We start from the raw sequence: 273,767 nt of genomic DNA, 5'->3' as shown, positions 1-273,767 counted from the left end.
GAACAAGGGGGTATTAGTTGGCAGCACCCAGCCGTCCATGAAGACTTGAGGTGGGGACTGGGAAGGAGATGGCGCCCCTATGCTCTGCGCATGCAGCTTTGTCCCTGGACGAGGCACGCGGCCGCCACACCGAGGAAATGGGCCTTTCGGTGCTAGGAAGTGTTGCGTTCAGCAGGAGACTGGGATGGAGCGGGGCCTGTGGGTGCAGAGGGTGCTCATGAGCTGGGTGTGTGGGGTGAGGGCCTCTGAGGAGCGCCTGCTGCTGTGAACATGTGTTCCTGTCTCCACCCTGCAGTGTGGCATCGTCCTGGGGGCGCTGCTCTTGGTCTTCTGCTCCTGGATGACGCACCAGTCGTGCATGTTCTTGGTGAAGTCGGCCAGCCTGAGCAAGAGGAGGACCTACGCCGGCCTGGGTGAGGCACCCTCTCCACAAGGTGGCTCTGGACCTGGGGCGGGGGCCTTATTCCATTTATTTGTTTATTTTCTTATTCCATTTATTTTCTCTACGTTATTCTTCCGCAGTTCCTTGGACAGCAGGGGTTTTTCCTTTATTTTAAAATGTAATGCTACAAAAAAATGAGCCGGGTGTAGTTGCATGTGCCTGTCGTCCCAGCTACTATTTGGGAGGCTGAGGTGCGAGGATCACCTGAGCCTGGGAGTCTGAGGTGTCAGTGAGCTGTGACCACGCCACTGTACTCCAGCCTGGGTGAAAGAATTAAAAATTAAAAAAAAAATGCAGTTAAAACAAAAAATCTGCCAGGCGCAGTGGCTCACGCCTGCACTTTGGCAGGCCGAGGCAGGCGGATTATTTGAGGTCAGGAGTTTGAGACCAGCCTGGACAACATGGTGAGACCCCATGTCTACCAAAAATACAAAAAATTAGCCAGACATGGTGGCAGGCACCTGTAATTCCAGCTACTCGGGAGGCTGAGGCTGGAGAATCTCTTGAACCCGGGAGGTGGAGGCTGCAGTGAGCTGAGATTATGCCACTGCACTTGAGCCTTGGTGACAGAGTGAGACTGTCTGAAAAAACTAGAAAAACCTGTTACAAGCACATGCTTCAAAATTGGAATGACGCAGAAGGGTATGAGGCACCAGGCCTCCCTGTCATCCTGTGCTCCCGCCCACTCCCACGCAGCTTCTGCTTCTAAACTCAGGCCGAGACAGCCGTCCTTACAGTGCTGGTACAGGCCTGCTCACTGTCTCTCCCGGACACCAGACGCCTTCCCGCGGAGCTGCCTGCAGAGAACCTTGCTGTGCTCCCCAACTCGGAATTCCGTGGAGGAAGCTCCTCGGGCCCAGGCTGTTGCTGGGGTTCGGCGGCTCCTCTCCCAGCGGCTTTGTCCTTCACCTGATGCTGTTGGTTGCAGTTTTGTTTTCTTCAGTTCTTTCTTGCTTTCATGCTGTTTCAGCCAGGAGAAAAGGCTGCGCTTCCTGCCTCATTTCCGTGTGGAATACGTTCTACATTGTCGTCGAGGGTGCCATCCCTCACCTTCCCGTCTGCCCGCGGGCCGTGTGACCCACACTGTCTCCCTGCCCGCCCCAGGCTCGGCACCTCTCGGCTCCACATTCCATTCTGGGGGCATCCAGCACGGGTGTTGAAATTCCAGCGTCCGTATTCTCGAGTTGGCCCTGTGGGTTCCAGTAAAAATGCCCGGCCTTGTGATGAAGGCTCTGGGCCTCCAGCCAGCGTGTGGCTGGGGTGTCGGGTCCTCCCTGCAGAAGGCCATCCTGCCTCTGGGCTCACAGCTCCCACGGCAGAGCGAGGAGGCAGAGGGAGAGGAAATGGTATTTAGGGGTCCAGGGGGCCAAACAAAACACCTGCAGGGTCCACACGGGGGTCCTGGCCTCCCAGCCTCCACTTCTCCCCATTCCCCTTCGTGTTGCCACAGAGAGAGAGTCCTGCGTTCATTTCCGCCCTCAGAACCAGAGGGGATGCGTTCCTTCTCTTCCCTTCCTGATGAGAATGGCGCTGTCAGAGCCTTTTCTTGTTGTTATTTGAGGAAGTGAAGTTCACCGTTAAATCTGATCCACAGTGAGATGGCCTAATTCAACTTGGGCTGAAACATGCCTACTGGAAGCCAGGAGGCACAGTACCTGGCAGGCCCCTTCCTGGGTCTGCAGAGCTATGGCCTACAGGGTGACCCTTTTCTCCGCACTGAGATCTCTGTACAGAGTTTCTGTAGCAGAGGCCCCAACTCAAGTACTTGGCTGTGTCCTGGAAGAAGACCGGTGACCCACGGCTGGGGAGGCCCCCATTTCTGATAGCTGGCTGTCTTATTCATTGAAAGTCCCCCTGCCGGGCGCGGTGGCTCACGCCTGTAATCCCAGCACTTTGGGAGGCCGAGGAGGGTGGATCACGAGGTCAGGAGATCGAGACCATCCTGGCTAACACAGTGAAACCCCGTCTCTACTAAAAATACAAAAAAATTAGCTGGGCGTAGTGGCGGGCGCCTGTAGTCCCAGCTACTCGGGAGGCTGAGGCAGGAGAATGGTGTGAACCCGGGAGGCGGAGCTTGCAGTGAGCTGAGATCGTGCCACTGCACTCCAGCCTGGGCGGCAGAGCGAGACTCCGTCTCAAAAAAAAAAAAAAAAAAAAAAAGAAAGTCCCCGAACAGTCAAACCAGTTTGGCTACATGTGAAAGACTGGAAGAAAATTGCCAGGCGGGTGCTCTTCTATGCTGCCTGGAGCTCTTCTATGCTGCCTGGAGCTCCTACCTGAGCTTCCAGCCTTTAACTGGCTGGGGTGACCGCAGTCCACGTCTGCCTGCCAGAAACAAACAAGATTCAAAACACCAAGCGTGTCTCAGGTTATGCCTTTGACACCAAACGTGAAGGTCCCACTGCGTGAGCTCCGGACAGAGGCCCCGGGCCCAGCCGCCCTGCGTCAGCCACAGTCTGTCCTGGCTCGTCTTAGAAGTGGAGAGACACGCGCTGGGAGGGGCATCCCTGGGGAGGGTAGGATGAGAATCTGCCGGAGCTGAGGCGAGGCCGTCGTGCAGAGTGGACAGCAGCTCCACGCTGCGGTCTTCAGGAGGCGCCGGGCTGGGTCCCGTCCTTGCACACAGAGGTTTACTTTCCTTGGGATGGCCGGGTGGTTTCCTCCAAACGGCATCTGTCCCCACCGAGGCACGGGCTTGGGGCGTGATGGTTCCTTGGGTTGGTAGCCCAGGGAGGTGGCCGCTGGTCACTTAACCCTCCCTGCTCTCCTCCAGTGCCAGGTGCCAGCCTGGAGAGGTGTCGTTTCTTGTTGGTATTTGTGTATTTCTCTGTCCTATTTGCTGTTGCTGGTTGTGGGTGGTTTTTGTCGTTTTCATCAGCTCACTTGCTGCTTCCTTTACCCTGAGTGTCTTGCCTGGACATGGACTTTTCTAAATCCCTCTTCAGAAGACACACAGATGCACCAGTCATTCAACCTCCTTCAGCTGTCGCGGCTTCTCGTGATGCTGTTCTGAGCCCCAGACCCTGTCCTGTTGAGAATTGTGCCTGAACCCCGGCATGCGTAGTCTGGGCTAGAAACCGCCTCCCCCAGCAGCAGCAACCGTTTGGCCCCCACACGGCCTCTGAGTTCTCGGTTGTGAGCAGCGGTATCAGGGGTGCTGCCTGTGTTCCGTCATTGGGTGGTCCGGGCTTCTGTGGCTCCTGTGCCGGCGCTGGGGGACATCTGACTGGACCCAGGGCAGGGTGCACCCTGCATGGCGGCCGCGGCCTCAGAGCTCGCCGCTCACAAACACCTCCACCCTGGCGGGGGCTGGGCCAGCACTGGGAGTCCACACTCAGGGGAGGGCCGGGTCCCCGGGTCCTTGCTGGGTGCTTCAGCCTCTTCCTCTCTTTCCCTGTGCCAGTCCAGGCAGGATGCGAAGGAGTGGGTTCCGACTGGGGCTGGTGTTTGAAGCTGGGGAGAAGTTGCCGAGGGATTGACACTGGGAATGGTGAGCGAGGGTTTGGCCAGGTGGGGAAAAGAAGGCGCGGGGCCGTGTCTCAGCATGGTGGGCTCTCAGGACGTTGTCCTGGGAACCGGAAGAGAGTGCCGCCCTGATTTCCTAGGCGGCCTTCCATTTTCCCTTGCCAGCGGCAGGCATATTCTGGAACCATCTTGGGCAAGGTGCGCTGGTGTTTGGAATACGCTGTGGAGACTCAGCTTCCTTTTGGAGAATGAAAAGGCACGTTATGCCAGGGGCACCGCCACGTTTGGAGCGTGGGGTTTTGTTGTGTCCGGGCTGTACCGTCACCGAGGGGTGTGGAGGGCATTTTCTGGTGACGGCAGGGCCCTGGGCTGTGGGCTGCTGCTGAGGAGGCCTCTGGAGTTCTTAGTGTTTGAAATTCTCCGCAGCCCAAGGTCAGCTTCTGGGGCCTGGCTCCGGTTTCTGTGTTGTGGGATGAACTCAAGGGGTGCCAGGCTCCTTCAGCGAGCCGGCGGGCAGGTCCAGGAAAGGCCAGGGTGAGCCCTGGAGGCGGGGTCTTTGCTGCTCGCAGGCTCTGGCGTTCGGCAGTGCTGTGCTTCTTCCTAAGTAGTTTAAAGTAATGAGTGTTTTTTGGACTCATTCATATTTACTGGCCTGTGTGTTTCCTGCTTTCCAAAGCTCATCAGAGGCCTGTAGCCCGTGCGAGGGAGGAAACCGGGGGCAGGAAGCCGGGGCTGCCGATGGTGCTGGGCCATCCTGTCACGTGCACCCATCTCTGGGTGTGCCTTGGAGCCGGGACTTCCCTTTGCCCTCCTCCACCAGGCCGGGGAAGCGCAGGGGTCACCAGATGACCACCTGGGGCCTGGGAGGGACCCTGCTGAGTCAGCCCCATTTCTCATCTGCTGCAGAGAATCCCGCTGTCAGGGCGAGAGAATGGCGGCTCCTCCCGCGTTCGGCCGGACGGCTGAACGGGGACGTCGGGGACGGGGACGTCGGGGACGGGGACGCATGCTCATCGGCAAGGCTCCTCATTGGCTGTCCACGTAGACACCACAAGCCCGGGGCTCTCGTCCCCTCCCTTCCTGAAGCACCGTGCTTGAACGGGGTCTCCGTTTGTTTCTGTAAATCCCAACCAAAGGGTGAAAATGAAAGCCCTTCCCCGGAGTCCCTCCGATGCAGGCTGTGCTGCTCGGGCACCTGGGGCTGGCGCTGACCCCTCTGGGGACCTGCAGGCTCTGGCCAACAGCGTGGGGTTCGGCCATGCCGGGCTGTGGGATGCTGTTTCCAGCGGGCCCCCAGTGGTCACCGGGTGGGAGGACCGTGCATTGCAGGGACTTGTCTCTCTGTCTTTTAAAGAATCTGATTGAGTGAAAGAAGAACCTGCCTCCTGTCCTTCCCTTGCTCTGTCTTTGTTTCTTGTAGTTTCATTTGCAGATGGTAGATCCAAAAATAACCTGGTGGTCAGAATTGGAAACACCCCTCCTGCCCCGGAGAATCTGGACCCACGGGTTTCTGTGAAATTGCCCCGGACAGCTTTGCTCAGTACCTTTGTTCTGGATGTGCTCCTCACACTGTTGGATTGAGCGTTCCTTTCTTTTCTTTTGCGCTAGCATTCCACGCCTACGGGAAGGCGGGCAAGATGCTGGTGGAGACCAGGTAAGCCCCGCTCTGCCCCTGCGTTTGTCCCCCCAGCCCCCGCACCCAGACCCTGGGGACCCTCCCGGCGGGAGCAGCAGTTTCATTCCCGGATTCACCTGTAACTTAGGTTTCTGAAGAGTCACTAAATACACGAAAGTCCAATTACTTGTACCCTTCAGTGTTGTAATAAAAATTTAAATATGGAAAACTCCAAGAACTTGGAAAACAGCCCTCCCTCAGCTGTAATCTCTCAACAGCATTCCTTCATGCCGCACCCACCCCCCGCACACTGCTGCATGAAGGTGCCATTGCATTGCAAATGTCATATTGTTCTTCCTTTGGAATAAAATTTCATGAGATGAAAAAATTATGAGATGAAAAAATTGCCGGGAGATTGCACTTTTAGGCTTCTAAATTAGGGAATTGTAAACTCCAAAGAACAGCCTTTTTTGAAAGCAGTTGATTGTTCTGTTAACTTGACAAGCATCGTGGGGCTTTTTTAAAAAAATTTTTTGAAGTGGAGTTTTGCTCTGTCGCCCAGGCTTGAGTGCAATGGCGCGATCTCAGCTCATTGCAGCCTGGTGCAGCCTGGGTTCAAGCGATTCTCCTGCCTCAGCCTCCCAAGTAGCTGGGATTATAAGCACCTGCCACCACGCCCAGCTAATTTTTGTATTTTTAGTGGAGACAAGGTTTTGCCACGTCGGCCAGGCTGGTTTTGAAACTCCTGATCTCAGGTGATCCACCTGCCTCGGCCTCCCAAAGTGCTGAGATTACAGGCGTGAGCCACCGTGCTGGGCCCATCATGGAGCATTTTTGTAACTGTTAGAGCCTCTGCGGAGAGGCGAGTATAATACCACATTGAGAAAAGCTGAGTGTCGCTCAGTGTGCATTCCAAGTGACATAGTGAGCACCACAGAACCTGCCCATACCCCGTGAACTGAGGCGCGTTTGAAATCACATCTGTTGGCCGGGAGTGGTGGCTCACACCTGTAATCCCAGCACTTTGGGAGCCCAAGGTGGGCGGATCACGAGGTCAGGAGATGGAGACCATCCTGGCTAACACAGTGAAACCCCGTCTCTACTAAAAAGTACAAAAAATTAGCCGGGCGAGGTGGCGGGCGCCTATAGTCCCAGCTACTCGGGAGGCTGAGGCAGGAGAATGGCGGGAACCCAGAAGGCGGAGCTTGCAGTGAGCTGAGATCCGGCCACTGCACTCCAGCCTGGGCGACAGAGCGAGACTCCGTCTCAAAAAAAAAAAAACAAAAGATACCACATCTGTCATTCAGTCCAGCCTTGGGGTGGTCCCAGGAGGCTGCCAGGTGCTTTGCCAGCTCGCCCTGATGGTGTTTCCTGCACCCCCCATCCCCCCGCAGCATGATCGGGCTGATGCTGGGCACCTGCATCGCCTTCTACGTTGTGATTGGTGACTTGGGGTCCAACTTCTTTGCCCGGCTGTTCGGGTTTCAGGTAAGGACGTGTTCAGGGTTCTGGGTTGTTCAGATGCTGACGGCCGCTCTGAGGACCTCCGTGGGATCCTCCTGAGGACCGAGACCAGGATGCTGGTTGGGAGAAGCTTCTATTGAGGCTGCTGTCATTCCAGGGGCTTGGCGGAGTGCGGGGGCTTTGCTGGGTCACGTCTGTGAGAGGTACAGGGGAGGAAACAAGCCAGGCAGAGTCTGACACCATGTAGATGAGGGGCGGGTCGGGGAGCCTCAGACCCGGGCACAGTGAAGAGTAAGTCTCTGCCAGCCTGGGCTGCCCATTGGAGGGCAGAGGCGGCCAGGCCCTCGGGCATCCCCAGCCTCCGTGGTCACCCAGAGCTGCTGGGTGGATCCGGAGGCACCGCTGCCGGGGGCTGTGGACTCAGCACTTGTTGCAGGTACCTTGGGGTAGCCTCTTCCGTGCTTGGCCCCGCCAGGTAGAGGCCCACCTGACAGGCCCACACACCTTTCCCTCGCTGCCGGGGAGCAGAGCCCCTCACTGGGCAGGGCGGGCATCATGGCACATTAGGGTGCTAACAGCATAGAAAGGCTTTCAAAAGCCACAGCTGAGGCGGGGGTGTCCTCTCCAGGAGTGGAATGTACCAGATTTGCTCCTTGTCAGAGACAGATCCAAGGAGCGTCCAGGGAGCTAGGCCCTCTACTCTGTCTCCGCATTCGACCTTCTGTTTTCCGTGCTTCTCAGTGACCTTTGTAGATAGAGCTTTGGGCCTGTCCTGCCCACAGGGCAGTCTGTACCTTTCCCGCCCTGTGCCCAGGGCAGCTGAGTCTGACCCGCAGCTGCTGTGTTGCCTCCCGTGTTGTGGGGGCTGCTGTCCTTTTGCTCTGGCTGTTCTCGCTCTGGGGCTGGGCTGGGCTCCAGGGAAGGGAAATGCCCAGTGTCCGAGGCTGCACACAGCACAGCGGCTGTGAGAGTGGCTTCCAGGAGAGCGTGCCAGCCTCAGACCTGCTGGCGTTGTTCACCTGGATGCCGTCGGCTTTCGGGCTCAGGATGCTCGCGCTCCCTGGCAGTGCAGAGAGCCGGGTGGTGAGCAGGTCCGGGCTGTGGCCAAGACCCCTGCTGGCTCCCTGCAGGTGGGCGGCACCTTCCGCATGTTCCTGCTGTTCGCCGTGTCACTGTGCATCGTGCTCCCACTCAGCCTGCAGCGGAACATGATGGCCTCCATCCAGTCCTTCAGCGCCATGGCCCTCCTCTTCTACACCGTGTTTATGTTCGTGGTGAGTCTGCGGTGCGTGCCGGCACCCGCTGAAAGGCTGCTCCTGGCCCAGTCTTTCCTGTGGCCACAGCAGGCTCATGCCCAGGTCTGGTGTGGCCACCTGCTACCTCCTGGGAATGTGTTGGAATTAGCAGGATGTGCCAGGAAGTGCCATTCATCTCACGGTCCCTGGCACCACTGGGCAGACGGGGCTGGCTGATCCTAGGTGCGGTTGGCCAGCAGGAGAGGCTGGGGCTCAGGACAGGGGTGGCTCTGAGGCTGGTTTCATGTCATCTAGGCAAGGGGAAGGAAACGCCAAGTCCACTTGCTTATGCAAAGATGTCTTATGTAGGGTTTGTGACCGAGGCTCACGGCACCAGTGTTTTTTTTTTTTGAGGAGTCTCGCTCTGTTGCCCAGGCTAAAGTGCAGTGGCACGATCTCTGCTCACTTCAAGCTCTGCCTCCCAGGTTCACGCCATTCTCCTGCCTCAGCCTCCCAAATAGCTGGGACTACAGGCGCCCGCCACCACACCCAGCTAATTTTTTGTATTTTTTAGTAGCGATGTGGTTTCACCGTATTAGCCAGGCTGGTCTCGATCTCCTGACCTCGTGATCCACCTGCCTCGGCCTCCCAAAGTGCTGGGATTAGAGGTGTGAGCCACCGCACCAGGCCCAATGCCAGTGTTTTGACACAAGGTGGCAAGCTATTGTGGGTTTTTTTGTTTGTTTTTTTGAGATGGAGTCTCAGTCTGTCGCCCCGGCTGGAGTGCAGTGGTGCAATCTCGGCTCACTGCAACCTCCATCTTCCAGGTTCAAGTAATTCTCCTGCCTCAGCCTCCCAAGTAGGGGGGATTACAGGCACCTGCCACCACGCCCGGCTAATTTTTTTTATTTTTAGTAGAGAAGGGGTTTCACCATCTTGGCCAGGCTGGTCTTGAACTTCTGACCTCGTTATCCACCTGCCTCAGCCTCCCAAAGTGTTGGGATTACAGGCGTGAGCCACCGCGCCCGGCCACTATTATTTTTCTAAGTGACAATTTATAACAGGATGGACCAGGGGCCAGCTGTGGAGTTGGCACTGAGAACACGGATACCACCCACAGCCCCCAGCACACCCTCCATTCTCTGCCAGGCCCCTGCCCTTAGGAGCCCCAGGACCCAAGCCCCTGGGACCTGCCTGTTCCCTGGCAAAGTCAGAAATGACCCTTCCTGAGCAGCTGGAATCTTGGTGTCTCACAGCGGGTTTGCTCCAGAACGAGGGCAGGTGGTCATTGAAGCCAGGGTCTCCAGTGCTCCTCAGCTCTCCGAGTGAGGGCCAGCCCGGTGGCAGCTACCTCTTTACTCCTGAGATAGCCACGTCTTTGGTGGGCCAGTCTTTTGGAAGATGTCCGTGTCTAGCACAGTACAGGATGGGGTGGGACCTGCCCACGTGGGAAACTGACGTCTGTAACCGATGGGGCCGTGTACTCTCAGTGGTCTCCTCCTGTCTGCGCCAAGCAGCCCCTTTGCAAGAGCAGCTGCTCTGGTGCCCCCAGGATGAACCAGGGCGCTCTGAGGCAGGGACTGGGAATCCAGAAAGGCGTGGGGTCTCCGTGCCTCCAACTGGCAGCACAGGGTGGTGGGGGGCTGGGATGTGGGTGGGAAGAGTTGCACTCTCCTGCCACTCCTTCCCAGCGGCGTGTGGGCCAGGCTGCTGAGTCCCGCCTGCGTCCTGACCTGCCCCGTGCTCTCTGCCCGCTACCCCTGCAGATTGTGCTCTCCTCTCTCAAGCACGGCCTCTTCAGTGGGCAGTGGCTGCAGCGGGTCAGCTATGTCCGCTGGGAGGGCGTCTTCCGCTGCATCCCGATCTTCGGCATGTCCTTCGCCTGCCAGTCGTAAGTGTCCTGCTGTGGCCCGTGGTGGAGGTGGGCTCTGTGATGGGGGAGGGCGAGCTGCTGGGTGATGGGACCCTCTGTCTTTCTCGTTTACTGTGATCCCTCTTTGCTGGCTGCTGAAGAGTGATGTCTTGTTCGGTGATGATCTTTCCCCCACAGGTTGAGGGAGATAGTTGTATTTTAACTGGGAGGTAAATCGGCTTTATTCCTGGGACATGTTTGGGACTAGCTGGTGAGAGTCCCTGCTTTGCCAGATCCCCACAAGCAGAGCGTTGGCTGTGGGGGATGCAGCAACAGCCCAGCCATCTGACTGCACAGAGTCCTGAGCGTTTTGCCAGAATTTAGCTGTTCTGAGAATATTTAAAAGGAAATTGCACAAACATTGACTTCAGACGGCTGCTGGATGCATTTGGAGGCCTGCATGTACGCGCGAGCTTGCTTTCTCTCTGGCACGCAGAGCTCTGTAAATGCGGGTCGGGCTCTTCCATAATTCCAGCAGCATTACCTTCTCCACCAAAACGACAAGAGCGAGTGATTCATGCCCGGTTGGAACGTGGTAACCGGCTGAAAAGAGAGGCGTAAATCCGGTGCGGACGGGAAAAGACCATCGGTGTGCGGGGGGCTGGCAGAGCGGCCCCTGTAGCGTTAGTGGGCATGCATTGAGCCAATCGTAAACTAATGTGACAGATGAAATTTGTTCATACCGCTGTGTTTACACCCACATGCGAGATCCAAATCGTCATTTCCCACTTAGCGTCTCTCTTGGCAGCTCCGTCTCCACCAGAACGCGCCCCAGTCTTGCTGTTTAATATCCCATTATGATCGGTGACAGAAGCCGCATTCTTCCGCCGCGTACCTAGTTACCAGTTGCCCTTTGTGTCTGCGTGTTTGCGTATTTAGAAATCAATCCGCAGCTGGGGGTTTTTGGTGGTGGCCACGGAGCAGCCAGCGCACCTCGTTCGGGTCTGGTTCCGAGGTCAGGTGCCGCGTTCTGAGGTGCTGGAGCGTGTGGCTCACCAAGTGCAGCTTTCCTTCTGCCCCTCCCCGAGGACGTGTGGGCCCACAGATTCACCTGACATTCTCCCAAGCAGGGTCATCCCTCCCTGTGCTGACCGCCGCGCTGACCTCCCCGCCCCTGAGCCCAGGAATGTTTCTGAGAGCAGAGGCGCCTCTTCCCTCCCACAGCGTCGCGACGCCAGACGGCCTGTCCCTGCTGGTGGCCGGCCGCGCCCCTGCCTGTGTGATTGGCCTGGATGCCAGCTGGGACCAGGCCTTCCCTGTGGCTTCACTCTCTGGCTGTTTCTGGTGAATGCGTACCTGGTTATGCAGAACGGTTGTCCTAGGCCCAGAGAAGCAGCCGGGGCAGCACTGAGCCCAGGAGGCCCTGGAGGGCCGGGTCTGTCTGGAAGCTGGGGTCTCCATCCTCACAGCGGGGCAGAGGGCCATACACCCAAGAGCTCTACTTGACTCCGGGAGGCCCTGAGCCTCAGAGGCTGCCTTGCGAGGTGGGCGGGCCAGGGATGCTCTGTCTGGGGCCATGGGCCAGCGCTCAGGACGTCCCCAGTCTGTGGAACTCCTTTGCAGGTGGCCAGGAGGTTTTGTGGCTCCTACCTTGTTTCTTTCCAGGGATGATCCCGGGGGTCCCTGGGGTAGGTGGTCAGGATTGGAGAGGAGCCTGGGGCTTGGCCTTCCACCCTGGCCACCCCATGTGTGTGGGACACCCCTTCCCAAAGTGTCTGTGGCTTCCTTGGGGGTCACTCCCCACAGTGTGTGTTGGGGGATGGGGGTAAGCACATGTCATGGGGCACCAACGCTGGTCCCCTCAAGCCGAGACTCCCTGGTGTGGACTCAGCTCCAGCCAGAGGACAGTTGAGCACTGGGAGGTCCTGAGGCTGTGGGTCTGGGGCTGTGGAGACCTCTTGTGTTTTTCCTGTTTCTCTGCCGGCCTCCTGGGGCCGTGTGCACAGGCACTGGCCACTTAGCTCCCTTGTAGCCTGGGCTGAGGGGAAGGCGCATGTCCTGTGGGGCCCCCTGACTGCTGTTGATGGCACTCCATGATGAGGGCAGCCTGATGGGATGCTGTGCTAGGACCTGGGCAGCAGGACACCAGCAGCCGCTGACAGGGCCTTCTCACTTGTCCTTGTCAGTCTGCTGGGTTTTCTTTTCCTTTTTTTGGAGTTGGTGTCCTGCTGTGTCACCCAAGCTGGAGTACGGTGATGTGATCACCGCTCACTGCAGCCTCGACTTCCCGGACTCCAGTGATCCTCCTGCCTCGGCCTTCCAAAGTGCTGGTATTCAGGCGTTGGCCACTGTGCCTGGCCTGGTTTGATTTTTGATAAAGTCAGGACGTCCTATTTTTCTTTCACTTTCTTCAAGGCAGTTTGGGATTTGGCTCCGCTGGCCGCTATGCTGGTCCATTTACTGGCTGCTGGCTTTCTGCATCCTGCCCTGCCCCTGGCCCACCCAGCTTCCTTTGTGCCCTTGAGCCCCTGCCTTGGGACAGCCATGGCCATGGCCACCTGGACACCCTAGGAGCACCCGCCTGGACTCCCACTGCAGAGTCCTTGCTCAGCCCCATGGCAGAGTGGCTCTCAGCGTGCTCTGGCGTGTACCTGGCCTAGCTCCCTTCTCCCCGTCTGCACACAGATGCTCCATGGCCCCAGCCTCTCCCTTCCTGTCTTGCCCACCCCTCTCCAGGGGCTCAGGTCCCTGTGCACATCCCTCAGATGGGTCTGCTGCCTGTTCAGGGCTGTCATGTCCTTGCCTGGCCGGTGGCTTGGGTCCCTCCCACCCCCAGCAGCTCCACACTCCTGGCACTGGGCCGTGGGACCGAAGCCAGTTTTCTCATCACACGAGTGAGAAGCTGCAGCGGGGAATCGCGCCCCAGGCCGTCTCCTTGTCTGTGCCGACTCTGATCATTCCTGTGCGGAGGCGCGGAGATGGCGGCGCTGAGATGGGCCGGCCGCCCGGGCCAGGGTGTTTGTTTAACTTTCTCTCCTTTTGACAGCGATTCTCTGAGCAGCCTCCTCCGGCTGCTTCCCCTGTAAACTGGCTGCTTTGACTCTCAGCGCCCGCTCCCTGGCGTGGAGCAGCAGCCTGTCGTCCTAGCCTTGGGGAACGTTCGTGTGGCGCACACTCTGGGGGGTGTCCTGAGTGGGGACTGCTGCAGCGCTCCTGTCTCAGCATCACGAAATCCTGGCCTCAGCGCTGGGTCTTCAGTGTGTGGAGATGTTGCATGAAGGAAGGTCAGAGGCTCTCGGCTGGGCTGCAGAGAGGTCCTGGAAGTGGTGCTGCTGGGGAGGGCGTGCCTCTCTCGGGTCTGCTGTGAAATGGCCTGTTTCTATACAGCCAGGTGCTACCCACGTACGACAGCCTGGATGAGCCGTCGGTGAAAACCATGAGCTCCATATTTGCCTCCTCCCTCAATGTGGTCACCACCTTCTACGTCATGGTAAGAGCCTTGCCATGCCCCCTCCACGCCTGTGTCATGCCAGCATGACATGCTGTGGTGCCCCCGGGACTGCCACAGGCACGGCCCTGGCCCTGTGTGCTGCCGGATTCTTCTCTGTGTTCCCATCCCAGTGTCTGGAGGCTGCGCGGGGACCTGGGGCAGCTCCATCAGCTTCCATGATTCTAGGACCAGCCCCGTGAGCGTGGGTCCACCCTGGGCCAGGAAGCTCTCCTGACCTGAGGAGCCGGGCACCAGAGCTGCTCCCAGGGCACTTTATCTGAGCCACTCTTACCGTCTCTGCAAGACCTCTGTTAATTCTCTCTAGAAATGGGCATATTTCGGCCGGGCGCAGTTGCTCACGCCTGTAATCCCAGCACTTTGGGAGGCCAAGGCGGGCGGATCACGAGGTCAGGAGATCAAGACCAGCCTGGCCAACATGGTGAAACCCCGTCTCTACTAAAAATACAAAAATTAGCTGGGCATGGTGGTGCATGTGTGTAAACACGCTCACGGAAGGCTGAGGCAAGAGAATTGCTTGAACCAGGACCTGGGAGGCGGAGGTACACTGAGTCTGAGATTGCACTACTGCACTCCAGCCTGGGCTTCAGAGGGAGACCCCGTCTCAAAAAAAAAAAAAAAAAGCCGGGCATGGTGACTCACACCTGTAATCCCAGCACTTTGGGAGGCTGAGGTGGGCAGATCACGAGGTCAGGAGATTGAGACCATCCTGGCTAATACGGTGAAACCCCATCTCTACTAAAAATACCAAAAAATTAGCCGGGCGTGATGGCGGGCGCCTGTAGTCCTGGCTACTTGGGAGGCTGAGGCAGGAGAATAGTGTGAACCCGGGAGGCGGAGCTTGCAGTGAGCCGAGATCGCGCCACTGCACTCCAGCCTGGGCGACAGTGCGAGACAAAACGTCTCAAAAAAAGAAAAAGAAGTGGGCATGTTCCTTAGAGAAACTGGAGATTTTAAGAAGGAGGAGGCCAAATGGTGCTTTGGCCCTGAAGGCCGTCTCTTGCAGAAGCTTCATTGTGAAGTGGATTGAAGGCCATTCTGAGGGGCAGGGCACAGGTCCCCCCGTGCCCTGCCCACTGCGACAGGTGCCACTCAGACTAGGATGTCCGTCTGCCACATTGCCATTTCTCATTCTCCAACAGGTGGGATTTTTCGGCTACGTGAGCTTCACCGAGGCCACGGCCGGCAACGTGCTCATGCACTTTCCCTCCAACCTGGTGACGGAGATGCTGCGTGTGGGCTTCATGATGTCGGTGGCCGTGGGCTTCCCCATGATGATCCTGCCCTGCCGGCAGGCCCTGAGCACGCTGCTGTGTGAGCAGCAGGTAAGACCCTCAGGGCGCTCTCAGGATCGTAATAGCACAGGTCAGCCTTGCTTCCCACAAGCGCCCAGCTGTCCCGAACCAGAGATGTAGCAGGAAAGTGGGGATTGGCGTCAGAGGAGTCCTGGGAGGGTGGAAGTTGGGGGAGCCTAGAGGAACCAGATTGATGGGCAGGAGCTGATAATGGCCAGACTCTGGAGATGGGCACATGGCGTTCAGTGCACAGTTCTCTTTACTTTTGTGTAACTTTGAAAAATTTTAACAATATAGCAGAAGATTTTTGAACCATAAGAGAGGCTGAGTTTGACGCAGGCCATAGTGGTGGTGCCTGTGGTCCCAGCTCCTTGGGAGGCTGAGGCGAGAGGATTGCGTGAGTCCGGGAGGCCGAGGCGAGAGGATTGCGTGAGTCCGGGAGGCCGAGGCGAGAGGATTGCGTGAGTCCGGGAGGCCGAGGCGAGAGGATTGCGTGAGTCCGGGAGGCCGAGGCGAGAGGATTGCGTGAGACCGGGAGGCCGAGGCGAGAGGATTGCGTGAGACCGGGAGGCCGAGGCGAGAGGATTGCGTGAGTCCGGGAGGCCGAGGCGAGAGGATTGCGTGAGTCCGGGAGGCCGAGGTGAGAGGATTGCGTGAGTCCAGAAGGTTGAGGTCAAGTGTGATTGCATCACTACACTCTAGCTGGGGCAACAGAGCAAGACCCTGTCTTTAAACACATTTTAAAAATAGGCTGGGTATGGTGGCTCACACCTGTAATCCCAGCCCTTTGGGAGGGCGAGGTGGGAGGATGGCTTAGGCCCAGCAGTTGGAAACCAGCCTGGGCAACATCGCTTGACTCCATCTTTACAAAAAGTTAACAAAAATCAGCCGGGCATGGCAGCGCATGCATGCCTGTAGTCCCAGCGACTCGGGAGGCTGAGGCAGGAGGATCACTTGAACCAAGAATTCAAGGCTGTAGTGGGCCATGACCGCTCCACCATGCCCCAGCCTGGGCTACAAAGTGAGACCCTGTTTCTACAAGAGAAAAAAGGGAAAATAAAGTGTGAGGCTGGGTTTTTTCACAGTAATGTGTGTAGGCAAGGCAGCCGATTAGTTCTTTATAAGAAATTTTCGCCTGTAGGAGTTGAAACTAGAAGGCTGCCCTGGTTCTCTCCTTGTGGCAGAGATAGCCATGAAAGGCTGTGCTGTGCTGTCTTGTGCCCCAAGCACGGGGGTGCAGACGCCGCTCTGCCGTGTTGGAGGAGCCCTGCCTCATCCAGGTTCCCCTCCTGCCTCCCCTTGGGAGCTCCGCCCGGTGGCCCATCCGTCTTCTGTCCCGCAGCCTGAGATCTGTGAGCCTGGTATGTCCCGTCAGCTGGGACTCCCGGTGGCTAGAAGCACACGTTTCTCTTGAAGTGTTTCAGCCAAGGGGGGTTGAGTGGTCTCGGAGAATCCAGGGGAGAGTCCAGCAGTCACAGTGGGGGCGGTGGGTCTCCCTGGGCCTTGGGAACAGCAGCACGGGCTCACTGTCCATGTGGCCGGGTGCGTGGTCACCATAGCCTGGTGGCAGTCATGTGCCTCCTGCAGACTTCCACCAGCCACATGCCTCTGGCTTCACAGCAGAGGCCAAGCACCAAGGACTGAGCGCCTCCCGCACGTGCTGGTGCTCCTCTCCTGCAGAGTTCAGGCACCTGGGCACGGGCAAGGCAGGATCGAGGAGGCGAGGCCAGAGCCCGTCATCTGGCCGTGGGGTTTCCCCCGCGTGTGTGGCCAGGCCGCTTTCACTGTTTGATGTTTTGTACCTGAGCAGCATCTGTATTTCCGTACATGACCCATTTTTATCTTGTTAAAAAATTGATAGTGGCATTAAAGGTATTGTGACTCGAGTAGGAAAGCTCACACACACCCCTTCATCCCAAGGAGGACCTGGCTGTGTTTCCTGTCAGTGCCCGTGGCTTCTTTCCCACAGGTGTGGCCGCGGCCATACCACCTGCTTTCTTGTCTTCGGCCGATGTGCCGTGAGCGTTTCTCCACGGTCCCTACAAGCCTGCAGGGGCTCTGCTTCCTTGCTTCTCCGCTTGTTGCAGGGGCCTGGGTGCGTTGCTCCTTCACCCTTGACCTCTCGTGGATAACCATCTCACGACAGTCTTCATGCTAAAGTCCCCTCTCCCCTTCTCTGGGTCTATGTCATAGGTAAATTTCTAGGACCGGGACTCTTGTGTGATGGACCTAATCCCCAACCTCCCTGGCCTGTATACAAATTATCGCCCTAAGGCCGATAGGAAATTCTGGCTCGAGCTTCCACAGTCCATTCTCTGTAAAAGTCCATTCTGAAAATGGGATGCTTCGAAATTGTAGTTCTAGAAAGTTCTGCGGTTGTTTCCTAGTCCAGGGATAGTCATCATGGCCAGCCCATCCTGTGTGTTAACTCATTTGGTCCTTACCACGGCTGGATGAGGAGCTGCTTCTGTTGAGAGATGAGGAAACTGAGGCATGGAGGTTAAGTCACTTGCCTAGGGACACTCAACTGGGGCTGGTGAGTGGCAGAGCAAGGATTTGAGCCAGGTGGTCTGGCTCCTGTGTCCTGTACTAGAGACCACAGCCGGGGGCCCTGGGGCAGGTGGGGTCTGAGGCCATCTGTCCTTGGCTCTGCCTCCTCCTCTGGAATGAATGGCCCTGGCATCCTGGTGCAGAGCAGTAGAGGCCTGGCTGCACCCTGCAGCCAAAACAGGCACTTGCAATTTGGTGATGCCTCATCATGCCCTTCTCACCTCTTCTTCCTGCACTTTGAAATTGCTCACTGCTTGTTGCACATCTGCTGGAGATGATAACACAACCACGTGTGCGTGTGTGTGTGTATGTGGGATAACACGGCCACATGTGAGAGTGTGTGTGCACGTGTATGTGTGGGATAACACGGCCACATGTGTGAGTGTGTGTGCGCGTGTGTGTGTGGGATAACATGGCCACATGTGTGTGTATGCGTGTGTGTGTGGGGGTTCTGCCTGCACCCAGGAGATAACACGGCCATGTGTGTGTGTGGGGGGGCTGTGCCCGCACCCTGAACATGATAACACGGCCACGTGTGTGCGTGGGGGTTGTGCCCTCACCCTGAAGATGATAACACGGCCACGTGTGTGCGTGGGGGTTGTGCCCTCACCCTGAAGATGATAACACGGCCACGTGTGTGCGTGGGGGTTGTGCCCTCACCCTGAAGATGATAACACGGCCACGTGTGTGCGTGGGGGTTGTGCCCTCACCCTGAAGATGATAACACGGCCACGTGTGTGCGTGGGGGTTGTGCCCTCACCCTGAAGATGATAACACGGCCACGTGTGTGCGTGGGGGTTGTGCCCTCACCCTGAAGATGATAACACGGCCACGTGTGTGCGTGGGGGTTGTGCCCTCACCCTGAAGATGATAACACGGCCACGTGTGTGCGTGTGTGTGTGGGGGCTGTGCCCACATCCTGAAGATAACACGGCCACATGTGTGCGTGTGTGTGTGGGGGCTGTGCCCTCATCCTGAAACCTGCGGGCCAGGAGAGGCCTAGAGACGTTTGGCAGGAGCGGCGCTGTGCAGCCTGTATTCTGCTCTCCATACTTCCTGGCACTTAAAAAACTCTCTCATGGTATTGCTCTAAAAGCAAAAAGGAAAACAGAAGGACTCGGTACTCACATTTCAAAAGGACGTTGTAAAGTTTATGGTCTGTGCCTGGGGTGAGAAGCCCTCGTGCCTTCCTGGCGTGTTGCAGGTTTGGGTTGCAGGTTCCCGTTCAAGTTGCTCAGCCAGATCTGATTGTGCTGGTCAGGCTCACCTGCCAGGTGAGCGCGCGGCTGGCCTCATGTGGAGATGTGCCCGGTGTGCCTGGCAGAACCCTTTCAGGCTTTGCTTTTTAGGAGAGTGGTGGAGGAAATCAGTCCTTTCAAAACCTTTTCGTTTTTCTTTTATACAGCAAAAAGATGGCACCTTTGCAGCAGGGGGCTACATGCCCCCTCTCCGGTTTAAAGCGCTTACCCTCTCTGTGGTGTTTGGAACCATGGTCGGTGGCATCCTTATCCCCAATGGTAAGGCGGGAGGGCTGCTCTAGTGCCAGGCAGTGGGACCCGGGGGCTTCGGCATCAACCAAGACCTGCCCAGTTACGAGCCGTCTTCTCTGGTCTCCTAAAGAAGTCTAGAGACTTTTTTGTCATTTTTTCTCTGGCTCATGGAGAAAGGCAGGGGATAAAATCTGGCAGCTTGAGCCGGGCGCAGTGGCTCACGCTTGTAATCCCAGCACTTTGGGAGGTTGAGGTGGGCGGATCACCTGAGGTTGGGAGTTCAAGACCAGCCTGACCAACATGGAGAAACCCTGTCTCTACTAAAAATACAAAATTAGCCGGGCGTGGTGATGCATGCCTGTAATCCCAGGTAGTCGAGGGGCCGAGGCAAAAGAATCACTTGAACCCAGGAGGAGGAGGTTGCTGTGAGCCGAGCCGAGATCGCGCCATTGTACTCCAAGCTGGGCAACAGGAGAGAAACTCCGTCTCAAAAAAAAAAAAAAAAAAAAAATCTGGCAGCTCGCCAGGCACGGTGGCTCACACCTGTAATCCCAGTACTTTGGGAGGCCAAAGCGGGTGGATCGCGAGGTCAGGAGATCAAGACCATCCTAGCTAACACGGTGAAACCCTGTGTCTACTAAAAATACCAAAAAATTAGCCAGGTGTGGTGGCGGACGCCTGTAGTCCCAGCTACTCGGGAGGCTGAGGCAGGAGAATGGCGTGAACCCGGGAGGTGGAGTTTGCAGTGAGCCGAGATCGCGCCACTGCACTCCAGCCTGGGCGACAGAGCGAGACTCCGTCTCAAAAAAAAAAAAAAAATTCTGGCAGCTTGATGGAACAGCAGACACCCGTTGACAGCTGGGTGGAGAGAGACTGCAGTGCTGGGACACAGGCTCGATTTGTAGAACCAACTATTCTAGAACAGCGCATGCTGTCCTGTTGTTTCTTTTGACTTCTGATTTTGTTGACGCATTACCAAGGGAATCGTTGAAGGCCCTGAACGTATTTGTGTTACCCAAATGCACCCGCTCCCTAGCAGACAAGACAGAGCTCATTATCATCAGATCCACAGGGGAACTCGCACTCACTCTCCCCAGGGAACAGCCCTAGAGGTGATCTGTCTGGGCTCCTGGCAGGGGCTGCAGCCTGGCATACACGCTGGGCCCTGGCTTCTCCACCTGCCCTTGGGTAGGTCCTGCCCGCCTAGGGCCACTCATGGAGCAGCAGGCAGGAGAGGCTGCGCGGGAGCCGTGCTGTGCGGAGCCAGCATTTGGTTTCGGCAGGAAGTCCCTAGTGTCTGACTCTGTTTTTTATTTTTTTTGAGGCGGAGTCTCGCTCTGTCGCCCAGGCTGGAGTGCAGTGGTGCGATCTCGGCTCACTGCAAGCTCCACGACCTGGGTTCACGCCATTCTCCTGCCTCAGCCTCCCGAGTAGCTGGGACTACAGGCTCCCGCCACCACACCCGGCTAAGTTTTTGGTATTTTTAGTAGAGACGGGGTTTCACCGTGTTAGCCAGGATGGTCTCGATCTCCTGACCTCGTGATCTGCCCGCCTCTGCCTCCCAAAGTGCTGGGATTGCAGGCGTGAGCCACCGCGCCGGGCCGTGTCTTGACTCTTTAAAGATGAGCCATCAGAAAATTCACCCCGGAGCCCAAATGCACTGTTGGAGGAATCAGCCGCAGTTGTCAGGCTTTCTGGGCACAGAGGGCGTGTCTGCTCCCGGCTCTCGCCTGGACGGCCTTTCCTTCAATGCTGGCTTGCTCGCCTGTGTGCTGGGCAAAAAAGCTCAGGTCCCCTCCTGGCCGGAGCCCTTTCCCACTCATCCATTCCTGTCACTTCTCTTTCCTAGTGGAGACCATCCTGGGCCTCACGGGTGCGACCATGGGAAGCCTCATCTGCTTCATCTGCCCGGCACTGATCTACAAGAAAATCCACAAGAACGCGCTTTCCTCCCAGGTGCGCACCGCTCGAGGGCTGGCCTGGACCACGGCTGATTGGTCTGGTCTGGGGCGAGGTGAAGTCGGAAGGGAAGCCCCTGGTTCAGCGTTTTCAGACGGGTTCTGTCAAGAAACTGAAAACCCACAAAAGGGACTTGGTCCAGTCAGCCTGGGGAACCCTGGGTTCACCAGGACGCACGGTCTTTGCCCAGCAGGGCCACACCGACCTGCTCCAGCTGTGCATCATCAGGTTTTCCTGAGGCCGACTGTGCTGAGTCGTAAGCTCTTTCCCCGTGGTGTTTCTGCAGTGACTGCTTGTCCATGGATCTGCTGCCAGCTCTGAGTCCCCTCCCCAGCCGCCCACCCCCGAGGCCACCACCCGCTGTTGTTCCTGGCGCGACCCTCGTGTGGCAGTCTGTGCACGTCCACTCACGCGGCGGTCTGTGCGCGCGCATGTGCGTTTTTCTTTAATTGCAACACAGTTTCCTACTGCTTTTCTCAAAATCCTGTGCAGGTCAGGTTGCCCCACAGCCGTGGGCACAGAACTGCCTGGCTATTTTTAGCCATTTCATGGTGTTCCGTGGTAGAAAAATTCCATAATCCCAGTCTCCGAAGTACTTACCTCTCCGGTCTTCTGGTATTGCAGACAGAATCGCGCTGAATATGTGTTTGTGAGCATGTCGACATGTTTGAGCGTGCGTCTGTAGGAAGCCTTCTAGAAGTGGAATCCTGTGTCAGGGGTGTGAGCATTTGTAAACGTGCTGGCTCTACCTAAATTGCCTGCAGCATCACTCCCAGCCAGGCCCAAGGCTTCTGTCCCCGCACCCAGGACCTTCCAGGCTTCATCATTCTTAGCCTCTCTGGCGGGAGCTTGAGCGTCTTTTCGTGGGTTTAGAAGCCACTTGTGTTTCTGTTTCTGTGAACTGCCTGGGTTCTTTGCTCACTTTTTAGGGAGTTGTTGAGCTTTTTCTTACTGGTATATATTGATAATTTTTTTTTTTTTTCTTTTGAGACAGAGTTTCACTCTTGTTGCCCAGGCTGGAGTGCAGTGGTGCAATCTCAGCTCACTGCAGCCTCCGCCTCCCGGGTTCAAGTGATTCTCCTGCCTCAGTCTCCCGAGTAGCTGAGATTACAGGCACACGTCACCACGCCCAGCTAATTTTGTATTTTTAGTGAGACGGGGTTTCTCCATGTTGGTCACACTGGTCTTGAACTCTTGACCCCAGGTGATCCACCCGCCTCGACCTCCCAAAGTGCTGGGATTACAGGTGTGAGCCACCGCACCCGGCCTCAACCTGGTAAGTTTTTACAAAGTGAACCATGTGGAACCACCATCCAGAGCAGACACAGGACATCCCAGCACCCCAGAGCTCCCCGTGGGTGCCTCACTGTCATCCACCCCCACCCCAAAGATCACTGCCCATCTGTCCGCCAGCATTCTAGAGTGATCTTGCCTGTCTTCAAGTTGTGGTAAATAGATTCTTAGGCCGGGCGCGGTGGCTCAAGCCTGTAATCCCAGCACTTTGGGAGGCCGAGACGGGCGGATCACGAGGTCAGGAGATCGAGACCATCCTGGCTAACACGGTGAAACCCCGTCTCTACTTAAAAAAAAATACAAAAAACTAGCCGGGCGAGGTGGCGGGCGCCTGTAGTCCCAGCTACTCGGGAGGCTGAGGCAGGAGAATGGCGTAAACCTGGGAGGCGGAGCTTGCAGTGAGCTGAGATCCGGCCACTACGCTCCAGCCTGGGGGACAGAGCGAGACTCCGTCTCAAAAAAAAAAAAAAATAGATTCTTACAGTGTATGTTAGAATACATGTCCACGTGTGTCAGCCACTTCTTCAGCATCTCGGCTCACTGCGACCTCTGCCTCCTGGGTTCAAGCAATTCTCCTGCTTCAGCTTCCTGAGTAGCTGGGATTCCAGGTGCGCGCCACTACACCCATCTAATTTTTGTATTTTTAGTAGAGACGGGGTTTCACCGTGTTAGCCAGGATGGTCTCGATCTCCTGACCTCGTGATCCGCCCACCTCGGCCTCCCAAAGTGCTGGGATTACAGGCTTGAGCCACCGCGCCCGGCCTAATTTTTGTATTTTTAGTAGAGATAGGGTTTTACCATGTTGGCCAGGCTGGTCTCAAACTCCTGACCTCAAATGATCCACCTGCCTCAGCCTCCCAAAGTGCTGGGATTACAGACGTGAGCCACTGCGCCTGGCCCCTTATTGATTTTTTGATCTACACAGATCGCATAGCCTCGGGAGATTTCAGGTTTCTTCCTCTTTTTATTATCTTAAGCCTGCTTTGGGCGCGGTGGCTCAAGCCTGTAATCCCAGCACTTTGGGAGGCCGAGACGGGCGGATCACGAGGTCAGGAGATCGAGACCATCCTGGCTGACACGGTGAAACCCCGTCTCTACTAAAAAATACAAAAATCTAGCCGGGCGAGGTGGCGGGCGCCTGTAGTCCCAGCTACTTGGGAGGCTGAGGCAGGAGAATGGCGTAAACCCGGGAGGCGGAGCTTGCAGTGAGCTGAGATCCGGCCACTGCACTCCAGCCTGGGCGACAGAGCGACACTCCGTCTCAAAAAAAAAAAAAAAAAAAAGACTGCTTTGGTCGCCTTCCGGACACCACCACTGCCCTGGGACTCTTCCCTTCGCTGCAAGGAAGATGTAACGTGGCTGAAGGGGCCTGTACAAATGCAGAACGTTTGGGGCCAGGGTGAGGCAGACTCTGTGGGCCACCGAGCCTGCAGGCCTTGCCCAGACCTCCAGAACATACATCAGACAGTGGCCCCACGTGCACCTGGGGCAGGCCTGCCATCACCACATGCTCCGGCCAGCTGTGGCTACTGTCAGAGGGGCCTTGGGCTCCCTGGGCATCCTACAAGCCCTGAGGCACACGGCGGCCGGGCTCTCTTCGGCGGAGCCCACTGACCTCAGAGCCTCAGCAGCACCTGGTGTCCGGAGACACCAACACTAGCCCCGTGCTTCCAGGTGGCAGAGAGGGAAGTGGAGGAAGCAGGCTCTCCGCCGGCTTTTCTTTTTCAGTCGCCACCAGCTTCAGAGAGTGCGGGTCCTTCCCGCCGCGGAGCCCTCTTCTCTAATTGTGTTGGACCAGGGAGGTGTCACCAGTTCTTCTGAACGGATTCTGTCCCTCCCGCTCCAGCCTGAATGGCTGGCATAGCTCTGACAGGGTTGGCCCATGACCCCAGCTGGCGGGGAGGGCTTGTCAGCCACAGGCTGGATGCCAGGAGTCCCGCCATGCTCTGAGAGCAGCGCATCAGGGCTCAGCCCTCTCCCAGCCGTCAGGAGCTTCGCCGGCAGGCGGGCCCAAGTCTCCCCGGGAGTGGCCACCTGTCCTCAGGCAGGGCCGACTGCACGCCTGTCACCCTCGGGGGACTTTGTCATGTCCACTCTCCTCGTGCCTCACCCCGTCCCGGAGCCTCTCTGCCAGGCCAGTTTTATGCTCGGCAGGAGCGGGGGCCACAGCTGTGACTCCCGCCCCTGGGGTCTTTGTCTCCGCAGGTGGTGCTGTGGGTCGGCCTGGGCATCCTGGTGGTGAGCACTGTCACCACACTGTCTGTGGGCGAGGAGGTCCCCGAGGACTTGGCAGAGGAAGCCCCCGGTGGCCGACTTGGAGAGGCCGAGGGTTTGGTGAAGGCAGAGGCAGCGCGACTCTCAGGTATGCCCACCCTGGGCCTTTGAGCCTTCTCAGGGCAGGTGCCCACTGGGCATCTCCTGGGTCTGGTCCAAGGATTGTGCTTATCTGCTCAGTGGCCTCTGTCCTATGTGGGTGCAGCCAGCGGGGTAGGGCCACCGCCTTGCCCATGAAGATGCTCTGTGCACCATGGCTGGCTGTGGGGTGACCGCCTGTATGCAGGGAACGTGGGACAGGAGTGGCCGCCTGTATGCGGGGAACGTGGGACAGGAGTGGCCGCCTGTATGCGGGGAACGTGGGACGGGAGTGGCCGCCTGTATGCGGGGAACGTGGGACGGGAGTGGCCGCCTGTATGCGGGGAACGTGGGACGGGAGTGGCCGCCTGTATGCGGGGAACGTGGGACGGGAGTGGCCGCCTGTATGCGGGGAACGTGGGACGGGAGTGGCCGCCTGTATGCGGGGAACGTGGGACGGGAGTGGCCGCCTGTATGCGGGGAACGTGGGACGGGAGTGGCCGCCTGTATGCGGGGAACGTGGGACGGGAGTGGCCGCCTGTATGCGGGGAACGTGGGACGGAGTGGCCGCCTGTATGCGGGGAACGTGGGACGGGAGTGGCCGCCTGTATGCGGGGAACGTGGGACGGGAGTGGCCGCCTGTATGTGGGGAATGTGGGACGGAGTGGCCACCGGCCTGGATGCCTGCCACTCGGTGGGCTAGGTGGGGTGTACGTTTCTGAGTGTTGCTCACGTGCTGTTCATTTGAGGATGTCAGTTTCTCCGGTTTTCTCCTGGACAGGGTCGGCGATCAGGCCTCAGTTTGGTTTGCTGCTTCAGGTTATTTATTATTTGTTCACCAGGACCGTGGGTGGAGTTAGGACTGTGAGCCCTCATGCAGCTAGCTGCAGGCCACTTTGGGATGGGCCCCGCGGTGCCCCGTAATCTTGACTCTCCGTCTGCGGCACAGTCCCGGCCGTGGTGCCCCGTAACCCTGATGCCTCCGTCTGTGGCAGAGCCCAGGGGTGCAGAGATAGGTGTTTCCTGAGTGTGGCTTTCCAGGTGCAGCTGCAGCTCCGTGGCCTGGATGGCTACTGCCTCCCTGACCCTCCCAGGCCTAGAGGGAGAGTGCCACACTGGGCGGCCCTGCAGGCAGCAGACCTCCCCGGGCCCAGGCCTGCCCACGAGCTCTGAGTGGCGCCAGGCAGGCATGGGCAGGCAGGTGCCGTCCACGATGACCTTCATGCTGGGGTCTTCTGCCCCTGAAAACAGCCGGGTTTATTCATCCACAGTGCCTGTGTGTCCGCCACGTCCAACGCACCCCTGAGCAGAGGCCCCAGCTCAGTCAGATTGTCTGGGCGTCATCTGCACACCACCCTGGGAGCCCTGGTGAGCAGTACCGGCTGTGGCTGGGGGTCTCAGGTCGCTGTGGAGGTGCTGGCCAGTGACTTCCTCCTCGGGGAGGAGCCTCCACTTCTATAATGGCCAGGAGGAGAGGTCCGTCGAAGGGAGCCCCTGGCTTCTGCTGAGCGTGTGGGGGCGCCGTCTCAGCTGTGACCCTGGGGCTTCTTGTCATCTCTGCTCTGAGCTCCGCACTCTGCCTGGAAAGCTCCTTCCCAGTGTTGTCACCTCATACACACCCTCCGAGGGTCTCCCTGGATCCGCTGTGCTCAGATTTGCCAAGGATGACTGTTCCTGGATGGCGAAGGTGGGCAGGGGAGCCCTGCCTTCTGGGTTCCCTGCAGCTGGCCGGGCTGTGGCTGGGGACAGTTGGGGTCACCAGAGGAAGAAAACGTGAGTGTTGGAAGCCGCCGGTGGCTGCCAGCTGCCCTGCGTTGGCTTTGGTGATTCGGCCTGGAACAAAGTCCACCTGGAGAGGCAGGTGGGGGTTTTACACCCACCTCAGCTGGGGCCCCAGGCTCGGTGCTGCTGAGCAGGGCCACCTGTTGCTGTCCAGGCCTCTGGGCTAGAGTGGGCGCTGACACGGAAACTGTCGGTGGGTCCAGTGTGCTGGGACCCCCCGGCCTGGGCAGTGAGGGGTGTCGCCCTCGTCTAGCGGGCTGCTGGGAGTGGACTTCTCAGTGGCAGCCAGCAGGAAGCTCCCCGTCCCCCCAGCCCTGCACGGCCTCCGCTTGCGGCTGGTGCAAGCAGCTGTATCCTGTCATGAGGCTTGTGCGGGCCGCGAGCCTCCGGCTCACCTGGTGCCCTCCGAGGCCACATCTGGTTTCTATTTCTTCCACGAGGCTGTAACAAAACACATGGCCCCTCTCAGAACCACATGCCGCTTGTTTTTAGCGTGTCTCCGATTTTCCAGCCCCGGCTCCCCCATGATAGATGGGCTGCCTGGCTGAGGCTGAGCTGGGGTCGAGGGTCCCGCACCGATGCGCGCTCCCTGTCGGACGGCTGAGCGGAGTTTTATTGGTCTCCTTGATGCTGCAGAGGCCAAAAATGGTATCTGCTGACCGGGTGAGAGTCCTGCGTGGCCCTGGGCTATGGCTGGGAATCCCATCCTCATGCAGATGTCGTGGTTAGACGCGCACAGCCTGGGCCCCATGCACGGCCTCGCAGGTCTTTGTGAGCATGGCTGAGTCCCTGCAAAGGCTCATGAAGACGGTTACCTTGAAAGCTGGGAGTCGGGCCGTTCCTACCTGCTCTCTCTAGCACCCTGGAGGCGAGGGGCAAGTTCGGGTTTTGTGACATCTGTTCCTTTCTTGGAGCTGCAGGTCCCCCGTCCCTCCCGGTTCCTGCACGCCCCTCATTTGCTGCACGGGGCAGCACAGCAGGGCCCACACCCCTCAGGCACCCTCGTGCCCGCTCCCCCAGTGGGGCAGGCACAGCTGCACTTCCACTCGGTGAGCAAATGAGGCAGCGGCCTGGCTGAGAAGGGAGCCAGAATGCGGTGATAGGGGACGGAATGAGGGTCTGGCTGGGTGTCGACGGGTCGTGCGTGTTGGTGCAGGGGCAGAGATGGCCACAGTTCTGTGTGCTCAGGCCCAAGCGGGGACACACGGCCCCCACGCGTGGAGCCAGGTCACATGGCTCAACCCAGGCCAGAGGTTGCAGGAGGCAGGGTCCTTCGGAACCTGGCCAGGTCCTGTGCGGCTGGCACAGTTATCTCAGACAATGGAATCAGCTCCCTGCCATTTCAGGACAGCAGCAGAAACACGGCACAAAATTATAACAGGAGGAGAGGTGTGGGGGACACAGCAAAGGAGCTATCAGAAGCCTTCTCCGGGCCAGTGTGGTGGCTCACACCTGGAATCCCAGCACTTTGGGAGGCCAAGGCAGGAGGATCACCTGAGGTCAGGAGTTTGAGATCAGCCCGGCCAACATGGTGAAACCCCGTCTCTACTAAAAATACAAAAATGACCCGGGTATAGTGGCAGGATGCTGAGGTGGGAGGATCGCTTGAGCCTGGAAGGTCGAGACTGCAGGGAGCCGAGATGGCACCACTGCACTCCAGCCTGGGTGACAGAGTGGGACCCTGTCTCTTAAAAAAAAAAAAAAAAAAAGGCCGGGCACAGTGGCTCAAGCCTGTAATCCCAGCACTTTGGAAGGCCCAGGCGGGCGGATCACGAGGTCAGGAGATCGAGACCATCCTGGCTAACACGGTGAAACCCCGTCTCTACTAAAAAATACAAAAAAACTAGCCGGGCGAGGTGGCGGGCGCCTGTAGTCCCAGCTACTCGGGAGGCTGAGGCAGGAGGATGGCGTGAACCTGGGAGGCGGAGCTTGCAGTGAGCTGAGATCCGTCCACTGCACTCCAGCCTGGGCGACAGAGCAAGACTCTGTCTCAAAAAAACAAACAAACAAACAAACAAAAAGCTTTCTCAGTAGGGCATTGCTCCAGCAGGGTGGCAATGTCCCCACAGTCAGAGGAGAGAAGGGGGAAGCATGTGGCCCTAAGTCTCTCACAGATCATTCCGTGCTGTATGGAAGGAACTGGGAGCTTCTCCCGCCTCCCAAGAGACAGCAGCAGTGCCAGCCGCAGTGGAGGCAAAAGCAGTGGTGAGGAGGTTCCGCCTGCTGGAGGCTGTACCAGGGCCTGGCTGTGTTGCCAGCCCAGACACCCGGGTACCAGGAGCCAGATGGCCTGGGATTCCCCTTCACGTTGGGAAAGATGAGACCATGAGGTCATCGGTCAGCTATGTGTGGAAGATTGGGCTGTAAAGCCAAGCCCTTAATGAGTAATCCTTTCTCATGGCAGCATCAAGGGAAAGTCAGAAAGCAGCTATTGGAAAAGTTGCCTAAAAGCAGGGACTAGCTTTTAAAAGTCACGTCAGCGGCCATTGTTCCCGCCTCTTGCGAGTGTGGCGCCCTGGGATCCCGAGCCTCCTCGTGAACTTGGGGTGGCGCTCGAGTGGATGAGGAACTCCGTCAGTGGGATGCTGGGACTATGTTTCTTTTTTTTTTTTTTTGAGATGGAGTCTCGCTCTGTCACCCAGGCTGGAGTGCAGCGGCCGGATCTCAGCTCACTGCAAGCTCCGCCTCCCGGGTTTACGCCATTCTCCTGCCTCAGCCTCCCGAGTAGCTGGGACTACAGGCACCTGCCACCACGCCCGGCTAGGTTTTTGTATTTTTTAGTAGAGACGGGGTTTCACCGTGTTAGCCCGGGTGGTCTCGATCTCCTGACCTTGTGATCCGCCTGTCTCGGCCTCCCAAAGTGCTGGGATTACAGGCGTGAGCCGCCGCGCCCAGCCACCGGGACCATGTTTAAAAGTCGCTTCTTCTGGGGACCATCTGACATGACTGTCTCCGCCTTTGCTGATCACAAGGCACACAGAGGGAGCCACGGCGGGTCCAGGCTGGCAGCCTGCAGAGCCACCTTGCCAACTCTTGGGGTCTGGACGGCAGCGTCGCTGGCCTCCCTGCCCGTCTGTGCTGGCCTTTGGTCTGGGGTGGACGCCAGCCTTGAATGTGGAGTTGGGGACGCATTAGATGTTGCCCCTTCCCCTCCAGGTCACCACCTCCAAGTCCCCGAGTGTGCCTCACTCCAAAGACTGAGTCCTGAGCTGTGGCCTTGGCAGCCTCGGGGCCTCCGTGCCCGACTGGACAGCAGGGAGGAAAGTGAGGGATCCGCCTCCGCCGTGGCCCAGTTGTGGCCTCTGTCACTTGTTAGGAAGGTGTGTGTTTCTGTGCGTGCCAGGAGCTGGGAACCTGCGTCAGCACCCGGCAGTGAGGAGCCGCTGGGACAGGGCCTAACACAGCATCCCTGGCGCCGGCGCCGATGACGCCCACGGGTCGTGGTTTTTTGTGACTGGAGATGATTTTTGTTTTTCTTTTTGAGACAGAATCTCGCTCTGTCGCCCAGGCTGGAGTGCACTGGCACGATACTGGCCAACTACAGCCTCCACCTCCCAAGTTCAAGCGATTCTCCCACCTCAGCCTCCCGAGTAGCTGAGAGTATAGGCACGGCACCACAGCCGGCTAATTTTGTATTTTTTGTTGAGACAGGGTTTCGCCGGGATGGTGTTAAACTCCTGACCTCGAGTGGTCTTCCTGCCTCGGCCGCACCGCACACCTGGCCTGGAGGCGATTTTTGAAGCCGAATGAGGAGGATGGTTGCTCTGCGGCAGCACCCTCCGCTGGGTGTTCCTGGGGGGGTGTGTGGAGCTGTCCCTCTTGGCCGTGGCCGCCTCTACTGTGGCTTAGCTGGTGTATTGCTGGCCTCTTAGGAGAAGAAATTCAGATGCCAGAGATCTCCTCCCTCCTGAGGAGCTCAGTCGTGAGCTGGCGGGGGCACTGCCCACACAGGGCCCCTTTCTGTCTTTGCGCAGCCTGTGTTCATGTCGAGATCCGAAGCGGCTGGCAGCACTCAGATGTTTTTCAGTTGCTAATTTTGAAGTTTTGTGTTAGTTTTACTGCAGCCAAGAGGCACTGCGGGCAAACTGTCCCTGACGCAAAGGTCGGCTCCGCTGTGGAAGAGGCTGTGTGCATTGCCCGCGGACAGCTGCAGAGCGCCAGGCATGAAGGCTGTGAGTGCGGCCCTCGGCTGGTCAGCTGCTGCCGGCGGCGGGGAGCCAGGACGCTCGCGCAGCCTTCCCGCAGGTGCCCGTGCAATCCAGCAACACTTGCAGAACGCTGAGAGGCATGGCGTTCCCGGGAGGTTCTCCAAAGAAAGGGACCTCTGGGGCAGCTCCTGGCTCACCGTGCTCACCTCCCATCCTGCGGCTCCTGCACCCACACGGAGCTCCCGCTGGAGCCCCAGACGGTCATTCACGGCCTGAGGAACTGAATTTTGCTTCGTGCTGAGAAAATGACTTCTCAGAGGCAACTTGTCCTGTGACAACGGAGATTTCCTTTGTTTTGCTATATTTTCCCTTCCCCTCCCCAGCCTCCCTTTCTTCACGTAGTCATCCATTGGACAGGCCCTCTTGAGTGACAGTCGTGGCTCGTTTCTGCATATGGAGCCTCTGCCGAGGCTTAATCATGTGATGGCGACTGGTGTGTTTTCACTTGCTCTGGCGGGTGGCCAAACGCTTATAGAACTGGTCACTTGGGCCGGGTGCAGTGGACCACTTGAGGTCAGGAGTTTGAGACCAGCCTAGCCAATGTGGTGAAACCCTGTGTCTACTAAAGATATACAAAAATCAGCCAGGCATTGTGGCAGGTGCCTGTAATCCCAGCTACAGGAGGCTGAGGCATGGAAATTGCTTGAACCTGGGAGGCAGAGGTTGCGGTGAGCTGAGATTGCGCCACTGCACTCCAGCCTGGGCGACACAGCAGGAGTCCGTCTGAAAAAAAAAAAAAACCAACAACAACGGTTGAATTTGTTACTTGGCTAAACTGTAGAGCCTAGTGTCTGCTTTCTGTTAACTGGTTTATTACCCAGTAGGGTGGTACCTATCCTCTACAGTTTGTCTAGGACTCTCAACTCCAAATTGACAACAGTGTAACTGTCTGTTTCCCTAGACTAACACATCAGGCTGCTCTTAGAAGGCTGGTATAAAGCTAAGATAATTGTCCCCATTTTCTTCTCCTTTGGGAGCTGGTGAGCCCCCATCTGCTGCTCTGAACCGGACTCTGTGAATTCTTCCCCAGACAGCTTCACCTGAGTCCCCCTAGGCTGCAGCGCCTGTCTCAGTGGACATATGGCCTTGCTGGGACAGGAAGGTGGTGATGGAGGTGATGATGGCGGTGATGGAGGTGATGATTATGGAGGTGGCAGTGATGCAGCGATGGTGGTGGGGATGGCAGTGGTGGTGGTACGGCTGGAGATGATGGTGGTGATGACGGAGGTGATGGCAATGATGGTAGGGGTGGCAGTGATGGTGATGGTAGTGGTGACGGTGGTGATGGCACTGATGGTGGTAGGAATGGAGATGATGGTGATTGGTAGCGGTGATGGTGGTGGAGGTGATGGTGACGGTGATGGCGGTGGTGATGGAGGTGATGGCGGTAATGGAGGGGACTGTGGGAGAGTCGGTCGGTGGGCTCATGCTGCCATCTGGTGGTAATGACTGAGTATTACATGGACTCTAGCTCTCCCTGCCCCCAGTTAGGTGTAAATTGCATTTTGACATATTTTTGTTATGAATACACATGAAAAATGACAGTTTTCTGTGCTACTTAGCTGCTAATGATTGAACAGGAAAAAAAATAACTGCTTTGGCTCTGCCATTGGGCTGGAAAATATGGTAAGAGTCCAGGGAGAGCCGCCCCGCTCCTGCAGTGCGGTTCCCTAACTGTGCCCTGCTCCCAGCCCAGGATCCGGTCGTGGCCATGGCCGAGGATGGCCGGGAGAAGCCGAAGCTGCCAAAGGAGAGAGAGGAGCTGGAGCAGGCCCAGATCAAGGGGCCCGTGGATGTGCCTGGACGGGAAGATGGCAAGGAGGCACAGGAGGAGGCACAGCTTGATCGCCCTGGGCAAGGTACTGGGCACTGGCCGGGGGTGGAGACGGGGAAGGGGGGCCCCATGTCCTCCTCTGCAGGCCGGATACCCTGCGGCGTGGCTCTCGGGGCTGTGTGTGTGTGTTTCCCTTCAGCCCATCCTAAGTTCTGGTCATTTTTGTTTTCTGTGTCTTTCAATTCAGATGAATGTGCTGCCCCTCCCAGAGCAACTTGTTTGCAGCTGCCCCTGGTGTAACTTTAGTGTCAACTGCGCTTGACCAGGCAGCAGGGAGGCCAGCGGGGAGGTGGTATCTGTTGGCCTGTGTCACACTGTTGGGAGCCAGAACCCAGGGAAGAGCCCAGTTCAGATTCCCTGGGAAGGGAAGGAGGGGCCTCAGCCTGACCCCATCTGTCCCCCATGCCCTTGCAGGGATTGCCATGCCTGTGGGCGAGGCCCACCGCCACGAGCCTCCTGTTCCTCACGACAAGGTGGTGGTAGATGAAGGCCAAGACCGAGAGGTGCCAGAAGAGAACAAACCTCCATCCAGACACGTGGGCGGAAAGGCTCCAGGGGTCCAAGGCCAGATGGCACCGCCTCTGCCCGACTCAGAAAGAGAGAAACGGGAGCCGGAGCAGGGAGAGGTTGGGAAGAGGCCTGGACAGGCCCAGGCCTTGGAGGAAGCAGGCGATCTTCCTGAAGATCCCCAGAAAGTTCCAGAAGCAGATGGCCAGCCAGCTGTCCAGCCTGCAAAGGAAGACCTGGGGCCAGGAGACAGGGACCTGCATCCTCGGCCCCAGGCAGTGCTGTCTGAGCAGCAGAATGCCCTGGCAGTGGGTGAAGGGGAAAAGGCCGATGGGGTGCCGCCACCAGGCAACGCCGCCGGGGATACAGGGCAGCCCGCAGAGGACAGTGACCATGGTGGGTGTCACCCTGGGCTTGTGTGGGACAACGCTTCCCTCTCGGGCTGGGGAGGCTGGGCAGGGGCAGCAGAATCGATGGCTCCTCCCTCAGGCCCCAGTCTCTCGCCCTGCTCCAGATTAGCATGCAAATGGGGCGGCCCGGCAGCTGGTGGGGACAGGAAGAGGCTGGTGGCTGACAGCTACTGTAATATCTGTCACACAGTTGTTTGCCAGACCACTAAATGTCAGGTGCCGCGCTGTGCTCGTGTGTCTGCGCGTACACGGGGGGTGGCGCGGGGGGCGCCTGACAGGTAACACGTTGTTAAGTGCCCGTCTAAGAGCTGCTTAGGACGGTTCTTGCATTTTAATTGCGAAGGCAGTTAACATTGGCTCATTGCCACAAGCCTATGAGGTTGTTAAATATTTTTTTATTGCTTCACTAGTAATCATCAGGTTGAATATAAACTGTGCTGACGGGGGTGTCTCTTTAGAAACATCTGCCACCTCCTTTTGTCCTTCCCTTGCCTTCTGTCCCCCCCCAATCCTCCCTTGACTTTCCTGCAAAACCTCCTGAGTCTTCACCGTGTGTGCAGGTGGGAAGCCTCCCTTCCCAGCAGAGAAGCCGGCTCCGGGGGCTGGGCTGCCGCCTGAGCCTCGCGAGCAGAGGGACGTGGAGCGAGCGGGCGGAGACCAGGCGGCCAGCCAGCTGGAAGGTAAGGCCTCGGCCCCACAGCTGCCCGCCTCAGGCCCAGGGAGCAGCAGCCCCTCCCCTAGCCCTGGGGGGATGCCCAGGTCATCCTAGGGAGCCCTGTCAGGCACCCTTCTCTTTCTTATAAGCAGACCCCTCGGATAGCTTTCTGCTCCCTTCCCATCAGCAGCTTGCTTTCTGGGAACGTTTTATCCCTCCCTGGGAGCGTTTTATCTCCCTTACTCCCCTTTAAAACACCTGCAGCGTTGTCACCTGGCTTGTGATTACCATTTTGTCTCATTTTAAAGCAGGTTTGTTAGCAGTTCTAACACTCGCAGTATTTAAAGCCAGGCAGGTGTGGGCGTGCCTGCACCCAGATGTGGAGGTTTATTTTAAGGCTGTGCCCCGAGGGGACCCGGCTTGCGGGTGGCTGCACCCACCCTGGTCCTAGCAGAGCCCCAGCCCAGAGCGCTGCTCGCACTCCCTCGGCCCTCGGAGCTCGGCTGTGTTCATCGGCAGGGATCTGTCACCTGTTCCTCCAGGAAGGCTCCTCATGCCTTTGCTCTCCTGAGAATAAAACTTACTGTGACTCCTCCTCCAAACTTCCTGCCCCTTGGGTCCCAGCTGTTGGCTTTTGCGGCCCCTCCTTGTGACCTCACGCAGTTGGGTGGCAGCAGCCCCCCCGTGGGCCTGCTGGGGACAGGCTTCTGTGCCATGTCCTCTCCCAGGCTGGGGGTCCACTCGCCCTCTGAGGGTGTGTGGCTGAGCCCCCGCTTGCCAAAAGTCAGGTACATTTGGTGGCAGCGTCCAAGCCTTCTCTCAGGGTGGTCAGCCGTGCCCCATGCGGCGTCCACGTGTGCCCCGGCATTGAGAGGGTCTGTTCCAGGGATCTGTATGGGGGTCACAGGGCACAGCCGCTCCAGCCTCCTGGGCCAAGCCCCTGGGAGCAGGTGTGGGAGCTCTGGGCCAGCCTTGGCGCGGGCACCTCCCAGGGCGTTCGTAAGACACGCACTTCCTGCCGGCGCCTCTTGCCCTGTGGCCTCAGGACAGCCGGTCCGAGGGAGGGCGGGTGCAGCAGCCGTGTCCCAGTGGCCTCAGGACAGCCATGTCCCAGTGGCTGCAGCCTGGCTTCTCACGGGTACACCTCACCCTCCTTGCATCTGCAGCGCGGAAGACAGAGCCGAAAGGTGCCCCTGGGCTTCCGGAGCTCTGAGCTGCTTCAGAAGTTCACACGTGTGGGATTTTGTCTTAGGTTTTAGTCAGGCCATATTTTTTGGTTCCAATTCCTATGCTCTGTTACCTGAACCTGTTTGATTCTTTTGATTTTCTTCTTTCTGAAAAAGACTTTTCACGGTTTCCTATTCTGCCTTTCTTCCGTATGCCTCTCAACGGGACGAACAGCTGAGATTAAAAAGATAGTAGCAGGTACGAACCCAAAGGAGTGTGCTGAAGTAAAGAGCGCGCCTGGAGGGCCTCAGACCTGAGCGCAGCCCCTCGGCGGCACACCTGCCCCAGGACAGCCCTGCATGGGGACACGTGTCAGGCCCCAGACCCAGGCTCAGCCGCAGCCCTCAGGCGGGGTCCCGATGCCCACTCTGCTCCCTTGTGTTATAAATGCCGTGGTCCTCCTCAGCCCTGCTGTGGCCTTGCCTGTCATCAGGGGGCAGGCTGCTTAGGGCACCAGCCGAGGCGGGGCGCTGCCTGCGCTGCTGCCTCATGGGCCGCCTTGAGAGATCTGTGTGGGTCTCAATAGGTGGGTGGCTCCGTGCCTTCTGCAGTCTGGTCCCTGTGGTGTAGGTGGGCTCTGGCTGTAGGAACAGCCTGTCTCCTCCACAGTGCTTCACATGTGTCCCATGTGGCTTCTGGCTGGACGTGGCAAGGCTCCTTCCTCCCTCCCCCTCCCCCTCTTTTTTCCCCTTCTTCCTCTTCTCCTCCCTCCTCTTCCCTCCCTCCTTCTCCCTCCCTCCTTCTCCCTACTCCCTCCTCTTCCCTCCTTCTCCCTTCTCCCTCTTCTCCCTCCTCTTCCCTCCCTCCTTCTCCCTCCTCTTCCCTCCCTCCTTCTCCCTCCTCTTCCCTCCCTCCTTCTCCCTCCTCTTCCCTCCCTCCTTCTCCCTCCTCTTCCCTCCCTCCTTCTCCCTCCTCTTCCCTCCCTCCTCCTCCCTCCTCTTCCTTCCCTCCTTCTCCCTCCTCTTCCCTCCTTACCCCTCCTCTTCCCTCTTTCCTCCTCCTCCCTCCTCTTTCCTCCTCTCTTGTCCTCCTCTTCCCTCGCCTTCCTTCTTCTCCCTCCTCCTCTCTTTCTCTCTCCTCCCCCTCCCCCTCCTCCCTTCTGTCTCCTCGTCTTTGCTCCTCTTCCCAGCACCAGGCCCAGGGCTAGTCCTTCGGGGAGCAAGTGAGGCCGTGGTGCCTGCCCTTTCGGAACCCTGTCCTGGAGTACGGGGAGGTGTCACTGGCACGTGGGATCTTGTCCTTGTACTGTTGACGATTCTGTGGTTGAGCCCTGCAGCACCCAGGGCGAGAGTGTGGCCCATGGCCAAGGTGGCTGGTCTGCTGCCTGCACTTCCTCATGTGAAAGGAGGTTTGCAGGAGACCTGCTCTGCCCGTCATGGCTTTTCCCTGCAGGCAGGCGTCTGGCCTGGGGTGCTGGCAGGGAGCAGGGGCTGCCGCTCGAGGGCCAGCCCCATGGCCCTGATCTCCTTGGAGCTGGCCCTGTCCCCCACATGCAGGGGTCTGGGCGAGGCCCAGGGCTGCGTTCCTGGGAGAATGCTGACCCTGCGCTTCTCTGGCTGGTCATGGTGTCACTGGGGAGGCTGGGCCGGCGCATCAGTCTATGTCTGGCATGCAGGGGCCCTCCCTGAGATATCTGCTCTCACTACTCGCAAAACATCCTTCTTGCTCCTGGATTGAACTTTTGTGCCTCACAGCCCTAACCCATCATTTTTCAAAGCTTCCTATAATAATCTGAAAATGTGTTGTAAAAATTACATAATTCACGGCCGCTTGCAACAAATAACTGGCCAGTGCTGAAGCGAGTCGGACCAGGTGCTCCTGCAGCAAGTGTGCGCCAGCTGTAACCCGGGCAGGCCTGGCCCTGCAGCAAGTGTGCGCCAGCTGTAACCCGGGCAGGCCTGGCCCTGCAGCAAGTGTGCGCCAGCTGTAACCCGGGCAGGCCTGGCCCTGCAGCAAGTGTGCGCCAGCTGTAACCCGGGCAGGCCTGGCCCTGCAGCAAGTGTGCGCCAGCTGTAACCCGGGCAGGCCTGTCCTCTGGCCCTTGCTGCCGGCACCAGCTCTTAATGCTGGGCGCACCAGGGCTCCCCATCACGCAGGACCTGCCCAGAATTTCCACAGCAGATGGTGTTCAGGAGCAGTGGTCAGGACGGCTGGCCGGGACCTCACTGACGCTCCAGCTCCCATGCTCCCCTTAAAAGAAGACAGCTTTTGTTTGTTTTTAAAATTCTCATCTCGGAGGAAACTTTCTAAAAGTACCAATGTTCTTTTCAAAACATAGCTTACAGTTTTTCTTTTCTTTTTTTCTTTTTTGAGACAGGGTCTCGCTTTGTTGCCCAGGCTGGAGTGCAGTGGTGTGATCACAGCTCACTGCAGCCTCAACCTCCTGGGCTCAAGTGATCCTCGGGCCTCTGCCTCCCGAGTAGCTGGGAGTACAGACGCCTGTCACCACACCCTGATAATTTTTATTTTTATGTTTTGTGTGTGTGTGTGTGGAGGTGGGGATCTTGCTGTTTCCCAGGCTGGTCTCTACCTCCTGGGCTCAGGCGATCTGCCTGCCTCGGCCTCCCAAATTGCTGGGATTACAGGCATGAGCCTCCGTGCCCAGGCTTATTTTCTTACATACTTGTCCTAGAACAACTGAATGTGTAAAGTGGAAAAAAAAAGAAAAACCCACCCAGCCCAGATAACCATCTCTGACATTCTGGCACATTCCTTTTGACTCCGTGTTGCTCTGGACACTCATTTTCATGGACAACAAGCAGGCTTGCTGGGGTCCTGCCGGGTGCAGCTGCGGCACAGCCAGTGGGAGAACGATGCAGCAGAGTGGCTGGCTGGCGGGAGAGGCCGTCCCGGGTGGGCTTCCAGGGGCAGTCAGGGCACAGCCTCTCCCGGGCCCTCGGACCTGCATGTCTCACTGCGCTGTCCGGGCTTCATGGTCACGGTCATGACGAGTGTCACCAGTGGCCAGTGTTCGGGCGCACTCCCTGCAGGTGACCTGTGTGTTGTCTTGCTGTGGGCGCAGTCTTGGCCCAGCAGGATGCATGAGCAGCCCCGGCACCCTCTGACTGTGTTCTTTCCAAACCCAGAGGCTGGCAGGGCAGAGATGCTGGACCACGCCGTCCTGCTTCAGGTGATCAAAGAACAGCAGGTGCAGCAAAAGCGCTTGCTGGACCAGCAGGAGAAGCTGCTGGCGGTGATCGAGGAGCAGCACAAGGAGATCCACCAGCAGAGGCAGGAGGATGAGGAGGACAAGCCCAGGCAGGGTAGGCTGGGCCGGCGGATGCAGTGGGGTGGGGCCAGGCAGGGGGTCTCCTGCCGTCATCATGCGGCTGGGTCTGAGCCTCGGTGGCCTCAAGTCCTGAGGGTGAGTGTGGGTTTGGTTCCCAGTGCCCAGTGTTGCTTGTTCTTTTGGGCCCCACTGGCACCCTGTGTTCAGTGCTGTGGCTCAGTTGATGGCCGACTTCATTTGCAGTGGAGGTGCATCCAGAGCCCGGGGCGGCGGTGCCCAGAGGCCAGGAGGCCCCCGAAGGCAAGGCCAGGGAGACGGTGGAGAATCTGCCTCCCCTGCCTTTGGACCATGTCCTCAAAGCTCCCGGGGGCCGCCCCGCTCCATCCCAGGACCTTAACCAGCGTTCCCTGGAGCACCCTGAGGGGCCTGCAGGCAGAGACCCTGCTGGCCCTCCTGATGGCGGCCCTGACACAGAGCCTCGGGCAGCCCAGGCCAAGCCGAGAGATGGCCAGAAGGATGCCGCCCCTGGGGCAGCTGGCACGGTGAAGGGGCTCCCCAAGGGCCCAGAGCAGGTGCCCGTGCCAGACCCCGCCAGGGAAGCCAGGGGTCCAGAGGAGCACCTTGCAGAGGAATTCCCCAGGCAAAGTCAGGACATTACTGGCGGTGGTTCCCAAGACAGGAAAAAACCTGGGAAGGAGGTGGCAGCCACTGGCACCGGCATTCTGAAGGAAGCCAACTGGCTTGTGGCAGAGCCAGGAGCAGAGACGGGAGACGCTCGCATGGAGCCCAAGCAGATGAGCCGAGACTTGGGCCTTGCAGCGGACCTGGACCTGCCCGGCAGGGCGGGAGGAGCGGCTGCACAGCCCCAGGCTGTGGTCCACCAGCCGGAACCGCGGGTCATCTCTGACGGCGAGCAGGACGGACAGCAGGGCCACCGGCGGGACCATGGCGGTCACCTGGAGATGAGAAAGGAGGCCCACGGCGGGGACCATGTGCCTGTGTCTCACGGGCAGCCGAGAGGCAGGGAGGACGCTGCTGTCCAGGAGCCCAGGCAGAGGCCAGAGCCAGAGCTGGGGCCCAAACGAGCTGTCCCGGGGGGCCAGAGGCCGGACAATGCCAAGCCTAACCGGGACCTGAAACTGCAGGCTGGCTCTGACCTCCGGAGGCGACGGCGGGACCTTAGCCCTCATGCAGAGGGCGAGCTGGCCCCAAGGGACGGGGTCATCATTGGCCTTAACTCCCTGCCTGATGTCCAGGTGAACAACCTCCGTGGCGCCTTGGACGCCCAGCTCCGCCAGGCTGCAGGGGGAGCTCTGCAGGTGGTCCACAGCCGGCAGCTTAGACAGGCGCCCGGGGCTCTGGAGGAGTCCTAGCACCTGCTGGCCATGAGGGCCACGCCAGCCACTGTCTTCCCCGGCCAGCAGCAGGTCTTTCTCAGCCGCATCCCAGCCGAACTCTGGAGGTCACACTCATCTATCTCCAGGGTTTCACGTCTGAGGCCCTCACCAAGTGTGAGAGTATAAAAGATTCACCGTGGCATTGTTTCCAGAATGTTCTTGCTGTCGTTCTGTTGCAGCTCTTAGTCTGAGGTCCTCTAACCTCTAGACTCTGAGCTCACTCCAGTCTGTGAGGAGACGTGGCCTCCGCTGCGAGCCGGCCGGTGCACGCCCAGGCTCAGGCTGGGAGCCGCTGTGTCTGCGGTCAGGCCTCCTGCTTCTGCCAGGCAGCACGCGTGGTCTTCAGGTTGAGCTCGGCCGTGCGTGGAGGTGCACATGGCTGCTGATGGTCCCAGCACAGGCTACCGTGAGAGCCAGCGTCCAACCCCAAACTTGCAGCGACTCGGAGTTATAACTGTTTACTGATGTTTCCCACAGTGTGGCAGGAAGTTTTGAATAAACACTTTTGCCTTCGCCCAGCCTCAGTGGGTGCTGTTTGGTGTCCGGGAAACGCAGGGAGCAGGGGCCGGACTCGCGAGTGGGGCATCCAGGGACACTCCTCTTGGTTGGCCCAGCCCTCCATGGTCTGTGTTTTGCAAAATCCAGTTGTGGCTTTTTTTTTTAAAAGTAAAAAACACCACTGATACCTGATTAGTGAAGTTGGGGGAGTGACTGAAAGTCTGAGGCCAGCTCAGGATTCCACATGTATAAAGTAGAGGCCAGAGGTCACGAGGGAACAGTGCCATGACCTGAACATCGAGCATCGCAGTGACTGGACACGAGACGCAGCACAGCCCCAGAGAGACCCTGTGAGCAGGCAGAGACCCGCCTGGTGCCAGGAGGTTGTCCAGCCCCCAGGGCCAGGCCGACATGCATGCTGCCCCGTGTCCAGGACAAGCTCCACAGCCCTCTTGCCTGGCGGGAGAGAGGAGGTGCTGCTGTGTCCAAGCACGTGTAGATGGGGACTGCTTCCCTGAGTCTGTGTCGGCTCGTCCTCTGGGGAGTTTGTGCCCTGACCCTGCCACGAAGGGGTCTGGGGGGCCCATGTTGGTGAAGGGTCTCTGCACGGAGGGCCCGGCCTCGGCCTCTGGCGGTGTCTTCCACCTGCACCTTTTGATATCCTTTGGCTTTTTATTGTAGTTTCTTACCTTGAAGGATGTCACTGGGCAGCCTGAAGACTGGAATTTTTTTTCTTTTGAGACAGAGTCTCACTCCGTCGCCCAGGCTGGAGTGCAGTGGCACAATCTCAGCTCACTGCAAACTCTGCTTCCTGGGTTCAAGCAATTCTCTTGCCTCAGCCTCCCTAGTATCTGGGACTACAGGCAAGTGCCACCACGTCCAGCTAATTTTTTTTTTTTTTTGTATTTTTAGTAGAGACCGGGATTCACCATGTAGGCCAGGCTGGTCTCGAACTCCTGACCTTGTGATCCACCCACCTCAGCCTCCCAAAGCGCTAGGATTACAGGCTTAAGCCACAGCGCCCGGCCTGAAGACTGGAAATTAACTAGAGGGAAGCTTCTGGAGGCTGAGTGGTGACGCCTGCGGAGTCCCGTGGGCTGGGAGGAGGCTGCAGGACCAGGGGCACTGCTCAGCAGTTGGGAGGTACCCCGCCAAGGGGGTTCAGTCCTGGCCATTTCTGTCTTTCAGTCTCAATTAAAAACAGTTCCAGATGAACCACTGCTCAGTGGTAAAACGCCTTCTGGACGTTCCCCTCAGATTGGAACTCCATTTGTTAAATTGCTCAAAGTGAGATTTTCATTCTGGCTGGATTTCCCCAAATATCTTGCCGTGACCCAGTTTTCTTTTTCTTTGGAGGTTATTCCACCCTCCCGCTTTCTGCTGAGATGGCTGCTGTTGGAGCGGGCCGCCCTCGGCCGACACACAGGCATCCGTGACCGCCGTGCCTCTGCTGCCGCCCATCCTGCTGCACCCTGGAATCCCTACACCCCCAGCCACAGGCAGGGTCACCCGCCCCCACGCACACTTCCTTATTCCTGCCCACCCGCAGCCCAAGTGGCAGCCCCTCAGGGAAGGAAAGAGAAACTTCCTTCCCCAAAAGCCTGGCAGACCCTGGGGTGGGGCTTCTCAGAACGACACAGAGGGGCCCCGGGGCCAGGCTGCGCTTTCTGATGGACCACAGGCTGCTCCTGTCTGGTCAGTCCTGGTGCAGGTCACTGGGCCGTGGAGCCTGCCTCTGGGGGCTCAGTTCCAGAGCAGGGCCGCAGGGATAGTGCCGTCCCGTTGCCAGTGGTACTTCTGTGCGGGAACAGACTTGCACAGCACACTGGCCGAGGGACAGATTGAGTGGAGCTCAGCCCTCAAAGAACTTCTGGCATCGCCTGAGAGCCAAGGCATTTGCTGTGGCTTGAACGTGTCCCCTCCAAAATCCAGGAGTTGCCTAAGTGATAGTATCAACAGGTGACTAGGCTGAGGGCTCCTTCCTCGCTCCTACGATTAAGAGCCTTATAAAAGGACTGGGCGCGGTGGCTCACGCCTGTAATCCTAGCACTTTGGGAGGCTGAGGCAGGTGGATCACAAGGTCAGGAGATTGAGCCCATCCTGGCTAACACAGTGAAACCCTGTCTCTACTAAAAATACAAAAAATGAGCTGGGCGTGGTGGCAGGCGCCTGTAGTCCCAGCTACTTGGGGTGCTGAGGCAGGAGAAGGGCGTGAACCTGGGAGGCAGAGCTTGCAGTGAGCCAAGATTGTGCCACTGCACTCCAGCCTGGGCAACAGAGTGAGACTCTTGTCTCAAAAAAAAAAAAAAAAAAAAAAAGCCTCATAAAAGAGGCTGCACGCAGCATGCAGGTCATTTGCTCTCTTGCTCCTCCGCCTTCTCCAGCATGAGGACGCGGCACAAAGGCCCTCCCCAGACACCAGTGCCAGTGGCTGGATCTCGGGCTTTGCAGCCTGCAGAGCTGGGAGAAATCAGGCTGTTCTTTGTAAATCACCCAGTCTCAGAGCTTTGTTAGGGCAGCAGGACGGCCCAAGTGCACCTGAAGTAGTTAAGAGCTCTGCACTGTCCCTGCGGTGCGGAAACAGCAGAACCCCTCCCCCTTCCCTTTGCCTGCTCCCTGCCCCTCCCCCACTCCCCCCCAGCTTCCTGAGCTGTCACTCAGGGAGGAAGGGCAGAGCAAAAGTGCAGGAAGGTTTGGAAGGAAAAAGGAAATTTGGAGTGGCAGAAAAGACGGTGTCCCCAGGAGGTCTGAGAGCTGAGTTTGGAGGTGTGGGCCATGCTGGGCCACAGAAAGTCTGGCAGGTCTGTCACCACCTCACACACGGGGTGAAGGACAGCAAGGGGGAGTGCTGGGAAGACAGGTCTGTGGGCGGGACAGGAGGCTGGATCTGGAGGGAGAAGATGCAGGAAGCTCTGCCAATGAATTGCCAGAGAACGGAGGAGAGGGCGTGACAGGGCTAAGAAAAGGACGTTTGTGCAGTGAGGCTCGCTCATGGATGAGTGCTGGGCACACGTGAGGAGGAAGGCAGGGTGGGGGCAGCTGGCCGTGCACGCTGGGGAGGCGGGTCAGGTGGGTCATGCCAGCACAGGACGTGAGTCTCTGGCCTGTGCACGGATGGGCTGTGGTGGCTTCACCCTAGCAGTCTGGTCTGGATTTCTGTGGTTCCCAAGATGTGACACTATCCTGGCCCTTGGGACAAAATCCAGCGCTTTGGCCTGGCTCCTGCAGACTCACCACCCAGATCAGACCGCAGGGCATTTGACCCTTAGGGGAAGCCAGGCTAATTCTGGGGTAGCATCTGTAGGAGGAAACATGGAGGAACAGACCTCAGAGGCCCACAGGGTCAGCTGCTAGCACGGGCCTGGGGGCAGGTGCAGGCTGCAGCCCCATGACAGTGCGACCTCCACAGCCCACGCAGTCCCCGCCATGCCCTGCAGGTGGCGCTCAGGCCCCACGGACTCCCAGGTCTCAAGGTCAACAAGTGCCCGGGCAGCATCAGGATGTGACCCTTCTCACCTTAGTTTTAGGTCAAGTGATGTGACAAGGAGGGGGAACGAGAGGGCAGGTGCCATCAGTGAAGCACCTGGGCTGCTGAGGGGGGTGACCAACCCCACACAGGAGGGGCAGTGGCTGCTGGTGCTCTACACAGGCCCCTCTCGGAGACTCAGGCCCTTTTGTGAAGAGCCCCCGCCCTGCCCCATGTCCAGGAAAGCCACCTGCGAGGACCCTGCCCCATGGAATGTCCCCTTGTGGTGCTGACGTCCTTGTCTTTGGTGTGTGCTGTATACCCACAGCGAGATCTGCAGGCTTCACCAGATTCACATTAAATACCTTAGTGAGAATGTTTTTTTTTTTTTTTGAGACGGAGTCTCACTCTGTCGCCCAGGCTGGAGTGCAGTGGCGCGATCTCGGCTCACTGCAAGCTCCACCTCCCGGCTTCACGCCATTCTCCTGCCTCAGCCTCCCGAGTAGCTGGGACTACAGGCGCCCACCATCTCGCCCGGCTAATTTTTTGTATTTTTTTTAGTAGAGACGGGGTTTCACCATGTTAGCCAGGATGGTCTCGATCTCCTGACCTTGTGATCTGCCCGTCTCGGCCTCCCAAAGTGCTGGGATTACAGGCTTGAGTCACCGCGCCCGGCCGAGAATGTTTTAAAATGGGGACCTTGAGGCAGGGTGTCCCCAAGTCCCAGCCCTTCCAGTTTTGGGGGAAAGGCTTTGGGCCCCATTCCACCTCGGAGAGGCCAAGACCCACATGTCACAGTCTGCACACAGTAAGCCCCAGGCTGCAGGACTTAACGGGGTCTTTACCGTGGCTTCCATTGTATCTTATTCGAACTCAGATTTACAGACACAACACTGGAAAACCAATTCCTGCTCTACCCACGCCTCAACTTGTTAAGAAGAAGAAATACAGGATCTAACACCCAGGAACGTCACATCTTCGCCATTCCCACTTCCTTTCTGCCCTAGGCATTCAATGTGTGCCACCAGGGGCCATGAGGACGAGGGCACCGCACCCACGGCAGCAGTCAGGTGTGAAGCTCAGAGTCCCTCCTAACAGCCTCGCTCCAGCGTCTTCTTGGCCTGCAAGACAAAGTGTTTTGTCTGAATGGCTTGCTTCCAAGTTAGATATGGCTCAAAAGAAAGCTACCACACTAAATGTCGTGTTCTACGCAAATACCTTACAGAGAACGTGGTGCTGGCATGTGGTGGGGGCTCGACTGGTTGGAGCCTGGGCCCCATGGGCCAGTTCTCTGTGTCACTTGTCCATGGGACAAGGGCCTCATGACACTGTCATGGAACTCACTGCTGCACCCTCCTCTGAGCCCCCACCAGATGCCACACTGGGACCCAAGCTCTCATAAAGGGAAAGCAGGAGCCCCCCAAGTTTTTTTTTTTTTTTTTTTTTTTTTTTTTTTTTTTTTTTTTTTTTTTTTTTTTTTTTTTTTTTTTTTTTTTGAGACGGAGTCTCGCTCTGTCGCCCAGGCTGGAGTGCAGTGGCCGGATCTCAGCTCACTGCAAGCTCCGCCTCCCGGGTTTACGCCATTCTCCTTTCTCAGCCTCCCGAGTAGCTGGGACTACAGGCGCCCGCCACCTCGCCCGGCTAGCTTTTTGTATTTTTTAGTAGAGACGGGGTTTCACCGTGTTAGCCAGGATGGTCTCGATCTCCTGACCTTGTGATCCGCCCGTCTCAGCCTCCCAAAGTGCTGGGATTACAGGCTTGAGCCACCGCGCCCGGCTGTTTTTTTTTTTTTTTTTGAGATGCAGTCTCGCTTTGTCGCCCAGGCTGGAGTACGGTGGCGCAATCTCGGCTCACTACAACCTTCACCTCCCAGGTTCAAGTGATCTTCCACCTCAGCCTCCCAAGTAGCTGGGACTACATCACCAGGCCCGGCTAATTTTTTTTTTTTTTTTTTTTTTGTAGAGACAGGGTCTCCGTATGTTGCCCAGGCTGGTCTCAAACTTCTAGGCTGAAGCAATTCACCCGCCTCAGCCTCCCAAAGTGGTAGGATTACAGGCATGCGCCACCATACCCGGCAAAAAGTGCAACTTCTGATGAGTTACCCACCCCTGGATCCAAGGCTGCTAGGGCCGGGTAGCTATGAAGGCCATGGAGCTCTTGTTCAACTACCCTTTCTCTGGTCCAAATCTGCGGATTAATAGCTCCCAGTAAACAAGAGTCAGCACTGGCATCACGGCCTACCCCAGATACACTGAGGTGGTACCCAGAGAGGCTGACACTTAGGGAACCAGCCTCAGAATGACTTGAAGCCCTATGGTGCCAGTTGTGAGGGTGGCTGGGGGTGCCCGGCAGGACAGGCGCTGAAGGAATCCACTGCAGCTGCACGGGGCGGGCTGCAAGTGAAGGGAGATGAAGACCCGGAAGGCGCTGGGCACTTTCTGGGAGTCCTGTGTTGGGTCGATCCTGGCCTGACACCCCTCGGCGGCAGTGCTAACACGAAAGCTTACGCGTTTTACCAGGCGCTTTAGTGCACACATTTCCCATCCTTTCTGAGGTTGGTGCCAGTCCCGGTTTACAAACACGCAGGGACAAACCCGGGACGGCCGAGGTTTCGCGGGCTCGTCCGTGGCTCGGTGGTTTGGTCAGCCGGCGTCTAAAGCACGCGGCAGGCGCTCAAACCTTGAACCAACGGGAAAGCAAAGGAAAGCTGGGGCCCCCTGGATCTTGGAGGGGAAGGGCTAGGAGGGGCCCGCGCCCACCTACCGCGGCGGCGAAGCAGCTCCGCAGGGCCTCGAACTCCCGCGCGCAGAGGTCCTTGCTTAGGCTGCCGCCTGGGGCCGTGGAGGCCTGCACGCACCTGCCGTACGCCGCGGCCTGCGGAGGGGATGGGCGCGGGTCATGGGGTCCCTTGATCCCGTCACCGCCCTCCCTCCCAGTCACCTCCCCGCGCTGCTCCTCCTGTCCAGCAGCACTGGCCTGCCCGCGGCTCCTCACCTCGGCCCCGCAGGCGGCCAGCCGCTCGGGGAAGGCGCGGAGGCGGCTTCGCACGCGGCCCCACACAGCTCCGTTCACAGACATGAGTGGCTGTTCCCAGAGCCCCTGGGCGCCGTCATCTTAGGTCCAGCCTCTTCCGGTGTCAAACAGCTTGATAGGTCGGCGCTTCCGCCCATAACCTTTCCTGCGCTTCTTAATTGGCCAGAGCCCCTGCAATTGGCTCTTGTCCTAGTCTGTCTGTGCCCTGGGACTTCGGATTGGCCTAGGCTCAAATTGTTTACGAAGCCAACCTCAGGGCCCGCCCCGCCGCGAGGGATTGGCCGGCGGAGCCAGACCCGCGCAGTGATTGGAGAGCCCGGGCCTGGCGGAAGCGGGGCAGACCGGGAGGGGACTTGGATCATGGCTGCCGCGCCGCCGCTACGGGACCGCCTGAGCTTTCTACACCGGGTGAGTGAGGGCGGTCCGCCCGGGCCCCGGCCCCACGGCTTCTCTCGAGCGCCGCGTTCCCCGGACTCGCCCCGGGCTTGAGCCGTTGACCTTGCGTCTCCGCGCCGGGTAGCTGCTGCCGGCCCCTTCGCCCGCGCCGACGCCCCTGAGCTGCCCGCCCGCCGCGCCGTCCCGGGGCCTCCCAAGCCGGACCCACCGAGCGCAAGGGCGATGGGTACAGCCAGACCCTGGGGGAACGAACAGGCCTCCGCCAGCATTCAGTGGGCTCCGACAGGAGGGAAGGAGCGGCGGACCCAGTGGACGTGGAGCCGCTGTGTCCGTGCTGCCGGCGCCCAGGTGGGCTGGCCGCCCGCCGTCCTCCCTAACGGTGGCGTTTCAGAGGACTCCGGTCCTGGAGAGGCACCCCTGGGTTGCAGAGAACACAGACATTTCGAAGGGACAGGGAAGGACACACCGTTGTAAGCCCCTCTTAGTAAACGCTCTGAGAAGGAGAGGCCGGGCCAGTTCCCAGGTGTCGTCCTGAGCAAACCGCCCTCTTTTGTCAGCCCTCAGCTTTCCTAGGCTGAACCTCAGAGGGGGCTGAGTGGGCCCAGGGCGCGGCCTTGGGCTGCCAGAAGCCACGCTAGGGTTGGTCAAAGCTCTCAGTGCAAGGTTTGGACAGAGTCGTTGTGTGCTGCGTTCTGCCGTTGTCAGCTGTCACCTGCAAACCTGTCTAGCTCCCCTTAGGGCTTGGTGGGCAAATAGTGTCAGTGATGTGTGTCCACAGCCTCGGGAAACACTTCAGGTCCACGTTTGCGTGTGTTGTCACTAGATCTCCGCGCTGCCAACTGAAAGGCTTCAGCACCTCACGTGGTCGGTCCCATGCTTGTCCTCTTAAATACTCTTGAACTCTGTTGTGTCCTGAAACTGAATAATGCAAAAATGGGTGGTTCCAGTTTTCATCCCTATAAACTCTACATCTTTGTGCCAGTAAGTCAGCATGAAACCAATAAGTCCATCTGCTGTTAGCGAACATAAAACACACGACATCGGTCGGTTCTTGGGGAGCGATGGAGCCAGTCAGGCTGAGCGGCTGTCACTCTGCCAATCCGGGCTCTTGGGAGGTGGAACTATTCATAGTCCTCTGCGTGGAAAAGCGCTTGCCTGGGCCTTGTTTGGCTTTGCTAGTCAGTAGGTAGGTACAGGAGAGGTACTTTTAAATAGCCTTACGTGCTGGTAAGTGCAGGGAGGCTGGGGGCTGTGTCCCATCGTAACCCAAGTGGCACAGCTCCTCCGTGGAGAACCACCACTGACTTGCCTCTTCTCCAAGGCTGTTCATCCCTGACTGTTGAGAGAGGACCCTGCTGCAGCCTCCCTGTGGCCAGTAGCACGGTTCTCACCCCTTCCCAGGCCTCTCTCCGGCCATGTCAACAGCGATCGGTGGGCCGTTTCCATCCCCTTTGGAGGGGTGTGGATCCACCCCTGTGGGAGATGGCACCTCATCACAGCGGGGCTCTTGTTCCCTTTCAGCTCCCGATTCTTCTGAAGGGGACATCGGATGATGATGTCCCATGTCCGGGCTACCTGTTTGAAGAGATTGCTAGTATCCTTCCTCGACGTACCGTGTGGGGGAAAGAACAGATGGCAGGGTCCCAGAGTGGTGCGAAGGGTTCCCGGGGATTCTGCTGTCCCTAGGGGGATCCGCAGCTCCTTTATCATTGTAAGCAGCCGTGGGTGGGTCTGAAGGCTGCAGTACTGATGGCACAGGAGACCTGAGAAGCCCTGCGCTCCTGACGGCAGAGCCTGCAGGAGGCGCCTCCAGGGAGCGTGGACTGGAGGTCCCAGGGCCCGGTCTCCCTGCGGCCCGGCGCAGCCTTCACCATCTCGCCCTTCCCTAACCCGAGCGTGCCACAGAAATCTCCCACGAGTCTCCGGGCAGCAGCCAGTGCCTGCTGGAGTACCTCCTGAGCCGCCTACACAGCAGCTCCGGCCACGGGAAGCTCAAGGTGAGCCCCTGGGTGGTCAAGGGTCAGGCCCGAGGCCTGGCCCATGGTGGTGAGGCTAGAGGAGGAGATGAGCGGCCCAGGGTGGCAAGCAGCTCTGTGCCCTTTGGGTGCCCTGGGCCCTGCCCTGGGCGTCCCGTGTCCGGCCCTCCCAGCGCTGCTGACCGCCCCACTCCCCAGGTGCTGAAGATCCTGCTGTATCTGTGTGGCCACGGCTCCTCCTCCTTCCTGCTCATCCTCAAACGCAACTCTGCCTTCATCCAGGAAGCCGCAGGTACAGGGGCTCTGGACAGTGCGGGAGGGCGGCAAATCCTCCGGGCTTGAGAAGCAAGACTTCAGCCAGAGCCCTCACCTGGGCCTGGTCCCCGTCAAAGCCCCGCGTTGCTGATCCTGGCCCATCCCTGGCCTCTCCACCTGCTGCCCACCCGCACCCCAGCTGGCCGACTCGGCCTCCCCTGACGTGCCCTGCCCCTCCCTCCGCTGGGTCCTCCGTGCCTCCCGTGTGCCCCTGGGCCTTCAGCTGCGTCTGTCCCTGTGCTTGCTGCCCCGGTTGCCATTGTTTGTTTCTCTGTGTGCCCCTCGGGTCTTCCCCTCCATCCCAGTGCCCACACGTAGCAGACTCAGTGCCTGTTCACACGTCCTCCTCAGGCTGTGGGTTCTTGTTCTAGGGCTGCTCTTCAGAGCCCAAGACAGAGGGAAGCCATGGGAGGGCGGGACTGGGAGGCAGGAGAGGCGGGGCCCCGGCCAGTCGATCTGTCCAGGCAGCAGGTGGGTCTGGGGGAGCCGTCCCACAGGCTGGGGGGCAGTCCCGTGTGCCTCTGCCTAATGAGGACTTGTGGGGGCTTGGCCTGAGATCTTCCATGGGGCTCCAGGTGGTCACTGGGCACACCATGTCTGGACCCCAGCCCAGCCCCTGAGAGGGGAATTCTGGGGAGGGAGTGTCTGTCGTGCCGCTGCTTGCTTATGGAGACCCTAAGCGTGTCCATCCACTGGGCTCACCCCAAAACCGGCGTCGAAACCAGTGTTGCCCCACTTTGTGACAAGTGGGCATGCAGCTCTAGGTGTCCCTCAGGGGCCAGTGCCCTGGGCCACCATCGACAGTTGTGACACATGACTTAGGCGGTAGATGCCCCTGAAGGAACGGCTGTGTGAGGGCGCTCTCGCCATTCTAATAGAGCTCCTCACAGCTTTGGGGCCAAGGCAGTACCAGCCATTTATCCTCACCATTCAGCGGGTCAGAGGGCCCCGGGCTCCCAGGCCACTCCCGTGGCTGTGGTTGGTGCATGTACGTTGTGGCTTCAGTGGTCTCGGGGACATGCCCTGGGGTGGGGGCTGCAGCAGGTGTGGGGATGGGGCATGGCAGGCCCCGAGGTTGGGAAAGGCTGTTCTTCAGACCTTGGGTTCTTGTTGGCACTAGAGTCTGTCCTGTGCAGAGGCAGTTGTGGATGATGGCTGTCGCCTGCCGTGCCTGGGCACTGGCCCTGGGCGGGGCACAGGATGTGGGAGGTGTCACGACAGCCCTGTGAGGAAGGCAGGCGCACATGAGAGACGGGGCGGCCCCCGCCAGGCGGCGGGTGTGCAGTGAGGATGGCCCACCCCACGCACGCAGAGCGTCAGAAAGAGGAAAGAAACACAAAACGCAGCTGACAGTTAAAGACGGGTTTTCTGTTTTGTTTTGTTTTTTTTTTTGAGACAGAGTCTTGTTCTGTCTCCCAGGCTGGAGTGCAGTGGCGCGATCTCAGCTCACTGCAAGCTCCGCCTCCCGGGTTCACGCCATTCTCCTGCCTCAGCCTCCCGAGTAGCTGGGACTACAGGCGCCCGCCACCGCGCCCGGCTAGTTTTTTGTATTTTTAGTAGAGACGGGATTTCACCGTGTTCGCCAGGATGGTCTCGATCTCCTGACCTCGTGATCCGCCCGCCTCGGCCTCCCAAAGTGCTGGGATTACAGGCGTGAGCCACCGCGTCCGGCCCAAGACAGGTTTTCTTTAGTTAAAACCTGAGAGGCGCCCCCAGCCGATTGTGGTCAGAAGCCCCTTCTCTTACAGACTAAGCGTGTGTTGGTTTTGGGGTGAGGGCTCGTCAGGAGCTCGGAACGTGTGTGTGGAGAAGTTCGTGGCCGGGCTGGAAGGACGGCAGGTTATCCTGGGACATCTTTCCAGCCCGGAGGTGGGTTCTCTCGAAGCTGGCGTCTTCCCGGCCGGAGGAGGGTTGTCTCGGGCTGGCATGTCTCTGGTCGGGGAGGAGTTTGGAGTGTTTCTGGTTGGAGATGTTATTTGTAGTTTATGGTTGTGCTGACTTTAGCCATTAGGCTGATGCCTTTTGGATTTAGGCGGTTTTTGGTTAAGGTGAACTTTAGAATGAGGGGCTTGTCCAAGACGGTGATGCTCCTGCTCTGTCACAGAGGAGGGCCAGCGCGAGGTGGCAGGCGGGTGCCCTGGGCTCCTGCGGGAAGATGGCAGCTGCAGGGGTCAGTTTATCCAGCCACTGACTCAGCTTGCGGCTGCCACCCTGGGCCCAGGGACAGCCAGGGGCGTCGTCTGCGAATCACAGGGCCAGCCTGCCAGGGTGGCGAGTGGATTCATCTGTGACTGAGGCTCTCCAAGGGTTCTCAGAGGCGCGGCTGTCAGCATGAGCCCTGAAAGGATGCCTCGGCTCCAGGTGCAGGCTCAGGAGGCTCTGGGGCCGGAAGATTTAAGGACAGAAGTCCCAGTTCACCGTGAGAGGAACTCTCAGGGCAGGGGAGCCCGAGGTGGCTGAGACTGAGGATGGGTGGGTCCAGGCGGAGCTTTCAGGCTGTGATAAGAAGGCTGGTGTCTCCCTCCAGGCCCCGGCAGCCTCCGAGGGGTCCCTGGTGCACCTGGGGCAGGGAGAGTGGGCTGCAGGGAGGCCGCACCAGCTCAGGCACCAGGGGTTGCCAGCCCTGGGGGAGGCGAGGTGGTTGCGTGGAGAGAGACTCGCCTCTGTGGGGCATGGGTGGGGGGAGCTGAGGGTCTGCTCTGGTGTGGCCTCTGCGGGGTCCTGGAGGAAGGCGTGCCAGTGGCCGTGACAGAAGGGCCCGGGTGGCAGGAACTTGCCACCCTGGAGTGGGCCCAGTTCACCATGTTCTGCAGGGAGCAGCGGTGCCAGGCTCAGCCCTGCCCCCCACTTGCCTTTTATGTTCTGCAGCTTTTGCGGGGCCCCCAGATCCTCTGCACGGGAACAGCTTGTACCAGAAGGTTCGGGCGGCCGCGCAGGTGAGCCCAGGAGCAGTGTCGCTCTGCGGGGTGCCCTTCCTCCTGTAGAGGGCAGGACTGGGGCCAGGATGTCAGCTGGGGGGTTTGCAGTTCCCCTGCCCGGGACCCCTGCCTCTGGGGGACAGAACACAGCTGATACGAGTGGCAGGGTGAGTACAGGAGGCCCCGGCATGAGGACGCTGAGGGCCTCCGCCTCCCCATGTAGGACTTGGGGAGCACCCTGTTCTCGGACACCGTGTTGCCACTGGCTCCCTCCCAGCCTCTGGGGAACCCGCCTGCCACAGGTAGGTGACCGAGGGGACTGTGTCCAGTCCCGGCACCGGGTTTCTGCCTCCCTGAGTGTCCTCGGCGTCTGTGCCACCCATGGGCAGGGCCGACGGTGGGGGCCGACTTACCGCTGACAGAGGACCCTCTGCAGGCATGGGCTCCCAGGCCAGGCCGCACGGCACCCTCCAGGGTTTCGGCTACAGCAAGGAACATGGCCGCACGGGTGAGTGGGAAGGGCCTGCATGGGCCCCGGCATCTCAGGGTACAGGAATGAGGAGGGCGGTGGGGGCCGGACCATGCTGCCCCACCTGGTAGCTGCTGCCCCCCGTCCCCTCCCCTACACGGCCTCAGCCCTTCCTGGGGCTGTCCCTACTGCTGCCGTGGGGGTGGGGCAGGTGTGGCCAGGGCTGCTTTACGGACAGGCGAGAGAAACCAGGCCCAGCAAGAAGTCAGGGCTGGGTCCCATGGCAGGGGGAGTCCCACTCCAAGAGGGGCTGAGGGCTGTCCCCTGGCTGTAGTGTGAGTGACTCGGGCAGTCCTGTGTGGAGCTGTTACAAGCTGGGGCAGTGCCAGTGGACAACTACTCATTAGCGCCAGAAGAACCACAGGTGGCACCACGGCCTGCAGCTGGGACCCAGCCCCCGGCCCAGCTGTGCCCTGCTGCCAGGCCCCGGGCGGTGTCTCGCCGCTCACCGTTAGGCTGTGTCACACTGTCCTGCACGCAGCCCGGGGCTCCTGCTGACACTTTGGTGTGGGGGCACCTTCTACAGGGAGCTCACACGGGAAAGGCCGGCCCCTCCCCAAGCCCTGGACACACCTCCCTGAGCCAAGGCCGAGCCCAAGCCCCTTAGGACACCCTCACCCCCAGAGGACAGAGCAGAGGGACGGAGGCATAACTGCTGTGAGCTGGGTGTCTAGGCCACTGGGCGTGGGAATGCCAAAGTGGAGTCCACCGGGAGCTTCCAGAGGGCCTGGGGTCCACCTGGAGGCCTCCCTCCCTGCAGCGTGTACCCCGACCTCCCCAAGCCTGAGCAGGGAGCCCATGCGGGCACCCCGCTCCCAGAGAACGTGGGTGGGGGCCGCACTGGGCGGCCGTCCCATCTCCCTCTCCTCAGGTGCAGGCTCGGCAGGCGAAGCCTTCCTCTCCACCATCCAGAAGGCCGCGGAGGTGGTGGCCAGCGCCATGCGCCCCGGGCCCGAGAGTCCCAGTACCCAGAGGCTCCTGCCGCGGGGTGACACCTACCAGCCTGCCACGATGCCTTCAGCCAACCACGGTCCCCCAACCCTGGGGAACCCACTCCCCGGGGCTATTCCAGGTCCCCGAGGTATCGAGGCGAGGGCTCCTCCCCTTGGGGTCTGGGTCACTCCTTCCTGTCACCGCTGGGGCTTTGCAGCCATGGAGGCAAATCCCGGGGCCTCCCACACAGCAGGAGGGGACGGGACCCGAGGTGGAAGCAGATGCCCACTGGGGCTGGTGTTTGCTGAAGCTGGAGCCAAGGTGGCCGGCCACCCATCCTCAGCTCAGGACTCAGTCCCCAAGGCCTTGGTCCAGGGCCCCGGGAGGTGGGCATGGGGCTGGCCTGAAGCCCTGGGGATCTCACCGGCCATCCTGTTTCCTCCAGCCATGAGGCATCAGCCTGGGCAGGCCGGAGGGGGCTGGGACGAGCTGGACAGCAGCCCCAGCTCTCAGAATTCCTCCCAGAACAGTGACTTGAGCAGGGTCTCAGACTCGGGCAGTCATTCTGGCAGCGACAGCCATTCAGGGGCCAGCCGGGAGCCGGGCGACCTGGCAGAAAGGTGAGTGGAAGCTGCTGGGTATGCGGGAGTGGTCTCGGAGCCACCACACCACCCCCCTCCCAGCGCGGCTCCTGCTCTCCAGGTTCTCCCCGGGGTGAGGCAGGGGTGGGGGCACGGCCCCAACTCACCCCTGACCCGGCCATTCCCCCTGGCAGGGTCGAGGTGGTAGCCCTGAGTGACTGTCAGCAGGAGCTGAGCTTGGTGAGGACTGTGACTCGGGGACCATGCGCCTTCCTGAGCCGCGAGGAGGCACAGCACTTCCTCAAAGCGTGAGTGCGCCTGGACCCGCCCGGCTCTGCCCCAGCCCCAACCCTGGGCGAGGGAGGAGGGGACGGGCCGCGCTCGCCACCCAGGTGTCCCCTCTGTGCAGGTGTGGACTGCTCAACTGTGAGGCTGTGCTGCAGCTGCTGACCTGCCACCTGCGTGGGACCAGTGAGTGCACGCAGCTGGTGAGCTGCGCATGCGGGCGGGAGGGCATGCCTGTGTGCACATGCCTGTGTGTGGACGTTCCCGTGTGTGTGTGTGCGCGCGTGTGTGTGAACATTCCTGTGTGTGTGCCTGTGTGTGTGCCTGTGTGTGTGTGTGCCTGTGTGTGTGAACATTCCTGTGTGTGCCTGTGTGTGTGTGTGCCTGTGTGTGTGTGTGTGCCTGTGTGTGTGAACATTCCTGTGTGTGCCTGTGTGTGTGAACATTCCTGTGTGTGTGCCTGTGTGTGTGTGTGCCTGTGTGTGTGTGTGCCTGTGTGTGTGTGTGCCTGTGTGTGAACATTCCTGTGTGTGTGCCTGTGTGTGTGAACATTCCTGTGTGTGTGCCTGTGCGTGTGTGTGCCTGTGTGTGTGTGAACATTCCTGTGTGTGTGCCTGTGCATGTGTGTGTGCCTGTGTGTGTGCCTGTGCATGTGTGTATGCCTGTGCATGTGTGTGTGCCTGTGTGTGTGTGTGCATGTGTGTGTGCCTGTGTGTGTGTGTGTGCCTGTGTGTGCGCGTGTGTGAACATTCCTGTGTGTGTGCCTGTGCATGTGTGTATGCCTGTGTGTATGCCTGTGTGTGTGTGTGCCTGTGTGTGTGTGTGTGCCTGTGTGTATGCCTGTGCGTGTGTGTGCCTGTGTGTGTGTGTGTGCCTGTGTGTGGACGTTCCCGTGTGTGTGTGTGTGCGCCTGTGTGTGTGTGTGTGTGCCTGTGTGTGTGTGTGTGCCTGTGTGTGGACGTTCCCGTGTGTGTGTGTGTGCGCCTGTGTGTGTGTGCGCCTGTGTGTGTGCCTGTGTGTATGCCTGTGTGTGTGCCTGTGTGTGTGTGTGCCTGTGTGTGTGTGTGCGCCTGTGTGTGTGTGTGTGTGTGCGCCTGTGTGTGTGTGTGTGCGCCTGTGTGTGTGTGTGTGCCTGTGTGTGTGTGTGCGCCTGTGTGTGTGTGCCTGTGTGTGTGTGCCTGTGTGTGTGTGTGTGCCTGTGTGTGTGTGTGCGCCTGTGTGTGTGCGTGTGCGCCTGTGTGTGTGCCTGTGCATGTGTGTGTGCCTGTGTGTGTGCCTGTGTGTGTGTGCGCCTGTGTGTGTGCCTGTGCATGTGTGTATGCCTGTGTGTGTGCCTGTGCATGTGTGTGTGCCTGTGCATGTGTGTGTGCCTGTGTGTGTGCCTGTGTGTGTGTGTGCGCCTGTGTGTGCGCCTGTGTGTGTGTGTGTGCCTGTGTGTGTGTGTGCGCGCCTGTGTGTGTGTGCGCCTGTGTGTATGCCTGTGTGTGTGCCTGTGTGTGTGTGTATGCCTGTGCATGTGTGTATGCCTGTGTGTATGCCTGTGTGTGTGTGCCTGTGTGTGTGTATGCCTGTGCATGTGTGTATGCCTGTGTGTATGCGTGTGTGTGTGTGCCTGTGTGTGTGTGTATGCCTGTGCATGTGTGTATGCCTGTGTGTGTGTGCCTGTGTGTGTGTGTATGCCTGTGCATGTGTGTATGCCTGTGTGTATGCGTGTGTGTGCCTGTGTGTGTGTGTATGCCTGTGCATGTGTGTATGCCTGTGTGTATGCCTGTGTGTGTGTGTGCCTGTGTGTGTGTGTATGCCTGTGCATGTGTGTATGCCTGTGTGTATGCCTGTGTGTGTGTGCCTGTGTATGTGTGTATGCCTGTGCATGTGTGTGTGTGCCTGTGTGTATGCCTGTGTGTGTGCCTGTGTGTGTGCCTGTGCACGTGTGTATGCCTGTGTGTGTGCCTGTGTGTATGCCTGTGTGTGTGCCTGTGCATGTGTGTGTGCCTGTGCATGTGTGTATGCCTGTGCATGTGTGTGTGCCTGTGTGTATGCCTGTGCATGTGTGTGTGCCTGTGTGTATGCATGTGTGTGTGCCTATGTGTGTGCCTGTGCATATGTGTATGCCTGTGTGTGTGCCTGTGCATGTGTGTGTGCCTGTGCATGTGTGTGTGCCTGTGTGTGTGCCTGTGCATGTGTGCGTGTGTACATGACTTCATGTGTGTGGTTGTGTATGTATGTGCCTATGTGTGTGTGCGTGCACATGAAAGTGTGGACACGCGTGGGCATGTTGCGGGGGCATGCAGAGGAATGAAGGTAAGGCGAACGGGGCAGCAGGTCACGTGCTTCTCGCTGGGGTGTGTCCAGGAGCCGGGGAGGACATGGCTCTGGTGTCTGGGAACTGGGGTATAAGGCGGTGAGGACAGGGCTCTGGTGTCTGGGAACTGGGGTGTAAGGCAGTGAGGACAGGGCTCTGGTGTCTGGGAACTGGGGTGTAAGGCAGTGAGGACAGGGCTCTGGTGTCTGGGAACTGGGGTGTAAGGCAGTGAGGACAGGGCTCTGGTGTCTGGGAACTGGGGTGTAAGGCAGTGAGGACAGGGCTCTGGTGTCTGGGAACTGGGGTGTAAGGCAGTGAGGACAGGGCTCTGGTGTCTGGGAACTGGGGTGTAGGGGCTCTGGTGTTCGGGAGCCGGGGTGTAAGGCAGTGAGGACAGGGCTCTGGTGTCCGGGAGCTGGGGTGTAAGGCAGTGAGGACAGGGCTCTGGTGTCCGGGAACTGGGGTGTAAGGCGGTGAGGACAGGGCTCTGGTGGAGCTGTCCCTGGTGCCTCCTGGCACTCCAGTCGTTGAGGAGGAGGGAGAATAGGGAGAGAGATGGCCAGACAGGCCTCCCTGGCATGGAGCTGCTGCCCCATGCGTGCTAATGTCCCCTCCCTTCGTCCGCAGAGGGCCCTGTGTGCCATTGCCTCCCTGGGGAGCGCCGACCTCCTTCCCCAGGAGCACATCCTCCTCCGCACCCGGCCGCGGCTGCAGGAGCTCAGCATGGGCAGCCCGGGACCTGTGACCAACAAGGCCACCAAGGTGGGCAGCTGCAGAGTGCCACACACACACGGGTCCAAGGGTACAGCAGGACATACACTGCAGTCCACGGCCACCCTGTCCCTGCCCGGCGCTTGGTCAGCCCTTCCCGGACCCGCCTCCCGAGTCCCCGTCCCGCTGGCAGAGGGAGCAGCAGTGAGTCAGGGTCCTCACCTCCCCAACTCCCTTCCTGCCTTCCACCCCAGCTCCGCAGCACTCACGGGACACTGGCCTCTACCTGTTCCTGGAAGCCCCCAAACTCCTCTGCCTTAATGTTCCTGCCCTTGTGTCTCGGCTCACACCCACCTCTTCCAGGAAGCCCTCCCTGACTGCACATGCAGTTTGCCACCCATGGCCCAGCTCATGCTCAGCTCCGGAGGGCAGAAGTGGTTCCATTGATCTCTGTGCACTTGAACACTCCGAACTGCCTGGAGGCTGCTGGAGTCACACTGGGAGGCCTCTCTCTGCTGCCAGGCCCTGGCACCCTCCCTCTGCCTGTGGACACCCCCAGTTTCTTTCTTCCTGTTTTCTCCCTGGCTGCTGGAAACACAGGACCTCAGTCACCCATCCCCAAGTCGTCCTTATCTAGCTCACCTTTCAGTCAGAGCGACAAGTGAGCCTGGGGTTTGCACCACCGCAGGCGAACCTCGTAGTGGGGTTTCTAAAACAGGCATGCTGGAAGAACCCTGCGTCCAACAGTTGGAAACACCCAGATGTGCCGGGCCACGTGTGTTCACTCCCTCCAGCAGTGCCTGGTGGGTTATGACGGGGAGGGTGTCCGTTGGTATAGTAGTGAGTGAAGGAACAAGATTTGAGGTGTGGGTGTGACACCTGCCCCCTGTCGCCAGCACCAGCCCAGCAGCTGCTCTCAGTGGGATGACAACTGGGTGCACTGCTCCAGCCCCCTCCTGGCAGCCGGCGTCCTGCCCAGAACTGGCCCTGCCCTCTGAGTGGAGGGACTGAGGAGGCCCTAGGGAGAGGCAGGCCCTGGTCCCCACAATTTCCAGGGTTGCATAGGAATCTCCCTGGTTCCTCCTTCCTTCCTCTTTCAGATCCTGAGGCACTTTGAGGCCTCCTGTGGGCAGCTGTCCCCTGCCCGGGGCACCTCAGCCGAGCCTGGCCCCACAGCCGCCCTCCCAGGCCCATCTGACCTGCTGACCGATGCTGTGCCTCTTGCTGGGAGCCAACTCTTCCTCCAGCCTCTGAGTTCAACCGCAGTCTCATGCCGGAGCCCTGCTCCCTCATCTGGGATGCCGCCCAGCCCTGTGCCCACCCCACCCCCGGATGCCTCCCCCATTCCAGCCCGCGGAGACCCCAGCAAGGCCAAGGCCAGACTGGCAGAAAGCAGGGGGTGGGGACCTGAACAGGTCCTAGGGGGCACAGACAGCCCAAAGAGCGGCCCCAGCGACTGTGCGTGGAGCCGCGACTCCTTGTTTGCTGGTATGGAGCTGGTGGCCTGCCCCCGCCTGGTGGGCGCCGGGGCTGCTGCAGGAGAGTCCTGCCTTGATGCTCCCCAAGCCCCGCAAACATCGTCCCAGAGGACAGCAGTCAAAGAGCCTCCTGGCTCAGAGCCGTCAGCTTTCGCGTTCCTGAACGCCTGACCCGACGGCCTGGCCCTGGAGCCTTCAGCTTCAGCTGCTGCCCGGGGGGCTCTGTGCTGCCTGAGCAGCCTCAACCGTAGCTGCTACAGTCTCCAGGCAACTTGACCTGAGAGGAGGACCCTAGGGCTACCTCAGTTTCCCCCATCTCCTCTGCCAGAGGCTCTGGCTATTTGGACTTGAATCCCTACAAGGGATAGGCAGGTGGCAGGGCCTCAGAAATGTTGATCTCAGGAGTCCCAGGGGGCAGCCCCTGCTTGTCTTGCCCTCAGACATGAGGTTTCTTGTGTGAATATGGAAGCGACTACCAGGTTCTTTATTTCATTTTGATCTCAGCTCCCTCCTTCCCCAGGAGGTCATGAGCAGTAAGCCACCGCCTCCCCATCCCTTCGGGGTGGGCTGGGGGCTGAGGCTGGGTTTGGTGCACGTGGGCTGAGGGTGTCTTGTCCGGGCTGCCTTGTGCCGTCTGGTCTTTGACCATTTCAAGTTTCAGATCCCCACGTGACCCTTCCCTGGCTCTCACCTGCTCCTTCATGCTGTAATTGCTTCCCGCACACGAAGCCTCTGATTGGAGCCTCTGGTCCATCTCAGAAGAACCTTCCGAGAGCGCTGGGGTTTATGCTTTCTGAATAAACACTACTGTTTACATGAAGCTGGGCCATTTATTTTTCTTCTTTTGTGTATGTGCATTTTAATAAAAATACCGTCAATAAGGGGCACACGCAGAGGACTGCTTGCCTCAAAGTAGGGACGGGCGTTATTCCTAAAACGTGTGGTAGAACTCCCCAGTGGCACTATTCTTGCAGTTAACCTTAATGGCAAGGTTTTAAACTATGAAACTCAGTTTCTTAAATAAATAAGAGACTATGTGGGTTCTCTATTTCTAATTTCAGCAGTTTGTGTCTTCAGGGGATTGGTCCATTTTATATCAGTTGCTGAATCTGTGATTCCGTTTTTTGTAGTATTCCTTTATTCTTCATTTCATGCCTGTGGGGCCTGTAGTCACACTATCACGCTCTTCCGTTCATGCCTGTGGGGCTGTAGTCACACTACCACATTCTTCCTGTCATTCCTAATATGGGTCACTTGTTTTCCCTTTTTCTTGGTCAGGCAGTTTATTAATGTTAGTTTCTTCAAAGAACGAACTTTTGGTTTTATTTTTTTCTACTTCACTAATTTGTTTTTCAGTTTCCTAGTTCACTAATTTCTGTTCTTTATTGTTTTCTTTCTTCTGCTTTGGGCTTATTTTTATTTTCTCAGTTTCTTTTCTTTTTTTTTCTTTTTTTGAGACAGAGTCTCGTTCTGTCGCCAGGCTGGAGTGCAGTGGCACAATCTTGGCTCACTGCAACCTCCGCCTCCCGGGTTCAAGTGATTCCCCTGCCTCAGCCTCCTAAGTAGCAGGGATTACAGGCGCCCACCACCATGCCAGGTTAATTTTTTGTATTTTAGTAGAGATGGGGTTTCACCATGTTAGCCAGGATGGTCTCGATCTCCTGACCTCATGACCCACCCACCTTGGCCTCCCAAAGTGCTGGGATTACAGGCGTGAGCCACCGCGCCTGGCCTATTTTTTCAGTTTTGTAAGGTGGAAGCTTAGATTATTTATTTGTCACCTTTATTTTCTAATGTGAGCATTGTAATGCTATAAATAGTTCCTGTGAACACTACTTTGGCTGCATCCTGTGAATTTTGGTGCGTTTAAATTTTTATTTAGCTCTAAACATTTTAAAATTTATCTTGAGACTTCCTTTTTGTCCAATGGTTTATTTTAAAGCATATTATGTTGTGATTTAATTCTGATACAGTCAGAGAGCATATTTTGTATGATTTCTGTTATATTGTTTAAAGATTTCAAGCCTAGGCAACATAGCAAGACCCCATTTCTACAAAAAAAAAAAAAAAAAAAAAGCCAGGCATGGTCCCGCTACCCAGGTGGCTGAGGCAGGAGGATTCCTTGAGCTCCACAGGTCAAGGCTGCAGTGAGCCATGATTGTGCCATTGCACTCTAGCTCTATCACCTAGTGCAGTGGTGCAATCACGGCTCACTGCAGTCTCCACCTCCTGAGTTCAAGCAATCCTAAGCAATCCTCATGCCTCAGTCACCACACATGGTTTTTTGTTTTTGTTTTTTGTGTTTTTTTGGTAGAGACAGGGCTCTCGTTGTGTTGCCCACACTGGTCTCCAACTCCTGGCCTCCTGCAATTCTCCCACCTCAGCCTCCCAAAGTATCAGGATGACAGGCATGAGCTGCTGTGCCTGGCCTCACACTTTTGTTAAGGATTTCAAACTTTTGTTAAAGTTTGTTTTGTGGCCAAGAATATAGTTTATCTTGGTGGATGTTCCGTGTACACTTGGTCTAGAAAACTAGAGATCAATATCCTTTGGGAATACAGATGCAAAATTCCTCAAGAAAACAACAAAATGAATCCAATAATATATGAAAAGTGTAATACATCGCTCTTAAGTGGAATATATCCCAGGAATGCAAGGCTGTTTCAACCTATGAAAATAAGTGTAATTCAATCCATCGTATTAACTAATAGTAAAGAAAAACCTCATGTTCATTTTATGCAGAAAAAGCAAGAAACAAAATAAATTCAGCATTCACTCATGACCCCAAAACGCTCCCAAATTTGACAAGCTAGAAATGTAAGAGATCTTTTGCATGGCAAGGGGCTTTTGCAAAACCCCTCAGCTGACATCATGCTCAATGCTGAAGGACTAATGTTTTTCCCCTGCGATTGGAAAGAAGGCCATGGTGTGCACACTAACCATTTCTGTTCAGCACTACACTGAAGCCCTGGTCGGTTCGATAAAGCAAGAAAAAACAAGAAAGACAGGCACATTAGAAAGGAAGAAATAAAACATACTGTTCACAGAAAACAGGACTGTAGAAAATCCCATGAAATCTACCAAAAACTTCCTAAGAAGTGAGTTTAGCAAAGACGCAGGCTCCAGGGTAAATACACTAAGATCAATTACACTTTTGTAATAGCAATAAACAATGGGACATTAAAGCATAAAAAACTACCATTTGTAATGGCACTCCAAAAATGAAATAATTAGGTGTTAATTAGAAAGATATGGCCGGGCGCGGTGGCTCAAGCCTGTAATCCCAGCACTTTGGGAGGCCGAGACGGGCGGATCACGAGGTCAGGAGTTCGAGACCATCCTGGCTAACACGGTGAAACCCCGTCTCTACTAAAAAATACAAAAAACTAGCCGGGCGAGGTGGTGGGCGCCTGTAGTCCCGGCTACTCGGGAGGCTGAGGCAGGAGAATGGCGTAAAAACCCGGGAGGCGGAGCTTGCAGTGAGCTGAGATCCAGCCACTGCACTCCACCCTGGGCGACATAGCGAGACTCCGTCTCAAAAAAAAAAAAAAAAAAAAAAAAAAAAAGAAAGATATATGTAGGATGTGTATGCTGAAAACTACAAAATACCGATGAAAGAAATCAATGAAGATCCAAATCAGTGGAGAGATATACCATGTTAATCAATTATGGTGTCAATTATTCCCAAATTACAGGTCTACAGATTTAGATAGTGACAAGCTAAAACTAAAATTTATAAGAAGACTCAAAAGAATTGGAATAGCCAAGGTAATTTGGAAAAAGAACAAAGGACTGAAAACCTGATTTCAAGATTTACTATAGGCCAGGTGCAGTGGCTTACATCTGTAATCCCAGCACTTTGGGAGGCGAAGGTGGGAGAAATGCTTGAGCCTAGGAATTTGAGACTAGCCTGGGCAATAGGTGAGACCCCCATCTCTGCAAAAAAGAAAAAAAAAAAGGCGCACTAATCAAGTGGTATTGGTGAAAAGGTAGAAACACAGATCAATGGACTAGTACATTGTTCAGAATAGACCATATGGTCAATTGCCCTGCTACAAACATGTAAAGGTTCTTTTTGAAAATTTTTTGCATATGGAGACTTAATGAAGAAAGAGCAGCCTTTCAACAGATGGTACTGGAACAACTGGGCCTCCATATGCAAAATAGAAAAAAAAAGAACCTTGGCTCATACCTCACACCTTACATAAAATTTAAACTGAATCATAGACCTAAATATGAAAGCTAAAACCATAAACCTTCTAGAGGAAAACAGAGGAGAAAATGTCTCTGGATTAGGCAATGTCATCATATATAAGATATAAAAAGCACAAATAATAAAAAGTTGGACTTTATTAAATTTAAAAACATCTCTTTGGGCCAGGTGTGGTGGCTCACGCCTGTAAGCCCAGCACTTTGGGAGGCCGAGGTCGGAGGATCACTTGAGGTCAAGAGTTCAAAACTAGCCTGGCCAACATGGCAAAACCCTGTCTCTACTAAAAATACAAAAGTTAGCATGGTGGTGAAAGCCTGTAGTCCCCGCTACTTGGGAGGCTGAGGCAGGAGAGTAGATTGAACCCAGGAGGCAGAGGTTGCAGTGAGCCAAGATCATGCCACTGTACTCCAGCCTGGGCGACAGAGGAAGACTCCATCTCAAAAACAAAACAAAATAAAACAAACTTCTCTTTGAATGACGCAGTTAAGAAAATGGAAAGAAGCCACAGACTGGGGGAATTTATTTGCAAATCACACATCTCATGAAAGACATATAAAGACCGTTTGAAGAACACTGAGAAGTAAAAAATAAACCACCCCAAATTTCAAAGATGGCAAATGATTTGAACAGATACTTCACTAAAGAAGATACATGAATACCTGACACAGAAGCACATGAGTAGATAGATTCTCAACATCGTTAGTCTTCAGGCAAATGCGATTTATAAAATATTGGATCCCATGACATACCTATTAATATGACTTAAACACATAAAACCAGGCTGGGCGCTGTGGCTCACGCCTGTAATCCCAGCAATTTGGGACACTGAGGCAGGCAGATCACAAGGTCAGGAGATTGAGACCATCCTGGCTAACACAGCGAAACCCCTTCTCTACTAAAAAAAAAAAAAAATTAGCTGGGCGTGGTGGCAGGTGCCTGTGGTCCCAGCTACTCGGGAGGCTGAGGCAGGAGAATGGTGTGAACCCTGGAGGCAGAGCTTTCAGTGAGCCAAGATCACATCACTGCACTCCAGCCTGGGCAACAAGCAAGACTCTGTCTCAAAAATAAATAAATAAATAAAATAAAAACAAATAAATAAGTAAACGAATAAAACCAAACCCTGACAATACCAAGAGCCAAGGAGCAACCGCAGCGCCTGTGGCTCTGGTGGGAGTGTAGAGCTGTATAACTTCTTTGGAAAACAGCTTAGTAGGTCGGTGCGGTGGCTCATGCCTGTAATCCCAGCACTTTGGGAGGCCAAGGCGGGTGGATCACCTGAGGTCAGCAGTTCAGAAGACCAGCCTGGCCAATATGATGAAACCCTGTCTCTACTAAAAATACAAAAATTAGCCCGGCATGGTGGTGTGTGCCTGTAATCCCAGCTACTCAGGAGGCTGAGGCAGGAGAATCGCTTGAGCCCAGGAAGCGGAGGTTGGAGTGAGCCAAGATCATGCCATTGCACTCCAGCCTGGGCAACAGAGTGAGATTCCATCTCGAAAAAGAAAAGAAGTAAAAATAGCTTGGCAGTTTCCTTTTTTTTTCTTTCCTTTTTTCCTTTTTTTTTGAGACAGAGTCTTGCTCTGTCGCTCAGGCTGGAGTGCAGTGGTGATCTCCGCTCACTGCAATCTCCACCTCCCAGGTTCAAGCGATTCTCCTGCCTCATCCTCCCGAGTAGCTGGGACTCCAGGTGGACGCCACCAGGCACGGGCAATTTTTTTTGGATTTTTACTAGAGATGAGTTTTTGCCATGTTGGCTAGGCTGGTCTCGAATTCCTGACCTCAGGTGATCCGCCCACCTCAGCGTCGCAAGGTTCTAGAATTACAGGCGTGACCCACCGCGCCCGGCCGGCAGTTTCTTATAAACTATCATATGATCCAGCAACCCCACTGCTGGGTATTTACACAAGAGAAATGAAAAGTCGTGTCCACACAGAAGCCGATGAGTGAGTGTTTATGGCAGCGTCATTCATACTTGCCAAGCACCAGGAACAATCTCTGCGTCCTTTATTTGATGAATAAAATAAGCAAATGTGGTTGACACTGGTTACAGGATACCACTCAGCAATAAACAGGAACCAGCATGAATCTCAAAATGGAAGTGGTAGAAGCCAGACCCACAGGCTACGCGCTGCGTGACATCCCTTTTGTGTAACATTCTGGAAAAGGCCGCCTCTAGGGATGGAGAACAGAGAGAACTGAGCAGCCGCCACCAGCGGTCAGCAGGTGCGGGATCCGGAGGGAGAATGTTCTGTAACTAAGTTACACAACTCGACTGCGCACCAAAAAATGTGGATTTTACTGTATATAAATCAAACTTTGTATTTTATAGAGCACTGGACTTTTTAAAAAGCGGGGGCAGGGGAGACCAGTGTGCTGTGACTTTTAGGGGAAGGATGGTTTCCCTGGAGAGGACACGGGCGGGATCCCCAGGGCTTCCGGAGGGAGGGGAGTCACAGAGCTGCTACGCACGCGGCGCAGCGTTAAAACTTTGGAGAAGGGGCCGGGCGCGGTGGCTCAAGCCTGTAATCCCAGCACTTTGGGAGGCCGAGGCGGGCGGATCACAAGGTCAGGAGATCGAGACCACCGTGAAACCCCGTCTCTACTAAAAATACAAAAAATTAGCCGGGCGCGGTGGCGGCGCCTGTAGTCCCAGCTACTCAGGAGGCTGAGGCAGGAGAATGGCGGGAACCCGGGAGGCGGAGCTTGCAGTGAGCCGAGATCGCGCCACTGCACTCCAGCCTGGGCAACAGCGTGAGACTCCGTCTCAAAAAAAAAAAAAAAAAAAAAAAACTTTGGAGAAGGAAGAAAAACAACAAAGCAGAGCGAAGGGAAGGAGGTAGGGAGGTTAGCAAGGCGCCCACACGCCCTCGCGGTCGTACTGGGTAAGGAGGGGAGGCGCGCATGCGGGTGGGGACAGGACGGCCTAGGACAGCAGGGGAGCCCGGGGCCGCGAGAGTGCAGCGGCCTGGGGGAGTCGGGAGCGAAGCCGGGGCCCGGGGCTCCTCGTGCCCTCCCTGGTGTCTCCTTTCCAGGCCCTGCGTGCCCCGCCCACACCTGCCTTTCCCCGCCCACATCTGCCACGCCCCACTCGCCCGTCACACCCCCACTTCACGCCCCGCCCACAACCACTGGGCCCCCGGCCAGCTCCGCCCGCCGCCCTCGGCCCCCCGCCCCCTACATGACCCTCCCCTTTCCAGCCGCGTCCAATCGGCCGCCCGCCGCCGTCGCGTCCCTCAGCTCTCCGCCGCTCCTCCCACGCTTGAACTTCGCGAAGGACAGCCGAGCGGCCAAATGAGTTCCCGGCACGGCCTGAGCGGGAGCGTGAAGGGCCAATCCGGAGTCGGCGCGCGCAGGAAAGGCGGGCCAGCGTGACGGGCTGGGGAGGCGGTGCCAGGCTGGTTGCTAGCTGCCGCCGCCGCTCACCCCGGCCCCCCGGCCGCTTCATTGTCACCGGGCCTCTGGGCAGTGTTGGGGTGGCCGGGCGCCAGGTCGCCGACCCGAGCTTTGGGCGCGACTGGTTCCGCATCACTTCCCGCCGGCCGAATCTGCAGGCCCCGCGCGCCAGGCCGGCTTCGCGGCTGCGCCCCCAGCCCGCGCAGGTGAGGGGGCCCGGGCAAGGGATGGGGTTGCAGGGCGCGCGGAGGTTGGGGGGGTCCGGAGCCCGCGCAGGTGGGAGGTCTTGGTCAAGTGGTGAAGTGATGGGGATCCGGGGCACGCACAGGTGAGGGGGGATCTGGTGCCCGCGCAATTGAGGGAGGGGTCCGGGGGAAGTGAGGGGAGGGGGATCCAGGGTGCCCACAGGTGACGGGGGTCCGGGGCCCGCGCAGGTGAGGAGAGGCTCGTGCCTGAGGGTGTGGGTCCCCACCTCCACCCCCTCCACCTCCCTCCACTGCCCTCCGGTCCCCAGGACAACATGGAGTCCAGTCCTGGCATCTCTGGCCCGGCTGCCTTAAGCCCTAGGGGGACTGGGGAGATGGGAGCTGCCCCGTGGACAAGTGGAGGGCTCTGCTCTGCGCATGGGCTCTGGTCTCGCTGTCTAGGGTCAGGGTCAGGGTCAGGGTCAGGGTCAACCCATCCTGGGGACCAGGTCTGGGCTCTGGTCATCACTCCCCGCCCCTTCAGGTCCTGGGAGGGACACAGTTTTATCCAAGATGTAGTGGCCTCCCAGGCCTCCCTTCTTCTGGCCTGGAGGTTTCCGTGGAGAGGCCGTGTTCGCCATCCCAGAGCCGCTTGCGTGTGGGGCTGGGAGAGCAGAGCCCTGGGCTCCAGGGTCTTGCATGGGTCCAGCCAAGGGTGGACAGTGCCCTGCAGGAGGAGGGTGTTAAGTTCCATCCGCACAATCAGAAGTGCATAACTGAGGACTTGGGCCTGGTCAGTGGCAGGGTCAGCCTCTAGGGGGTAGGGGTATCCACCTCTCCGTGGAAGGGACCTTGGGGGACCTGCTGGGGGGTGCTGGGCTGAAGGAAGCCCAGGGTGACCTCGGGCGATAGGTTGGGTGCCTGCTGGCCCACTGGAGGCCACCGTGGCAGGGAGGTAATTCTCAACGTTGGTCCCTGGCGCCAGCCTCTCCCGTTCATCTGCTAGTTCAGCTGAGCGCCTTCCCCTGCTGGTGCTGGGGTTGCACTGGAGCCAACTGTGTACAACCACAGGAAGGGAGTCAGAGCCGGATGGGGAGTGAAGAGTGATGGGTGCTCAGGGAAGGCCTCTGAGTGCAGGGAGGGAGTGTCCTGAGACCTAGAGGCAGGGGACTGGCCGGGGCCAAGCTGGCTGAGTTTGAGGAGCACCAGGGAGGCAGTGTTGGCTAAAGCCACAGCAAAGGGGCACAGCAGGGGAGCTGATGAGGTCACTGAGAATACAGGGTCAGATCTTGCAGGAGCTGGATGTGAGGTTTTTATTCTCTGTGCCTAGGAAGCTGTTGCAGGGTTTTTGGTAGGGGCACATGCACGAGCTGAGACCCGTTCAGAAAGATCAGCTGAGGTGCCGTGTGGGGATGGGCTGGGGGCTGGCAGTGTTTGCTCTGAGAAGTTCCAAAGTAAGGAAGCCAGCATCCCCAGGCTTATCCCCTCTATCGTCAGAACACCCGTCCCCTGCTGGAATAACACGTTACCCAGTGAGTGCTCGCCCAGTGCAGCCTTGAGGCCTTGAGACCAGCATCTCGTCTGGACCTCACAAAACCACCGCCACTTTTTTTTTTTTTTTTTTTTTTTTGGAGTCTCGCTCTGTTGCCCAGGCTGGAGTGCAGTGGCATGATCTTGGCTCACTGCAAACTCCACCTGCCAGTTACAAGCAATTCCCCTGCCTCAGCCTCCAGAGTAGCTGGGATTATAGGTACCCGCCACCACGCCCAGCTAATTTTTTGAATTTTTTAGTAGAGGTGAGGTTTCATCATGTTGCTTAGGCTGGTCTTGAACTCCTGAGCTCAGGCAATCCACCTGCCTTGGCCTCCCAAAGTGTTGGGATTACAGGAGTGAGCCGCTGTGCCCTGCCAACACGCAACCCCTTTTTAAAATGTGTATTTTACAGAGACAGGCGCGGTGGCTCATGCCGGTAATCCCAGCACTTTGGGAGGCCGAGGCAGGTGAATGACTTGAGGTCAGGAGTTCGAGACCAGCCTGTCCAACATGGCAAAACCCTGTCTCTACTGAAAACACAAAAATTAGCAGGTGTGGTGGTGGGCACCTGTAATCCCAGCTGCTTGGGAGGCTGAGGCAGGAGAATCACTTGAACCTGGGAGGCAGAGGTGGCAGTGAGCCGAGATTGTGCCACTGCACTCCAGCCTGGGTAACAAGAACGATATTCCGTTTCAAAAAAAAAAAAAATCAAATGTCCGTTTTATAGAGGAGACTGGGGCTCGGGCAGTGACTTTCTCAGAATCACGGTGTGGGGTAGATGGCAGAACCCGGCTCACATCGACAATGGCCTGTGGCCCGGGCTCCCTCTGGGGTGCTGCTGGTGCTGCAAGGCACCCACGGGCCTTGCCTTCACCACCTACCTGTCCATTGTCTGGGGCCCTCCTGGACGTTGGGCTCAGAACAGCTCCCTTGTGTTCCTCCACCGGCCAGAGGGCTACATAGGTTGTGACAGGCCTTCCCGGGAAGCTTGGTGGCCAGTGGACCTGGGTGTCCTGGGCCAGCTGAGGCTGGGCTGGAGGCGGTGGGTGCAGGGGACTGTAGTTTCCGCACCCACAGCATCTCATTGCAGCTCTTGCTTCCCCGCTCAGGACCTGCCTTGTCCACCATGAAAGGCACCCGGGCCATCAGCAGCGCCCCGGAGTGCAGCCCGGCAGGTGTGGACCTGAGTCTGACAGGTCTCCCTCCGCCTGTGTCCCGGCGCCCTGGCAGTGCCGCCACCACCAAGCCCATCGTCCGCTCTGTCTCCGTGGTCACAGGCAGTGAGCAGAAGAGGAAGGCGCTGGTGAGTACTGTGGCCTAGGGGTCCGGGCCCCTGCCTCCTGGAGGGCTGTTGTTCGATTGGCATCTGACCCCTGGGTCCAGCTCTACATGTGAACAAGTGCCTCACATCTGGACATGTTGGAGCCTTGTGGCTGTTCCGGGGGCAGGTGGGACTTGAGTCTTACAGGCGTGGATGCTGAATCACTAGAAGGTCAAGCCAGAGCCTGGATTCTTTCAGCACCAGCCCCAGGCCTCCTGTGCCACCGCCCTTTGGATTCGTTTGAATCCTCAAGAAATGGGGTTGGCTGGGCTCGGTGGCTCACACCTGTAATCCCAGCACTTTGAGAGGCCAAAGCAGGCGAATCACCTGAGGTTGGCAGTTCAAGACCAGCCTGACCAAGATGGTGAAACTCCGTCTCTACTAAAGATATAAAAAAAAATTTGCGGGGCATGGTGGCGCATGCCTGTAATCCCAGCTACTCCGGAGGCTGAGGCAGGAGATTTGCTTGAACCCGGGAGGCAGAGGTTGTGGTGAGCCGAGATCGAGCCATTGCACTCCAGCCTGGCGCCAGAGTGAGACGCCATATCAAAAAAAAAAAAAAAAAAAGAAAGAAAGAAATGGGGTTGACCTGGGGCGAGGGTGATGAGCTCCTGGTGGTCTTGGAGAAACCTAGACGGGCGTGTGGGTGTGTGGGCAGCAAGACAGCTGTGGGAGTTTCGGGGTGAGAACTGCCTTTCCTGCCCACCTCTGGGAGTGGGGAGGAGGGTGACCGGTTCCCAGATGGGGGCTGTGAGAGGCAGGCTGGGCCTGCTGCACCCTAGTAGGTGTCTGCCAGGCCCAGTCTTCAGAGCAAGGGAGGAATCGAGCGGCTCTGTAGGGGTTGGGGCAGAGCCTGACCAGAGTCTCGCCTGAGCTTCCGGAACAGCAAGGGCCTGGGAGCCTTGGCTTCGATGAGGCAGCAGGTCTGGGGCTCCCTGCCTGAGGTCCCTGCAGGGCAACACAGCAGGGCAGAGAGAAGGCTCGTGGGGTCCGGAGGGCAGTCGAGGCTTCCCACAGGAACCCCTGGTGTGTCCAGGCCAGGGTTCCACTGTGAATAAAAGGCTTGGACCTTCCCCTCCTTGAAAAAGTTATTCCTGTGTCTGCCCTAAGCTAGAGGTGGGCAGCGTGGGGCCCGCCAGATGCCTAGCCGAGTTCCAGGGTAAGGGCAACTGGGCCAGTAGCCGGCCCTTGGACCAAGTAGGTTCCCAAAGGCTGGGGCCGGCAGGGCGGGGACCCAGGATGTCCTGATGTGTCAGTGTGGCCAGCAGGTTGTCTCAAGATTTGGTGCGTCTCTAGACATTTACAGACATAAGCTGTAAAAATAAAAGTATGCTGCACTGTTTTAGCAGAGGGGTAACCAGCTTGGGCTAGAGCCATCTCTGAGCCCTCTGCCTCTCCTGTCCACATCCCTGCTTCTGCGTCACTGACCCCCTCACCCACCTGCCTTGGCCCCTCCGTTTCTCAAGCCCTAGGTTCATGGCACCTGGGGCAAGGAAGACGCACTTGAAATGGCAGATCTGGGCTGGGCGCGGTGACTCACGCCTGTGATCCCAGCACTTTGGGAGGCTGAGGCGGGCGGATCACAAGGTCAGGAGATCGAGACCATCCCGGCTAACACGGTGAAACCCCGTCTCTACTAAAAATACAAAAAACTAGCCGGGCGAGGTGGCGGGCGCCTGTAGTCCCAGCTACTCGGGAGGCTGAGGCAGGAGAATGGCGTAAACCCAGGAGGCAGAGCTTGCAGTGAGCCGAGATCGCGCAACTGCACTCCAGCCTGGGGGACAGAGCAAGACTCCGTCTCAAAAAAAAAAAAAAATGGTGAAACCCTGTCTCTACTGAAAATACACAAATTAGCCGGGCGTGGTGGCGTGCACCCTTAATCCCAGCTACTCGGGAGACTGAGACAGGAGAGTTGCTTGAACCTGGGAGGCGGAGGCTGCAGTGAGCCGAGATCACGCCACTGCACTCCAGCCTGGGCCAAAGAGCCAGACTCTGTCTCAAAAAAAAGAAAGAAAGAAAGAAAGAAATCGCAGCTCTGTTGTTGTGTGGAGACAGTGTTGTAAAAGTTTCCGGGTTTTCTAGTAGATGGTCATTCGGTGGCATGGACAGGCTCTATCCACGGCCGACCCGGTCACCTAACCACACTCCCAGCCTTTCTGCTGAGAATTGTACTGTTGCTGAATAGAGGTTCAAAGCCACAGCGAGCACTAATCATATTGATCCCTCCTTTCCTGGGCTGGCACCATTGCCCGCTCCTGCAGTGTTGAGTGGCGACTGCTGACAGTCCCCTCGTTCATGGAATGTTCCAGCTGTTCACTTCAATTCTTTGAGCCCCTCGCTCGATCCAAGATGCCCCACCCCTGCATGCCTGTCTGCCTTCTGTCGGGCACATGGTGGGAGCTCAGGAACTGCTGGTGGAAGAGGGACCCCCCGCCAGTGTGTGACGTGGCCTCGGGGGTTTCTGTTGTGCCCGGTCCCCGTCCTCTCGGCCACCTGCCCTGCTACGACTCAGTCTCATTGGGATTCCTGGAGAGCGTTTGTTTTGGCCAGGCATGGCATCACACCTGTACCAGGCGGCACGCGATTCTCTTCCTCCTGGTGTTTGGGGGTGGGGTAGGGTGCTGTCCCCTGGCTCGGAGACCTTCTCAGTGGCCATTGGCCTGGGGTTTCCACTCTACCCCTTGTCTCTAAAGATCTTCCTGGGTCCAGGGCCTGCTGTCCTGGGATTCCCCATCCAGGATGTAACTGCAGTTCCTGCCAGTCTTCTGGCTCAAGAAATGTCGGTGCCAGACTGTAGAGGGTCCCTCATCCTTGCTCGAGCTGTATGCCCACCTGATCCTCTAGCCCCCTAGATCATTATTCTCTCTGGTTCCCTTCCCCGTAAAGAAAAGAGATCTTTAAATCCCAAGAGCACAAGCTCACTGGGGAACAGACATCACTGCACACGTGTCCCGGCCATGGGGGCCGCTTGCCCCTCCCTGGGCAATGATGCCCCCTCCTTCTTGCAGGTGGAGTTTAGGGTTTTTGGCCCGTGACTGGATTTACCATCTGAGCTTGAGTGGCCTTTGCACCGTGGTGTCCGTCAGTGAGCGGAAGCCCCTTTGCCCCTCCCCTGACATCCCTCTTGGAGGCTGTGAAACGGTCCCCAGGAAAATCGAGACAAGATGAAGGGCCCCCGTAATCCATGGCCCTGATGCAATGACTGGTGCCATCGGTGGGATGATTTCAAAACTCCGACCTGTGTTTTTTGAATAGGTCATTCACACGCACCGTTTGGGAAAAGGGAGCTCATTGAGCAGCGAGCCTGTCCTGCCCGATCTTGCGGGCCTCTCGTAGGTGGCCACCGTTCCGCTTCTCCTGCACCCACCCGTGCTCTGGGCACACAGGCATCAGTGATGCTGGAGATATATTGGAACAAGTGCCGTATCAGTCAGCTGCATGGGGCTCCTGCATTCTCTTTTTTTTTTCTTTTTAAGACGGGCTTGCTCTGTCGCCCAGGCTGGAGTGCAGTGGGGCAACCACAGCTTACTGCAGCCTCCACCTCCTGGACACAAGTGATCCTCTCACCTCAGCATCCTGAGCAGCATGGATTACAGGTGCTCACCACCCTGCCCAGCTCATTTTTCAATGTCTTTTTTTTTTTTTTTGAGACAGACTTGCTCTTTTTGTCCAGGCTGGAGTGCATTGGTGAGATCTCGTCTCGCTGCAGCCTCCGCCTCCCGAGTTCAAGGGATTCTCCACCCTCAGATTCCCAAGTAGCTGGGATTACAGGCGTGCGCCACCATGCCTGGCTAATTTTGTATTTTTAGTAGAGATGGAGTTTTGCCATGTTGGTCAGGCTGGTCTTGAACTCCTGACCTTAGGTGATCCTCCCACCTCAGCCTCCCAAAGTGCTGGGATTACAGGTATGAGCCACTGCACCTGGCCTACTAATTTTTAATCTTTTTGTAGGGACAGGAGTCTCATTAGGTTGCTGGTCCTCAACCCCTGGGCTGAAGTAATCCTCCCACCTCGGCCTCCCAAAGTGCTGGGATTACGGGCGTGGGCCACTGCACCCGGCCCTGCTCCCGCTTTCTTTACGTTGTTTTGTGGCAGCTGACAACAGTTCATCAGATGATGCACCAGAACGTCACCCAGCGGTCCTCTGGATTTTCCTTGTCATAGTACCAAGAGTGGCGCAGCAAATACCCTTGTGTCTGTGCCATTTTGCATACATGTCAATATGCCTGCAGAATAAATCCTAAAGGATAATTATTGGGTCAGAGCATAAATCCATTTCAAATTTTGAAAGGGGACCAGGTGCGGTGGCTCATGCCTGTAATCCCAGCACTTTGGGAGGCCAAGGCGGGCAGATCGCTTGAGGTCAGGAGTTTGAGACCAGCCTGGCTAACATGGTGAAACCTCGTCTGTACTAAAAATAAAAAATTAGCCAGACGTGGTGGTGGGCGCCTGTGATCCCAGCTACACGGGAGGCTGAGGCATGAGAACTGATCGAACCCGGAAGCTGGAGGTTGCAGTGAGCCAAGATCGCACCACCACACTCTAGCCTGGGTGACAGCGAGACTCCATTTCAAAAATAAATAAATAAATAAAATAAATTTGAAAGGGGGCTGGGAGTGGTGGCCAATATCTGTAATCCCAGCACTTTGCATGGCTGAGATGAGAGGATCACTTGAGGCCAGGAGTTTGAGACCAGCCTGGGCAACATAGTGAGACCCCTGTCTCTTCAAAAAGATCAAAAAATTAGCAGAGTGTGGTGGTGCATGCCTGTAGTCCCAGCGACATGGGAGGCTGGGGCAGGAGGATGGCTTGAGCCCAGAAAGTTTGAGGCTGTAGTGAGCTATGGTCGCGCCACTGCACTCCAGCCTGGGTGACAGAGCGAGACTCCGTCTCAAAACAAAATTTTTTTTGATAAGCATTGCCAAGTTCCTCTCCATAAAGATCGTTGCCCCAAGTCACACTTGCGTCACAGGGTGCCACGGTGCCTGCTCCCTCGTGCTCTGCCTGGCACACGTGCAGCACACTTTTTGGTCTTTACAGGTTCAATATGTAACAAAAGATATCTGACTGTACTACTTTTTAGTTTTTTACTTTTTACTTTTTATTTTGTTTTTTTCTTTTTCTTTTTTGAGATGAAGTTTCACTCTTGTACCCCAGGCTGGAGTGCAATGGTGCGATCTCGGCTCACAGCAATCTCCGTCTCCCGGATTCAAGCAATTCTCCTGCTTCAGTCCCCAGAGTAGCTGGGATTACAGGTGTGCACCACCATGCCCAGCTAATTTTTGTATTTTTAGTAGAGACAGGATTTCATTATGTTGGCCAGGCTGGTCTCAAACTCCTGACCTCAAGTGATCCGCCCGCCTCGGCCTCCCAAAGTGCTGGGATTACAGGCGTGAGCCACTGGCGTGACTGCAATTTTTAAAAATAAAGCTTTTATGTTAGTATAATTTTAAATGTATAGAAAACTTGGAAAGTGCAGGGTGTTCCCCTATACCCCACCCAGTCTCCGCTATTTGAATATCTTACATTATGATGGGACATGTGTACAATTGACAAGTCATTTTTTTTTTTTTTTTTTGAGACGGAGTCTCGCTCTGTCGCCCAGGCTGGAGTGCAGTGGTGCGATCTTGGCTCACTGCAAGCTCCGCCTCCCGGGTTCACACCATTTTCCTGCCTCAGCCTCCCGAGTAGCTGGGACTACAGGTGCCCACCACCTCGCCTGGCTAGTTTTTTGTATTTTTTTAGTAGAGACGGGGTTTCACCGTGTTAGCCAGGATGGTCTCGATCTCCCGACCTCGTGATCCACCCATCTCGGCCTCCCAAAGTGCTGGGATTACAGGCTTGAGCCACCGCGCCCGGCCGACAAGTCATTATTGATAAATCACTGACTAAAGTCCACACTTTACTTGTATTTTTGCAGTTTTTACCCGTTGTCCTTTTCTGTCCCAGGATCCCACATGATTTTTTTTTTTTCCTTTTAAAGTTTTATTAAAGTTTAATGGAACAATATTTTATCTCTTTTTTTGTTAATGCCAGTACAAAAATACAGTTGATGACTTGACAAAATGGCTACACGTAGGGCTTGAAGGTTTGAGTTTCTCCAACAGTAACAAGGGAAAACATGCTTCCACCTGGAGCAGAGTCCAAGCACACAGCCAGTCCTGCACACGCATATGTGCAAACAGAGAAACCCAAGCGTGAGAAAAGGAAAGGGGTTGTAGAAATTTGCGAAGCAGGCCGGGCGCGGTGGCTCACGCCTGTAATCCCAGCACTTTGGGAGGCCGAGGCAGGCGGATCACAAGGTCAGGAGATCGAGACCACAGTGAAACCCTGTCTCTACTAAAAATACAAAAAATTAGCCGGGCGCGGTGGCGGGCGCCTGTAGTCCCAGCTACTCAGGAGGCTGAGGCAAGAGAATGGCGTAAACCCAGGAGGCGGAGCTTGCAGTGAGCCGAGATCGCGCCACTGCACTCCAGCCTGGGCGACAGAGCGAGACTCCGTCTCAAAAAACAAAACAAAACAAAACAAAACAAAAAAAAGAAATTTGCGAAGCAGCCCACAATTATTCCCAGAAGGAAAAAGGGAAAAAGCAGGCTACCCCCTTGATAGGGGGTAGAATTAGTGATTTACACTTAGAATTTGTTGTTGTTGTTGTTGTTGTTGTTTAATGATAAGCTATTTCTGCAATTTTAACATTGTAGAAAAGATGCTACTAGTCTTCTTTTACCACTAAGGTGAGTAAAGTGGGAGGAAATGGGAAAAGACTCAAATACTTAAGTGCGAGGAGTAAACCTCCAAGTGGCTCAAGTTTTGTGTCAGAAGGTTTCATTTTTTACATTCAATGACAAATTGACATTTAGGTGAGAGGGAAAAAGAGAAGAAAGTCTGCCGCTCTCTGCTGGATCCACAAACATGCAGACCAGCTTGTGTTAGCAGAACTCTTCCACAGTGAGAGCACTCCTTCCAGTGTAGGCAGGAATGAGGTTTCCTGGTCGGCTTAATTGTTCTAGATGATTCCTCAATATTCCCTCCCCTGCTGCATTCCTTCCAGAACACTAACTCTGATGAAAGAAGGGGCACATTCATGTTACAATTTATCTTCAAGATGTTTCCTTCTGAAGGCATCACCCGTCAGCCTTTCCTGAGCTTCCTTCATCCCCTGAACAACTTGCTCGGCACTGATGTAGAAATACTTGTAGCTGGGGTTTCCATTCTCATTGATGATTTCAGGATGCACCTTGCCACTGGGATCCAGAAAAAGGATTCGTGGAATATAACCCCCGTCTGGGCTGAAATCTTCATCTTTGGGTTCCTCTTCATCCTCAAGATTTACCATAACAAAATTATGGGAGAGTTCTGAAATTTCTGTAGATTCTGCAAATTTGGGCTTTAGAGCTTTGCAAGCTCCACACCAGGATTTATGAATAATCACCATCAGGGGCAGTCCACTGGCAGCTGCTTCTTTCTTCCCATCTTCCAGTGTCCTCCAATGAATATGATCTCCAAAACCCTTTCCAAGCCCATTATGTCCATCAGAGGAGATGACGAGGAGCAGGAAACTGAAGCCCAGCAAACAGGTGGCCCCGAGACGAGGCCGCGAATCCATGGCAGTAGGTGCGCGGGGCCACGGGGCTGAGCGGACGGAGGGCCGGAGTCCCAGCAGACGGTCCACACCGTTCCCCGAGCGCGGCTCAGCACAACCCCGATCCCACATGATTTTTAGGCTGTGGGTCTCAGGCTCGTTTGGGCTGTGAGTTTCTCAGACTCTCCTTGTTTTTAATGACCTTCGAGTTTTGGGGAGAGCTGGTCAGGGATTTTACAGAATGGCCCCTGTTGGACTTGCCTGATACTTTTCTCGTGATCAGACCGTGGGGTGGTTTTAGGAGGAAGACCACAGAGGTAAAGTGCTCTTCTCACCCCATCCTGTCTGCGGTCCACATTGTCCCTGTGACCTCTCACTGGTGGTGCTGCTGGCCTTGGTCCCCTGGCCGAGGTGGAGGGTCAGGCTTCCCTGTGAAGTGGCCCGTCCCCTGTGTTCTCTGGCAGGAAGTCGCTTTGCTGAGCCCACACGGAAGGGGTGGGGAGTTTCGCTCGCCCTCCTTTAGAGACGAGCATCTATACAAGTTATTTGGAATTCTTCTACACAGGAGATTTGTCTGTTCACCCTCATTTGTAATTTTTTTTTTTTTTTATTTGAGACAACATCTCACTCTGTTGCCCAGGCTGGAGTGCAGTGGCATAATCTCGGCTCACTGCAAACTCTGCCTCCTGGGTTCAAGCGATTTTCCTGTCTCAGCCTCCTGAGTACCTGGGACTACAGGTGCACGCCACCACACCTGGCTAATTTTTGTATTTTAGTAGAGATGGGGGTTTCACCATGTTGTCCAGGCTGGTCTCAAACTCCTGACCTCAAGTGATCTGCCTGCCTCAGCCTCCCAAAGTGCTGGGATTACAGTTGTGAGCCACCGCACCTGGCCCCACTTATTAATTTTTTCAATCATTTATTATAGTGGACTCATGGATATTTATTTACACTTCGAGTTATTATTCAATACTAGTTGGCTTATTTTGTTGCTCTCATTGTCGCAGCTTTGGCCACTGGGAACTTCAGGTGGCTCTTGCATCCCTGTGTCATTGCCCATCACTTTGTCTTGTGAGCACGTCCTTATTTCTGGCCCTATAAACTGCTCCAGCCTCATCTTGTCTCTTTCCTTGTCCAGTCCTAGAATCAGCCATTTCTGCAAGAAGCCCCGGTTCTTTTTCTTGGAGAGTGGTCTTAGAAGGCCAAGGTCTGGGAGCCGGGTGTGCTCGTCACTACTGGGCTGTTTCTGGTCTTCTCAGCCAACAGAGCAAGGAAGCGTGTAGTGTATGTCAGCGGGTGTGTAATCTACACACTGTCTATACATAGTAACCATTGGTGTCCTGGGTCATACTGATGTCTCTACCTCTAGTGGAGCCTCTTGCCCCCCCGCACTTGCTGATTGTAACCTCCCCTCCAGCAGTGAGGATGCGGCCCCATCGTCTGCTGTCCCTGGTTTAGCTCCCGTGTGTGTGTAAGGTGTGTAAGGTGCTGTCACAGTGAATAACCCAAACCCCATGGGAAGAACACCACCAGTGCTGTGCCATGCTCTGGGACAGCCCCTCTGCACGGGCTCCACTCCTGCCCAGGGCTACTCGGGACAGCTCCTCTGCCTCTAGGCTGACGGGCCCCACTCCTGCCCAGGGCTACTCGGACAGCACCTCGCCCTCCACCTCTGATTGTATTTCTAACTTACCATCTCCTGTGAGTGAGGCTGAACATCTTTTATTTTCTTTTTCTTTTTTTTTTGAGATGGAGTCTTGCTCTGTTGTCCAGACTGGAGTGCAGTAGCGCAACCTTGGCTTACTGCAACCTCCGCCTCCCAGTTCAAGCGATTCTCCTGCCTCAGCCTCCTGAGTAGCTGGGATTACAGGTGTGTGCCACCATGCCCGGCTAACTTTTGTATTTTTTTTTTTTTTTTTTAGTAGAGACGAGGTTTCACCATGGTGGCCAGGCTGGTCTCGAACTCCCAACCTCAGATTATCTGCCCACCTTGGCCTCTCAAAGTGCTAGGATTACAGGCATGAGCCACTGCACCCAGACACATCTTTTCATTTTTTTTTTTTTTTTTGAGACGGAGTCTCACTCTGTCACCCAGGCTGGAGTGCAGTGGCCGGATCTCAGCTCACTGCAAGCTCAGACTCCCGGGTTTACGCCATTCTCCTGCCTCAGCCTCCCAAGTAGCTGGCACTACAGGCGCCCACCACCTCGCCTGGCTAGTTTTTTGTATTTTTAGTAGAGACGGGGTTTCACCGTGTTAGCCAGGATGGTCTCGATCTCCTGACCTCGTGATCCACCCGCCTCGGCCTCCCAAAGTGCTGGGATTGCAGGCTTGACTTAAGAGCCATGTATATTTCCATATTTCCTTTTCTATGACTTGTCCATGTTCTTTGCTAATCTATCTTTCTTTCTTTCTTTCTTTCTTTCTTTCTTTCTTTCTTTCTTTTCTTTCTTTTCTTTCTTTTCTTTCTTTTTTTTTTTTTTTTGAGACGGAGTCTCGCTCTGTCGCCCAGGCTGGAGTGCAGTGGTGCGATCTTGGCTCACTGCAAGCTCCGCCTCCCGGGTTCACACCATTTTCCTGCCTCAGCCTCCTGAGTAGCTGGGACTGCAGGCACCTGCCACCGCGCCCGGCTAATTTTTGTATTTTTAGTAGAGACGGGGTTTCACCATATTAGCCAGGATGGTCTCAATCTCCTAACCTCGTGATCCACCCACCTCGGCCTCCCAAAGTGCTGGGATTACAGGCATGAGCCACCGCACCCAGTTTTTTTTTTTTTTTTCTTTTTTTTCTTTCAGAGACAGGGTGTCACTGTGTTGCCCAGGTTGGAGTGCAGTGACACTATCATAGCTCACTCCAGCCTTTAACTCCTGGGTTCAAGTGATCCTCCCACCTCAGCTTCCTGAGTAGCTGGGACTACAGGTACACGCCACCATGTCTGGCTAATTTTTTAATTTTTTGTAGAGATGGGATTTCACCATATTGCCCAGGCTGGGCTTGAACTACTGGGATCAAGTCATTCACCCGCCTTGGCCTCCTAAAGTGTTGGGATTGTAGGCGTGAGCCACCACGCCTGGCCACAAATCACATATTTAGACCCTCAGGCTGGCCCAAGGCCCCTGGTAAACAAAGACACTTTCTTCAGATGGAGCATTCCCGGGGCTTGGAGTCCGTCTCCCAGGGGTGGAGGGCTTGCAGGCCCTGTCTCGTGGGTGGCTTCTGCCTGCTGCCCCTTCTGCCTCTCTCAGCCCCTCCAGCAGCCTCCAGCTCACCAAGCCTGTGCTCAGCACCTGGTCAGTCCTCTCTTCACTGTCCCCTTTTCAGGGTCCCTTTTTTGGGCACCTGCTGTCCGATGGGCGCTGCTCAGGCTTCCCAGAAGGCATCTTGTTTTTCCCAGAAGGATGGAAGCCTCCATGGGGCCCTTCCTCTCCTGCTATTGTGCTCCCCGCACCCTGCCTTCTGACCTCCCGAACACCTTTCCAGCGCCCAGCTTTGGACTCCGGGAGCACAGCCCAGGAGGGATTGAATGAGGAATTGCACGGGGCCTCTGCAGCCCCGGTGTGGAGAACAAGGCGGCGGGCTGCGTCTTTTGTTGGGCGTTAGCTTGCTCCCCGATAGTCAGTCTGTAGACTGGTCTGGAAGGTGTGACCAAGCCTTGAAAGAGTGGTGGCGCCCACGTGCTCGTGGGATTTCCACCCCGAGACCTCACAGCGGCCTCTGCCTGGCTTCCTTTAACGGGCTCTGCTGCCGCCGAGCTGGGCTCCCTGCCTGCCCTTGCTGTTCAGCTATTTTAGACCACGGTTTCCTGACCAGGAAATGCCCGTAACAAATGATTGGGTGTCCTGGTGGGATCTGTGTGTGGCTGCTTTCGTGGTGGGATCCGTGTGTGGCTGCTTCCCTGGTGGGATCCGTGTGTGGCTGCTTCCGTGGTGGGATCCGTGTGTGGCTGCTTCCGTGGTGGGATCCGTGTGTGGCTGCTTCCGTGGTGGGATCCGTGTGTGGCTGCTTCCCTGGTGGGATCCGTGTGTGGCTGCTTCCCTGGTGGGATCCGTGTGTGGCTGCTTCCGTGGTGGGATCCGTGTGTGGCTGCTTCCGTGGTGGGATCCGTGTGTGGCTGCTTCCGTGGTGGGATCCGTGTGTGGCTGCTTCCCTGGTGGGATCCGTGTGTGGCTGCTTGCGTGGTGGGATCCGTGTGTGGCTGCTTGCGTGGTGGGATCCGTGTGTGGCTGCTTGCGTGGTGGGATCCGTGTGTGGCTGCTTCTGTGGTGGGATCCGTGTGTGGCTGCTTCCCTGGAGCTTTTTTTTTTTTTGGTCTTTTTTTGGTTGGGTTGTTTTCAGCTTAAGGATTCAGATTTAAAAATAAATCTGAAAGTTCATAGGTCTCTTTTCCTGGGAAACTGGAGCCCCGAGGTCCCACCCTGTGGTGGCATGGGCACCTGGCCAGGATCGATGTCACTGGTGGCTGTGGCATCCAGTGGCATCTGGTGGTGTTCCCCAGGCCGTTTCCCACTGGACTGTGAGCCCTTTCCCCCGAAATGTGTGATTTGGAGGGTTTTTGTATTTTTCGTTTTGTTTTGTTTTCTGACAGAGTCTCGCTCTGTCTCCAGGCTGAAGTGTCGTGGTGCGATCTCAGCTCACTGCAACCTCTGCCTCTCAGGTTTAAGCAATTCCCCTGCCTCAGCCTGCTGAGTAGCTGGGACTACAGGCGCCCGCCACCACGCCCAGCTAATTTTTGTATTTTTAGTAGAGATGGAGTTTCACTGTGTTAGCCAGGATGGTCTCGAACCCCTGACCTCGTGATCCACCTGCCTCAGCCTCCCAAAGTGCTGGGATTACAGGCGTGAACCACTGCACCTGACAGTCTCCATCTCTTGACCTCGTAATCCACCCACCCCGGCCTCCCAAAGTGCTGGGATTACAGGCGTGAGCTACCACATCCAGCCGATTTGGAGGGTTTTTAAGCCTACGGGAAAGTCAGGGAGCGTAGCGTAAGGTACCCCCGAGTGCCACTTCCTCGAGCGCCGCTTCCCCAAGTGCTGCTTCTCCGAGTGCTCTGATCCTCGCTTAGCGTCTGCTGCGCAGCCTTCCCTTCGTCCCCTGTGCCCCTCCGCCCCTTTCCACGGACCTGGAACCATCGAGCCGTTGGCTGCACTCACTCCCGGGTCCTATAGCGCTTGGTTGCGGTTGCGTCTCCTTAGTCCTCATCGTGACCCCACAGAGTCGCTCCGGGTGCCCTCCCTGCTGACGGAGGAGACCGTGGGCTGAAGGGTCCCTAGGGGTTCTCTTCTCATCCACGGAAGGTGGGAGCTCGCGGTTCCTGGGAGCTGGTGGGTGACAGCGGTGACAGTGAGCAGCTCCCTTCCCGCCCTCCCTTTGCCAGGGGTGAAGGGCTCCTGCTTGATGCGGGGCCGGGGAGGCTCTTAGAGGTCAGGCCTCAGCCCCCCTCCCGCTGCCCTGCTGTCTAGCACTCCTGCCCCTCTGACCACCCACTGCCTTTGGGGCCACCTGGGCCACCTATACCCCTAGGGCCACCCCTCTGTTCTCTGACTGCGTTTCTCCAAAGCAGGCGGAGGCTGAGCGAACTGGTGAGTGAGCATTTGCTGCTTAATTAACTGTTTTCTCCCTTTTCGCAGGAGGCCACAGGGCCTGGGGGCTCCCGGGCCATCAACAACCTTAGAAGATCCAACAGCACCACACAGGTCAGCCAGCCTCGGAGCGGCTCCCCCAGGTAACCCCCAAAGCCCTTGGATAACCCTGGCCCCCTCTGGGGACCTTAGGTGCCCCCCAGCCTTCTCCTCCTTGCCTCTGCTCTGCCCTTCCTCCAGCCTCCTGGGTCCCGGGCCCTTGCTGGCTAGCGAGGCCTGGAGTGACCTCACGGGCCAGCTTTGTGTCCCAGGCCTCCTCTCGCATGGGGTGGGAGGCCCGAGGCAGACACTTTCCTGCACGCATCCCTCCCTTCCTCCTGGCTGTCCCTGCGGCTTCTGAGACCCTGCCTGAGGGCTCCGCTGAAACCCTTCCCACCTGCCCTCTGAATGTCAAAAGCTGTCATTTGCGAGAGAGGGCAGCACTGTGACCCTTCTGAACCCCCCACACTTTGAGCCCCTGTTCCCACCTTTGCCCACTTAAACTCTGCCGCTGTCTCTCGTGGCCTCCAAAGCAGCAGGTTGGGGAGGAGCTGCCTCAATGGCCCCAGTGGGGGTGTTGTGGGGAGTGGAGCCGGTGGTGGCCAGCAGCCTCCAGGGGGGACATCCTGTAGCCCAGAGTGGTAGGCGAGGCCCTGGCACCACCTCCCACCAGGCATTGTCCCCAAGCAAGCAGGGTGCTCCCGTGGGCCGTGGATCTAATGAAGGCTGAGTTCTGGGCCACCAGCGGCCCTGGGTGGCCCCTTCCTGGGAAGACCAAGAACAGCGGCCACCACGCTGCGTCCAGCACAGCCTCCAGGAGCCACTCTCAACTCAGGAACTGGCTTCATGGAGTCCCACCAAGCAAGGGACTGCCAAGGACAGCTGGTGTGTGTGTGGGTGTGTGTGTGTGGTGTGTGGGTGTGTGCTGTGAGTGTGGTGTGTGTTGGGGGTTGTGTGGTGTGTGGGTGTGTGGGTGTGTGGTGTGAGTGTGGTGTGTGGGTGTGGGGTATGTGGTTTGTGAGTGGTGCATGTGTGGTGTGTGTGTATGTATGGGGTGTGGTGTGTGTTTATGTATGGGGTGTGTGGTGTGTGTGGTGTATGGTGTGTGTGTGGGGGTGGGTGTGTGTGGTTTGTGTGTTATGTGGTGGTGTGTGTGGTATGTGTGGTGTCCATGGTGTGTGTGGCATGTGTGGTTTGTGGTGTGTGGTTTGTGTGTGGTGTGGTGTATGTGGTGGTATGGGGCATGTGTGTGGTCTGTGTGTGGTGTGTGTGTGGTGTGTGGTGTGTATGGGATGTGGTGTGTGTGGTGTGTGTGTTATGTGGTATGTGTGGTGTCTGTGTGTGTGGTATGTGTGTGGTGTATATGGTTTGCGGTGCATGTGTGGTGCATGTGTGTGGTGTATGTAGTATGTGGTATGTGTGTGGTCTGTGTGTGGTGTGTCTGTGTGGTGTGTATGTGTTGTGTATAGTATGTGGTGTGTGGTGTGTGTGTGGTGTGTATAGTTGGTGTGTGGTGTGTGTGTAGTGTGTATATGTGGTGTGTGGTGTGTGTGTGGTGTGTGTGTGGTATGGTGTATGTGGTATGTGGTATGTGTGTGGTCTGTGTGTAGTGTGTGGTGTGTGTGGTATGTGATGTGTGTGTGTATTTGGTGTGTATGGTATGTAGTGTGTGGTGTATGTGTAGTGTGTGTATGTGGTGTGTGGTGTGTGTGTGGTGTGTGTGGTGTGTGGTGTGTATGGTGTGTAGTGGACATGTGTGTGGTGTGTGGTGTGTCATGTGGTATAGTGTGTGGTGTGTGTGGTATGTGTGTGTGGTATGTGTGTTATGTGTGTGTGGTGTGTATGGTGTGTGGTATGTGGTGTGTGTGGTGTGTATGGTGTGTGTATGTGTGTGTGGTGTGTATGTTGTGTGTGTGGTGTGTGGTGTGTGTGGTGTGTATGGTGTGTGTATGGTGTGTGGTGTGTTATATGGTGTGTGTGCGGTGTGTATGGTGTGTGGTGTGTTATATGGTGTGTGTGTGGTGTGTATGGTGTGTGGTGTGTTATATGGTGTGTGTGTGGTGTGTATGGTGTGTGGTGTGTTATATGGTGTGTGTGTGGTGTGTATGGTGTGTGGTGTGTTATATGGTGTGTGTGTGGTGTGTATGGTATGTGGTGTGTGTGGTGTGTATGGGGTGTGTGTGTGTGGTGTGTTGTGTGTTGTGTGTGTGGTGTGTGTGGTGTGTATGGTGTGTGGTGTGTATGGTGTGTGGTGTGTGTTATGTCGTGTGTGGTGTGTATGGTGTGTGGTATGTGGTGTGTGTATGAGTGTGTGGTGTGTATGGTGTGTGTGGTGTGTATGGTGTATGTGTGTGTGGTGTGTATGGTGTGTGTGTGGTGTGTATGGTGTGTGGTGTGTGTTATGTAGTGTGTGGTGTGTGTGTATGTGTGTGGTGTGTGTATGTGTGTGTGATGTGCGTGTTACATGGTGTATGTAGTGTATGTGTGTGGTGTGTGTGGTGTATGTGGTGTGTTACATGTGTTATGTGGTGTGTGTGGTGTGTATGGTGTGTGTGTGGTGTGTATGGTGTGTGTGGTGTGTATGTGTGTGGTGTGTGTATGTGTGTATGGTGTGTGGTGTGTTGTGTGTGTGGTGTGTGGTATGCGGCGTGTTACGTGGTGTATGTAGTGTATGTGTGTGGTGTGTGTGGTGTGTGTGGTGTGTATGGTGTGTGTGGTGTGTTGTGTGTATGGTGTGTGGTGTTGTGTGTATGGTGTGTGGTGTGTGGCGTGTTATGTGGTGTATGTAATGTATGTGTGTGGTGTGTGGTGTGTGTGTATGGTGTGTGGTGTTGTGTGTATGGTGTGTGGTGTGTGGCGTGTTATGTGGTGTATGTAATGTATGTGTGTGGTGTGTGGTGTGTATGTGTGTATGGTGTGTGGTGTGTTGTGTGTGTGGTGTACGGCATGTTACGTGGTGTATGTAGTGTATGTGTGTGGTGTGTGTGGTGTGTGTGGTGTGTATGGTGTGTGTGTGGTGTGTATGGTGTGTGTGGTGTGTATGTGTGTGGTGTTTGTATGTGTGTATGGTGTGTGGTGTGTTGTGTGTGTGGTGTGTGGTGTACGGCATGTTACGTGGTGTATGTAGTGTATGTGTGGTGTGTGTGGTGTGTGTGGTGTGTGTGGTGTGTATGGTGTGTGTGGTGTGTATGTGTGTGGTGTGTATGTGTGTGGTGTGTGTATGGTGTATGTGTGTATGTGTGTGGTGTGTGTATGTGTGTGTGGTGTGTGGTGTGTGTGGTGTGTGGTGTACGGCATGTTACGTGGTGTATGTAGTGTATGTGTGGTGTGTGTGGTGTGTGTGTGGTGTGTATGTGTGTGTGGTGTGTTGTGTGTATGGTGTGTGGTGTGTGGCATGTTATGTGGTGTATGTAATGTATGTGTGTGGTGTGTGGTGTGTATGTGTGTGGTGTGTGTATGTGTGTATGGTGTGTGGTGTGTTGTGTGTGTGGTGTGTGGTGTACGGCATGTTACGTGGTGTATGTAGTGTATGTGTGGTGTGTGTGGTGTGTGTGTGGTGTGTATGTGTGTGTGGTGTGTTGTGTGTATGGTGTGTGGTGTTGTGTGTATGGTATGTGGTGTGTGGCGTGTTATGTGGTGTATGTAATGTATGTGTGTGGTGTGTGGTGTGGTGTGTGTTGTGTCACCACCCTCAGCCAGGCCACGGTTTTGATCCCAACTGATGAGTTGTGTTTGGTGCAGCTGTGGCCTCCCCGGGGCAGGGTGGCAGTGGGGATGGGCCACCAGCCCATGCCTTGCAGCTGTGCTTCCCCTTCTGCTCTGAGCAGCAGCGTGGGTGGCTCCTTGTTCACAGGGAAGAGGGTGGCAGCAGAGGCAGCCACGGTATTTAAGGCCCTCGGTGGGCAGCTGGGTGCACAGGCTCACACCTGCAATCCCAGCACTCTGGGTGGCCCATGTGAGAGGATCTCTTGAGCCCAGGAGTTCGAGACCAGCCTGCGCAACATAGACAAAACCCTGTCTCTACTAACATTTAAAAAAAAAAAAAAAGAAAAAAGAAAAAACAAGTAAGTCCTTTGTCTCCAGAAGCTGTGATCAGTGTGACTGATGAAGCTCCCAGGGGCTTCTGACAGAAACACCCAGCTCCACTGAGGAACCCTGGCCAGGCACGGTGTTCAGATCGGGGCTTTGGGCCTGGAAACAGAGTTGCTGCTAGTCCCTCAGCCCCTCTGTCCTCGCGGGACCTGCCTGGTCTGTGTGCCTAGCATTGGCTTCCTGGCTGGTGACTTTCCTTGTGTGCTGCCTTCTCTCTGACGCAGACCAGCAGAGCCCACGGACTTCCTGACACTCTTCGAGGGTAGTCCCAGTGGGAAAAAGAGGCCGGCCAGCCTGAGCACAGCGCCCAGCGAGAAGGGAGCCACCTGGAACGTCCTGGTAAGGTGGTGCGTGCGGCCGCGCGTCCTGGTCTCTGCGATGGGATTATGGCCTGGTTCCTAATTTGTTCTCACTGCCTTTGCAAAAGGGCACTGCAGGGAGGGTGTCGAGCTTACATCTCACATGGCAGACCCTGGGATATCCACCTGCCTGTGTGGGAAGTCAGGGGCTCCTCCCGTTTGTGGGAGAGGCAAGGAAGGGACGGGGTGGCTGGGTGTGTGCGGGTGGTGTCACGGGCTGAGCTGTCTGACAGGATGACCAGCCCCGGAGCTTCACCTTGCCACCCAATGCCCGGAGTTCCAGTGCCCTTGACTCACCGGCGGGCCCGCGGAGGAAAGAATGCACCGTGGCCCTGGCCCCCAACTTCACTGCTAACAACAGGTACGACCTGTGCAGGTGCCCACGACGTGCACCGATGGGAGGCTCCTCGAGTAGAGACTGTGTGTCTTTGTCTTGTTTATGGCTGGTTCAGGGTGCTTTGGAATGAATGAATGAATGAGTGAGTGAGTGAAAGAATGGCTTTCATTCCCAAGGGCACAGGCAGGAGGCTGCCAGGTGGCATCTTGCATATAAGGGGCTCTCGGCCCAGGCTTTGCTCTTACAGCGTTTCAGGCCATGGGGAGGCTCACATGGGGCTGAGAGGGTGGGGTCTGGGGAGGGACCTTGGCCGAGGAGGTTTGTAGGGGGCCTAGGGAAGCCCCAAAATAAATGGACTCCAGGCAGCTGCCTCTGAGCCTTGAAGGAGAGTGTGGGCTCCTTGGGCTAGGCCTCAGAGGACCCATGAGTGGAAGGGATTGGGGACACATTTTTCCTCTGGCATTTAGAGTCTTTGCCAAAGGAATAGTCTCAGGGGAGAGACAGTGCGGTTATTCACCAGGGTTGGCACAGGAAGAATTCTTGCCTTTTTTTTTTTTCTTTTTTTTTTTGAGACGAAGTCTTGCTCTGTCACCGGGCTGGAGTGCAGTGGCGCAATCTTGGCTCACTGCAACGTCTGACTCCCTGGTTCAAGCGATTCTCCAGCCTCAGCCTCCCAGTAGCTGAGATTATAGGCACGTGCCACCACGCCCAACTAATTTTTGTATTTTTTTTAGTAGAGACAGGGTTTCACCATGTTCCCTGGGATGGTCTTGATCTCCTGACCTCATGATCCACCCGCCTTGGCCTCCCAAAGTGCTGGGATTACAGGCGTCGCACCCAGCCCAATTCTTGCTTTTTAATTTAAGTTAGAGACAGGTTCTCATCTGTCACCCTGACTGGCGTCCACGATCATAGCTCACTGCAGCCTCTACCTCCTGGGCTCAAGCCTTTGGAGTAGCTGGGACCACAGGTGCACACCACCACTCCTAGCTAATTTTAAAATTTGTTGTAGAGATGAAGTCTCACTGTGTTGCCCAGGCTGGTCTCAAACTCCTGGGCTCAAGCAATCCTCCCTCCTCGGCCTCCCCCAAAGCCCTGGGATTACAGGTGTGAGCCCCCACACCTGGCCCGAAAATTTACCTTAGTATTATCAGAGTTACATGTGCATACACAGTGAAAATGTCAAACAGCACCATAGGCTTCAAATGTGGTGCCCCTCCTTCCCCAACACTGCTGCCTCTCCTACCCACCCCCCGCCACTCCTGCCCCTACCCCCACCGCCTGTCCTACCCCACCCACTGCCCCTCCCACCCCACCCCCGCTGCCCCCCCACCCCACCCACTGCCCCTCCCACCCCACCCACTGCCCCTCCCACCCATGCCCCTCCCACCCACCCCCACTGCCCCTCCCACCCACCCCTACTGCCCCTCCTACCCCACCCCTGCCCCTCCCACCCACCCCCACTGCCCCTCCCACCCATGCCCCTCCCACCCACCCCCGCTGCCCCTCCCACCCACCCCCGCTGCCCCTCCTACCCCACCCGCTGCCCCCCCACCCCCGCCGCCCCTCCCACCCACCCCCGCCGCCCCTCCTACCCACCCCCGCTGCCCCTCCTACCCACCCCCGCTGCCCCTCCTACCCCACGCACTGCCCCTCCCACGCCCCCCCACTGCCCCTCCACTCCCCCCGCTGCCCCTCCACTCCCCCTGCTGCCCCTCCCACTCGTGGCTCCTGCTCCCCAGGAGCAGTGTCTTTTCAAGCTATTTCTTCTGGTGTTTTTGTTTGTTTTTTGTTTTTGAGACGAAGTCTCGCTCTGTCGCCCAAGCTGGAGTGCAGTGGCATGTGATCTCGGCTCACTGCAACCTCCGCTTCCTGGGTTCCAGCAATTCTCCTACCTCAACCTCCTGGGTAGCTGGGACTACAGGCGTGCGCCACCACGCCCACTAATTTTTGTATTTTTAGTGGAGAAGGGGTTTTACAATGTTGGCCAGGATGGTCTTGAACTCCTGACCTCATGATCTGCCCCCCTCGGCCTCCCAAAGTGCTGGGATTACAGGCGTGAGCCACCACCCCGGCCATCTAGTCTTCTTGAAAACATTTATGAATACATGACATGCTGCTCATTCCGGAGCAGCTCAGACTCAGTCCTGGTAGGAATATTCACACCACCCAAGTTGGCAAATGAGCCCCGCTCTGAGAACCAGCTGTTGAACATTTGTGAGTGCAGGCTGGTGCCAGGTGCAGGCCAGGCTGGTGCCGGGCGTGGGCTGGTGCCCAGTGCGAGCCGGTGCAGGTGCGGGCTGGTGCCGGGTACAGGCTGGTGCCAAGCACAGGTTTCGTGCAGTGCTCTGCTCTCTGCTTGCCCTCATTCCCATCACGTTCTGTTGGTTTGGTTTTGGGCCTCTGACGTGTTGGTCTTTGTCCAGATGTCTTGGTGGTTCTTGTTAAAAGGGAGGTCCTGGGAGTTAGCTGGAAGCCGGTCGCCTGGTGGCTTCACCTCTCTGGGGCACTTGTGCAGAGAGCAGGGCATTGTCGGGTATCCCCACCTACTAGTGTCTGTGGGACTCTTCTCGCAGGCTGAGTCTCTCCAGAGACAAACCCCCAGCCCGCCCCAGGGTTCGAGTCCTGGCCGCCCCGTTGCACTGCTGGGGAGGGGTGGCGGCGTCTGTCCTGGGTGAATCACCCACTTCTGTCCTACCCACAGGGCCAGTTGGGGAGGGCAGGGTGGATGCTAGCAGCTCAAGTGAGGAAGGGGCTTTGCCAAGCAGCCAGATTGTCCCCTTTGCCTCAGAGCCTGTCCATGCCTGTGGGAGAACCGCGTGCCTCCCTGGGGGTATGGGACCTGCCAGCTGCTCGCCCTCCCTCCCCACAATGCCTAGACCCTCCCTTGCGTCCCAGTTGCTCTCTGCTGGCCCTTCTGTTTCTAATCCTCCGGGTCTGCAGATGCCCGTTTCCTGCAGTCTCCCCGTCCCTCCTGTCAGCTTCGGTATCGATCCTGTCCCCGCTTGTTCCTGTGGGTCTGTGGAGGGGCAGAGGCAGAGAGCGTGGCTTCCATCCATTGTGTGGGATGGGGCTTCGCTTCTGTGAGTCTGCTCTGGAAGCTGATTGTGCGCTGCTGGCCTGAGCGGCTCCCCCTGTCTTGGGCACATCCGGCGTTCACGCCTTGATTCTATCCCCTGCCCCGCGGGAGCCCCTAGGTTGAGCTTTCCTATCCTGGGAAGGACCCCATCATCAGGGCGCAGGCTGTGGAAGGGGCCTGGGGACACCGGACGACGCTGCTGCCAGAACGTGGCAAGCACTGAAGGCCTCTGTCCCCGCCCAGCCCGTGTTGCGAGTGTGGCTCTGAGATCTCAGGCGTCCCCTCTGGAGGCCTGACCATTCCTGTCTCTCTTCCGGCCTGGCAGGAGCAACAAGGGAGCCATGGGCAACTGCGTCACCACCATGGTGCACAACCGCTACACCCCCTCGGAGAGGGCACCCCCGCTCAAGAGCTCCAACCAGACTGCCCCCTCCCTCAAGTAAGGTCTTCCGGGGAGGCCACGGGGCTGTGGGGTCCGACCTTAGCCAGGGCACGCGGTCAGTGCACACGGGGTCCAACCTCAGCCAGGGCACGCGGTCAGTGCACATGGGGTCTGACCTCGGCCAGGGCATGCGGTCAGTGCACACGGGGTCCGACTTCGGCCAGGGCACGTGGTCAGTGCACATAAAACCGCGTGGAGCAGCCGCGAGCCGGGCCCCCGTCCGAGTCCGCCACCCTCTGCTGTCCTTGGGTCGGCAGCTTCCCATAGACAGAAAACAACCCAGATGTGGCGGCACAGGGAGGTCTGGGGCTCACCGTGGGGTGGGGCCTGCAGGAGGAAGCCAGGGATTGTCCAGAGCCCAGAAGGCATCACAGCGGTGGTGGGCTGAGCGGAGCAGAGGAGCCCCCAAGTCCACCACCGCACGGTCTTGCTGGGATTGGGGATGGTCTTGGGGTCTCTCAAGTGTCCCTCAGGCTCTGGACTCCTGTGACTTTTGGGAACTTCCTCAATGGAATTTTTTTTTTTTTGAGACGGAGTTTCATTCTTGTTGCCCAGGCTGGAATGCAATGGCGTGATCTTGGCTGACTGCAAATTCCGCCTCCCAGGTTCAAGCGATTCTCCTGCCTCAGCCTCCTGAGTAGCTGGGAGTACAGGTGCCCGCCACCATGCCCGGCTAATTTTTTTGTATTTTTAGTAGAGACAGGTTTTCACCATGTTGGCCAGGCTGGTCTCGAACTTCTGACCTCAGGTGATCTGCCTGCCTTGGCCTCCCAGAGTGCTGGGATTACAGGTGTGGGCCACCACACCCAGCCTCCCAATGTAACTTTAGTGAGAACTTTTTAAATGCAAAGAGCTCGTTATCCTGGGTACCAGTGAGTGGGACCTTGTCAGGGCACAGGTGGTCCAGAGGCCAGGATGTGGCACGGGAGAGCTGGCCTCGCACCTGCCGCTGTCCCCCTCTGCCCTGGCGGCCGGCCTGCCAGCACTCCTTCCAGGCTCAGTCCTGGGACTGCCGGGAGCAGGCACCTGCGGCCTGTGGGCAGAGCCGTTCCCCTGGGTGGTGAGACGAGGCCGTTTGCTTCTTTCCTGTCAGCAACATCATCAAGGCAGCCACCTGTGAGGGCAGCGAGAGCAGTGGCTTCGGGAAGCCACCAAAGAATGTCTCCAGTGCCAGCCACTCGGCCCGGAACAACGCTGGGGGCACCACGGGCCTGCCCAGGCGGAAGGAGGTGACAGAGGAGGAGGCTGAGAGGTGACCGTTCTTGGGGCGGTGGGGAGCCTGAGGCCAGAACACAGGGGTGGGCAGGCGTCGGGGTCTTGGGGGCTCACACCTCCGAGGATAGAAATTTGCATTCAATAGTTGTTTTAAAATGTTGAGACTGAGCAGACTCCATGTGGCATGATTTTGTTTACATAAAACACCAAGCAAAGGCAAGTTCATCAGAGTAAGTAGAAGGCAGATGTAGGGGTGGCAGAGAGGGCTCCTCCAGGGGCAGTGGAACATTCCAGAACTGCACTGTGCTGATGGTCACACAACTCTAGATTTGCTAAAAATCATTGACTTGTACACTGAAAATGAGTAGATTTTGTAGTATGGAAATTGTACCTCAGTAAAACTGTTACTTAAAACAATATTAAAGGCAAAGAAGATACAGAACTGAAAAAAGCCAACAACACCCAGAGCTCAAGGGGCTGTGGCAGAGCCTCCTGTGACGCTGACTGTTGGGGGCTGTGTCCCTGCCCCTTGCCCCTGGGGATCTGGAGGGGGTGTGGGCGGAGCCTCCTGTGACGCTGACTGTTGGGGGCTGTGTCCCTGCCACTTACCCCTGGAGAGCTGGAGGGGCTGTGGGCAGAGCCTCCTGTGACCATGATGGTTGTTCCTGGTCAGGAGAGTCGCGGGGGTACCTCCCTGCCTGGACTTTCGGAGCCTCCCCCTGGCAAAGCCATCACCTACCCTGCCACCCAGTTAGGTCTAGGGAGACCAGGCCTGTAGACGCAGTGGGTAGCATGAGGGAAGGGGGACCAGATGCCCGTGGCTCTTCAAAGCCCCCTACTTCTGCCTGGGGCAGACCGCCCCCGAGCTAGGGCTCACACGTTCTGGGTTCTCTGTTAATGCCTTTGCTGAGAGGATCCACACATGGTCCCGAGAGCCAAGGCGAAGCATTTTTTGTTTGTTTGTTTAATCAGTTTCATTCAGCATAATTTGTATACAATAAAAGGTGCCCATTGTAAGTGTGCAGTTCCATGAGCTTCCACCAGGGTGTATAGTGCTGTCTGTGGACACAGCGGACCAAGATAAGGAAATGGCCCAGCACCTCCAGGCTTCCCTCGAGCTCCTTCCTGGCCCTGATGCCAGCAGCCACCAGTCTGTTCCCTCATAGCCCTGCCTGTTCTGACCACCCTCTGTGGAGCCACGGCTTGTGGCCTGCACTGGCCTGAGTCCCGGGCCTGTTGCCTGTGGGCAGGGTCCTGCCATCCAGTGTTCACACCGTAGCCAGGTCATGGGCATCTGAACCGTTCCCACTTCCTGGCGATTGTAAATAAGGCCACACAGGCCTGCGTGGATAGACGTTTCCTCTCCCCTGGACACCTTCCCAGGGGGAAGGTTTTGGGTTTTCGTGGAGCTGGTCCAGGCGGGCTGGTCCTGCCATGTGAAAAGAGCTACTTGTGTGCAGCCGCAGGCCTCTCTCTTCCCCAGCTGGACCTTCCACCAGCAACCAGCTGGCTCCTGCCAGGGCGCTGGCCTGGTCTTGGCCCTGAGCCCTTCTCTCTGGGCAGGTTTATCCACCAGGTGAACCAGGCCGCTGTCACCATCCAGCGCTGGTACCGCCGCCAGGTGCAGCGGCGCCAAGTGGGAGCTGCCCGCCTGGAGCACCTGCTGCAGGCCAAGCGGGAGGTCAGTGTGGGTGCCTCAGTCACTCCATGCTCCCCCAGGGGGTCTGGCCCAGAATCCCAGGGCTCTGAGTTTCTGGGACAGGTGGAATCAAAGCCTAGGATTGCCCGTGGGTCCTGTCTCTGGGTGCAGCATCCTTCTTGACGCTGGGTCCCTGTGGACGGGCAGGGTGGTCCTCACTGGCAGTCGTCAGGGTCTGGGTGTCGGGAAATGCCTGCTGGGTCCGTCCCAGGCTGGAGGGTCTCCGGAGCACACTCCGTGGGCATGAGCTGTCTCCCCCGTGCTGGAACTGTTGGCCACCTGTGACGCAGGGCTCCTCCTCGGTAGAGCAGAGAAATGGCAGGTTCAAGGTCCTGGTGGGGTTTCACCTTCCCTGCTGGCCCTGAGATTCCGCGAACTCTAGGGGACTCTGGGGCGTTGTGGGGAAGCTTCCAGTCTGGGTCTAGATTCCGTCTTCCCGATGTATACACCACATGGCACCAGCTTCTTTGGCAGGAGCAGCGGCAGCGGCCAGGCGAGGGGACCCTCCTGGACCTGCACCAGCAGAAAGAGGCAGCCAGGAGGAAGGCCCGGGAAGAGAAGGCACGCCAAGCCAGGCGAGCGGCCATTCAGGTGCCCGGGCTGACTGCGCAGGGACCTCTGAGCAGTACCATGGCCCAGGCCTGACCATGGGGCCGATGCTAGGGCTCCCTGGGCCCCGGGACACTGAGCCTCAGGGCAGCGTGGCTGGGGAGCCTGGGGTCGTCCTCTCCCGGGGGCAGCGCTTAGTGAGGTCCCAGGACATCGAGCCTCAGAGCAGCTTGGCTGGGGAGCCTGGGGTCGTCCTCTCCCAGGGGCAGTGCTTAGTGAAGCCCCAGGACATCGAGCCTCAGGGCAGCTTGGCTGGGGAACCGGGGGTCGTCCTCTCCCAGGGGCAGTGCTCAGCGACGCTCCCACTGCAGGAGCTGCAACAGAAACGAGCCCTGAGAGCCCAGAAGGCGATCACAGCTGAGCGTCGGCTGCCTGAGAATCCCGGGGAGACCAGAGCGCCAGGGACACGGCGGCCTGCTCAGGAGCTGTCCCCCACGCCAGGCGACACTGCTCACCAGGCCCTCAAGGCCATCAACACTGGTGAGAGTGGCTCTGTGCCCGTGGAGGTGGGCTGGGCTGCAGCCAGGAAGGAGGTGCAGCCCCTGTGGACCTCCCCTCAGCCTCCTGTGCTGCTGCCCGTGTTGGCAGCCCCAGTCCTCGGAGTTAGGGGCCTTGGCCCCCAGCTGACCTGACGAGAGTGCCGAGACCTTGACAAACAAGTGGTCCTGGACGTAGGGGCCCTACAGAGCAGAAGGCCTGGAAGGGTGGAAGGGTGGGGTGGCACTCATCCTCCACAGCTCCACACCCAAAAGGCCATGGATCCCCGGCAGCTCCTCTGCTTCTGGGGTCGCCTCCGCCTCCCCTATGCCTGGCTCCTTCCCAGGGGTGCCTCCAGAGTCGCTGCCCACCCCGGGATGTTCTCTGTGGGATGATGCTGTGTTCTGCTGTGCAGGTGCCGGCCTCCCTGCTGCAGGCCCTGGAGACTGCTGCCTGCCCACCTCCAGCTCGTCCCCAGAACCACAGCAGCCTCCAGAGGACAGGACGCAGGTCTGGGTGCAGCTGTCCTTCCCTCCCTTGTGGTTTTGGCTTTAAGGGCTGCATCTGTGCCAGGGGTGTCCCGAGCTGAGATGTCCCAGCCGCTCCTCTGCTCTAGGGGCCACTCGTGCCCGGAGAGGCCACCCAGGAGATCTTCTTGTTCTGATGCACGGTGCTGGCTGCCCCGAGGGGAGCCTTCGCTGGGGTGGACCTGTTGGGTTTTTACAGATGTCCTGGGGTCGGGGGCCCTGCATCCTCATCCACGGAAGAGGAGCTTCCGGCTCCGAGGGGTGACGTGACAGCCAAGGCTCCCAGGCTGCTCCGTGGTGGGGCCAGGTGGCTGCACAGCCTGTTTTCCAGGAGTGGGGTGCTGGGAGGAGTCCCTGGTGGCTGGAGCTGCTCTGGGTTTGAGCAGCTGCAGAGACTGGGTGGGAAGGTCTGAGCCCTGGCCTCACCTTCCAGAGGCTGAATGTCAGGACTGGGGAGCTCCTGTGGCACCTTCAGGGCTCTGCGCCTTGCTGCATCTGTCTGCCTGCTCTTTTGCAGGACGTTCTCGCCCAGGATGCAGCTGGGGACAACCTGGAGACGGTGGCCCCGAGCAGGGGCAGCACCAAATCCAGGGGGCCCCTGGAGGAGCTGCTGCACACGCTGCAGCTGCTGGAGAAGGAGCCGGAGCCGCTGCCCCGCCCCAGGGCCCATCACAGGGGCAGATACGCCTGGGCCAGCGAGGTGACCACAGTGTGCGCCCCGCCCTGCCCAGTCTGTCCACCCGTGCCATCCACACAGAGCATGCGGTGGCTGTAGGGGTTGGGAAAATGGGGGTGCCACGGGCTCCTTCTTGCTTTGGTCGCGACCCTCCCTCCCAGAGCCCAGCCTCAGCTGCCACCTCTGTCCCTGGGGACTCCCAGTCCTCAGGCTGCCCTGACAGCCCCTGATGCTGGTCTCCTGTCCCACAGGAGGACGATGCCAGCTCTCTGACAGCTGACAACCTGGAGAAATTTGGAAAACTCAGTGCGTTCCCCGAACCCCCTGAGGATGGGACGCTGCTCTCGGAGGCCAAGCTACAAAGCATCATGAGCTTCTTGGACGAGATGGAGAAGTCTGGGCAGGACCAGCCGGACCCCCAGCAGGAGGTCACCCCTTGCCCGCTCCCACCTGGCCCCCAGGGGGAGGAGGTCCCTCGCCAGCCCCGACCTGGTCCCCAGCAGGAGGTGGTCCCGTACCATGTACCCACCCAGTTGCACAGCCCCCACCACGGGACTCTCCCAGGGTGGAGGTGGCAGGGCCCACATTCCCCAACTGCACCCACCTCCCCGCTGCCCTGAGCCGCCTCCACGAGCCTGTATGTGTGGATAGTTCAGGCCTCCGGAGCCTTGTGTCCTCTGGGCCACCCATTGGTTTGTCCTTGGTGAACACCAGCAGCCAGGCTAAATGGAGCAGTGACGTGAACTCATTGTCACAGGGCAGGAAGCTGGGAAGCATAGAACTTTTTAAATGGTTTGTTTTTTATTCTTGAGGCCACGGCCCCCATTTCCTGTACTGAGTAATGAAAACGGCCTCTGCCAGGCTGCCTGCCACCTGCCCTCCGGCTTTCCACGGGCTCCCATGTGCAGCAGCCCCTCTGTCCCCGGAGGGCAGGACTGCAGGGCCATCGAGTCAGGTCCTTGGCTGCCTCCCTGTCCTCTGCCACTGCTGCCTGACGCTCGGCTGTGTCTGCAGGGGTGGGTGCTGGAGGCGGGGCCCGGGCCCCTGGAGCTGGGGTCCGAGGCGAGCACGTCAGTGATGCGGCTGAAGCTGGAGGTGGAGGAGAAGAAGCAGGCCATGCTGCTGCTACAGAGAGCGCTGGTAACGCTGCGGGCACTGCTAATCCTAGGCCCTCCTAGCCTCCTACCTGCCGAGGCCGGGCCCACTGGTCCCAGCACCTCCCTCCTCTGCCCACACCCGGCAGGCGCAGCAGCGAGACCTCACAGTCCGGCGGGTCAAGGAGACAGAGAAGGCACTGAGCCGGCAGCTGCAGCGGCAGAGGGAGCACTACGAGGCCACCATCCAGCGGCACTTGGCCTTCATCGACCAGGTGAGCGGCCTGGGGACCGCAGAGGCCCAGACCCAGCTCGTGGCTCATGGAGACTTCCAGAGTCAGGGGCTTCCCTTTGCCGGTGAGCTTCTTCCTGTGTCGGGGGTCACACAGGCATCTGCTGGATGCATTCCAAGCCTTTCCCGTGCCGTTCCCAGCCGTCCGTGCCCTGGAGAGGACACTCCTGTCTTTACCCAGAGCTGCCCCGAGCGAGGGTAGTAGGGGTGTCCCGCCGGCCCCTCGGCTCAGTCGCAGCCCTGGCCGGATCCTATTCTGGAGAGAACTCTAGATCTGGGGTCCGTGAGAATAGGGGCCTCCAGGGGCTGCTTGGTGGTCATCACAGGTGTGTCCTGACCTGGGGTCTGGCCTGGGGCCTGCAGTGAGGCTGGTGTGGTGCTAACACCCTTTGGCAGACAGTGGGCCTCCTCCGGGGCTGGGTGATGGGCACGACAAAGCTACCCTCATCCTAGGAAGACGCTGACATCACTGCAGGGGGTGGGCTGGGGCTTCTCTGACATTTTCTGGGTCCCCCAGCTGAGGACAGGACGGCAGATGCAGGCCTGGGCCTGTGTTTGCAGACATGCCCTCCCGCTGGCCCCAGGGTCCATCCACAAACCTAGGAGGGGCAGCCCCAGGAGAGGGCTGCTCTTAGCCTCCCTTGGAGGCTGGGAGGGTCTCCTCCATCAGGGGTCCTGCTGGGCTGGGGCCTTGGTGCAGCCACCTCACCTCTGGTCCCCAACACAGCTGATCGAAGACAAGAAGGTCCTGAGTGAAAAGTGCGAGGCTGTGGTGGCCGAGCTGAAGCAGGAGGACCAGAGATGCACTGAGCGTGTGGCCCAGGTGCAGGCGCAGCATGAGCTGGTGAGGCTTCACTCCCCACTGCACAGCGTCCCAGGCCGGGCTCACAGGCCAGGCTCAGCCGGCACAGCCCCCAGAACAGGGTCGGACTCGGAGTCCTCATTCCTGCCTCAGAGTGTCAGGGCCACAGCAGTGGGTAGGGCTGTCTGGGGGAGCACCATGGCACCGAGCTAGTCCACTCCTGCCTCTCTAGCTGCCAGGCTCTGGGGCGGGGCCGTGGGCCTGCTGTCACAGATGTGGACGCACAGTCCCTGCCCGGCCACAGCACGGTCGCCGTGGACCCAGGAGTCTCTGCCTGGCCTGCCCCACTGCCAGGTCCTTGGGCCACGGGACCTGCTCTCTCTGCTGACCAGGTGTTGGTGGAGCACTGTGTGGGGCTCCCTGGGGGCCTCAGCCTCCCTGGCTATGCTTCCTACCAGCTTGGGCAGTGATGGTCCCGAGCCCAGGCTCTGGAGTGGGGCTTGGCACTGGCATTTTAAAATCCCTGCACGTGACCGTGGCTGACAGCCGGAGTTGAGGACTGCCAGTCACGTGGAAGAATGCAGGCTCTGGGGCCATCCCGACAGGCAGTAGCGCTCCTCTCTGGGGCAGGGCTTCTGCAGGCCTATGGCTGCCCTCCCATTTCTCAGGCCACTAAGGTGTGTGACTGGGTGGACCTGGGCCTCCAGCCTGGCCCCCAGCGCTGGGGAGGGCAGCCATGGCTCTCTGGAGCCGGCGTGTATGTCTCGGGGCAGCACACCCACCCACGAGCCCCAGCCTTGTGCTGGTGGACTTGGAAGCCCGGCCCTGTGGCAAAGGGATGGGGGTGTCTTCTCATCATTTCTTCCTGACCTGTTCTCCTGCTCACAGGAGATTAAAAAACTCAAAGAACTAATGAGTGCCACTGAGAAAGTCCGCCGGGAGAAGTGGATCAGTGAGAAAACCAAGAAGATCAAGGAGGTCACTGTCCGAGGTGGGCCATCCCCTCCCGTGAGCCGGCCAGGTGTGGGGTGGGCGCTGCGGCCGGGGCTTCTTTTGAGAGGGCCATAATTTCAGGCATTCGTGTAGTCTGAGACCTTCCTGGGCAGAGGTGAACACTCATGCCCCAACCGCCCCTGTCACGGCCTCCCCTGCGGCCTCTGCTGTGATCCTAGGGGCAGGTGGGCTCCACACAGGAGCCTGGCCCGGCCCCCACCACCCAGGCAGTGGACTGAAACGAGGGGGCTCAGTGCCTCACTTCCTCAGGGTTGGGCTAGGGGAGATCGGGAGTTTGTGGACGACTGTGGCACGTGGACCCTGCCACAGGAAGCAGAGTGAGCCACGGGAAGAGGCAGGTGCAGGCAGGGAGATGGGGCAGGAGGCTGGAGGGTGTTGGGGTCTCAAGGGGCCTCGGACCCTTGGGTGGTGTGCAGGGCTCCCTGAGGCCTGGTCTTCTTGCTCTGGACACCTGCTGTCAGGGTGCCTGGGAGCCGTCAGTGGGAGCACCAAGAGTCTCGGGGAGTCCTGAGCCTCACAGGCTGGGGGAGGCGCCGTGGCCCTGTGGGGGCCTCTTCCCCACTTCCTGGGCGTCAGATTCAGCTGTGCTTCAGGTTGGATCCAAGGAGGCCTTGGGTGGGCGGGGTCCCCTCTGGCCCTGAGACAGGCCAGCCTTGTGCCAGGGTTAGGCTTCCCGGGCCCACCCAGCTGGACATGGCCCTAGCCAGTGCTCTGCCCCCAGGCCTGGAGCCCGAGATCCAGAAGCTGATTGCCAGGCACAAGCAGGAGGTGCGGAGGCTCAAGAGCCTTCATGAGGCGGAGCTGCTGCAGTCAGACGAGCGGGCCTCGCAGCGCTGCCTGCGCCAGGCTGAGGAGCTGCGGGAGCAGCTGGAGCGGGAGAAGGAGGCGCTGGGCCAGCAGGAGCGCGAGCGTGCTCGGCAGCGGTGGGTGGTGGCCCCAGGCTGGTGGGCCCAGGACCTTCAGCGTGGGGAGTCAGGGAATCCTTGAAGGTCAGAGTGGGTTTTCCATGTAGAGGTGGGCGAGGGTCTTGGTGCAGCATCCAGGGAGGATGCAGGGCACTTGGCCCTGGAGGGGCCCAGCCTCCTCAGCCAGGCCAGTGTCCTCGGGCTTGTGTCTGCAGTCCATGCCCGCCGAGGTCTGCAGGTTCTGCACGGGTGTTTTCCCAGCGTTAGGGCTCGGAACCCCCACCAGACGTCCACTCTTTCAGAACTGGCCCCAGAGCAGCTGGGTAGAGAGGTGGCCTCAAGGCCGCTCCAGCTCTGACCTTGGGGCCCAGGGACGGTCTCTCTCATTCAGTCCTTTGGCCTGGGGTCTGAGGGGTGACTCCTGCTCTTGCATCCTGAGTCCTGGGGACCGGGGACGTGCCCAGTGGTGGTCAGGATCTGTGGGCCACAGGAACCAGTGGCAGCCCCTCCCGCACTGTCTGCGCCACCAGGACAGAGCCTGGAAGCCCACCTACTCCTGTCTGCCCTGCTGCATGTCACGGCTGTTCCCCCCCAGATGCAGCTTGGCTGGTCCCCCAGTCTCTCCCCGAAGGTGGGGTCAGGACGAGGCCCTGGCACGAGCTTACTCAGGTCACGGAGCCAGGCACCTGGCACCCTCAGGCCAGAGGCAGGGGAGGTGGATAAGGCCCCACCAGGCACCTGCCTCCCGCCCTCCATACTCATGGGGCAACGCTGAACAGGGTGAGGCTGGCACAAAGGCTGAGGGAAAAGGGAGCCCAGACGTGGCTCCACAGCCACTTCCCAAAGCACCACGAGGGCCTGGAGCTCAGGGAATTACGGAGCTTGGCTGGTGGGCAAGGTCCTCGTGGCCCTGCCTGCCCCCTGGGCGGGGCGGTGGCTTTGAGGGGCCTCAGCTGCCGAGGGGGAGGGACCGGTTCCAGACAGGGCCCCAGGGGGCTGCTCTCGAGCTCTGAATCAGGTCGGTGGTTGGCCTGTGCCCCTTCGGTGGGTGAGTCCTGGGACTGCCCATCCCTACACCCTGAAAGTGAGTCCTGACCATCCCGCAGGTTCCAGCAGCACCTGGAGCAGGAGCAGTGGGCGCTGCAGCAGCAACGGCAGCGGCTGTACAGCGAGGTGGCCGAGGAGAGGGAGCGACTGGGCCAGCAGGCAGCCAGGTGCTGCCCGGGGGCACCACGCCCTCTCCCAGGGACCCTTCCCACCTGACCCCTCACCTGCTGACCTCTCCCATCCCTGACTCTTTCCTCTATGACTGCTCACCTGTTGACTCCTCCCTGGCCACAGGCAGCGGGCGGAGCTGGAGGAGCTGAGGCAGCAGCTGGAGGAGAGCAGCTCTGCGCTGACCCGAGCCCTGAGGGCGGAGTTTGAGAAGGGCAGGGAGGAGCAGGAGCGCCGGCACCAGGTCTAGGGCCCGGGAGGCTGTGCTGGGCCTGGCCGGGGGTCTGGGCAGGGTGGGACTGACTAGCCTTTTAATGTCCACCCCCAGATGGAGCTGAAGGCCCTGAAGCAGCAGCTGGAGCTGGAGAGGCAGGCGTGGGAGGCCGGCTGTGCCAGGAAGGAGGTGGGGGCCTGGGCGCCCAGGTGGGCAGGGGTTGGGGGCTGCCCCGGGTGGGCCCTGCTGCCGTGGCATCCCGGGGTCTCGTTTCTGGGAGTCACATGTGGCTACTTGGGGTTGTCGTCTGAGCTGACGCTAGTATGTTGCTTTCAGCCCACATTTTGTGTGGGCTCTGGAAGGATCAAGGGTGCCTGGGGCGCATCCTCTGTGGTCCCAGAACAGGTCTTGCCCCCCTCGCTAGGGGCTGCTCCACCTGTGCGCCCCATGGCCAGCCCACTGACACTCAGATGTACAAAGGGGCACACGCACAACAGGGCCCCCCCTTAGTCTCTGGGGCCTTCTGCAGGGGTGGACTTGGCCTCGGTGACAGTCCCACACACACATTCTCACCACTCATGCCCGCCGTGAGGCCACAGCCCAGGCTGACCATGCCCGTCACCTGGTTTCACACCCTGGTGGGCTGGGATGTCACCCAGCAGCCAGGCAGGCTGTGGCAGTGGACGCCTCCGGGCCCAGGCGCATGCTCCCGATGCAGGCCTGTGGGACCCAGGGCTGGGCACATGAAACTCGATGGGAGTTTCCAGAGGCTGCCAGGGTAGGATCTCGCTGCCTGGGCTTGGGAGCCCAGGCCCCGCCCTCAGCAACATGGCAAGTCCGACTTTCCCAGCCCATCTGGTAGCAGATGGTGACCTCAGGCCATCATGGGCTGTGGGTCTCTGAGGGAGGGGACCCTGGGCTGTGCATTGTGACGATCTCTGGTACGCCTGTGCCCACACTGGGTCCTGACGACAGGACGTAGCACACCCCAGGACGGGGGCTTGGAGAGGGGCAAGGCCCCTTGCTCCACTGTGGCTCAGAACCTGGAGCCCCCCAGGACCCCCTGAGGCTGGCCCTGGCCCCGCGGGCCAGCTCTGGGTGGCAACCCCCTAGGCAGCGTGTGTCCCCCCAGGAGGCGTGGCTGCTGAACCGGGAACAGGAGCTGAGGGAAGAAATCCGGAAAGGCCGGGACAAGGAGATTGAGCTGGTCATTCACCGGCTGGAGGCCGACATGGCGCTGGCCAAGGAGGAGAGTGAGAAGGCTGCTGAGAGTCGGTGAGGCCCCGCCACAAGTGGGACACGGCTGGGTCACCCGCCACGAGTGGGGCACGGCTGGGTCACCCGCCACGGGTGGGGCACGGCTGGGTCACCCGCCACGAGTGGGACACGGCTGGGTCGCCAGCTGGGGAGGCCCGGGAGCCGAGGTGCAAGGACCCATGTGTGACTGGGCTGCAGTGACCCTGCCCTCCCCAAAACGCCAGCATCAAGCGCTTACGGGACAAGTACGAGGCAGAGCTCTCCGAGCTGGAGCAGTCGGAGCGGAAGCTTCACGAGCGATGCTCGGAGCTGAAGGGCCAGCTTGGGGAGGCCGAGGGTGAGAATCTGCGTCTGCAGGGCCTTGTGCGGCAGAAGGAGCGGGCGCTGGAGGACACGCAGGCCGTGAGTGGGCAGGTATCAGGTGGGCAGTGGGCACCCCCAGGCCCCTCCTACATGCATGCAGCCACTTGCTGGCAGCCGGCTCACTGCCTCTTGTGCCCACCCAGATGAACGAGCAGCTTTCTAGCGAGCGTAGCAACCTGGCCCAGGTGATCCGCCAGGAGTTCGAGGACCGGCTGGCAGCCTCTGAGGAGGAGACGCGGCAGGCCAAGGCCGAGCTGGCTGCGCTGCAGGCCCGCCAGCAGCTGGAGCTGGAGGAGGTGCACCGGAGGTGAGTGTCGGGGGCTGCAGGGCTGGAGATGGAGGCGGGGCAGGGGAGCAGGCAGGGCCTCTGCAGCTCCAAGCCCCAGGAGGCTGTGGCTGAGGAAGGCCAGGAGATGCAGAGCCAGGGCCCTGTAGGTAGAGGCTTTGGGGCCTTGGAGACCTGGACCTGTTTTCCTCCTTGGCGCTTAGTCCAGGGTGTTGGCCATCCCTGTTGGGGCACCTGAGTGGACCGTGTCTGGGCCTGGCGAGTTCTCCAGGGAGGCAGCTCCCGGGACCCTGGGCTGGGTGGACAGACGCTGAAAGAGCCAGGTGCTGTAAGATTCCTAGTGAACTCCCTCCACGGGGGTCCTACGTCCTTCCTGTGCCGCCTGCTGCCACGGGCTGAGAGGCGGGTGTGGGCGAGGCTTCCCACCCCATTTTGGGTACCAGACCTCTCCAGGTGTGGCCAGGGTCACACTCCAGGGGCCTGTGTTGGGTCCTGACTCAACAGCAGGTGGGTTCCCTGGACAGCTGCCTGGCCAGCCACAGGAGTCGTGGTCAGCAGGGCTGGGACCAGGCTGACCAGGCGGCTGCCCCGGGCACCCTGTGCGCTGCAGGCCAGTCTGGGGCCATGGGGCGGGGGCCACGCTGAAGCCCACCACCCACCACACACAGGGTGAAGACGGCCCTCGCGAGGAAGGAGGAGGCTGTGAGCAGCCTCCGGACACAGCACGAGGTGAGTACCCGTGGTCAGCCCTGCGGGACCTCAGGGCTGGGAGCAGGCCTGACCCTGCGGGTGTGTTGCAGGCTGCGGTGAAGCGGGCCGACCACCTGGAGGAGCTGCTGGAGCAGCACAGGCGGCCCACGCTGAGTACCAAGTAACCAGGATGCTGGGAACACTGCCGAAGAACGGAAGGCAGAGGACAGAGGCTGGACATGGCCCGGAGGCCCACAGGGATGCCCACCTGCCCCCTGCAGAGGCCGGTGGTTGAGATGCACATGGCTGAGCACCTGTGGCTGCATTTTAACAGTAAAGGAGGCCGTCGTTTTCAGTGCCTTGAGTGACTGCCTTGTCTTCTCTCCTGGGCTAGAGGCCGCCCTAGACCCGCAGGGCAGCCAGGCGTGGGTTTGGCTTTCTTCCTCCCACTCCCCTCTCCAGCCCGTGCAGGCTGACCAGGGAATCATGAAGCTTGGCCATCAGCCCCCCAGCTAGCAGCCCCCAGCACTCAGCCAGCAGCCCCCCTGCGCTCAGCCAGCAGCCCCCCTGCGCTCAGCCAGCAGCCCCCCTGCGCTCAGCCCGCAGCCCCCAGCGCTCAGCCCGCAGCCCCCCTGCGCTCAGCCAGCAGCCCCCCTGCGCTCAGCCAGCAGCCCCCCAGCGCTCAGCCAGCAGCGCCCCTGCGCTCAGCCAGCAGCCCCCCTGCGCTCAGCCCGCAGCCCCCCTGCGCTCAGCCCGCAGCTCCCCAGCGTTCAACCCAACCCCCAAGTTCCTGTTCCCTGCCTTGCCCTGGGCCCTGAGACTCGGGCTCCGGTCCCAAGCGCAGGGAGTTCCCCACCCCATTCCTGACCAGGCGCGGGAGGAGCTCAGCAGAACTCACCCCCTGGGAGGAGCTCCAAGGGCCCCGCCCCGGCCCTGCAGGTGCTCGAAGCCCACGGCCGCCAGTGTGCCCCTACGGCTGGGAGACTCCAGAGGGACAGGAAGCCCTGCCCTCCCTGCTATGTGTGACAGCCTGGAGCTCTCAAGAAATGGGGATGGACAGGGCCCACCCTTGAGGAAGGAGGCACTGGGGAAGATCCCAGGCAGGGGAGGGCAGGAGAGGGTACCAGGTCCCCCACTGGCCCAGGGTATCTGTTCACACCCAGCCTGGTGCTCAGCCCAGGTCAGCTTGGCCCGGTCAGCTCAGAACCTGCCCTGAATCCTCGGGGGGCAGCCCTCCCTCCACCTCTGTCTACACTGAGCAGGAAGTGAGTGCTGGACGCCCACTCACTGGGATGGGAGGTCTGAAGTCACGCCTGAACGCTTGGTGGGAGACAAGGGCCCCCGAGCAGGCCGCACTGTCCTGGGACCGGGCTTTGGGGTTGCTCGGGCTGCCATGCCACACTGTCCCAGCATCTGCGCCGGGTCGACCCATCGTCCCTGAGCCTGTCTTCCCACCTGCAGCATGGCTAGGACCTCCCTGGCCGCAGCGGCTGCTGGGCCCATGCCTGGGGTCCTGGGAGGCCCCCTGTGGAACAGAGGTGCTGCTAGCTGCCCAGGCCTGCTCCGAGACCCTGCCTGGGGCTTGCCTTCCCCCAGGAGGGGCTGGCCAGGCTCAGGTCCTTGTGCCCAGCACCATCCTGCTGGCCAAGCCACTGCCCTGGATACAAGGCGTGTCCTTGTCTTTATGTCTTTATCCTTCCAGGTGGCATCGTCCCTGGTCCCCGTGCTGGCTTTGGTGACCAGGGATGTGTGTGAGATGGGCCTTGTCCTGCATCTGGTGTGGGTCCCCCGCCTGGCAGGGGGTGCAGGCCACTGAGTCCCTCTCGCTCACCACCCCCGAGGTTCCCAGGTCCAGGCCTAGACTAGGGCCCCAAGCCAGGAGGAGCTGAGGACCTCGGGGGTGAGGCTAGGAGAACGCCCCTACCGGACAGGGCCCAGGCAAATGTGGCTTCAGGGGACTGTGCAAATCATGCTTGAGGACCTGGGGCATGGGGGGAGGCCCCAAAGGGCCCCAAGATGTTGGAATCAGAGCTGGAGGCTCGGGCTGGAGCTGTGTGTGGCACTGGGCTGGGTATCTAGGGCACAGGACAGGGCAGTGTGGTCCCCCGGGTCGTGGTTGGTCACGCAGAACCACTGCTGGGCCTTCCCCCTTTTGCAGACAGGGCCAGGCCTGTGTGAAGGTGAAATGCACAGCAGGGACAGTGCCTAGCGGGGTGGGAGGGGCGGCTTCCACTGTCCCCTAGGTCACTGTGAGCCTTGCTTGTCTTGGACACTCAGGCTCAGCTCAGCGGCCACCCCACTCCCAGGGCCTGCTCCTGGGCCAGGGTGAGACCCAGGTACTTCCTGGTGAGGCTGCGGGCAGGAGCCGAGGATGACAGCTGCATCCCTTACGATGAGTTGCTGTTGGCCAGGCCCCATGCTGAGGACAAAGCTCTGGGGGCCTCACCAAAGCCTGTGTGGGGGCAGTGGCCCCCAGGGACGATGGGGACACTGGCTGCAGGGTGCTGAGAGCTGAGCCACTCAGCTGGGCTTTAACTCCAGAACGTCACCCAAATGTGAGCTCAGCTGGCCAGGCAGGCTCTGAGAGTGGGCGGCTGTAGATCTCAGGTACTGGGGGCCCCACACCTCCGTCACCGCAGCTGAAGCCCCCAGGAGCCGGCTCCCAGGAGCAGCGCGGGGCCACGTGGGGAAACCGAGCTTTCTGCTGGGGCACATGTTCGGGCGCCCTGGCCGCAGAAAAGGTGTTTTTATCAGTGAAACGGCTGCGAATTACTAAACTAAGTTTGTTTACAAGGTCTCCAGCAGGATGCACAGGGTGACCTCCACAGAGATAGTGAGAAGAGGCCTGGGACACTCCTCATGGCCAGAAAAGGAGAGAGAAACGGGTGTGACCTTCGGCTGGGGGCATCCCTGGCTTCCCAGCCCCTGTCTTATGGGTTTTTCATTTGCTCGTTCGTTTCTCCTTCATTCCTGAGTCCATTTGTTCACAAGGACGTGCGGAGGGCCTTTTGCATTTGGGGCCACCTCTGGATCGTTGCATCTCTTGGATTTTGTTTTTTATTGTCTTAATTTTTAAATTTTAATTCAATTTAATTAATTTATTTATTTTGAGACAGAGTCTCTGTTGCCCAGGCTGGAGTGCAGTGGCGTGATCTTGGCTCACTGAAACCTCCGCCTCCCGGATTCAAGTGATTCTCCTGCCTCAGCCTCCCAAGTAGCTGGGATTACAGGTGTGTGCCACCAAGACGGCTAATTTTTGTATTTTTAGTAGAGATGGGATTTCACCATGTTGGCCAGGCTGGTCTTGATCTCTTGACTTCGTGATCCACCCACCTCGGCCTCCCAAAGTGCTGGGATTACAGGCATGAACCGCCGCGCCTGGCCTAATCTTTATTTTTTGAGACAAGGTCTTGCTCTGTTGCCCAAGCTGGAGTATAGTGGCGCATTTATAGCTCACTGCAGCCTCGAACTCCTAGCCTCAAGTGATTCCCCCCGCCTCAGCCTCCCAGGTAGTGGGGACTACCTGGTAGTGGGAGACCATGCCCAGCTACTTTTATTTTACTTTTGTAGACAGTCTCACTGTGTTGACCAGATTGGTTTCCAACTCCTGGTTTGAGTGATCACCAAGTGATCATTCAAGTGGTCACCCCACCCTGGCCTCCCAAAGTTGAATTACAGGTGTGAACCACCATACCCAGCCTGTTGGTTTCTAATTCAGATTTTAGATGAATGGACTGGTACCGAGTATCATTCCTGTCTCAGTGCTGCCCTCCCGCTGCGTGGCCTCAAGTGTGCTGCTGCTGAGAAGCATTTTCCTGAGAGGCTGGAACATTGAGGAGAGGGCCTGTCTGCCGGGCGGCTTCACCTGGACAGGGTGCCTGGGGAAGGGGGCTTAGATGGCATTTCTCTTCCCTGTGGGGAGTGGAGTGCGGGAGGCTGGGAGTGCGGTGGGCAGGGGGCGGCTCTGTGCTCCAGGGGCAGCTATTAGGCCCCAGCCTTCCGGGAAAGGCCCCAGGTCAAACCTGTTGCCCTGAGCCTTCCAGCTCCTTCTGCTCCAGGTAGCTCTAGTGCCCAACAGACAGCAACACAGAGGAGGGCTTCACCCAGCAAGACACTGTGGAGGTCCCCAGGGGTTTGGAGGGGTCTCTGAGTCACGGTGGGGGGCACCCCGAGTCTCACCATTGAGAAAGCTGGACTCCCTTCCCCCAGCTGGGTCACTTCCCTGTCTAGGTTGATGGGCTGTTGGGGGTGGGGGAAGGGCTTCGGGGTGGGGCCCAGACCCTAGAAACACAAATGGACTCTGCCTGGGTTTCATTCCACCCGATCTGGCTCGCCGCCCTCATGGGTTCCATTCTTTCCCTGGCGGAGCCTGCGTCTTTGAGACAGTTCACATCATCAACCAAATCATCTAAGGCATCTGTCAGTGCCAGGCCTAGAATTTGGGGTACAGCAATTCTCCTGCCTCAGCCTCCCAAGTAGCTGGGACTCCAGGTTACCACACCCAACCCCTCGAGGGGTTTATGTTCCAGCAGGGGAGATGGAAAGAAAGAGGGAAACTTAATATTTCACAATGCGCACCTTTATTTCTGCCCCTCCTGCGAGCTTCCTTTTTTGTTCTTTTTCTGACTTCTTGGGAAGGATACTTAGAACATGGATTCCCAGGCCCTTTTCCTTTGGAGTCTGTGCATCGAAGACTGTGAGTTTCCCCCAAGGCACCGTTTGAGCGGCAGCCACAAGTTGACGTGTTGTATTTTCATTCTTCTTTGGTGCAAACCATTTTCAAATTTGCAGGATGGTCCCTTTGAACCATAGGCTGTTTAGAACTGCGCTGCTTTGTTTCTCTTTTAAATTTCTAACTTAGCTTCTGTATGGTCAGAGAATGTTCCGTATTATTTCAGTCCTTTAACTTGATTGCATCTCACTTTAGGGCCCAGCGTTTGGACAATTTTGGTAAATGCTTTACATATTTAAAAATAATGTGCGTTCTGCAGAGACAGGGTTTCACCATATTGGCCAGGCTGGTCTTGAACTCCTGACCTCAGGTGATCCGCCTGCCTCAGCCTCCCAAAGTGCTGGGATTACAGGTGTGAGCCACCGTACCCGGCCCCTTCTTTATTTTCAAACTTTCTAAGGCCTCTGAGCACAGTGCGAAAGCTGTCCTGGACAGTTCAAAACCAGGTTTGGCCGGTGTTGGGCTGGATCTGGGCCTGGGACTGACTTTTGCCAGCCCCCTGTCTGGTGGGCTCACTGTGGCTCTGGCTGGCAGGGAGGAGAGGGGCTGATGCTGGGCTCTGCACTGACTGTGAGGGCAGCCTCCAGTTGGTGAGGCCGGGTCGGGTTCTCTGCTGTTCTTACTCCCACTGGGTAGCCCATTGCAGCTGCAGCCAAAGCCCCTCCTCCCGGACAGGCCCTGGACAGCAGGAGGCCGCCCGGTGCCCTCTCAGTCCCGCTGCTGACTGGCAGATGCCCAGTGGGGCAGCCTGTGCTGCCTGCACTCGCCTCTCGGAGCTCCCCTGCTCTGGATCTTAGCACCCATGCTCTGTTTGCGCATAATAGACGCATACACACGTGGATTTCATAGTGTATTAGGGGACGGGGAGTGCTTTGGGGAAAAGATCTGGTCCGGGGGACACAGGATGCTGGCGAGGGTGAGTGACATATCAAACAGGGCAGGTGAAGACAACCTCGGGATGCGACATTTGCAGAAAGCATCGAAGGAGGAGATAGTCTGCCTCGCAGCTGGATGTCTAGGGAATGGCGTGCCAGGCTGAGGGCTGGAGGCACAAAGGCCCCAGGGCATGGTGGCTGAGGAGGCAGGGGGGCCACGTGGCTGCATCAGGAGGGGCAGGACCTGGGGGTCTTAGGTCAGAGGGACAGTGGGAGCCAGAGTCCGTGAGGCCCCCAGCATCACCCTGTGTGAGAGGAAAGCCCTGGGAGGGTTCCGAGAGGGAGCCCTCCAGACACCAAGTTGAGGAAGGACCTTCAGAGGGTAGAGGTGGAGAGACCAACCATGGGGCTGTGGTGGTTACCCAGGCGAGAGTGACCGTGGCCAGGGTGGTGTGGGCAGTGGGCTCTGTGTGTATTTCTCAATGGAGCCTGTAGTTACCCGCGGGTGGGCCGTGAGGATGGCATGTGGATCAGCCTCAGTCTTGCTGCCGTGACAAGTAGACCCTGACATTGCCACACTCGCCTCTGGAGCAGCTCTGTTCTCGCTACCGTAAGGCCCAGCAAGGGCTCCCCTGATGGGCAGGTGTCTTCCCTTCTGGGGCGAGCCAGGACTCAGGCTCCCAAGACCCTCAGTGCCACCAGCCCAGAGGGCCTGGAGTCCCGTGTGGCCAGTGAGCAGCTGGAGGCCGACACCCACATCCACAAATAGCACCAAGGGGGCCCAGGCTCCTGCTGCTCACAGGACCTCAGGGCTGGGAACTGCCACGCCAGGGGCCCTTAAGCCACCAGATGAGGGGCTCCAGGTAGGCGAGTGTGGGTGGGACAGAGGACCAAGGACTGGGCTGGGGTCCCGCCGGAAGCACTAAGCGGGGAGAGGAGCACCATCAAGGGAGACACACAGCCGGGAGACAGAAGGGCCCCGCCCGGGAGCCTGAGCAGGCAGGAGATGGGGGCAGAGGGTCTGCCGGGTGCCTCGGCCTGGAACAAGGCCCCTGCCGGGGCGCCCAGGGGCTGCAGGTGTCCCCCTACTGCGTTCAGGTATGAACTGGGAGTGTGTGGCCCCGGCCAGGCCCATTGCAGATTGGAAAGGGGCTCTTCAGGGGTTTGGGCCCACAGAGCACCATGTACCCTGCAGACCGGAGGCCCAGCTGGACGGAATCTCGCTGCAGGGTCGCCCTTGGGGGCTTCCCACAGCCAGGTGGGGCTGGGGGATGGGAGAAGGCGTCTTCCTTCCCCCTCTCACACGGCGGCCCTGTCCCCCAGCCATTGTCACCCATGGCCCTGATCCTGCCCCCACCCCGGTTCACACCAGCACCCCCAGCAGACACACCAGGCTGCGTCATTCATTTAATGCTGCTTTTCTTCCATTTTCCGGCAAAAGTTGGGTCCGCCCTCACAGCTGCCTCCTCTTACCCAACAGCTTCTGTCCAGGTGTGTGGTCACCCTGAGTTACCCCATGAGAACCCCTCGGCTGGCCAGGGCTGGTCATGGTGCTACTTCTTCTTTGGAATTTTCTCCTTTTTGATCAATTCAGAAAATTCTAGAGCAGGAGACCAATTTCTAGTTAGTACCCCTGTTTTGTGTCCCCCAATCCCTGTAAGCCCTTTAACTCTCAAAAGAGGCAGAGGGAGTGTGCCTGGACGACACAGTCCCCAAGCCCTTGGGTAGGGACCAGGCCTCCAGCCTGTCTGGCCGGGGCCCCACGCTGGAGCCGTTTGCCCTGGGCCAGGCTGCTTGGTCGTGATGAGTTGACCCCGGCCGGGGACTGGGGACTTGCAGTGGCCTGGGTCTCTGCAGAGACTCTCAGGAATTCCACCAGACCCTCTGAGAACAGGTGCTCCTCCTATGATCATCTCTTAGTGGGGAAACTGAGGCACGGAGCAGCTGGGGGCCCTGGGTTCTGAGAGGGGCCAGGCTGCTCGCCAAGCCTTGTGGCTCCCCACAAGCCAGGTTTGCTGGGGTTTCCAGACCCAGGCAGATGAGGACAGGGCCCATGGCTGGGCAGGGGGTGTCTGGAGGCCCAGCCCACCTCGTGTGCCCTCTGCCCTCCAGGCCTGTGGCCAGCCACTGGGGAGTGAGATGGCCCAGAACTCAGGGCAGCCATGGAGAGCCTCAAAGACCGTGGGCCCCCCAGAAGATGGTATCCCTGAGCCCAGAGACCCCATACCCGCTGGCTCCGCCACAGCTGGCCTTCCCAAAGCCCTCCCGGCCGCCCCTCTGCAGTGGGGCCCTTGGCCCAGGGGAGAGCCCCTCGGCTCCCGGCCCAGCCCAGACCCCTGAGCCTGGATTTCCTCTTCTATGAGTTGGGTGCTGGTGCCCTCAGGGTGAGGCCATGGGCAAGGGTCGTGGCCTAGCAGGGGAAGGAGGGTCCTGAGGATACCCTGGCTGTGCTGCCCCCACCTTCGTAGTCGATCCTCCCATCCCCGTCTGTGTCCGCCGCCTGGATCATGGCCTCAGCCTCCTCGTCTGTCAGCGGGGCAGTGGGCCCGCTGCTGGGGATGATGGACAGAATGTACCTGGGGCCGAGGGGGCTCGAGTCAGTGCCAACGGGCTTCCAGCCAGTGCCCAGTGGCTCACGAGACGTTCACCCCCCACTTTGTAGGCGAGGACACTTCAGGCCAGGAGCCTGGGCCTGTGGGCCTCCTGGGCCTCTAGCCGGTTCTGGCCCAGCCCTGCCAGCTACAAGGCTAGCCGGGACCCGGTGGGGGAAAGCCAGGTCTGCCAGGTGGGCATTTGGTGTGGTCTGGGTGGCTTGGGCCCCACCCCTCCCCGGCCACCGGCTATTACTTGATCTCATTCCACTCAATGAAGCCGCTCCTGTCCTTGTCCAGGGCCTGGAAGGCCTCTCGGATGGCTTCGTCCAGCTGGCCTGAGGCGTGGAACTTGCGCATGTGCTCAAAGAACTTGAGGTAGCTGTAGGATCCTGGGGCAACCAGGCTGGGCTCACGGAGGGGCCAACCTCACTCCCGCCAGGCCTCCAGGGAAGACCCCACCCTGGGATGGGGGCTGCCAGGTCCTGCACCCCCATGTCCCCGCCCGCCGCAGGTCCTGGGGTCCTGGACCCATCAGCCCCAAAAAAGGGGTGAGGTCTCCTGACCACAGCTGGGCTGGATGGGTGGGGGCTGTGCTGGGCGGGGCAGGCTGTACCGTGGTGTCTCATGTCCGTGGGCAGCAGCTCAATGTCCTTGTCTGATAGGGACGTGCCCATGGCCAAGGCCATCTTCTTCATCTGGGAGAAGTCCTCGTCCATCCTGGTCCTGGGGTGGATAGGGAGTCAATTCATGGAGTGCACACATGGATTGGGGGTGCTGCTTGGGCCAGAGCAGACGTAGATGCCGCGTGGTGCTGGGTCCTGCCGTAAAGTGGGAACGATGACAGGTGTCATAGTGTTGGCGTCGTGGCAGGGCCCCTGAGACAGGCTGGGATCCCAGCCAGGCAGATGAGGGTCTGGGCACAGGCAGAGGGGCCAGCGGAAGGGGCCGGGCCATCCTGTGGCCCCCACAGCAGCACCTTGTGACCTGCTGGGCTCTCGGGTTGCTGTCCCCAGCGGGGGTTGGGTTCTGGGGCTCAGCACAGCAGCTATCTCAGAGCGCAAGGGGCAGCAGGTGTCCCAGGCTTCTTGGCCCTCTTGAAAGTTCACGGGGTGGTAGAGCCTTCTGGAACGCTCTTGCTGCCAGGAGGGGCGGCCTGTGTTCTCGAATGGGGCTGGGCAGTGGCCAGAGGCATCTCTGCTCTCCTCTGGATAGAGAGGCCATAGGTCAAGGGTTGCAACCCAACCCTGGTGCCCCGGGGGTGTGGGGGTGCCAGCTGCAGCCCTTGGACCAGGTTCTTCTCCCCAACCCATGGTGCCTCCAGCTGCCATGTGATATGGGGAGACACCTGCCCCTTCACGGGGTTGTGTGAGGAGCCAGGAGAGAAGGGAGATGGTGGGGAATGGGCTTGTCTGCTGCTATGGGGCTGGAGCTGGGCCCCCAAGGCCCCTGCAGTGGCTGATTCCCCCAGCCAGCAGGGTGTTGGTGAGCGGGCATGTGGGGCAGGCCTGGGCCTCCAAGGCCCTCAGGACAGGCCCTGCCCCACTTCATTCAGAGCTGGAACTCTGGTTCCCCTCCTCCAACCCTGGCATCTGGGGGACCCGTTCTGGAAGAGAGGACACCTGCCTCCCACTTGGGGCCCCAGGCCCAATGTCACCTCCTTTATAGAGGAGGGGCTGGGCCAAATTTCACGCTAAACGTGGCTGAGCCAGGAACCAATGTCCCATCTGCCGAGCGCTGGGGGCGCCCCTGGGCTGGGCTCGTTCACCACCCCCAATCCCACTGCTCTCAGGGGTGCCCCCAACAAAGGCAGGGGAGCCTGGGATCCGGGCTGGAGACAGGGTGGAGGCAGGCCTGGAGCTCCAGACTGCTGGTTTATTTATAGCTCCTGCATCGCCGGCCCGGGCTGCAGTTTAACGGGATCCAAGTGAGCCAGGATGTCCTGCGGGGGGAGGCTGTGGGACACCACACGAGCTATCCTTAGGCCCTGCCTGGACTCGGGGGGCTGCCCTCAGTGCCGGGAAAGGCCCTGCCAAAAGGCCTCTTTTTCCCCACTCCCTTTACCCACCCTCCACAGCTGGAGCTCCTGTAGCCTCCAGGCTGGGCTAAGACCCCTCAGAGCACACACCTCCCCAGCATTGCTACATCTGGGTTGCCCCGCCCCGGGCCATTCCGGACCTTCCATTCTTGGAGGCTGTGGTCTGCCCACAGCAACTAGCCTCTGCCACCTAGTCACCAAGGGCAGATGCTGAGATGAGAGAGGCCTCTCGGGGGAACAGGTGATGGAGGCAGTGGGATCCCTCTGGCAGGGCACGGGGACCAGAGCCGGCTCTGTGTGTCTGCTGGAGTCTGGGGGCCAGAGGCCTTGGACCCGCTGCCCTGCCAGCCACACCCCATCTCCATCCCCACTCAGAGCCTGGGGGCCTAGGGGCAGAGTGAGCAGGTCCAGCTCCCTATGCAGAGGCCCCAGCTCTCAGCCGCCTCTTGTAGCCGTGCCCACAGAGGCTCGCGCCAGCACCCGCGTGCACGCACATGTGCCCCACAGGACTAGGCACGTGCAGCTGTCTTCCATCCGGGGGTCCCCTTGGGGCTCATAGTGGTGATACTGGCAGGAAGGGTCATTCCTTCTCTTTCCACTTCCTTTCCCCACCTCCCCTGGGCTCCCTGGGGTCTCCCAGGGCCACCCTTGTCCTGTGGATGAAGAGGAGGCCCCCAAGTTCCCACCATCCAGCTCGGATAACCTCAGCTGCCAGGGACCCACACCCCTCCTTGGCAGGGCTTACCTCTGCCTGGGACCCACAGCCCTCCTTGGCAGGGCTCACCTCTGCCTGGGACCCACAGCCCTCCTTGGCAGGGCTTACCTCTGCCTGGGACCCACAGCCCTCCTTGGCAGGGCTCACCTCTGCCTGGCTTCTTTTGAGAGTTCTGGGAAGGTGGGTCAGGCGGGGGTGCGGAGAGGCCCAGGGGCTCCAGCTTTTATACCTGCACGCCTGTTTACATCTTGGGGCTGCAGCTGTCCTCGCCCCTCCCTGGCACTCCAGCCTGGCACAGGCAGCTCCCAGGGGCTCGCAGGCACTTGGTGTGTCCACACTGGGCTGGGCAGACTGACCCTTAACCGCGTCTGGCCTCCCCAAACCTGGGATGGAGTTAGGGAGGAGCAGAGGGCACCAGTGAGCCGGTGAGCGGGTGACCGAGGCCAGCTGGGCAGACAGCAGCTGGAAACCTGAGGTCAGAAGGGCTGAGGGACCTGCCCAAGGTCACGGGGCTGGAACCCAGGCCTCAGGCCTCCAGTGCGGTGGGCTGCACACGGTGGGAGGGGCTGCGGGCGGTGCGTGGGTGCAGGGAGATTGAGGCTGAGGACCCCGTCCATCCAGCTCTGGTGCAGGAAACAGGCTCCAGGGCCAGGCACGTGAGTAGGGTTTGAAGGGGCAGCCAAGTGGGTGCTGCAGCCCAGCCTGGGGGCTTGGGCCGGTGGGAAGGGGCACAGCGCAGCCTGCAGGCTGGTGGGAGTAGGGAGGCTCCAGGCTCCTACGGGACAAAGCTTATCCAGGCCAGGTCCTCCTCACAAACCACGGTGCCTCCCCTGCTGGGGGCCAGGGTGATCCCTGGCTGGCTCTGAATATACCAGGGGCACGGTCCCCTTCTGCCAGGGAGGGTGGTCATGCTGGGCACGGCAGGTCTGTGAGCAAGCCAGGGACGGTGCTGCCTGCCGGGGTGGGGGGCCGGCTTTCTACTGGAGGCCACGGGACCACCAAGGCCTCTTACGTAGGCCGTGGTAGCCTGCTCATTTTGGAGGTGTGAGGATATTGTCCCCACTACTGAAGGTGACAGTCATGATATGTGATAGGTGACAATGTAATAACAGTGTCATCTGCCATTGGCAGGGCCCCGGGGGTCTCGGACTGCCACAGCAGCCTTTTTTTTTTTTTTTTTTTTTTTGAGATGGAGTCTCGCTCTGTCACCCCGGGTTGGAGTGCAGTGGCGCGATCTCGGCTCACTGCAAGCTCCGCCTCCCGGGTTCACGCCATTCTCCTGCCTCAGCCTCCGAGTAGCTGGGACTACAGGTGCCCGCCACCTCGCCCGGCTAATTTTTTGTATTTTTAGTAGAGACGGGGTTTCACCGTGTTAGCCAGGATGGTCTCGATCTCCCGACCTCGTGATCCACCCACCTTGGCCTCCCAAAGTGCTGGGGTTACAGGCGTGAGCCACCGCGCCCGGCCCACAGCAGCCTCTTGAAGGAGGCTCCATTATCCTCCTTCTTCAAGAGACCCCAGGAGCTGAGGAGACGAACCCGGTTCCATGTGGTCCCCGACGGGGCTGCAGGGCCCATCCCAGCCGGGTATAGAGGTCGGGGCCACCTGGAGCCTCAGGTCGGATATCAGGGAGATGTCCAGGCCGGGACAGGGAAGGGGACACTGGTGGATCCTCCCAGGTCACTTTCCCAAAGGGCTGAGCCCTGCCTGGCCCCAGCAGCAATTAGTGGCCAGTAAAATTCTTGCCTGACTTTGGCCTTTAAATGAATGTGATTGTTTTAATTAGGATGATTGAAATATTATCTGTAATAACTTTTGGATGAGATGAAGCAGTTAGGATTATTACAGAATATTTGGAATATGCAAGCGAACACGATGCAGATAAAGTCACCTGCAGAACACACGTTTGATGCTGGAGAATGTCCAGGCTCGGCGGGTGCCTTTTCCTCCATTTCCTTAATGCTTCTCTTCTTTCTTGTTTGCCTTTTTATCATGATAAAATTCACATAGCATAAATTTACCATCGTTGCCCTTTTTAAATTGCTATTATTGATACAGTGTCTTACTCTATCACCCTATCACCCAGGCTGGGATACAGTAGCACAATCTCCGCCCTGCAACCTCCGCCTCCCAGGTTCAAGCAATTTTCCTGTCTCAGGCTCCCAAGTAGCTGGAATTACAGGTGCACGCTGCCACGCCTGACTAATTTCTGTATTTTTAGTAGAGACGGGGTTTCACCATATTGATCAGGCTGGTCTTGAACTCCTGACCTCAGGTGATCTGCCTACCTTGGCCTCCCAAAGTGCTGGGATTACAGGCGTGAGCCACCGTCCCCGGCCACCTTTTTTTTTTTTTTTTTTTTGAGATGGAGTTTTAAGCCAGGAGCGGTGGCTCACACCTGCACAATCCCAGCACTTTGGGAGGCCGAGGCGGGCAGATCACCTGAGGTCAGGAGTTCGAGACCAGCCTGGCCAACATGGTGAAACCCCGTCTCTACTGAAAATACAGAAATTAGCCAGGGGTGGTGGTGGGAGCCTGGAGTTCCAGCTACTTGGGAGGCTGAGGCAGCAGAATTGCTAGAACTCGGGAGGCAGAGGTTGCAGTGAGCTGAGATTGTGCCACCGCACTCCAGCCTGGGTGACAAAAGAAGACTCTGTCTCAAAAAAAAAAAAAAAATGGTGAATGATACTCATTTATTGTACATTTTGAGTATTCATTTGTCTGTTCATGGACCCTAGATTTTTCTTCTACCTTTTGGCAATTGTGAATAATGCTGCTATGAACATGGGTGTACAAATGTCTCTCTGAGAGCCTGCTTTCAGTTCTTTTGGGATGATAACTAGAAGTGGAATTGCTGGCTGATGCGGTTGTTCTAATTTAAGTGTTTGAGGAGCTGCCATAGTGTTTCCATGGCAGCCGCACTGTTTTCCATTCCCACTGGCAGCGCACAGGGGCCGACTGCCCCACATCCTCACCAATACTTGTGATTCTCTTCTCTGAGGGTTTTTATTTTAAATAGCAGCCATCCTAAGGGGTGTGAGGTGGCATCTCATTGTGATTTGTTTTGTTTTCATTTTTGTCTTTCGAGATGGAAATTTGCTCTGTCACCCAGGCTGGATTGCAGTGGCATGATCTCGGCTCACTGCAACCTCCGCTTTCTGGGTTCAAGTGATTCTTCTGCCTCAGCCTCCTGAGTAGCTGGGATTACAGGCATGTGCAACCATGCCTGGCTAATTTTTGTATTTTTAGTGGAGATGGGATTTCACCATGTTGACCAGGCTGGTCCTGAACTCCTGGCCTCGGGTGATCCACCCACCTTGGCCTCCCAAAGTGTTGGCATTACAGGCGTGAGCCACCGCGTCCCGCCCTTGTTGTAGCTTTGATTTCCATTTGCCTCATGATTAGTGATCGTAGGCATCTTCTCATGGGCTTGTTAGGCAGTTGATATCTTCTTTGGATAAATGTCTATTCAAGTCCTTTGCCCATTTTTGAACTGAATTTTGTTTATTTGTGATTAAGTTTTAGGAGTTCTTCATATATTCTCTCTAAATTTCTGGTTATTAATCTATTTTCGGATATATGATTTGCAAATATTTTCTGCCATTCTTTGGGTTGCCTTTTTAGTCTGTTGATAGTTTCTTTCGACCCACGAGATTTTTTAGTTATCATGAAATCAAAGTTGTCTATTTTTTTCTTTTGTTGACCATGCCTTTGCTGTCATATCCAAGAAATCTTGTCAAATCCCATGTCATGAGGCTTTTGCTCTGTTTTCTTTTAAGAGTTTCATCGGCCGGGCGCGGTGGCTCAAGCCTGTAATCCCAGCACTTTTGGAGGCCGAGACGGGCGGATCACAAGGTCAGGAGATCGAGACCATCCTGGCTAACACGGCGAAACCCCGTCTCTACTAAAAACACAAAAAATTAGCCGGGCGAGGTGGCGGCGCCTGTGGTCCCAGCTACTAGGGAGGCTGAGGCAGGAGAATGGCGGGAACCCGGGAGGCGGAGCTTGCAGTGAGCTGAGATCTGGCCACTGCACTCCAGCCTGGGCGACAGAGCGAGACTCCGTCTCAAAAAAAAAAAAAAAAAAAAAAGAGTTTCATGTTTTACATTTAGGTCTTTGATCCATTTTGAGTTATTTTCATATATGGTGTTAGGTAAGGGTCCAATTTCATTATTTTGCATGTGGACATCTAGTTTTCCCAGCACGATTTGTTGAAAGACTGTTTTTCCCCATTGAATGGTCTTGGCACTCTTGTCAACAATCGTTGGACCATATTATATGAAGGTTTATTTCTGGGCTCTCTGTTCTTTTTTTTTTTTTTTTTTTTTTTTGAGACGGAGTCTCACTCTGTCACCCAGGCTGGACCGTCTCCCGGGTTTATGCCATTCTCCTGCCTCAGCCTCCCGAGTAGCTGGGACTACAGGTGCCCACCACCATGCCTGGCTAGTTTTTTGTATTTTTTTTTTTTTTTTAGTAGAGACGGGATTTCACCATATTAGCCAGTATGGTCTCGATCTCCTGACCTCGTGATCCGCCCATCTCAGCCTCCCAAAGTGCTGGGATTACAGGCTTGAGCCACCGCACCCAGCCCTGGGCTCTCTGTTCTATTCCATTGGTCTATATGTCTGTCTGTCTGTGAGTACCATACCATTTTGATTTATGTAGCTTTGTAGTGAGTTTTGAAATCAGGAATTATGAGTCGTCCAGCTTTGTTCTTCTTTTTCAAGATTGTTTTGGATATCTTGGGCCTCTTGAGATTCCATATGAATTTTAGGATGGGCTTCCTATTTCTGCAAAAGTCACTGGGATTTAGATAGGGATTGTGTTGACTCTGTAGATTGCTTTGGGAAGTACTGACATCTTAACACTATTAAATCTTCCAATCCATGAACATAGAATTCTATTTATTTTTGTGTTTCTATTTATTTATGTGTTCTTTAATTTCTTTCAGCAATATTTTGTAGTTTTCATTGTGCAAGTCTTTCACCTCCTTGGTTAAGTTAATTCCTAATTATTTTATTCTTTTTGATGGTACTATACATGGAATTGTTTTTGTCTTTTTTGGGCAAAATGGATAATCCTTTTCAGATTATCCATTGGTAGTGTATAGAAATGCAACTGATACTTGGATGTTGACTTTGTATCTTGCTACTTTGCTGATATCATTAATTAGCTCTAACAGATTTTTTATGGAGTATTTAAAATTCCTTACATATAACATCATATCATCTGTAAACAGAGTAATTTTACATTTTTCTTTTTTCTTTTTTCTTTATTTTGAGATTAAGTCTTGCTCTGTCGCTCAGGCTGGAGTGCAGTGGTGTGATCTTGGTTCACTGCAACCTCTGCCTCCCAGGTTCAAGAGATACTCCTGTCTCAGCCTCCCGAGTAGCTGGGACTACAGGCATATGCCACCACACCCAGCTAATTTTTGTATTTTTAGTAGAGATGGGGTTTCACCATGTTGGCCAGGCTGGTCTCAAACTCCTGACCTCAGGTGATCCACCCGCCTTGGCCTCCCAAGGTGCTGGGATTACAGGCGTGAGCCACCGCACCCGGCCTTGCTTTTTCCTTTCCAATGTGAATGCCTTTTATTTCTTTTTCTTGCTTGGTCCGACTGGAACCTCCAGTACTGTGTTGAATAGGAGTGGCGAGAGTGGACATGCTTTTCTTGTTCTTGATCTTAGAGGAAAAGTTTTCAGCCTTTCACCACTGAGTATGATGTTTGCTGTGGGCTTTTCATGGACAGTTTTTATCATGTTGAGGTAGTTTCCTTCTACTCATAGCTTTTTGAGCATTTTTATCATGAAAGGGTGTTGAATTTTGTCAAATGCTTTTTCTACATCAGTTGAGATGATCACGTGTTTTCTGTTCTTTCTTCTGTGAGTGTGGTTTATCACACTGATCAAATTTTGTAGTTGGCTTATCCTTGCATTCGAGGAATAAATCCCACTTGATTATGGTGTATGATCCTTTCCATATGCTGCTGAATTCAGTTTGCCAGCATTTGGTTGAGGATTTTTGAATCTGTGTTCATGAGGGATGTTGGCCTGTATTTTTCTTTCCTTGTAGTCTCTTTGGCTTTGGTGTCAGGGTAATGCTGGCCTCATCGAGTGAGTTAGGAGTGGGTGAAATCAATTTTTTTGGAAAAGTTTGAGAAGAATTGGTGTTTTTTCTTTAAATGTTTGGTGGCATTCACCAGTGAAACTGTCAGGTCCTGGGCCTTTCTTTGATGGGAAACTTTTGATCACTGATTCAATCTCCTTACTAGTTACAGATCTATTCAGATTTTCTGTTTCTTTGGGATTTAGTCTTGGTAGGTTTTGTGTTTCTTGGAATGTGTCCAATTCTCAGTGCTTTCCTGTAGAGCAAGATATGATATAGGCCTGGCTTTCCAGCTGTGAGCTTGGACAAGCCACATGGTCTGTTCTCTCGGGGCATCCCTGTGTAACATGAGCTTCCACCCCACCCACGGCCTCATGGGGGCTGTAGGGAGGAATGCGAGGGCCCATGGAGATGGCCCACTGGGCCTGGCAGCATCTGCCATGACATACAGGCTGGCCAGGGTGTTTGAGAGGCCAGCAGAAGACACCAGACAACCTGGCTTCCTCCAGTGAGTGGCCAGGCCTGAGCAGCTGTCTGTCTCTGGGTCACTGCAGAGGCCAGGGAGCCACACCAGGGCCCGGCTCATGAAGCTCCTAAAATAAGGGCCCTGGAAGGAGAGGGCATCTCTATGAGGCAGGTGGCTTTTGCAGGCACCTCTCTCCTTGCTGGCGTCTCTCGTTGGGCAGGGCCTTTGTAGGGCTGTCACCACCAGGGTGAAACCAGAACAGGGATACATCAGCTAGGAGCTCCCCCAGCCATGGCCTGTCGGGAAGGAGACGCTTCACTGTGCATTTGTTTTTGATACCCCAATTGCAACAGTGAAGAAGGCCTCACACCGCCTCTTCTCCACCCGAAACCACAGGTTTCCCTTCGTGCGGGTGTCCGCCCCTCTGATTCTTACGCAGAGCTGATGTCACCGCGGTGTCTGCTTTCTCAGTGTCACACAACTCTGCAGTTACGATGGCAGATGGCTCCGTGCTGTGCCTGGGAGCTGACAGTCCAGTGACTTTTTTTTTTTTTTTTTTTTTTTTGAGATGGAGTCTCACTCTGTTGCCCAGGCTGGAGTGCTATGTTGCGGTCTCGGCTCACTGCAACCTCCGCCTCCCGGGTTCAAGCGATTCTCCTGCCTCAGCCTCCCGAGTAGCTAGGATTACAGGTGCCCACCACCACACCACGCCCAGCTAGTTTTTGTATTTTCACCACGTTGGCCAGGCTGATCTTGAACTCCTGACTCCAAGTGATCCTCCTGCCTCGACCTCCCAAAGTGCTGGGATTAGAGGCGTGAGCCACCGCACCCAGCCCCAGCAACTTTCTTGACTGGCCGTCTGCTGCTGGACCAGGAGAAGCTTCAGGGTTTTTTGTCATTAGATATAACGTTGCAGTGAGTGTTTTTGTCCAAGAAACCCTCCCTTTCCTTGGCTACGTTCACAGTAGTGGAATGAGCGGGTCAGAAGGTGGCAGAGTCCATGGTCCTGCCATATTCTTCCCCGTAGGGTTCACCCTATAGCTTTCCCACTGTGCGGGGCTGTCCCGGGTGCCCCCACCCCACACCTAACACTAATAACATTGCAGTCTGTCTCCAGCGAGCAGCCCTGACCTCAGGGTGTGGCTGGATAAACACAGTGTGGTCCGGCCACACAACGGAATGTAACTCAGCTGTAGAAAGGCATGTGGCACCGGCAGGCCAGAGCGAGGAGGAACCCCGGGAGGAACATCCCACTGAGGGACGCGTGGCAGACGCCCCCGCATACCGTGTGATTCCATTTTTATGAAATGTCCAGAATGAGCCCGTTCCTGGGGACTGAGCGCAGAGCGGTGGGGGCCCAGGAGAAGGGAACGGGCAGGCATTGTCTGATGGGCTTGGAGTTTCCTCTTGGGATGGTGAAAATGTTCTGGACGCAGATGGGGGTGCAACGTTGTGAATACAAATGATACTGAATTGCTCACTTTAAGACGATTCATTTTATATTATGTGAATTTTTTCAATAAAAGAGGAAATATGTAGAGTGGGAAATCATGCTTTTAATAAAACGAGACCCAAAGAAACCAGCGTCTGGAAGCATCCGTAGTGTGAGCAGCGCAGGCTGTGAACCTGCCCTGGCCTGCCTGGGGAGCCTGGCCTGGGATCTCTGGCCGGGCGGGTGGGCAGGCTGGCAGATGTGGGGTTCTCTGAAGCTCCTGGAACCAGCACCTGCCCTGAACTGACAGATAGCCTGTCCCCTGGGCAGCTCTTTCAGCTTCATTTCTGTTCAGAGCCGCCCCTCCTGGCCTCCAGCCCTGCCCCCAGGTCACTGGCCCCGGCTATGGGCTACACTGGCCTGGAAGGGCCACAGGACCACTTCACAGCTCTGGGGGACAGTGTTGTGCCCCTTGTCCCTGCACTAGACAGGCACTGCCCCCTTGGGGAGGCTCGGGTCTCACTGACCCCCACAGTGTTGGCACCTACCACCTTCCTGCCTGAAATGACTTCGGAGCAAGGGGGAGGCCAGGGCTGGAGGCCAAGAGGCCCCAGCTGCCCATCCTGCCTGAGGGCCCTGCTGCTTCAGCCTGGAGGAGCACCCAGCTCTGTTCCCTCCAGGGTGCCTGTGGGTACAGGGCTGGGGCTGGGGCTGGAGGGGCCCAAGCACCCTAGAGATGCCTCTAAGAGGGCCAAGATGGTGGAGGGGCATGTGGCAGAATGCGGGGATGCCCACTGCAGGGTGAGGCCCAGTCAGGCAGGGGCATCCTTGGGGCTCTGCAATGCCTACTGTGGTGCCCAGCAGGCAGATTTAGCAGCTGCGCTTGCAGAAACGCTGTTATAACTGGCTAATTGGGATTCAGACGTCTGCAGGAATAATTTGGGAAGGTGCTGACCTTGTCCTGACAGCTGGGTGTTCCCCACTTTACCTTACTCCTCCCTCCCATGCCCTACGTTCCCGTCAGGGGTTGAATTGTATCCCCCCAAAATATGTTCAGTCCTAACCCTGATACCTGTGAACTGCACCTCAGTTGGAAATAGGGTCCTTGCAGCTGTAATCAAGTCAAGAGGAGGCCAGACTGGAGCAGGGGGTCCTAATGCAATGACTGGGGCCTGATAAGGAGAAGAGAGGACGGACACACATGCACGCACAGACACACACCTACACATATGCACACACATCTACATACCAACACACACACATGCACACACACACCAACACACACCCCTACACATGCACAGACACATGTACACACACATACATACACAGACACAGATACCTACACATATGCACACACATGCACACATACCAACCCATACACCTACACATATGCACACACATGCACACACATACCAACAGAGACACACATGCCTACACATATGCAGACACATACACAAACCAACACACATGCACACATACCTACACAGACACACCTACACACATGCACACACATACCAACACACACATACACATGCACACATATGCACACACATGCAGACACATGCCTACATATATGCACACATGTGGCCGGGCGCGGTGGCTCAAGTCTGTAATCCCAGCACTTTGGGAGGCCGAGACGGGCGGATCACGAGGTCAGGAGATCGAGACCATCCTGGCTAACACGGTGAAACCCCGTCTCTACTAAAAAATACAAAAAACTAGCCGGGCGAAGTGGCGGGCGCCTGTAGTCCCAGCTACTTGGGAGGCTGAGGCAGGAGAATGGCGTGAACCCGGGAGGCGGAGCTTGCAGTGAGCTGAGATCCGGCCACTGCACTCCAGCCTGGGCGACAGAGCATGACTCTGTCTCAAAAAAAAAAAAAAAAAATATATATATATATATATATGCACACACGTGCACACACAACACAGACACACATGCCTACACATATGCAGAGACACAAACCAAAAACACATGCACACACACACACCAACAGACACACCTACACATATGCATACACATGCACATACCAACACACACACCTACACATATGCACAGATGCAGACATGCACACATACCAACACAGAGCCACACATGCCTACACATATGCAGACACATGCACACACAAACCAACACACACACCTACACATGCACACATGTGCAGACACTAACAGACATACCTACACATATGCACACACACATGCACACACACATACAACACAGAGACACATGTACCTACACATATGCAGAGACACACAAACCAACACACACATGCACACATGCATACATACCAACACACAGACACACATGCCTACACACATGCACACACAAACCAACACACACCTACATATATGCACATGTGCACACACTATACACATGCACACACAGGCACACATACATGCCAACACCCACCTACATGTATGCACACACATGCACACACCAACACAGACACACACATCTACACATATGCACAGACATACACGCACACATAGACACATATGTACACACACACACACACACACACACGACTATGTGATGACGCAGGCTGAGATTGGGGCCGTGCAGCCACAGGCCCAGGAACGCCTAAGGCCACCAGCAGCTGGAAGAGGCAGCAAGGACCTTCCCCTGGAGCCTCTGGAGGGAGCGACCCCACCCACACCTCCACCCCAGACTTCTGGCCTCCAGAGCTGAGAGGATCCCTTTCTGTGGTTTGAAGCCCCCCGTGTGGTCCTTTTTTTTTTTTTTTCTGACAGGCCTGGGACACTCCCGCAGACCCTCCCCAGAGCCCTGCCTTGCTCTCTGTTTCTTGCCCTCCTTCCCACCCGTCCTCCCCCTGCCCCAGGCCCACTCCTCACGCTGACCCCTTCCGGAGCCTCCAGGTCTCAGTCTGTAGAAGGGGACCCTACGGAGATCCACCCCCAGGCAGTGAGGACCCTGTGGAAAGCAGGGAAGGCGCCGAATGCCTAGGAAGTGATCTTCACTGTTCCCCCAGGCCGGGAAGACCTGGGAGGGGGACATAGACAGCTGTCCAAGGCCCCTGTGCCAGGACAACAGGACTGCCCTTTCTGGGCTGCCGGCTCCAAGACGGCTCTTACCTTAATTCAAAACTGGGATATTGTGCTTGTCGTGGATTTCTTTTCCTTTTTTTTTTTTTTTTTTTTTGAGACAGAGTTTCACTTTTTCATCCAGGCTGGAGTGCAATGGCTTGATCTTGGCTCACTGCAAGTTTGCAAGTTCCACTTTCTGGTTTCAAGCAGTTCTCCTGCCTCAGCCTCCCTAGTAGCCAGGATTACAGGTGCCCACCACCACACCCGGTTAATTTTTGGATTTTTGTTAGAGACGGGGTTTCACCATGTTGGCCAGGCTGGTCTCGAAGTCCTGACCTCGTGATCTGCCCGCCTTGGCCTCCCAAAGTGCTGGGATTACAGGTGTGAGCCACCGCGCCCAGCTGCTTGTCATAGATTTCTAAAATTAATTTTGTTGTATTAAGCTGGGTGCGGTGGCTCATGCCTACAATCCCAGCTACTGTGGAGGCCAAGGTGGGAGGATCATTAGGCCCAAGATTTGGAGCCCGGCCTGGGCAACAGAGTGAGACCCCATCTCAAAAAAAAAATTAAGGCCAGGCACGGTGGCTAATGCCTGTAATCCCAGCACTTCGGGAGGCCCAGGCGGGTGGATCAACTGAGCTCAGGAGTTTGAGACCAGCTTGGGCAACACGGTAAAACCCTATCTCCATAAAAAATACAAAAATTATCCAGGCATGGTGTCAGGGGCCTGTTCTCCCAGCTACTCGGGAGGCTGAAGCGGGAGGATCACTTAAACCCAGGAGGCGGAGTTTTTACCACTGCATTCCAGCCTGGGTGGCAGAGTGAGACCCTGTCTCAAAATAATAATAATAATAATTGATAAAATTAAAAAACATTGTGACCGGGCACGGTGGCTCGTGCTTGTAATCCCAGCACTTTGGGACGCTGAGGTGGGCGGATCATGAGGTCAGGAGATCGAGACCATCCTGGCCAACATGGTGAAACCCCGTCTCTACTAAAAACACAAAAAAATTAGCCGGGCCTAGTGGTGGGCGCCTGTAGTCCCAGCTACTCAGGAGGCTAAGGCAGGAGAATAGCGTGAACCCGGGAGGCGGAGCTTGCAGTGAGCCGACATCCTGCCACTGCACTCCAGCCTGGGCGACAGAGCGAGACTCCGTCTCAAAATAAAACAAAACAAAACAAAACAAAACATTGTATTCAAATCTTAGCTACCTTGATTACTGTTTTTAACAACTTTATTGAGATATAAATCACAGGCCATGAGGTTCACCACTTCAAAGGGTATGGCTTAGTGTTTCAGCATCTTCACCAGGGTGGGCAGCCATCACCTCTAGCTAATTCAGGACAGTTTCTTCCCCTCAGGAAGATGCCCTGTGCCCCTTCTGCATTGCCCCCACGTGCCCCTCCCCCGGCTGTGGCCCTCTACCTGCCCTCTGTCCCGTGGATTTGTCTGTTCCAGACATTTCATACAAGTGGAATCACACACTCTGGCCTTTTATGTCTTCCACTGAGCATGGTATTTGCATGTGTCATCCATGTTGTAGCATGTGTCATCCGTGTTACCGTGTGGTCAGGGCGTCGGTCCTGTGTATGGACCAATACCGTTGCATTGTATGGACAGATCACATCCTGCTGATGGTTTATCTGCGGATGGGCATAACTGCTGAGTTTTGGGTGCCCCCTAAACTTTGCTCCGGGCGTGCATGCCTCACTCTGGTCTCCAATCCCCAGACCCCCAGGCTCCTCCTGCCCCTGCCCCCTCTTTTCCACCACACCTGGGCTTCCCGCCGGGCCTCTTGGCCTTTTTCCTGTTGGACGTGAAATGCCTCTGCACGGACACTCTCCCAGCCAGTCTGGGCTCCTCGGTGAGCTCCTCCTGCGCTCCAGAGAGTCCCGGGGGCGGAGATCATGCCTCCCCCAGGCCAGGGGATAGGGGACAGCTATGTCTTCAGGGACCTCTTATCTACAGGTGCTCACTGGTCCTGTCCCAGTGTGGGCAAAAGCCAGCACCTGGGGAGCCCCACTAAGGTCACGGTTAGTGGAAGCATCTGAACTCCTGGTTCCAGCGAAATCTCAGAGGGCCCCGTGCACCCTGGAGAAGGGGTGTCGCTCTGGTCACATGGGGTGGGAGTGCTGGCCTGGGGCCCAGGGGCAGCTTCTCCCCTGTCCTTCCTGGACCCCCAAGAAGATCCACAGCATGAAGCCCCCGCGCTGTGGCCCAGCCACAAGTGTACTTGTGTGTTCACAGGCAAACCTGAGAGGATCCAGCTCTTGGTCACAGCAAGCTGTCCTGGCCACTCCAGCAGAGACGGGGTTTCACCGTGTTAGCCAGGATGGTCTCGATCTCCTGACCTCGTGATCCACCTGTCTTGGCCTCCCAAAGTGCTAGGATTATAGGCGTGAGCCACCGTGCCCGGCCACAATGTTTAATTGTATCAATTATTATTATTATTATTATTTTGAGACAAGGTCTCACTCTGCCGCCCAGGCTGTCAAGGCAGGGCCACTGTGGGCACGGAAGTTCTGGACAGAAACTCTCCCCAACATGCCAACCAGCAACCACCCAGGGCCACTGGCCACCTCCCCGTGCCTAGGTCCAGGTGTCCAGGGCACCTTCCAGGCTGGGCAGACGAGGGCATTCCTTCCTGGGCTGGGGAGGGTAGGCCCTGACAGGGGACTCAGAGTGGAGACTCATGAGGGTATGCCATACCCTCTGTCTGTCACACTGGAGCACTCCAGTATCACAGCCTGCTGGCACCAACCATCCCTGCCGCTGGGTGGCACTGATCCTCCCGGGCCTCTGGGCTCCCTGAAGGCACAGACTGAACGAGGTGGCCCAGGGCCTCTGAGTGCCTCCTGCGTGCAAGGCCCCCATCAGCCACTCTACCCACATGGCTCCTTCACCTGCAACGGCAGCCTGGGGCAATGCCCCTTACAGCCTCGGCTGGCCACGCGGTCAGGGCCGGGAAGAAGGCTCTGGGTGCCCTGTCTCCTTCTCCCCAGGTGTAGTTGGTGTCTGGTCTCCTACAGCCAGGGCCCCTTAAGGTCCGAGGGCACAGGGTGGAGGCCCCTTGCTTTGCCTGTTGGGAGGAAACTTCCTACATGAGGGACCCCCTTAGGAAAAGAAGGGTGGGTCCTGGCCTCCACCTGCCCCGTGACCAAAACATCCTGTCCTGATCTCTGCAGGCCCCTCTGCCGGGAACGGGCTCCTTTCTCTCCCTAAACTCCTAAAAGCCCTGTTGGAGTGGGCTCCTCTCACCTGCTCCACAGGCCCCAACCCCAGCTGGGCCCTGCCAAGGGGCTTAGCCATCTGGTCCCAGAATGAGTGAGTGAGTGAATGAGTGAGTGAATGAATGAGTGAGTGAGTGAATGAGTGAATGAGTGAATGAGTGAGTGAATGAGTGAGTGAATGAATGAGTGAGTGAATGAGTGAATGAGTGAATGAGTGAGTGAATGAGTGAGTGAGTGAATGAGTGAATGAATGAGTGAGTGAGTGAATGAGTGGATGAGGGTGCATCAAACTCAACTGCGAGTCTCCAGGACACTTTTTTTGAGACAAGTTTTCGTTGTCACCTGGGCTGGAGTGCAGTGGTGCCATCTTGGCTCACCGCAGCCTCTAACTCCCAGGCTCAAGTGATCCTTCCACCTCAGCCTCCCAAGTAGCTGGCACTACAGGTGAGCGCCACCATGCCTGGCTCATTTTTCTAGTTTTTGTAGAGAAAGGGTCTTGCTGTGTTGCCCAGGCTGGTCTGGAACTCCTGAGCACAAGCCATCCGCCTGCCCTGGCCTCCCCAGATGCTGGGATTACAGGCATGAGCCACCAGGACCAGCCTCCACTGCACCTTCATTCTCCCGGCTCCCACAGGGGCGGGCTGGGTGGAACCTGCCCCGCGCCAACCCTGCAAGGTGGGGCTTTGGGGCAGGGACGGGGGATGCTGGGAGAAACATAAGGGAAGGGATGGCCCCTGTGTGCCCAGGCGAATCTGCTGCACTAAGCACATGGCACAGTCCAGGGCAGGTGGAGACTCAGCCAGGTTCCTCCTTCATGGCTGTCGCAGCCTGGAATAGAACAGGCGTGTGTGCAAAGCCAGGACCCCACTCCACCAGCACAGGTGCCACCCGAAGCACATGGGGCAAGGGGACGGACACCAGCTGCCTCCAAACGTCCAAGTGAGGGGAGGGCCCCTGAGCACCAAGCCCCGCCCTGGGTGTGCTCCCGGGTTCCCCCACCTGTCTCCCTGAACCTTCCCACCTAGGAGCACCCCCTCCCCCACGCCGGCATTCCCTCCGTACCCACTCACGACTTACCACTCATGACTTCCGTTTCCCACCCACCAGCCTCCGTGCCCCTCTCAGTCCCAGGCCTCCGTGCTCCCTGCTCCGGCCCATCCCCCCGCTCCGTGACATCCCCCCTCCGTGCACGCCCCCCGTCCCCCCTCCTCCATGCCTCCCCTCCGTGTCCCCCCTCCAAGCCCCCTTCTGTGTCCTCCCTCCATGTCCCCCCTCCGTGTCCCCCCTCCATGCCCACTTCTGTGTCCCCCCTCCGTGTCCCCCACTCCATGCTCCCCTCCGTCTCCCGCTCCGTGTCCCCCTCTCCCTGCCCCCCCATGCCACCCCGGCCGCGGAGGAGCCCCCCCTCCCCCGCTCCGCTCCGCGCGCGCTCCCGCCCGCGTTTTCGGACTGCACCAGCGGAGCCCCGCGGCGCCAGGGCCGGGCGGAGCGCCTCGTCTGTCGCCGCCGCCCCCACCGGTGCGGGCGCTGCGGCTGCGGCGGGGGGCGCGGGGCGCGGGGGCCGGCGCGCTCCGCACCTGCGGCGGCCGCTGGGTGATGCGGCGGCGCGGGCCGGGGCCGCGGGCGTCCTGAGCGCAGCGCCCGCCCGGGATGCCCGCCGGCCGCTGGCCCGGCCATGTCGTCGTCCTTCTTCAACCCCAGCTTCGCCTTCAGCTCGCACTTCGACCCCGGTGAGTCCCTGGCGGCCCGGCCTGCGCGCCGCTGCCTCCCTCCGCTGCGGACGTGATGCCGTTGGGCCCCACCGGCTCCCGGTTTGCATGGAAATTAACCCTTTCCCCGCCCCGAGCCCAGTCGCAGAAGCAGCCGGACCCCCTGGCGGCCCCAGATCTCGGAGGGGCAGGCCTTGGGCCCCAGCACAAACCGGCCTCCTCCTGTGGGCTGGCGTCCCCCGCCTGGTCGTGACTCCGTGGCTGCCTCCCGGGCACAGGTAACTGGGGCACAGAGGGCCTGCGTGGGCCCCAGGTGTCCAGGAGAGTTGGTCTCAGACTAAGGGCCCTTGGGGATGTGGAGGGTGTCAGCCAGATGGGGTTCAGGCTTGCCATGGCCTCTCCTGGGTCCGGGGCCCTGGCGTGGGAGGCTTCTTCCCAGGCTGGGAGCGGTTCTCGGAGCCCTGCCCAGCCACCAGCAGCGGGCGGGGGATGTGGGGGGAGCAGGGGCCAGTCCACATGACAGAGCCCAGTGGGCAGAGGCTCAGAAGAGAGGGGCTTGGTGGATGCCCAGACCCCCTGACAGTGGGGGCCCGAGGTGACGCTGTCAAGCTGGCTGCAGGGGACCTGAGGCCAGGCCTCTTACCCTGTGTGGCCAGTGCACCAGGCAGGGCACGATTACCCATGGCTGCCTGGCTTCCTGGCTGCGGTGGACAGCTGGGATAGGCAGAGGGGGCTGGGGGCAGCTGGAAGCCCCATCCGTCACCAGGAAGCAGTGGGCTTTCTAACCTCTGCTTCTTCAGATCCGGCCCCTGCTTGGCCTGAGTGGGAGATAACCCCCCCCCCGCCCTGTGCCATCCATGGCCCCAGGGCCAAGTCCCACCCACACGTCACTGGGGCTCTGGCACCAGGCTGAGCCAGCCCAAACAAAGCGTGTTTGCATGTGACGCGATCTCCTGTGTCTCCTTCCCTGGAGCAGGGCCCAGGGCATGCAGTCTGGCAGGGATACACGGGGGTCCCCCGGGCAGATCTTGGTCTGAAGGCATTTGCTTCTCGGAGGAAGGGAGCTGGTGGGAGGTCTGTCTGCTGGGCTTAGGGCTGTGGGTGTCACTTGCTCAGAAACGACTTCCTTTAGTGACTCCTGGGGCTCAGAAGTCCCTGGGTGGTGGGCAGGTGAAGGCCCAGAGCCCAGCAGCCCCCACAACAGCTGTGATGTCTCCCGAGGGCAGGGGGTGGAGGAGGCTTGGGGCAGGTCCTCATAGCATCTGCATGCCAGGCGTGGCCCACGGTGCTTGGTCCTTTCTGTCCCCAGAAGAGAGGGGACCCTCAGCCCACACCCTCCCTTGGGGCCCGGCCTTGCCCTTCGCCATGAGAAGCCCTTTCCCCTGCCTTTGAGTAGCCCTGGCTCTGCCCTTCCCTGGGTAAACAGCTGTGATCTGAGTAATTCCAATGTGTCCATTTAATGACTTAGAGGAGAAGAAGTTGTTGGAGACAAGGGGTGTTTCTCCTCTGCAAGATGCTGGGCCAGAGCTGCAGGCACCTGCTGGGCTCCAGGGCCCACCTGCCAGGAGAGGCTGCCTGAGGTTCTGGTGCTGGTGGGGAAGAGTACCCTCCTTCGGATTAAGGGGCTGTGTCTAGGCTCTGCAGCAGCACCCTTGAGGGGGTTAGGGAGGAGAGGGGGGTCCCGTGCCCTCCCGCTAAACTTAGCCCAGTCTTCCAAGCCTGGCTGCCCGGCGCTGCAGTCCCTCTGCCTGGCCTTGCCTCTGTGAACCTTGGTTTTCCCATCTATAACATGCGCTGACAGTACCTGTGGCAGGCCCAGGTGGGCTTAGTGCTTGGTGAGCACTTGGCTCTGTGCTGGAGGTCGTGGTGCTGGGACAGAGACCCCCCAGGGCCCAAGCTTCCTGCAGCACACGGCTGGCTCCTTGCCATCCCTGAACTGGAGCGAGTTGGTTCCTTCTGAGGCTGCTTGTGTCTGTGGGGGGCACCCAGAGGGGAGGGGCCCACGCTTGTGGCTCTGGCAGTTGACTTGTGTGTCACTCAGCATCTGGGGCAGTGCCAGCACCTGGGCACGGGGGTCTCACCTCAGTCACCAGGCCCCGCCCCGCTGCCGGGCCAGCTCCTTGTTCATCACAGGAGCTGGTGCCAGTCTCCATAGAGGTGATGGCAGTTGTGGTGGTACAGGGGGCAAAGATGCCCGAGAGTGCAGGGCCTGAGCTAGAGTGGAGGCTGTGGGCACAGACTGTGGGCTGCTTGGGCCCCGACCTTCTTCCGCGCCAGGCAGATGTGGGCAGGGCAGGGGGGCACCCAGCCCAGAAGCCTGCTCGAGCACCAGGAAGAGCCGCCTCCTCTGGAGCCCAGCTCTTCCCCCATCTCCCTGGCACTCGGGAGCGTGGGTGAGTGACCCTGGGGGATTTCTTGGCAGCTGCAGCCCTCCAGCCTCTGTGCTGTGTGGCCTCGGGCTCCTCACCCAGCCTCTCTGAACTCCACTCTGCACAGATGAAACCTCGCTCTGGGGTGGGCATGGCGGCCAGGGAAGGCAGGGTGATGGAGGTAGCGCGTGGGCAGGATGGCCGGGTCCAGGCTGGCAGGAAGGGGGTGGCATGGCCTTGAGCGAGCGGAGGTCACCCCTTCTACCTGAGTGCCCCAAGGGAGGGGGCTGACCTTGTTGCTCACCCTCCCCAGCCTTCACCTCCCCTGGTGCGGCCTCAGAGCGCCGTGATTTCTACTCGTCCTGAGCCCTGGGGCCTGGAGCTGTCCTAGGCTGGGAGTGGGCCTGGGGACGCCGCCTTGCTCCATCTTCCAGAGAGGCGCACTGAGCCTGAAGGCGGGGGGTCGAATGCTCTGCACAGTTAGGAGCAGGAGTTTGCCCTGGGGCTGCCTCTGGTTTGCTGACGGGCCCTTCTGTGACTGGCTCTCCATGCCCATTTTGTCATCTGTAAGGTGGGAATGGCTGTGATGGGCAGGTCTGAAGGGACAGCAGTGGTGCACTGAGGCAAGGGTGGGTACCTGGGCAGGGCCTGTCATGGCTGACCCCAATGCAGAGGTGTCACTGTTGACCAGTGGGCAGGGCTTGGAGCTTGTGGAAGTTCTCGGAACACGTGGCAGCCTGGATTTGCCACCCCCACACCCCCACCTCTCCCCTGTCCCTCGGCTCACGCCCTGTCTCCTGCCCACGGTTCCTCCCTGTGTCTGACCTGAGCCAGGCGCCATGAGGGGTTCCTGGGAGAAATACCTGTGCCTGGCAGTGGTGCTTGCTCTCAGCATTCATGTGAACTGGATCCCTGGCACAGGGCTGGGCAGGCTGGGCCTCAGGGAGATGGTGCTGATGGGGAGAGGGCAGAGGAGGCAGTGAACCCCGGGCCAGGCGTGGCCTTAGTGGCAGGGGCAGGGCTGGACTCAGGGGCTCAGCAGGAGGCCACGGGCCTGGGTGGCCCCTGGGAGTCCTCCCCTTGGAAGGTGCCCCACGGCTGACACTGCCCGGGCGACATGTGTGGGGTCTGGTTGAAGGCAGCTGCTGCTGCAGCCTCCCAGACCGCTCAGGCTCAGGCAGCAAGCACCTGCCCTTGGAGGAGCTACCTGTCCTCCTCTCGCCCCCTGGGGTCTCAGAGGATGCCCCAGGGGAAGCTGTGCCCGTGGGTTGGGCCCATCCCCCCACTTCCTCTCAGGTCTCCCACCGAGACCCTTAGGCTTCGGGCGTGCAGGCCGAGATAGGTTCCTGGAGAGGGTCCCATGGGAAGGTTGTGTGGATAGTGGCCTTGGGAAGCAGTCACATGCAGGCCATGGGCCCTGGGCATGGGTCTGGCTCCCACCTGCCAGCGTGAGTGCAGGCACTCGGGGAGGGTGTGGGTGTGAGGCCCCCCGAGGGAGACCATTTCCCTCATTCCGGCACATTCTCCAGGAGGCCAGGCTGTGCGCTTCCCTCCATGGGGCGGTGCAGTGACCCAAAGGACCAGCCTGGGCGCTGGGTGTGCCAGAGGGAGCAGCCCCTGCTGGGGGTTCAGACCCAGCACCTGCCCCTGCGGTGGCCACCCTGTGGGCCCGAGTGCCTCAGAGCCGGCTGGGGTGGGCTGGCAGCTGTTGTGTTGTGTGGAACATGCTGGAAGGTCTGCCTTATGCCGCCCTGCATGTTCGGGACGCATTGACTCCCCGCCATGGCCGCTGCCTCCCTGGCTACCAACCCTGACCCTGCCTCACGGGAGAGTTCTGCTGTGGGCTGGTGTCCTGAGCTGGGCCCTGCTGTGTGACCATGGACAGGTGTCATAACTTCTCTGTGTCTGTTTCACCTCTTTCACGGGGTCCGGCAGCACCCATGTTCCACGAGGCTCCTGAGAGAACCCGGGTGCCATCACGGCAGCTCCAGGGCTAGTGACCGTTCACGTCCTCTCTGCACTCACCCACCACCCCGGCCACCTGGGAACTGTGCTCCCGCCTGTGCCCCCGGAGGCATCTGCTGAGTGGAATATGTCACCCCAAACCCATGCCCGCCCAGTACCTCGGAATGGGGCCTTATTTGGAACTAGGGTCTTTGCAGCTGTAATCAAGTTAAGATGAGGTCGGCCTGGAGTGGGGTGGGTCCTGAATCCAATGACTGGGGCCTGATAAAAAGGGGAGGAGTGGTGCGCACGGGGGAAGGAGGTCACGTGCAGAGGCTGGAGCAAAGCCAAGCCCAGGAGCACCTGGGGCGGCTATGCCGGAGAGGCAGGAAGGATCCCGCCAGCGCCTCGGAGGGAGCGGCCCTGCCCACACCGTGCTCTCCTCCTCCACCCTCCACAACTGTGAGCACATCCATTCCTTGCCGTCTGGGCCAGCAGCCCGTGGTCCCAGACATGCATCTGGGGGTCCCCTTGGGTCTGAGGGGTGAGCACAGCTGCCTCAAGACATGAGGAGACTCTGCGTCCTAGGAAGAGTTAATCCTTGGAAGAAAATGAGGGTACGTGCTGGCCCCCAGCCTCAGAACCCGCCAGGGCGCTTGGCTGGGTGTGAGGAGGAAGCATGCCAGGGCCACAGCTGCGTGGCGTCCTCTGCCTCCTCCTCAGGCCACGGGGTAGGCAGGGGGTCCACGGCGTGCCCCCGTGTCTACTCGGATGTGGTGTGGTGGCGAGCCTGGGACCATGCGGTTTCTCCTGTCACTGGCCTCCTGTCTCCGGCTACAGGGTCCTTCCAGGGTGGGTTTTTCTCGAAGGCCACCTGACCCTTCTGTGCACCTCAGGGCAAGGCTGACGGGAGGCCCACTTGACCACTCCTGGGTGGGAGCCTGATGCAAAGCACCTGCCGTGGGGCCTGTGGCCTGCGGTCCTGTCCGTGGTGGCACAGATCCAGGGGCCCAGGAGCCCGTGTCTGTGGTGGGGAGACCCCTGTCCCCTCAACAGGCCACAGTAACAGGAGGGCTTTGGCGTCTGGGCCCCTCTGGGCCTGGCCCTGCCTTTCACAGAGGAACAAGCGCCAGTGGGACCGGCGGCCTTGGCCTCCCCGCCCCCCGCAGAGGAAGCCGGCAGAGGAAATGAGGGCAGCGGACGGGGCCGGAGCCAGTTCCCAGGCACCTCTGAGGACTGTCACTGGAGGCGGCGTCCTCGCCAAGTCCCCAGCCTCCCTCTGCAGGGACCGGGGCCTAGGGTCAGGGGGCTGGGGCCTTGGGTGGGCTGGGGTACACCCGGGGGTCACTCTGGGGTTACAGTCACAGTCAAAGCCGCGTGGGAGCAACACCAGAGCCCGGTACGTGGGGGTTTCTGGGAGGACGCAGGCTGTGCTCCCATTGCCAGCCTGGGGGTGGGGGCTGTGGTCGGGAGACTCCTGCTCCTGCAGGGACCCTGCCAGTGGAGGTGGCCATGCCAGAGCAGGCAGGGCCTCTGCAGTGGGCGAGTCTGGGCAGCTGGGGCCACCTGCCCCCGGGGGAGTGAGGGCCAGGATGCTGTCCTGAGCCGGGGCTGCTCAAGGCCACCTCTCATGGTGGGGCGTGGCCAGCCTATCCCCATCTCACCTCGGGGAGGGTGTGGGGTCCCTGCTGCTGATGGACAGGAGTCCGGCTCCACCCACCTGCCAGGGTCCCCAGGAAGACCCCTGCCTGCCCCTGGTGTCAGGCAGCCCTGGCCAGCTGGCCTGGGGGAGCCAGGCTGGGGGGCAGGGGAGCCTGGCCCAGGACCAGGGCTCTGCCGAGTCGCCTCTGTGCCAAGGCCACGGTTTGAGGCTGTGTCTTGATGGAGCTGGGGACATCGTCCTCTGTGTGAGGATCCGTCCGACGAGGGCCTAGCGCTCACGGGGGCCGTCCGACGAGGGCCTGGCGCTCACTGGGGCCGCTCTGGCTTCGCTTCTCCGCTTCTGGGACTTCTTAGTGACTTTGAACAAGGGGCCTTGGGTTCCCTCTGTACGTGGTCCTGCGGATTCTGTAGCCGGTGGGGCCTGCTTAGGGTTTGGGCTCCACTGTATGGCCCACATGGAATTTCCTCGAACCCCCTGGGAAAAAGGCGTGTGGCTTCCTAGTGACCACGGCACACACAGGCGCGCTCTGGCCTCGGGGGTGCGGGTCCGGGGCTTCTCCCCAGTGGATTTAACCATGTGGCAGCACACCCAGCCCCCGAGAGTCCCTGAGAGCTCCCGCCACTGCCCCCAGGACAGCCACTCGGCCCATCACTCGCCACTGCCCCAAGGACAGCCACCTGGCCCGTCACTCGCCGGCACCCTCCCCCGCCGCATGTTGGGGATCTCGCTCGCTCACTGTGGATGATGCTCAGTTGTGGGCTGTCCCGTGGCTGTCCCATGGGCTGTCTCGTGGGCTGCTATCGTGGACGCTGGAGTGAGGGCCCCTTTACTGAGAGATAATTCACATACCAAGGACCCACCCGTGTCAAGTGAGCAGCTCGGGGCTTTCCTGCATTCCCAAGACTGCAGCCATGGCACGGCTAGCCCTGTGCCCGAGGGCATCACTCCGCATCCCCTGCCCCCAGCCCTGGCAGCCACCGATCTGTGTTGGTCTCTGGGTGCCTGGCCTGGGCGTCCGTCTCATAAGCAGATTCCTGTGGCCTTGGCCTCTTTGGGCCCTGCGGTTTTCACTGTGTGTATAGCGGCCCCAGGGATCGGGGTGCTGGTGTGTGACTGTGGGGCACTGTCCAGGGAGCTTTCAGGAGGTGATGCCATTTTGCCCCCATCCCCATGGACGAGCGTCTCCACAGCTTCCCCTCCCACCAGCGCCGGCTGCTGTTTTCATAACGCCAGGGCTCGTGAGCCTGTGGGGCTACCCATGGTGGTCTTGTCTGCCTTTCTGTGGCGAAAGATGCCAGGAGCCTTTCCAGGGCCTGCCCAGCCCTTCTGAGCCCCTCAGGCGAGTGCCTGTTGGAAATATTTCCTCCTTGGTGATTGGTACCTGGCATTGGGCAGCCCTGGCCAGCTGGCCTGTGGGAACCAGGCTCGGGGCAGCGGGCAGGTCCTGGACATGAGGCCTCAGGTCTGTGTGCCGTGAGCAGGCGGCTGCTGCTTCACTTGCCGTGACCCTGTGCAGGGCTGAGCACCAGCAGCTCCCACCCTGAAATGGGCTGAGGCGGGAGCACTTGAGCCAGGGGCTGGCACACGCCCCGCTTTCCTTCCCAGGGAGCTGGGTGCAGACACTGACCAGCATGCCGCCAGGCTCGGGCACCTTCTCTCCCTGGGAAGCTGCCTGGAATCTCTGTGGCCCAGAGGCTGGCGTCCCTGAAAGCAGCTCCTGGCCCCAGGGATGAATGACGGGGAGGACGGATCCTGCGCGGACCCTGGCTCCGGAGGCTGGGCCCCCACCCTGCTCTCTGCCTTGGGGTCTGGTGAGATGCTCAGCTGCTGCTGGAGCCCGAACTGGTGCGTCAGACTCTGTTTTATTTTTCCTTCTGTGACAGGCGGCCCTGCGAGTCCTGTCTAAAAATAACTGCAGCCGGCGTGCATCCGCGACGCTCGGCCGCCCTGGCCGTGGACCTGCCCGTTTCCTCCTTGGCAAGCCTGAGCCCGGCAGGCCCTGCTGCTGCCCAGCCAGCGCTGAGGGAGAGTCTCAGTCTGTGCAGGTCCCTAGGGGGCCAGCTGGATGCCGGGCTGCGTCAGGGCTGGGAGCCCGAGATGCACAGGAGGGCAGGCCCCCAGGAAGAGTGGGACTGAGGGCCAAGGTGTTGGGAAACAGTGTGTGTCAAGCAGGGACAGGCCAGGAGTGAAGAGATGGGGGCTGTGGGACCTTAGCTGGAGCTGCCTGCCCCTTGGGAGCTTCTCTGCTGTCAGGCATCAGCCTGCTGGGGAACCAGGGGCATTCCAGGTGCCCGTCCCAACAGCCTTGGTGTGGGCCCTGGGGCATCTCATGCTGATGGAGGCTGGGCCTGGGCTGTGTCATGCGTCAACAGAGGGGACATCCCTTGTGAGTGTCCAGCTGGCAGAACTCGCTTCCCTCCCTGGGCTGGGCTGGGCTGGGCACCCATGTTTGATTGCAGGGTTGGCTGTCAAGGGGCAGGAGAGTCAGGCTTAAAGATGCTGGCGTGGTAACCCCCGGGGACCATGCGGGGGTCCCTGCAGCAGAGAGTGGGGCTAGTCCCAGCCCTGAGGGAGGGCTGGATGCCCACCTTGGGGCTGCCAGCATGTGGGACAGGCATGTGCGTGGAGGGCACGTGTGCGTCTATGAGTACACGAAGCCCCGGGTGGGAGGCGAGCGTGTGCGTGGGCGGGTGCAGTGAATGCGGTGTTGGGTGGACCCGGCCCAGGCCCACGGACCTTGCCATGTCCTGGGCTTGTCCCGGAAGCTTACATTTTATGTGGCCTCTCCTGAAAGTAACCGTGGCCGGCCTGCTTATCCGTGGTCCTTACCTGTGGACACTCGGGCTCCCCTCTCTTGGTGGGGGCAGAGTCTTGTGACTTACAGCCCCTGCTCTGTCTTCACCTGCCACTCAGAATCCCACGTGGCAGACGGTGCCCACATCTATCTGGTCTCGGGAGTGACTGTGGGGACAGTTCAGGGCCGGGCACCATGCTGCGTCCAGGGCCTGTGGGGACGCCGTCACTGTCCTAGAGGCTCCTCCCGCCCCTCCCCTGTGTCAGGAGGCCTGTGGGGTCTTGCTGCACCCCTGCCCAGGGCCCTGCTTCTGACTCAGCGGGGGGGTCTTCAGTTTCCTGCCTGCCTGGCGCTCAGGGCCGAGGAGGGGTCCGCTGGACTGGGGCTCTCTGTAGCAGGAGCTGATTGAATCCCGAAAGACACAGTCCCAAGTGCCATCATTCTGAGTGTGGAAATCCCAAAAGATCAAAATTCCAAAAACCGAATTCAGGAAAAAATGATTTAAAAGATTCTTGGGCCGGGCGCGGTGGCTCAAGCCTGTAATCCCAGCACTTTGGGAGGCCGAGACGGGCGGATCACGAGGTCAGGAGATCAAGACCATCCTGGCTAACACGGTGAAACCCCGTCTCTACTAAAAAATACAAAAAACTAGCCGGGCGAGGTGGCGGGCGCCTGTAGTCCCAGCTACACGGGAGGCTGAGGCAGGAGAATGGCGTGAACCCGGGAGGCGGAGCTTGCAGTGAGCCGAGATCCCGCCACTGCACTCCAGCCCGGGCGACAGAGCGAGACTCCGTCTCACCAAAAAAAAAAAAAAAAAAAAAAAAAGATTATTTAAAAGACATTTAGGCCGGGCGTGGTGGCTCACACCTGTAATCCCAGCACTTTGGGAGGCCAAGGCGGGTGGATCACCAGGTCAGGAGTTTTAGACCAGTCTGGCCAACATAGTGAAACCCTGTCTCTACTAAAAACACAAAAAATTAGCTGGGCATGGTGGCGGGTGCCTGTAATCCCAGCTACTCGGGAGGCTGAGGCAGGAGAATGGTGTGAACCCGGGAGGCAGAGCTTGCAGTGAGCTGAGAACGCACCGCCGCACTCCAGCCTGGGTGACAGAGCGAGACTGTGTCTCAAAAAAAAAAGACATTTATTTGCATTTGAAAAGGGGATTTATTTGAAAAGCATAAAAACTTCAGAGGTCACTTCACACAATACAATAGGCCATAGTAACATACATTGTTGCAGAAACCCTCAGGCTACTAAGGTTGCATACAGTTACCGGCTGATGAACAGATGAACTGTGCTCGTAAAGAAATGGGGGGCTCACACCTGTAATCCCAGCACTTTGGGAGGCTGAGGCAAGAGGATCGCTTGAGCCCAGGAGTTCAAGGCCACCTTGGGTAACACAATGAAACCCCATCTCTACAAACAATAAAAAATTAGCCGGGCATGGTGGTGCGTACCTGTAGTCCCAGCTACTGGGAAGGCTGAAGTGAGAGGATTGCTTGAGCCCAGGAGTTCGAGGCTACAGTGAGCTCTGATGGCACCACTGTACTCCAGCCTGGGTGACAGAGAGAGACCTTATTTAAAAAAAAAAAAAAGAAAATAATTGGTTGGGTGGCTCACATATGCAATCTCAGCGCTTTGGGAGGCCGAGGCAGGTGGATCACAAGGTCAGGAGTCCAAGACCAGCCTGGCCAAGATGGTGAAACCCCGTCTCTACTAACAATACAAAAATTAGCTAGGTGTGGTGGCAGGCGCCTGTAATCCCAGCTGCTCAGGAGGCTGAGGCACAGAATTGCTTGAACGCGGGAGGCGGAGGTTGCAGTGAGCCAAGATTGCGCCACTGCACTCCAGCCTGGGCAACAGAGCAAGACTCCGACTCAAAAAAGTAAATAAAGTAGTAGGAAAGGCTGGGTGCGGTGGTTCATGCCTGTAATCTCAGCACTTTGGGAGGCCAACATGGGTGGATCACCTGAGCTCAGGAGTTCGAGACCACCCTGGCCAAGATGCTGAAACCCCGTCTCTGCTAAAATACAAAAATTAGCCAGGTGTGATGGTGGGCGCCTGTAGTCCCAGCTACTTGGGAGGCTGAGGCAGGAGAATCGCTTGAACCCGGGAGGCAGAGGTTGCAGTGAGCCAAGATTGCGCCATTGCTCTCCAGCCTGGATGACAGAGCAAGACTCCATCTCAAAAAGAAAAGAAAATAATAAAAAATAGTGGGAAAAAACTAAAAAGAGAAAGAAAAAGAAAATTGGATTTATGAAAAAGTGTGTGGCAGGGCCAGGTGATGGGCAGCTGCACAGAAACGTTTCCTAAGAGCTGGTTGCCTCTCATGACCATGTGGCGAGCCTGTGCATTTCGACGAGGAACTGCTTTTTTTCCCATAGGCTGTGGCTCTCCTTGGAGAACACGTTCACGTTGATCATCTGCGTGGCACTGCTCTGTCTTTTTTTTTTTTTTTTTTTTTTTGAGATGGGGTTTCACTGTTGTTGCCTAGGCTGGAGTGCAGTGATACGATCTCAGCTGGGCTCACTGTGGCCTCCGCCTCCTGGGTTCAAGGGATTCTCCTGTCTCAGCCTCCCTAGTAGCTGGGCTTACAGGTGCCTGTCACTATGCTGGGTTAATTTTTGTATTTTTAGTGGAGACGGGGTTTCACTATGTTGGCCGGGATGGTCTCGAACTCCTGATCTCAGGTGGTCCGCCTGCCTTGGCTTCCCAAAGTGCTGGGATTACAGGCGTGAGCCGTCACTGCTCCTTTTGAAATTCTGTGATTCGGCCCGTACCGCATGAGTATTCCTATTAGATTTTCCCATCTTCCGTGCCGCACTTCTGTGTTGTTGGGGGTGCGGGAGGTCCACTGCGCGTGGGCCTCATACACAGACCGCAGATTTGGCGGAAATAGTGCTGGTGATGGAGCAGCAACAGCATCACAAAGCGTCCTCTCATCCTGCCGTACGCACGAGTATCTTCGAGCCAGTTAGTAACTTCCCCGGCTTCTTAGGGCAAATGCAGCTGTTAATTCCCTGAATGCTCCAGGGTGTCATCAGCTGGGAGGAACGCCCACGCAGGCAAATGACGCATCTTTAAACGGAAGTTCCTGTCTCGTCTGAATTTTCCGCCCAGTGCGTTGGGCGGAACAGAAAAGACAAACTTTATTGGTGACATCTTCAAAGTCACTGTTAGAAGCCTTGATCACACCTAATTCCAAATCTGTCATTATGGTTTGGGGATTCTATTGAAATCCATTTTCTTCCACACAGTCCACCAAATCTTCAAATACATGCTGATAAGGTACTGTACTTTTCCCAGTTGTTAATACAGAAACAAGCCAGGAAAGCCCTGGAATTTCCTAATCAACAGGGGCATGAATTGTATATAGCTGATAAAAATCAGTGGGGACGGAGGCTGGGCATAGTGGCTCATGCCTGTAATCCCAGCACTTTGGGAGGCCGAGGTGGGCGGATCACCTCAGATAGGGAGTTCAAGACCAGCCTGACCAACATGGTGAAACCCTGTCTCCACAAAAATACAAAAATTAGCCAAGTGTGGTGGTGGATGTTTGTAATCCTCACTACTCGGGAAGACAGTGGGAGAATCGCTTGAACCTGGGAGGCGGAGGTTGCAGCGAGCTGAAATCGCACCACCGTACTCCATCCTGGGTGACAGAGTGAGACTCGGTCTCAAAAAACAAAAATCAGCAGAGCTGGTTTTAAAGGTGCCATCCATTAGGCAAAGTGAAGCATGCACTGGTTTTTGTTAGATTTAGTACTAAATATTAGAATCCATCTTCTCCAGTGGTCAGATTCCCAAGGATAGCTCAGCTCACCGCCAAACGTGCTTTGTAACAGGAGGGAGCGTTGGTGTCAGCAAGCATCTGCTTCTGAGGTTGCTGACCTGGTTGAAGTCTTCTCTGACAAAGGACTTTTGTTGTGGTTTGCTGTTTTCTTGAGACAGGGTTTTGCTCTGTGGCCCAGGCTAGAGTGCAGTGGTGCAATGGTGGCTCACTGCAGCCTTGACCTCCTGGGCTCAAGCGATCCTCCTGCCTTAGCCTCCCAACAAGCTGGGACCACAGGTTGGAGTCACACTGCTGGCTGATTCTTGAATTTTTGTAGGGACGGGGTCTCAGTATGTTGTCCAGGTGGGTCACAAACTCCTGGGCTCAAGTGATCCTTCTGTCTCCACCTCCCAAAGCTCTGGGATTACAGGTGTGAGCCCCCACTCCCAGCCAAAGGGTTTGTTTTTGTTTTTGTTTTTTGTTTTTTGTTTTTGAGACTGAGTCATGCTTTGTTGCTCAGGCTGGAGTGCGGTGGCGCAATCTTGGCTCACTGCAATCTCCACCTCCCAGGTTCAAACGATTCTCCTGCCTCAGTCTCCCAAGTAGCTGGGATTACAGGCAAGTGCCACCAGGCCTGGCTAATTTTTTTTTTTGTATTTTTAGTAGAAATAAGGTTTCACTATGTTGGCCAGTCTGGTCTTGAACTCCTGACCTCAGGTGATCCACCCACCTCAGCCTCCCAAAGTGCTGGGATTACAGGTGTGAGCCACCATGCCCGGCCCCAAGGCTGTTTTTTTGAAGGCAAACATAGCACTGCCTGTGAGGGGTTGGAAGTCTCATGCGACTGAATAATTTGGCGGGGAGATTTGTATTTTTTGCTTGTGTTTTCACTTCTTCTATGATCGAGTTGATACCCAAATTAAAGGCCATGCTTGTCAACCTGACCACCGTGTGCATCTCCTTTGAGCACACTTACTTTCCAAATAAAGACAATCTCAGGGTCCTCGCTCTGCCTAATGTGACACAACCCTCTGGTGATTGTGATTTTGGGGATTTTAGATTTCAGGGGTTTCAGCGTATTCTGGAGGATGGCGTTGAGACGGTGTCTTTCGGGATTATGATCAAAGTCCCTCCTTAATCACTCCCAGGCAGGTCCGGCTTTTGGGGTCAAGGTGTCCTTTGGACACAGCCTTTGTCCTGGGAGGCTCGGGGGAGATGGGCCCAAATAACCAGCCAGATGGGGGAGGCCGGGCCTCTGAAGAACTGGGTCGCGTGGGGGCCTGGCCTCAGGTGGCTGCTGCCCCGCAGATGCGTCTGAGCCACAAGTGTGTGCACACGCCCCTGGCCACGGCACCCCCCAGCCCCAGGGAGCCTTGCTTCATAGAAAAGTTAATGCTTGATCCCAGGCACCGGGTCTGTCCTTTCGTTTCTGGGGGATGTATCTTTCTACCTCACCTTGGGGATGTGGGGGCGGACGGGGGAGTGGGGAGGCAGGTGGCCTGGGCCTGGGTTCTGTGCAGGTGGGGCTTGGCCGACACCTGGTTTCCGTGTCTCCACCTGGAAAAGTGACTGTGTCTCTGCTTGGGAATTCTGTTCCTCTCAGACTCTTCTGTGTCTGGGCCCTTGTGCAAACCTTTGCAGAGAAACCCTGTTCCGCAGCCAAAAAGTTCTATCTGCCCTGCAGTAGGGGGCACAGAGGGCCCCCTCCTCTCTCCTCCTGCCCCAGGGACCCCAAGAATCTTGCTACTTCAGCCTGCCACTGAGAGAGGTGGGGTATTCGTGACCGACAATGGGGACCACTCTGGGCTTCCCAGGGACACTGGCCTGACCCCTGGGCGTGCTGACTCCCCCAGTACCGCCTGCCCTTGACTCAGCGGCACGCCTGCCAGGGTTGCGCCAGTTCCTTCCTGCACGGGATCCCGTTTGCATCACCAGATGTGGGAAGGGGACCCTGGTGCCAGGAGGTCCTCAGATGCCTCGCTGAGGCCCACCGGCCGGCCACCCAGGCAGAGAGGCCCCTGTCTGTCTGCCTTTGGGGCCAGAGCCCGCTTCCAGCCTGCTGACCACCCCTTGTGCCCCGCCTTTCCATGTGGCAGTGCCAGGGGGCGTCTCAGGTCCCCAGAGACATTGGATGAGGAATGAGCTCTTCACAGTGTGAGCAGTGGAGGGTGTCTGGCTGTGACAGGGGCGTCCCCCAGGACAGCCTGTTGTGGGAATAGTCCCTGTTCTGGGAGGATCTGGGCGGCTTCCCAGGGGGCATCCCTGGTGGCAGAGCACAAAGGAGGTCTGGGGGGATGGGCAGTGAGCTGCCGGGGGTGCTGAGGAGTAGGATGGGGGGAGCATTGGGATCAGGGGGAGCCCTAGGATGGGGTGGGGAGCACTAGGTTGAGGGAGCCCTAGGAATGGGGGGGAGCGCTAGGATGGGGAGGGGCGCCTGTCCCCACCCAGCACTGACACACGGATGTCAAACTGTTCACTTAAAAAAAATGTACTGGGGCCGGGCGCGGTGGCTCGCGCTTGTAATCCCAGCACTTTGGGAGGCTGAGGCGGGTGGATCACGAGGTCAGGAAATCGAGACCATCCTGGCTAACACAGTGAAAGCCCGTCTCTACTAAAAATACAAAAAACTAGCCAGGCGTGCTGGCGGTGCCTGTCGTCCCAGCTACTCGGGAGGCTGAGGCAGGAGAATGGTGTGAACCCGGGAGGCGGAGCTTGCAGTGAGCCGAGATTGCGCCACTGCACTCCAGTCTGGGCCACAGAGCGAGACTCCATCTCCAGAAAAAAAAAAAAAATGTATTGAGGGTATAATTCCCACAACACAAAATAACCATCTTACAGCAAACAGCTCAGGGGCTTGTAGAACATTCACCATGGTGTGGAAACCACCACCGCTTCTAGTTCCGGAACATTCTCATCAGCCCAGAAGGACGCCCTGCACCCATCAGTGGTTCCTCCCCATCCCCCTCCCCTCAGCTACCCGCACACTTTCTGTGTCTGGATTTGCCTGTCTGGGTACCAAGTATCCATGGAACCGTGTGCTGTCCCATCGGGATGCCCCAGGCTGGTCCACCGCGGTCCCATGGCAGCGCGAGGGCTCACTTGTTATTTCCCATTAAAAAAGTCACGGTCCTCACGGGTCAGCTGCTCACCTTCCTCGGGGCTTGAGCTGCCGGACCAGAGGGACATGCCCCTCCAGGAAGACTGGGGAAACTGAAGCACCAGGCATTTTGAGGCTGGGTGGTGGGGGCCCTTCCAGTGGGGGTTCCTGAATACCCTGTGCCTCAGGCCCTGCCTCCGAGGGGACCCTGGACAAGCAGAGAGCACGGACAGGCATCAATGGGGGGCAGAGCTCATGGGAGCACAGGCTCCAGGCACCCCAGGCACCCAGGGCTGTTGTGAGCCCACGGCCATGGGAGCCAAGCCCAGGGTGGGCGGGGGGCTCCATGGACAGGGCTTTTAGAAGTGGCTGTGATCTAGGTCAGGAATGGCCATGGTGGGTGACTCTGCAGACCCCCGGGGAGGCGTGAGCAGGGTCCCCCTGGGCTGGTGCCTTGGGTGGAGGTTGGAGGCCTGCAAGGGGCTGGAGGATGTGGAGAGAAGACAAGGAATCGGAGGGGCTGGGTTTCCTCAGGGAGCTGGGATGGGTGGGTGGTGGAAGGAGTTATGTTTCCCATAGGGCCAGGGAGGGCCGGGGCGGGACCGCATGGGGAGCTGGTTTCAGTGGTGTGTGGTTGCGAAACTCCCGGGCAGCCTGGTGAAGACGTAGGGTGTGGGCGGTGGCCACCCGGCCTGGTGGAGACTTAGGGTGTGGGGGGTGGCCACCCGGCCTGGTGAAGACGTAGGGTGTGGGCGGTGGCCACCCGGCCTGGTGAAGACGTAGGGTGTGGGGGGTGGCCACCTGGCCTGGTGAAGACATAGGGTGTGGGCGGTGGCCACCCGGCCTGGTGACGGGGCTGGAGGCTGCGGCGGTGGGCGATGTGTTGGGGTCAGGGAAGGGAACCTGCACCAGCTCAGGAGAGGAGGGTCCAGCCCAGGATGGGTGGGTTGCGGACAACGGAGGGGGTGCCCAGAAGCTGGAGGAGGCTGGCGGGGCTGCCCTGGCCCCGGAATGCAGCTCTCAGGATGGCCGTCCCTTTTGCTCACCAGTCATGGGACATATTCAACCCAGAGCTCTGCCAGGGTGCACCCAGGACAGAGCCTGGATCGCTGCCCCATCGCTGGCCTGGCCAAGGCACCTCCACCCCTGGTCTCCGTGTCTCCCTCACCTGGGGACACCTCGCCAACTGCCCACCTGGGGGCTATTCCCAAGCATCCTGGTGTCGTCCTCACTGGCAGGGTCATCTGCTCCTTGGATACTCAGGTGGGCTCTGCTGGCTCAGAGCAGGACTGTGGACACAGGCAAGGGTGTCCGTGTGTGTGTGCGAGTGTGTGCATGTGCGAACGTGTCCACGAGTGAGCATGAGTGAGAGCGTGTGTGTGTGCATCTGTGACAGCACATGCGTGTGTGTGCATGTGTGAGAGCACATGTATGAGAGTGTGCATATGTGGACATGTCCATGAGTGAGCATGTGTGAGAGCGTGAGTGTGTGCATTTGTGGGCATGAGTGTGTGCATGTGTGTGAGAGCACATGTCTGTGTGTGTGTGCAAGTGTGTGCCAGTGTGTCTCTGCTCCTTCCCTCCCTTGCCCCAGGTGCGCCACAGGCACCTCAGGACATTGGTGTCCCCTCCCACACTGTATTCAGTGCCTTCCATTGGGGGATCCCCAGGGCTCATCCCCAGGTACCTCATCCCAGAGCCATGTGTGGCTTCAAGTCCAGCCAGTCATCCTGGAGGCTGGTACTGGTCCAGAGGACAGTCCCTGTGTGCTGGCCTGGGCTGTGGTCTCGGGCAGGGAGGGTCCCTGTGGACTGGGGTGGGCTCCTCCCAGGACCACACCAGGTGCTTTGCAAGGGACCGGGGGCTTTGGGACTGCAGGTCAAGATGGAGGAGCTAGTGGGAGGCTGAGCGTGGTGGGGGCAGCGCAAAGTGGATGGAGACCCCAGGGCAGGTGGCCATTCTGCGTCCAGCGCGGCTCTGTAAAGGCAGTAGTGATGGAATCGGGTTTGAGTGATAATCAACTACAATTATACATCGTCTGATTCTAAATGCAGTGCATGCTTGCTGTAGAAAATGTGAACGTGCAGAAGGCAACCAACTGGATTTCTACCTCCCAAGACAAACACTTCATTCTTTGGTGTATTTTTTCTCAGCTTTCTTCTGTGTTTTTTTGACAAAGTTGTGATCAGGATTTGTAAACAGTTCTATGTCCTGCTTTTTGTTTCTACCCTTACTGAGGGTAGAGGGAAGAGAACCAAATGGCGCATGGTGACCGTGTGTAATTTCCTTAGTTCTAACATCTGTATATGAGACGTCAAAGCCCATCAAATATGTATATGCACATCTATCTATACCCCACGCCCTACAGCCACAATAACACGTTTCCCTCACGCCCTGGTCTTGGGCGCCCTGCACGTCCTGCTTCTTTTCCTTAGCATAACATCGTTGCTATCATCCCATATGTTTAAAACACCTTCTTTTCTTTGAGACAGGGTCTTGCTCCATCACCCAGGCTCGAGTACGGTGGCACAATCTCAGCTCACTGCAACCTCCACGCCCAGGCTTAAGCAATCCTGCCACCTCAGCCTCCCGAGTAGCTGGGACCACAGGCGTGTGATACTATGCCTGGCTAATGGTTTTTTTTTTTTTTTTTTTTGTATTTTTAAATGGGATTTTGCCATGTTGGCCAGGCTGGTCTCAAACTCCTGAGCTCAAGCAATCCACCAGTCTTGGCTTCCTGGGATTACAGGTGTGAGCCACCTCGCCACCTCACCTGGCCTAAAACATAGTCTTAAACTCACTTTTTATGGCTTATTTTGCAGATATACCATTGTTTTTATTTCATCATTTTTTCACTGTTGAACATTTAGGCTCTTTTTTACTTTTTGTTTTTGAGATGGAGTCTCGCTCTGTCCCCCAGGCTGGAGTGCAGTGGTGCGATTACTGCAACCTCTGCCTCCCGGGTTCATGGCATTCTCCTGCCTCAGCCTCCCGAGTAGCTGGGACTACAGGTGCCCACTACCACACCTGGCTAATTTTTTTTGTATTTTTAGTAGAGATGGGTTTTCACCATGTTAGCCAGGATGGCCTCAATCTCCTGACCTTGTGATCTGCCTGCCTCAGCCTCCCAGAATGCTGGGATTACAGGCGTGAGCCACCACGCCCGGCCTCTTTTTTACTCTTATAAATACCACTGCAATGAACATCTTTGTGCAAATAGCTTTTTCCATCTGTGGCGTTCACTTTCTCATTCTTTATTTGTATTCTGGATGCATGTGCCCTCGAGGTTATTTTCTTTTTTTCTTTTTTTTTTTGAGACAGAGTCTTGCTCTGTCACCCAGGCTGGAGTGCAGTGGCGTGATCTCGGCTCACTGCAAGCTCCGCCTTCCGGGTTTCACGCCATTCTCTTGTCTCAGCCTCCCGAGTAGCTGGGACTACAGGTGCTGCCACCGCGCCCGGCTAATTTTTTGTATTTTAAGTAGAGACGGGGTTTCACTGTGTTAGCCAGGATGGTCTTGATCTCCTGACCTCGTGATCCGCCCACTTCGGCCTCCCAAAGTGCTGGGATTACAGGCGTGAGCCACCATGCCCGGCCAAGGTTATTTTCTTAGTGTAAATTCCCAGATGTGGAATTACTTGGCTGGAAAGAAGGCAGGTCTCCAGGCTGTTCTGCTTTAACTGCCGGGGCCGCCGGTTCTGATTTACTGGCTTCTAAAAACTCCCACTGTCTGGAAGCTGGACATGTTATAATTCTGCATTTCTTTATGATCAAGGCTGGACATCTTCTCGTGGATTTTGGGCAGTTTGGTTTTTTGTTGTTGGTTGGTTGTTTTGAGACGGCGTCTTGCTCTCGCCCAGGCTGGAGTGCAGTGGTGCGATCTTGCTGGCTCACTATAACCTCCACCTCTTGGGATCAAGCAATTCCCCTGCCTCAGCCTCCCGAGTAGCTGGGATTACAGGCCCGTGCCACCACGCCCGGCTAATTTTTGTATTTTTAGTAGAGATGGGGTTTCATCATATTGATTAGGCTGGTCTCAAACTCCTGACCTTGGGTGATCCGCCCGCCTCAGCCTCCCAAAGTGCTGGGATTACAGGCGTGAGCTACTGTGCCCAGTCTTGTTTATGTTTGGGTTCTTAAAGTATTAGTTAATTTTCACTAATTGTGTGTTCTGTGTAGTCATGACATCAGCTCTTTGACACATTTTTTTGTAAATTGTTTTTTCTGGTTCGCTGTGTGCCTTTAATTTGAGGGCTTTTATCGAACACACTTTTTCTTTTTTTTTTTTTGAGATGGAGTTTTGCTCTTGTTGCCCAGGTTGGAGTGCAGTGGCACGATTTCAGCTCACTGCAGCCTCTGCCTCACGGGTTCAAGCAATTCTCCTGTCTCAGCCTCCCGAGTAGCTAGGATTACAGAAACATGCCACCACGCCCAGCTAATTTTTGTATTTTTAGTAGAGACGGGGTTTCATCATATTGATTAGGCTGGTCTCGAACTCCTGACCTCAGGTGATCCGCCCGCCTCGGCCTCCCAAAGTGCTGGGATTCCAGGCGTGAGCCACCGCTCCCGGCTGGAACAGACGTTTTTATGGAGTCAAAGCCTTCAATCTTTTCTTTTGTGATCCCTTCCATTGCTTTTAGCTTAAAAATCCTTCTCCATTCAGAAATCTAATAGTTACCTATTTTCTTTTAAGATGTTGTGATCTAACTTAGAATCATTTAATCTGAAGTTATGCAGTCAGGCTTTTATTTATTTATTTATTTTTTTGGTGGGGGGAGTCTCGATCTGTCGATAGCCCAGGCAGGAGTGCAGTGGCACAATCTTGGCTCACTGCATCTTCCACCTCGGGAGTTCAAGCGATTCTTCTGCCTCAGTCTCCCGAGTAGCTGGGATTTCAGGCATGCGCCACCCGGATATTGCATTTTTAGTAGAGGCAGAGTTTCACCATGTTGGCCAGGCTGGTGTCGAACTCCTGACCTCAAGTGATCCACCCACCTCGGCCTTCCAAAGTGCTGGGATTACATCCGTGAGCCACCACGCCCGGCCTGCAGTCAGGCTTGTCATGGAGCGTGGAATCCTCTGCACAGCTAGGCCCAGATTTTGGCGGGTCTGTGCCCCAGCACTGTGAGGTCCTCATTGTTGTAGCTTCTGACCTGTTAATCCCTAGAAGGGCAAATTTCCTGTCTGTGCTTTCTTTTTCCACCCTGTTAGCTTCTTTCACTGGGGAGCTTCGTCTATGGCAGTGTCTCTAATGGGCACCAGCACGTTGGACTTTGGGATTCGCAGGAGTGAGCTGGGCTCTGACTCTGCCACACTCTCGAGTGTGGATTTGATTAAGACAGAAGCTTTGGCCGGGCGCGGTGGCTCAAGCCTGTAATCCCAGCACTTTGGGAGGCCGAGACGGGGGGATCACGAGGTCAGGAGATCGAGACCATCCTGGCCTACACGGTGAAACCCCATCTCTACTAAAAAATACAAAAAATTAGCCGGGCGAGGTAGCGGGCGCCTGTAGTCCCAGCTACTTGGGAGGCTGAGGCAGGAGAATGGCGTAAACCCGGGTGGCGGAGCTTGCAGTGAGCTGAGATCCGGCCACTGCACTTCAGCCTGGGCGACAGAGCGAGACTCTGTCTCAAAAAAAAAAAAAAGACAGAAGCTTTAATAACAATGAAGGCGAACTCCTCCTACGCTGGAAATGTGAATGGCTGGGGGGGGGGGCGGGCACTGAGAGTGGGTGGGTGGCTCTTAAGGGAGCCCTGTGGGCTCCTGCAGGCCCCCTGCCCAGCCCTCTTGCCACTCTGTTGTTCCAGCTGCAGCAGCCCTCCCTGGGGGTACCTCCAGGGGCCACTGTGTCCTCTCGGCCACCCAGAGGCCTGCTCTTCCCTGACAATGTGGCCACCCTGTCCCAGAGTTGCGGCCACATTGCTCCAGGTGTGAACACCTGGCCAGCACAGAGCAATGGGGAGGGCAGTGTGGGGGCTGGGACAAGGGGCCTTGACCTTTACCCCCAGGCTCCCATCTGCAGCTTTGCTGATCCTGACCCATTTGTGGGTGTGATTTGGGGACATTTTGGGGGCATTTTTGGGGGGTGTGGGCCAGGCTGGGTCTGTGCAAGAGATCCTGGCTGTTGGTGCCACGGAAGCTGAAGGAGACTGCCTCGGGGAGGGAGGGGAGGGGAGCGAGCCTCGAGTTCCTGGAGGGGTGCATGGAGCCACTTAGCAGGAAGCTTCCTGAGGGGCCGAGCGGGGACAGGGGTGGGGACAGAGAGCCACACCTTGTGTGCTGGCCACCCTGGCCACCCATCCCTGCAGGAAGGCAGCTTGGGCGGAGGAAGCATGCAGGGGCAACCCTGGGCCTTGTGCTCACCTTGGGTGCACCTGCCGTTGTGGGGTGAATGGCCGGGAACCTTGGAACCTCAGACTGAGCTGGCATGTGGGGATCACGCCCACACCCATGGGGCATGCCAGGCACGCCCAGTGGGTGAGCAGAGCCTGGAGCCCCGGACAGGTAGGGCCCAAGGTTCTGGAAGAGGCGGTGTGGGTGGAGAGAGTGGAGGCCTCGCCTTACCCTGTGGGGATCACACCCCGTGGCCACTCACCATGGGGCCCCTGGACTCCACACAATCCTGGCCTTATCAGGGGTGGGGATTGCTAACTGTGGGGCGACATGCTGAGGAGACAGATTGTGAAGCCAGAGGGGCCAAGGAGGCTGGAGGACCGGGTGTGGCCATGGGAGGCGGGGCTGCATGGACACAGGAGGTGGGGGCTGCATGGAGTCGAGGGGAAGTGCATTTGGACCCAACACAGAAAACTTCCTAGCTCTCGGCTTTGACCAGGGCCACCCTGTGCTGCAGTGAACACCCGGTCCTGGGGACAGCCCTGTAGATGCTGGACCAGGTCAGGTGATGTGTCCTGGGACTCCAGGGTCTGCACAGGCTGCCTGGGACCTGGGGCTGCTGGAGGCAGCTCCGGCCTGGGACGTGTGCAGGTTGCGGGGGTGGGGGCTCGCCGAGCCAGGTGTGCCCAAGGGCTTGGGCTGTGGGGCCATCCTCAGGCTCAGCCAGGCCACTCTCGGAACTCTCTCATGGCCTTCGAGGGAGGACCGTGTGCCGGCAATGCTGCCGGCTGCGGCACCCCAAGCTGGGATCCCTCAGCTCTGCCCTGAGCAAGCGCCATCCTGGACCATGCCTGTGTTTTGAGCTGAGGCTACGCTGTGCCTGGAGCTGGTCTCCCTGTTCCTCCATGCGTGGTCCAGCGTCCCGGGAGCCTCCTGTCCTCTCCACCGCCCGTGTAAAATGGCTGAGAGTGCCACCTGGTGGGCGTGAGGGTCGCGCTGACTGTGCGTCCATGCCTCGGTGGAAAGGGTGGTTACAAGTGAAGTGGACTTTGGGGGATGGGGACAGGGGAGCTGGCTGGCCGGGGCGGGGTGGGGCCGGGTCCTCACTGCTCAGGGGGACTCACAGGTGAGGGGCCACTCCCAGGAGGGTGGGAACAACTCAAAACCGGCAGCCTGTTGTGGGGGTGTCTCTACTACAAACACCTTCTCTTCCCTGCTCTTGGCCCCCTGCCAGCTCCCTCTGGCTGGCTCTGCCTCTTCCCACCCCAACCTCTCAGCAGAGGCAGCACTCCGGAGCCAGAGAATGGCCAAATTAGACATTAACTTTGAAACTGGAGGCCAAGGCGGGAAGATGGATTGAACCTAGGAGTTTGAGACCAGCCTAGACAACATAGTGAGACCTGTCTCTACAAAAAAAATGTAAACATTAGCTGAGAATGGTGGTGCAAGCCTTTGGTCTGAGCTACCTTGGGAGGCTAAGGCGGGAGGATTATTTGAGCCCAGGAGTTTGAGGCTGCTGTGAGCCGTGATTGCACCACTGTGCTCCAGCCTGGGTGACAGAGCGAGATTCTATCTCAAAAAGAAAAGAAAAGATAGAGTGGGCCCAGTGGCTCATGCCTGTAATCCCAGCACTTTGGGAGGCCAAGGCAGGTGGATCACCTGAAGTCAGGAGTTCGAGACCAGCCTGGCTAACATAGTGAAACCCCAGCTCTACTAAAAATACAAAAGTTCTCCGGGGGTGGTGGTGGCGGCAGGTGCCTGTAATCCCAGCTACTTGGGGGGCTGAGGTGGGAGAATCACTTGAAATGGGGAGGCGGAGGTTGCAGTGAGCTGAGATCATGCCACTGCACTCTAGCCTGGGTAACAGAGTGAGACTCTGTCAAAAAAGAAAGAGAGAGAGAGAGGGAGGGAAAGGGAAGGAGGGGGAGAGAGAGAGACAGAAAGAAAGAGAAAGGAAGGAAGGAAAGAGGAGAGGAGAGGAGGAAAAACTGGCACCAGAGGCCTCTAGGGTTAGCCTGGGCAGAGTCCTTGAAGCCGACCTGGACCTGCCCCCTGCACGTCCAGCCACGTGTGCACAGCAGATGTGCCCTCGCCACCCCCACCTTGGGACCAGCTGGTGCCAGGCCTGAGCCACTGCATCTGAGTATGGCTTTGAGGATTGATGGTGGCCCTCTAGGGACCAGCCCAGCCACCAAGCTTTCTGTGGCACCCCCACCCTCGCTGGGCCCGTCCTGTGTCCCAGGAGGCACAGGGGTTGGGGGCAGATACCACAAAGCTTTGCTTCCGAGCCCCTCGGAAGGGCCGCTGTGTGAGTTTCCTGTGGCCGCTGTGGCCACTGACTACAGATTTCATGGAGTCAATTATTGTAGGTTCTGGAGATCAGAAATTGAAAGTCAGTCACTTTTCTTTTGGGGGGGACAGAGTCTCACTCTGTCGCCCGGGCTGGAGTGCAGTGGCGCAATCTCAGTTCACTGTAGCGTCTGCCTCCCAGGTAGCTGGGATTACAGGCACACGCCACCATGGCCGGCTAGTTTTTTGTATTTTTAGTAGAGACGGGGTTTCACCATGTTGGCCAGGCTGGTCTTGAACTCCCGACCTCAGGTGATCCACCCACCTTGGCCTTCCAAAATGCTGGGATTACAGGCGTGAGCCACCACACCCGGCCAAAAGTCACTTTCATTGGGTACAGTCAACACAGTGGAGGCTGGGCTCTGGGGAGAGTCCACCCCTGGCCTTTTCAGCCCCTTGCATCCACGGCTCACAGCCCCCACGGCCCCCATGGCCCCCATGGCCCCCATGGCCCCCATGGCCTCTGCTTCTGCAGTCACTTCTCTCGTCTCCAGTTCCTGCCTCCCTCGTCCAAAGACCCTCGGGATGACCCTGGCTCGCCTGGCAATCCGGGCCAATGGCCTCACCTCAGGTCCTTTCCTTAATCCCGCCTGCAAAGTTCCTTTTGCCGTGTAGGGCACTCAGTCTCACGTTTTGAGGACTGGGAGGTGGACAGCTCTAGGGGCGTTACTCTGCATACACCAGGTGCCCTCTTGCCGAATCTGGGGAAATTTGAGAATCAAACTAAACAATTATAGTAACACGTTACAGCTCATTGGAATGAAAGGAGCTCCTAAGTGTGATGTAAATAAATGGGAATGATAGTGTCTTGAGCACTGATATGAAAAAAGCAAGTGGGGGTGAAGGCCCTGTCCTCCCTCACGGCAGAGTGCTGACCAGGAGACGCAGCAGGAACAGTAGAAATAGTCACCAGCCAAGCCAGGTGGCACGTGCCTGTCACATCTGTAATCCCAGCTACCCGAGAGGCAGGGCAGGGAGGACTGCTTGAGGCCAGGAGTTCCCGGCTGCAGTAAGCTGTGATCGCACCACTGTATTCCCATCCGGACAACACAGACCCCATCTCTAAAACAAATAGAGTCACCCTCTGGGGGTCCCAAGAGTGGCTGATTCAGTGCCAGTGGACAAGGCTGGTGGACAGAGGACTCAAGGGCTGTGACGATCCTGGTGCATTTTACCCCGCATGGGTGAGGCCCTGGTTCCTTGTGTGGACAGTGGCCTTAGGAAGCCACAGCCTGGACACGTGTGTGCATGCTGGTGTCACAGTGTATCCACCGCAGGCTCACACAGGCACCCTCCAGCCCAGCTGCAGAGGAAGCAGAACTGCTCCCATTCTCACCATGGCCAGGGGCAGTGCAGCGGAGGGTTGGGGCATCAGCAGGGGTCACCAGGGTTGGGGGCGGTCTGCTTTGAAGGGACCTTTCAGTGCGGCTGCTTTCTTGGGCTCTCGTAAGGCCTGCGGGAGGACCAGGGACTGCAGTATGGCCAGGCTGGGCTTGGAAGAGCCTGAGGGCCGCGCGGTATGTGTGGCAGCAGAGGGCCGGGCTTGGAAGAGCCTGGGGGACACTGCAGCGTGGGTGGTAGCAGAGGGTTAAACAGTGGGATGCTGGTTTAAATGGGCTTTCAAGAAGTTTCAGAAACAAAGTCATGTGCAACTTGTGTTTTCCTGGGCACAAGCTTCTGGGCTGTGAGGTCCCAGATACCCCTTCTCGCATCTGGGAAGAGTGAGGCATTAATGAGCGGGACAGGCAAGCAGACCCCACAGAGGCCTCCCCACCTGCTCGTGGGGCTAACCCCAAGGAAATAAGTGGAGCCTTCGCGTGGCTTGTGGAGGGGCAGGCGTGGCGTCTGGAGCAGGGTATGGAGCTGGCAGAGCCGGGCCACCCTTTGGGTGTGCTTGTGACATCCCTGAGCCTCGGTTTTCATACTTGTAAACTGAGGATGATACTGAGCAGGCCGGTAGTGGGGACTGAGCCAGGGGATGTGTGTGCGCATGTGTGCATTCATGTGTGCGCCTGTGGAGTTGTGTGTGCGTGTGTGGGTGCAGGTGGCTATGTGCGCGTCTGGGTATGTGTGTGTGCATGTGTGTGGGTGTGTGTGCATGTGCACACGCACGTGTGGGTATCTGTGTCTACGAGTGTATGGGTATGTGTGTGTGGGTGTGTACGCACGTGTGTGTGCGCATGTGTGGGTGTGTGCATGTGCATGTGTGTGCACATGTGGGTGTGTGCATACGCCTGTTTGGGTATGTCTGGATGTGTGTGTGTGCACACGCATGCGCGTGCATGTGGGTGTGTCTGTGCGCATGTGTGGGTATGTTTGCACACGTGTGGGGGTTGTGTGCGCAGGTGTGTGCGTGCGTGTGGGAGTGCATGTATGACTGGGGGTGTACATGCGTGTGTGCGTGTGTGGGTGTGCGCAAGTGTGTTGGTGTGTGTGTGTGTGTGGGTGTGTGTGCGTGTGCCTGTGTTGGTGTGTGCGTGTGTGTGGGTGTGTGCGTGTGCCTGTGTTGGTGTGTGCGTGTGTGTGTGCTTGCATGTGTGGGTGTGTTCGCACGTGTGTGGGGGTGTGGGCTCGCATATGTGGGTGTGCATGTGGGTGTGTGCGTGTGGGTATCCTCGTGTGTGGTTATGTATGTGCACGTGTGGATGTGTGTGGTATGTACACATGCATATGCACGTGTGCACGTCTGTGCGTGACATTTATGTCTTGGCCCGTGTACAGTGTGTGCACACGGTCACAGGTATGGTTGCATGCATGCTACGTGTACATGTATGTTTGTGTTTGCATGAGGTGTGTGCACATGAATGTTTCATGTGTTTTCACGCATGCACATATGTGGGCACCTATGTGTGCTGGATTGTTACAACTGTCATGGTGCCCAGGGTACTAGGCCTGGCCCTTGGCATCTGGGGTCAGAGCGTGGTCTGTCCTGCAAGCTGACAGCCAGTGGGGCCCCGGCAGCAGGTGTCTCTGACGAGGGCACAGAGAAGGTTCTGGGAATGCAGAGGTGGCGGTGGGTGCATTAGGCTGTGGGTGCCAGGGTGGCCGAGAGCAGGTGGGCCTGAGGGAGCCATCAACCTGTGGCTGAGAGGCTGTGGGAACCCCCTCCTCAGCCCAGGGTCCTCTCGTGGCCATGAGGACAGGGCCTGTACTCGCTGGTGTCCTGGACAAACCACCTCACTTCCATGGGCCCCAGTGTCCTCATCTGCAAAGTGAGAGGGCAGTAATTCCTTTTTTTTTTTTTTTAAGGCAGAGTCCTACTCTGTTGCTCAGGCTGGAGTGCAATGGCACAATCTCAGCTCACTGCAACCTCCACCTCCTGGGTTTGAGCAATTCTCCTGCCTCAGCCTCCTGTATAGCTTGGATTACAAGCTTGTGCTACCACGCCCAGCTAATTTTTGTACTTTGAGTAGAGATGGGGTTTCACTACGTTGGCCAGTCTGGTCTCGAACTCTTGACCTCAAGTGATCCACCCAAAGTGCTGAGATTACAGGCGTGAGTCATTGCGCCCCGCAAGGGGGGTAGTGATTCTGATGAGGGAGGGTCTCTGGGTGGAGCTTCGGACAGCCGCTGTCAGATGGGATCCACTGTGGTTTCTGCGGCTCTGGGCGCTGGCGGGGGTTCCAGAAACCGCCGGCTTCTGTGGATTGGAAAGCCTGTGTGCCGCCTCTCCTTGCAACCCTCTGGCTGGCTTGTGTGGCCACCCCCCACACCTACACATCCACCTTCAGGGGACGTGGCCTTGTGCTCATGGGCAGGCCTGCCCAGTGCCCCTGCCCACCTCTGCCCTCCACTGAGTCAGCACGTGGTGCTGAATGACCCCCCATGGCCGCCCAGCACTGGGACCGGGGCCTTCTAGAGGGGAGAGGGGACTCGGCAGGGCCGTGCCCCAGGGCCAGCTGCCTCAGTGCGGGGGAGGACGGGGGCGGATAGGGTCTTGGGGCGGGGGAGCCCAGGGTGGCTGAGGTGGGGCCCGAAGGGGAGGTTGAGGGGGAGGCTGAGGTCGGGCCTCCTGGGGCTGCCGTTTGCCCAGCAGGTGGCCTATCCAGCCCCAGGGCTCTGCCGGCTCTGAGGACAGAAGTCCAGATCCTGGCCCCAAAAGGCCACAGAGAGGTTCCTTCACTCACCCAGTGTGTCCCATGAGGGAAAGGCCCGCCAGGAGACGGGCCAGGAGGGCGTGGGCGAGGGTGGCAGAGGGGTGTGGACTGATGCCAGGCGGGCACCAGATGGAGCCTGGGAGATGGGCACCATGGCAACACACAGTCCCGGAAGGCACTGGCTGCTTCGGAGGGCGGGGCCTGCTGAGTGCCTGTGAGCCTCTGCCTGTGTTCCTGCCATGGGTGTGAGAACACAGGGGGGCTTACCCAATGTGCGGGGTGTCCTCACACGCATGACACGCACGCACATCCTGGAAACCTCACCTGGGACGACATCTGTTCACGGCCCCACCCGTTGGCTCTTCTCCACGTGCGGCAGAGTTGGTTTCCTGTCCCAGTAACCTGGGTCTTGCTTTGCGGGCCGCCCCTGCCTCCTCGTCCCCACAGCCCTGTCTTGTCCTCACTCCAAGCCGTCCTGGGTCCTCTCTTCCCCGTGTGTGGGTGTGGGGAACAACCTGGAGACCCGAGCAGGAAGCCCAGGGTGCCTTCACTGTCTTCTAGCTCACGCCACCTCCAGGCAGCCTTCCCAGATGCCCCATTAGCCTGCAGCCCTGGCAGAGCAGGCCAGGCGAGATCAGCTGTGCCACCTTGGGCAGCCCTGCTCCCGCTGACCCTGTTTCATCGCTGGTCCAGTGGGGTAGAGATGACAACAGCTTTGGGGGTGTGCTGGGCCAGGAGGTGGGGTGTTGAGGGGTGTTGGGAGCTGGGGAGCTGAGAAGCTGGAGGTGCCCAGTGGCAAGAGGCACTGGGGGTGGCCGGGAAATCTCCAGGGCCAAGTGGAGGATGGCCAGACAGAAAGCTCTTAGGGAAGGGCACGGATTGGAGCTGGGTGTGGTGGGACGGGGCAGGCCCAGGGGATGGAGCCAGTGAGTCAGTGTGCCCTCCCCTGCCCAGGGGACACCCAGGCTGGCCCCCACCGTGTCATCCTGTGGGCAGTAGGTAGACCGAACTTCTCGAAGCCTGGCTCAGTTCAACTGTCCTGATTTGGAAGCTGGGCTCAGCTCAAAACTCGGGTGTTGGGAGGGACGCTGTACTGTCAGTTTCCTCTGAGATGAGGGGCTCCGTGGACCAGCAGCTGCAGAAGGGGGTTTCCCCGCGGTTCCCAGGACAGAAACAGCACCAGGGGCCTGGCAGTGGGTTTGGCAAGGGGACAGCTTGGAGGCACGCAGGAGCCCTGCTGCCCACCAGAGGCAGCACCACCTTCTCAGGGACAGTGAGGTCCCCGCACCTCAGAGGCTGGAAGAGCCTTGAGCCCTCGCTGTCCGGAGCCTGATGCATGGCCAGCAGATAACAGCCAGCAACATGGTCTCCTGTGTTTGAGGAGTCCATGTCCCCTTCCCAGCCCCAGAGGGGCAAGGTGGGGTGACCGGCATCCAGGAGGGAGATGGGGGTCCCCCTGTAGCCCCTGAGACCCTGACTTCTCAGAGGGGTATCTGTGAACTCTAGAATTGGGAACTGGGCAGGCTCTGGCCACTCTGCCAACCCCATGTCCCCCTGGCAAGGCCAGGGCAGCGTCCAGTGACTGACTGCAGGCTCTGGCCACCTGCTCGCCACACTGTGAGGTGTGGGGTCTGGGGCGAGAGGTCAGGGTGCTGAGGCCCAGCCTGGACTGGGGCTGCAGAGCCTGGAGCAGGGGCAGGGGCCTGGCCGGCCCTCAGCCATGGCCACTCTCACTGCGCTGCTCTCCCGCAGACGGCGCCCCGCTCAGCGAGCTGTCCTGGCCATCCTCCCTCGCCGTGGTGGCTGTGTCTTTCTCCGGGCTCTTCGCCGTCATCGTCCTCATGCTGGCCTGCCTGTGCTGTAAGAAGGGCGGCATCGGGTTCAAGGTGAGGCCTGGGGGCCGCGGGAGCTGCTATGGGATCCCGCAGGCAAGGCCTGTAGCGTCCACTTGACCCTGAGCTTCTCTCCTTCCCGGGGCCACCAAGGTGGCTGCTAGGTGGCCGTAGTCGCTGCGGGGCCACCTGGGGACCACGTGGACCCTGGCCCAGGGACTCCATAGCTCCTCCTCAGGAACCTGCCCCAGCTTCCCTGACTTTGAAGCCGTCTGTTGGGGCGTGATCTGATGCTCCCACTCCAGCCTGGGGCTGGGCTTGAGCCCTCATGGAGGCTGAGGACAGCCTTTCAGGGGGCGTCGGGGACTCTGGAGCTGGTGTGGGAGGGGGCTTGCCTCCCTAGAGGCCCCTGACTCCTGGTGAAGGAGCTGCCTCTGCAGGGGGCCCTCACATCCCTCCGAATTCAACCTGCAAAGGGAAGTCCGGGCCGCCCAGACAAGCTCCCCGCACAGATACCTTCTCACCAGTTGTCACCTTGCCCGGGGTATCTTCTGCCCTCTGGAGGGGAGGTGTGTGATGCTGGAGCCTGCCTGCTGGTTAGGGAGCATCGCCAAGGGCAAGGCCTGGCCTCACTAGGCTGCCCTTCTGGAGGCCAAGGCCCCCAGCCAAGGACAGGTGCCGAGCACTGTTCCTCCCGCTGTCAACCCCCAGCCCACTTCCAGCTGTAACTCCGAGCAGCAGGGAGGGCCAGGCAGAGAGAGCCCCGGGCAGCACTGCCCACCCCTCCCGGAGTCTCCATGGGCCCCATTCCTGCTGATGAGAAAACGACACCTTGGCCTGGACCTCTGGTGGTTCACACCGGCAAGGGGGTCGGCCCCATCCCTGGGCCAGAGGTCGGATTCTTACGCCAGGAGAAGTCGGAAGGGGAGGGGGGAGGCTTCGTTCTGCGGCGCACACAGCACCTCGTCCATATCTCAGGGGCGCTTTTCTACAAAGTGACCCGTGCCCCCGCCGGCGTCACCCCCATTTTGGAGACAGTCCCAGAGTCTTCCCTGCCCCGGTATGTCATGACGCAGAGTGGGCCAAGGATCTGGCCCTGCCCACTTGTCTCGCTGGCCTGGAAGGTGATGGTGCTGAATGTGGCCTTTTTGCCTTTTCCAAAGGCCACATTTTCCAGCCCATTCACCCTTCCAGAGCCCTCTGAGGTGGCCTAGGCCCCGTCAACCAATGAGCAGCTGCGGGCCTGGGCAGCAAAGCTGTGGCCCCAGGCTGTGGGGTCTGCGCTCCTGCCCAGAGCCCCTACCCTGCCCTGGGGACGTGCCCCTGGACCTGCTGGCACCAGGGGCCGGGCCAGGCCGCGCTGGCGCCTTCCTGGGCATCCTGAGGCCAGAGCCTCAAGGTCTTGGCGGGGGCAGGAGTGGAGGTGGGGCCTGGGTGGGACATGTGGGGCTATTGTATCAGTGGCCCCTCCTCGGGGCACTGTAAGAACAAGGCCCCAAACAAGGGCTGGCCACGGCTCCTCCTCCTGCGCCCTCCTCACCTCCTTGGGAACATGGTGCCCGGAACATTCCAGCGCCAGCGTGCCTCTGGGAAGTCCTGCCTCCACACTGGGCTCCCTCCTGGGATTTGGGGGCTGTGCCGGACTCCCCGGTGGGGAGCTGTGCTGGGGGAAGGGGCTGGGCAGGCCCCCAATGCTGACCCTGTGCTACCTGATTGCACGCTGCATCGGCAGGACCCGGCCGGCCCCCGGGCAGCAGGTAATGCCTGGAGCCCGGGCCCGACCCCAGGGAGAGATGGCATCTGTGACCTGGGCCCCTCTACAAAGCCCAGATGGGCGGGGCCAGGGCTGGGATTGGAGGGCCAAGAGGGGGCTTCTGGGGTGGTCTCCTGGGTCCTGGGGAGGGGGAGTTGCCCACACGGCACCTGCATCCCCTATCCCCCATCCCTGTGTGCTCCAAAAGTGCAGGCTGGGCCAGGCTTGCGGGAACACCAACAGAGCCACCCACCTCTCTTTTTGCAGCCCAGGGAAGGGAGGTGTCCCCAGGGTCACACGTAGTGTGTGAGGAGCCCAGGCCTCCCCTCCCACTGCACTTGCCTGTCCTCGGACTTACCAGCCCAGGTGCTGGCCAGGATCCAGCGGGAAGTCCCTTGACCCATACGAGCCTCAGTTTCCCCACCGGGGCACTGGGAGTTGTGAGGAGGCAGAGAGGCTGTACCGAGTGCTCGGGGATTGCAGCTGTCACTGTGTGCCCAGGGCCTTTGCTTTCAGCTGGCCCAGGACTTTGGAGACTTTGGCTCTCAGAGCAGGAATGTGCCCTGGACTTGGGGGTGGGGTCTCCCCTGTACAGGTGTGGCCTCTGCATTTCAAAATAGCAGCCTGGCAGGGAGTGGCCCAGCCCTAGGCTGCACGGGGCCAGGCTCTTAAGGAGTCCTGGGAGCTCCGGAGGTGGTGCGGCCACCAGGCAAAGGTCCAGGGCTGTCGGGGTGGATGGCGGTGGCAGGTGGGCTCTGGGCTCCCAGGCACCCAGGAATGCTCCTTGTCCCCGCAGTGGGGGGGTTGCTTAGTTGCTTCTCCCACAGGACTGTGGGACAGGGGGCGATGGAATTCCTGTCCCTGAAGCTGCCCCATGGGAGGGTGGAACCCCAGGCAGGGCCCCGGGTGAGGGGCTGCTGGGGATGCGGGTGGTTGAGAGGTGTTGGGAGCTGATTCTGGATGGGCAGGGCCAGCTGGCCTCAGTGCCCTCACCTCGGTCCCTTGGTTCCCTGCCTCCAGGCCCTCAGGCCCCAAGGTGGGGCTCAGCCTGGGCTGCCCACCAGGGAGCAATGGGGGAACTGAGGCCAGGCCAAGGCGCTGGTGCCTACAGCTCATCACACCCTTTCTGGAGTCTGAGATGGGTCCTCTTGGCTCTGGGATCCGCCTCTGGCCCCTTATGGGACAATGGAGCCCCTGGTGGGGGGCGTGGGGGGTCAGCAAGAGGAGACAGACAGAAGGGCAGTTAGCAGGGGTGCTGGGCCGTTAGCCTGCAGGGGTGGGGGCTCCAATTCTGGGCCAAGTACCCGCTCCTGTCCTGCCCTGGGAGCTCGGCCCTGGAACAAAGGGGCCTGGAAAGGCCCAGCCACACCCCTCCTGGACCTGCGAGAAGCCCTGCTCACGCCCGGCCCGGCCCGCAGGAGTTTGAGAATGCGGAGGGGGATGAGTATGCGGCTGACCTGGCACAGGGCTCCCCGGCCACGGCGGCACAGAACGGGCCCGACGTGTACGTCCTGCCACTCACGGAGGTCTCCCTGCCCATGGCCAAGCAGCCTGGGCGCTCAGGTGAGGGCTGGGTGGGGAGACGGGGTGGCCTCCCTCCGGGGCCCAGGTGCTGGGTGTTGGGTGTGACCTGGGGGTGCCAGGGAGACCGGAAGACTCAGCTCTGGAGTGGGAGCAGCACGGGGCTGGGAGTGGCCGGTGGGGTAGACGCAGTGTGCGGCCCTGGACTCCCTGTGGCTGCGTCCCAGGCTGCGCTGTGGGGCCAAAGGTCCATGTACCTCTTTCTCCTGGGCCTGGGGGCCAGCCAGGGGTTGGCAGGGTCTGGTACAGCCCTGGGCCTCCAGCCTCCCCTGCCCAAGGGCTGCTATGCACAGGGGCAGTGGTGGGCACTGGGGCAGTGGTGGGCACTGGGGCAGGGGTGGGCACTGGGGCAGGGGTGCGGGCTGTTTGGTCCTGGACATGGCCATGTGCTGGGGGCAGGGACTCTTCTGCAGTCCAGGGATGCTTGACCCCAGATTCCTGCCCCCTTGAGCACCAGCCCTTCAGGGACACGGACTCCATTGTGCATGGCGGGAGGAGGGGCCCTGGTGGGGCCCCTGTGGGCGGGTGGTGAATCGGCCTTTCACTCAGGCTGGGGGGAGGGGCCGAGGGGTGGGGCTGACCCAGGAGTGCAGGTGCAGGCAGGGCCCTCAGCCACAGCCTCATCTGCCCCCATCTTAGGGTCCTAGGCCGACCACTCACACGGGGTGGACGTGCTGGGGGAGGCTGGGGGTGAATGGCCAGGCTTCAGGAACTCCCAGTTCTGTCCTGGAGCCTGGGTGGTGAGTGGGGGTCCCTCCCAGGAAGCTTCCAGCCTGGGGCTTCCCCCATCACTGCCCACCCCCAGCTCCTCTGGGAACACAGGCAGGAGGGGTGTCAGGCCAGTGGGAGGGGCCCCTGCCAGCCCTGTTGGGGCTCTGTTGGCACCTGGGCCTGTTACCACAGTGCCATGAAGGCTGCTTCACCTGCTCTGAGCTGTGCCTGGCTGGATCCTGAGAGCTGGCTCTGAGCCGTGCCTGGCTGGGCCCTGCGAGCCTCGCCTTCATCGTGGCAGCCTGGCACCCAAGGCACTGGTCTGGGACCTAGAGAGGGCCCTCAGCCCCCAGCTTTGGAGCCAGGGCCTCAACGCCTGTCCTACTCTGCCCCGTCTCCTGGAGGACAGGTTCCCAGTTAGGCAGGAATCAGGGCTGGCACTTGAGCTGTGAGCACATCTGTGGCCGGGCGCGAAGGACTGCAGCCACCCACTCAGCGTGCGAGGCCCTCTGACATTCCCGGATGGCTGCGGGGGTCCCTGAGCCCTGTGCTGACCTTGCTGGGAGCTGCCAGGGACCATCCACGGGGCTACTGCCCTTGGGTCCAGGGGCAGGTATGTGCCCCTGCAGATTCTCCGAGCCACCTCTGGAGGACTGTCCTGGGGACTGGGGTCGGCGGACAGGGACCTGGAAGAAGGCAGTGGTTACCTGTTTCTCTACTTTTGGAGCTCTGGTTTCAGTTTTCCGGGGGGCATGTGCTTCCAGAGAGGAGAGAGACTGGGGTGAGGCCAGAAGAGCAGCCCCAGAGGTCAGCGGGGAGAAACCTGGGCAATGGCCCCACCCGCTGGGGACCGCAGAGAAGGACGGCCGCCTCCGGCGGTGCCCAGGGCCTCTGGACTGTCTCAGCACCCATGGTCAGGACCCCCACACTTGCTCAGGGACAGTGTGGGCCTGGACGCCCCAGGGTGAAAGAGGGCTGTCCAGACAGGCTGGGCTCGGGACACAGCGCCCGGTGGGCCCACATGCTCAGTTCTGCCCTGCCCCACCTCTACATTTTCTGGGTCTCTGGGCCCTGGAAGGAGCCCCCTCCCCCTGGGTTCTCCTGGCAGCTGGGCTCAGACCCAGCCCCGTCAGCCCTCTGGGCAGTTGGCGTGGGAGCAGAATTCGGGGAATCCCTCGGGGCGTGGGCAGGCATGAGTGGGCTCTGCCAGCGCTGGCCCCTTCCTCCCGGGCCTCACTGACCCTTCCTCCCGCTGACCTCACCCGGCCTGGCCCTCAGGGAGAATGGGCCAGTGTGCTCCGTGCGGGGTTGTGCCAAGCAGCCCCCAACAAAGGAGCCTTTGGTGTGCCTGGCGTGGGATGCCAGCCTGTGGCAGGGTGGGGGTGGGCCGCTGCAGTGCCCTCCCTGTGCCGTGGCCCCAGCCTCTCGCTCAGCCACACTGCCTGCCTGGTACAGCCCATGTGGCGGGTCCGGCTCCGGGCCCTGCTGTCCCTCGCCCAGCTATTCCGGTGGCTTCAGGCACCTTCTCCAGACCTATCCAGAAAGATGCCCGGATGGAGCCTGCAGCTCCGTGGCTTTTCTGGGAAGCAGCGGCCCCTGATCTCGAGAGACCCTGGCTCCTGATGCTAGCCCCAAGGCTGCCAGCTGGTGCTGGGGACTCAGGACAGTTTCCCAGAACAGGCCAAGCGGGCAGTCCCTCTAGGGGCCAGGTGAGGAAGCTGGGGGGTGCGAAGGCCGCACTGGGTCCCTGAGCCCCCTGCTTGGTTACAGTGCAGCTCCTCAAGTCCACGGACCTGGGCCGGCACAGCCTCCTATACCTGAAGGAAATCGGCCATGGCTGGTTCGGGAAGGTATGTGTCCCACCTGGGAGAGAGGGCTGTCGCCTGGTAGGCAGAAGGGACACAGGGATGCAGACCTGCTCTTCCTGGGAGCCACCCCAGCCCCGAGGGTCCCTTCTCTGGCCCCTGGGCCCTGTTGGATCCCTCCTCAGAGTCTGGCTGCATCCCCTTCTCCCTAGGGGGTCCTGGGAGGGAGAGGGGCAGGCTCTTGGTCCTGGCCTTCCCCCGATCCTAGCCTTCCCCCGATCCTGGCCTAAACGAGACAGCTGGGTCCCTCTTCCTCACTTCAAACCCCCAGAGAGAGAGAGAGAGAGAGAGAGACAGAGAGAGAGAGAGAGAGAGAGCAAGCAGCGGGAGACTTTGGGGAGAGAAGAACACAAAAGACTCAGAATATTACAGCCAGAGGGTCACCGGGAGGGGTCTGGAACCCACACCCCGCACTGCAGTGAATGGACTGGGCACAGGAGGAGAAGGGGCCTGTCCTGGGGGCCGGGGTGGGGCGGGTGGGAGAAGAGTAAGGCCTGGAAGCCGGGGCCTGTGGAGGCGGAGCAGCCGCGGGTGACGCTGTCCCACAGGTGTTCCTGGGGGAGGTGAACTCTGGCGTCAGCAGTGCCCAGGTGGTGGTGAAGGAGCTGCAGGCCAGCGCCAGCGTGCAGGAGCAGATGCAGTTCCTGGAGGAGGTGCAGCCCTACAGGTGGGAGGCCATCGGGCACGAAGGCCCACACTGTGCGACCCCTTCCTCCCCCTCCCCTGCTCGGCCCGCCTCCCCCTCCCCTGCTCGGCCCGCCTCCCCCTCCCCTGCTCCTCCCAAGTCAGGGGCCGCCTGTCCACTCCTGCAGGGCCCTGAAGCACAGCAACCTGCTCCAGTGCCTGGCCCAGTGTGCCGAGGTGACACCCTACCTGCTGGTGATGGAGTTCTGCCCGCTGGTGAGCTGCTGCCCAGGGGGACCTGGGGCCTTTGCTGAGCCGGGGCCCTCCCTTGCCCTGCCAGTGTCTAGTGCCACCCCCTCCCTGGGGGCCTCACATCCTCCCTAAAGCCAAGACCCAGGGACCCTACCCCACCGCCTTCCAGAGGAGGCCATGGGGAGACCCAGCCTCACTGGGGAGGGACTGTGGGGGCTGGGCACAGGACAGGCCTGGGCCGGGACTCCCTGCACCCCTGGGGAGCTGCCAGCTGCTTGCTCACCTGCCTGTGTGCCCTGTGGTTCAGGAGGAGGCATCCTGGGCCAATTAGGGGCCACTGCTCCATTGGGGCTCCACGGCCTCACTCAGGCTTGAGTTTGTCATGGGGGACTGGGGATGGCCACTTCCCCAGGCTGCCTGGAGTCCTGGGCCTGCCCATCACCACCACCCCCCAGGGACCCACCCCCACCAGGGACCTGCCCCCCACCCCCTTGCACATACACAGCTCCTGCACTGAGCCGGGCCTGCCCGCGGCTGGGCTGGGTCCCCGGCTGGCTTCCCTTGGGACAGGGGCCCTCACACATTGGCGTCTGGACTCCTAACGTTGGCCCTCCCAGGAGCTGAGCTTTCGGCAGGTCGGGGCTGCCGACCAATCCTCGACCACCAGCCCCAGGCTCCATCAAGCAGATCCACCCGGGCCCTGCGTTTCTCTCTGTACCACAGGCCAAGGGACTCCTGCTGCGCAGGGCTGGCTGAGGGGCGGTGGAGAGGGAGCCTTCAGTCCAGCCCAGCCCTGGTGGACACGGCCCCTCTCCAGGAACTGTTGGGTGTCAGCCACTGTGCAGGGCGCGGGGCTGCTCTGGGCAGCTGCTGTCCGTCAGCTGTGGGTAGGGGTGGAGGAGTTGGGGAGGTAGGCAGGGACCTTCCAGGGTGGCCAGTCCCCAGTCTGCTGGTGACTGCGCCATGCCCCCTTTCTGCAGGGGGACCTCAAGGGCTACCTGCGGAGCTGCCGGGTGGCGGAGTCCATGGCGCCCGACCCCCTGACCCTGCAGCGCATGGCCTGTGAGGTGGCCTGCGGCGTCCTGCACCTGCATCGGAACAACTACGTGCACAGGTGAGGGCGGGCGCGGGCCAGTGGCCAGGAAGCCCTAGGCCAGGGCCCCTCCCTGCTGTAACCCTTGGACTGGGGCCCTCTCTGGGCCTCGGCCCTTCCCCTGAAGGAAGGGCATAGGGGCGGGTCCTGCCGCGAGGACCGGCCAGGTTCATCTCATGCAGCATCGAACAACTGCTATACAAAGGGATTTTATGACGTTTTTGAAAATTTGGGAAGACAATGGTTTGACACCCACTTTGCAGGTTTAGACGAAGAAATGTGCACTGTCAAGCTGGCCTGTTCTCTGTCCCCAAGGCAGTCAGCCACCACCCTGCAGCCCCACGCCAACCCCACACTCTGTCTCCCTCAAGTCCCAAAGGGAGGGCTTAGCAGGCCCTGCTTCGCAGAACCCTGGAGGGAGGGTTCTGTCCTGCTCGGGCCAGGATGCCCAGCCTCTGGGGACCCCGGGGGGACATGCTGGAAGAAGTGGCGAAGGACATGTGGCCCCACCAGCCCCAGATGCCGCACGGCCGTCCTCTCCAACAATATCCTGGTGCTGAGTGATGACTCAGGTGACTCCAGCATCAGTGATTTTGTTGAAGAGGGTAGCTGCCAGCCTCCCGACCTGCCTGCCGAGCCCCAGCTGCCCTGCCCCCAACCCCACCCCACCCCATCCCACCCCATAGGCCCAGGACACGTGGGCCTATAGCAACCCCCAGCACACAGACACGGGCTTATGTGGGGAGGGACAGCCTGGGTTGGGCTCTGTCCCCACCCTGAGTCCTGAGCACAGAAGTAATACCGCAGGTGTGGTAATATCTACCCAGTACCCTACGCCTCCGCACACCCACGTGACCAGCCAGGCAGGGGGTCCAAGCCAGCAGCCGAGGCAGGCTGGGTTGGAGGTAATGCCAGGGGTGACTGGCGTTCTCTGCAGACCCTACCCAACCCTGGGGCCGGTGGTGGCTCAAGTGAGAGAGAGCTCCAGCTCCGAGTGGGCATGGCAGGGCTGGGCCCTGAAACTGGACTCTGGCAGCTGGCAGGACCCCTGGGATCCTCCAGGCCTCAGTTCCCCCATCAATTCCCACCTCCTGGGAAGCCGAGGGTGATGGTGTAGCAGGGCTGGGAGGAGAGGGTCCTGGAGAAGCGTGGACGGGTCCAGGTGGGTTCTGGCAGGTCCTCACCCTCTCTAGGCCCCATTCTCATCTGCATTGTAATATTGGAGGCCCACGCAAACGGTCCCTCCCCAGGTCTCGGGGCTGGGCACAGGATAGGGCCCTAGGCAGGGGTGGGTGGTGGCAGCATCTCCAGTGCCCCTTCTGGCCTGGACTGTGAGCCATCCAGGTGTTGGCAAAGGACCCCTGTGCTGGACTCCCCGACCTGGCACACCCCACTGACCCTGCCCTGCCCCCGCCTCTGACCCTGCCTGCAGTGACCTGGCTCTGCGGAACTGCCTACTCACGGCCGACCTGACGGTGAAGATCGGTGACTACGGCCTGGCTCACTGCAAGTACAGAGTGAGTGGGGTGGGCTGGGCTGGGCTGGGCATGAGGGGCGGGGCCTGCGCCGGCAGGGGTGACCCGTCCCTGTGCCAACAGGAAGACTACTTCGTGACCGCCGACCAGCTGTGGGTGCCTCTGCGCTGGATCGCACCGGAGCTGGTGGACGAGGTGCACAGCAACCTGCTTGTTGTGGACCAGACCAAGAGCGGGAATGTGTGGTGAGTGCAGCCCTGGTGGCGCCGTGAGGGGCTGAGGCCGAGTGCCACCCGCCTACCCATGTCAAACCATGGCCACGAGTAGTGAGGTTGGGGGGCTGCTGGAGCCACCTGTAGTGGCCGCACGCCAGCAGCCCAAGTGGCTGGTTAGGTGGCCACCCCACACTGGTGGAGACACTGCCTGACAGGTGCACCAGGGACCCCTGGGCTGACGCCCACCCATGGCGGGGTCAGAGCACACATACAGGGCCACAAGCCAAAAGCCCATCCTCAGCATGCTGGGGGGACTGTCCTGGGATGGGAGACTTGGTGTGCACCTGTGCCTGGGGAGAGGGTCTGGGCAGGGTGTTGGCTGCCTTCAGGGGAGTGTAGGTCAGGCTGTGCCAGGTAGAGGAGGTGACGGTGGGGGTGCTGGGATCTCCCACAACAGCAGCCTGGAAGCCCCGCCCCCATCCTGAGCACCCAGCACGGACTGTTCATTCCCACCTGGTGTAGCCTCTGAAGGGGTGGGGCCGAGCTGCCCAGGGTAGTGGTCTGCCCTGGGGTGGGCGCCCCTTCCTGCCCTCACCTCTGCGGCTTCCCCCGCGGCCCCCACCACTCCCAGGCTGTGGTCTGGCCGCCTTCAGCTTCTGGGGAACTCTCAGATCCCATGGGCCAGGCCGCCTCCCTGAGCTTTCGGGGTCTCCCCTAAGCCACTTGACTGTGCCCCATCATGGACGCTGTCCCCTCCTCACCTCTCCACCAAGGCCCCTTCCTCGCCTGCCCACCCTACCGTGCACTGGCTGGGGTCTCCAGTCACAGGGCTCTGGCCAAGGTCTGGTGACGTCTTGCTAAATCACCTGTCTCACTCTGCAGCCTCTTGGGACAGCCAGGGACCAAAGTGGCTAGGTGAAGCCACAGCCCACAGGAAGGAGACCCCAGTTGCCCTACTCGCCCACATGCTCTGTGCACCCCTGCCTGTTCCCCGGCCCTGCCCATGCTGGCCTGAGGCGTCCCCTCTCTCCCGCTCCCTCAGTCCCCTTCTGATATTGGCCCTACCCTGCCTCGGGCTCCACACCTGCCCTCCAGCTCCGCCAGGGCAGCTCCCACACTGGGCAGTGTCTGGTCTTCAGTGCATCAGTGAATGAATGAATGAGTGGACAAGCAGATGGATTTGGCCAGCCTGGCCTTTATGTACAGGCTCCACAGGTGCTGGGCTTGGGCCTGGCCAGGTGCACATTCTGTCTGCTGAAAGGAAGGGCTGTCCTCAGGGAGGGGCGGCTGATGTGGTACCAGGCCCTGGTCCTGAGGCACTGGCGTGATGGCGGGAGCTGCCCCTTCGGCACCCCAGGGATCCTGCGCGGCCCTTGCTGTGGCAGGCTGTGCCCAGCCCTGACTCACAGCTGTCACCCCACAGGTCCCTGGGCGTGACCATCTGGGAGCTCTTTGAGCTGGGCACGCAGCCCTACCCCCAGCACTCGGACCAGCAGGTGCTGGCGTACGCGGTCCGGGAGCAGCAGCTCAAGCTGCCCAAGCCCCAGCTGCAGCTGACCCTGTCGGACCGCTGGTGAGGGCCCCACCGCCCTGTCCCGGACAGCCAGGCCGAGATGGGGTATCCTGACCCCCAGGCAGAGGCGGCTCACCCTGACCCCCTGGGGTTCCAGCCCTCCCTGGTCTCCCCTCTCCTCTGATAGGGCCTCTACCCACCACCTCTGCACCCCTGTGTGCAGGGAGGGAAGGCTTAGGGGGAGTGCCCAACCACCTGTGCCCACGCTGCTGGGCCTGCCTTGGCAGATTTGGGGCGTCACTCAAGTGGGAGATGCCCTTAACGTCCCCAAGACACTGGGAGTTAGGGGAACCCCATCCCTGCCCCATGGACGCGTTCCTGGCCAGCGTTGCCTCTGACGTGGCCCCCGTGGGACCTCCTCGCAGGTACGAGGTGATGCAGTTCTGCTGGCTGCAGCCGGAGCAGCGGCCCACAGCTGAGGAGGTGCACCTGCTGCTGTCCTACCTGTGTGCCAAGGGTGCCACCGAAGCAGAGGAGGAGTTTGAGCGGCGCTGGCGCTCTCTGCGGCCCGGCGGGGGCGGCGTGGGTCCTGGGCCCGGTGCGGCGGGGCCCACGCTGGGCGGGGTGGTGGAGCTCGCCGCCGCCTCGTCCTTCCCGCTGCTGGAGCAGTTCGCGGGCGACGGCTTCCACGCGGATGGCGACGACGTGCTGACGGTGACCGAGACCAGCCGAGGCCTCAACTTTGAGTACAAGTGGGAGGCGGGCCGCGGCGCGGAGGCCTTCCCCGCCACGCTCAGTCCGGACCGCCCCGCGCGCCTGCAGGAGCTGTGTGCCCCCGACGGCGCGCCCCCCGGCGTGGTTCCGGTGCTCAGCGCGCACAGCCCCTCGCTGGGCAGCGAGTATTTCATTCGCCTAGAGGAGGCCACGCCCGCCGCCGGCCACGACCCCGACTGCGCCGGCTGCGCCCCCAGTTCACCTGCCATCGCAGACCAGGACGAGGACTCTGACGGCAGCACCGCTGCCTCGCTGGCCATGGAGCCGCTGCTGGGCCACGGGCCACCCGCCGACGTCCCCTGGGGCGGCGGCGACCTCTACCCTCGCGGAAGCTTGGTGCGGGACCAGCTCTGCCCCTCACGCTCGCCCTCGCCCTCTGCGGGGCCCCTGAGGCTGGCGGAGGGCAGAGCCAAGGATGCAGACTGGGGCGTGGCCGCCTTCTGTTCGCCCTTCTTTGAGGACCCACTGGGCACATCCCCCTTGGGAAGCTCAGGGGCGCCGCCGCTGCCGCTGACTGGCGAGGAGGAGCTGGAGGAGGTGGGAGCGCGGACGGCCGCCCAGCGTGGACACTGGCGCTCCAACGTATCTGCCAATAACAACAGCGGCAGCCGCTGTCCAGAGTCCTGGGACCCCAGCTCTGTGGGCTACCACGCTGAAGGCTGCTGCAGTCCGAAGCAGACCCCGCGGGCCTCCCCTGAGCCGGCATACCCCGGGGAGTCTCTGCTTGGGCTGCAGGCAGCCTCCTCTGCCCAGGAGCCAGGCTGCTGTCCCGGCCTCCCCCATCTATGCCCTGCCCAGGGCCTGGCACCTGCCCCCTGCCTGGTCACACCCTCCTGGACAGAGGCACCTGGTAGTGGGGGTGACCACCTGCAGGCAGAGCCCAAGCTTGCCACGGAGGCTGAGGGCACTGCCGGACCCTGCTTGTCCCTTCCTTCTGTCCCCTCCCCATCCCAGGAGGGAGCCCCACTTCCCTCAGAGGAGGCCAGTGCCCCCGATGCCCCTGGCGCCCTGCCTGACTCGCCCACGCCTGCTGCTGGTGGCGAGGTGTCTGCCACCAAGCCGGCTTCCACCCTGAATGGTGGTGGCAGCTCCCCTGAGGTGGAGGCACCCAGCAGTGAGGATGAGGACACAGCTGAGGCCACCTCAGGCATCTTCACTGACACGTCCAGTGACGGCCTGCAGGCCGAGAGGCTGGATGTGGTGCCAGCCTTCCGCTCTCTGCAGAAGCAGGTGGGGACTCCTGACTCCCTGGACTCCCTGGACATCCCGTCCTCAGCCAGTGATGGTGGCTATGAGGTCTTCAGCCCGTCGGCCGCTGGCCCCTCTGGAGGGCAGCCCCGAGCACTGGACAGTGGCTATGACACGGAGAACTATGAGTCCCCCGAGTTTGTGCTCAAGGAGTTACAGGAAGGGTGCGAGCCCCAGGCCTTTGGGGAGCTGACCTCAGAGGGAGAGGGCCCCGGGCCCGAGATACGGCTCTCTGCCTCCCTCAGTGGCCTCAACGAGAAGAACCCCTACCGAGACTCTGCGTACTTCTCAGACCTGGAGACTGAGGCCGAGCCCACCTCGGGCCCAGAGAAGTGTGGCGGGGACCAAGGTCCTGGGCCAGAGCTGGGCCTGCCGAGCACTGGGCAGCCATCTGCACAGGCCTCCCTCAGGCCTGGGGTTCCTGGGGAGGCACAAGGCTCTGGCCCCGGGGAGGTGCTGCCCCCACCGCTGCGGCTTGAAGGGTCCTCCCCAGACCCCAGCACCTGCCCCTCAGGCCTGGTCCCAGAGCCTCCAGAGCCCCAAGGCCCAGCCGAGGTGCCGCCTGGGCCCAGCCCCAGCTGCTCCCAGTTTTTCCTGCTGACCCCGGTTCCACTGAGCTCAGAAGGCAACAGCTCTGAGCTCCAGGGGCCCACAGGACTGTTGTCAGGGCTGACTCCACAAAAGCGGATGGCGGGCCCAGGCACCCCCCGAGCCCCACTCCGCCTGGCTCTGCCTGGCCTCCCTGCGGCCTTGGAGGGCCGGCCGGACGAGGAGGAGGAGGACAGTGAGGACAGCGACGAGTCTGACGAGGAGCTCCGCTGCTACAGCGTCCAGGAGCCTAGCGAGGACAGCGAGGAGGAGGCGCCGGCGGTGCCCGTGGTGGTGGCTGAGAGCCAGAGCGCGCGCAACCTGCGCAGCCTGCTCAAGATGCCCAGCCTGCTGTCCGAGGCCTTCTGCGAGGACCTGGAACGCAAGAAGAAGGCCGTGTCCTTCTTCGACGACGTCACCGTCTACCTCTTCGACCAGGTGGGCCACTGCCGACCGGTGTTTGCTCGGGGCTGCGGGTCGCGCTCCGGCAGGAAGGGGTGGGAGCGGCCGCGACTCCTGGCGGCCAAGCCACCTGGTGCTCTCTGATCCCTCCAGGAAAGCCCCACCCGGGAGCTCGGGGAGCCCTTCCCGGGTGCTAAGGAGTCGCCCCCCACGTTCCTTATGGGGAGCCCCAGCTCTCCCAGCGCCCCCAGCCCGCCGCGGCAGGCTGATGGCTCCCCAGATGGCTCCACTGCGAAAGAGGGTGAGCCGGGGCGGGGCCGGGCCCATGATGTCACGGGAGGTGGGGCCTGGTCCGTGCCTTGTGGGAGGCGGGGCCTAATGTGTGACATCATGGGAGGAGCACCTGGCCCTTGATGTGTGGGAGGCGGGCTTTGGCCCGTGGCGTCATGAGAGGCCGCTTTGGTATGTGACGTCATTGGAGGCGGGGCCTGGTCCGTGCTGCATGGGAGGTGGGGCCTGGGCCCGTGACATCATGGGAGGCGGGGCCAGGTCCATGACTGTGGGAGCGGGGCGGCCCGGGGTCCCAGGCTGTGAGTGCGAGTGACATCGTCACCTGGGTTGCAGGTGGCGGGTTTGCGTGGGATGACGACTTCCCGCTGATGCAGGCCAAGGCAGCCTTCGCCATGGCCCTGGACCCGGCCGCACCCGCCCCAGCTGCGCCCACGCCTGCTCCCTTCTCGCGCTTCACGGTGTCGCCCGCTTCCACATCCCGCTTCTCCATCACGCACGTGTCTGATTCAGACGCTGAGTCCGTGAGAGGTGAGGCCCGTGCGAGGCAGGGACGGAGCTCCGAGGGTGGGGCCCCTCCGTCTAGGTCCCTGCTGGGCCAGCCAGGTGTCCCTACCCCTGCAGCCTCTGCCAGGTGTCCCTACCCCTACAGCCCCTGCCCACGTGCCTGACAAGTGCCCACCTCCTCGAAGGCCCCCTGCCCTCTCTCCCCTCCCCTCGGTAGACCCATTATTTCCTAGCTGTCCTGGCCTGTGGCTGCAGCCTTGGGGGAAGGGCCGTCAGCCTCACCCCTGCCTGGCGCAGGGTGCCCCCTGCGTGGCAGAACAAGCACGCAGGTCACTAGGAGGCCACTACATGACCCTGGCCGCCATCTTCCTGTTCAGGCCTCAGTTTCCCTGTGTGTAAAAGAGGACTTGGAGGCATTTGCCGAGCCTTGTTGGCCTGGGTCTAGTGATGCAGGAGAGTGGGAGAAATGGGTCCATCTCCTACCTACACACAGCCAGATCTGCTGCAGGGAAGGGGCCCGGGCTGGCCCCATAGCCCCTACTGGCCCGGCCTGTATGTGGGCCAGGGATGGAGGCCAGGTGGGAGTTGTGGGGGGGAGGCAGGCCCTGGTGTCTTAGGACCCTGTGTTCACTTTGTCGTCCTGCTTGCCAGGCCCTGCAGCAGGTGCCGGGGGTGAGAGTAAAGAGGCTTGAAACCAGGGCAGCTCCTGCTCCTCGAGGCTGGCATCACCAGAGCCCCTGCCAGGCAGCAGCGAGGATGGTGACCGAGAAGGTGGGGACCGTGTCCTGGTGGCTGTTGGCAGCAGATTCGGGTGCCTCTGCCCCACATGGTGTCCTGGAAAAGCCCGCAGGATGAGAGGCCCTGGACAGTGGATTGGCCATGCTCCGCCCCGGAGGCAGAATTTGGGCTTCTGGGTTTGCTGCTAGCCCCTGGGGACGCCTGGAGTTCCAGTGGATGTCTGTACACACACACTTGAGGGGCCAGTGCCCCTGGGCACGGCGGCCCCTGCCCTCTGCTCTGCCTGCCGCTGCCGGCTGCCTGGCCTCGGAGGTCCCACATGCCCCATCTGGTGGCTCCTCCGGTGTCCTCACAGGACACTTGACACAGGACAAGGCATGGCCCCGAGACACTGGCAGGCTTGTGAGCCTCCTCCCACCCCCTGTGCCCCCATCCTTGCCTGGCTCCTGGTGGCTCAGGGCAAGGAGCAGCCCTGGGCGCCTGTGTCAGTCCTGTTTCCTCTGCCCTTATCTCAAAGTCTGTGGCTGTTTCCCCTTCACTGACAGCTAGACCGGTAAGCCCACCCTTCCCACAGGGAATGGGCTGTTCCCACCTGGGTCCTGCTGTGGCCACGGTGGGCAGCCAAAAAGATCAGGGGTGGAGGGGGCTTCCAGGCTGCACTCCTGCCGCCGTGGGCCCCGTTCTAGAGGTGCCCTTGGCAGGACCGTGCAGGCAGCTCCCCTCTGCAGGGCACTATCCGGTCCTGTGCCCCAGCTGCGAAAGGAGAGTGGGGGCCATACCCCGCAGTCAGTGTTGGGGGGCTCCTGCCTACAGGGAGAGGGATGGTGGGGAAGGGGTGGAGCTGGGGGCAGGGCAGCGCAGGGAATATTTTTGTAACTGCTGTGGTTGGAGCGAATGAAAGTGGGGTGACTTTAAGTTATTGTTGCCAAAGAGATGTAAAGTTTATTGTTGCTTTGCAGAGGGATTTGTTTTGTGTTTTGTTTGAGGCTTAGAACGCTGGTGCAATGTTTTCTTGTTCCTTGTTTTTTAAGAGAAATGAAGCTAAGAAAAAAAGAAACCTTTGTGTGTTGTCTCCTGAGGTCTGCCGATAAAGTCCTGGACAGGAGGGGCTGTGCCGTGGCTGGGGTAGGAACCCAATGCCACCCCTTCCTGGGGCCAGGAGGAAGCTGCCCCTCTCTTCCCCACTGCCCTTGGCACACCCTGGTGGAGGGGATGGTGTTCTGGCCCTACTGTGTCTGGGGGTGCAGGGGCAGATCCCTGCAGGTCTCCCTTCCTGCAGGCCGAGTTGGCCTGGTGGGGACGGGTGAAGAGAGTGGACCTACAGGCCTCTCCAGGACAGCCTCCTCCCTGCCCTTCTGAGGGCACTGTCTGTCCCCGGGCCCAGGGTGGAAGGCGGAGTCAGGAGAGTTGAGCACAGCTGGGCTCCCCTGCACCCTCTGCTGGCCAGCTCTCAACTGCCCTCCTGACCTGCCAACTCTGCAGCTTCCTGTCCCCGGGCTGTGAGTGGCTGCAGGCGGGAGTGGGCTCTGCTGGAGACTCCTCCCCAGGCAAGGGCTGCTGTCACCAATGCAGCTCTCACCACATTGTATTTCACCTGACAGTATCGAAGAACACAGATCTGCTAATGAAGTGTTAAAACCCCCAGCTCCAGCAGAGTTCCCCAGTGCCTGCAGGAGTGAGTGGCGGTGGGCGAGGTCCACCCAGGAGTCCTGGGACAGAGCCCAGGAGCGGGGAAGCCCCCACCTGCCAGCAGGTACCCTGGTGACCCCGCACAGCACCTGACAGCTGGCCTTTGGCCACAGGAGAGAGCTGGGCGGCCCTAGCAGCAAGGTTCTGGATGGGAGGCTGGGTAGGGGGGAGGCTGGGGAGGCCCTCGCGACACTGCCAGTGGGAGTGAGGGGTCCAGGAGAGCCCCACTGAGGGGCATGGAGAGGGACCAGGCCCCACACTCCAGGCGCACCTGCCGGGCCTGCAGGGAATGACGTGCTTATGGGAAGTTCATCTTCCAGCCAGGATGTGGGCGCTCCCATCCCCATGCTCCCGGCCTTCTGGCCCTTGGGTGGACAGATCACACCTGGTGCAGAAGGAGCCTGTTTATTAGGCAGGAGAAGCAGCAGGGCAGCCGGGCTCCCCCCAGCCACCAGCTGGCCAAATGTCCTCCCTTGACCCAGGGGCACCCCAGAGCTCCATGGCCATGTGACCAGAGGTGAATACCCTCAAGAGGTGGCCCCTCGGCCCTGGGCAGCGCAGCCAGTGGGTCTCGGCCCTTCAGGGGCCTGCGCCCCCCTGTGCCCAGCCCTGCCCAGAACAGCTGGGATCCAGCCCAGGCCAGACTCAAGTGGGGCGAGGCCAGGCAGCCGGGGCCTGGATGTTCTCTTTTTTTTTTTTTTGAGACAGAGTCTCGCTGTGTTGCCCAGGCTGGAGTGCAGTGGCCGGATCTCAGCTCACTGCAAGCTCTGCCTCCCGGGTTTTTACGCCATTCTCCTGCCTCAGCCTCCCGAGTAGCCGGGACTACAGGCGCCCGCCACCTCGCCCGGCTAGTTTTTTGTATTTTTTTTTTTTTTTTTTTTAGTAGAGACGGGGTTTCACCGTGTTAGCCAGGATGGTCTCGAACTCCTGACCTCGTGATCCGCCCGTCTCGGCCTCCCAAAGTGCTGGGATTACAGGCTTGAGCCACCGCGCCCGGCCTGGATGTTCTCTTAACAGGAGCGCGCAGAGGATGACAGAACAGGCTGCATGGGCAGAGCGGGGGAAGCCGCCGGATGGGCAGCGCCGCAGATGTGGCCATCAGCTGAGGAGAGGGGCAGACCTGTCGTTGGTCACTGTCGGCTTCAGCTGGACATGGGCGAAGGGATTCCTGAAAGAGAAAAACGTGGTTTTAATTTAGGGCAGAAGCCATGGGTAAACTCTGGCACCTGGGCTGCCCAATGCCCCAGGGATCCCCAGTGCTGGATGCCTACAGTCCGATCTCAGGGCACAGAGAGCTCGCAGACAACAGAGGCTGCTCTGGGGGGCAGGGAGGGTCAGGTGCCATCTGCAAGGCTGCCTGACCCCAAGGTGCACCGCCCTCTGCTCACCCTACGTGACCTAGACAAGGCAGGGTGCCCCCACTCTGATCCATCACCCTCCCAGCAGCGTGGGTGGGCAGGGCAGGGTGGGGCGGGGCAGGCCAGCCGCACCCTCCCAGTGAGGGGTGGACATCACCACTGAGGCTGGGGACTCAAGACAGCCCTGAACCGGGCACACATCAGTTTGGTGGCCCCCCACCAGGCCAGGCCCACACCCAGGGACACAGCTTGGCAGAGCGCCCAGCCCAGCCCTGGCATGGGGGCATCCACAGGAAGACAGGTTAGGCTCGCGGCTCCCTCAGGGCTGCAGATGGACACCCACGAGCCCTGCAGAGCAGCTGGCCATCCCCTGGCCAGACAGTTGTTCCCCTGCTAAGGGCTCAGCCACCTGTCCCCCCGGGGGTGCCGCGCCCTCCCCCATGTCCCCGGGGCCACAGCTGATGCACAAATACGACTCGAGACAAGAATTTGAAATGGAACAAGATGAGCACGGATGAGAAGGACCCTATGGATCAGAGGGGAGCCTGGGCCTTTCTCTTTGGAGTCCCCACCTTCGGAGGGGATAGCACAGGACAGGATGGGGGATGTCAGGCAGCTCCAAGGGTGACAGTACAGATGGCATGTGGACGTTAAGACGCAGCAGGGACGGGACTGTGCTCCGGCAGAGCTGTGCTTGGACTGGAGCCATTACCTGGAGCGGAGTCACCTCTGGCACAGTTGGGTCCACAGGAGCCTGGGCAGCCGGGAGCAACCCCCGGGGTGGGCAGGCAGGGCTCCATCCAGCTGCCCAGGAGGCGGCGCAGGGCAGGGGCAGCTCCCTAAGCTTTCCTGAGGACTTTTGTGTTTTCTAAGAACCTGAAACACTTCAGACTGAGTTTTTAAGAGAATGAAATATGTGGAAGAGACTGATGGGTCTGCGGAAGGCTCTCAGACTTCCAGATGGCGTCTGAGCGTTGGCACCCCGCTGAAAGGATCTTTTGATCTCTCAAATGCACTGGAGCCTCAGGGTCTGCTGGATTCCCGGCTGCTTTCAGCTTTGATCTGTGCAGCTTTGCCCTTCATGGGGCCTGGGTAGGGGCTGCCTGGGGGTCCGATGGTGAGGATTCCACCTCTATCCGTGATGTCGGCCCATGCCCTGTCTCCCTGCCAGGCTAGACCCACCCCTAGGGAAATGCTCTGAGTCCCTCCACAGGCCCAGGGTCCGGAGGGAGCTCCGGGGAGATTAGAAATGGGGCTGGCTGGGCGCGGTGGCTCCTGCCTGCAATCGCAGCACTCTGGGAGGCCAAAGCAGGAGGAACCACTTGAGCCCTGGAGTTCAAGACCAGCCTGGGCAGCAAAGTGGACCCGTCTCAAAAAAAAAAAAAAAAGGCCAGGCGTGGGAGTGGAGCATGCCTGTGGTCCCAGCAACATGGGGGGCTGAAGTGGGGGGATCGCTTGAACCCAGGAGGTCGAGGCAGTAGTGAGCTGTGTTCCCACCACTGCACTCCAGCCTGGGTAACACAGTAAGACCCTGCCTCAAAAAAAAAAAAAAAAAAAAAAAAGGAAAGGTGGGTTCCCAGAGAAGGGGCCTAGACCTGGCCCAGACCACAGCTGGGGGCAGCACAGCTGCGTGGTTCTCACTCCTGCTCCCAATCAAAGGCAAAGGCAAAGGCACAGTGCTAGCCCAGACCCCAGGGGTAGGAAGCTCTCCCACCGGTGCGGGCCTGTTCCCTAACCTGCAATTTTCTCTTCTCGTCTCCCAGAATGGTGGGACTAGGTGGAGCCCGCTGAACCATCCACACTGGGTGGCTCTGAGGCTGCAAATGCTGTATCCAATCTCAGCCTGACAGGGGCAGCGGGTTGGCGGGGACGGGGAGAGCACAGGCCAGAGCCCAAGGCTGGCTGGGAGAGCAGGTCCATGCGGAGAGGCTGGGCGGCCCCATTTCCCCTACTCTGGCCCCTACTCCTCAGCCGCCTGGGACAGATGCGCCCAGGAGGCCTGCAGGGAGCTCACTGTGCTGAGAGTGGGGGCCTAACAGCCAACAGAATGTGACGAAGTTTGGAGCCCAAGGTCACCGCATGGAAGCCACAGACATTGCTCCCTGCCAGAGGACACACGCCAGGCCCCACCTCCTGCAGGATGTGGCCCTGGGCAGCGATTGCCACGAACTACCCAGTGACACCACCAGCACCTCTCCAGCCAGCGAAGGAAAGTCACCAGACAGGTCCAAGAGCAGAGGGCCCCAAGGAGGGCCTGCGTCATGTTTGGGGAGCTGCTGGTTTGGGGAGTTCAGAGGCCTGGGCTCTTGTCTCCTCACTGAGAGCCGCCCCTCAGAGGCTGCTAAGCAAGGCTGCAGGGGTGACCTAGTGGCTTTTGTAATTTTTAAATTGCATTATTATTTTGAGACAGGGTCTTGCTCCGTCTTCTGGGCTGGAATGCAGTGGTGTGACTGTAGCTCACTGCAACCTCCACCTCCGGGCTCAAGCAATCCTCCCACCTCAGCCTCCTGAGAAGCTGGGACTACAGACGCGCGCCACCATGCCTGGCTAATTTTTACTTTTGTCAAGATCGGGGTCTCCCTATGTTGCCCAGGCTTATCTCGAACTCCTGGGCTCAAGAGATCCTCTCGCCTCAGCCTCCCAAAGTGCTGGGATTACAGGTGTGGGCCACGGTCCCAGCCAACTGGCCGCTTCAAGGCATGGATGCCAGTGGTGCAGAGCCAGCTGTGGCCAGGAGGGCTGGGCATGGGCACTTCTGCCAGGAAGGAGCTGGCCAGGGGGCCTCTTGGGGTTTGAGGGACTGGGCACCCCTCCCCTGCCCACGGGGGGCTCTCGGTGTGTCCTGGGGATCCCGTGCCCACCACCCCTGTAAACCCACACGGCCTGGAAGAGTCCACCTCCCCGCGGCAGAGCAGCTTCCCACTCCAGCCCCACGGAACTCGGGAGCGCCTCGGAATGCAGGCAGTCGTCTAGGATCATTTCCTGAACCAACGCCTTGAACGTGAGGCAGAAGGATTCCGAGAAGAAACAGCCATCACAAAGTGCGTTTTGACCAGTTAGGCGACTCCAGACTCCAGACCCTGAGCCGGGCGGACAACACCGGTTCTGTCTTCTGGCGTCAGCTGCTTCTCTGTGTCTTCGGAAGGTGGGCCCTTCTGGAACCGCGTCCAGCGTGGGCGCTTGGGCCTCCGCTGACAAGTATGGACAGCGGCCAGGGGTGCTCCCCCCTCCACTCTCATTCCAAGGCCCCCTTCTCAGGGCCCAAAGCTGGGGCATGGCAGGGTGGCGATGGGGTTGGGGAGTCCCTTGACCAACTGCAAGTGGCTTTCGACACCCCCAATCTCAGCTGAGTTGTCAGACCAGGCAGACTGTGTGGCCAGGAAACTGGCCCCTGGCGCTGTGGAGTGGTGCTGAGCGCCACCGCCCCACTGGCACTGCCACCCAGGGTCTCTGCCCTCCACCAAGGGACGTGGTCCCTGACACAGGCTGTGCCAGCCTCATCTCTGAGCCTTCACCCCTTCCAAGTCTCACCAGGTGAGGGCAGCCCCCTCACTCAGAGGGACCTGGGGGAGTGGTGGGTATGGAGGTCTCCCAGAAACAGCATCTCAGAAGGGAGAAAGATGGAGGTAGAAGGCAAGGTGGCGGCCAGGGCCAACCCAGAGCATCTATGCTATCCAGTCCCCAAAGTTCAGGAGCATTTTTCTACAGAACCTTCCAGAATTCATGCCGAATATCAACAACAGAAAGGCAGCAAAGAAGACAGATCCGTGATCTGCCTGTGGCTTGGCTGCCCATGGGCCAGGATGCCTGCTGTGACCACCAGGGAGACGCAGGGACCAACGTCCTTTGTGAAGGATGCAGGCACTGGCTTTGCAGAGCCACCCTCCTAGCAACTTAGGGATGGGAGGGTGGTGGGAAGCAGGACCCACCCAGACACAGGTGCAGCGGATTGGAAGGTGTGGGTAAGGGCCCCCTATGAGGGCACAGGGCCTGCTCCTGGGCAGCCTGGCACATCCCAAATATACACTGGGCACCAGGGAAGTGGCCCACTCAACCCGCGAGGAGATGGGCTCAGACCCGGACTCCAGAGTCCCACTGGAGTTGGAGCCATAGTGGCCCTGTGGCCCCTGGAGCGAGCGTCAGCTCAAACCTGGACCCAGCAGTCCTCCAGGTCTGCAGGTGCACACTTGGGATGGAGCCAGTTGGGTCCATGCTGTGGGGCTTGGGGGACAGAAGAGGCAAGGTCAGACTAACAGCACAGCCCCATCGCCAGTGGGCCCAACACCTGGCTCCAGTGCCTATGGAACTCCCCGGGGCTCTCGCCAGGACCCCAGCCGCCAGTCTCCACGAGGCTGTCATCCTTACCAGCCCCAAAGGCACACACACCCGAAGGAGCCCAAGCTGGCGCTGCAAGTCAGGCGGGAAAGGCCCAGGCTGCAGCTGCTTGCCGGGGTCACCCCTTGACTATAACTGAAGTGCCCAGCAGGGCAGGAGAGGACCACAAAGAAGGTCAGGGCCAGAGCCATACCCAGCAGTGAGGGGAGCCCCGGGCACAGCCAGCCAAAGTCCACAAGCTTCCAGGAGGGGAAAAGGAGACTGTGAACCCAAGGAGGGGACCCAGTAGAGAAGGCCCAGCACCCAGAGCAAGAGGCAGGCTCAGTGGACCCCTGGCCCTGCCATGCAGCCAGGCCCTCCCCACCCACGCTGCGTGGCTGAGGCCAGAGGACCTGTGTAGACCCACTGGCCAGTGACCGCACAAGAACGCCAGGCAACTTACTAACTCTAGTCAGGCGGCTCAGAATCTGGCCACTTCCACATCGGCGCTGCAAGGAAACACAAGGCTCAGTTGGAGGCGGCATGAGGTCTGAGGACTCGGGGTTGCAGAGGAGGGGGAACCACGGGCGAGCTGCCAGGAGACCGAGAACCCTGGAGCACTTGGGAGTCGGCACAGAGCTGGGGCTCTGGCTCTCCCTGGACGGCGCCTGCGGACCCGGCCTCACTTGCCGGCCTGAAGAGAGCCAGGAGCCTGCCTCAGCCGCAGGTGGCCCCGCACTTTCCCCTGGGGCGGCGGGGCCCCCGCAGAGCCCCGGCACAGTGAGTGACTGTCACTGGGCCAGCACTGTGTGCAAGCCCAGGTGATCTAGCAGGCGACTGAGTGCCAAGAAAATACCTGGCAGAGGCAGGCACGAGGCGGGGCCCCCACGGCCCAGACGCATGCCGGGAACCGGAAGGAGGTCCATACCCAACTCGTGCAATAAATAAAACTTTTATTCAAACAAGTAACTGCAGTACAGGGCACAATTCAGATTTTTTAAAAAAGGAAAGGAAACAGGAAAAAAATATGTTCAGCACTTTACATCTTCATACAAGTGTTGCTGTTTTGTGTCTACATTCATCCATTGAGCATGGAATCCCCTGGATTTGAAATCTTTAGCGGAGCGGGAACGCCGGCGCGGCGGGGTCTCTACATAGGGCCCGGTCCGCCCTCGAGTTCCCCTTAACCTCAGGCGGTCCGCGTCTGGAGCTGCTTCCCACACAAACCAGGCCACACCCCAGGCCACGGGGAGGTGTGCGGGAGGCTTTTGCTAAACCACATCAGATAAAGGAGCGTCGCAGCTTCCCAGGGGCTCCCACCAGCAGGCAGGCTGAGCCGGGCTGTGCCCTGCACTCAATTCCCCAGAGTTCAGTGTGTGAAGAGACAATACCAGTAGCCACTGAGTCCACTGTGTTTGTTTCTAAAGTCACCAAGACACACAAAAAGACGAGAGCGTTTAGGAAGAACCAGGCAGGAACCGCCTGTCTCCCCCAGGTGGGGGGTGTGGGTGCGACGTGCCCAGAGCTGCCCTCCCCCGGCCGGGCCTGGCCCACACACCCTGCCCCGAGCAGCCAGGTAGCCCGGGGCAGCCTTGATGCCCTCACAAGGCTGGTCAAAGGAATGTGGGGGTGGGGTGGTCGCTGGAGGTCTTTGGAGTGTCCGTGTGCGGCCAGCTGGGCAGCGCCTGCCCCCGACCTTGCTCCTGCCGGTGCCCGACGGGAGGCGAGGCCACTCTGCCACGCTGCTCTATGTACACTTGGCCCGCAGCGTCCGGAGGGAGCAGCCCTCAGGTGCCCGGGCCCGGCCTCCCTCACAGGAGCGGCCGGCTTCCTCAGGAGGCCCCTCGAGCTTGGCACGAGCCCCCTTTCTCTGTGCAGCCCTCCACAGGGTCCGGGGTGACCAGGGACCCCAGCACCTTCCCTGTCTGGACAGAGGCCTTTGCGCCGGGAAAGTCAGATGCGAGATAACAGCGCACACCGGAGTCCATGCAGATCGGTTTTTGTTTTTCAGGAAAAAAAAAAAGTCCTTTTTCCTGTTTTTTGTTTTTTGTTTTTTTTTTTCAAAGATTTTTCTTTTTCTCCAAACTTTAGACCTGGCTCACGGCGAGCCTTAGAAAAGCAGTGAGTGCCACAGACACTGCAGGGTGGGGCCGAGGGTGCCCCGCACGGCCCAGCAGGTCCTGCCTGGCAGTTTCTGCTCGAAAGGCTGGGACACACAGGGTGGGGCGCGTAAACACTGGGGGGGGGGGGGCGGATGGAGCAGCACCATGGACCCTGGGGGATCACAGAGTCTGGGGTCACCAACCAAAAGGCAGGGGCAGGTGGAAAAGAAAACCCAGGAACAAACCAGCAAGAGCTGAGGAGGAAAACAGACGGAGACCAGGGGGAAGGCGCGGAAGCTCTTCAGAGCAGCGGCTGCCCGGGGTCAGCGTCCTCACACTGTGGACACCAGCGTGCCGCTGCCACTGCGAAACAAAGCACGGGACGGCTGCCTGGCTGCACAACGCTGCCCAGCCACAGGCAGCGACTCTGCCCGCACCAAGCGACGCCCCTTTCAGTAGCCCCCGTTGGCCTCCTGGCCCTCCAGGAAGGCAAAGGACAGGGGTGGAGCGCAGGCTGGGGGCAGAGCAGGCTGCAGCCCCAGCCGCAGATGCCGGCCTCAGCCACCCTCCCCAACCTTGCCTTTGCCTGACAGGGATGGATGGGGCCAGCCAGATGCGATGAAAGAGGGGCAGGGCCCAGGGGGGTTTCCGTGTCACTCGGAGAGAGCAGGAGGCCCTGGGGGACGTCCCTGGCTCTGGCAGAGGTGAAGGGCCAGGCTGGGCCCTAAAGGAAGAAGAGATGGCCCCAGGTCCTAGGAGAGGGACCTGCCCCACCCAGCCTCTTCACACCCACCCACGGTCCCAAAGACAGGTCTGAAAGCCCCTTACCTGCTCATGGACCGCGCTCCATAGTCATCCAGGCCCTGGAGGGAGAGGCGGAAACACGTCAGGCCAGGTGACGGGGCCTGTGGTCACCCACAAACGGTCATCCTGCCTGGGCAGGGTTCAAACCGTGTTCCCTCGGAAGGCTCCCCATCTCCTGGCTGCAGCACTCAGAGGCCTGCCTGGAACCCCGGTTCCAGTGGTAAAGTGATGACTGCCCAAATCAATGGGGATGCCTCCTCCAGCCAGCGGCCACCTGAATTTGTAGCTTGTTGCACACTCCCAAACACACGCAAGACCGGCCTCCTGGGACCTCCGCCCGCCCCCAGGGAGCCGAGGCCCCTGCAGGGCACCTGCAGCACCTCACCCATGCCTAGGCAGGCCCCTGGGACCCCTCTGCCCACCCATGGGACCTGGGCCCAGACCCCAGCTACAATTTCCTGGAAACTTGTCACATGTACCATCCCGGCCCGTGGGAGGGTGACACTGCCTGGGAGGAGAGCCCAGGTGTGGTGCTGGGGCTGGCTGCGCCCTTTATCTGCCAGCATGGCCTGGCCTGGGGCCTAGGGCAGGTGCAGACCCCTCCCTTGGCTCTCCCAGCACTGAGTCTACCCCAGAGGCCGACCTGTGGAACACCCATGGCCCAGAGCCCGAACCTCTCCAGGTCGCATCCTGCGGCCTCAGCTCAGGCTGTCAACCTGGGGGCCCCTCACTTGTGGGTCGACAGCTGAGCAGTCACCCAGGCTGCCCGTTATCTCAGAAAAAGGTGGGTTCTCTTCTCTCTACCCACTGCCTGAGGCCCAACCCTGGAGACTGGCCCTGGGAACAGCTGCTAGCCCAGCCAGCATCCCACAAACGACCCCCAGCTGAGAAGCCCCAGGCCGACAGGGGTCTCCAACCCTCCAACTCCAGGAGCCTCCCCGGACGGCGCGGGTTGGGACCTGGCAAGCTACCACGCACACTCACATCCTGTCCCAGCCTAGACACCAGGACTGCCATGATCCTGGGCTTCCGAGGACACACACCAGGGCCTAGGACCCAGGCCCTGATCCTCCAGCTCTGGCCTCCTGGCACCAGAGGGCCCACATCCAGGGTCACGCTGACTGGAAGAGTCCAGCCACGTGCCAGGGCTGAGCAGAAAGCACTCCCATCATATGGGTATGACTGAGGGAGCCCCGTGGTTCTCATGGAAGGGATCCTAACCCCCTGGCTCTCCCAGAAGGTGGCCAGGTCCAGGCCCACCTCTAGGCCAGCCACTTCCCAGCCCAGACGCTGCCCCCTTGGGCAGAGCAGTGAGCTGCCCATGGCCGGCTGAGGGCACCATGAGGGACGGGCCCACCCCACCCCACCCCACCCCACCCCACCCCACCCCAGCGTGCCAACACAGGGAGCCTGCTGGGGCGAGGCGAGCAGCCTGTGGCTGAAGCAGGGGTGTGCACACATTCCTAAATCACGGAGCCTTCACCCCAGGCCTGTCCAAAGAGACCCAGACCCCCAGGCGCCTGGCCCCTCAGCGGAGGCTCCAACGTGGGACGGCAGGCTGAGCCCACTGTTCCACCTGCGGGCCTTCCTAGCCCAGCCCGCCCGCTGACCTGGGAGAAGGCGGGCACAGCCACACTGTAGGGCCTCTGCTTGAAGCCGCTGGTCGTCTGGGCGGGGAAGGCCCGGGAGGCGGCGCCGTAGTCGGGGGGCGGGATGGCCAGGTCGTCCTTGTCCAGGAGGTTGCCGGTGCTGCTGCTCTTCCCTTGCTGCAGGCTGCAGGGACAGGGACTCAGAGATGGCCCAGCAGGCCAGACACCCCCAACACCCCACAACCCTGTGGGCTCCCTGGATGGCCCACCCTCACCTACCCCACGCCACATGCGGGAAACTGCTCTCAGGCCAAGGCTGCAGCCCTGGTGACCATGGGCCAGGCCAGTCTGGCCTCCCTCCCTCCTCCTGGCCATGAAAGTGAGTCAGGAGGACTCCAGAGGGGCTGGGCTGCCACAGCAACCCCAACCCTCCCAGCAGCCATGCACCCCGCCAGCTTTCAGCTACTGCGATTCTCTGAAGGCTGGGAGAACCTGGAGCACCTGGGACAGCCAGGTCCTTGCACACCTGGCCCCCAGGTGCTGCCCCCACAGCACCTGCTGCCTGCACTGGTGTCCCCAGGGCTCTCGGGCCCCACCGCACAGGGTACCACCATGCTTCCACCCTGAGGGCCTCAAGCGCCCAGCTCTCAGGGCCACTGGGGATGGCCCTGCAGTAGCAGACAAGGAGCCAGAAGCCCATCCCAGCTTTCTAAGCCCAGGGACCTGCTGGTGCCATCGCAGCCCCTCTCCAGAGCTGGGGATCTAGCACTCCCTTTGGGCCCAGCGCTCACCTCATATGCAGCCTGTCACTGCCGTCGCTGTCCAGGACCCGGGTGTAGGAGAAGGGAAACCAGCCCCGCCTGGAAGAGAGGCCCCAGCTAAGAGCCACACTCAGCCCGGGGGCCCCGGGTAGGGGCAGTGGCTCCCCATCCCCCATCGACCACCATCCAAGCACAAGTCCCTCTAGCTCCCCAGCACGGCTGCGCCACTGTCTCTGGAGGAAGAGCCTGCTCCCACTGTGTGCTCAGCCTCAAGGGCAAGGTGGCCCAGGCTGTCCCCAACCTGGCGGGAGCTGCCGGCCCCACCAGACCCAACTGCAAGGCCCCAGAGCCCAGGCAGAGCAGTTGCTCCTGCCTCGCAGCCCCAGTGCCACACTAAGCCACGGATGGCACCAAGACGGGAGTGGCCACTGGAAAAAAGATGGAGCAGCCTCCTGGGAAACCCCCTGCCCTCGGCCCCCTCCCCAGGGTGGTGGCTGCAAGGCCAGGCTTAGGAAGGCACAAATGTCAGGGCCTTTTCCCATCTTGCCAAGAGACACACCCACACAAACACAGCCCTGGGAAGGCAGCCCCCAGGTCCAGTGAGGGTGGCACCCTGGCCCAGCCTCTCTGCAACAGCATTCAGTACACTGGGGAGGTATGGCCCATCTGACTCCATAGGTGACTTCTAGAACTCCAAACTTCCACATCTGGCATGTGGAAGAGCTGAAAGCTGCAGAAAGCCTTCGGTCTCAGGATGGCCAAGCCCTGCTCTGCACCTGCGAACTGTGGGAAACTGACACCCACCAAAGGGCTTCGGCCAGATGTGCTGAGGGCGTACACGTGTGGGACGCCACACACTACGCCAAACTGAGTGGCACATCGAGGCGATGGAGCAAGGAGGTCACTAGACTGCGGTGAGAGACCCCTGCCGTGGGGGGAGACCCCCGCCGTCGGGGGAGACCCCTGCCGTGGGGAGAGACCCCTGCAGGGAAGTGGTTGGGGGAAAGGCCCCTGCCAGGGGAGGAGACGCCTGTTGGTGGTGAAGACCCCGGGTCACGCTTGCTCTCACTGCCCAGGTTTTCTAGGGTGAGGACCTGTGACCTGCAGTGAGTCTAAACACAAGGTCCCAGCGCATCTGAGTGTCGCCGCCCCACACACTTGCTGAAGGCAGCGGCTGCCTGGAACCCGCCCCTGAGAGACACTCACATCTTGGTCTTCTCACTCTCTCCGTAGTGCCAGCCATCGCGGGCCTCAGGCACCAGCAGGGTAATGAGGTCACCCTCCTTGAAGCTCAGGAGGGTGCTGTTGTCCCCGGCAGCGTGGGAGAAGATGGCCTTCACCCGCATGCGGCCGTTGCGCTCCAGGCCGGCTGCCATGGAGCTCGAGCGAGGCAGAGTCTTGTTCTCAGCTGTTGGGACAAAGGACAGGTAAGGGGACGGCCGCCGGCTCGCGGGACACCAAAGCCCAGGGAGCCTGGCTGAGGTGCTGTGCCCCAGGTGGGCGAGTGAGCCTTTCCCGGGCTGGCTAAGCTCTCCCAAGCAGCAGCTGCCTGCTCCTAAGTGGCTGCTGCCTGCACGAGCCTGACCCAACCCAGTACCCCACTCACGCCCTGACTAAGCACCAGAGGCCTGACAGGAGGAAGCTGGGTGCTGGGCAGGCACATCTGTGTGTACCACCCGTATGTAGGCACACACGGCCACACACTGGTGAGCCTCAGGGTCTCCCAGTCCCCTACTTGGGGGTGTGACATGTCTGGGGAGGCACACCCAGGGACCCTTACTGGCGGCGTAGCTGTTTTTCGGGGTCACGCTCTTGCGCACGGGGAGCGTGTTGGAGTAGGAGTCGCTGAGCTTGCTCTGAGGCTGCGGAGGAGACAGGGATTTGGGCTGGGCAGCCTTGCGGTCAGCCCACGGGCTGTAGTCCTCGCCATCCGGGCCTGCGACGCCGTTCATGATGGGCGTGCTGTCCTGGGCAGACATCCGCTGTAGGGAAGGGGGTAGAGCAGGCTGTTGCTGGAGCCCACCGCGGGCAAGACCGGGGGAAAGAGAACCCTCCACCTCCAGCCCCTCAGCAGGGGGCCTTGGGCTCTGCACCCTGGCCGCCCCCAACCCCGACAACAGCTGCCCTACCCACCCACACCCGTGAAGCTTTCCAGAGGCCACACTCACCCCCACGAACGGTGCCAGCTCAGGGGGCACCGGCAGGGGCTTGGCCCCCGGAATGGGGTCCGAAATGACCAGATTGGACTTGGAGGCCGACAGGGCGCTGGGGAGGGTGGCGCCGTTGCTGGCTGCCTGCTGCATCAGCTGCACGGCGCGCTCTGGGATCTTGCTGGGGTCAGCGCAGGCCTGTTGCCACAGCGGCAGCTTCTGCGCCAGCAGCTCCTTGCCCTGAAGTGGAGGAAGCAAGAAGGGAGGGGTAAGAGCTGGCTCAGGCTCCTGCAGCCGGGCACAGCCCTGAGAGCCCTCCCTGAGCACCCTCTGGGGCTGGAGGCTGCTCTTCACCAGGTGGTGCCTCTCAGCGAGACAGGCCACCCGTTAGCCTCTGACCCCAACCCACAGAAGCGGCTGCTGGAAAAGGGCCTGGGATGCGACCACAAGTCATGCAGTCAGGGGACCTCCAGGAATGAGAGCAAACCCAGGCCCAACCCCCGTGGGGTCCATCAGCGCCTGGAGGAAGGAGATACGGACAGGGGTGCACAAGGTCAAACCCCGGTGGACAAACCCCAAAGTGCTAGGCAGGCATCCCAGGTGGCCAGGGGGAGGGGGCGGTGCTGCCCAGTGGGGGTCAGCCTGGCTGCCGAGGGCAGGAAGGCGGCCCTGTCAGACACACTGAGGTTCACTGCTCCACATCCACTGCCCGTGGGCCCAAGAGCCCGCTCTCCCTTGGATGTACTACTCTGCAGCCTGCTGGACACACACCAGCTGAGCACAGCGGGGACAAAGGAGCAGGAAGCCACAGGCGTGACGAAAGGTTGTGGGACTAGGGGCCAACCAGGCCTGGGTCCTGGGAGCTAATCAAGTAGCCCCTGCCCCTCCTGGCCTAAGCAGGCTGCAGGGCCTAGATTCCTGGGACCCCCAGACCCTAAAGCCCTGGGCCAGAACTGCTCTGTCTCTGGCACCTCTGGGGTCTCTCCAGCTTTCACTGATCCCCCCACTCATCCCTGTTCTGTTACACATGGCTGGGCACCCACGTGGGGGACCCACAGAGGGTGCTGGACGACAGCCCTTCTGAGCAAGTCCTACCCACGCCACCCTCACCCCTCCGCTGCTGGCTTAGACCAGGGGTCAGCAAACCATAGCCCGAGGGCTGGCCTCCTATTTTGTAAACAAAGTTTTACTGGAACACAGCTGCGCTGCTATTTGTGAATTCATTCACGGCTGCCCTCACGCTGCAGTAACAGAGCTGAGACTCCATGGTCCACAGAGCCAAAAGCATGAACTCTGTGGTCATTCAGAACGTCCGCCGAACCCTAGCTCAGATCAGTGGTAGAGGAGTGAGTCTTGTCGGGAGCGCGGAGAGGCCAACAGGGACCAGCATCAGGGCCGACGGCCAGGGGACACCGACCACCGACCTCACAGCAGCATGGCCCTGACGCAGCGGCCACAAGCCATCGTCACCCCCTCCACCCTGAGAGCCCCGAGGCAGGCCCAAACCCAACCACCAGGGAGCTCCTACGAACTGCCCTGGGAGGAGGCTGCCCTCACACCCTGGTCCCCAGCCCAGAGGCTTGTCCACGTGGGTCTGTGGGACACAAGCCTCTTCCACACATGCCCGGGGGCCCACGAGCCCAGGAGCTCAGCTGTTGCCACTGCACAGGCACATCCCGCAACCCCTCCTGGGAGACAACGGCACCTGCGGCCTGGCTTCCCAGCCCTCCATCCCTGCAAGCAGCACCCCGGCCACTGACAGCTCTGGCTCCCTGGCCCTGTTACAGGGCCCGGCCCCCGCCAGAGGGCGCAGACGTTCGCCACAGTCCTGGGTCTAGCAGGCAGGAGGCCTGCGCTCCACAGCGCTCCCTGCCTGGCAGTTGGGGCAGCACAGCCTGTCACCAGTGAGTCCCCCAGCAGCCAGGGGTCACAGGTGCTACTGCTGTCCTTACTGCACCTGCCCACAGCGCCCAGCAGGTGCAGGCCGGCAGGAGGGGTTTCTCCAGGGAGGGAGGAGCACTTGTCTCCTGTCTGTCCCCAGGCTGTGAGCACTGGAGCACTGGTTCCATATCACACGTGTGTGTGTGTGTGTGTGTGTGTGTGTGTGTGTGTACATGCACATACATGTGTGTGTGGGGGGTGGGGGGAACAAGTGTCAAGGTATAGCCCGTGGATCCCTGGGACCCCTTGTTTTAGAAAGACATGACCAGGCCCTCCCTTGGTGGGCTTGGCTCCTGAACTCCATCTGCTAAACTCTTGAAATGTTCCAGAATGTTCCAGGGGATAGATCTAATCCCACTCTAACTCCTACTCATGGATTGTGGGTAAACAGGGGCCTGCTGGCCCTGCCTGTTCCCGGTGGGGAGCCTGGCCCTCTGGGCCTTGCTTGCTCTGGGGGCTAAGTCAGCCTCCTAGGAGGGGTTCCCCTTGCTCGCATGGAGGCTCAGGACATCCCTGGAGGGGGCTGCTGCAGCCCCTCCCTGAGGAGCTTGCTCCCGGTTCAGCAGGGCCGGGTTTGGTCCTGGGACATGGCGGACCCCAGGGCAGGATTCCCCGACAAGGAACGACCAGGCTGGGGATGCCTAGCAGGAAACACATGGCCGCAGGACTGTGCAGGGGGTGGGGAACAGAGTCTACGGGCCCAAGGAGGGACCCTCAACAGATGATGGGCAGAGGGGTCTCTCAGAGGTCATGAGGGAGCAGCATGTGGCCACCACCCAAGGCCCGACCTAGGATCCCAGGGGCTCAGGAGTGCAGGCAGAGGTGGTGGAGGCGCAGGTCACAGAGAGCCTGGGAGCCAGGGGAGGACCCTGTGACCAGGTGTGAGTCCCAGGGAGGCCCCTCTGGAGCAGCACTGGAGGGGCTGGGGGGCCACCTGAGAGCCAGGCAGGGCCCCTGGCTGCCCAGGAGGCAAAGAAATAGGCCAGGTTCAGGTTGGGTGAGGGGTGGCAGGTCCACGTAGGACAGCCAAGCTGTGGCAGGTGCTGGATCTGGGGCCAGTGTCATGATTGTCTTGGGTGGCTTAGGGGTCCAGTGGCACAGTGGTCTTGGGTGGCTGGGGACCCAGGCTTGGGGCTGGGAGTCCTCAGCACCTCGGGTGAGCAAAGCCATGAGCCCAGAGGCTGTACCCCAGGACTGTGGATTGAGGAGCCACAGGAGGAACAAGTGAAGACACAGAGGCCACCCACCAGGTGCACCCAGCACCCAGGACGGAGCATGACCGTCCCCTGCCTGTTGTCAGCCTGTGCCTCCCCAGGACAAGGCTGTGGCAGAAGAGCCAAGAACGTTCTTTTAAATGAATGTTCTAAAAGATCTTGAAAGCCCATCAGACTCTCCCTGGTTGCAGGTGGCAATTCTAATGCGAGTCTTCAAAATGCCTGCACCCCGCGACCTGGTAATTCTCCTAGAACTTCATCCCCAAGAAAACCCGAAATAAACACGAGTTCAAGCCCGGACACTGCCCTGGGGTGCTCACGGGGCTGGGGCAGGGGCCTAGCTCATTTCCGCCCGCGAGGCCCAGCGCCAGCACAGCGCAGCCCCGAGCCGCCTCACCTTGGAGTGGTACGCCGCGGAGTTCTTGGCCACAGCGCACTGCTTCTCCACCAGGAAGCAGAAGCGTCTGCGCTCCTCCGTCAGTGCGGTCTTGTAGCCGTCGGACACGTAATTCTCTAGCTCGCCCTGCTTGTTGCTGATGGCATCGATGTACTGTGGAGGGAAGGTGAGAAAGGCTCAGCCAGCAGCAGGAGGGCACCTGTCAGGCCCGGTTTGGGGCAGCCCCACGGACTCAGTCAAAGGACGTGTCTAATTCGTGCAGAGCAGAGGCTTCTGGAAACAAAACAGCATCTGTGGCCACTCAGGAGACAACTGCGCCCCCAGGAGGCTTCACTGCCCGGGGACCACTCTTGGCAAATGGAGGGTCCTGCCTCCAGCAGGAGGCTCTGGCAGGGGGCTGGCCTCATCTCCTCGGGGCTCCCGCTGTGGGGTGGGGTCGCATGCACCTCCTGTGGTCAAGGCACAGAAGCCTGGGTGTGGACGTGCCCCAGCTCCATGGGCCCCAGGACAGCTTCTTAGTCCTCCCGTTGCCTGGAGCACCCTCACCTGCCCCTCTGCCTCCAGGGCCCCTCCATCTCAGCCCCAGCAGGAAAAGCAGGAGAGCTGGAGCCCAGGACACTGGCCAAGGACCCCAGGAAAGCCCTCTGCTGCAGAGGGGACTCCGGGCGCACCTCACCTCCTCTCCCACCCCCGACTGTTTTCCAGATGAGCGCACACCGAGGGAGAATGTGAGAAGTTAGTTCATGGGCTGGATCAGACAAAAGGTCACTGAGCGGAGACCGGGAGCCCAGAAAGCAAGACCAGTGTCCGTGGGGACAGCAAGGTCAGATACACAGGTCACACTTGTCAGAAGAGGGTGTGCCCAGGTAAGGGGCCAGCACAGAACTAGGAATGAGAAGTAGGCCTGACTGCTACCCTTCCACCTTGGAGCTGCTCGAGTGCCCACCCGGGTGTCCCTGTAGGACGGGGGCACGGGGAGAATGTGTCCTGCACAAACATGGAAGCTCTGGAAACGCCCTCATCCCTGGCAGGTGCTCTTGGGCACAGGAAAGACAGGTAGTCAAGCCAGACCCTAGAACCCGAGCAGCCAGCAGGCAGACCCCATCCCAACCCGGCGGTCAGCCCCTCTGGAGCCCTGGCGGCTGTGGCCCTGGCTCTGACCAGGCGGCTGTCACGTCTTGACCACTCTCTACTTCGTGGTGGACACACAGTCCTCCCAGAAAGGGTTCCAGCCAAAACAACAGAAACTGCTACGGCCAAAATGATTTCCTCAAAAGGAAAACTGAGTCTCAACCTGATAGAGCCTCCAGATTCAGCTACCAATTCTGAACACACCAGGACGGAGAGTACCAGAGCTTCACTTTGGGAAGATGGGAAGTTCTAGAGATGGAGGGTGGTGGTGATCGCACAACCACGTGAATGCACTAATGCCGCTGAACTGTGCACTTAATGGTTACCGTGGTCAACTGGATTAGTCACATGTATTTTATCACAATTTAAAAAACTCTTTAAAAGAAGTAGTGTAAGCAAAGCCCGACCAAGAAGCTGCAACTGAGCCCAGGCCTCTCCGCTGTGAGCCTCAGAAGGAAACTGGAAAGAGGGAGTCTAGGGGAGAAAGTGGGGAAGAAGCTGAGGGCGGCTGCTGCTCCCTCCCAGGCTCCGGACCGTGCTCCCATCCCGGGCAGAGGCGCCTCCCAGGCTGCCCGTGGGTACAGGGCTTGTGGTGTGACTCACCCGGCCAACAGGACTGTGGGTAGAACTGACAGTCCCAAACCCCAAGGCACTCTGCCTCTGTCCCTCTGGGAGGAACGTGCCTCCCAAACCCCCGCCGGCCCCTCCACGACCCCGGCTGGCGGATCGTGTGCCTGACATCCTGTGGCACAGCTGACACCTGGCACCCAGGTTCCCGATTCTAGAACCCCAGCCCGACAGTGGGAGGGCTCGACTGCGGCCCTGGATGTCAACGGCTCTCTCCAGTTTTGTAGGCTGGAAACTTTCTGTCCCAAAACGCTGATGAGGCTGTGGGTGGCCAGTGAGGGTGAGGGAGCAGCACGCCAGGCACAGACCCTGTCCCCAGGGAGACACCCAGATCCCTCCCGGGTGGCCGCAGGATCCCAGCTGCTTCAGCAGGGAACCAGCTTCTCCTCTGCCAGAAAGCTCTTTCCAGCTCTCCTCTGTCTCGCCTCTCCTCCTGTGCCTACCTGCCCTGGGCTGAGCCCCTGAGGCAGACCCTCCACAGCAAGACACAGACCCCCCCGTCCACCGGATCACCCGTCAAAGAGTGGCCAGTTCAGAATCGGCTCCTAAGAAGATTCGGCCTCCGCAAGGGGGCGGCCTCCCCCGCCTGACTCAGCCTCACGGCCGCCCCGCCCACAGCTCTGACTCAGCATGGGTGGGCAGCGCCGGCCCAGGTGGGTGGCGGGGAGGGGAGCGGAGCAGCCTGTTCCCTCGCTGCCTACCCCCGCAAGCCTCCACTACAGGGGTGAGACTCAGCCTGGAGGGGTGTGGGTCGGTCCCAGCGCTACCACCGGGCACTGGCTCTGCCTGCTGGCCAGTATGAGCAGACCGTGCTGTCCCCAAGGCTAGAGCCTGCCCAGCCACATCCCCCAACACGGAGCCCAGCGCTCCCCTGCCCTTGTAGCTCACCTTGCTTTCCCACACTAAACCCCACCTGCCCCTCCAAACAGTGGGCTTGCTACTGCTACCCTCAACAGGCCCTAACCCCCCAGAGGTGCTGCAGGGCCTGGCCACAGGGTCATCTAAATGGGACCTGGGATGGCGTTTGGGAAGCGAGAAGTTTGATCACAGGCGAGAGGCCCTGCAAGGCAGCCTTAAGCAGACTTTCCAGCCAGCTCTGCTCCACGCTGAGGCCTCTGCTGCCACCCCCACTGCCGCTGCCGCTGCCGCCGCCTCCCCCGCCACTTTCTCCTTTTTCTCCTCTTTCTCCTCCACCTCCTTCTCCTCCTCCTCCTTCTCCTTCTCCTCCTCCTCCTCCTCCTCTTCCACCTCCGCAGCTGGAGCACGAAGTTCTCTTCCTCTGGTTACGCAACACGCACCCACCAGGGCTTCCTGCTCTTGCTCCCAGGAACCTCCAGTGACCTCTGAAACTCCTTCTCCAGGAAGGGGTGGAGTGGGACAGCCTGATTCGGGGGTACCCTGTGGCCTGGGGAGGGCATGGTGGCCATGGCCAGGATGCCACATGCTGCAGCTATGGAGGAGGACACCTGAGCCCGCTGTGCTCCAGCCTGGCTGCTGGACTCCTTTCCCGACCTTCAGGATCAAAGGGACTGGGTGGGCAGGGCTCGCTCCAAGAAACAGGTGGGCTTGTGCACAATGAGGGGCCTGGAGATGAGTACCCGCCCATGCCCCTGCAACATCACTCAGAGCAACACCCAGGCCTGTTCCCAGGCCGCCTGCAGGGTCCTGCCCACTCCTCCCCCAGGGAGCTGCCAGGGATGCTGGGGTGCGCCTCCAGGCTCTGAGTGGCCTGTGATGGGGATGCCTGCCTTGGACCCCAACCTCATGCACAAGAGTGCCCAGAACCCCTTAAGTGGGGCAGCCTCAGGAATGTGAGGTTCCATGGAGAAACCCCCAACACACCCCATCATGAGGATTCTGTACCCTCCCTGGGGGCTTTTCTAGCAGTGGCTGGCCCAGAGGGCATGGTGGGCAGAGAGCTCAGGGCCAGAGAGCGCTCAGGAGATCCGACGCCTGGCAAAAGAAACTGAGGCACTGAGAAAAGGCAGGCCAGGGGGTCTGCCCAGAGCCACGGCCTCCACGCAGGTTGCCGTCCAAACGGGACTCGGGGGAAGTGAAGGTGCTGCTTGAAGCGGTCACCCCAGGACAGCAGCATAAACTAGGCCGCAGGGCCCCTTGGGTCTCCTCACCCTGAGAACGTCACCTTCCAAACCAAGGCCCCTGGAGCCGGTACGGCTGCCCACCCTACAGGCGGTTTCTGGGTTTTTAGGCTACAGTACTTTCTCACGCTCGTGCTCGGTCCCCCGGGGGAGAGTACAGCGAGGGGTACTGGCCTCATTAGCAGGGTCTGGCAGCCTCCCTGGCTGGGTAGGGAGTTGGTGTTTTATTTTTAAGGCTTCCACTTACTCAAAGGAGCCCCGTAAATGGCTGGGAGTGGCACACAGATTTCAACAGAAACCCAGGGGAAGTTGGGGGAGAGACAAAGTACGGCTGCATGGTGCTCCAGCGGGGCCCCTCCAAACCCTGGGGACAGAGAAGAGAGATGTTCCCAGAGCTGTAAGCAGGGATGGCCAGCCCCTGGGGGACGGAGGGAGCCGACACCTCCTGCCTCAGAGCCCCCATATGAGCATCCGGCCATGGCGGAGCCTGAGTTAGTGCGTGACACGCGGCTGCCACTCTGTCTAGGAATGACAGCCGCCTCTCTTCACCTCCTTTTCCAGAACACTAACTCCTCATAGAGACCACGACTGTGCAGGGCAGATCCTGGAAATCTAGGCCAGGCAGAAGCTTCACCACACAAGGGGCCGGTGTGGGGATGGGAAGGGGAGGAGGGGAGGAGGGGGGGGGAGGGGAGGAGGGGAGGAGGGGGGGAGGGGAGGGGAGGTGGGGAGGAGGGGAGGTGGGGAGGAGGGGAGGAGGGGAGGAGAGGAGGTGGCGGTCAGCGCTGCAGGGCCCGACCAATTCTGACCTGCTGCTGGACAGGGATGCCCTGCATGGGGCACGTCCGAGCTGGGTGGAAAGTGCAGAGGACAGAGCACGGCCTGGTCTGCACCTCCAACCTGGCGGCCGGCCATTTACAACGGCCCTGAGCCTGCCCCATGGACAGGCGGTCCCAGTGGCCGGCCCCCTTCAGCCCCCGCCCGCCGCTGAGCCACCAGCTGCGTGCTTAGCTGGGTGCCATGGCGACAGCACTATGGAAACACCCAGCTGAAAGCATTTAAGACCCACAGAACGCTCCCACTTAGTCACCCTGGGCTGAACGGCCCCGTGATCAGAGAAGACAAAAGTGATCAGAACACATCTCATCTCTCCACAGCATGCGGTGACTCAGAGTGGGGGAGGGGCGTTCCGGAAAAAACCAAGGCGGCTTTGGTTTACCTCACCCGCCACGGCTGCTGCAGCTTTCCCACGTTCCTTAAAAATCGCATGCGGCCCCCCAGGTCCCCTGTAGCGTATGAATGAGAACGTAATTCTTGGCCTTCAGCTGTCACCATGGGCAACACTTACTCGAAAGGATGCGGCTGCAGACCGGTCAGCTGTGGTGTGTGGGGTGAGAATCAGCTGCCTCAAGTAGCACGTGGTCACTGGCCACCTGCTGGCTGCAGCCAGTGGCTGCTTCAAAACCCGCTGACCAGGCCTCCCGGGCTGACAGGCACAGTACCCAGACAGAGGAGGGAGGGCAGCCATGGCAGGTGGTTCAGGAGACGGGAGGGCCCTCAAATCTCACGTTGAACACATGTGCTCTGAGCAAGGCCCGGGCTGGGCTGAGCAGAGGGTGAGCCGCACCCTCCGGCCCTGGTGGCAGGTGGAAAAGCTGGTTATTCCACTCCCCAGGGAAGGCATTACAGGAAGATCCTCAGGAAGGGAGCTCTTTGACAGGATCAGGGATCCATGAGCCCTGAGGGTCCCCATTTTCCTGGGAAAAAGGCCCAGAGCTTTCAGCAGATTGGCAAAGGGTGCCCAGGAACAACAGGTCCCAACAGACCCATAGCTTGCTTATTGGGATGGACAGTCTGGTGAGCACATGCCCATGGGCACAGGAGAGAGCAGGCTGCTGCTGTCCACACGGGTGGGCTGGACACACAAACGGGCTGGAGGACCACAGACCAAGCTGTCCCCAAGACCCAGCAAAGGGTGGCAAGATGCAGGAGAAGTGGGGGCTAAGATGCCCGAGTGGCCCAGCCCTGAGGCTTGGGGAAGCGGACTGCTCGACCCCTGGCTGCCCTGGCCCCGGGGACACTGAGGGTCTCCGCGTCAGCTGCGGGTGTAGAAGCCCTGAGAGGGCTCCATGGCTGCTGGCTCCTCACGCCCACTTTTCCTGGTAAGGCCCCTCAGTGATGTTACTCCAGAGAAACACGGCTACACGGCTGTCCTCACGGGGGGCCTGCCCACAAACAGCCTTTAGCTCTGAAGAGCTTTGCTAAAACGAGGACGGGCTTCACCCCCCTGCACATCGCCAGACTCCACGCTGGCGATCGCTGGCCCTGCTATTATCGTCTCTGAAGATCTGAACGAGGGTGCTTTGTCTCTGCTGTGTTAATTATACACCCCTTTAAATAGCACGCATCTCTCCCCTTTCTCAGACCTCAATCCGGGCTACGGCCTGGCACACCCAGAGACGGGGCACCGGAGGAGGATCCTGGGGGCACCAATGCCCCCCACTGGCCCCCTGCATTACAGCGAGCAGAGCGCCAGTGCCGCTTCCCAGGACCCTCAGGATGATCCTGCGGGTGCTCTGGAGCCCCCATGGTCTCTGGGAGGCAGCATCCCCAGGAACACGGGGCCATCTCTCCCTCCTCACTCACGACTGGCCAGCGAGGGCTGCACCTGTCTCACCTGCCTCCTCCCCCATCATCACAGAAAGGGAACAGGGGAAGGTGACCCAGCAGAAACCCTGGCTCTCCTTGTAGCCCCGGGCATCTCTGCCCAGAAAAGTCCCAGGAGGCGGTGAGTGGGCAGGGCAGCGCCGCCCTCCTCTGCAGCAGGAGCTTCAGGCTGCTGAGGAAGCCTCCAGAGCTGGCTGAGCAGGGTCATCCCAGGGCCAGCGGGTCGAGCCCATGCCCAGCGCGATTCTGAGCAGGGGCCTGGCCTGCCCCACACCACTCCCAGCACAAGCACCGACTTTTGAGGCCCCAACACTACTTGGGTCTGCCCCACCCTCAGTGCACACGGGTCAGGAAGGACAAGTTGCATCCAGTGGGCGGGGGCTCTCCTCCCCACACTCAGGTCCTTGTGCCCACAGCCCAGCCCAGGGAGTAGGTGGGCCACTCCCCTCCCACCCTGAGCTCCAGCTGCAGGATGGGGCATGTGGACGTGCCCCCCGTGCCCTGCTCCATGCCTCTGAGGGGTGGGCACAGGCTGGGCTCTGCTCTGGGCCCCATTCCGGGCCCTGTGGAGATGGCCACACCCCTCTGTTTTGAGGAGGAGGAGCTGGACCAAGCAGTGACCCTGCCCTGCAGACGTACTGATAAATCACAGAGAAGGTGTCCTCTGCCCCAGCGTGTCCACCGTGTCCCGTGTGCTATGGAGACCGTCCCCTCCACACGGATGGGCACATCTATCAGCACCTGGTCCAGCAAACGTGGCAATGACCACAGTACCCGGGAGTGAGGGCACCGCTGGCCCAGCAGGCTGTACATACCCCCTTACATAAGCTCTCCTGTCCTAGTTAACAAACGTCCCAAATGCTTCCTGACTCCGGTGCCCTGACCTATAACTGCAATTACTTCTTTTCATGGAAATCCCAAAACACCATCTCAATTACACGCAGTTCTTGAACACGGGAGGCTCCCCGGCCCAGCCCCACTCGAGGGCACCCTGGCAGGCAGACAGAGAAACCCACTCTACCTGCCTCTCTGGGGCAGGGCCTGGCTGACCTCCCGCCCACCCCTCCCTGCAGCCCCACCTCTGCCCCCAGGGCCTGGTGTGGTGTGTCCCTGGTTCAGCTCATGCGGCAGGCCCGGCCACTGCCTCATGATGAGCCTGGCAGTGGGAGAGGGCAGTGTGCATCGGGGGCCTCGGCCTCATGGGCACCCTGGAGCATGAAGCTGCCCCTCACACATGCCACGGGCCCAGCCTTGCTGCCCGGCAGCCTCACAGCTCCCAGGAGCCCAGCGCTCCGCACACGCAGCTCAGGTGGGGTGCAGCTGGCGACAGGTTTCTGAGCCCACCGGGGACCCCAGCAATCACTTCGAGACACCCAGCCCTTGGGTCGCTGAGGGAACCCACATCTGACAACGACACAGCATGCTGCACCCACAAAGACCAGAGTCAGGCACCAGCACCACCTCCCCCTTCATCAGCGGCAGCTGAGGTGGGGGACCTCCATGGACGGGGACACCCGTCCAGCCCTCGGAGCTCCCTAAACAGCCTCCACCTGCACGCACTGCCCACTCGGCTGCACCACCAGCCAGGCCCCAGCCAGCTCTAGACTGCCAGGTGACAGACATGCAGGGCCTCCCCAGGGGCACTAGAGTCTCCAAGGGAAAGGCCTCTATGGCAGGGACAGCTTGGGAACCGCGCGGAGGCCTCTGCTCTGCTACACACGCCCCTGGCTGGACGCTGGCTTCAGGCCACCCTTACACAGCGTCACTTCTACTTCCAGCAGCCCCGCTGCCCCCCCGTCTGCTCAAGAAGGCAGCCCCAGGAGCCCGAATGGGCCAGACTCCTGCCCCACACCCCAGTGGTGTGGGCACATCTGCCTCTCCCAGGGTCTTCAGGACTGGGGACAACTGCTACGGTTGCCAGTGACCCCACAGGGCACACACTGGAGGCAGCTAGAAGAGCTAGGTGCAGGTGGGCCCAGGGACCAAGGCAGGGATCTCCAGGGCAGCACCATGAGCCGTACTCTCTGGGTAGACACCCCTGGGCTGCCCCCAGCGTGGGGTGCAGCTACTGGGCTGGTCTGCAGAACAGCTGGAAAGCAACCAACCGCTTTAGGAATGGAGAGGCCAGTAGTGAAGGGACCTCTGCTTCTCCCCCAAGAGTGCCTCCAACAGGCCCTTTCCCTGTGACCACCAGGACCTTGCTGACGTTCTAGGCCCCAGGACAGTAGCTCTTGACAGGCAGGCCAGGAGTGAGGCCCAGCTAGGAGGCCTGTGTTTGGGGGTGGGGCCACATAAGGGGGGTAGGGCTCACTGGAGGGGCAGGGCCTCCTGCTCCAAGTGGTGGGTCCACACAAGTGAGGGCAGGGTGGAGGGCACTGGAGGGGCAGGGCTGCACAAGTGGGTGGGGCCAGCCAGCCCAGCTCCCCAGCTCTTCAGAAGTGGAGAGGACGTGCAACGGCTGGGCCCCCAGCAGCTACACCCTAAAGTAGACACCCCAGGGGGGCCGGCAGCACATCCCAGCCAGGCAGCCCGGCACTCACCCCAGGACTCACCCCAGGATGGTGGCAGCAGCCTCCCTGCAGCTCAGTGGGGGGTGTGCGCAGTCACATACCAAGTCCCCCACCCCCTCAAACTCAGATGTGGGGCCGGGCATGCTGACGGCTCCCAGCCTGGCCTCCTGGGCTTCCAGGCCACTAGGGAGCAGAAAGCACACTGGGCCGTGGCTCCCTCTGCTTCCCACCCCAAAACGTTGTTTTGAAACCACTTAGCACTTACTAGCTATCTGCTGCATGACCCGTTTGTGCATGGCACCAAGTGGGATGCAGAAGAAATACGAGACCTAGCCCTTCCCAAAGGAACTCGGTGACTGAGGAAAAATCACAAAAATAAAACACCTGTGTGGTTAAGAGTTGTAGCCCCGTCTCCCATTAACAGAGGAAGGTCAGGTAGATGGGTAGGAACAGAGGCAGAGGTCGGTCCAGGAGAGCTCCCTACGCAGGCACCGTGAGAAGGTCGACACCAGCTTGTCCTAGGTCCACAGCCCTTCCTGTCAGTGCTCAGAAGACGGAGAAAGGCAGGACATTCCCCCTCACAAACAGGGAAACTGAGGCTCAGAGAAGCTTTGGTGCTTGCTGTGGCCACGTGACCCGTTAAGGGACAGAGCCGGATCCAAGCCTAAGCCTGACACCAAGGCCTTGAGGCTGTGCCCGGGTGGGGACAGGCCAGCCTGGGGCCACCCACAGGTCCTCTGGTGAGTGGGGAGGAGCAGCTGCAAGTTCTGGAGAAAGGAGGTCACTCAGCCAGGGCTGGGGAGCCACAGCAGGGCGCCTGGGACCTGGGAAGAAAGGCCAGCTTCGTACATCTCCCAGGAGGCGCCCTGGGAGGCCAGGAAGATGAGGCTCACCAAGTGTCTCTGCACCGGGTAGCAGAAGCCTTTCCAGGGGAGCTGCTGGGCCACCTTACCTCACACCCACTGCAGCCTCCACCCACCACACGCTTCGGAGCCCTGCCTGCCCTCCCCGCCCACACGGCCCTCGCCCAGACCCACTCACAGGTGCTGCGGGGACCATCTGCCTTGGCAACTCACAGCCACAGACAGGAACGCTGCCCTCATTCAGAACCCTGCCGGGCTCCTGGTTCTGGCCCATCAGGACACAGACAGCCTGGAGGGCCACGACCCCCTCCCCCTTCCCCTGCCCTCCTGCGGATGAGGGGGGGGCTTCGTGACGACTGTGGCAGCCATCGGGTGTCCCCCACCTGAGAAACAGGCGCCATGGCTTACTCCCAAAACTGGGTCACCTGACTTACCATGGAAGGGCACTCAAGGGGCCCCAGGGTAAGCCCCGCCACCTGCCACCTTAGTTCTGTTATCAAATGTTTCACAGCACCTGGGGCACCCACTGGCAGCCCCTTGCCCAGACCGTGGACCACAGCACTGAAGCAGGGCCAAGGCCCCTTGAGTCACCGCAAGGTCCAGCCCCCTGTGGCTGCAAATCAGGGGACCCTCGGGCCAGTCAACGCAGGGTCCGCTGAGGCACTGGAGGTGGCTCGCAGCCCCCGTGGGACGAACAGATGGGACCTGCCTCCAGGGCCCCTGAGGCACCACCATGGTCCCTAACAGACCCCAAGTGCCAGGACACGCAGCAAACAAACGGACCAGCCATCAGCAAGAAGGTCGTCCAAACCCCCATGCGGGACGGGCTGAGGAGCTGGCTGTGCACACACAGCCTCGAGAGTAAATCCCACCACCCGGGGCCCACGGCAGAGCAGCGTAGAGGGCAGGCGGAGGCCGGGTGTGTGGTCAGGGCCCTCCTCAAGGGAGAGGCCTGGCAGAGGGAGGCAGGGCACCTGGAAACCAGGGAGCTGGTGAGGCAGGGCCAGGATGACTGCGTGGGGGCCTCAGGCCTCTGGCTCCAGACTGCAGGAGGGAGGGGGGTGGCTCCAAAAGCCCCTAGCCTCTGCCTCTGCCCAGCCCTATGCTACCCTGCCATGATCTCCGGCTCCCAGGGAGCCCAGCCACAGGACAATACCGGCTGTGCCAGGGAGAGGGCCCTCATCCCGAGCAGGGCGGAGCCTCCAGTACCCGTACGATGGAACACAATTGAGCCACGAAAAGGAAGAAACGCTGGCCCCCGACAGTAAGAGGTGGGGGGAGACTGGCGCAGGCTACTGCACGATCAGCCTTGAGAACCCTCCACGCCACGTGAGCCACCAGGCACCAAAGGTCGGACGCTGTGGGATTCCAGAACAGGCGAGCCCACGGAGGCTGATGGCAGGCTGCTGACTGGTGGAGCCAGGGGCACAGGGGTGACTGCTGACTGGAAAGTGCTCTAAAATGGACTGAGTGATGGACGCACAGCTGCAAACACTCAACCACTGGGCTGTGCCCGCGAAATGGTGAACTGCTGGTGACGTGAATTATATCTTAATAAGGCCATTAGCAAAAACCCACAGTGCCTCAAGGGGAGAGGAGAGCTCAGGTCCCTGGACCCTAGCAGGCAGCTGAGCCCTCAGTGGGCTGGCCTCAGTATCCCCATCTCCAGAACCCCAAGCCGGGGACGTTCCCAGGAAAGTTCCCTCTAAGACACGCTCTCACACCCGGCCTGGGTGCTCAGGGGTGGCTCACACCTGCACTGCCCTGGCCTGCCGGGAGGAAGCTACGGCCCTCCAGGCCGCGGGGGCGCCGTCTGCTGCTTAAGTCTTCAGAAAGCAAAGATGCAAAATGCTCCAAGGTGGGAGGAAAAAGAAAAATAGACATAGGCTCTACCAACAAATACCTATTTCTCCTCCTCAACTCCCTATTCCCACTGCTCGGGATCTGTGCGCAGAAACAGCTGGAGGAAGGCTCGCTGCGGCAGCCTCAGGCAGGAATACTAAGGCCTCCACGATGGGCCCATCATGGAGAGACCCAACACTGCAGCCTGCCCAGAGTGTAAAACAGAAAGGATCACAAGACCCACCACAGCTTACCTGGAGTGAAAAACAGGATCGAAACAAAGGCTGGGGACACAGGAGGAGGTGGCTGGAGAGGGGAGGGCGCCTAGAGAACGGCCTGAGTCGCGTCCCTTCAACTGTGCACCAAGCGTGCCTGAGTGGGAGGCTGCAGACAGCAGTGGGCACCCGAGGGACCCCCATATGGCTGTTTCCACAGACTCTCACTTATTCTTCTCATCTGCCCCTGGCCCAGTCCCGTCCTCTCCTTTGGGGCCGATCCTGCTCCACCAGGCGACCCCACGCTGGAAATCTTCCAGCTTGGCCTGCAGGGTATGGGCAGACCTGCCTGGCTTCCCTGCAGTCAAGGAGTGAGCGGGGCACAGGCTCTGAGCAGGCACCGGCCTCCACTCCCAGGGTGAGGCCACAGGCATTCATGAACACCCGCATCTGGCATCAAGGAGATGGCGGCACACACACACGCAGACACACGCACACGGGCAGGTGTGTGCGGGGCTTGCCAAGGCTTGAAAACCTGACTGCCAGCAGGAAGGGAGCGGCCTGGAGGCCCGGGCTTCACCCACAGCCACACCTTGCCCGCCCCAGGGTGCAGCCCAGAAGCTTCTACCTGGGTGACTGGCCAGGGGTTTTCCTGTTGTTTCTTTTACAAACGACTGGGCATCTTGTTTTGTGTGTCCTTCTCATCTGTATCACCATGACCCCAGCAAGTGGGCGAGGGGTTTCTGGGTCTGGCCTGTGCCAGGCACCATCCAGGTTCCGGTGTACACACATCAGGCCGTGCCTGTCATCGGCGAGGCCATCTTAAGTCCTAGCCCACTCAGCATGCACCGGTGACACTGGCGGGACGGTGAGAGAGAACACCGAAGCCGCTCCCTCGAGGAACCTGAAGCACCACCTGCCTTGAGCAGCCAGCCCTGTGGGCAGCGGCCACAGCCGCTTCGAGGAACAGACCGGGACCCGACTCCTTCGAGGAACAGACCGGGCCCCGACTCCTTAGAGGAACAGACCGGGACCCGACTCCTTCGAGGAACAGACCGGGACCCGACTCCTTAGAGGAACAGACCGGGACCCGACTCCTTAGAGGAACAGACCGGGACCTGACTCCTGGGCAGGGATCGGGGGAACAGACCGGGACCCGACTCCTTCGAGGAACAGACCGGGACCTGACTCCTTCGAGGAACAGACCGGGCCCCGACTCCTTAGAGGAACAGACCGGGACCCGACTCCTTAGAGGAACAGACCGGGACCTGACTCCTGGGCAGGGATCGGGGGAACAGACCGGGACCCGACTCCTTCGAGGAACAGACCGGGACCTGACTCCTTCGAGGAACAGACCGGGACCCGACTCCTTCGAGGAACAGACCGGGACCTGACTCCTTCGAGGAACAGACCGGGACCCGACTCCTTAGAGGAACAGACCGGGACCCGACTCCTTAGAGGAACAGACCGGGACCTGACTCCTGGGCAGGGATCGGGGGAACAGACCGGGACCCGACTCCTTCGAGGAACAGACCGGGACCTGACTCCTTCGAGGAACAGACCGGGACCCGACTCCTTAGAGGAACAGACCGGGACCTGACTCCTTAGAGGAACAGACTGGAACCTGACTCCTAGGCAGGGATCGGGGGAACAGAGGTGGGAGGACTCCATTTGGGTTTCTGCTCCTTTGGCCAAGAACCTTCCAGCGACCCTGGAAGGCTGCAGAGAGCAGGACAGAGCCCCACAGGTGGAGCTGACCATCCCGCTGGCCTGGGGGCATCGGGCCCACTGCTCCTGAGGTCTACCAGGGGCACACAGCCTGCCTCTGTCTGATCCCCCCCTGGGGGGCTGCTGTCCACTCCCCGTGGACGAGGAGGGCTGAGGGGTGAGCAGTCCCAAGGTGAAGCGAGAGGCACCACAGCGGGGGTCGCAGGCCTACCTGCAGCTCCTTGTCTGAGTACTTCTGAGGATTCTTGCTGCCCTGGCTCTTCTTCCGAAGCTTTTTCAGCTCAGCCTGACACTTATCCAGGGCGTCGCCTTTGCTCCTTTGCTCAGTCTGGTATTTCTTCAGCGCAGCCTGAGAGTCAAACAATAAAACACAAAACCAAGGCCCATGAGCCCAGTGCAGCAGGGTCCCCCCGGCAACAAAACCAAGGCCCATGAGCCCAATGCAGCAGGGTCCCCTTGGCAGCCCTGACGCTCCCCTCCTGGCCTGCTCTCCGGCTGCGCATGCTCAGCGGCAAATCAGAGCTGTGGAGAGCGCAACTGAGCCCTCAGCCCGACCCCACCCCACCCCATGGCAGCTCTCTGGTCCCCGAAGATGAAAATCAGACTTTGAAAAACTGGCCAAGGCCCACCCTTCCCGCCCACCACGGAGAGCCAGGGATGACTCTCAAACCCTCGAGCAGCGCCTCAGGCCCAAGCCTTCTTGCCAGCTGACAGGAGTGGCAGTGAGGCAGGACGGGCCGAGAGCCCAGGGAACTGCAGAGGCCAAAGAAGGAGCTCCTGCATTCCCGGGCAGCAGAGTCAGGCACCAGCTTCACCACAAGTGGTCAAAGCCGAGGCATGAACTGGGCACACGGGACATCAGAGGCAATGGGTTCACCCACAGGTTGCATTTGGGGCACACCAGGGGCACTCGGTCCCAAATGGACAATGAAGTCAGAGCTGGGGCCCACGCGGACAGGGAGCTCAGGGGAAGTGGGAAGCCTTCAGGCCGAGGGAAGGAGCGACAGGCATTCAGGAGAGCTGGAGCCCAGGCACAGGGCCCCAGCAGGCACGGCCAGGGTGCACTTACACTCAGGTACCTGGAGTCCAGCTCCACCTTCTGCTCCAGCTGCGTGAGCAGCTCGTTGTGAAAAGACTTCAGCTGGACATGGAGAGAAAACATCAGCCGTCAGCTCCAACACATGGACGCAGAACAGGAGGGGGGCAGGGCCAGGGCGGACGGTCACGAGACCCCGGGTGTCCCGGCTGTGTAGGAGCCCCTCCCCCTGACTGACGGGCCATGGCACTGCATGGCCAGGTGCGCCCTATGGAGCCAGGGGACTGCAGGAGCAAGTGCTGAACAGGAGTCTGGAACGTGGGACAATCTCGCCTCTGACAGCCATAAGGGCTCCGTTTCTCACAAGGGCAACAGAAACAGCTGTCCCCTGCTTCCTCTGCTGTCCCATGCCAGGGATCACTGCAACACAGGCCGAGAGGTCGCAGGGTCCATGAACCCGAATTGAAACCAGGGTCAGACCCCTGGCTTTAGACAGGATGCCGCAAACCAACCGCCAGCAACGTGCTCTGGTTGTCCGGGGTCTGCCTCTGCCTATAGTCGGAGAGGCCGGGGAAGTCTGCCTGGCTGCCTTGTGAGCTGCAGGAGTGGGGTCTGGCTGGGGCTGCGACCAGGACTCTCCCTGGAGCCCAGCGTGTCGTGGCCGGCTGTGGTGGCAGCGAAGCATGCGGCCCCGGTCTGGCCCATGCCCTTTTCTCCGACGTCCTCCTTGGAGTATGACTTGTGTCCTGAGCCAGGGTCCCTCCCTGCCTCTGAGTGTGGCTGGACAGCTCGGACTGTTCCGGCACCAGCTCTCCCACTGCACCTGCCCCTCCTCGCAGGGCCACGCTGGGGGTGGGACTCACCATTTCTTCCAGCTGATTCTGGATCTGCCTGTGGACTTCCGCCATCTGGAAAAGAACGTCTCCTGGGAAGAACGGCAGAAGGAAGGGGAGGGAGTCAGGTGCCCGCAGTCACCACCATCATCCCACTCTGGGCTGACAGCCACCCAGGGAAGCCCGGTGACCACAGGCAACAGGGCCCCAGGGGCGTCAGGGCCAGAAGGGAGGGTGGAGAGGGGACACCAAGAGGAAACAGAAAATTCTAGAATGACAAGGGACTCCAGACCTCAAATGCACAGCACGCCTGGCATCTTTGGGACGGACCTTGAGTCTCTGCAAAGGCAAGAGACAGGAAGAGCCCGTGTGTGCCTCACCCCAGGCGTGACAGTGAGTGGCAGTGAGCGCAAACATATGTCTTCACACATCCGACTCTCGTTCGCAGAGACCCAAGAGCTTCGACCCTCCCACCTCAGGCCAGGCAGACGGTCTGCAGACCCCACACCACAGCGTGCAAACCTCCTCTGGGGCACATCCATGGGCACGCGCTGGGCACAGGCTGCTCTGACTCCAAGACGCCTCACTACCCAGGCTGCAGACCCACAGCACCTCTGAGACTTCACCCAACATCTCCGCTTTGAGCCCCAGAGGAGCACGGTGGTCTGAGGAGGCCTGGCCCCATGGGATCGGCTCACCAGGCAGCCACCCTGGTGCACGGAGGCCTGGGCTCACCTTGCCATCGCTGAGGGCCCTGGGGACACACGGGCAGCGCTTGGGGACACTGATGTCTCCTCGGCCCATGAGCAAAAATGCAGATTAAGAAACCAAAATCGTGAGGCCAGGTGCGGTGGCTCACGCTGTAATCCAGGCACTTTGGGAGGCCAAGGCGGGTGGATCACGAGGTCAGGAGATCGAGACCATCCTGGCTACACAGGTGAAACCCCGTCTCTACTAAAAATATTTTTAAAAATCAGCCGGGCGTGGTGGCAGGCACCTGTAGTCCCAGCTACTCGGGAGACTGAGGCAGGAGAATGGCGTGAACCCGGGAGGCGGAGCTTGCAGTGAGCTGAGGTCACGCCACTGCACTCCAGCCTGGGCGACAGAGCAAGACTCCGTCTCAAAAAAAAAAAAAAAAAAAGAAATCAAAGTCGTGGCGGCAAAGGGGTGAGCGGCCATCAGAGGCCTTTTCCAGCCTGGACATCGACGACACCCGGCTCGAGTCCACCTGTGGGGGGCAGCCCCAGAGGCACAGGTGTCTGGGCTACCCTGATGTGGGCCTGAGCCACCACTCTGTAAGGGCCTCACCACACTGCTGCATCCCCACCTGCTTCCACCAAAGATGGGGGCAGAGAGGAGCTGAGGGGTCGAGGCCTCGAAGACACAGGAGCACGGCCTTCCCACCTCCCTCTGCCAGAGCTCCCACGGAGCTGTGATCCCATTTGAGACATGGTCACCAAGGCCAGCAGGTGTCCACACCACCAGCCCATGGGGCTGGCAAGCCAGAAGCCCCACAGAGGTGCAGCCAGCCTGGGTTCCAGGACCCAGCCCTGACACTCATCAGCAGAGCCCGAGACCCACCCCCGCCATCAGCACCACATGGGACAGGAGCCCTGGCCAGTGCCCACTCAGCCCCAGAGTGCCCACAAGCACCCAGCATTTGCGAGGTCGCCGGCCCCCTATCCTGGGGTGGGGGCCTGCAAGTTCACAAAGAGGTGAAGCAAAAGGCCCGAGACAACTCAGCTGAACTGTGCATGGCTCTTGCCATATTCCGTTTTTTTCATTTTTAGAGATGGGGGTCTCACTATGTCACCCGGGCTGGTCTCCAACTCCTAGGCTTATGGGATCCTCCCGCCTCAGCCTCCCAAGTAGCTGGGATCAAAGGCATGCAGCACCGTGCCTGGCTCTCGCCACATTCTGCAGCCCTAAATTATAAGTTAATGTCAAGACCAAATAACAAGCACGTATTCCCTTAAAAGGCTACACACAATGGATTCAAGAGGAACATCTGGAAGACAACATTGAACAGCAAATCTTTTTAAAAAGGGACTGTTGAATCCAAAAAGAAAAAAAATATGTGGAGCTTCTCAGGGGGTTCTGGTCAGGTGACGATCACCACCACCCACCTGTGTGGCTGCGATACTCAAATGTGCACCCCAGCATCCCCGCCAGCCCGAGCCCCCAGCCCCACACTGCAGCTGGTGCGCATGCAGGGGAGGCCCAGGCAAAGCTGCACAGACCAGGCGTGTGCCCGCCCTGAGCTTCGAGCGGCGGCTGCACAAAATCATCTCACGCGTTGAATTTTTAAACTGCATCTTACAAGCAGCTGCAGGAAACCACGTGGGCATGGAGTGTGAACGTGTCCGGAACCAGCGCTTAACCCCCGAGGTGCTGCAGGCGCCCCTGCTGGGAGTATGACTGTGTGTACAGCCACCAGCGCTTAACCCCCGGGGTGCTCTGATGCCAGCTGGAGGGACGGTCAGCCCAACACAGCTCCCACGTAAAGCACCAGACCCCTAAGGAATTCCAAGACCCTAAGATCAGCAGTGAGAGGCACCGGTAGGGGTAGTGAGTTCTGCTGAGCAACTAAGTCTTGTCTGCAGTTCCCTGTGTCCTTCAGGGGCCTGAAGAAGGAGTAGCAAGGTCAGAGCCATCGAGAGCCTCCCCGGGGTGAGACGTGAGGCCTTGTGTTCTTGGGCTCCCTCATCTCTTCATCTCTCCACGTTCCCTCCCAAGTGGCAGGCAGACTTATCCAGGCCCACCCTGCTGGGGGACAGTCTACCAGGCTTCCGAAGCAGCCTCACCTATCAGATGCCACCCACCCACTGGGAAGCCCACATCTCGTCCACAGCACAGGTGGGTCCTTAACTCAAAAGACGAGGTTCAAATGTAAGCTGAGTGCCAGTGGGCCAGGGCACACAGCACGTGAGCCAGAACAGACCGGCAGAGCCATCACCGTCGGAAGGATCCAGGGATCTGGGGTGCTGGGGGTGATGGACAGCAGGTGGCCACGCCTCAGGATGTAGGTGTGGGAGTGCAGCGGTGTCGCACCCAGGCTGATGGGTCAACCAGCTCTGGGCAGCTCACACCACTGGCCCAGGGCTGCCTAGGGGTGCTGGGGAGTGAGGAGGGGAAGGAGCACCGGAGGGCAGGAAAGGAGCACATGTGGGAGTCACGGGCGATGTGTTTCCTTTGGGATGAAAGTCTAAAAACCACACAGGCATCCTGAAAATGAGGCCTCTCTTTCTTCAACCGTCTACCAATGGATGCCATGAGTGAAGCAGCAGCTGGTCCGCACTGGGGTCACCGTGGGCCTCACCCCACCGGCTCCACCTCCACCTTGGACAGGGCGGTCGCCAGGCTAAGACTGAAACCCGCTCCACGGGACTGACTGACTGGGGAGCCCAGCCTCCTGTGGACGGGCTGAGCGCAATGATGAGGACAGGGCTGCCTCAGGACCTGGCTGGGGCACCTGCTCCCCAGCAGAGAAAACAGCACCTGAGTCAGGTGAGGCTGCAGAGCCCAGGCCCCAGGCGTGCCCGGCCAGCATCTTTCTGTCCTCGAGTCGGTTCTGCTTGGGGGGAGCACCTGGCGGAGAGGGGCCTTTCCATCTGCTGAGTCCCCAGCTCCTTTCTGGAATCCCAACAGAGCTTGGTGAGACCCCACGACAGCCCTCGATCTCTCCTGAAGGCTGAGCCCGGTCTCGCTCCCCGCAGGTCTTACCCCGACCTGCATGGGACTGTCACCCCACTTTGCAGGAGAGGGACCTGCCACTCCTACAGCTCGAGGCTGACTCGGGGCTGAGCAGGCTGGAGGTCAAACACCCCAAAACTCAGGAGCCCTGAGGGCTTCCAGAGGCTGCATCCTCAAGATCTGCTGCCAGCCTGGAGCAGCGGAGAGCACAGTCAGAGAGGAGTGGAGGCTGCAGTTCAGGAAGGCAGACGCCCGGCTCCCACCCGAGATGACACCAACAGCCGCATACATGCCCAGCTCCCACCCGAGACAGCACCCGCACCCACAGCACCCACAGCACCCAGCTCCAAGATGGCACTTGCACCCACAATGCCCACCTCCCACCCAAGACAGCACCTGCACCCAGAGCGCCCAGCTCCCATCCGAGATGGCACCTGCACCCACGGCACCCGGCTCCCACATAATACGGCACCCGCACCCAAAGCACCCAGATCAAAGATGGCACCTGCACCCAAGACGGCACCCGCACCCACAGCACCCATCTCCCATCCGAGACAGCACCCGCACCCACGGTGCCCGGCTCCCATCCGAGACAGCACCCGCACCCACGGTGCCCGGCTCCCACCCAAGACGGCACCCGCACCCACAGTGCCTGGCTTGCACCTGAGACGGCACCCGCACCCCAGCCACCTGCACACTCAGCACCACCAGCCTCAGGACGGGCAGGAAGCCCAAGCATCTGTCCTCCCAACATTGGGCTTTTTTTTTTTTAATTGGGAAAAATTCACATAACATAAAATTCACCATTTTTACCTTTTTTTTTTTTTTTTGAGACAGTCTCTCTGTCACCCAGGCTGAAGTACAGTGGCACGATCTCGGCTCACTGCAAGCTCCACCTCCCAGGTTCAAGAGATTCTCCTGCCTCAGCCTCCTGAGTAGCTGGGACTACAGGCGCCTGCCACCAAGCCCGGCTAATTTTAGTATTTTTAGTAGGGATGGGTTTCACCATGTTGGCCACACTGGTCTGAAACTCCTGACCTCAGGTGATCCACCCACCCCACCCCGCCAAAGTATTGGGATTACAGGCGTGAGCCGCCGCACCCGGCCAAGAAATTGGGACTGTGGCTGGTGTGGGGATTGAGTCCACGACCGTGGCATCAGCACCATGAGCTCAGCAATTGAGCTAACCGACCGCCCTGACATTTTCATCACCCCGAAGAGAAACCCATGGCCCCCAGCAGTTGCTCCCTAGCTCCAGGGAACCAGTCTGTAGAGTGGCCTATTCCCAACCCTTCACATCACTGCAATCATACAGGACCCTGTGTGTCTGGCTTTTCTCCCTGGGCACAATGTCTTCAAGCTCCATCCACGGTGTAGCCTGCCTCAGAGTCTCCTTCTTGTCTTTTTAGAGACAGCAGTCTCACTCTGTCACCAGGCTGGAGTGCAGTGCCACAGTCATGGCTCACTGCAGCCTCCAACTCCTGGGTTCGAGGGATCCTCTGGCCCCAGCCTCTCGAGGAGCTGGGACTATAGGGGTGTGCCACCATGCCCAGCTCATTTCTAAAACACTTTTGTAGACATGGGGTCTATGTTGCCCAGGCTAGTCTTGAACTCCTGGGATCAAGTGGACTCCCAAAGTGCTGGCATTATAGGTGCAAGTGACTGCGCTCAGCCACAGAATGTCCTTTTTTTTTTTCCAGACAGAGACACAGTCTTGCTGTGTTGCCCAGGTGAGTCCTAAACTCCCAGCCTCAAGTGATCCTCCCCATCTTGGCCTCCCAAAGTGCTGGGATTACAGGTATGAGCCACGCCCAGCCTGTCCTCCTTTATGGCTGAATATAATTTCACCCTACGGATACACCAGACGTTTCTCTCGGCATCTACTGAGAGGTGCGGGCTGTTTCCCGTGTGGCCTGTTCTAACAGAGCTGCTGCGACAACAGCTCTTCAGAAGCAGCTTCAGGGGATGGTAGCCCTGAGCCCCACCTGCACACCATCTGTCTTCCTGATGTGCGTTCTGGAGGTGCTCTCGCCTGCTTACCGCCAAAACGTCTCCTGGCAAGCAGAGCCCCGGGGAGCAGAGCAAACTGTGGGGTCTCACCCGCTGCCAGCACCCTTGACGTTTTGGGAGGTCAGAACGTCGGGGCTCTCTCAAGCATCCTCCACAACCTAGATGGGGCCTCCCCTGATGGCGAGGCAGAGCTCAGTGAGCCCTCCCAGGTGTCCACCTGCCATCTCCTCTCTGCCTCAGGCTGGACCTGGTTCACAGGGAAGATAAAGCAAGACTCGGATGAGTTAAGCTGCAGATGGTGACAGGGGCTGATTCTGGAAGGACTGTGCCTCCCGGCAGGACCTGAGACTCAGCGTTGCCCCCAGCCAAGCAGCCAGGCCTCTCGGGCTGTACTCTGGGGAGCGTCTGCCTCGCTGCCTCCTGACCCGAGCAGGAGCCGGTTTCCGCCAAACCTCAGGATGACCAACAAGAGGGAACACCCGGGTGCGGTCGCTTCTGCTTCTCCGCCTTATGTATTTTATTCACCGCCACTACAAAAAAAAAAAAAAATTCTCAGCAGACCCTCAAAAGCATGCACAGACCCTGGCAGAACCTCTGTGCCAGGACAGGGGTGGCAGTGCCTGGCTGGCCTCACACAGAACCCAGGGCTGGCCAGTGCAAAGGCTGGGCAGTACCGGGGGCCCGAATGTGCCCACGGAGGGGAGGAGCAAGAATTGAGACCCACCAAAGGCTGCCCTAGGGTTCCAAGTGGCCCCTGCCTGAGGGAGAAGGACACAGAGGGAGTGTGGTGATATGCATAGCACTGAAAGGGTTAAAAGCAAGACAGGCAGATGGAGGGAGGGTCCTTGGAGAGGGTCACTCAGGACACTCTCACAGGAGCTCCCCACAAGGCTAGGACCACAAGGAGGCAGGCACTGCTCTGACGCAGCTGTGTCTAGTGAGCAGATGAACAAGAAGGATTAACCGCTCATCCCTGAAGACGGCACGGCAGGACAAGCGGCCCACCGGAAGGCAGCCCACTCGACGTGGTGGCTGAGCTTCTGATGGCTTCACACGGTTCAAAGATTGAGGCGGAACCGGGGATGCCCTGGGTGGTCATCTGCTGAGCCCAGGAGACTCAGAGGGCCGGGGAGGCTGGAAGCAGAGGGAAAGGGGTGAGGGGGGAGGTGAGGGTGGTCCCGGAAGAGAGAGGGCAGCAAGGACGGGCCACAAGATGCCCCAGACCAAGCAGAGGCGCAGACCTGGCCGCCAGCTTCAAATAACAGGCACCAGGAAGTTTCCCCCAACGCCAAACACGGGCACAGCTGGAATGAATGTGGCTGGAGACGGCTCTGCGGGTGAGCTGAGCCGAGGCCGGCTTCACAACCACACCCAGGGGTTCCCACGAATGGCTCTGGCTCAACACAGTGGGAAGGTGAAGGAGACAGGAAGCACTGTCAGTCATGGCTCTGCCAAGCCCATTCTTCCCTGCGGTTTAGAAGACGACAGAACTACATTCTTCTTCTCCCAGCCCAACCTTTCCAACCTGGAGAGAAGTTGCAGGAAGAGTACAGCAAACACCCATTCACTTTGCTGAGGTTCCCTGGTGGCGCGCTTTGCCACAATGGCTTCAACACTCTTTCTGCGATGTATAGGTACATGCACAGGCACTCACACACATCCGTGCATGCACACACAGGCACCCACATGCACCCATGCACACAGACACACAGGCACTCACACACATCCGTGTTCGCACACACACAGGCACTCACATCCGTGTTCGCGCACACAGGCACCCACACGCACCCGTGCACACACAGGCACTCACACGCATCTGTGCACACACACAGACACAGGCACTTTTTTTCAGCCCCTTGAGACTCAACTGCAGACATCAATGTGATGCTGCCCCTGCCCCCAATACTCCAGCTGTGTCCTAAGAGCAAGGACCTTCTGCCTCCTCATCACGCCTCCGTTCTGACACACAGGAAGGTTACCACAGACGCACCCTCTTCTAATCAGCACACACCATGCTCCCGAATGGCCCGATGATGCCACTGACAAGCTCCTCCCTGATCCAGGGTCTCATCGAGGGCCCTGCTGTGTTGGGTTGGCACGTGGCTTTAGTCTCTCTCATTTTAGGAAAACAAATCAGCATTCCACCTCCTGGAAGACGGCTCCATCAGCACTTGAGACAAGTCACACACGGGCTTCACTGTGAGTGACGAGGAACTGGCGCCTGCCAGCGCCCGGAGGACTCTCACCCTTCCTCTGGGGTTCTGGGCGTCTTCAGTCCTTTAACCTAGAAGAGCCCCTCGCACTTCGGCTTTCACAACAGTGGCATTTTAAAGATTTGAGACTTTTCTTACTCCAGAAAATACAACATGTTCTTACAGTCTGCGAATGACAAGAGGCTGAGAGAGAGCGTGAATCTCAGACACAGTGAAAAAGACTGGGGGAGGTGGGAGCCTGGGCCTCGGATGCTTGCAGGCTGGTGTTGCAGGCAGATCTGTGCAGACCCTCATCCTCATCTGTGAGGGCAAACAGCAGCTCAGACCCTGCCCGAGGGTCCCCAAATGCTCGACTCCGAATCCCAAATGGAGCATAAACAGCCATGTCATGATGATTTCAGCTAACACTCCGCTTTGCCAGTTAAAAGATCATTTCTACCAAAACACGGCCCGAGGAGACGGGCCTGGTGATTGCTCCCATGAAGAAGGTCGGCAGCCCTGGCTGAGCCCAGGGTGAGGCGAACAGCACAGCCTCCACCTCCCCATCCTGGCCTGGTGCTCCTACAAACCAAGAGGTCGGAGGATCTGAAAGGCACCCCAGGTGGTAAAAGCTCTAAACTCCTGGGTAACCAAGAGACTGCACAGGAGGCTGGGACGCAGCGGTGGGGAAGGTCCAAGATGGCGGCTTCGATCTCTGAGAAGCAGGGGTGCTGAGCCCTGAAACGGGGAGGGGCCACTGGAGGGTTATGGGGATGGAAGGCCCCATGCCACCTATGAAGGGAGCTTCAACCCACTGGGGCCACCAGGGCCCCATTGCAGGAACCCTCCACCTGCCACCTATCTGTTGGCTGGGGGATGTCCTGGAGGTGACAGGCGCCCAATACTCAGGGCTGTGGGAAGGGACTCCAGGCCAGATGCCACTTTCTCATCAGGGAAGCGTGCATGTTCGTACCTGACACCTGGGATTAAATCAGTAAGGTGCAGGCTCATGACCACAGATAACTGGGTCCGTGAGGCCCACAGGACAGCCTGGCCCCAGGGCAAGGACTGGGGGTACATTCACCTGCCAACAGCAGACAGCCCCACCCCAACACCCATGGTCCCTTCTCATACACCCACCTCTAAGCAGAGCATGCTGGGTGAAGAGGTCAGGAAAAACGAAAGAAAGGCAGAGGCTGCCAGACAGCATCCGCCCGCCTGTGCTCAGAGCGGGAGGAGGGGCCTCTGGGCTCAGGTGTCTGCAAAGGTGGAAGAGCCCACGGACCTGGGTCGGCACCAGCCACAGCTCTCCCAGGAAGGCAGCCTCCTTCTCGGACAGGGGCCAGGAATTCAGGAAATGCCAGTCCAGGGTGGGGATGAGGAGACGGCTGGGAGGCTGTGGCCCAAGTGGGGCCCAGAGCAGAGCCTCTGCTCTTGGCACCAAGGTGAAACTGACGAGTGTGGGCGTCAAACTGGGCAGGAGAGTTTTCCACTGGACCCTGAGAAGTGCTCAGGTGGCCACGAGGCATGGACATAGGGACGCCGAGGACAGCTCCTCTTGTTCCCTGATTACATGAGTCAGGCCAGGCTGTGCAGGAGGAGCCGAAGGAGCAGGAAGCTGGAGGGAATCAAGGAACATTGTTGTGGACCGAGGTGGAGCCTGAGGAGGTCTCTGCCCTGGGGCATTCCAGCCATCTGGGAAAAGGGAGTGGCAGCCCTCGGGCAGGTGGAATGCAGGTGACCCAGCCCACCCTCCTCGAGCTTCAGAGGGCTGGAGCCAGCTGGGGAGGGCATGGCAGCCACAGCCCACAGGGAACGCCAGCCTGCCTGGGCGCGCTGACGGAGAAGCAACAGGAGCAGCACAGCCATAATGCTGGCCCAGGAGACTAGGAGACTGGGAGGGCTGGGGTGGCGGAAGCAGAGGGGGAGGGGTGGGCAAGATCACGGAAGAGACGGGGGGAGGGCAGCAAGGAAATGTAACAAGATGCCCCAGACTGCACAGGCATAGACCTGCATGCTACGGCGCCTGTGTGTGCCGCACTGGAGGAGGGAACAGGCCGCCCACTAGGCCCTACTTGGCGTGGGAACTGCTCCAATTCTTGGCTGCCTCCTGGACAGAGCTCGGATGGCAGTGTGGGAGCCAGAACAGCTCGCGGGGGCATGGGAGGGTGCAGAGAAGGCATCTGACCCTCGCTGTGAGTCTTCCGGGAGCGGGACTTGGGTCCCTGAAACAGAGGCTCAGGGACGTGATGGGCGCTGCTACCGAGTGGTCAGCGTGCTGTTTTTGGCCAGCGGATACCGAGGGCACAGAAACACTCGTTTCCTGGGTATATCTGTTGCTTCAGGGGCTCTGTGTGAGAGGTCAGCTGCTCCAACCTGGCCGCGAGCATGCATCACCTTCCGGAGCCTTCTCAAGTAGATATCCACAACGCTCAAATATCCTCGTGGCTGCTGGAGCCCAAAGGCACCTCGAGAGCTCATCACCACCCACCTGGGCAGGGCTCGAACAGAGCGCGCTCATCACGGGGAAGGACAGGCCGGGGGCTGACAGGACAGCTTGCTGTCAGAGCCCCCAGAGGGGCCACAGGACCAGATCCAGTGCTGACCCAGAGCCCAGGGATGCCACCTCGGGGGTGGCTCCTGCTCCCGCCCCTTCTCTCTGCTGCCCTCCAGCCACCAGCTTCTCCTTGGGAGAAGTAGAGTTCTTCTCCCATCTACAAAAAAGGCAAAAACGGAATGTGGCCGGGAGTAACCAACGGAAAAAAATCAATGCCTGTGTTGCCATGGTGATGACGGTAGCCGACGCTGCTTCCCCACACACAGTTCGGAAACCAAGCAAGTCCAAAGAGCCACCTTGGTGTCAAGGCTGGGTCAGCATTCAGATCTTGGATGGGGGGTGGAGGGAGAGCAGAGGCCAAGGCTGCCCTCCGTCACCCACCCCCATTGTCCTGAGCCACCACTCCAAATCACCGGCTCCGAGGATGGGCCCTGGACGAGCAATGCACCATCACACTGGGATCAAGGACTCTCAGGCCTGCCCGGGCCTCTGGCGCTGAATCTGCTCACACGCTCCCAGCGTCCCAGGCAGGCGGGGGGCTCCAGGGTCAGTAGCCATCCACCCAGGGCGGCTGGAATGGGGGCTGCAGAGGGCCCCTACGTGACACACAGGAATGGAGACAAGGTTCTGCGGGGGCTGAGCTGACCTGACACCTTCTCTCCATGAGTTGAGAGACCAGGCCGAGCCCAGCTCCCACAGCTGCAGGGGGAAAGGCGCGCCGGGGCCGCCTCCTGCCCCGCGTCCACCAGGAACTCTTCTGCAGCACCGCTCCCTACCTCTCCTCCCTTCAAAGCGCCTTCTCCTCCTTGTCCGCACGGAGATTTAAGGTCTGATGGGGCAGAGGAGTTTCCACGTTTCCACCTCTCTTTTGGCCACGAGCGATCCAGGTTTCCCGGCAGAGTACACTCAATGCCCAGCCCGGAGGCTGCCTGGACGTCCGCTCAGCGTGGAGGGCAGACCCAGGCCACAGCTTGGAGCAGAGCCTGCTCCTTTCTTCATGGGCAAATGTGCCTTTCAAAACCAACTTCTGGCCGGGCACGGTGGCTCACACCTGTAATCCCAGCACTTTGGGAGGCCGAGACAGGAGGATCGCTTGAGTGCAGGAGTTCAAGACCAGCCTGGGCAACAAAGCGAGATCTTGTCTCTATAAAAAGTTTAAAAATTATACAGGCGTGGCAGCACACACCCGTAGTCCTGGGTCCTCAGAAGCTGAAGTGGGAGGATCACTTGAGGCCAGGTGGCTGCAATGAGCTATGTGACTGTGCCCCCGCACTCCAGCCTGAGTGACGGAGACTTTGTCTCCAAAAAGGAGAATAAACAAAAACCACCACCGCCAAAAAAAAAAAAAAAAAGAACCAAAACAAGAAAACAAAAAACTCTCCAATCTTCCTGGGTACAACAAGTGCACCTCCAAAGACCCGGCCACCTCCGCTGCCTGTTCAGGTCCCACGGTACGGCATCCTCCCAACGTGCCCTAGGCACGGCTCCCACAGGTCCGGGGAAAACAGAAAGGCTGGGAGGGGAACTGAACCTTGCCCAGAAACGTGCTGGCCAGAGGAAGCTCGTGAGTGGACAGCCCCGGGGGGGGGTACCCCGAGTGGGCAGAGGGAGCTGCCATGGACGGGGAACCGTGCCCCCCACCTAGGCTTTTCCAGGGGCCTCGCAGACTGCACCTCCCGAAAAGGAAGGGGCCACTGCAGAGGCAGGGAACAGACTCGAGAACTCCCACCAGGCGTCCTTGAAGCCAGCCCTGGACCCCAGCTGCCCACAGAGTCCCATGGCCATGAGCAGGGGCTGCCGAGAAGCCAGGTGGGCAGTTCAGAGGGCCGCCCCGTGGACCGCTCCCCAGTCTCTCTGACCACCTTACCAGGGGCCAGTCTCCCTGTCACCCCTCCAGCACTCCATGGGGCGGCATGAGCGCCGCCCCTCGGTACTTGGACCTAGGACTATCTGTGCACGCGTGTGTCTCCGTGCCCGCGTGTGTGCTCTGGTTGGGTGCGTGCACGTGTTCAGTCTCTGCCCGGGACACAGTCCAGTCAGCCCTGCGGTGATGCAACCGCCTGCACGTGACTACTGCTAACAATTACAAAAATGCTTCCAATGTATAAACTGTACGAAGGCGACTCTCACAAACGCCCGCGGACCCACCATTCAGAGCTACCAGAAGGTGATGTTCTGCCGTTTGCCCTTCAGACATTTAAATAAACAAGCACAGCAGGGACAGCCGGAGGGCCCAGCGCATCCTTCTTAGCCCAGCCCCTGCCGCCAGGACCACCCCAGGGCTGCTGAGACCCTGTCCTGGCTGTTTCTACGGGGCCCAGTGCCGGACAAGTTGTCGAATGTGTGACTGGGGAGTGGCGGAGCCTGGAACAGCTGGAGTTCAGCAGTGGGCATGCAGGAGCACGTCTGGGACAATGGTCACAGACTGTGGACAAGGGAACCCACTGATGCCTCCCACAGCACAGAACTCAAGGCTGGACGGAGGCACTGGCAACCAGATATGGCCCCCCAACCTGAGAAAGACCCCTCCGCAGAACTGGAGTCCCCCAGGCCCTCCAGTAGCCACAACCAAGGGGCCATCGAGGTGGCCTTCTCTGCAGTACCAGACTTGGGGGCACCGTCCTCAGGGCAGGGAAGCGGGGACAGGGGACACAAGAGTGGAGCCCCCTGAGATGGGCTCCGGTCCTGGCTCTGTCTCTGAGGCTGCTGACTGTGGGGTCCTCCCTAGGTCCTGGGCTTTGTCTCACACTGATCCTGGGGGTCGAGGATTCAAGAGCGGCTTCTGGTGTGGACCCTGCACCGCTGCCCTCCTACACCTGGGGCCAAAAGAACACCTGTGATCCGGATGGCACTGACCAGGGTCCTGGCCTCTGGGGACAGACCCTCTCTGACAGCTGCTCTGCAGGGGACAGAAGCCATTCAGACCTCCAGTTCCTCACGCATGTCCGTGGGGAAGACCAATGCTGTGAGCGTGGCCTGCTCCTAACCAGCCTCGCCTATTTGTGCTCCCTGATTATTGTCCAAGGGGGAACATCGCTGCTGGGAGTTTCCCAACCACTGACTGGCTCCAAACCCTACCAGATGCAAACAGGAGCAGAGGCCGCCCTGAGAGCGCCAGCCGTCATCTCCCTGGGTGGCTGTGACCAGTGTCTGTCAGGCCTGACATGCCCACGCTTCCGCCAACTGGCACCACCCAAAGTGCACGGGACCCACGTCCCACAGGACCCCAGAGATGCAGACATCTGCCCACGGACGCTCCAGGGCCAGCACCTGTGCCCCCAGGGCCCTCGGCCTGTGGCCAACACTCTGTGGGGCCCCATCGGAGGCGGCCAGCACCTCAGCAGCTCCTGGCTTGAGGAGGAAGGCTGAGCGGCTCCTCTCTTTCCCTCCCTAGGGAGCACTGGTGACAGCACCAAGGGATGGCAGGTGCCATCAGCTGTGCCTCACCTGGGGGACGGGCGGCCCCAGCATCGCAGGGGAGAGGCCAGCTGTCCTCCCTATTCTGGCCGGCTGAGGCCTGACGCTGTGGCGTGAGTGCTCAGGGAGGAAAGGTGCCTCCCCGCTGTGATGCTGGGCCAAAGAGAGCAGCAGCAACGCCAGCAGAGGACACCCAGCCGGGCCTCAGAGCCTCTCGCTGAGTGAGACTCCAGCAGCCCCTCTGCCGGCCACGCTCGGAGCTACTGATCACCAGCAGGAAACGGCTCAGGATCAAACCACGAGCAGCCAGACCAGGGGCCCACACTTGGCTGCCGAGGCTGCAACACAGCCAATCCAATCAGGACGGCTGCTAATCTCCCCGAAGAGCTGAGCCTGCACCGCAAAGCTGTCAGTAGGCAGGCAGGGCTGGGCCACCCCTAGCTGCAGCCAGAAGAGAACAAGGCCCCCCCGGCCCCTTCCCCCGCTCAGGCGCTGGTGGGTCCCCACAGAGTTAAGCAGGAGCATGCGCCTGCCTCTGCGAACAGGCGGTTGGGGCAGGGTGGGCCCTGAACGATCCCCATGGGGCGGGAGGCAGGGCCCAGGGCAGAGTCCTCCCCAAGTACCCTGGTGGCTTCTTCGGGTGGCTGTCTCTGGAGCACCCTTGCCCGTGTCCTACTGTAAGGAGGGAGGAATAGTGTGGCGTGAGGGAGGTACAGGCAGGTTGGAGCAAGGTTGGGCTCCTGGGTGCACTGTGCACGGAGCCGCCTGAGCCCAGAGGGGCCGTGACAAAGCCGGACAAGCTGCTTGGTCTCACGGAGAGCAGGAGGCCCTACCAGGTGAGTGACACTTTGGCCAACGGGAGCCACTGGAGACAGCCCCAAAGGCCCCTTGGGGTTCACATGACCAAGGACGTTCTCTTCTGCACAGGCCCCCATGTTTCAGAGAGACAGAGATGCTGCACACACGGAGGGAGCCACTCCATGCCTCTGAGAGAGAGGCTGACACCTGCGGGCACAGGAGGGGCACCTGACCCGTGGGAGCCGCAGGCCCCAGCTCTCCCAGCGGGCACTGAGAACACCCGCCTCACTCTGGGCAGCGAGGTGTGCACTGCAGCCAACAGCTACAGGAAGTTTCCAGACCACACCTTAATTCAGTGACTCAGTGACTAAATCCAGCCCACAGTTTCAGGCAGGGACAATGCCGCCCGCCAGCTAACATCCTCATTCCGAGGCTGGCCCAACAGGGAGCTCCTGCCACTCTCCCGGGCACCCGGGGATGCCGGGCAGATGGCAGAGCATAGGCCCAGTGCACTCAGCAGGTACACACACGCCCTGTGATCACAAACAAGCATGCTGTGGGCACCAGCGGGTACACAGCGGCCTCTTCAAAGGACAAAAACAGACCAGAGGCCTCCAGAGATGGGCAAGGGCTGAGCGAGACAGCCTGGCTCAGGTGTTCCATGGCAGGGCCACAGAGCATTCGGACAAGAAACACAACAGGCCCAGGGCCCCAGACAGACAGGCTGGACACGTGCCTCTGACCACACAGACAGAGGCAGGCTGGACGTGTGGGTCTGGCCACACGAAGTGCAGTGCTCTCTCCTGGGGAGGGTGTGGCCCCGCTCACTGCAATGACAGCCCCCCTCACTACAGATGTGGCACCGTCCTCAAGAGCCGACAACACTCTACAGGGTGATTCGACATTAGCCTCCCTACAAAGCCAGGCCAAAGGGCAGCTACGTGACCCTCTCTCCATACAGAGGGTTCTGGCAAACAGTGCTAGAGTCACCTGCCCAGGTGTGTACACTGCACCAGGACCCCAGGTCACTGGGATTCTGGCCTGCTCCCCCCATCTGCCTCCTCCGTTGGCCAGCATAGGCTCAGGCTCAACCCAGCTCTGTGCACTCCAACCTCGGGTGGGGGAGCCAGAGGGCCTGGGCCACAGGCGGCTGCCAGCAGCAGTGGGTGGAGGGGCGTGCTCAGGAGTGCAGTGCCGGGGCACTGCAAACCACAGCTGTTGGTGAGGCAGACTGGACAGCTGCCCTCCACCCGCAGAAAGAACCAGTGCCACGTCAACCCAGGCACCCCTACGGCCCAGCGGCATGGGAAGCACCTGCCCTGCCCTCCGCCCTTGGGTCTCCACACCAGCCCCTGGTGGTGCCAGCCACCACGGAGGGGCCTGAAACAGAGGAGGAGGAGCCACTCACACATCTTAGCAAATTCCCCAGATTCCTGAGGCTCTCAGCTCAGGACCCTGGGCCCCTGCAGGGGGCTGGGACGCGCACAGCACTGCTTCTGTGACCAGGCTGGGCCTGCCCTCCCTCGGGTCACCTCTGCCAGGCTTGCTCCTGGGCCACAGGGATTGGCCTACGGGACTCAGATCCAGTTGGCCACTTCAATCTCCCCGAGCTGCCAGTCAACCCAAACACAAAACCCCAGAGGACCAGGAGCAGACGCCCCTGGGAAAAGTCTAACCCGATGCCCCTGGGAAAAGTCTAACCTGGGCACTGGGTCAGGGGCTGTGAGCGCGGCGGGCGTGCCCCGGAATTACACCTGCTGGAGCTGGAAAGCAGAAGCACCATGGCGGGCACTGGAAAACCAGTCACCCAGCAGACAGCCGAGTGTGGGTGGCTGCCGGCTAGGGGATTAGAAGGGCTGTGAGAAGCTTCCGGAACTTGGAGCTGCCACTCCATTCCCTGACTAAGCACTTCCATATCAAAGCAAAGCCCTGAGAGTTAACTGCAGAAACTCTCTCACTGCAGGGAAAACCACCTCTGACTGAAGACCGGAGGCCCTTCCCTCTGTGAGGTCTGCAGGCCACAAAGCCCGAGGCTGCCTCCCCAGCTGTGCGCCGTGCGGCCAGAGCCGCAGGTACACAAAGACCCACGGCACCAAAGGCCGGCTCTGACCCAGCCACTGCTCATTCCAGAAGGAGAGAGAACAAAGGGGCAGCCCCAGCTGCTCATTTAAAGCAAAAAAGGACTCTCTGGGATTTCACCCCCCGGGCCAGGCTCTGGTTCAGAAGCACAAAAGCTCCCGCAGGCCAAGGCTGGCTCCCTGTTCCGGAGACCTGAGGCTCACTCAGAGCAGCACTCTTGGCCACAGTGACGGGTGCCGCCGGGACCCTCACTCTTCCCCTCAGAGCAGCACTCCTGGCCACAGTGACGGGTGCCGCCGGGACCCTCACTCTTCCCCTCAGAGCAGCACTCCTGGCCACAGTGACGGGTGCCGCCGGGACCCTCACTCTTCCCCTCAGAGCAGCACTCCTGGCCACAGTGACGGGTGCCGCCGGGACCCTCACTCTTCCCAGGAAGAACAGAGCGCAGGGCTCTGCAGGGAAAGGGGGGGCGGGCAGCATCACCCAAGTGATTAGCCGGGGTTCAGTGCAGCCGAATCCTCCGTCATCCTGACGGGCCTGAAGACAGGACCTCCCCATGAGGGCTACATAGCCCGAGGCCACCTCCCTGGCTGTGGGTGGCGCCAGCCCAGAGCTGTGGGTACAGAGAGACCCACAGGACTAAAGGCAGACTGCCCTGTGAGTAGAGTAGGTGCCACATGGGAAAGAAAAGGTGGGAAGAATGGAAGAATGAAAGCGGGAAGGAATGAGGAGGAAGGAGGGCAGCCAGGGTTGGCACCACTGCTTGCGTGGCAACCCTGGCCCCACACGGCCACAAGGCCACACCCAGAGAGGCCTGGGTGGGAGACCAGCAAAGAGAGGACAGGCTGGGGCCCTGCTCGGCCGGGTATCAAGACCAAATCACTGAAAAACACCTCCCGGCCAAGCAAGGGCTGATCTGAGTCGAGCACCTCCACCCCAGCACAGACCAGTGCTCTGCCTCCCTGGGAGGGGCTCCACCCACTGATGGCCTGGCTCATTCCCAGACAGCAGGGACAGTACCTTCCATCCTCCTATCCCGGGGCAACAAGGACAGTTGGAAGAGAAGGTGACCAGAAATGAGCAACGTCCCCGGCTGAAGAGGAAGAACAGGAAACAAACTCAACACCAAACCAAAAATAAGACTGTTTCGGGCCAGAGCGAGCCACCACACGGTAACAGGGCTCAGCTCATCAAGAAGGCACACCCACACACACGCGCTTAATAACACAGCCTGCAAACACAGAAAGCAAAAACTGCCAGAGGAACCGCGGAGGCCCCGGCCCGGGGAGTAAGACGCACGCCTCCTTCACTTATCGCACAACTGGCTGCCGCACAACCCCACGGGGCCTTGTGGAATTCATCCCGCAGGAGAGCTCAGCCTCAAGGCCCCTCGGAGTAGCTCATCTAGAAAAACTCACCGGGGGTAACTCAATGACTCATGGAGGAGGACAAAGAAACTGTTACACGTACATGGAATATTCTACAGCAGTGAAAACGAATGTATCTGCGTGTGGCAAGAACACAGAGGGACCTAAGACGCAGTGAGAAAGGCAGGTTGCACAAATCCATCTTCCTGTGGCACCAAGCCTGGAATCTCAACAAGGCCCTGGGCTCCTCAAAGCCCTGCCCCCCTCCCAGCCTCATCCCCTCACACGTTCCAGACCTTTCATATTTCTGCAAAAGCCTCTTGTTTCTGTCCACCTCACACCTCACACATTTGGACATACCCTTTGCCCCTCTCCTTCGCCCCTCCTCTTAACCCCCGCAGTCCTTGCCCAGGTCCCTGCTCCTGTGGCCCCCAGAGGCTGCACACCACTCCCAATCATGGGGTGATGCTGTTCACGAGCCTCTCAGGACCCTCCACCACAGGAACTATACCTTCAGGAAATTCCTGACACCCCAGCACAAACATCTCCAGAGCCTGCAGTGGGGGGAAAAGTAACACTCACATAAAATCAGCACCAAGATGGCCCTGAACACAGCAGTGGTAGAGCTGGAAGAGGACGGTGTGAGGCCCTGCCTCTGAACACGGGGCGTCTCCCTCCCCCAACTCCAAACCAGTTAAGCCACCAGCGCCAGGCAGAGACAATGGCAGACACACACTGGCTCAAACGCATTCCCCATTCACCTACTCAGAAACCTAACAACAAAAAAGAAAGAAAGAAAGAAAGAGAAAGACAATTCCCCGAATGGTGGGAGTACAGGAAAAGAAAAGACACAGGACCCGGAGAACACGGGGCTCTGACCCGGGAGGAGGAGAAGCTGCCTCCGCACAGCCCAGCAGCCCAGGAGGGAGCAGGGCGGCTCCAAAAGGAGAAGAGACAGAGACTGACCTCCCAGCCAACAGCAAAGCCAGCGCAAGGGTGTGGCTGAGGCTTTGGGGAGAAATTCGTGAGGGTGCATTGAAAACAAAGCAAACCAAGAAGCGAGGCCATTATTAACTCCAGAAAAGCAAAGGCGTCATAATAAATATCACAGAGCCGTAATAACAAAATTCCATGACCTGCAATACCAAAAAAATGGTAATACCAAAAAAAAAAAAAAAAAATCAGTCCATTGTACTTCATTAAAATTAAATACTTTTGTCCTAAAAACACTATTACAGAGCTGGGTGCAGTGGCTCATGCCTATAATCCCAGCGCTTTGGGAGGCTAAGGCAGGAGGATCACTTGAAGGCAGGAGTTCGAGAACAGCCTGGACAACATGGTGAAATCCCGTCTCTACTAAAAATACAAAAATTAGTCGGGCGTGGTGGTGGGTGCCTGTAATCCCAGCTACTTAGGAGGCTGAGGCAGGAGAATCGCTTGAACCTGGGAGGCAGAGGTTGCAGTGAGCCGAGATCGCACCACTGCACACCAGCCTGGGTGACAGAGTGAGATTCGCTCTCAAAAAAACTAAAACCGGCCGGGCGCGGTGGCTCAAGCCTGTAATCCCAGCACTTTGGGAGGCCGAGGCGGGTGGATCACGAGGTCAGGAGATCGAGACTATCCTGGCGAACACGGTGAAACCCCGTCTCTACTAAAAATACAAAAAACTAGCCGGGCGCGGTGGCGGGCGCCTGTAGTCTCAGCTACTTGGGAGGCTGAGGCGGGAGAATGGCGTGAACCCGGGAGGCGGAGCTTGCAGTGAGCCGAGATCACGCCACTGCACTCCAGCCTGGGAGACACAGCGAGACTCCGTCTCAAAAAAAAAAAAAAAAAAAAAACTAAAACCACTATTACAAAAAGGAAAGGCCCACCAGACTGGAATCAAATATGTGCAAACTAGATTCCTGGCAAGGGACTTCCATCTAGAGTATACAGAGAACTTTTATAACTAAAGAAGACAAACGCCCAAGTGGAACAAAGGGGGAAGATTCTAACACACACTTCACCACGAGAGATGAACAAAACACAAAAAGATGCTCCACGACATCAGTTAATGAAGGAAATGCAAACTTGGGAATGCCCCAAACTAAAACCACCCAGGTGTCCGTCAACAGGTGAGGGTACGACCGAACCGTGGCACTTTCGCACAACAGGACCCTGCAAGCTATGAAATGCAACAAATTCCTGACGTGTGCCGCAGCAACGCGGCTCAGAATAACCACACACACCCAAGGAAGCCGGACAAAAGAAGACATGCCGTATGGTTCCATTTATGTAAAACTCTAGCAAATGCACACTAAATTACAGTGACAGAAAGCGGATCAGTGGTTGCCTGGAGATTGGGGGGGGGGGGCCCAAGGACTCTGGGAGAGACAGACTAAGTTCACTGTGGTGACTGTGGCCACAGCTTCACAGGTATACATACGTCAAAACTCATCACACTGGACACTCAGATACCTCAATGAAGTTGTAGAGTCATCGTAATACAGTGTCTGCCTTAGCCATGAAAAGAATTAATATCATCAGATAATACCGTACGTGAGTTTAAACAAATATTGTGATAATTATACTGGGTGGGACAAGGGATAGCATAAAAAGGCTAAGTCCATATCTTCTGTAATAAGAATCTGTTTGATGATGTCTAAAGTTTTTTTTTTTTGAGACAGTCTCGCTCTGTCGCCTAGGCTGGAGTGCAATGGCACGATCTTAGCTCACTGCAACCTCTGCCTCCCAGGTTCAAGCAATTCTCCTGTCTCAGCCTCCCTAATAGCTGGGATTACAGGCGCGTGCCATCACGCCTGGCTAATATTTTGTATTTTAGTAGAGACGAGGTTTCCCCATGTTGCCCAGGCTGGTCTCGAACTCCTGAGCTCAGGCAATCCACTTGCCTCGGCCTCCCAAAGTGCTAGGATTACAGGCATGAGTCACCATGCCTGGCCCTGTCTAAACTTTTAAAGAGGGGGGCGGGGAGGGGGAGTGGCGGGGGCAGGGGGAGGGGGATGAGGGGGAGGAGGAGGAGGGGGGAGTGGCATAAACCTGCCCTCTTAAACACGCGGCCGGCTGCGCTGCAGGACTTGGGCACCCTAGGAGGGTGGGAAGGGGCCAACTTTGTTTCAAATACGGATGTGTTGCTTTCATAAAAACTCAACTCCCAGCCATCTGACCCGGCAAGTCCAGTTTCGGTGCATGCACAGGAGAGATGAAAACAGGCTCACAGCTGCTGAAAGGTGACAGTAACCCCAGACACATGAAATGGGTCCGCCCATGCCATGGCTCATTGTTCAGCCACAAACAGGAATAAGGCCCTGACACGGGCTACAGCACAGACGGACGGTAAACACGCGCTCAGGGAAAAGGGTCAGACGCAGAAGGTCACACGCTGTATGCCTCCATTAATATGAAATGTCCAGAACGGGCCAGTCCAGAGAGAGACGCGGTGGCATGGCTGCCACGGGCTGGGAGTGTGGGGATGAGGGAGGGACTGCTTAAGGGGTACGGGGTTTCTTTTGGGGGTGCTAAAAACGCTTTGCGGTGATAAAAACGCTTTGGAGTTAGACAGGGATAATAGGTGCACACTGCAAATACACTAAGCCACACAACTGTACGCTCTAATGGGGTAACTGTATGGCATGTGAACTGTGTCAGTAAAGCTGCTACCAGGAAAAAAACCTGACTCCAGAGCCAGGCGGGCATGTGGCGGGCCTCTGCAGACGGACAGCGGGGCTCCACACTCCAGGAAGAGCCCTGGGAGAGATTCCACAAGGCCACAGGTAGACGGACGCTCCCTGATCCAAGTAAGAGTCCTCACGTCTCCCTCTCCTCCTGAAGCTTCCCTTCTCCTCCTCGTGCCCATGTGGGTTCAGCACCTTCTTGTAGTCAACCACCAGGGACTCTGCCAACAGGAAGTTCTGGAATCCCACCGTTTTGGACATACCCACCCCTCACTGTGGGCCACAAAAGCCTGGAGTTCCCCACAGGCAGACCCTCATGCGACCAAGGGAGGAAGGCACCTGGTCCTCCAGCTCATCTCCCAACAAACGGTTAATGATGGTAAGACAATGACTCGGCCAGGAGCGGTGGCTCACGCCTATCATCCCGGCACTCTAGGAGGCTGAGGTGGCAGGATCACTTGAGCTCAGGAGCTTAAGACCAGCCTGGGCAACATAGTGAGACCTTACCTCTAAAAAATCAAAAATAAAACAGTAGCTGGGTGTGGCGGCGCGTGTCTGTGGTCCCAGCTACTAGGGAAGCTGAGGCAGGAGGATCACTTGAGCCCATAAGTTCAAGGCCACAGTGAGCCGTGATCGTGCTACTGCATTCCAGCCTGGGCGACAGAGCAAGACCCTGTCTCTAAAGAAAAAGAAAACGCCCGTTTCACAGACACCCACTGCTTCTGCCCTTCTCCAAACCCTGAAGGCCTGGGCTTGCGCCCGGGAGCTCCAGAGCACGCTGCTGTTGGTTGCACTGGAGTCTCGGCCTCCACCGCCCTAACGCCATGCATCTCACACCTCACCCTCCAGGCTGAGTCTGTGGAGGCCCGGCAACCCCGCCCAGAGTGCCTCCTCCTCTCCTCCCCAGTCTGTCAACACAGCGGTGCCTCAAGGAACTCCCAGCGTAATCCCAGCACTTTGGGAAGCCAAGGCGGGTGGATCACAAGGTCAGGAGTTCAAGACCAGCCTAGCCAAGATGGTGAAATCCCGTCTCTACTAAAAAAAAAAAAAAAAAAAAAAAAAGCCGGGCGCAATGGCAGGCACCTGTAGTCCCAATTACTCAGGAGGCTGAGGCAGGAGAATCGCTTGAACTCAGGGTGCAGAAATTGCAGTGAGCTGAGATCGTGCCGCTGCACTCCGACCTGGGTGACAGAGTGAGACTCCATTTCAAAAAAAAAAGAAAAGAAAAGAAAAAAGAAACTCCCAGCAATCACCAGACCTGCAGCAAACATCCCAGCGCGCCTGCCCAAGGGAATGGCATGGTGGGGGGAGGGGGCTCCAATGAGGGGCCACAGGGGCTGCTAAGCACGCAGGACTTTGAGAGCGAACTGGAGAGAACGGAGCCTGGGCAGGCAAAGCTGGTTCCCGGGATCCCGGCCCCACCGCCTCAGCATTAGGGAGATGGAGCCTCTTCTGGGAGCTGGAATTGACACAGAGCAACCCAGGACCCCCCAACCCACCGCCTGCCGACACATCCAGGGCCTCTGTCAGTCAAGGGGGCTATCAGTCCCCAAAAAGAAAAGTAGAAAAAAGGGACCAGGGCCAGTCCCACTGACGCTTCCCCATCCGAGGGTCTCCAGACCTGCAGACCACCTCCCAGATCGGCGGCCACGGGGAGGTAATCAAGAGCGAGCACGGCCTGTCCTCTATGACTGGAGGGAAGAGGAATCCAAGTGGTTTCTCCAGCAACTCAGGCTTCGTCGTGCGTCGAGGAAGCTCTGGGAGCAGCAAGTCAGCACAGGCACAGCCAGCCTGGGGTCTCCCAGGTGGGCAGAGGAGACCTCAGCACCACCCAGCTAGGTGAGGGGACTGTGGAAGCATGGACTCCGCCTCAGCCACGCCTGCAGCACCACCACGCGGGCCCTGACTTTCCAGGTTTTGCCCTGTGTCCCTTGACATAGACGTCGTAGGAGCCACCACAGAAAATTTGCTAAACACAGACAAAGCGTCAATAACGTAAGCTGCCAGTCAGCCAGCAGACACGCTGCTGGAGCGTCTTCCTCAGGGCCACACCGCACGTGGGCTTGTATCCTTTTTCACTCATTTTAATAGCAGGAATGAATTCCCATGCCATCTAATCCCATCATCCAAGCACACAGACCCCATGTCAGCCACTCCAATTTGCCGGGAGCACCTTTAAACATGGGTTTGCCTGCTCATCCTCACCCTAAGCTGCACGTCTCAGGGGACGGGACCCACCGCCCACTTTCAGCAGGATGTGCCCCTCAAGGCAGCTCCCAGGGTGACAAATATTTTCCCATTTGACAGGCAAAACCTGATGTCAAATCAAAAAGCGGCTAGACATAGGACAGGGCCCCAGAGCTGCCTGAGGGCATCAGGCGACTGCCAGGCGGGGTCTCACCGAGTTCTTTGGAGCCCTGGCTCTCGCTGGCCAGCTCCCCCATCTTCACCAGGGCATCAAAGTAGCCTTTGGCTGCGTACGTCACACCTGGGAGAGAAAAAAGGGAGCAGTTATTTCCTCCATGAGGCACGGACAAGACTCTTCCCCAGCAAAAACATGGCAGTCTTCGCATGCACAGGCCAGCCCCGTCTCCTGCCCAGACAAGCTGGGAGAACATTCGGCTTGCTGTGATTTCTGGGTTGGACAGAACCCATCTCTTGTTGATATTCTTGTTTCACCCCAATCATGAGAGCTCCCTTGACTCGTAAGAACACAGCTTACCGGTTCAGGCCCTGGGCTACTCAAGTCAAATTGCAGAGTGCTGATTCCTATCACGTGCTACCAGGCGGGGTGGGGGCGGGCGGGGAGTGCTGCACTAACTAAGTGTATTTCATGAGACAAAGAACCAACCCCGGGCAAGGAAACTGCAGAGCTGGGCAGTAGGAAGCCATTTCCCCACAGATCCCCAAGCCAAGCCTGGAGTGGGAGAACTATTTCCCATTGCTTCAGTCTCAGACCAGGACGCCCACCAAGCATCACTTGGTATTGCCGCCGCCTGAGGGGCCTCCCATCAACTCCGAGGCAGAGTCTGATCTAATCAGAAGTGGGCGTGAAGGGCTCGGGCTTGCTGAACTCCTCCCCAGCCACAGGGGTGGAGCAGGCTCCGGGAAGAGCCTGGGCTTCCTCCACAGGGACTCCAGGGAGCGCCTGGCAAACTCCTCCACCTGACAAGGAGCCCCACCCCGACCTCCAGGCTGCAGAAAGGGCGAGGCAGGGCCCTGGAGAGCAGCGTAATTACAATTTCTAATCCGTTTTCTACACAACCCACTTAGGCGCCTATAACTGGGCACTTCATCAGATTTTATTTATGTACTTTTCAATTCAGTGCGCACAATTTGTTCTGCGGCACAAGACTACGTCTGCAGAGGAATGAAGGGCTGTGCCTCGGGGGAGGTGGGCTGCCTCAAATAAAAGAAAAACGAAACAGCGGAAGTGAGACTCCAGGGCCACTGGCTGTGGCCAAGGTGGCCGTGCTGCCTGGACAGCTGAGCTCATTCCTGCGAGGCCATCACGAAAAACAGGAGGAAGTAAAGCTCTAAATCTCCGCACTCAGCCCTGCCGCCCTCATGAGGAACCAAGCAGGAGCAGAAAGGCTCAGAAGGAACCCATGCCTTGGTGGCATCAAAGGGCTGAAGTGCCTGCTCACCCAGAGGAGGGGAGCACAGGCCCTGGCCCCCACCGCAAGCCACCGAAAGCGGCATCCACACCACCTCCCTGCGTGCGGACGACGGGGAAGAAATCCACACCTCAGAGAGCCCCGTGAGGACTGTGAAAGACTACCATAGATGAGGTCACCAAGTGTCCTGCAGACAAGTGGCTCTGGGAAAAAGAAGCCATCGTCAGTCTGCAATGTGCAAGACCAGCCCCCATCTCCAAGGGTGGGATCATCTGGACCCTGGATTCCCATCGTAATGCCCAAGATTCAGACCCAGCTGGGAAGAGATGAACAACTGGTCTCATTCACAGGGCATGGAACTTAGCTGGGCCTGGAGAATCTGGACATCGTGTGCCGTGCCTGGAGATCATGGGATCACCATGGTTGGAGGCCCTCTGCACCCACCTCGAGCCAGGCCTCAGCCTTCCTACTCTGATTCAGGAGCCTCTTCCCAGCGTCAACATTTCAGACCAGAGGCAAAGGCAGCTCTCCCCGGGATCCCCACGAAGCTGCCCAACCACCGGGGTGCACCGCAGGCTAGCAAACCAGGTGCAACTTCCACCAGGAGGCCACGCCAGCCCTCAGAGCGGCCACAGGCTCTGCTGCCGACTTCCACTACCTGGTCCAAGAGGCTCCCAGCTGGGGGACAGGGTCACTACCATAGCCCAAGGATCTCCACTGTCATTAAAACCCTGCCTCAGACCAGGCTCATGACTGTAATCCTAGCACTTTGGGAGGCTGAGGTGGGCGGATCATGAGGTCAGGAGATCAAGACCATCCTGGTTAACATGGTGAAACCCTGTCTTTACTAAAACTACAAAAAAATTAGCCAGGCATGGTGGCAGGTGCCTGTAGTCCCAGCTACTGGGGAGGCTGAGTCAGGAGAATGGCGTGAACCCGGGAGGCGGAGCTTGCAGTGAGCCGAGATCACACCACTGCACTCCAGCCTGGGTGACAGTGTGAGACCGAAAGAGACTCCGTCTTCAAAACAACAACAACAACAACAAAACACAAAAACAAAAAACACCCTGCAGACTTCCGCTAGAGGAAAGACTCTCCTTAAGAATTTTGACGAGTAGGTCCCTCAGGCTGCAACCCCGGGACCAGGGCTGTAGAGGAGGGGCAGGGTGGACACAAACAAGGCTGTTCCTGGGGCAGCCATGGGGGCCCCTGCAGGGTGCCGGGTGCAAGCAGAGGTGGCCCAAGGGAGCTCCCTGTCCCCTTCATGCCCACAAGGAAACATGAAGGCCACCCCCCGCTAGATGTGGCAGGCAGACACAACTGGTCCACCTTGGGAGCTGAGAAGGAGGGCAGTGCCAGAGACAGGCCTTCTGCCAGGTGCTCGGTTGGGGTGCTTTGTGCCAGGTGACAATGGAGTAAAGGTGGTTAAAAAAAAAAAAAGGGCTGACCCACTCCTGCCCCCTCCTTGCCACCTCTAACCTGGCACCAAAACTGGACAACCAACTCCACCCAGCCCATGGGTGCCGCGACACCAGGAAGCCATGGAGGAGCCGGGGGCGGCTGGCGGAGATGCGGTGCGTGACCTGGAAAACACGGTCTCCTCCCTGCTAGGGGATGTGGACTTTGCCTATGAAGATGCTGCAGTTACAGGGACAGACATGGTAGAGGACGCAGGGGCACCGGGGTCACTGCCCAAGAACAGCAAGTCCCCATCCACGGCCGGACTCGGCCATGAGCACCTGCGGGGCCAACAGGGCAGGTGAGAATGGCATCTGGGGACAAGGAAGCCACTCCCCACCAGGATGGAAAGACGCAGGGGCACCCAAGACCCCGCTGCGGAGCACCTGGGCGGGGTGGGGGTGGTGGGCTGCGTCCCAGGGAGACAGTGGGAAGAATGGAATGGCCCTGCAGCCACCAGCCCCCCACACCCTCTGTCCTGGCTCTTTGTGAGAAGGAGCTGCAGGGTGTTCACTCAGAGAGATGCCACAGGTCCCAAAGCCAAAGCTGCTACGGTTACCAACAGCTTCATCCCAGCCCTGATCCCACAGTTTCTACATGATCCTGAGGGACTGACATCCGCACCCCTCCCGTCTCTAGATGCCACGGGACACGAGCAGCCCGCACAGGCAGGGGCATGCTGCCACGGTGACGGCAGACGCAGTCCAGAGTGCATGGGCTACACCTTCACTCAGAGCCGCTATCCGGCTTTGTTGCTGGAACAAAAGACCACCTTTCGCTCCTGACCAGGCCCCACAGGCTGTGCCCAAGTCCATGTGCCAGCTCAGGAAGCAGCTCCCACCCCACAGGGCCAGGGCACAGTTCTACCTGCCAGCGCCTTCTCGTAATTCTTCCCCATGGCGATGAAGTTCCGGAGGCTGGGGTTGAACTGCTCCATGATGGTCTGGAAGAAAGCAGAGAAGAAACAGCATTACTGGCAGAGGTCACCCTGGTGACTCCGAAGGGTCCGAACACAGAGGTGCCAGGCACCCCTCCCAGGGGTCGAGACCACAAACGCTCAAGGTGGGCTTCTCGAGTTCAAATCCCAGTCATGCCCCTGGATCAATGTCCCTGGGAAAATGACCTTCCTGAGCCTGTTTTCACATCTGTACGAAAGGGATGAGAAGAAACCCTGCTGCGGGAGTGTCTGCGGACTGAAGGAGCGTGTTTGCACGGTGCAGCAGGCAAAACACAACTGGCGCTCAGACGCGCTGCTGCCGAGGGGCCGTTCCATTAGCGCGGCTGAGTCAGCCCAGAAGGGCCCCCACCGGCCACACACAGTCACTCACCGACGTGGCGCCCCCCTCCCACTAAAATCCTACTCAGCACATCAATTACCAAACATCAGCTCTGATTAGCGCCATGGCAGCCTGATCTGCAAATGCCACGCTATGAATAATCCAACAGCTCTGGGTCTGTTTGCCCGACGGACGGGCATCTCGGTGCCAAGATCAGCAGTTCTTAGACTCAAGAAATTAGATTTTCACTGTGAAGGCCAAATAAATGTTTTAATTATAAGGCATAAAAACAGGCACACACAAACAACAGCCAAATGAGAATTCTACCAGCATAACACAATCAACAGCCAACCCCCGCCAGCAAGGGCCCGGGGAGCAGCTCCAACAGAAACCCTGGCGTAGCCGCCTCCTGTGTCTTCCGGTCGCTTGTTATGATGTGATCCTGATCTTTCCTGAGGATCACAGGAAGGGAAGCTGCCCAGCCCTGTCACAGACGAGCAGAAGGCTGTGGGGCCCCCACCCACCCAGCCCCAACCTGTGGGCTAGAGGGTGGGCAGGGAAGGGCAACTCCATCCCCCACCCCCTCTCCCAGCACCTGGCCTCAGCCTCCGGAGCCAACAGGGCAGATAAACAGGGCATTTAGGGACAAGGAAGCCACTCCCCGCCACGGGATCTGGCTCCAGAAAACCCGCTATTTCACGTGTCTTCCATTCCCTGCCCCGAGCTACGGCCAGGGTGTGTGTTCTCGGGGAACGAGGCCCCCAGTTCTGCGCTACACCACGGCTTGCAGCAGGCCAGGTACACCTCAGTCCTGCCCGTGCTGGAACCTCCAGTGGTAAAGCCACCCGGCCAAGTCCCAGGGCAGGTGCCCCTTCCTTCCTGGATGCAGCAAGGGTGAGGGCACCTTAGCGTGCCAGCCCAGAGCCCATGTGCACAGGGGTGGGGGATGCAGCAGCCACCCAGCCGCAAAGTCCTGTTCTCACAGAGCCAACGTCTACCGAGGGAAGGCAGGACTGGGGCCCAGCGCTTCCGGAGAAGTGGGACAGGCGTGCTCAGCAAGACGTGGAAGGCAGGCAGGGAAGCACTTTCCATGCCACACAGCAGTGGGCAGACCAGAGCAGGGCAAAGGCCCCGAGGCAGGGCCCACGGTGAGTTCCTGGGAAAGTAGGACCCGACGTGGGGGTGGAAGGGGCCCAGGGGAGGCAGGAAGAGGAAGAGGTGGGTGCAGTGGGATACACCCTGAGGCCAGGCTGCATGAAGCTAAGGAGGGTCTGAGCAGAGTGATGGGCCAGCTACATGTAAAAGATCCCACTGGGTCACTGGGTTGGGTGCGGTGGCTCACACCTGTAATCCCAGCACTTTGGGAGGCAGAGGCGGGAAGATCAGTTGAGCCCAGGCATTCAAGACCAGCCTGAGTGACATGGTGAGACCCCATCTCTACAAAAAATTTAAAAATTAGCTGGGTGTGGTGGTGCACGCCTGTAGTCCCAGCTACTCAGGAGGCTGAGATGTGAGGACTGCTTAAGCCCGCAAGGTCAAAGCTGCAGTGAACTGTGACTGTGCCATTGCACTCCAGCCTGGATGACAGAGTGAGACCCTGTCTCTAAAAAAAATAAAACAGGCCGGGCGTGGTGGCTCATGGCCACAATCCCAGCACTTTGGGAGGCCAAGACAGGTGGATCACAAGGTCAGGAGATCGACACCATCCTGGCCAACATGGTGAAACCCCGTTTCTACTAAAAATACAAAAATTAGCTGGGCGTGGTGGCAGACGCCTACAATCCCAGCTACTTGGAAGGCTGAGGCAGGAGAATCGCTTGAACCTGGGAGGTGGAGAGTGCAGTGAGCAGAGATCGCGCCACTGCACTCCAGCCTGGCAACACAGCGAGACTCCATCTCAAAAAAATAAATAAAAATTTTTAAAAAACAAAAACAAAAAAACAACCAGAAGAGATCCCTCTGGCTGCTCAGCGGAGACTAGATTTTAGCCAAGGGCCCTGGCATATGCCGGGAAACCCACTGGACGCTCCGGGATGTCAGAGGAGAAGAGAGGCACGTACCATGCAGGCCTCTGTTCTAGGGGCGGGGACGCTGCAGCAGAGCAGGCTCAGCACTCAACTAAATACTTAGCAATGAACCAGGAGCCTGGACGCTTTAACTCCCAGGAGCGCCTGGGAGCCGGGGCAGGGAGGCCACACAGGGAGTGTGTGAGATGGGTCTGGCGCCCAGGAGAACATGAGCCAGAGACGACGCCTGAGAGTTACCAGCAGAGAGGAGAATGCTGGGACCTGGAGCGCTCTCGGCAGCCTGGTTCAAACGGATCAAGCAGATCGGGACTGATGCTCGGGAAATGCTGCCGGATGCGTGTTAATTGTAATGAACTCAAGCAGAAGGGGGCATCAGCCAAGTGAGGTGGATGCGGCCGATTCTAGTGTTCTGGTGTCTGTGTGCTCATGTCTGCATGCACATCTGTGTGCATGTGTGCGCGTACAGACACACACGTGTGCACGTGTGTTCACGTGTGCATGTACAGATTTGTGAGTGTGTGTGCTGAGATGCAGCATCAAGCATGTTTCTCACCCTATGTGACACAGGTGTGAAAACACTACCACAGAGGGTGGGCATGCCAGAGCAGACCCCTCGCTCACAAGAGCCCCACGTGCTTGGCTTCAGGACCATGACCCCCACAGACCCCCGGGCAGAAGAGGCGGCTCAACCTGAGCCCTGTGAGCTCCACTAACATCCTGAGCAGCAGGAGAAACAGGCCAGGAGCCACCCAGGGCCAACCACGGCGGGTCAGCACGGCAGCCATGCCCACTGCATGACGCACGGGGCAGCCCCAAGGTTTCGCTTCCTTAGTGCAGCAGCTGAGCTCACACGGAAGGAATGCAGGAGAGAATGGGCAGGGAACAGCCACCAGGCCACCTGGGCATGGCCCTGCCTCCATCTGCAAGAGAGGGGCGGCGGCCAGGACACACAGGTGCTGCCGTCCTGGCCCGAAGGCAATGGCAGAGACATCAATTCCACTGAGCAGACATTGTAAAGGGGGACTCCCCTTCCCAGGCGGAAGGGCCAGTTCCTCCTCCTACGTCTGCATCCCCTGGGCCCGGAGAGAGGCTTCTGTGGAGCCCTGCCTCAGGCACACACAGCAGGTATCACCCACCCTCCTCCGGGCTCCTCCCTCTCCTGGGAGCCACAGGAGGAGCCCAGGGGCCCATGATGAGCCCAGCCCCTCTGCTGGGAGACCATCCCCGGTCAGGCGTCTCTCTGAGCCCCCTAACGAGTCCATCCATTCTCCTAGAGCTCAGGCAGGGGCCATCCTGACCCAGTGGGCCTGTGTGGAGGTCCCCAGCCGGAGGACAGCCCCCTGTGGGGCATACACTCCACTCCCGCCTCCACTTCCACTTCTGACTCCCCTAACTAGGCCAAGGTCCTGGTCCGGGGGCCCATAACCCACAGGGGCTCTGCAGTGTCCGGGGGTCCCGGGGTGGGGGCCGGGGAGCCAGTAACAGGCAGCTCCAGCTCCTCTGGAACGAACACCAACAGCGGCGGCCCCAGGCGGAAAGAACTCAGTTCTCAGCCACACCAACGCGGCTTTTCCAAGTCATGGAGCGAGTGTATCTTTTTGCAGGATGCCGCCAGGAAGGAGCTGAGCTCAGACACCCTGACGCCCTGACAGTGCTGGTCGGGGCGGGGAGGTCTGTGGGCTTTAAAAGGGGAAGGGACCTTGTTTCTTACCAACACCAAAGGGCTGCAAAAACAGAAAAGCCTAGGCCGGGAGGGAGAAACTGCACAAGAAAATAACCTCAAGCCCTCAGAGGGGCCACCCCCACATGGCAGGTCTGAAGTGAGTTTAAAGCCCAGCTGTCCACACTGAGGGCGCTCAGGGACACGTCGTGCCATCCTCAAGACCACAACAAAACTAAGAGGCTCCTGGGGTCTACGGGCACAGAGAGCGCTGTGCAGGGGTTCTGTGACCCCGTCCCCCCTGCCAGGAGAGAAATCCTACACCATGAGCAACCATCACACTGTCCTCAAACTCTAGGACCTGTGCGGCGCAAACGCAGCTCGGCGCATGCAGAGCTCTGGTGTGCCCTGGTGACCACGCGCTGGCTCCCCAGGCAGCGTTCTGGGCTGGCAAGGACTTCCGGTTCCCTGTTTGTTTATTCACTACTGACCAGGGAACACCTTTCCCACCCCGGGGTGGTGATCCTCGGCGGGCCTGCCCACAAGAGGCTCCCACACATGCCATGGAAGGCTTCCCCTCATAGGACTCATGCTGCGAAACGCCAGGTGAGGAGGCGTCCCTGCCCAGGGCTGCCCGCATGCTTGGCTGCCCTCCTGTTGGGAGACCCATAGAGATAGATGTTCCAGTGGCCCTGGAGTCGCATGAAATCCAGGCCTTGACCACAGCAGGGACCACAGCTGTCCCTACTACAGCCCCCAGGGACCCCGGCTATGCATTTCTGAAGGTACAAATGGGAGGGCCGTGTCCACCAGTTAGAGGTGGCCGCCAGAGAATGTCGATGAGCCCAGGGAGCCCTTTTGCTGGAGAGCTGCCGGACACTGCTGGCCGGCCTGGAGACTATGGCCATTATGATTCAGGGCTGCGGGCCGGCCTGGCCCGTGCAGGCGCAAGGCAGCAAAACCCCCATCATCTCCACGTCCTCCCAACTTGGGCAACAAAGGAGAGCGGCCAATACGTGTATAAAAAGGGGCTCTGCCAAAGGACTTCGCTCTCCTGCCTGCTCCTGGGCCGTGCTGGGGCCCACCTTCCACCCGCTCAGGAATTCTCTTTACCCCTTGGCTCTTCCTCCTGTGACGCCGCGTCTCCAGCGCTTTCCTGGCAGGGCGGCCACACACAAAAGCAGTCTCTCTGTGGATGGAGAGCGTCCCCCACCTCCCTTCAGCCCCTCAAGGCAGATGCCAGGGTGGGCATGTAGGGCCACACCCCTAGGGCCTGTGTGCGTATGGACCCACGTATGCACATATGTGTGTGTGCTGCGGCCATGTACTGCACGCATGTTGACCTGTGCATGTACACTCACGTGTGTGCCGGACGCACGTGGACCCGTGTGTGCGCTGTGGGCATGAGCTACATGTTTACCTGTGCATGTACACTCACGCATGTGCGGGACGCACGTGGACCCGTGTGTGCTGCATGTGTCTGTGTGTAGCCAGGCTGAGCTGTGTCTTCTATCTACTCAGAAGAGAAAGAATCAATGTTGGGACCTTCCCTAGCTGCCTTAGACCCTCATCACCCTAATCCTCACCCAGCCCCTCCATGAGAGTCACTGTCCCATCTCACATATGGACAAAATGAAAGTGAGGCTCAGGAAGGCAGGGGCCGGCCCACTAGCTCTTGGTGGAGCCCAGAGTCCTGGCCTCAACCCTGCTGACTACACACCCAGCCTGGTCCCTCTCCCCCAATCGCTCCTGGTATTGTACCCAACATGCTCCCCGAGGCCACATTCCAGCAGTATCAGGAAAAATGGTGACTCGATCCCGTCTGGCCTCCCCAGGAGGGCCAATGCCCACGGCGGCTGACTGTTGCGGGGAGGGGCCCTGCCCACCCACTCCCTCATTCACGGACTGGCACAGTTCCTGAGGGGCCAGGCTGCTGTTGCCCACTGGACTACTGCCCTCACTTCCACCTCTGTTGCAACAGGCAGAAGCCGGTGCCAGCTGCAGGGCCAGCAGTGCCAGAAGGGCTTCCCCCAGCCCACTGTGCCACCACGGCCACGGCGTGAGGGCCCCACACACAGACACGGACCTCACCGCACCCACGGCTCTGGTCCATGTAGGCTTGGTGGGACCCTGTCTAGGAAGCCAAGCTCCAGGGAAGGCAACATGGGACAGAGCCAAGCCCGGAAGCCCCAGGCCACATGTCCAGCACAGAGGAGGGAGGTGCAGGAGGGGCCCTGCAGCAGTGGACAGTGTCCTCCTAGGAGGACACCTCAGAGCTTGCTGTCCGGGGGCCACAGGCTCAGTTCCCTTGGCTGCCAGGGGGGTTGGGGGTTTCTGTGGGCAGAGAGCATCGGGAAGGTGGCAGCGTCCTCCAGGGCAGGCCACTGCTGACCCCACACACAGGAGCACTGATGAGCTCCAGGCCCTGGGAGCTGGCTCACCGGACAAGGAGTGGGGGCTGTGGCGGTGTGAAGGAAGCCTGGCTGGAGTGGCGTGGACGGTCCTGTCCCCTCTAAACACTGGGACATCTGTCCTAGAGGATCCTTCCTGAAGGAAAAAAACCAACTCCAGGAGCCCAGCTGGGAGGGATGCCTGGAGGCAGATCTTGAACTGCATCTTACTTGGTTCGAGTCAGACAAACTACAAATGCATGTACACGGATTTAGGAAACAAGGGAATGCATGGAAGCTTCTGGGAGGAAACAGCCCGTAGGGTGAGGACAGGAGCCTGAAGGTGAGCTGGAGGCTGCAGAACAGGATCCCAAGAGGAACGGTGACAAACCAGGCAGAGACAGCACCCTCCTCCTTACCCTCTGTGGCTGGGGGTACAGGAGCTGGCAGCTTTGCCTCCCCGTACTAATGGGGTCCCCACAGTCAAGGGCAGGAGGAAACTCTGTGGCCAAACCCCTCTGTCATGCCAGGCACCCCCACCATGAGCCCCCACAGGCCATGAGACCCCACAGAGGGCTGTGGGTGTCAGGAAGCAGGTGCCTCTCTGGAGGCAGGAGGGGGCCAGCCTGTTCCAGAACAGGGGGGTCAGGAGGGGCCACTAGGCTTCTCCAAGGGCAGCTTCGGCACAGCCTGGTAGACCCAGGCTCCCCAGAGCCACACAGGTCAGACAGATGGAGAGCACATCCCAGCCCCTCCTGGAAGCCCGAAGACAGACACCCAGGTCCCACCCATACCAGGGACTCCTGCAGGGCCCCGGGCAGCCTGGCCACAGGTCATGGTGGGGTCAGCATGAGGGGCTGGGATGTCCCCTAAGGTGGTAGCTCCAGTTCTCAGCCTCTAGAAGCACCCCAGAAAAGGCATCATAATAAAGTGATTCCTTGTGTCTTTGGCACTGCGCCCAGATGTGACCAGAGGAGCAGGTGGTCCTCCACCAGGAGGGGCCCAAGGTGCAGGGACTCCTTCCCTCATGCTGCCTGCCCTACCCGCCAGGCTCCTGGGAAGGCCCCAAGACAGGGAACCTGAATGCTGCAACTAAAAACAACAGAGACAAATGCCAACGCTAAGGCCAGCTCCTGAGCCAGGCACTTCTGCCCTCCGCCTGCGGGAAGGGCCACACAGCCACTCCCCTGGACTCCCAGCCCGGGGCCCTGCTTCCCTTTCAGGGTTTCGGCAGCATCTCCCTTTCCATGGGCCTTGGACACCTGCACGCCCTCTGCGAGCTTTCTCCTGGGGTCCGCAACTCTCAGGGGCCCCAAGTCTGAGCCCTCCTGAATGAGGTCCCCAGGAGCAGAGGCCCACAAGGACAAATGCCACACGTGGGGCCTTGCACGCAGGACACCATTACCCGGCCCGCGCAGGAGGAGCCACAGCCCAGCAAAGTCCAAACACAGCACCAAGTAGCCTGGCCACTTCCTTCCTGTCCGAGAGGCACATCCTGCCTATCCCAGCTTCAATGGGGACATAGCCCCTTACAAACACCTTCCACTGTCTGGCCACCCTGGCCTGGGTCACAGAACTTAACAACTGCTCAGCCTCACGGGGTGCCCAGCCCATACAGGACAGGGCACTCTGGCTGCCTTTACCTGTGGCCAGCATTGAGCTGGCCCCTCACCAGCTGACTGCTCGTCCAATGGAATCAGCTGTCCCTGTGGAAACCTTCCTGTTGTCATAAACTGCAGGCTGCACTCTGACTGAGGTTAGAGGAGAAAACCATCACAGGCTCCTAATGCAATCAGCCTGAAGACAGACAGGTGGCCACCTCCAGGCAGCATGGGAGACTTGGCCCCTCCAGCAGCTACTGTACCTCCGTCACAGGGTGGGGCCCATTGGGTGTCATGGCTGAACTGTGTCCCCTCCCAAGACGCATGTGTTGAAGTCCTAATCCCAAGCATCACCGAGTGCAACTGTGTTTGGAAACAGGGTCTTTAAGGAGATGATAAAAGTAACTGGGGTCAGCTGAGCGCAGTGGCTCACGCCTATAATCCCAGCACTTTGGGAGGCCAAGTTGGGCAGATCACAATGTCAGGAGATCGAGACCATCCTGGCTAACACAGTGAAACCCCGTCTCTACTAAAAATACAAAAAAATTAGCCGGGCACGGTGGCAGGTGCCTGTAGTCCCAGCGACTTGGGAGGCTGAGGCAGGAGAATGGTGTGAACCTGGGAGGCGGAGCTTGCAGTGAGGCGAGATCGCGCCACTGCACTCCAGCCTGGGCAACAGAGCAAGACTCCGTCTCAAAAAAAAAAAGAAAAAAAAGTAACTCGGGTCACTGGGGCGGGCCCTAATCCCGTATGACCAGTGCCTTACAATAAGGACAGAAGAGGACACAGACACCATAGGGACCAGCCGTGCGCTGCAGCCCTCCTGTGCGCTCACCCGTCTGTGGCACTGTGTCAGTCCCCCTCCAAAGTGGAGAGGCCCGGTCACTAGGTCACTCATTACCGCCAATCGCAGACCCAAGTCTGGTCACCGCCTGGCCTGCAAGAACCCCCGAGGCCACTGCCCCATCCCCTCCCTGTGAAGCCTCTGGCCGGGTCTTCGGGCTGGGCTCACTGCTGGAGGAGTGACTGTGGCTGAGCAAGCAGGCAGGCAGCCTTGGAATGCCTGTACCGCCCCTCCTCCCGCCAACCTCAGGTCAGGCAGGTGGGAGGTGTGGCCCGGCCCGGGGGCTGCAGCCACACTCAGGAACAGAGGCGCCCAGGACAGCAACAAGCAGCCTCGGGGTGGGGCTTTCCTGCTCCGGACCGCTGACCTCTGATCTCTGAAGAACTTTCCGTCCCACGAGCTAGCGATCGTGGCCACCACTTACTCAGTACTCTCTCTGTGCCAGGAAATACACTATTGTCTCACCGAATTAATGAGAAAACAGAGGCCCAGCAGCGAGAATGCCTTCCTGAACTCCTCGAACTCCTGAACGGAAGGACAGACACACAGCTGGAGAGCCAGCTGGCCCTGGAGTTGGCTGGCCGGTTTCAATGGGCTCAGCCACTCCAGCTGATGGGCGGGGACACACTTCTCCCCCGAACCGAGGATCCCCTGTCAGGCAGGGACACCCAGGACCCGCACACGAAGCAACAGTAACAAGGCTGTGCACAGAGGACACCCAGTGGAGTGTCCAGTGCGAGCAGTGGCGAGGGCTCCCAGGTGCCAGGACGCTCCGGTGCGGACAGCGGTGAGGGCTCCCGGGTGCCAGGACGCTCCGGTGCGAGCAGTGGCTAGGGCTCCAGGGTGCCAGGATGCTGTGGGCCCAGCCGTCCCTAGAGCCAGAGCGTGAGACAGCGGTACCACCACCCACGCCCCAGTACCCCAGCTTCACAGCCACATCCCAAGATGGGACTCCTGCTGCCAGTTGGACCGCAGCCCACGGCTCTGCTCCACGGCCTGGAGTCACCAAGGCCCTGGAGTCTCAGCCCAGGGGCAGGACAGGTGGAGGCTGGTGTTCCATCCATGCCTGGACTGTGTGAGGATGGGCTTTCCATGGTGGAACAAATGGAGACAGACACAGGCCTCCTCTGCCAGACAGAGTCGGCCAGGGAAGAGGAGGCTGGACAAGCTCAGAAGAAAAAGAGGTGTACGAGGACCCAGGTCCACTTCACATCAGGAGGCGGCATCTCGGCCTCCACCACACCCACTGGTTTAAAAGCCCCACCTAGACTTGACACAGTGGCTCATGCCTGTAATCTCTGGGCACCCACTGGTTTAAAAGCCCCACCTAGACTGGACACAGTGGCTCACACCTATAATCTCTAAGAGGCCAAGGTGGGAGGATCATTTGACCCCAGATGTTAAAAACCAGCCTGCGCAACATGGTGAAACTCCATCTATACAAAAAATAGCCAGGTGTGGTGCTGCACACCTGTAATCCCAGCTTCCTGGAATTGCTTGAGCCCAGGATACAGAAGCTGCAGTGAGCCAAGGTCACACCACCGCACTCCAGCCCAGATGACAGAACAAGACTCTGTCTTAAATCAATTAATTAAATAAAAGCCCCCGTCTAGAAGTGGTAAGGCCACTTTACCTGGCACTAGCAGCATCCACCCAGACCACGCTTGGCTCTGGGTGAGACAAACCCTCTACTGGACAGATTCCAGCTCCGGCGGTCAGAGGATACCCTCTCCCCCACCACCATCCCCACCCCCATTCTAAAGCCAAGATGTCGCTCTTTACCAGCACAGGCACCTGGGCTACCCCAGCGCATTCCACCATTCGCGTCCTGCGACTCCCACTGGGGCAGTTATGACACGCGGGCGATCACCTGGCATGGCCCACCTGCTGACTCTCCCCTGCCACAACCAGGCAGCGGCACGCCTGGACAGCTCAGTGTACAAAACACATAAGGACCATCCAAAGAAGGAACAGGAGGCCTGGCCACTGTCTGAAAACCTGCTGACCAAGAAAGCACCAGGGTGCCTTTGCTCACACATGGAATCCCAGCACTTTGGGAGGCCAAAGTGGGAGGACTACTTGAGCCTCGGAGTTCAAGATCAGCCTGGGCAACATAGCAAGACCCCCATTTCCACCAAAAAAAAAAAGAAAAAATTAGCCAGGCACACAGGTGGGGCACACCTGTGGTCCTAGCTACTCAGGTGGCTGAGGGAGGAGGACTGTGTAACCGCAGGAGGTTAAGACTGTAGCTGAGGTGTGATCACACCACTGCACTCCAGCTTGGGAAACAAAGCGAAATGCTGTCTCCAAAAAAAAAAAAAAAAAAAAAAGACAGAAAAAAGGCCCAGGCGCAGTGGCTCAAGCCTGTAATCCCGGCACTTTAAGAGGCCGAGACGGGCGGATCACGAGGTCAGAAGATCGAGACCATCCTGGCTAACAGAGTGAAACCCCGTCTCTACTAAAAAAAAAAAATACAAAAAAACTAGCCGGGCGCGGTGGCGGCACCTGTAGTCCCAGCTACTCGGGAGGCTGAGGCAGGAGAATGGCGTGAACCCGGGAGGTGGAACTCGCAGTGAGCTGAGAACATGCCACTGCACTCCAGCCTGGGCGAGAGAGCAAGACTCCGTCTTAAAAAAAAAAAAAAAAAGGAGAGAGAGAGAGAGAGAGAAAGAAAAAAGAAAAACAAAAAGTGCCAGTAACAAAAATGGCAGAGCAGGGGCGTGGGAGAAAATCTCAGAGACAGGCTCAGGAGCTGTTCTGGCATTGGCATCCCTGGCGGCTCAGGGGCAGGTGCCCAGTGGACACGCACACTGACAGCCCAGAGCGGAAACGTGGCTCAGAAGTCAGGCTGTCCATGCAAAGTAAGCTTTAGGAAAACCCTACCAACCTACTTCACATGAATTCAACGTATGATTATTTAAAAATCTACCCAAACAGGGCCAGGTGTGGTGGCTCACACCTGTAAGCCCAGCACTTTGGGAGCCTGAGGCAGGTGGCTCACCTGAGGTTGGGAGTTCGAGACCAGCCTGGCCAACATGGAAAAACCTCGTCTCTACTAAAAATAGAAAATTAGCCGGGCGTGGTGGCGCATGCCTGTAATCCCAGGTACTCGGGAGGCTGAGGCAGGAGAATCACCTGACCCTGGGAGGTGGAGGTTGCAATGAGCCAAGATGGTGCCACTGCACTCCAGTCTGGGCAACAAGAACGAAACTCCATCTCAAAATAAAACACAAAACACTACCCAATTTTAAGACAACTGTTCCAGTAAATATAAAATAAAAACTCTAAGCAACAACAAAAAAAGCACCCTGTTATAATTGACAGTCTTTTCCCCTCCAAGGAGTTCCCAGCACCTCACGGCCCAGGACATCAGATCTGATGGTGCTGCGCGCACCCCACCCCCACCCATCAGAGTGAGGACAAGAGCACTGAGGATACCAAGGCTGGTGCCACCTGACCTGGGATGGACCCTGGGAGCATCCTGCCCGCTGTACCCACTGCCCAAGGAGCAAGATTTGGCCAAGGTCATATGGCCAGGGAACAGGCCAGGCAAAACTCCTCCTGGCAGGCCTGGCAGGAAGCCCAAGGACCAGGCAGGATTTTCCAAGGCTCAGGGGTGCCGAAACCAAGAGCCAGCAGACAAGGCTCTGTAGCGTGAGTCAAAAAGACCAAGGACAAATCGGGGATAACTTGAGGGGGATGCTGAGGGTGTCACTGTGCCTGGCAGGTAGAAACGGGCCCCCGCCAGGGGCAGACCCCCAGCCTCCTGCCCCCTGGAAGGGACTCCTCAGCACAGCATGGGCTCAGGCCTACCTCCCCACCATCTCCACCGCCTACTCCACTCTTGTTCCCTGGGCTTTCTGGTCCCCTTGGTGCAGGACCAACACCAAGAGCCCCTGGGCCATAGCAGGAGAAACAGCCCTCAGCCTGCCTAGGCCAGCCCCCCACCAGGGCCACCTCCTCAGCCTGCACTGCCCACAGCCCTGGGAAACAGGGATTCCAACCACGTGCGGTACGAGCCGCCACCACCTCCAGGAAGCCCTCAGAGGGCCCAGGCCACTGCTTGAGGAGCAGACAGCTGGAGCGAGCAGACCTCAACAAAGGCGGACAGTGATTCAAGCATGAGCGCTCCAGAATCCAGAAACGAGATATGTTCATTCCCAAATACCAGTGGGTCCCCCTCACAGGCTGGCCACCATTCCAGACCCACCGGAGGCATCCGTGGGCAGGAGAGATCGAGCCCCTGCAGTCACAGAGCCAAACGGGTCCCTTCTCGGCCTCCCCTTCTGCCTCTGGGTTGAGGCCCCTCGAGTCATCGTGCAGCTGTACAGGAACCACCAGGGGCCAGAAATGAATCAGCGCTCGCGGGAGGTGGAAGTGCGTTGGAGGCTGGTGCCAGCTCCATGCCCGCCTGCCTGTAATTACTAGGGATCTTAGCGCAGGCTGTGGGGGGCGGCTGACAGCGCCGGCCGCCCAAATACAGAGCTTCCAGGGGACCACGGGCTCTGTGCAGCCACGAAGATGTTTCCCTATCCTGGGGCCTCAAAGAAAGTCACCCAGACAAGGAGGCAGGGAAGGCAACACAGGGCAGACTCTGGCTCAGTGCAAGGAAGGACAGGAGCCAGCCCCAGCCAGCAGTCAGTGGCACCCCAGCTCCACAGACAATGCAAGTATCCCCCACCCGTGGTGGCAGCCACAGGCAACGCCAGACCAGGGCAGCTGGCAGAGAGGGCCATGCAAGGCTGGATGGGGACAAGTGGTGATGTCCAGCTCTGCTCACCACCTGCCACTCCTGCAGTGATGCTGGGGTTGCTCCCCCGACCAGGACCCAGACCTGTGAACTGGGGAGAAGGACGCACCGGGCCTCAGCCTCCTGGCCAGCCCGCCTCCTGGAGCTTGGAAGGGGGATAGGCCTCTCCTGTTCAGTGGCCAGGTCACACAGCAGCCCTCCCCTGCAAGACCACCTATCCTGGACAACTCAGGCCATGGTGCCCGTGGCCAGTAGACAGGGCATGGCCCTCAGGCCTCGACCTTTGGAACCTTTAGTTGCAAACAAGACAGCAACAGGAACACAGCTCCGGGCAGCTCCCACACACTGCCCTCCCCTCTAATGGTGGCCCCTGAAAGCCCAGGGCAGCACTGGCCTTCATTTTAACCCTGAACCTCAAGTCCACTTGGTCAGTCCCATGAGTCAACCGATCTCCCCAACGAAGGACGCCTGCTCAAGGCAAGGCCTGTGGGGACAGCAGGCATGGAAAAGACACTCTCCCACTCAGCCCACAACTCCACAAGCACCACGTCCCAGAACCACCTGGTCACATCCATTGGTAGACACGGACCTCACGCAACCACCAACGGCACAGCAGGCATGGGATGCCAAGCGAGCACTGGACACTGCCCGGGGCCAGCAGGCATGGGACGCTGAGCAAGCGCCAGCAGAAGGGCCGCGCACCCTGGAGCCAACACTGGCAGGACAGTGCCCAGGACCAAAGCCCACAGAGGCTGGGCAGCCCATAGGGCAGCGAGACGCGGCAACTGGTCTCTGTGCCCTGGCCACCCTGCCGAGGGGACCACATCAGCACGACTCCGGGAGACGCGTACCCTGCTAAAGGCTGGCGGTGGCGAGGGCGGGGAGCAGAGAACATGACATGCACACGGGGAGAAAACACAGGCCAGGTCCACTCAGTGGCAGCAGATCCCGCCACCCTGCGGCAAGACGGTGCCCACAGGGGCCACCCCAGGAAGTATCCCTGAAAACAAAGCACCACATGCACACGTACACACATGGACACACACGCACACAGAGCTGGGCCCAGCACTGTGACTTCCCTCCTCCTCAGGTGCCGGGTCTGCTGCCCCCTAGGCAAGCGGCTCCAATGCCAGGAGGTGCCTGTCAGAGACCTCCCCGCACCACAGTCTCCAAATGGAGGGGACGGTGAGCTCTGCACATCCCACGAAGAAGCTGGATGTAGCAGAGAGGAGCAGCCGGGCCTGGAGCAGAAAAGCCGGCAGTGGGCTCCCCGCCACCCAGCATGTGACACCCACCACCTGGCACAAGCCCTTACCAATCACACCAGAGGCGGCAAACCCAACTGGCTCCTGGCTCCAGCAACCCTGTGGCACCCGTCTCCTCGAAGCATGACCGCGGCCCTGCCAGGCTGGCTTCCCCACCAGCTGCGAGAGTGACCAGCCAGGGCCAGGAGCCTCGGCACCACGAAGGCCGCGGACATGGCTGTAACAGGGACTCCTCCTCCTCCCCGGATGCTCTCCCACCGCACATGTTCTAGGACAGGCTGTGGGTCAATGGCACTATTCCCAGAGAAGGTGCTGGAGCTGCCACACTCCAGGTCATGCATAGGTCACCTGGGAGCCAGGGCGTCTCTGCGGACACAAGACCGTGAAGAAAGCACCCACCTGGCAGTCGCCTGGCACTCCGGGAGCCACAGCCAGCCAGGGAGCCAGCCCCTCAGCACGCAGGGATGCTCAGGGCTCCCCCAAGAGGGCTGCAGTTTCAGTAGCCTTAATACCAAAGGCCACTCAGTCATCTGGGGAGGCAGATTCCAGCACTGCATCCCTCCATCTGGGCCATTACCCAGGGCTGCCTGAGCGAGGGCCCGGCCCGGGCTCCTAAGGGGTCTTCCTCGTCTCGCCCTCCCAACCCCTGCAGGGCCCAGCCCAGGTGCTGCCCCCAGAAGCTCTGAGATTGTGTTCTCTGCAAACACTGGCAAGCGTTCTGCTCCCCTCCCCGTCATTTTCCATGAAATTCCCCGAGGACACAGTTCCCAAGGGAATGGAGCCACCAGAAAAGAGGTCAAAGTCTGCGTTACAGATTCTTACAGAGAAGAAAATCAAAACTGCACTTTTTATTCTCACATTTTTAATCAGCAAGGCCAAGGACAAGCATCCTCCTTTGCCAAGGCAAACACCACTCAGAACTGCAGTTGAGGCGATGCAAGGGCCAAACCAAACAGCTGAGCCGCATCACGGGTGACACTGAGCAGGCCACAGCCCAGCCATTCCAAGAGGCACTGCCAGGGCTCTGCAAGCCGCCAACCCAGGCACAGGAGCTGCCCCGGGAAGGGACGCCAGAGGCAGCCCCGTCCCAGGAGACGACGGAGCTTAGCACTGCCTGGACCGGCTGGACCGGCCCAGGCGTGCACACCGGTGGCTTCAGCGGTCTCCTACTGTGTCTCCATGTGGGCTGAGTTTCTGCCTGGCCGACACTGCCAAGGCTGCCCAACCAGTACCGGCACTACCAAGGCACCTTGAGATCCCCAGTGACAAAGCACAAAAAGGTAACAGCACCAGGACTCAAAGACTCAGCAGTCAGGCCCCCAGAGTGGCAGCCGGAGCCACCTATCTACAAAACCAGCCCCGCCCGCGTGCAGCAGCCGTGCAAGCCTGTCGCCAGGGCAGAGCCTTTCCAAAGTGGATCGGCCCTTCAGACACCTCGGGCCTACCGCGCCCAGCCCTGCCAAATCAAATCATCAACCGCCACATCTTCACTTGAGAAAATCACCAATTAACCCACCCGTGGAAGACGAAAGGCAGAACCTGTGTGTTTCACGTGCTCCGGACCTGCTAGTCTGCGTCCACAGGGGCTCAAAGTCCCCACTCAGTCTTAAAGAGTTTTCCTGCCACCCTCCTGCCAACAGATTTCACTCAGACCCGCACATAAATTACAGCTCCATCTAGGTGAAGGCCGACTGCCAGTTAGAGTTTTATTAAGGACGATCACGGGGTCGGTCCCCCAGAGCAAAACCACTCCACGTACCCCCTACCCCGCCACAAGTCTCACCACGAAAGTTCCTGCTTTCTGGTTTCAGTGCAGAAGCAGAGAAAATAGGAAAAAGATTCCGCCGTGGTACTTCTCTTCCACCCTCTGCAATCACGAACAAGTCGTAATGGAACTAATGACTAATAATTTAATAAACCTCCCTCCCTTGACGGCGTGTGCTTCCACAGAGCAACAAGACCAGAACCGTATGCCACAGACTCTGTGAAACCAAACCTAACCGCAGGGCCTGTGCCTTTCCCAAGCCGACTCCTCAGGTCACCCTGAATCCTGTGTACCAGGGGCTCCGACATGGCTTTAGGACTCATCTAGTCGACGGCACCCGCCTTCAGAATCCTTCCAGACGGACGTGGCCCCAACTTCACAAGCTTTATTGAAAGCTGTATTCAAATGCAATCTGCCCCCTGCACTCCAGCTGGAACCAGAGGGGCCACCCCAGAAGCCTCCATCTGGCTCTCCGAAGCCTGAGAGCTAAGAGCGCTTTGCAGGCCCCCCGGCCAGGCACGCCTTGGCCGCCTAACACAATCAGAAACTGTTACTCTGCCGGGCAGGGCGCAATCCGGTTAGGAGGCATGAACCAGCAACTGCCGGGTAAATACCCACTCCACTCAAAGCCCAGCCTGTCACTGAACCTTCAGACAGTTTTGGAACAAAGCACATCTTTGTTGTAAGAGATCGCCTAGGACCCAGGGCCACCCAGGGCAGGGGTTTCTCCTCTGAGAAACTGCCCCTCGGGAGCTGCTGGGCTCAGGCGTGGGGGTCCGGACCGAGAATGGATGCTGAAGAAAGAGGAAATCAAGGCCCTGTTTGTCTATCCCAGCCACAGAAACGACCGGGGAGGGGGCGGCAGCGGAGGCTTCCAGCGATGCTCTGCGCCCCTCGAATGTGAACCTGTCATTTCACAGACGAGAACGTGGACGCCACTCTTAACACATATGAAGCAAAGGTAGGCACGTCAGCCTCCTACACAATTAGTCTTCTCTCTCCGCGGTTACATAAGATGATGGATTATCCGTCCACCCATCCAGCCTGCCCGCGCTTCGACCTCCCACCTTAGGCCCCAGCATCGGCGCCGGGCAGGAGTTGTGGAAAGGGAAAGCCTGTTGAGAAGGAAGTGCCCGAGGCTCGCGCAACCGCGCCTGGAAAAGCCCCACGGTGCCAGCGCGCCAGCCGCGGCCTTCAGGCAGCCCCCACGCCGTCCCGGCGCCGCAGCCCCTGGGCCCGCCGCCCCCGCCGCCCCCGCCGCCCCGGCCCCGCCCGGGTGTGCTACGACCCGGACAGGTCCGAGGGCTCCCGGGGCCCGGAGCGCGGCTCCGTTCCTGCCGACGCCAAGTCAGGCGCGCGGAGAGGAGCGCGGGGCCGAGAAGGGCCGTCGGGGCGGGGAGTGCTCCCTGGGCCTGGGGACGGGCCAGGCCGCGGCGGGCATGGGGTGGGGGCGGCCGGGAGGGGGCGACCACCTGTGAGCTGCCGGCGCCGGGCTCACCACCCCCGCAGCCCGGGGCCTGGGTGGCTGCGCCGGGAAGACCCCCGAAGTCCTAGCCTCCTGGCCCCGCGCGCGGCCCCAGGGCCGCCCTGGTCGGTCGGGCTTGGGCGCGCGGGCGGCGCGGGACCCGGGCGCACCCGGAGTAGGCTCAGCTTGGCGCCGGCGGGGCTCACCTTGTAGACATTTTCCGTGAGCCGGTGCATCTCCTCTGAGCGAGTCAGCGACATGGTCCTGGGTCCCGGCGGCACCACAGACCGGAGCGGGGGCGCGAGCGGCGGCGGCGGCGGCAGCAGCAGCAGCAGAAGCAGCAACACGAAGAGGAAAGCTTACCCGAACCACAGAGCCCGTTGTCCGGCGGCGGCCACTTTTATAGCCGCCTGAGGCCCCGCCCTGCGGCAGTCCCCGCCCCTGCGTCCCGCCCCCGTCGCTCCCGCATCACCGCCCCCGACTACCCGCCCCCGCCCAGCGCTGCCGCTGCTAGGCAACCACCAGGCCCCGCCCCCGCACCGCCCTTTCCATTGGTGGGTTCCGGAGACGGGGGAGGGGGGCGGGATCGCAGGCGGGGCCTGGTGGCCGACTCCAGGCAGCGATTGGTCGGTGGCGGCGTCGATCCTGGGGGAGAAGGGGGAGGTGCGGCGCGCGCTGGGGCCCAGGGAGCAGCCTGAGGGGGGCCCGGCAACAGCCGGGCTGGGGGCGGGGAAGCGGGGGCGGGGTGGCGCAGGAAGAAGGAGCAGAAGGTGCGGGGAGGAGAGCGGGGGGCGCCGGCGGCGAGCGCGCGTGGAGGCGGCACTTCGCGAAGTGGCACTTCGGGGCGGGCGGCTGGCCCGCCGGGTCACGGCCTGGCGCTGCGGGGAGGGGACCCGAGCGGCTCGGACGCAGGACGCCGCGGGCCGGGTTTACAGGTGGGAGAGGCCCCGACCCCACCGCTTCGCCGGTAAGCCCGCCGGGCGGGCGGCGACCCCCCGGCCGGCCTTTCGGGGCAGAGAGGAGAACCCTGGGGGAGGGGGGTGCTGCAGGAGGACCCTGGAGAGAGCTCGGCCCTGGAGTGGAGGACGACTTGGAGAAGCAGGATTTCGGGGGAGCATCATGAGGAGAGGAGTTGGAGGGAGGATCCTGCAGAAGGTGAACTCTGGGGAGGACCCTAGACAGGCAGACAGCGCTTGGGGACTTGGGCCTGGGATTCTGGAGAGGGGAGGACTCTAGGGGAGGAGGGTTGGGGAAGAGGATCTTAGGGGAGGGCCGTGGGAAGGAGGATCTGGAGAGGGGATAAGGGAGTTTCCCATTGGAAGTCCTCGGGACAGGGCGACCCTTAGGGAAGGGGAGGACCCTCGTGCTGGCAGAAGATTCTCGTTGGAGGCAGTTTACTTGGGGGAAGGGGTCTCTGGGGAAGGCAGGGTCGAGGGCAGTAGGAAACGGGGGCCCCGGAGGACTCTCTAGAGGTGGAAAACCCTGGGGGGTGGCGGAACCTCGTAGGAGGAATAGGGGAGTCGGAGCTGCCTCCAGTTTTTAGGAAGGGTCCTGCTTAAGGTTCGTCCCAAGGGGAGATTCTGCGGGGGAAGCTGGCCGAGTTAGCACGTAGGTCTCCCAGTACAATTCCTTTGGAGAAATATTTACATAAATTAGGCTAACGTAGAGGAATTATTTGCTTTACATGTAAAACACCAGATCTGAGCGCTTCCCTTTAATGAAACCTCACACTCTCCCAGCCTCCCATCCCTGGAAAATCAGTCACTCATTCATTCCTTCAACGAGTCAGGCCCCTGGGGGAGACCCAGCTATGTTGGCTGGCCGGCAGACCCCCAGACATCGGCAGGGGCTAGTGCACGGGCTCATGCGGATGGAAAGACCAGGGAAGTAAGATTCAGGAAGCGTTGCCTCCCTCCCACCACAGCCCCGCGCCTCCTCTCCTCCAGCTGAATTTCCTTCCAGCTCTGGCCCTGGCTGCTTCCTTTTTCTTTATTGTCTCCAGTGTTTGGGGGAAGATCCCTGTATATTTATTTTCTAGGATTCTTTTGGTGGCAAATGACAGAAAGCTCGCTCAAACTGGCCCTAACAAATTTACCTGAAGGTAGGAGCATGTCCACTGACCCTGAGCCCCTTCTGTCTAGGCCAGCTTCCTGCTGTGCTCTCTGCACCCACCGACCTCACACGCAGCCCTAGAACTGACGTCCACTGGCCTGAACTGGGTCTGGGGCCAACACGGAGCAGGTGGGGGTAGAGCAGCCCTGCTTGCCTGGAGGAAAGTTGAATGGCTGGAACCAAGATGACAGATGGAGGCTGGCAGGCAAACACGGGAGGTCTCCTCACTCCAAGAGGGGAGTCAGCCTGGGGACAGTTCTTCTCCAGGCCCTGCTGCTCCTATCAGCTGCAACACAGCAGAGGTAGGCCCCTCCGGAAAAGCTCCCACGGTCCTGGGTCCCGCTCCAACTTCTAGAAGCTCCCAGCGTTACTTCCTGGGCAGGCCTGCTCATCATCGCGCTACTCCTGTCCAAGGGGATAGTCACGTTCACATTCGGTGACCGACTCAGAGCCCAGCCTGCTTTCCAGGTGGCCAGTGGCTCAGCAGTCTCAGTGCCTGGGCCTGCTCCCTCCACCTGGCAGCTGGGCAAGCGGCTGAATGCGGGCCGGAGGCCTTCCCTGAGAAGAGGGTTATCAGAACACCTGCCATACATGGAGGTGACCAGCTCAGCGCCTGAGAAGACGCACCGCAGCTGATGACAGGCGCAGAGCAGGACGTGGTGAGGTCCTCATACGTAGGAATGGAGAATAAGGGCAAGGAACTCGGTGCCCGCCTGGCATCTGCCCTGCACCAGTGGTCTCCAGGAAGGTCTCCACCGAGGATGTTCCCCGGGCACTCCGTGCTTGCCTTCACCAGCGTCCTGTGAGGCCTTTTGCACTGATGCGGAAGCCTTTCTAAAGGGTGTAGGGGGCTGGGGGGTTGAGTACCAAAGGTTCCAGGAAGAGACAGGCCAGGCTTATGGGCTGGGCATCCAGAGATCGCCCTGACGCCAGCTCCAGGTGGAGTTAGGAGGGCACTCTTGTCCCGACGCATTTTATTTTGGAGGTGTTCACAGACCACCGCCTCTTCCTGTTCCCCTCGACTCTGAGAGTGTGGTGGGGTAGCTGTGGAACCTGACTGCTTGCCTGAAGGTTGGGGAGCGTGGCTAGAAACTGTGGCCCAGACCTGGGATCTCACCCACGCCTCTACGAGACGTCCCGAACTCATCCCATGGACTGAGCGGGGAGGCTTCGCCCTGTCCGCCTCCTCCCAGGAAGGAAGAGCGGAAGAGGTGTCGCCAGCCGCCGAGACTGCCAGCCACCACCCCCTCCCAGATGCTCTGTCCCCACCCAGACCAGGGTCACCTTCTTCCCGCACTGGGGGTGGGGTGGGGTAGGTTTCGCAAATCCAGACTGGGGGGTGGGGGTGGGAGCAGGTTTCTGTAAATGAGCAGCTCATCCAGAGTCACTGAGAAGGAGGCAGACGGAGCCAGTACCCAGCAGGTCTCCTCTCGTGAGCGTCAGCCCTCGCCTGGGCGGGCCAGGGGATCCTCGGCACCCCAGCTCTGAGCCAGGGGTCTGCAGCCAGGGCACCAGCGATGGGCCCTCATGCACACAGGGTGCCGAGTGGGGCCGGAGGCAGGAGTGACTTCAGACAAGAACCTGATGCCACAGCGGGCGACGCGGACCGTGGGTCAGCCAGCACCATGGACCGCTGGGGAGAGGAGGGCTGGAGGCAGAGAGTGGAAGTGTGCAGCCTTCATCAGCTTATTTTTAGTTGAGTTATGTAAGTGGCTTCATCTCAACGTCACATGGGGGGGGTCTCAGATTTAATTACAGGATGACAGCCTTTGCTTTTCAAGCAAGCTGTTCTCCTGGCAAGCCAGGCGAAGGATTGAGGAGTTTTGCTAAGCAGAAGGAGCCCTTTCCGAGGTGACCACCTAGCAAAACTTGAACCCGCTTTCACTTCCGTCTCCCTCTTCCTGACCAGCCTCAGCCGGCCTCGGCTGAATGTGGCCTGAGAGTAGCCACTTGTGCGCAATCATGGGGACATTTTATGCCTGTCAAGGGAGCTTCCTCTCTCCTCTTCCTCTCCCTCCCACCCTCTGCCTGGCAGCTTTGCCTTCTCTCCAAGAGAAGGGTCCACCCAATCAGAACTCCTCTTCCTTCATTTCATTCCTGGATTAAAGCACTTGTAATCAGTAACCAGAAAGTTCCAGAGCGGGAGAGACCGGAAGGCACTGGAGTGCTGTTGGACAGGCGTCTGGGGCAGAGCCAGGAGGCTGTTCTCTCCCCGCCTGCCCTTGCTTGCTTCCCACTCCGTGCCAGGTGCTGTGGGAGTGGCTGGGCCTGGCTAGGGTCGGCGGGTGAAGCTGTCGGCATGGTGTCCGGAGCACCATTTCTTTGCTTCCTGGATGGGCTGGACGGGCTCCCGGGTTCTTCACCAATGGCAGTAGGGGGTGGGCAGTGCCGAGGGGACATCATCTGGCATAGGCGGGCCCGGGTGCCACTGTGCTAGATGACTGGTTGCTGGGGACAGGTGTCACAGCCTCTCTGAGCCCCTGCTTAGTGGAGGGCAGAGCGTTGTTGGGAGGAGTTCAGGCATAAAGCAACATAAATAGTGCAGAGAATCATCAACAACTGGATGGGACATTCTGAAGAGCTCCCAACGCGACACAGATGGTCACTCCAGAGGCTGACATTTAAAAGGAAGGGGCCCGGCCAGGAGCAGTGGCTCACGCCTGTAATCCCAGCACTTTGGGAGGCTGAGGCAGGTGGATCAACTGGGGTCAGGAGTTCGAAACCAGCCTGGCCAACATGGTGAAACCGCATCTCTGCTAAAAATACAAAAAGGCGTGGTGGTGGGCAGCTGTAATCCCAGCTACTTGGGAGGCTGAGGTAGGAGGATCACTTGAACCCGGGAAGTGGAGGTTGCAGTGAGCCGAGATTGTGCCACTGCACGCCAGCCTGGGCGACAAGAGCAAAATTTCATCTCTAAATAAAGTAAGAGGTGCAGGGAGGGGCCCCAGCTCGTGCCCCTTCTGTGTGGGTTGCACATGGTGACTTCCTTCCAGAGACCACAGTGTGGGAAGTAGGCAAGGCATCTCCACAGTGCAGAGCCCGACCCACTGTCTCAGCCCAGAGGTCAAGGCTGGCACCACCACTGAGAGGTCACGCGGGCAGATGCGACGGGGGTGCCTCCCCACTGGGCTCTTCCTCCCAGACCCATAACCCTTGTCTTAGCATCAGAAAAACACCAGTAGACCGGGCACGGTGGCTCACACCTGTGATCGCAGCACTTTGGGAGGCCGGGGGGGGGGGGATTGTTCAAGACCAGTCTGGGCAAAGTAGTAAGACCCCATCTCTACAAAAAAAAATTTTTTTAATTAGCTGGGCGTGATGGCACATGCATGTGGTCCTAGCTACTCTGGAGGCTGAGGTGGGAGGATCACTTGAGCCCAGGAGGTCAAGGCTGCAGTAAGCCATAATCACACCACTGCACTCCAGCCTTGGTGACAAAGCAAGACCCTGTCTCAAAAAAAGAAAAACATCAGGCAAATTCCAACAGGGGGACACTCTACAAAAAACCAGCTCTCCTCAAAACTGCCCAAGTCATCAAAACTGAGGAAAGTGGGCCGGGCGCAGTGGCTCACGCCTGTAATCCCAGCACTCTGGGAGGCCAAGGCGGGCAGATCACGAGGTCAGGAGTTTGAGATCAGCCTAGCCAACATGGTGAAATACCACCTCTGAAAATACCAAAATTAGCTGGGCATGGTGGCAGGCACCTGTAGTCCCAGCTACTCAGGAGGCTGAGGCAGGAGAATCGCTTGAACCTAGGAGGCAGGGGTTGCAGTGAGCCGAGATGGCGCCACAGCACTCCAGCCTGGGTGACAGAGTGAGACTCCGTCTCAAAACAAAACAAAAAAAATACAACCAAGCAAAGTCTGAGAAACTGTCACAGCCTAGAGGAACCTGAAGATAGCTGATCCCTAAATGTCATGTGGGATCCTAGATGGGGTCCTGGGAGAAAAAGAAAACGCTGGAGGGAAACTGAGGAAATATGAGTGAAGTATGGGTTTTAGTTAATAATAACGTAGCAGCATCGAGTCATTGATCGTCATCAGCGCATGGACTGATGCAAGATGTCACCAAAGAGAAAACTGGGCTGGGTGGTGGGGGTATCTTTGTAACCACTGCATGAATGTAAAACATGCTAGAGTTAAGGTTGTCATGGGAGTGGGCAGTGACCTTGCACAAGCCTCCAGTTTGGCCTGCAGGGGTCCGAGCCTGTGCCTCACCCTGGAATCTCGTCCTGGCCCCCAGGTCCCCACTCTCCACTGTGGGGTCAGTGGATGGAGCAGTTGCCCCTGTTGTCTGGTGCTGCTGGTCACGGAGAGCCCCGGGGGCCAGCACCGTGTGGACTGGCCCCTTATCCTGAGGACAGGCATGTGGGCCCGCACCCCTCCCCCCGTCTGTGGCTGCAGCTGGACTGCCCACAGTGGAGCTGAGGCCATGAGGCACGAGGGTCCAGCAGGCGGCTCAGCCCTTCTGCCACCCCAGACGTGGCTCTCGCCTGGCCTCCTTGGCAGATGGTGCCTTGGGTTTGGTGCCCACAACCCAGCGTGGCTCACGGCTGTCCTGCAGCCACAGTGTTGGCCAGACTTCTGGCCTTAGCCAGGGAGGTGCACTGCTGCCTGTCCAGGCATTTGATGTCCCCTCTCTCCTCTTGCAGAGAGTACGTGGCCCGTGACGGGGAGGAAGTTCTGGAGGATGGGCTGAGACCACTGTCTGCAAGGCAGGGAGACCGTGCCTGCTCTTAGCTCCACACCAACAGAGGAGTGTGGGCATGGCCTCTAGGGCCCTTCCTGACCCTGTGTTGCCGTGGTCCAGCCTCAGCCTTCAAAGCGAGGCAGCCTAGAGAGTTCCACAGAGCTTCCCTACAGACCGGGCCAGAAGGGCCGGAGGGGCTGCCTCCTGAGGGTGGTGGGGACAGAGGAGATGTGGCCTCCCTCCAGAGCCTGCCCTGGTGGGGGTGGGCGGGGAGAGGTTCCCCAGCAACAAGCCCCCTTATATAATCCAGCGCACATCGCGTGGCGTGACTCCAGGTGCCTGTGGGAGGCAGCGCGGGGGTGAGCACCGGGGCGCAAGTGAGTCTCAGAGTTTCGCTCCGTACTCCTCCCGCCTTGTTATATGTCAGCGTCATCCGGAGCCTGCCAGCCTGGTCACCCACTTGCTTATTAGAATACATTAGCTGACAATGTGGATTTAAATAACTCGGGCAGGTGAAAGCCTGAAGCTCACCCAGCATAGCTGGGCTCTCCTGCACCGGCCCAGGTGAGGCTGGGGTCTGGGGCTGGAGGAAGGACGTATGTGGCGCAGGGATGAACTGGCCGAGCTGGCTGCTTCAGCCATGCGTCCGGAGCTGGGCAGGTTGGAGGGGGAGGAGGGACACGGGCACCCACGACGCAGCACCACCCCGGGCAGGGGTGGGAGCCCGCCCCGGTCCTGGGCCCATTCGCCATCTTCTGAACCCAGCATGGGGGAATGGCCAGTGACTGGGTGAGCAGGAAGAAGGCACTGAGCAGCCAGGTGAGGGGCAGGTGCACGAGCCCCTCACCTGGGCCCTCTGGGCACTGGGGGCCGTTCTCAGGCTCAACCGCCCTGAGCAAAGATGAAGACGAACTTTGCTTCACGCTCAGTATAATTAGTCTTCATTTACCGCCTGAAATGTTGTCTTTGTTTTCTTATCACTCTGCCTCTTAAATGACTTAAATTGCCTTGAAAGTAATCTGAAAGGTATTTCTGGAGGGAGCAGAGGGAATCTGTTCTTCAGAATCTGAAATTGGAGGACACCTGGAAAACAAGACCTCAGTGTGTTCCCGCAGGTCCCTGCAGACGGGAGACAGGAGAGCTGTACCTGCGGGTGCCGCTTCGCATGCCGTCAGGGAGGGCCCAGACGTTTCCATGCTGCTCGGCGCGGCGCAGATGGCTTCCCTGCCCGGGGCTGGCTGCTTCTAATTTCAGCTGCTGGAGGCTCCGGGCTCTCACTCTCGCTCGCGCTCTCTCTCTCTTTTATTCCATGTTTATTTAAAGCCAGATTTTGAAATGTTGTCTTGGGCCCTAAAATCTCACTTTGTATCTTCTTGCAGCAGATCCTATAAAACCCCACTTAGGTGCCTAGAGGGTGGGGGACTTTGAGGACAGAGTTTCTCCTGCTCACTGCCTAACACTGTGTCCGTAACCACATTCCGATGATTGGTCAGTGTTTTCCCAGTGGAGCAGCCCAGTGTCACGTCCACCCAGACGGAATACAGACGAGCCGGGTGGACGTCATGAATCCAGATCAACGAGCGACAGCATGGCCTTCCCAGTGATATGCAGGAAGCACGCCTGCCCCGGTGCTTGGAGTTGAACTTAGGCAGGGGAGTCTGGGGCTGCCTGCCGTCTCCTGTCTGGGGTGGTGATGCAGTGTGGCCTCTCCTGAGTGGTCCAGACGTGTCCCCCCGGAGGTGGAACAGGGACAGCGTCAGGTGCCCTGGTGCCTCCCCCTTCCCAGCTCTTCCTGGCACTCTGCTTCCTTCTCCTCACCTGAGAGCCACACGCTATTCTCGTCCATCTAGACACCAAGGACGTCTGTAAGGGGTCTTCCACCTTAGACCCTAATAGGGGAAGTGCAGCGCAGCTTTCTGGCCGCTCTGACCTGACAGGGCTGCTCCAATGGGGAGGCATGGCCACTTGCACAGATGTTCACTTGCACAGCGTCAGACCACATAGCAGTTGGGGTCCTTTGCCCACTGGCAGTGGGAGCCCACAGTCAGCCTGTGTGCGTGGTAGGTGCTCCGGGAATGTGAGGTCCCTTTCTCTTTGATGAGACGTGACTACTCCCATGTCCCTCTATGACTCGCCTCAGAATGTGCTAGAAGAGCTTTGATGAAAGCGGGATGTCTTGATGAACCGGACAGGGTGAAGGCAAAACTGGCCGAGGGGCCAGGCTGGATGTGTAGGGGGGTAGACACCTGCAGGAATGGAGTTTTCCTAAATAGGTGCTCCTGGAGCCAGAAGTGCTAAGGAAGGAAGGATCTCCCGGGCTTGTCATGCGCAGAGCCGCAGTGCCCCAGCCTAGCCCAGCCACAGAGCCACGCAGCTGCCTCTGGCTAGGGGCTAGGAGACGGGCAGGGCAGGACACAGCCGGGGGCAGTTGCCCCAGGGCTGGCTGGAGATGGCGGCCCTGGCCAAGCCGGTCTCCAGCCAACTTAATACCAGAGCTACCAGGGCCTGGAGAAGGGGTGGCTGCGTTTCTAGTGAGAGCCAAGCAGTTTTCCAAAGCGCGCCGCAAGCTACTGCCAGGGCCTTTATGTTCCAAAGATGTGAGGAGCGTGTCTCAGTGGCTTCGCCGGCACACTTGGCCAGAAAGTAACATGATTTCGAGAAAAAAATGATCTGAGTGTTAAGCTTGAGAATATCATTTCCCCCAGCAAGTTCTTTTTCTTCTCACAAAGTTGGAAGACACAGAAATCTCTGCAGAGGTTCATGGAAAACTTTAGCTGTTTCCTAGCTGCCCAGATGAAAAGAATATTCCATCCACTTGGGGAAAACAATTATTCTAAACAGATTCAGGTGGCATTTTACCCCCAGTCCAACTGGTTCCATGTGACCTTTGCAGGCACAGCTCCAAAGCCTAGAGACAAGGCTGGTGTGAAAAGTTGGCTGCTGATCCCTGGAGTCTGCTGCTAATTCTCACCCAGATTTTGAGATTTTCTCTGCGGCTGCAGAAGCCAACAGAGTCCTTTGTGCGGCCTCAGGACTCAGCTTTCAGAGGCCCTGGAGCCAATGGTGTTGGATTCAGCTGTGATTCTTCATTCTTTGGCTCCAGGGAAAACCTTGATTCTGCACAGGATTGCAAAAGCTGAGGCACTCCAGCTAGGACACGGCGTCATTGGAGTGCCCTGATGCATTCCAAGGGAAGTTGAGTTGGTGATTTCCAAGTGGTTTTGGGCAGGGCAGGGTCTCCAAAAGGCTGGAGGTGCTGGAGGAGAGGCTGACTTAGGTTTGCTGGAAGGGGCCCTGCCCTTGTGCGTCAAGCCTGGGAGATTGGACTTGGGACTCAGATGCATTTGGAGTTTGTTTTTGTTTTTGGTCTTTTTCTTTTTTTTGAGACAGAGTCTCGCTCTGTCGCCCAGGCTAGAGTGCAGTGGCACGATCTCGGCTCACTGCAACCTCCATCTCCCGGGTTCCAATGATTCTCCTGCCTCAGCCTCCTGAGTAGCTGGGACTACAGGCGCCCACAACCGCGCCCGGCTAATTTTTTTGTATTTTTAGTAGAGACAGGGTTTCACCGTGTTAGCCAGGATGGTCTCATCTCCTCACCTTGTGATTCGCCTGCCTCGGCCTCCCAAAGTGCTGGGATTACAGGCGTGAGCCACCTCGCCCGGCCAGAGTTGTTTGTTTTGAGACAGGCTCGCGCTCTATCGCTCAGGCTAAAGGGCAGTGATGGGCTCTTGGATCACTGCAGCCTTGAACTCTTGGGCTTAAGGGATCTTCCCACCTCAGCCTCCTGAGTAGTTGGGACTACAGATGCACACCACCATGCCTGGCTAGTTTTTGTGTTTTTTGTAGAGATGGGGTCTCGCTATGTTGCCCAGCTGGTCTTGAACTCCTGAACCTAAGTGATCTGCCTGCTTTGGCCTCCCATCATGCTGGGATTAGAGGCATGAGCCACTGTGTTGGCTGCATTTGGGTTTTATATATTTTTATTTATTTATTTATTTTGAGACAGTCTTGCTCTGTCGCCCAGGCTGGAATGCAGTGGCACGATCTTGGCTCACTGCAACCTTTGCCTCCCAGGTTCAAGCGATTCCTCTGCCTCGGCCTCCCAAGTAGCTGGGATTACAGGCGCCCGTCACCACACCTGGCTAATTTTTGTATTTTTAGTAGAGGAGGCGTTTCACCATGTTGGCCTGGCTGGTCTTGAACTCCTGACCCCAGGCAATCTGCCCAACTCGGCCTCCCAAAGTGCTGGGATTACAGGCATGAGCCACCGCGCCCGGCCGCATTTGGATTTTATAAGCTTTGCTCTGCCGGAGAAGTGGTCCCTGGCGTCACAGCCCCCTCGCCTGATGAGGTTGGAGGGCTCCTTAGGCCCCGACCACTCTGCTCCAGCCAGGGCGGGTGCAGGGCTGGGAGGGCGAGCCACGAACTTGACATCGGTGACCTTCACTGCCACCTGGTGGACAGCCTGGGAGTGGTAGCCTGTGGGCTGGGCGGGCGGAAGGGGTGCAGTGTCCGGGACGAAGGCGGCTGAGCATCATGGAGACCAGCACAGAGGCCACAGCGAGTGGGAGGGGGGTGTGACATCAGGGACAAGGGAGAGGTCACAGACTCGGACAGTGGCCGTCTTGTGCTGGCCCCTGCATCTGGGTGGTTGGCAGGTGGAGCACCAAGATACAGGGTTGATAGGCCTAGGCTGGAATCCTGGACTGTCTCTGATCCCGGCAAAGTCACAGAAGCTTATCTTGTCCTGCCCCTGGTCTTTGGAAGGGAGGAATAACACCCTCCTCCTGGGCTGGCGCGGGGAGGAGAAGCTCCCGCGTGTGAAACAGCTCCACCACCAAGCGCCTGCAGACCAGCGGTGTGTTGCACCTGGAACCTGCCGAGGGAACGTGTGGGGAAGGTGTGGCCACCCTGCCAGGCGAGGCTCCACAGGAAATTCGCTCCTTATGATGTGCGTTTCAAAGGGCCCTAGGACATCTTTTTCTTAAATTGAGGTAAAATTCACGTAACATAAAATTACCCATTTTAAAGTGTTCTGTTCAGGCCAGTGTGGTGGCGTTCAGCACATTCATGATGGGCGGTGGCAACTCCACCTTGCTCCAAAACATTTTTTGAGACAGAGTCTCACTCTGTTGCCCAGGCTGGAGTGCAGTGGCGTGATCTCGACTCCCTGCAACCTCTGCCTCCCGGGTTCAAGCGATTCTCCCACCTCAGTAGCTGATCCCAAGTAGCTGGGATTACAGGTGCCCGTCATTATGTCTGGCTAATTTTTGTATTTTTAGTAGACACAGGGTTTCGCCATGTCGGTCAGGCTGGTCTTGAACTCCTGACCTCAGGTGATCCACCCGCCTCAGCCTCCCAAAGTTCTGGAATTACAGACATGAGCCACTGTGCCTGGCCCCCAAAACATTTTCATCACCCTAAAAGGAAACCCCAGCCACTGACAACCACTGGCTCTTCCCCCACCCCGGTGGCCCCTTGCCAGCCCCCGGTGGCCCCTCCTCTGCCCCGGTGGCCCCTCGCCAGCCCCTAGTGGCGCCTCCTCTGCCCTGGTGGCCGCTCCCCTGCATCTGTCCTTGGGCACTGGCCCATTCTGGGCATTTCATGGGACTGGAACCATCCAGTGCGTGGCTTCTTGCACTGAGCGTGACGTCCTTGGGTTCACCCACACTGTGGCCTGTGTCAGGACTGCCTGCCTGTCGATGACTGGGTAGCTCTCTATCAGAGGGGTGTTTGACGTTTGGTTTCTCAGTTTGGCAGTGGATGGATACTTGGGTCTGTACCTGGAAGTGGAGTTGCTGGTTCTTATGGAAATTCCACGTTTAGCTTTTTGGGGAACTGCCACACTGGTTTCCACAGTAGCTGCAGCATTTTACCTCCGCCAGCCGGGCATGAGGGTACAGTTCCTCGCAGCCTCACCACACTGGTTTTCTGTGTTTTGTTTTTGTTTTTTTAATTCTAGCCATCCTGAAGGTGTGAGGCAGATCTCCTGGGGGTTTGTTTGTTTGTTTGTTTGTTTGTTTTTGAGACAGAGTCTCGCTCTGTCCCAGGCTGGAGTGCAGTGCCGCGATCTCGGCTCACGGCAACCTCTGCCTCCTGGGTTCAAGTGATTCTCATGCCTCAGCTTCCAGAGCAGCTGGGATTATAGGTGCCCACACCATGCCAACTAATTTTTGTATTTTTAGTAGAGACAGGGTTTCACCATGTTGGCCAGGCTGGTCTTGAACTCCTGACCTCAGGTGATCCACCCACCTTGGCCTCCCAAAGTGCTGGGAATACAGGCGTGAGCCACCGCGCCCAGCCTCCTGGTGGTTTTGATCTGCATTTCCTGGTGGTGATGGTGTTGAGCTCTTCTGTGCGCCGCCTTTTTCAAAGAAGCCGGAATTCTCCCCGGAATGTCAATGTCCCCATTCCGTTTCCATTGGGGAAGTGAGCCTGGAGGACGCCGTGGAGTCCACACCCTACACCTGGCTTCCCCTTGGAGGTTTTTGGCCAAAATCTCAGCTCCTTCAGCTACATGGGGCCTCCCTGGACCCAACTCAGGGGCACCTTTTGGCCCAAGGGGAGTTTCAGAAGCAGCGAGGACAGACACAGGTTGGCGGCATCTGCAGGTGGTTGGAGGGGGTGGTGAAATGAGGTTGCCGAGCTGCCAGGCACCCAGGCTATGTCTGTAGGGAGGCCCCACAGTCCCTGCACCCCCTCGACTGCCCAGTGCTCTCTGTGGAGAAACATGACAGACGCGGTTGGATAGAGTACAGTGGATGGACGTCCCCACCTGCTCCCTGCAGACGCTTTGGGTGGAAGCCCAGACTGTCCATGGCTGCCAGGCAGACCATGCTGAGGGATGGTGGCCAGGAGCCAGGGAGCCGGCCCACTCCTGCCCGAGTGACACCCCACAGGTCACAGGACAAATGCCAGGGGCCTCATGGTATAGAAAGGGACACGGAGGCCTGGAGCACTGAGGGACTTTCCCAAGGCCACGCGGCCGGGCACGGGGAAACTGGGCCTTCCCAGCGCCTCCAAGTTCTCTTCCTGGCCGGAGGCAGCTTCACCCAACAGGCCTGGCAGTCCAGAGTCTGAGACTTCAGTAGTAATGGGGTTTGTTGGCAGGAAACTGGGAGATGAGTAGGTTTCCGGAAAGGCTGGAGAGAACCTGAGAGCTGAAGGGAAACACCGGACCCAGCCTGGCCCAAGGACCAGCCCTTAGTCCAACCGCCGGCCCTGTGCTGGCTGTGGTGCAGCCGCCTCTGCCCCTGGGTGTGGCAGTGACAACTTCCTGCCCGCCCCCCAAATGCAGCTCTCAGTGCTGCCCGCTGCTCCCAACGTGAGGCCCAGCCCCATATGCAGAGTAAACACCTCCAGGGGCATCTCCACCAAACCTCTACGAAGACCACCTCCCACAGCAGGGGCGAGCTGGAACCCCCTGAGCTGATCTCCTGGGGCCTCCCCCGGCCCCTTTAACCAAGCACTGTGGAGCCCAGGCTATCCTGTCCATGACCGCACTGCAGACAGGTGTCCGAGTGTCCGCGAGCACACACTGCTTTCAGGTGATGTCTTTAAACTTTGGAACTCCTAGATGAGCTCGCCCCTCTCAGTAAGCCCCAGGCCTCCTAAGGCCATTTCTCAACGGGAGCCGTGGCCCTGGCATAGGTAGGGTGGAGCTTGACACTCTCCCATGTGGACTCAGATGGCTCCCATATGTGTATTTCTCTCTTTTTTTTGGAGACAGGGTCTTGCTTGTTCTGTCACCCAAGCATGATCTGGGCTCACTGCAGCCTCAACCTCCGGGGCTCAAGCAATCCTCTCGCCTAAGCTTTCTGAGTAGCTGAGACTGCAGGCGTGCACCACCATGCCCAACTAATTTTTTAAAAAGTTTTTTTAGAGATAGGTTTTTGCTGTGTTGCCCAGACCGGTCTTAAATTACTGGGCTCAAGCGATCTTTCTGCCTTGGCCTCCCAAAGTGCTGGGATTTCAGGCATGAGCCACTGTGCCCAGCCCCAAATGTGTATTGCCCAGACCTCTTTGCTAACCACCAGATCTATGGCTCTAACCACCTACCTGACAGTCCCCAAGCAGACCCCCTGCCAGGTCCCAGCCTCGGACCATGGTCCCTCCATATCCCCGCGCATACCGCTGGGAACCTTGGTGTCTCACCCTTTCTGTTTCCTCTTCCTTCACTCTCCTCCCCCGACCCCCTGCCTAGTCCCCATGTCTTGTCAACTTTGAGCTCCCGAATCTTGGGTGACAACAGCAGCTTCACTTACTGGGTGATTCTCAGCATGATAATTGGAACTCGGCCTGACTCACCCAGGATTAAACCTCTGCCTGCTGCCTTGTGCTGAGACCTGCCGTGGCAGGAAAAGTTGGGGTTTGCAGAGATTCTTAAATGTGTTGTGTTATGTAGATTCCAGTTCTCAGTTGAAAAATCTCCATCTTTTAATCTTTCTCCCTTGCTTTCTCCATCTGAACAAAAACACGGCGCTCACAGAGAGTTCGGGGGTTCTCTGCTGCGACTTCCACTCTCTGGCTGAGTGTGCGTCCATTTCCATGGGCTATTTTTTCCTGTTGATTTTAGGCGCTGTGGTCTCTGATTGCTGGATGTCATGCACTGAAGCCTGGAGGCTCCAGATCCCGGGTCAGCAAATTGCAGCGGGGGGCGGCCGCCTGCTTTTGGGAGTGCAGCTTATTGAAACGCAGCCATGCCCGTTTGTTTACAGATATTCCGTGCTTGCGCGTGCCCTACAGCAGCACAGTTCAGTAGGCAGAAGCCACTTCTACTACCCGGCTAAGAAAACATGGGCAGATCCTGCTCTGGATGACGCTGTGTTCCAGCCTGCAGAGCGGGTCCCCCATTTCTTCGGTAAGGAGACCCCCTCGCTCCAATCAGGGACTGAGCTGAGCTGAGGACGAGCTACCCTTTGGGTGAGCCTGTCTCTGGGTTGCTTGTCTCTAGGAACTAATCCTCCAGGAAATTAACAGACAGCTGCTGTTGGAAACTGGAGCCCTCCCCTTCCTCAGCCCTGAGCGAGGTAAACAATTCTGCTCTGCCTTCCGGAGGTTTCAAATTAGCTCTTCGACCAGCATCTTCACACAGCTTCCAGTCCTGCCACAGTCTTGAAGAAGAGATCAGCTTTCAAGTCTTCATTCTTGTCAAGATTAGATGCCCCTCGAATCTCCCATGTGTCATTAATCCCAGACGAACAAGCACTCGGGAACTGCGGGCTGCAGATGGTCCGCTTATCCTGCAAAACGCTCCTCTTTTGGGGCTTAACCCCTTTAGTCTTTGTTGCTTCTGCAGCTCTCTGATGCCATTAAAGAGATGATTTTTATATTTTTGCCTGGCCTTTCTAGTTCTTAGTGGGAGCCTTGATCTGCTGCACTCCATCCTACTTGGAAGTAGAAGTCTGTTTTCTCATGTTTAAAATGTTAATTTCAGGTCACGCACAGTGGCTTATGCGTGTAATCCTCGCACTTTAGGAGGCCAAAGTGGGAGGATCACTTGTAAGCTCAGTTCCAGGTGAGCCTAGGAAACATAGGGAGACCTCATCTTAAAGAAAAAAAAAATGGCACGCACCGAGCATGGTGGTGCGTGCCTGTAGTCTCACTTACTTGGGAGGCCAGGGCAGGAGGATCACTTGAGTCCAGGAGTTTGAGGTTACCGTGAGTATGGTTGCATGACTGCACTCTGGCCTGGGCAAC

At 59.0% G+C, this 273,767-nt stretch overlaps 10 protein-coding genes, 2 long non-coding RNA genes and 1 pseudogene across 108 annotated transcripts in view; 6 read left to right on the top strand and 7 right to left on the bottom strand.

Annotated features, from left to right (window-relative positions):
- SLC38A10 (solute carrier family 38 member 10) overlaps nt 1-42,421 on the top strand; it is a 48,155-nt gene extending 5,734 nt beyond the window's left edge. The window contains exons 2-17 of one of the 31 annotated variants that reach the window (XM_074020880.1): nt 296-413; nt 5,516-5,561; nt 6,917-7,010; nt 8,117-8,260; nt 9,988-10,112; nt 13,461-13,563; nt 14,724-14,906; nt 18,832-18,943; nt 20,766-20,872; nt 24,374-24,530; nt 32,202-32,369; nt 32,759-33,247; nt 33,822-33,941; nt 35,318-35,341; nt 38,230-38,406; nt 41,624-42,421. In XM_074020880.1, the coding sequence (XP_073876981.1) occupies nt 296-413; nt 5,516-5,561; nt 6,917-7,010; nt 8,117-8,260; nt 9,988-10,112; nt 13,461-13,563; nt 14,724-14,906; nt 18,832-18,943; nt 20,766-20,872; nt 24,374-24,530; nt 32,202-32,369; nt 32,759-33,247; nt 33,822-33,941; nt 35,318-35,341; nt 38,230-38,406; nt 41,624-41,703 (2,247 nt within the window). In that variant the 3' untranslated portion in view covers nt 41,704-42,421. Of the gene's footprint in view, nt 1-295; nt 414-3,826; nt 3,933-5,515; nt 5,562-6,916; nt 8,261-9,987; nt 10,113-13,119; nt 13,358-13,460; nt 13,564-14,723; nt 14,907-18,831; nt 18,944-20,765; nt 20,873-24,373; nt 24,531-32,201; nt 32,370-32,758; nt 33,248-33,821; nt 33,942-35,317; nt 35,342-38,229; nt 38,407-38,615; nt 40,288-41,623 lie in introns of those variants that run through there. The other 30 variants (XM_005585231.4, XM_065532127.2, XR_012426330.1 and 27 more) reach the window with 30 other exon arrangements.
- Nucleotides 42,422-44,573: 2,152 nt separating this feature from the next.
- Nucleotides 44,574-46,815, bottom strand: NDUFAF8 (NADH:ubiquinone oxidoreductase complex assembly factor 8). Its single transcript, XM_005585230.4, has 3 exons — nt 46,728-46,815; nt 46,497-46,607; nt 44,574-44,854 (listed from the first exon to the last, which is right to left on the bottom strand). The coding sequence occupies exons 1-3, from the start codon at nt 46,809-46,811 to the stop codon at nt 44,825-44,827; spliced, it is 225 nt and encodes a 74-aa protein (XP_005585287.1). The 5' UTR covers nt 46,812-46,815; the 3' UTR covers nt 44,574-44,824.
- Nucleotides 46,816-47,104: 289 nt separating this feature from the next.
- On the top strand, nt 47,105-60,010 carry TEPSIN (TEPSIN adaptor related protein complex 4 accessory protein). Of its 38 annotated transcripts, none has more exons than XM_074020908.1 (14): nt 47,105-47,174; nt 48,684-48,756; nt 49,068-49,159; nt 49,337-49,430; nt 52,322-52,389; nt 52,595-52,673; nt 52,808-52,879; nt 53,427-53,557; nt 53,772-53,981; nt 54,279-54,453; nt 54,609-54,722; nt 54,824-54,885; nt 57,629-57,763; nt 57,967-60,010. In XM_074020908.1, exons 9-14 carry the CDS (start codon nt 53,840-53,842, stop codon nt 58,347-58,349), a joined length of 1,011 nt encoding a protein of 336 aa, XP_073877009.1. In that variant the 5' UTR covers nt 47,105-47,174; nt 48,684-48,756; nt 49,068-49,159; nt 49,337-49,430; nt 52,322-52,389; nt 52,595-52,673; nt 52,808-52,879; nt 53,427-53,557; nt 53,772-53,839; the 3' UTR covers nt 58,350-60,010. The 38 variants fall into 38 exon arrangements, 34 of the variants coding, with proteins under 34 accessions (XP_073877009.1, XP_073877008.1, XP_073877003.1 ...); XM_074020907.1 differs by having other exon boundaries at nt 54,824-54,902; nt 58,813-60,010; XR_010582062.2 differs by having other exon boundaries at nt 53,427-54,453; nt 57,967-58,515; nt 58,813-60,010.
- Nucleotides 60,011-66,783: 6,773 nt separating this feature from the next.
- CEP131 (centrosomal protein 131) lies at nt 66,784-105,038 on the top strand. 8 transcript variants are annotated; one of them, XM_074020864.1, is made up of 26 exons: nt 66,784-67,002; nt 69,624-69,817; nt 83,046-83,140; nt 87,353-87,467; nt 87,721-87,848; nt 91,229-91,342; nt 92,439-92,597; nt 94,124-94,241; nt 94,740-94,850; nt 95,180-95,348; nt 95,761-95,855; nt 96,390-96,572; nt 96,800-96,976; nt 97,563-97,688; nt 97,792-97,917; nt 98,662-98,778; nt 99,625-99,727; nt 100,472-100,673; nt 101,762-101,869; nt 101,997-102,114; nt 102,199-102,273; nt 103,217-103,359; nt 103,566-103,743; nt 103,848-104,011; nt 104,659-104,719; nt 104,791-105,038. In XM_074020864.1, the coding sequence occupies exons 2-26, from the start codon at nt 69,641-69,643 to the stop codon at nt 104,863-104,865; spliced, it is 3,237 nt and encodes a 1,078-aa protein (XP_073876965.1). In that variant the 5' UTR covers nt 66,784-67,002; nt 69,624-69,640; the 3' UTR covers nt 104,866-105,038. The 8 variants fall into 8 exon arrangements, with proteins under 8 accessions (XP_073876965.1, XP_045232464.2, XP_073876964.1 ...); XM_045376529.3 differs by having other exon boundaries at nt 103,566-103,755; XM_074020863.1 differs by having other exon boundaries at nt 94,734-94,850; nt 103,220-103,359.
- TXNDC12 (thioredoxin domain containing 12) lies at nt 76,319-77,539 on the bottom strand. The gene has a single exon (XM_045376532.3). The coding sequence runs from the start codon at nt 77,439-77,441 to the stop codon at nt 76,923-76,925; it is 519 nt and encodes a 172-aa protein (XP_045232467.2). The 5' UTR covers nt 77,442-77,539; the 3' UTR covers nt 76,319-76,922.
- Nucleotides 105,039-109,243: 4,205 nt separating the features above from the next.
- PVALEF (parvalbumin like EF-hand containing) lies at nt 109,244-115,830 on the bottom strand. The gene is made up of 5 exons (XM_065532126.2): nt 115,779-115,830; nt 113,495-113,604; nt 113,135-113,270; nt 112,748-112,863; nt 109,244-111,887 (listed from the first exon to the last, which is right to left on the bottom strand). Exons 2-5 carry the CDS (start codon nt 113,595-113,597, stop codon nt 111,841-111,843), a joined length of 402 nt encoding a protein of 133 aa, XP_065388198.1. The 5' UTR covers nt 113,598-113,604; nt 115,779-115,830; the 3' UTR covers nt 109,244-111,840.
- A 15,526-nt stretch (nt 115,831-131,356) lies between these two features.
- AATK (apoptosis associated tyrosine kinase) lies at nt 131,357-178,551 on the top strand. Of its 14 annotated transcripts, XM_045375649.2 has the most exons (15): nt 131,357-131,640; nt 161,788-161,921; nt 163,600-163,624; nt 165,039-165,183; nt 167,683-167,762; nt 168,326-168,444; nt 168,590-168,677; nt 169,634-169,767; nt 171,179-171,263; nt 171,345-171,466; nt 172,860-173,009; nt 173,375-175,997; nt 176,115-176,262; nt 176,586-176,780; nt 177,408-178,551. In XM_045375649.2, exons 4-15 carry the CDS (start codon nt 165,159-165,161, stop codon nt 177,446-177,448), a joined length of 3,810 nt encoding a protein of 1,269 aa, XP_045231584.2. In that variant the 5' UTR covers nt 131,357-131,640; nt 161,788-161,921; nt 163,600-163,624; nt 165,039-165,158; the 3' UTR covers nt 177,449-178,551. The 14 variants fall into 14 exon arrangements, with proteins under 14 accessions (XP_045231584.2, XP_045231587.2, XP_045231585.2 ...); XM_045375652.2 differs by lacking the exon at nt 163,600-163,624; XM_045375650.2 differs by lacking the exon at nt 172,860-173,009.
- Nucleotides 152,424-153,399, top strand: LOC135967903 (uncharacterized; annotated as a pseudogene).
- Nucleotides 159,170-161,793, bottom strand: LOC135967853 (uncharacterized). The gene is made up of 3 exons (XR_012426324.1): nt 160,360-161,793; nt 160,066-160,269; nt 159,170-159,578 (listed from the first exon to the last, which is right to left on the bottom strand). It is a non-coding gene; the product is annotated as an uncharacterized lncRNA (long non-coding RNA).
- On the bottom strand, nt 178,411-180,087 carry LOC141408736 (uncharacterized; the record flags this gene model as incomplete). The annotated part of the gene is given in 3 exon segments (XM_074018141.1): nt 178,411-179,627; nt 179,629-179,672; nt 179,674-180,087. Coding segments are annotated over 3 exon segments (1,365 nt in total), but the record flags the coding sequence as incomplete, so codon positions are not given.
- BAIAP2 (BAR/IMD domain containing adaptor protein 2) lies at nt 179,573-257,639 on the bottom strand. Of its 10 annotated transcripts, XR_012426323.1 has the most exons (16): nt 257,474-257,639; nt 239,091-239,166; nt 235,550-235,636; nt 211,395-211,456; nt 210,565-210,636; nt 209,707-209,844; nt 195,814-195,966; nt 192,280-192,501; nt 191,892-192,093; nt 191,318-191,519; nt 190,142-190,210; nt 189,372-189,534; nt 187,786-187,820; nt 185,319-185,364; nt 180,182-180,351; nt 179,573-179,858 (listed from the first exon to the last, which is right to left on the bottom strand). XR_012426323.1 is itself a non-coding variant. In XM_045375656.3 (15 exons), the coding sequence occupies exons 1-14, from the start codon at nt 257,525-257,527 to the stop codon at nt 185,337-185,339; spliced, it is 1,563 nt and encodes a 520-aa protein (XP_045231591.1). In that variant the 5' UTR covers nt 257,528-257,639; the 3' UTR covers nt 179,963-180,351; nt 185,319-185,336. The 10 variants fall into 10 exon arrangements, 8 of the variants coding, with proteins under 8 accessions (XP_045231591.1, XP_045231592.1, XP_005585276.1 ...); XR_010582160.2 differs by lacking the exon at nt 185,319-185,364 and having other exon boundaries at nt 179,740-179,858; XM_045375656.3 differs by lacking the exon at nt 179,573-179,858 and having other exon boundaries at nt 179,963-180,351.
- Nucleotides 185,430-185,694, bottom strand: LOC141408866 (uncharacterized). Its single transcript, XR_012426325.1, has 2 exons — nt 185,568-185,694; nt 185,430-185,523 (listed from the first exon to the last, which is right to left on the bottom strand). It is a non-coding gene; the product is annotated as an uncharacterized lncRNA (long non-coding RNA).
- LOC102117307 (uncharacterized) lies at nt 257,526-273,397 on the top strand. The gene is made up of 5 exons (XM_065532211.2): nt 257,526-257,649; nt 257,767-258,234; nt 272,644-272,703; nt 272,786-272,928; nt 273,022-273,397. Exons 1-4 carry the CDS (start codon nt 257,526-257,528, stop codon nt 272,827-272,829), a joined length of 696 nt encoding a protein of 231 aa, XP_065388283.1. The 3' UTR covers nt 272,830-272,928; nt 273,022-273,397.
- Nucleotides 273,398-273,767: the final 370 nt, after the last annotated feature.

This window comes from Macaca fascicularis, chromosome 16, assembly GCF_037993035.2.
Source record: "Macaca fascicularis isolate 582-1 chromosome 16, T2T-MFA8v1.1".
Taxonomy (NCBI): Eukaryota; Metazoa; Chordata; class Mammalia; order Primates; family Cercopithecidae; genus Macaca; species Macaca fascicularis.
This window is presented reverse-complemented; position numbering and strand designations above follow the sequence as displayed.

Excerpts from the sequence above, each read along its gene's own strand:
- NDUFAF8 (XM_005585230.4), bottom strand. The coding sequence starts at position 46,811 with ATGTCTGTGAACGGAGCTGTGTGGGGCCGCGTGCGAAGCCGCCTCCGC. Across the intron at positions 46,608-46,727 it reads TGGCCGCCTGCGGGGCCGAG|GCCGCGGCGTACGGCAGGTG; the intron begins GTGAGGAGCCGC and ends TCCCCTCCGCAG. Across the intron at positions 44,855-46,496 it reads GGAGCTGCTTCGCCGCCGCG|GCCAAGAAGACGCTGGAGCG; the intron begins GTAGGTGGGCGC and ends TTTGTCTTGCAG.
- TEPSIN (XM_045376510.2), top strand. The coding sequence starts at position 47,127 with ATGGCTGCCGCGCCGCCGCTACGGGACCGCCTGAGCTTTCTACACCGG. Across the intron at positions 49,160-49,336 it reads CCGGCCACGGGAAGCTCAAG|GTGCTGAAGATCCTGCTGTA; the intron begins GTGAGCCCCTGG and ends CCCACTCCCCAG. Across the intron at positions 52,880-53,426 it reads CAAGGAACATGGCCGCACGG|GGAGCTCACACGGGAAAGGC; the intron begins GTGAGTGGGAAG and ends CACCTTCTACAG.
- CEP131 (XM_045376526.3), top strand. The coding sequence starts at position 69,641 with ATGAAAGGCACCCGGGCCATCAGCAGCGCCCCGGAGTGCAGCCCGGCA. Across the intron at positions 92,598-94,123 it reads ACAGAGGAGGAGGCTGAGAG|GTTTATCCACCAGGTGAACC; the intron begins GTGACCGTTCTT and ends CTCTCTGGGCAG. Across the intron at positions 96,573-96,799 it reads GATACGCCTGGGCCAGCGAG|GAGGACGATGCCAGCTCTCT; the intron begins GTGACCACAGTG and ends CCTGTCCCACAG.
- TXNDC12 (XM_045376532.3), bottom strand. The coding sequence starts at position 77,441 with ATGGATTCGCGGCCTCGTCTCGGGGCCACCTGTTTGCTGGGCTTCAGT.
- PVALEF (XM_065532126.2), bottom strand. The coding sequence starts at position 113,597 with ATGGACGAGGACTTCTCCCAGATGAAGAAGATGGCCTTGGCCATGGGC. Across the intron at positions 112,864-113,134 it reads ATTGAGTGGAATGAGATCAA|GTACATTCTGTCCATCATCC; the intron begins GTAATAGCCGGT and ends CCTCGGCCCCAG. Across the intron at positions 111,888-112,747 it reads TGGGAGGATCGACTACGAAG|AATTTTCTGAATTGATCAAA; the intron begins GTGGGGGCAGCA and ends CTCCTGCTCTAG.
- AATK (XM_045375652.2), top strand. The coding sequence starts at position 131,586 with ATGTCGTCGTCCTTCTTCAACCCCAGCTTCGCCTTCAGCTCGCACTTC. Across the intron at positions 168,445-168,589 it reads GAGGAGGTGCAGCCCTACAG|GGCCCTGAAGCACAGCAACC; the intron begins GTGGGAGGCCAT and ends CCACTCCTGCAG. Across the intron at positions 169,768-171,178 it reads CGGAACAACTACGTGCACAG|TGACCTGGCTCTGCGGAACT; the intron begins GTGAGGGCGGGC and ends CCCTGCCTGCAG.
- LOC102117307 (XM_065532211.2), top strand. The coding sequence starts at position 257,526 with ATGGTCCTGGGTCCCGGCGGCACCACAGACCGGAGCGGGGGCGCGAGC. Across the intron at positions 258,235-272,643 it reads CCGACCCCACCGCTTCGCCG|GCGCTGTGGTCTCTGATTGC; the intron begins GTAAGCCCGCCG and ends TGTTGATTTTAG. Across the intron at positions 272,704-272,785 it reads CTGGAGGCTCCAGATCCCGG|ATATTCCGTGCTTGCGCGTG; the intron begins GTCAGCAAATTG and ends GTTTGTTTACAG.
- BAIAP2 (XM_005585219.5), bottom strand. The coding sequence starts at position 257,527 with ATGTCGCTGACTCGCTCAGAGGAGATGCACCGGCTCACGGAAAATGTC. Across the intron at positions 210,637-211,394 it reads AGAATCAGCTGGAAGAAATG|CTGAAGTCTTTTCACAACGA; the intron begins GTGAGTCCCACC and ends CTCCATGTCCAG. Across the intron at positions 192,502-195,813 it reads CCGCGGCGTACCACTCCAAG|GGCAAGGAGCTGCTGGCGCA; the intron begins GTGAGGCGGCTC and ends CCTCCACTTCAG.